The 281,627-nt window shown below is 55.1% G+C and overlaps 1 protein-coding gene across 2 annotated transcripts; it reads left to right on the forward strand.

Annotated features, from left to right (window-relative positions):
- The first annotated feature begins 26,415 nt into the window (after window positions 1-26,415).
- Window positions 26,416-153,734, forward strand: PREX1 (phosphatidylinositol-3,4,5-trisphosphate dependent Rac exchange factor 1). Of its 2 annotated transcripts, none has more exons than XM_040981353.1 (40): window positions 26,416-26,740; window positions 79,895-79,966; window positions 81,154-81,276; window positions 87,817-87,921; window positions 95,374-95,475; window positions 107,031-107,192; window positions 111,644-111,777; window positions 116,602-116,720; window positions 118,484-118,633; window positions 119,587-119,734; window positions 125,639-125,739; window positions 126,865-126,968; window positions 127,087-127,136; window positions 128,473-128,548; window positions 129,900-129,972; window positions 133,207-133,349; window positions 134,588-134,680; window positions 135,348-135,496; window positions 136,292-136,377; window positions 137,280-137,416; window positions 137,916-138,033; window positions 138,841-139,028; window positions 139,245-139,406; window positions 139,895-140,105; window positions 140,227-140,479; window positions 142,109-142,315; window positions 142,558-142,646; window positions 143,839-143,921; window positions 144,019-144,109; window positions 145,491-145,619; window positions 146,209-146,250; window positions 147,089-147,309; window positions 148,324-148,420; window positions 148,904-149,047; window positions 149,134-149,248; window positions 149,706-149,772; window positions 151,027-151,199; window positions 151,455-151,557; window positions 151,728-151,795; window positions 152,400-153,734. In XM_040981353.1, exons 1-40 carry the CDS (start codon window positions 26,501-26,503, stop codon window positions 152,440-152,442), a joined length of 4,971 nt encoding a protein of 1,656 aa, XP_040837287.1. In that variant the 5' UTR covers window positions 26,416-26,500; the 3' UTR covers window positions 152,443-153,734. The 2 variants fall into 2 exon arrangements, with proteins under 2 accessions (XP_040837287.1, XP_040837286.1); XM_040981352.1 differs by having other exon boundaries at window positions 26,417-26,740; window positions 148,321-148,420.
- Window positions 153,735-281,627: the final 127,893 nt, after the last annotated feature.

Raw genomic sequence — 281,627 nt, forward strand, 5'->3', positions numbered from 1 at the left:
CATTTGGAGATTTCCTAGAAAATTGAGTCCTGGAGAGAGGCAGGGACTCGCTCAAGGTCAAATGATAAGAGTGAAAGAACTGAAGTCTACCCTGGGCCTCCTCATTGCCACTGCACCGGTTGGCCCCAGTTTTCTCAGCTTCTAAGTGGAGTGGTCCTGATGGCTACCTCCTTGGACTGGGGTGAGAATTAAATAATATACCAAGCATTTAGCAGGACGAGTGTAGTGTAGGGAATGTAGAAAATGCTCAATAGAATTAATCCATCATTCGTATCAAATTACAGGGAGAGGAGGACCAAGGCATCTGAGGTCAGAAGGAACTCCAGTCTGTAGGCAGGATGTGTGTGTGTTTTTTTTTTTGTTTTGTTTTTTTTGCCTTTTCCTTTGCTACAGGCTTTGGGGGGAGGTTGCTGCGTGAAGGCCTCTCAAGCAAGGTGAGGGGGGCGGGTGTCCTGTGCACTTAAGCCTAGCCTGCTGAGCATAAACATGGAATCAGAGTAGGGGTCCACAGACCCTCCTCAGGGAGTCCCTCTATTTGGATGACCGGTCTCTACCATCTGAAGGTGAGGGTGGGAGCAGGAGGGGAGCAGTCTCAGGACAGTCCACCCCATGATGAAAAAGCCCCAGAGCTGGGTTTTCAGAAACCAGCACCCACAAAACCCTCACGCAGAAGTTGGGGGCCCCTTCAGGGCTAGTCTGCTTGGGTTCTGTATGCTCAGCCACCGCAGAGGCCTGGGGCGGGGGCAGGGGAGGGAAGTTCAGACGAGTGGGGAGAGTCTGTGGCGGGCTAGGGCAGTTGACAGTGACCGTGGAGGCGCACAGAGGCCAGTGGGCTACACCTTCTAACAGGAAAGCTCCCAATTTTTAAACTTCATGAGAGCAGCACAGGGCACATCTTGGGACAGAAACAATTTCTTGGCCTCCCTTGGGAAGATGGGGAAACTGAGACCCAAGGAGGCAGAGTGAGTCATACACAATTCTCCCAAGGTCAAGGTTAGCACCCCAACTCCATCTCCCTCTCCCCAGCTTCCCTGTGGCTCTGTTCTGCTACAGGAGGCTCTCAAAGTCTGAGAGCTGTCTCTCCGGTCACAGGCCGGCTCTGGAGGGCGCAAGGACACAGCAGGAGCCGGGTGTGATGCCCCTGCCCTTCCCTTCACAAGGAGGTCTCTGTGGACCCCACACAAGAGACGGGACTGATTTCTTTTTCTTCTGCCTTTAAAAAGCTTTTTTTTTTAAATCATGATAAAAGCCACAGGGCACAGACTGTATTGTCCTAAGTGTGTTTCAATGTCTGGTATGGCAGCTTTAAGTACATCCACAGACTGATCAAATACCACCTCCAGCCGTCTCCCAACATGCCCCGGTGTGTCCTTCCTGCCAAACCAGAACTCTGTGCCTGGGACGCGCCAGGCCCCCATTTTAAATTGCTGCAGCCTCTGGTGCCCAGCACTGCACTTCCTATCCCGGTAGCTCTGACCTCTCGAGGTAGCTTGTGGAGGTGGAATCCTGCAGCTTTTACTCCCACATGCCTGGCTTTGTTCCATTCAATACAACAGCCTCCTGCACAGAGTATGTTCAGACGACTGCTTGCAGTTCTGGGTATATACCCTGAAGTGTCTTTGCTGGATCCTTTGGGACTTCTAGTTCTGAATTTTTAAGGAACTGCCATAGTGGTTTGCCACCTTTTCCATATTACCATCAACACTTCTGCATTCTCTCTCTCTCTCTCTTAAATTTATTTAAAAGGTTGAGTGAAAGATATCTTCTGTCTGCTGGCTCACTCCTAAAAACCCACAAGAATTAGGGCTAGACCAGGTGGAAGTTAGGAGCCAAGAGCCAGGAACTCCTGGGCCCTCCTTGCTGCTTTCCCAAGTGGATTTGCAGGAGGCCTGGATGGTAAGTGAAGAGGCTGGGCTTGAATCAGCATGCATATGGAATGCAGGCTTTGCAGGCAATGGCTTACCCTGCTGTGACAATGCCCACACCCCCATGTTTTGCTTTTTGAATATGAAGTTGGGCAGGGAAATCTTGACTTGTGTCCAGAAGGTCACCCCCTAGGGTAGCCCCAGAGTAGTCCCAGCCTTATGTGGGCCTGGGACCAGAGGGACCAGATATATACTGAAGGCTTGTCAGAACAAGCTTGCTGGTTTTGTTTCTGTCATTGTCAGCACTTAGCTGGCCCATTACAAATTCATAAAAGTCCCCAGGTTTCCCAAGTGTCTTTTTATTCCCATGTGACATATAGGCTTGAGTTAAAATTGGCATGTACTCTAGTCAAGTGCACAGCACACAGTAAGTGCCCAAAACATGGCAGCCATTATTATTAACATTAAGCTGACACCAAAGACAGACAATACCCACAAAGGGTCTGTGGCTCTGATGACAATTTGGTAAGGAGGAGTAAGGCCCCCAAGAGTACCCCAGGGGCAGTCACTGTTGCTGGCCTCTTGGGGACAGCCTTACTCAGGGGTCCTGTCTGAGGACCTGAGGCCTTGGGGAAGTTCCGTCCCCAGATCTGGCCTGCTTCATCTTCTTCCCTATCACTCTGCCCAGTTTGCAGACAGATGCCTGCTGGGTATCTGTCTGTCCCCCTCCCCTCCAAACCCACCTTCTCCAGACCAGCTGCTGAGCGGAAGGCAAGGAGATGCAGATTCAAATTCCTCTGCAGGTGAGAGGGTTAGAGGGTGAACCTGAAGACCCACCTCCTGCAGCTATGCACAGTGAGCCAGCGCATGGGCAACCAGGGCTGCTGGAGCCACCTGAGAGCCCGAGGGAGCCAAGACATTGCCGCATGCTGGGGCTAACCAGCATGAGCCTAACCAGGAGCTTCCAGGCGGACAGAGGGAAACACGTGCCTAGAAGCTACAAGGGAGTGGGAAGGGTGAACTTTGGCTTCTGCGGAAGGCGGGCTGGTCAGTGACGCCCAGCTCTGCCACCACCCAGAGAGCCCTCGTGGCAGCCACTGCCCTTGGCATTGAAGTCCACATTCCTTTCCGTGGCCACCAAGACCCTAGCCCTGACTCTGTGATCCCAGCTCCCTCTAATCTGTCCCTCCAACACTAAGCTTGGGCCAGCCACAGGTCCTTGGCATGTGCTAGTCCTTAACCCTCTCCTTCCTGGGCTCTGGGCTATTTCTCAAGCTTTGGGCCCAGGGGTCCTTCTCTGCCCATCACCTAGCAAGTCCTGCCAACCCAGCTGTTCCATTTCATCACAGCTCTTGGTGTCCTCTGAAATGATCTTGTTTCTTAGGTTGTCTTCAGCTTGCTTATCATCTTTTCCCTTGGAGTGAAACTCAACTCTGCCAAGCAGAGTCCGGAAGCCTCAGACAAGCTGCTTTCCAACTTTGGGCCTCTATTTTTCTCATCTGTGGAAAGGGGGCAAGAAACACCTTCTCGGATTCTTACTCACTGTGGGTTATGAGGTCCCGAGGAAATTAGTGGGGTGGGGGGCTGTTCTGAAAAGTACACAGGCTGAGAAGTGGCCAGCTGAGAGCACCAGTGGCTGGAAAGACTCCCAAGTTAGCACTTCTCATTTTCTTTGCAAAGTGTCCCTCCCCTCTCCCCAAGCCTGGCCAGAAGCCTCTGGCCCTGAGGGAGGCCTCTGCTGCTTAAGCAAGGACTCAGTTGAGCTTCTTTGCTCTCCCCCTCACCTGGGAATTGGATGGCCCGTGTTTCTTGCAGTCTGGATTCAGATCCTGGAAATGGGGGCTCTGTCAGGAACTGGCCAGGGCCCTCCTCTTTTCACCCCTCAAATGAGAGGGTAGGAAGCTTGGGCTGTCTCCACACTGGCATTTAGGAGAATGTGGACTCACCAGGAGAGAGGAAAGGCCACACGGTCTGTCCCAAAGTGCCCCGGGCATGGGTTTGGTCCAGCAAGTCCATTAATAACACTCCAGCTGGCTCCCCCGCTCAGACTCTCAAAACCACTAGCCCATGCATTAGCTCCCTGCATCTCTGGGAGGGAGGCAGGGCGGCAGGGCACCAGCCTCACCGCAGCTCAACAGAGAAGCAAAGCCTCGCCCACCGTCGCCTACTGCTCCAAAGTGGTCACTATCTATTCTTTGCCTTGGTTCTGCCTTGGGGCCTTTGCACATGACTTGCCTCCTTTCACCCTGGAACTCTTGCCCAGATCCCCTTCCCCCTCATCCCATAATTTCTTTGTTTTTCAAGATTTATTTCTCTGACGGACAGAGTTATATAAAGAGAGGGAGAGACAGAAGCCAGGGGTGTGGGGAATCTTCCGTCTACTGGTTCACTCTCCAGATGGCTGCATTAGCCAGGGTCGAGTCAGGCAGAAGCCAGGAGCCTGAGATATTATCTGGATCTCCCACCAGAGTGGCAAGGGCAGGGTCCAAGTAGTTGGGCCACCTGCTGCTGCTTTCCCAAGTGTATTAGTAGGAAACTGGATCAGAAGTGGACCAGCTGGGACTCAAACCAGCATCTATATGGAATGCCGACATGCTGCTGTGCCACAACACAGGGCCCTGATTACTTCATTGTTTGTTTTTTTTTTAAGATTTATTTATTTTTATTGGAAAGTTAGATATACAGAGAGGAGGAGAGACAGAGAAATATCTTCCATCCGATGAGTCACTGCTCAAGTGACCGCAGTGGCTGGTACTTGCCAATCTGAAGCCAGGAGCTCTTCTGGGTCTCCCATGCAGGTGCAGGGTCCCAAGGCTTTGGGCTGTCCTCGACTGCTTTTCCAGGCCACAAGCAGGGAGCTGGATGGGAAGCAGGGCTGCCGGGATTAGAACCGGTGCCCATATGGGATCCCAGAGCGTGCAAGATGAGGACTTTAACCACTATGCTATCGTGCTGGGCACTGATTACTTCGTTTAAAATAGCTGCCCCTTTTGTTTTTCTTCTCTGCATTTCTTTGAACTTGCCATTTGGCAATCCCGGGATGTGTTGAGGGTCTGTTTCTCCCCGCACCCCACCAATATCACTCTGTGGGGAGGATTTTTATCTACTCAGTCCCCAGGTGATAGCTGGAGTCCCATGCAGGAGCTAAATAACTATTGACTCCAATTAGTCTCCTGTGGAGGCAGAGGAGGAAGTGACCTTGAGGGACTCAGCTGTCCCCCTGCCTCCGGGCCAGACTTGGTACCCACACACATCTCTCTTCTCTGCCAATCTCTCCACAGAAGTCAAGATTCTTACAAACCAAAACCAGCCAACAACGGTTTCAATCACCACCCAGATATGTGCCTCTGTTTCCTCATTTCGCCTCATTTTCTTAGAGGGGTTGACCAAACCAGGGAAATGGGCAAGATTTTGGAATCACTGTACAGACGAAACACTACAAGCGAGATGCCTGATGCCTTATTTCCCAGAATGATAGCTTTGGCAGCCACTTTTTCTAAATTCTCATTCAACAGTACTGGAGAATAACAGTTCTGATAACTATATTAACAAGGTCCTGTGAGAACTTTCTGTTGTTATTGTTGTTAATATAAAGACCGATTGATTTGAAGGCCAGAATTACAGTGACAAGGGAGGAACAGCTCCCTGCTAACGCATCTGAGAAAGCAGTGGATGTTGGACCCCTGCCGCTTACATGGGAAACCTAGATGGTGCTCCGGGCTCCTGCCTTCTGCCTGGAGAACCAACCAGCAGATGGAAAATCTCTCTTTGTGTAACTCTGTCTTTCACTTTCTGTCTCTCTCTCTCTCTCTCTCTCTCTCTCTCTCTCTCTTTATGGGCTTCCTGGAGGAGGAATTCTACTAGACACCTCCAGCAGTCACCATTTGTGGCTTAGGGTTAGGCTTAGGTCTCAACCCTGCCTTTCTCTCTCTCTCTCTCACACACACACACATTCCTGGTGGGCTTCCTGGAGGAGGAATTCTGTCAGATAGTTCCAGCAGCCACCATTTGTGGCTTTGTAGGTTTCCTCCAGCAGGAAGTTCCCCACACAGGGGTCAGTGACGGTCTCTGTGGCCTTCACCACCCTCCCCCTGCAGCCGCGCTCGCTCCAGCCTCACACGCAGGTCATGTGCCTGTGATTCAGCCTGTCAGCTGGACCAGATGGTGGGAGGAGAGGGGGAGATGAGCTCTGCCAGGGGCTCTTGGCGCAGCCAGCAGCCTGACCACAAAGGTCAAGGTATTGGCTTTCCACCCTGCACCTTTGTCCTGGGAGGTGGGCACAGAAGTCTACAGACACCAGGCAGGGCCTGTCCCATGCCCTGTTCATCAGTCAGGTTCACGAATGCCCTTGACAGTGTCTGAAGATTTTTTGTACCTCCTGGGGTCAGCGGGACAGTTACTGCACTCATCCACAAGACACGAGGGATACTGAGGCTGAGGGTCTCGCTCGGTGTTCCCTCTGCCGACAGAGCTGGGATCCAGCTGAGGTTTGCAGAGCGGAAGCCCCGGCGAGCTTGCCAACACACTGCTTGGAGTGTCCATGAAGCTGTGTGCATGCGTGTGCGCGTGTGACTCACACAGTTTAAAATTCAGATGGGGACAGGAAAATGTCACCCTCCCTCTCACCCTGTCATCCATCTCGGGCCCCCTCTCCAGTAGCTCTCAGTTACTGGCTTCTTCGGCCACGTGGTTCTGTGCTTCTATAAGTCAACATGAATATAAATAATACCCCCTTCCATTTCCAATCCAACACATTTATACCTGCTTGTCCACTCCACTCGCCACTCTGGTTTTTTTGTTTGTTTGTTCGTTTGATTGTTTTTACTTTGATTCCTTAGTAATACGCCCTGGGGGCCCATGTTGCACACTGAAGTATCTGGGTTCGAGTCCCAACTCTGGTTCCTGATTGTAACTTCCTATTAAGGCATACCACAGGAGGCAACAGTTATGGCTCAATGGTCGTGGGGTCCTGCCACTCATGTGGGAGACCAGGATGAATTCCCAGCTCCTGGTTTTGGTCTGGCCGGGTCCTGGTTGTTGCACTCATTTGGAGGAATAAATCGTAAATGACAACTCTGTTGGTTTTTCTCTCTACCTTTCAAATAAACAAATGACAAATTTAAAAATATGTCCTGGAGCTTATTCTACATGAAAACATTAAGAACAGCCTGATTCATTGCCAGGCTGTGTAATACTCCTTTATAGAAATACTGCATAAGTCATTAGTCCCCTACTAATGGACACTTAGGTTATTTCCAATACCTGCAATTACAGACAATGGCACAATGAGCCATCGCACACAGACAGCATCAGGTAATGTCCCCAGGACCAGCTTTGGGGCATTAGGTGGGAGAGGAGGTCACACACAGAGCACAGACTGCACTGGATCTGCCTTTGGCTAAGGGATCTGTGCACACACTGGAGTTGAAAAGCACTGACCTAGAAGTAGAATCACTGGGTCACATGACAGGCGCGCCTGTAGCCGTGACAGGTGCAGCCAAGCTGACATTTATTGAGCTTGAGTTAATGCATTCTGTCACCTGCCATGCGGAAGTATCGGGAAGAAACTTGAAAAAGCAAATCCATATTCAGATCTGTACCCTACGGGGAGTAGGAGTCAGGGTCTGGGTGGGTTTAGGAATCTTTCTTTTACACACACACACACACACACACACACAGCCTGGGTGACTCAGTGGGCTCTGGTCTTTGACCTTTAACTCCAGGGGCTGTAACAGGGCACCTGGGTGGTTTGGTGATGACCATTGATAACTCTCCATCCTACATGGCAAACTGCAAAGGCTGTAAGGGCCAGAGGGATAACTTGTGCCCCATGTGGGCTGGGTAATGTTTATAATTGATGGCTACCTTTTTTTTTTTTTTTTTTAACAAAATAGGCCCATAGTCCATGTATTGTTGAACTTACTGTGCTCTCAAAATGCCCTTCAAAAATTTTAACTTATTTATTTGAGAGAGAGAGAAGTGTTTCCATCCAGGGGTTCACTTCCTAGTACCCCCACCATTTAGAGTTGGGCTGGAGTCAAGGCTTGGATCCAGGCATGCAATCCAAGTCTCTTAGGTAAGTGGTAGGATTCCAACCCCTTGAGGCATTGGTGCTGCTTGCAAGGGCCTGTGTTAACAGCAAGCGGGAGAGAGGAGTCAGAACTGGGTATGGAGCCCGGGTTACCATGATGCGGGCATCATAACCAGCACTGTAACCACTAGGTCAGAGGACAGACTGTTAAAATGCCATTTCCTAAATTTTGGCAAATAAGCCCACATTGCTCAGCGAGGCCTTGGTTACCTCCTCCTAAGTGTGAGAGAGCTTAGGGGTCAGGGCTTCCACTGTGCTCAGAGCAGAGAATGGACAGCCTTCGTGTTCACAAAGCTAAGTCAGTGCTGATTGACTCAATGCCAGGTCCAGACCGGGGTCCTTGAGGAAGGCAGGACAAATGATAACAGACAAAGGATGGCCAGCCAGAGTGTCCCACATTATCACATAGGGGTCTTCAGAAGCCTCAGAACGATGCGCATTGGGAAAGAAATCTGCCTAGATTTCAATAATTTTGCACTAAAATAAACTTATCTTAAAAAAAATTCATGCATTTGAGCAAGTTAGAGAGAAAGGCAAAGAGAGAAGAACTGAGAGATCTTCCACCCACTGGTACATTATCCAAAGGGCTTCAATGGCAGGGGCTGGCTCAGCCTGAAATCGGGAGCCAGGGTTTCATATGGGTCTCCCATGTGGATGACAGAGGCCCATGCACGTGGGTCATCTTCTGTGTCTTTTCTAGGTGCATTTGCAGGGAGATTGAAACACATCAGGCAGCTAGGACTCGAACTGAGACTTCCACATGAGAAGCCAATGCTGCAAGTAGTGGTTTAACCTGCAATGCCAGCCCCCACACTTACTTATCTTGTAATTCCATTTTCTGGGAGTGTTAGGTGCTGTCTCCCAGTGCTGGAGCAATTCTCAGCACCAAGGCTGTCAGGAGGAGAAAGGCATCATGGGGTTTCTGGGTTTTGATTTTTGTTCATCCCTGAGCATTTAGGCCAGGGACAGCAGGCATTTTTAGTGGAGGGCCAAACAGTGTATCTTTTCAAGACTGCAGGCCCATGGTCTCTGCTGGAATTGCTTAGCTCTGCAGCTGCAAAACTACGGCCAATAGGTAGATGAAGGGTATGGCCACGTGCCACTAAAACTTTATTTACAGACTCTGAAATTTGAATTGCATGTATATAATGTCCATGTGTCCCAGAAACTGGTTTCTTTGGATCTCCCCTCAGCCATTTACAAATGTGAAACCCATTCTTAGCTCACAAGCTGTACAGAAACAGGCAGCAGGGCCAGATTTGGCTGTGGCTGGAGTCAGCTGACCCCTCATTTAGACAGAGAGGAGGCTGCCAGGCAGACAGGGAGGACTGTTCCTGGTGGGGAAGGGTGGCAGGTGCAGAGTGGCAAGGTGGCAAGGAAGAAAAGATGTCGTTAGGAGTTGTGGCACAGGCTCATGGCTCCCATCTTGGCCCAGCCCCATGCCTCCCGGGGCTCCACAGTCATAGCACTGGGAGTTGGCTGGCCTCCCTGGTCCGCCCCCACCTCCAAACCTGCTACAGTTTTTCATCCTGCGCAAATGGACCAAACTCATTTCTGTCCCTTCAATATAGCCTGTGCTAAGCAGGCTTCTCCAAAGAGCAGTTGTGGCTCTTGCTACCTCCTGAACCCAGGCCTGGGCCCTGTCTCTGTCCATCCACAGCTGGTTTCTGCCCTGAGTCGTTCCTAGAGGTCATGGTGCCTTCTGCATGGCCGAGCTGCAGCAGGCGCTCCCAGGTCCTCACTGGCTGCCAGCGACACGCATGGGGCTTTTGTAGTGGCTGCCTAGCTCTGGCTTCTGGAAAGTCCATTCTCATGGGGTTCCTGTAAAAGTGGCTTCTGCCACTCCCCGCCCCCTCAGCTTCGCCTGGGGCTTCCCTCTCTCCTTCACCAGAAGTGTCCCGGGTCAGAGGGTGAAAACGCCAAAGGCTTCCAGAGCCATGAGGTAAAGGAAACCCCAGAAGTGAGCTCAATGTGACTTTCAGCCACAACATACTGGTTGTTGAATACCAACAACTGCTCTAACACTTCCTGCTCACGAATCCTCCTGCCAACGCTTGCAGGTCACTGCTCTTAGTATTCTGCGTTTTTTTCAGGTGCAGAACTGAGGCACAGAGATGTCATATAACTCAGGTGAGGTCACACAGCTTGACTGGGGCAGTCCTAATTGGAACCCAGGGCTTCTAATTCCATGCCCGTTTCAGCAAATCACACTCCACTCATTTTAACCATGACCATTTTCCCAGTTTACTGAAGTTGCTGGTCTCTGATCCAACCATTTCCTTCTGGGTTACCCAAATGCTATGCCCCAGAAGGACAGCATGGGAAGGACAGCAGCAGTGCCCAGAAGGACAAACGAGCTTCCACGGAGAGAGGAGTGAAAAGAAACGTCACACATCCGGGTCACAGGCTGTGGCGGCTAGGCAGCAGGTCACAGAAGGAAGTGGTGCCACTGGGGCTGAGGAGGAAAACTAGGAATTCTGCATGGGAAGGATATGAAGGCAGGTGCAGGAGGACACAGGGCAGTCCTCTCTGGAGGCGCCTTCAGGGAGTGACCCCTGGGAGTGCAGCAGGGAATTAGGTGAAACAGACCGACTCCCTGCTCTACCTGTGCCCACCTCCCCCCAGGGATGAAACAGCATGTTGGGGTGGTCAGACAGGAGACACACAGCAGGAAACAGCATCGCTGTTAAAGAACCTTGTGCTGGGCCTGGTGCGGTAGCCTAGTAGCTAACATCCTTTGCATTTGCCAGGATCTCATATGGGCGCTGGTTAATGCCCTGGCTGCACTACTTCTCTTCCAGCTCCCTCTTTGTGTCCTGTAGAGGACAGCCCAAGGCCTTGGCATCCTGCATCCACGTGGGAGACCTGGAAGAAGCTCCTGGCTAGATCAGCTCAGCTCTGGCCTTTGCAGCCAGTTGAGGAATGGACCAGAGGATGGAGGATTTTGTCTCTGCTTCTCTCTGTAAATCTGACTTTCTAATAAAATAAAATAAAATTTTAAAATAAAAAAACCCTGTGCTTTCAAGGGGTATTTATTTATACATCGAAGCATACATGGTTGTACTTGGAAAAGACCTCAAAAAACTCGTAGTGGAGAGTGCCCATGATTCTTTTTTTTCTTTTTTTTATTGCAATGTCAGGTATATAGAGAGAGGAGAAGAGGTAGAGAGGAAGATCTTCCGTCCAATAATTCACTCCCCAAGTGACCACAATGGCTGGAGCTGCGCCTATCCAAAGCTAAGAGCCCCAAAATGTCTTGTGTGTCTCCCACGTGGGTCCCAAGGCTTTGGGCCGTCCTTGACTGCCTTTCCAGGCCACAAGCAGGGAGCTGGATGGGAAGCAGGGCTGCCAGGGTTAGAACTGGCACCCATAATATGGGATCCCAGCACGTTCAAGCCAATGGCTTTAGCCACTAGGCCACTGTGCCGGGCCTGGAGGGTGCCCCTGATTCTCTAGCCCTACAGTCACGGGTTATTTGGGTAATTAAAAATTAGCAATAGCTACCAGCGTTATGACACAGGAGGCTAAGCCACTATCTGTCATGCTGGCTTTCCACATTGGATCACTGGTTTGAGTCCTGGCAGCTCTGCTTAGAATCCAGTTCCCTGCTAACACACCTGTGAAACTGGTAGAAGATGGCCCAGGTGCTTCTGACACATGCCTAGCTGTTGAGACCATTTGGGGTGGTGTGAACCCTCAAATGGAAGACTGGCCCCTCTCTCTTTCCCACTCCCTACCTCTCACTCCACTTTCAAATAAATACGTCTTAAAAAAAAAAGCAGTAGCAATAGTAAATATCTGGAACTCTCCAGCAGAAATAGAAAATTGCACAACCATTTGGGATACACGTTGTCAATTTCTGGCCCAACAATCCCAAGTATTTGCTCAAGAAAAACCAACAACACACACGAGCACCCATGCTTCTAACTGGCTTTACTCCCGCCAGACCCCCTACAGGGTGCCCCCTGGGTGAAGGCCGGCCGGGGGAAGGGCGATACTGATCCATCACTGGGAACCAGAAGTTGATCGGCAGGATGTGTGCCTGCAGAGGATCTGCGCCTCGAGGGGCTCCGCCAGGATGCGAGGCAGGGAAGCCAGACCCCCAGAGCACACAGAGTTCCATGTGAATCCAATTACCTGACTGGGCAGAACTAATTTACAGTGATAGGAATCCGAGGGAGGGTCGCTGGTGGGGCCTGGGACTGCCTGGAAGGCGGGGGTGGGGGGACCTGAGGGAGATGTGTGGAGCCAGAGAACTGTTCTAGAATCTTGGGGGAGGGGGTGCGGAATGGGCATGTGGCTGTAGACAACTGTCAGCATCCGTGCATTCAGACAACTCGAATGTGTGTATTTTAGCGGAAGTCGGTTTTAGCTTAATAACCCGAATAAATAACCCCCACGCCTGGGGAGGAGTACCTGGGGAGGAGTACCTGAACGGAAGGAATTGCCTTTTCTTCTCCACTCTCACTCCTCTCGGTTTCCCAAGATTCCCGCCAGGCGCACGGATTCCTTTAGAGAGAGGGGGTGGGGCAAAGTTTTAAATGACGTGGCCTATGTATTTCCTGGAAAGGGACACGCATTTCTTTGGCTTTTTGTTGAAATCATTTGGGCAGGGATTTTTTTTTTTTTTTAGGAAGGGAGGACAGCCAAGAAAATAAATCCTCTCTCTTTCAGATCCCTGGAAAAGGTCCCCTCGGCTACGAAGCCTTCCTTGATTTCTCCTCCCTCAAAATTCCGCCTCTGCCAAACTCATCTTACTTCCACACCAGGGCAGGGCTGGTGCTGGTGCTTTCCTCGTGTCTGAGGGCCCAGCACCGGCTCTGCTGGGGAGGAATGAGGGGCTGCACTTGGCTTTTCAAGAAAGCCCCACAGCAGGTCCCAGGCGTGGGCAGTCCCTGCTTTCCACGCAACCACCCACCGCTGAGCTGAGGAGGTCCTGAGCTGAGGAGGTCCTGAGCTGAGGAGGAACCGAGAAGGAACAGCACCTCTGGGGGATCCCCTGGGGGCTTTGGAGAAACTCCGGCCTCCCTTCGAGAAAGGTCAAGCAGCCGGCTCTGCCCCGCGTGGCGCACCTGCTGCGGTCCACCCTCAGTGCGGGTGGGCCAGCGGTCAATGTCGGCTGACCGGGCCACCTCTCAGCCCCTCAGCCCCTCAGCCCCTCATCTCCTCATCCTCTCAGCCCCTCACCTCCTCTTCCCCTCAGCCCCTCAGCCGCGGCGCCTGGGTCTCAGCACAATAGAAGTTTGGCGGCGCCTCAGGGAGCGTCTCCAAAGTGCTCGCCCAGAGAGAGCGAGGCGCTACTGCGGTCCTCCCGCTGGGAATGGAGGGGCCTGGAGGGGCAGGGCGCGGACCTCTCCGTGCTCTGTCTCTTCGATGGTACAATGGGAGTGAGGACGTTGCCAGTCGTGGGGAGTTAGTGACAGAGAAAGTGGCTCTTGTTTCCTGTGCGCCATCTTTCACCCCAACACCTTGAGACACAGTTTAGACCACATCACAACCTTGTGTACCTTCCTCCCCACCTGCCCACTGCAGTTAGCACAAGCCCCACATGACCTTGCTGAGTTATCTCCCATCATCCTTCTTGTCACTCATGATGGTTCCCACCTCACTGACCTTTTGGTCTTAGAACTTTCCAGATTTGCGCCACCCTCGCAGCCCCAGCATTTACAGCACAAAACCTGCTTTAAGGGAGAAAGGGGGGGTGGGCGGCTGTGTGCTGACTGCTCCTGAATGGTCTAGGCAGAGGAAAGACGAGGAAGTGGCTGCCACGTCTAGACTTAGAGGCCTGAACTGTTGGGCCTGACCAGCGTGGTTTCCATTACATGGTGGCTTTTTTTCTGGAAGCACATCAGCATCCAGGCTCTTGCTGCCCACCTCAGGCCCACCGTGGGTGGGTAGCTTGCTCACGTGTGACTCAGATGGGGGAAGACTGGTATCAGATGCACAGGATTTCCCGTGTCAGATGGGACAAATTGTGACCACTCTGGTGGGTAGCAGGGAGCCCCTGGGAGTGGTTTTGGAAGGGAATGCCAGGATCCTACCAGCCTGTTATTGTGGTTAACCTGAGAGAGGGCGTGGGATGCCATGGAGGCTTGTGGGGCCACAAGGAGCCTCCTTAAGTTCTCTCCAGTCTCTGTATCCTTGCATCTGCCGCGGGGACCTTGGGGGAGCACTCCACTTCACCCCACTCCTACGGACCCAGGTGGGACCCAGCCTCTACTGCTCTCTGGTGGGAGACCTGTGGCCCAGGCCTGGACGTGTGACCGTCAGAGGTGGCCAGCCGAGACAGATTCCTCCATCTAGCTGAGCTTGAAGTTAGACTTCTTACTTCAACGACCCAGCGTGGTCTCCAGCTTGCGTTAGACTTGTGCTTCATGCACCTTCAGGATCTCTGAATAATGTGGCAGCTAAACGGTGTGAGGATTGAGGGGCAGGAGAAGGGGTTGATCTGGGAGGTCTCTTCCTTGGAGGATGGTTCGGCTTCCTAGGGTAGACAAGGATAGGAAGCAATATGGCGGCTCTTCAATTCTAGCCAGTGTTGGTCGCCTCCAGTCTAAATCCTTTTCTGCTACTCTAACCACACTACAGGCTGAGTCATTTGTAAACAGGAGTCCTGGGCTCACAGCTCTGTAGCTGCAAAGTCAAGGTGCCTGGAGGCTGGTGAAGGCCTTGGGGCTCTGTCATCCCACGGGGCAAAGCAGAGAGCCAGTCAAGGACTGGCCGACCTTGTTGTCCTAACGCATCGGCTCTCGCCACAGCAATTTCAGATCTGCTCACCTCCCACCATGCTCCACCTCCGGATGCTGTTGCATCAGGGATTAAGTTTCTAACACATGGACTTGGTGGCAGGGAGCGGGGGTGGGGGAGGGGGACACAATCAGACCAGAGCAAGCATCTACATGATGCCAGGCTCGCTTTTAGATTCTAAGGAGAAAGCAGTTAGCAGAAGAAATGAAACCCCTGGCCCATCTTGAGCATGCAAGACACAGGAAATACAATCTACATCTATTCTGTCATAATGATGATGGTAATTGTCACCCCCCCCACCTTTTATAGGTACTGAGAGGCCCCAAGAGGTGAAGCCTCATAACCTATGAGGGTCCAGCTGGAGGTGTGACTTCATACCTGAAGGCACGTGCATGTCAGCTGAATCTCCCTCACAGGACTGGAAAGAACACACGCACGTCAAAGTGACGTCAGCCTCCGGAAAGGAAGCTACACACTGGCTGAAAGGAGTGGAATAGAAATTTTCTATTCCAAGGCAAAATATAATGGTGATCTGAAGAGGGTGGCAGTGGACTGGCAAATCATAGCAGTTTGGGAGCTGATCTGTGAGATCAGATTCGTCAGGGAGATTTTTTTGTTTGTTTGTTTCGGAAGGCGGAGTGTCTGGAGAGAAGGCGAAGGTGTGGGTGGGAGGACCTGAACATAATGTGTGCCACGTCTCCCAGCAGCCCCTGGTTCTGGTTGATTTTCTCCTTTTATTTGTTGGCGCCTGGTGGCTGTGGGGAAGCGTGACTTGACAGCTTTTGTTGCCCTCCTGGAATTGTTAGACCCCTGCTGATAGCACCCAGACCTGGCAGGTCTGCAGGCAGGAGAGATGTCCACACACGCTGCATTTGAAATATTCTCCTGCAGGAGCTGTGAGTCATGCACATTGCTGCAGGGACAAATAAAAATACTGGCGGTGAAAGATGGATTAGTCACTGGAACAATGTTCTTTTAAGCACTAAGCCCTCCACGGTTGCCTTCCTCCTCCTCATTAGCTTCTGAAATTTGGGAACCAACAGCTCTATACCCTCAAACAGGTGTCCAGCAGAGATGGTGGGGAGTGGTATAAGGTGGTCTCCTGGGGCATCGCAGGCTGCACACTGGTACTCTGTCGAGAGCGTGTAAACCTATGGCACAACGTCCACAGATGGCACCTGCTCTGATTGTGTTCTGCTAGAGCTGTTCAGCAAAGTCATGCATTCATTCACTCAAGCACTCTGTTTTAGGCAAAGTGATAGGCTGGGCTATATGGGGGATTCCACTGTATGGATGGTAAAAAGAGCTCATTAAGGAGCTAAGAACCGGAAACACAGTGTAAGTAAATACCTGCAAAAGATATTTCGAGAAAGGCAATGTCTTTTCTCTCCCTGGGTTCAGGGATTGGCCATTGGTTTTATGAACAAAGTTTTATTGGAAAATGAACAATGTGTTATTGATACATAAATATACAAAAAGCACTGTTTGCTTTATTTCTCTTACAAAATTTTAAGAAAATATATGTATTTACTTTGAAAGGCAGACTTACAGTGAGAGAGGGAGTAAGAGACCCGAGAGTATGTTTCTATCCACTGGTTCACTCCGCAGGTGGCCGCAATGGCTGGGACTGGGCCAGGCTGAAGTTAGAAACTTCATCCTGGTCTTCCACATGGATGCAGGGGCCCAGACACCAGGGTCATCTACTGCCACTTTAGCGGGATATGGATGGAAGTGGAGCAGCTGGGACTTGTGTCAGCACTTGGATGTGGCATGCTGGCTTCACAAACAATGATTCAACTTGCCGTACCACAAGGCCAGCTCCTTTAGTAATTTTATCCATGGTTATGACAAGTTCACAGAATTTCAAGGATGCCCAGGAAATCAATCTTAAAGGCCATGCTATCGAGCCTGGTGTGGTAGCCTAGCGGCTAAAGTCCTCGCCTTGCACGCGCTAGGATCCCATACGGGCACCAGTTCTAATCCCAGCAGCCCTGCGTCCCATCCAGCTCCCTGCTTGTGGCCTGGGAAAGCAGTCAAAGATGGCCCAAAGCCTTGGGACCCTGCATCCATGTGGGAGACCTGGAGGAAGCTCCTGGCTTTGGATATGCTCAGATCTGGTCACTGTAGCCACTCCGGGAATGAACCAGCAGATGGAACATCTTTCTCTGTGTCTCCTTCTCTCTAGAAATCTGACTTTCCAATAAAAAACAGATAAATATTTTTAAAAAGAAAGAAAGAAAAAGAAATAAAGCCTGAAGGCCAGCTCTGTGATGCACCGGTTCTTGTCCTGGCTATTCTACTTTCAATGCAGCTTACTTGCTAATGCACCTAGGAATGCAGCAAAGAATACCCCAAGTCTTTGGGCCCCTACACTCACATTGGAAACCTGGAAGAAGCTCCTGGCTCCCAGATATGTATTAGCTTACCTCCGGTCATTGCAGTCACAAGGGAAGTGAACAAGTAGATGGAAGATCTGTCTGTGCCTCCTTTTCTCTTTGCAACTTTGATTTTCAAATAAATAAACCCTTTTTAAAATAAATAAATAAGCCCTGAAGTGAAGTATCTAAAGGGTACAGATTATCCATTGTTCATGTAATAAACCAAGGTGAGTGGTGTTGTCTGTTAGGCTTCCTCCATGCAGGCATTCCCAACTCACTTATGGTTGATGATTATGGCTCCCAAGATCACCATGGAAGTCATCATCCCAATCAGCTAGAAGGGAAGGAAACGAGCAGGGAGGGGGAGGCACAGGTGTGGGCCAGACTAGAGATGATGCATATTTCATCTGCTTGCAGCCACCACTACCTAAAATCCCATTATGTGGCTCTACCTACCTGTAGGGGACACTGGTAAATGTAGTCCTTTGGTGAGTCTTAGCCTCGGGAACAGCTGTCCATCTTTCTGGGTGCTGTGTGCACTTGGTGCATCATGACACACTGGGTCGTGTCTACAAACAGCAACCAGGAATGAGCCATAAAACATAATGCTGAGTGAAGGCAGCTAGGTAGCACAGGATGCCCAACTGTGCTGCGTATGTAACACTGTTAAACACGAGGAAGCAACCTGTGGCTTTGTCTCCTGCTATATTCCTTACCATGCCTACTTGGAGACATGTATCTACACAAGCCTGTGGCAGATGGAGAGAAAGAACATGCTTAAAATATACTCGAGTGGGTGTCTGGGGGAGAGGGAAATCGGAGGAGTTGGAGATGGGTGATGAAGGCAAAAATAAGAAGCAAAAATAAAACAAGATGGAGGCCATTGTGCCATGTAGCTGATGGCTGATGGGTGTCAGGTCACCAGGACTATGGTCACCACTATCCTGAGTGCCTGAAGTCTAAGTTTAAAAAAGGGGGATAAGTTACACTCTGAAAGATCAAATTCATGTGACAATTGCTTGCTGCAGAAGGTTTGTGAAGTGTCAAAAACATGAAGGAAATAAACATTTCCACATGCCATTCCCAGATGTAACCACTCATTAATTTTTCTTTCATTTATTTATTTGAGAGAGAGAAATGATCATCTGTAGGTTTATTCTCAAATACCTGCAACTAGGGCTAAGCTTGAAGCCCGGAACTCAGACTGTGTCTGTCACTGGGGCCATCAGCTCTTGCCTCTTAGCCTGTGTGTTAGCAGAAGAGTGGGCTGGGCTGAATCTAGGAGCCAGAGACCCAACCCAGACCTCCCCTGTGGGTGGCAGGGACCCAGCTACCTGAAGCATCACCCCTTCCTCCTGAGGTCTGCACTGGCAGCAAGCAGCTGTCCCTGACCTGGAGCGGTATACTGAGCCCAGGTATTTTGGTGTGGGATGCAGACTCCTTAATCGCTAGACTAAATGCTGCTCCTCTTGTTACTTTTATTTATTTCCTTGCTGGTTTAGTTTTGGTTGTATAATATGTATTGATAATATTGGGATCACCAATGTCATTCATTTATTTATTGGAGGTATATTTCGTAATGAGTATACACAACTGAAAGTTCCCTTTCCCTTTGTTGATCCACTCATCATGAGGATTTTCTCTGTTCCATTCACTGCCCCTTGAATGATCTGCCAATGGCTACATCATTTTCCATCTTGAACATCCATTCTATGGTGAATTCAGCCTGTTAGGGAGCATCTGGGTTCTTTCAAATCTGGGGTTTTCATCAGGAATAGCACCTTGAACATCTCCCCGTCTGTGGTTCTCTCCACAGTGTAGATCTACCTGTTTCACAAAGGGAAACGTGGCCACAAGGTCCATTGCCGTGTCCAGTCCTCTTGAAGGAGACTGAAACTCAAGGAAAAATTGGAAGTGTGCTCTCTTTAACACCCGAGTTCCATCCCTCCTTCCTTCTCTTCCACACGCCTGTCCCTGGGTAGTTTGGCCCAACCCTGTGGCATTAGCTGTCACTTACATCTTGGCAGTATCTACATTAATATCTGGGGGCTGATCCCTCCCTAGGGCCCCTGGACTGTGTACCCTACTATTCACTCAGCTCATGTCCACTAGGGTAGTATATCCAACGCTCAACATAGCCAAGGCTACTCCTTTTACTTACCTCCTTGGACACAGTCCCTCCCACAGTCCTCCTTGTTTTGGGCATGCCAGTGCCAGTCTTCCAGTTGTTTGGACCCCCAAACCTTGGAGTCACCGCAGATTGCCAACTATTTTACCCTAGGTCTTCAGTAAGCTCCACTGGCTCCATTTTGAGAGCACAGCCAAAAAGCGACAGTCTCTGCCCATCTCCTCTGCTCTAGCCCAGTTCAAGCCATCCTTTTCACCTGCCTGAACTCTCCCAGTATCTTTACCAGTCTTCCTGTGTCTGCCCAGGGTCTGATTCTCACAGTTGTTCAAGTCCAAGTCAGATCATCTCTCTCTGTTCACAGCTTTCCATAACTCCCACCTGTAGCAGGGAAAGAGTTCAAGTCCTTTGTAGCCACCTCTAGAGCAACACACTGGCTTCCTCTGACCTCTGTTGCAACTTCTGCTACTGTCTCCCTTGATTGCTCTGTGAACCAGCAGCAGGTGCCCTTTGGCTACCAAGCACTTGCTGCTTTTGCTGTAAAGGTCACAGGCAGGCAGACTTTGCTATGTCTTCTTTCAGTTTGTTTGTTTGTTTGTTTTTAACTAAGATGCCCCCTTTCCTGCAGGGCTTTTGTTCATTTCCTAGGGGATGTCCAGCCTCATCAGGCTCCGCTGCTGTCTTCACTGTCACAGCACATGTGGCAAGGTCAGCTGTGGAGTGCAAGGATTTCCATTTGCTTTGTCTTCTGTTCCAGTCTCAGTGCCTAGAACATGGCCAGCCACTCGCAGGGGAGCTGCTGTCAGCCTGGCAGCCACAGCAAGTGCTGGACTTGCTAATTCCTCCAGTCATACCTATGTGCTTGGCATCATGTGCTGTGAGGGAAACAAGATTCCCATGGCCTCCTGGCAAAGTTTGGGAGAGGGCTGGTGCGCGTTCAGGGTCATACATGCCTGGGGTGGGAAGAGAAATGATGGGTAAATTTCCTGCTACAGCCCCTAATGACCCAGGCTTTCTTCCCATTTCCCTCTCTTATTTCTGGAGGTTGCATTGTGGTTCCATTTTGGTGATGGAGGGGAGGATGGTGGAAAGGGCTGGGATCCCTGACCTTAAAGCTCTCAGGCCATTAAAAAAAATAATTGCATTTACATATTTAAAAGAGAAACAGAGAGAAGACGAAAAAGAGAAATCCTCCATTTTCTGGTTCAGTCCCTGAACAGCATCAAAAGGGTTGGACTAGACTGAAGCTGGGAGCCAAGAACTCCATTCCATGTGGATGGCAGGGGCCCAACCACTCGGGCGACTTTCCTAGCTCATCAGCAGCACCGGATCAGAAGCAGGCAGCTCTGACCAGCTGAACTGCATCCTAATTAACACAGTGTGCCGGCTGGGCTCCCCTTTCAACCTGTCTTCTCTGGGAAGCAGCAGGACGATGGAGATGGGCAGGAAGGACAGCTGGGAGGGGTGATGTTGGGCCTCTGCTGTGCCTGGTACATAGTGAGCACTCAGTCCACAGCAGCCACTGGGTGTGGACTTGCCCAGCGGCTCCAGGGGTGGAATCTACCTTTGGAATTGGGAAGGCAGTCTGCAGGCTAACAGGCACTTGGAGAGGGTGTGGCTGTTTGGGTTTGTGCTGGCTAAAGAGGAAACCGTCAGCTTTCAGTTAAGTTACCACTGGCATTGCCAGGTGTCTGGGCAGCCTTATTTTTGAGCTTTTAGTCCAGGAAACAAACTGGAGGGGGGAAAAAATCCAGACATCTAACTATGTGTCCAGGGTGTCTGCTAAAACAATCTGGCATTCCTAACTGCAAATTCTGATGTACTGTCCTGCCTGATCTGTGGCCTTGATTGCAGAATTGACTCTCACTGCACCAACAGCTTTCTCAGTCTTTCTGACATCCACTGCCAACCCAGGCTTCCTGTTAGAAATTTTAGGGCTTTCTCCCCGTGTGAAATGATGAGGAAGAGGTCACTTTGCCTCTGAGTTTGTACATTTATATATATATATATATATATAAAATAAATAAATACTTACTTAGAAAAGGGGCTACAAATTGGGATGGCATTCAAACCTGCACTGACAGGCAAGAATGACCTGGGAAGGTTCCAGGCAAGCTGAGGTCTCAGGTTGACCAGTTGAAGAATCTGCCCAACTTAGTGGTGAAACAGGTCCACCAGTCAGGAGTTTTGCCGCAAATCAGGAAAACGCTGCTCATTGGCTTAAATAATACAGAAGATTTCTTTAACAACAACAATAAAAAAGATTTATAAAGTGAAGGAGAGACAGAAAGATCTTCTATCCACTGGTTCATTCTCCAAGTGGCCGCAACAGCTGGAGCTGAGCTGATCTGAAGCCAGGGGCTTCTTCCAAATCTCCCACTTGAGTGCAGGGTCCCAAGGCTTTGGGCAGTCCTCTATGACTTTCCCAGGCCACAAGCAGGGAGTCAATAGGGAAATGGAGCAGCCGGGACGTGAATCAGTGCCCCGTGTGACCTCAGCACTTGCAAGGTGAGGATTTAGCCATTGAGCCACACTCTGTGCCTCTTCTGTCAAGCATTTTTATTTGCACAAAAATTCTGGGAGGGTGCTGCTCTTACTGGCCTTATTTTTACAAATGGGGGCAGTGAAGCGCCAAGGTGTTAAATCATTTGCTCAAAAGTCACAGTTGGGAAGTGGCGAGAGCTGAAGCAGGACAGCGGGTCTCTGAAGCTTGCACGGTGTCTGAAGGCTGGGAAGGCAGGCAGGGGTGTTGCTGGTAGGGTGGGGTTCACCAAGGGTCCCCTTCTACTTCTTCCAAGGCATTCCTGGCTGGAAAACGGTTGGCAGAACTGGAGAGCCCTGGATGCATCTATCTCCGTTATGCATCTGAGCAGTGGGCCTGACTTCATTTGCATTTGGGAAATGACTGGCCCTCTTGGGCAGGTGATAATTCAACTCTCACCTGGCTCATTCAACATTGAGTGGGAAAAAAGTCATTCCAGGGCAGTGCTGTAGCCTAGCAGGTAAAGCCACTACCTGAAATACTGGCAACCCACATTGGTGCTGGTTCATGTTCCACCTGCTCCACTTCTAATCCAGCTCCCTTCTAATGGGCCTGGGAAAAGTAGTGGACCAAGTGCTTGGATCCCTGCATCCACTTGGGAGACCCAGGTGAAGCTCCTGGCTTCAGACCAGGACAAAGGAAGATCTCCCTCTCTGTCTCTTCCTTTCTCTGTAACTCTTTCAAATAAAGTTTTTTTTTTTTTTAATCATCCCCTATTTTTTTCCTACTTTGCCTTAATTGATTTTTTTTTCCACTTAGAAGTCATTGATTTATTTAAGAGACAGAGAGGTAAGGGGAGGGATAGACAGGAAGAGCGGCCATCTGCTTGCTGCTTCCCAAACACCCTAAAACTGGGAGCCCAGAACTCAATCCCAGTCTCTCTCTTGGGTGATGGGAACCCAAGTTGCTTGAGCCATCGCTAGCGGGAAGCTGGGGTCAGGCGCTGGAGTCAGTAACCCAGACACTAGGACTTGGGGTGTGGGTGTCTCAAGCACCAGGCAGAGTACCCTCCTCCTTCAAACAGCACTGTGGGGGCGGGCCCCCAGGCCCCAGGCTGGCAGAGCCTGATAAGTTCTCATCAGGGTGCCTGGGACTATTCCTCTCCCCAACCAAGTGCGAAATGTTTGCAACCCCAGGGAAATGGACTTGCCAGGATCTGTGGAGACTGCTCCCCACCGAGGACAATCTCCCCCACCGGCTCTTATCAGCATTGCTTTTCTCCCCTCCCCTATCAGGAGTTGAAAGGTTGGCTGTTGTTTTTCCCTTCTGCCCTGTTCTTTCGGGGACTGTCTCCCAGCTACAGACTCTGGAGATCCTGCCCTGGTATACATGGGACCCGAGAGCTCCCCAGTCTGGAGGGAGCAGTGTGGTGCCGGGCAAAGAGGGAGGTGAGAGATAAGGGTTGAAATGGGAATAGGAGGACACCCTCAGCTTATGCCTGCTTAGTCAGCTGTGCTGTGCCAGGCTCAGCTGGGAGGCAGCTAGGCAGGCCCTCAACCCAGGGAGTCCCTGGTGACGCTGCCAAGAGCTGTGACGATTCCAGGCGGAGGTTGGTTTGGGGGTGAGGGGCGGCCTCCCACCCTTTCTGCTGTCCCAGGGTTGCAGAGTATAGGTCCTCAACTCATACTCCTTAAGCGGACCATGCGAGCAGCCCGCTGTGTGTCTGACTCCTCGGCATGTGTTTCCCCTGTGGAGATGGTGCTGGCTGCAGGAGCACTTATAACTTTGCTGCTTTGTTTTCTTTCCGTGCCTTGGCACAGCTCAAATGCCCACTGTGTGTCCCAATGCCCGCATGAGCATACTACGTGCTTGGAGACACCCGAGGGAGATACCAAGTTTTTCTCTCTCGGTATCAGAGCCCCAAGCTGTCGAGACAGCTATGTCCCGGGGGGTCTCCTCAAAGCTAATGGTGGTGGCCCATTCAGGAGTGGCCATGTGACCACTGTGGCATGAGTGGCACTGACATTCTAAATGAGGACACAAGAGGGGTCTCTTCTGTCCTTTGGTTTGCTGCTTTGGAGTTGTGTGAAATGATGTTACCTTGGCAGCCACCTTGTGACAATGAGGCCCCAAACCCTGAGAGAAAGAACCACCATGATGAGGAAGGCAGTGGTGCTTTAATGCTTGAACTGCCTGGCCCTCTTGCCACACAAACTCTGTCCTCGCGTTCTGAGGCACCTTCCTGCAACTGCACGCACACCAGTGGATTCAGTTCTCCAGGCAGGAACTGAGCCAATGAGTGCTGATGGGCTGTGTCTCAGTGCACCACGGGTCACTGGACAATCTGGCTGCGCCCGTCCATTCTTAGGGGAAGCGTGGGATCCGTGTGTGCACTGGCTGGGATTCCTGCTCCAACAGTGTTTGCTGAGCACCCACCGGCTGCCAGCTGCCAGGTACTGTGTATGCACCAGTGACTCTCATCATAGGGCAGTTCCATCTGCCTCGCTCTTGGGGACAGTCAGCTACGTCCAGGGACGTTCCCGGCAGTTGGGGAGGGGGTGCTCCTGGCTTTTACTGGGTGCAGGATGCTGCTTGCTCCATGCCCTACAGTCCACAGAACGCACCCCAAGAGTGAGCTGACCTCCACGTGCACATATGTTTTGCTTTTGCAAAGACTGCTATGTTTACAGATGAGACAATCGAGGCTCAGAGAAGTAAAAGAATTTAGCCAAAGTCGCCGAGACAGGTTTGGGGCTAGAACCCACACCTAAGCTTCTTTCCTTCCACAGTTCACGACGCTTCCACTATACTCAATCCTTGTGGTACCAGGATTATGTTTCTTTTTTTTTTAAGCAAAACATGTTCATTCATTTATTTTAACTTTATTTGAAAGGCAGAGAGACAGGTAAATCCCTCCAACAGCAGCGGCTGGAGTTCAGTGTGGGTGGGTCTCCCGCGGAGGTGACACAGACTCCAGGACAGGAACTGCCACCTGCTCTGTCCCAGGGGCATCAGCAGGAAGCTGTACTGCAAGTGGAGTGGCTGGGACTGGAACCCGGCATTCTTTCAGGGGATGTCCGGTGCTAAACGGATCAACTTAAAGATAAGCAGCTGAGGCTCAGAGAGGGACCATGAGCAGCCCAGGGTTTCCATAGCACAGAGCTGCACTGGAGACTCACCCCAAAGGCCAGTCATCTATGCCTGCAACTGCTTTCACTACCAGCCTCACAGCCTTACATCTTGCACCCTGCCCAGAAGATCCCCTTGGGGCTCAGGTCCAACCTCACCTTGAGCACGACCCTAGGTGGCGCTGGGAGGCACCTGCAGTATTTACCCCGAGCTCACTTTGAAGACAAGCCTGGGTATTTGGGACAGAGACAGCAAAGCAGGAAGACTCCTGCCCCACAGGGGATCCCCTCTGAGTCAGGGAATCCATTGCACAGACAATGTGACCCCTGGCCAGCAAGCAGGTGGGTGAGGGCAGTTCAGGCAGGGGCCAGACCACGAGGGCAATTCACGCATGCGACAACAATAACGAAGAACAAACATTTGCAGAGAGCTGGCCAGGGTCTGGGCGCTGCTCCAAGTACTTTCCACGGACCGGTTATCCCCACTGCATCCGCAAACGCACTGAGGGTTCGGAGTGCTGGCAAGCAACCCGGGTCACTAATGGGAGCAAGCAAAGGAGCTGGGCTTGAACTAGAGCAGCAGCAGCCTCGCTCTCCTTAGAATCTCACCTCGCAATCCGGTGCTTGAAGGCAGGTGAGGACATTGGTCTAGTGATTCCAGGATCCAGGGTCACCTGGAGCAGCCAGACGCGAGGCCTGGCCTGGGTGGATGGGGGAGGAGGGAAGGACAGGCACCGACCACTGGCTTAGCAGCTCCGAGGCAGCTCACATTTTGTCCTGGGAATGGTGTAGAGGTCAGGGTCAAAGGGCAAAGAAGTTCTCAAATAGAGAGCAGAAAAACGAAGACAGGGCCTGTGCCAGCCACGTGGGATCCTCTCCAAGGTCGTGGTATGGCCTGAGGGCACCCCTGAGCTCGAGCGTCCCGCGGCAGCGGCGTCACCGCACGCGCAGGCCACTGCCTCCTCTCTTCCTTCCCGGGGGGTGCTAAAGGGATGAGGTGGGGAGCACTGGGGGCGCGCCTGCGGCGAGCTTTCCCACTTCGGCGGCGGCCGACCTGCGTGCGTGTGGCTGCGCGCCGCGGGTGGTGTCGCGTGTGCCGGGTGGGAGTGGCATAGCTCGCGGCGGCTGGGGTGGCGGTGGTGGCGGTCGCAGCGGCTCGCCACGCGTCCCGGCGCCGACCGGGCACGCTGGCCTAGGCGTGCGCGCGCTGCCTCCCCCGGGCCCTTCCGGGAGGGGGGCCCGGCCCGAGCGCCCCACAGCCGGTCCCCCTGCGCCAGCGCGCAGAGCTTCCGACGTAGGCGCCGACCGCCGCCGCGCTTCCTCTCGGGGGGCCCCGGGCGCGCGCCGAGCGCCTCTGCGGCCGAGCGCGGCGTGGCACTTGGCAGACGCTCCCTTGGCGGCAGCCGGGGGTGGGGGGGTGGGTGGCCGCCGTCTGGGAGCCCCGAGGGCCGGCCCCCCTCCGCCCCTCGCCCGGCCTCCGCCCCCAGCCCTGCCGGGGGTGCCCGCCCCCCGGTCCCACCCGCCGCTCCAAGCGCCGGGCCAGCTGCTGCGCCCGGCCGCCGGCGCGCCCCGTCCGGGATGGGGCGCCTGGACGCCTGAGTCGCCGCCGTTCGGCACGACCTCCGCGCGCGGTGCAGGCGGGGAGGCGGGGAAGGAGCCGGCGCCCCGCGGCCGCGCGCTTAGCATGGAGGCGCCCAGCGATAGCGGCGGCGGCGGCAGCGAACCCAGCGGCGATGGAGCCGGAGAGGGTGCCCACTCAGACCCCTGTGCCCCCGGTCCCTCAGAGTCCAGCTCTGGTACAGGCTCTGGCCCGTGCGCGGCCGCCCGGGAGTCCGAGCGCCAGCTGCGCCTCCGCCTCTGCGTCCTCAACGAGATCTTGGGCACTGAGAGGGACTACGTGGGCACCTTGCGCTTCTTGCAGTCGGTGAGTTTGTTGCCTGCGAGAGCAGGGCAGCTCCGCTCCGGCCGCTCGCCCTGCAGCCGAGCGCGGGCCAGCTCGCCACAACCTGTGGCCACGGTCCCCCGGGGAACTCGGGGGGCTACGCTGGGAAGCCGGGGGGAGACCCGGGCTCCTCTTGAGTTGCGCTGTAGTCTCTCTGGCCGCGGGTTTCGCGCGCTCCGTTCCCCTCACTTTGCTCCCCCCCCCCCCCGCGCTGCCCTTTTGTCTTTTTCTTCTCCTCTCCCTCTTTCGAATAGTTTTAAAATTAGTTACATCCGTGAAGCAGGGGCTCTGGGACCCAGGCACCGGGAGTTTTCGCTGCAGCGTCTGATTTTATTTCCCTCTGTGAAAGCAACTTGTCTGCCGGGGTCGCGGTGGACTGCTGCTGGGGTGGGGGCAGACCCTAGACACCTCGGCTCCCTGCGCCCTCCGCAAACCCAGCAGAGTAGGGTCAGATCCGAGGTCCCGAGCCGGTGTCCGGGATGCACAGATCCCCCTAGGGTGGGGGACCCCTTCCTTCTCCGCATTCACCGTGCGAAGAAGGGCCCACCGTGCACACGTCCTCGTGCCCGAGTCCCCGTGGCAGAGTGGGTTTCTAATCCAGACGGGGACCGTCTAGACTGCCACCCCCACCCCGTTACCCCCTCCATCTCCACGCTGCAAAACCACAGCCTCAGGCTTGTGAAATCACTCTGTGTGCGGAACGCCTCGCGTCTTGAGCGGCTGATCAACCCGTGGAGGAGAGCCGAGTTTTCTGGTTGTTTTGCACAGGGACGATCTTAGTGTCAGAGAGGTGGAGGAGCTTGTGCGGGTTCACACTAGGTTTTGAACCCCAGCAGCCCAGCAGCCCCCACCAGCGCTTGTTGGAAACTGTTTTTTTTTTTTTTTCTCCCCTTTTCACTCTACGAGGCGGAGGAAGGGGGCCACTTCCCTGCTGTCCTAGGAAGTGCGAAAAGTGGCAGGGGAAGGGGGTGGGGAGAGAGGGGGTGGAGTGGGGGCTGGACCTGGGGTGGAAGTTAGAGAGTGCAGCCGCTTTCATCTCGGGGCCTCCTGCTGGGTCCTCATTTACTTCCCCTCTCGGTTCTGAGCTAGTCTTAATCCCGGTTCTGGAAGGGCTGGTGTGAGAGCCAGGGCTGTTTGGGAAGACCCTGGAGTCCACAGCTCCCAGACTCGGGACAGAGGGATTTTCTGGGATCCCCTCAGTGTTCTTGGCTTGTGGGAGATTTAGGGTGGGGGGTGCAACCTAAGGCTGTGTGTGGTCCGAGTTCCAACTCCAGACCCCAACCCAGTGAAAGGTGTGTGTGTGTGTGTGCGCGCGCGCGCGCGCGCCCTCGCCCAGGGGGAGGGTCGTGTGCCCAGGCTTTGAAAACCATTTGGCCAGTGAGAATCAGGCGGGCTTAGCTAGCTCTCCTCAGCTTTTCCTCTCTCACAGTTTCAGAAGCTGTCTGCTGGGTTTGGGCGCAGAAAAGCCCTGCGGTCTCCCCGAGAGCCCCAGCCGCTCCCTCCTGCGCCTCCTCTTTGCCGTGGGACATCAGGAAGCTGACCAATTTTTATTAATGGGAGGAAGAAGTAGCCCTGGCTCCCCCACACTCCTGGGCCCCCAGCCGGAGTGGGCAGGGATAATGGACACAGATTGGCATCAACCATTCTTACTAAAGAATGAGGGAGACAAAAGGAATGATGGCTCTAATTGCATGGTGTCCTAGAGTGCTTTCAGTCCAAGGCTGTGGGTGCAGGTGGCAGGGCAGCTTGGGGTCCAGCTCTTCTCTGATGACCCAGGGCATCTGTGCTGACCCCAGCTTCTGCACCTGTAAACCAGGGTGGCGTGTGGGGGGATGTAGAGGAGAGGGGGGCCAGGTTTCCTGTCTGCCATGTCCTTTGGTGTGTCCCCAGTCTGGTGCCTGAGAGGGACTTGAGCCAGCTGTGCCTCTTGCCCCCCACCCCCTCCCAGGGCATTTTTGGGAATGGGGACTGCTAGGGGGAACAAGCTGTGGGGGGAGCCGCTCCGCTCTGCCTGCAGGCTGATTCTCCTGAGTCCTCACCCTCTCTCCCCAGTCATTGTGCTGCCTAAAGGATATTCCCCCCAGCCTCCCAGCTGGTAGAATGCCGGCAATTCCTCCATTCCTGCAAAGGACACATGGAGACTGGGATGTTGGAGTGACAGCCTGACTGCTGGTGGAAGCTGGAAGACTCTGGCAGACTGTGAGAGGTGCCCAGTACCAGGGCTGGGGTCTAATGAAGGTGGCACAGTAGTGTAGAGAACAAAGCCCTAAGTACAGGCCTGGCCCTGGAGCCACCCTCTTGGGGCCCAGTGGCTTAACCTTTCTGAGCCTTAACTTTCCTTATCTGTAAAATGGGCAAAGATCCCAGATCTTAGAGTTCTTAAAGAGGCAGGTGAATTCTTTACATTCATAGAAAACGTTCGGGAACAGTGCCTGGCAAGCAGTGGGCTGCAGAAATGCTACTAGTACATGTTGGTTGGAGAATGGGGCTTTAGCATCCACAGGGCAGGGCAGTTAGGGAGGGCTGCCTAGGTGAAGTGAGGGCTGAGAAAAAGGACAGTGCTTCTGAGCGAGTTTCCTTTTGACTCAGTCAACTCCGGCCACAGGAACTGGTGGTTTTGTCGGGTTCCAGGCCTGGGCCTTTGTTTCTTGTCATCTTTCTCCACCTTGAAACTGGACCACACCCCTCCTTGTTCCCCAGGGGTTCTGTGAAGGGTGATTTGTGAGTGGCGATGGGTCTCTCTGCCTTGAGCAGTGGCACGGAGGGTGCGGCCCATGGTGACCAGGGCTGTCTCTTTGCCTGGGATGGCCACGTTTGGACGCTGTGGCATGGAGAGGCTGGCTGCTGTGAGCTCTGTGCACGGCCGGGTAAGGATGATGGCAGTGACTGTCACCGCCACAAAGGAGCAGGTGCTTGTGCTCCTTTTGTTTTTTGTTTTTTTTTCCTCTTTTAAGATTTATGTATTTATCTGAAAGGCAGAATTACAGAGAGGAGAGACAAAGATCCTCCATCTGTTGATTTACTCTCTACATGACTGTGCAGTGGTTAGGAGCTGAGCTCATCTGAAGCCAGGAGCCAGGAGCAATTTATCTGGGTTTCTCAACGTGGGTGCAGGGTCCCAGGGCTTTGGGCCATCCGCTGCTTTCCCAGGCCACCGGCAGGGAGCTGGATGTAGAGTAGAGCAGCCAGGACATGAACCAGTGCCTATATGGGGTGTCAGCACGTGGAGGATTAGCCAGTGGAGCCACGGTGCTGGCCCCTGTTCTCCTTTTACTACCCAAACACTTGAATGTCCACTCCCACCATCTCCCTGTTACACCCTCAGGTGGTGAGGGAACTGAGGCATAGTATGAGTCAGTGGGCTGCCCTGGGTCACATGGAGCCCAGGACTGGGCTGGATCCCAGGCTGCCTGACCCTGGAACCCACATCTCACAGGCCAGGCCCATGGTGTAGGATTTGATTAAAGCAACAGAGCCGGACCCTGAACCCCATCTCTATGACCCTTGAGCTGCACCTGCGCTTCCTCCTCTTACTTCCCCTCCGGACCTGCTGCTGTTCCCCTTGTCCAGGGTGGGCAGGGTTGTGGTCAGGCTGCCTGGTTCTTCCTTCAAACTCTGTCTGTTCATGGAGCTTGGGCCAAGTGGGGCTTAGGAGCTGTGTAGATGGATGTTCCCTTCCTGGCCTTGCTCCCTGGTGACAGTAGGTGATCCTGGACAGGTCCCCAACCTACTCTTCCGTCTGTACAATGGGTATAATCCAAGAAGGAGCCTGATGCTGCAGTTCTCAAGATGGTGCCAGGCCCATTGGGGGTGCTTGGAGTGCCGCGGTGGCTTTTCTGGATCAGAACCCCTGACTGCAGTGGGGAGACCATAGGGAAGGTGCCTGTGACCCCCGTGCTGGGTGTGCTAGCCTGGCGGGGGTGAAGAGAGGGACCCTGTCTGGATGGGCAAAGACACGCTTGTGTGGCAGTGCATCAGTCGCCCCCTGAGGCTGAGGACAGAGACGTGGGACTCCCAGGTACCTGGAGAGGTCAGCCTCCACCGAGCGGGCTGGGATCGCTGGGGAATGGGATTGTGGGTAGAAAGCCCCCATAGACTATCTCTGCTTCTGCTTTTTGGGGGCTGAAGACCCAAGTTTCTCTTCTCTCTTGGAGCTCTGCTGCTAAACCGAGAAACTGTGGTTTTGTGCCATCATTTTTTTTTTTTTAAAGAGATTTAAGACTTCTAGCCTTGTACTAAAGAGGAATGTCGGGACACTGGGGACCAGGGGCTGCATTTTAGAATCCAGAGTCAGTGAGACTGAATGGCATGGTGAAGTGGCACGTTTGGAAACTTTTGGAAAGTGAGCAGTGATGACAGGGTCGCTGTGTGAAGCAGCCTGCCGGGTGTGTAGGTGGCAGGGTAGGTCTGGTGGGAAGACAGCTGAGGAAAAAGACTTACCGAGGGAGTGCTGCTCGTAAAACCCTTTCTGCAGAAAAGTATGCATGAGTGTCAGTGTTGTGGCACTGTGGGTTAAGCTGCCCTTTGGTGATGCCAGCATCCTGAATCCAAGAACTGCTTTGAGTACTGGCTGCTCTGCTTCTGACAAAGCTCTGTGCTGGTGATCCCAGGAGGGAAGGCAGCAGGAGATGGACCCAGGTAGTTGGGTCCCTGCACTCATGGGGGAGATTAAATAGTGTTCCAGGTCTCTGGCCCAGATCCGGCTGTGGAGGGCATTTGTGGAATCACCTAGAAGATGGAAGCTCTCTTTCTCTTTCTCTGTCTGACCTTCGAATCAATCCATCAGTCAGTCTTAAAAAAATTAAATAAATAAAAAAACAAAAACAAAAAACACTAACAGGAAGAACTGAATTTTATTTTTTTAAGATTTATTTTTATGTTTTATTGGAAAGTCAGATTTACAGAAAAGGAGAGACAGAGAGAAAGATCTTCCATCCACTGATTCACTCCCCAAGTGGTGCAGCAGCTGGAGCTGAGCTGATCCGAAGCCTGGAGCCAGGAGCTTTTTCCAGATCTCCCACGCGGGTGCAGGGTTCTAAGGCTTTGGGCTGTCCTCCACTGCCTTCTGAGACCACAAGCAGGGAGTTGGATGGAAAGTGGAGCAGCCAGATACGAACTGGTGCCCATGTGGGATCCTGGTGCGTACAAGGTGAGGACTTTAGCTGCTAGGCTACTGTGAGGGTCCCTAAGAACTGATTTTTTTTTTTTCAGCACAGCTGTTGGATACATGTAATAGTTGTCACCGTTTGCTGACACACATTTGCAGGCCTGGTATGAAACCTTCTCTGGATAGTCTCAAAAGTTGCAGGTGCACTGGTCCCTCCTACTTCCCAAGTGAAAGACTCAGAAAAAGCAGAGCCGGGTCTTCAGACCACACAGCCTGACAGCCCGAGAACCCAGGGAGTGGGGCTGCATGACCCACATTCTTTACCACACCCGAGCTGCTCCCCGTACAGTGTTGTGTGCCAGAGGGGGCAGCAACCTGCCTTTGTGATGCCTGGGAAGCTGAGAATGAAGCCAGCCGGTCCAAGGGAGGGCTGCAGGACCTTGAGGCTGCAGGGCCCCGGGCTGGGGCCTGGGACAGGCCAGAGTGTCTGGTTGAGAATCCCCAGGTATCTGGCGAAAGGCTGCTGAGGATAGAAACCTGAGCGGCAGCTGGCTGATGTGGGTCCTGCTGCGTGCGTTGTGACAACTCTGGATGCAGGCAGAGCACCTGCTGTATGTTCCAGGTAGCTTTTGGGGGACCTCTGTATCTTCAGAAGAGGCATGGGCTCTGTGCATCTGAATGAGCAGTTCTTGCGGAGAACACGCTGGGAGCCCCTTTGCTGTCCTGGGTTTTGCCCTGCGAGCCGTTTATCTGCCGCTTTCAGAAGAGCTGCACGGAGGCCAAAGACCTTTCTCTCTGTCTCTCCTCTAAGAAAACAAAGAACCTGGCTTTTGCAGACATTCAGGGCATCCCTGTTATGGAGTGTCTCCAACCCCAAGGCCGGGAGCAGCAGACTGGGAGCAGAGGGCCCACTCCCTCAGATAAGGAAACCCACATCATTTTTGCTTCCTCTCACCATGGAAGGTTTTGCCAGAGACGTGTCTTTGAAACAGGGCCTGCCCAACAGCTGCTGGACCTGGCCAATTAGATCTCTGTCATTTCTGTGCTTTCTTCCAGAACAGGCTGACCCTGGAGCCAAGGTGCCAGGTCCTGGGTCACTCCCGCCTTCCCCAGGGGCAAGGTGAGGTCAGAGCCCATCTTGCATAGGGTGTAGGCGTGTCAGGAGAGTCCTTGGGTCCTGGTGGCCTTGGGTTGCTGGTGAGCCAGATTGCAGATACCCCAGAGCCAAGGAGAGAGTCTCAGGGACCTGTGTCTTAGCCAGGATCGAGATCCTGCCCCCTGTCCCCTCTGCTGCCGCCATAGATGTTTTGGGCGCTAGCAGCTGACACAATGAAGATCACCATCTCAATCTGAACCCTCAGGTCTGATGACGTGTTTGGGGGTTGGTCTCTGTCCTGGGGCTGTCCTGGGTGTTGTAAGATGTTGGGCCACACCCCTGGTACAAGAAAAAAAAAAAAAAAACCAACATTCACAGGTTGCTAGTGTCACCTGGAGTTGCAGGCAAGCTAGCCTCCAGCAGAGAACCACTGGGCTATCTACTGGCCTGTGGCCACCAGTTCTGCTGCCCAAGTCTGAAGGGCATGCACGTGCGCATGGAACAACATGTGGAATCTGGGTGAATCCTCTCTCTCTCTCTCTCTCTCTCTCACACACACACACACTTGACCCCAGTGCCTGAGTAGAGACCCACCTCTGTGCTTGTGCGTGTGACCTTCATCGTGTCCTTGGCCTCTTGGAGCAAGGGCAATGGTCTGTGGCAGGAGCAACCAGGACCCGGCAGACCTGCGTGTGTTTCCAGGTTGTTACAGTCCCGGCAGGACCAGATGGGAGCCTGCCCACTCCCTGTTTGGTGGTTAGACATTCGATCTCTGTTTACCTGCCTGTCCTCCCCCTGGGTGGGATGTACAGACTACCCTAAAGGAGGCCTGGGGACTCTGGGCTGCCAAGGACAGGGCTGCTGCTGCAGACTTGGGGAGGCCGGGACTGCCAGCCACCAGGGACTGTGGTCCTGTACTTGTCTGTTTCTGGCGAGAGTGAGTGGCTACTGTGAGGAGTGAGAATTGCTGTGGGAGCAGGCTCTGGGCGGTGGACACTCGTAGGGGAGATGAGGCGGACGTGGTTGGTAGGGGTGAGGCTGTACTGGCCTGTGCGCTGAGGGTGAGGGGTGTGGATTTCCCTTCTGATGGTGTGAGAAGCACCCGTGGGCTGTCACCGCTGGTAAGGCCCACTCCACTGCCCAGGGGTTGCTCTGAGGTCTCAGCAGCTGCCTCCTGCCTGCAGCATGGACTAGCGCCGAGGCTGATCCACCTGCCCGTCTCCAGGCTGCTGTGTGCCTCGACCATTTTGGCCCTTCTGTTTCCCCTGTGATGAGCACTGCTGTATCACTGGGTGACTAGGCCAGACTGCTGGAGGAGGCCAGCAGAACTGACCACACCCTGAGAGCTACACGAATCCTTGTGTCTGCCCAGGGTGTGGCTGCGATGGTGTGAGATGGGCCCTGGCTTCCTGTGATGCTGGGAGGTGCTGTTTGTTTTGTGTTCAGGAAGCTACTTTGCATGGTTACAAACTGGTAGGACCTGGGACTCCACCCTCGCGCCCAGCTATCCCAGCAGCCCTCGCGGTGGTGGGTAGCTGCACTTGCTGGGGACAAGTGAAGGTTCAGGCCACCCTCACGAGTGGGGAGGGCAGAGGTGCAGAGAGAGGAAGTGACCCTGGGAGCACCGCAGGTACTTCATTATCTCCTGGCCTCCCACATTCTGTCCTCGTTGTGCAGGCTGGGGACCTAGCCAGAACCAAAAGTGCTGCTTCTCCCTTGCGGTGAAGGTCAGGGCTTTGGGGAAACTCAGAGCCTCTGTGGCCGCTGCCATCCCCTTTTAAAAATCAAATGATTTGGGCCCTGTGTGATAGCCTAGTGGCTAAATCCTCACCCTTGCATCTGCTGGGATTGCATACGGGTGCCGGTTTGTATCCTGGCTGTTCCACTTACCTTCTGGCTCCCTACTTGTGTCCTGGCAAAGTAGTTGAGGACAGCCCAAAGCCTTGGAACCCTGCACATGCTTGGGAGACCCAGAAGAAGCTTCTGGCTTCTGGGTCATGGCTTTGGATTGGCTCAGCTCTGGCTGTTGTGGCCACTTGAGTGAAACAGCAGAGGGAGAATCTTTCTCTCTGTCTCTCCTCCTTCCTGTATATCTGACTTTCCAATAAAAATAAATAAGTAAACATTTAAAAAGAAAAAAAAAATCAAGTGATTTATTGATTGAAAAGTGGAGGTGGGGTGGGGAGAGAGAGGGAGACAGAGAGAGAAAGATCTTCCATCCACTTATTGACTCCTCAAATGGTCACAAAAATTGGTGTTGGGCAAGGAGGAATCCAGGAGCCAGGAGCCTTTTCTGGATCTCCTACATGGGTGCAGGGTCCCAAGGACTTTGGCTATCCTCTACTGCTTTCCTAGGCATGTTAGCAGAGAGCTGGATCAGAAGTGGGGCAGCCATGAGTTGAACTGTTGCTCCTTTGGGATACCGACATTACAGATCCCAGCTTAACTGACTGTACTGCTGCCCTGGGACTGGTTCTTTTTAGCATCCTTGAGACTTTCAGTGTCTCCTTACTGTTTGCACAAGGCCAGTGAGGACATCTCATCGTGAGCACCCTTTCTGATCCTTCCTGGGATCGTAAGGAAGCAGCTAGATTTATTCATTCATTCATTCATTCATTCATTCACTCATGCTGCTTTTGTCTTCACTATATCATATCAGAGCACTGGTTCGAGTCCCGGCTGCTCAGCTTCTGAAGCAGCTCTCTGATAAGGTGCCTGGGAAAGCAGCAGATGGCCCAGATTGTTGGGCCCCAGGGTGGAATTCCAAGACCCTTGCATCAGCCTGGTCCAGCCCTGGTTCTTGTGTGGCTGGGGAGTGAACCAGCAGATCGAAGATTTCTCTGTCTCTCATTTTCTGTTCTTTGCCCCTCTCCTTCTTTATCAGCCTGTCTTTCAAATTAACAAATACATCTAGGAGAGAGAACTCTTGCGTCTGCTGTTTTGCTCTTTACATGATTTGCCGACAGCAGCCAGGACTGGGCAGGCCAAAGCTGGGTGCTGGGAATCGAATCTGAGTTTCCCATGTAGATGGCAGGGACCCACTTCCTGCCTCCCTGGGTGCATGTCAACAGGCAGCTGGGATTGAATCCGGGTGCTGCAATATGGAAGATAGACATCTTACCTGGTGTCTTAGCCACCAGGACAGACACAGGTACCAATACCATTCCTTATCTCTGATAATGTTCCTTATGAGCCTGATTGTTATTATTGTTATTATTATTATTAGTCTGATGTGACTGCAGCCATGCCATGTGCTTTTTGCTTTCTGTCTGCTTCCTTTCTGTCTCTCTGTCTTTTATTGTGTGTCTTTTAAAATATATATATTTATTTGAATGACAGAGGCACAGAGAGAGGGTATGATCTTCCATCTGCTGATTGACTCCTCAAGTTGTTGCAATGACCAGGACTAAGCCAGGCTGAAGCCAGGAGCTTGGAACCCCATCCTGATCTCCCATGTAGGTGCAGGGGTTAAGGTACTTGCACCATCTTTCAACCGTTTCCCCGGTTGCATTAGCAGGAACCAGGGAGCACGGCGAAGTGGAGCAGCTGGGACTTGAATGGGTGTTCTCATCCCACAGTGACCACTGTGCCACGACACTGGCCCTTCTGTGATCTTCATATTTCAGCTGTATCTCTTACAGACGTCCTGTAGTTGAGTCTAGCTTTGAAAAATCTGTTCTGCTGCCGGACTCAGAACCCTAGCCATGAAAAGACAGAGGACAGAACAAATCAGTCAACCACCTTAACTGTATGTTGGCAGTGAAGAGCTGGGCAAACGGAGACTCTATGATGGACTATGTCAATCAGTGGTTTCTTCAACAACCTCATCGTGCTTGGAGTGGCGTGATTGGCAGCAATTCATAACTGTTGAACTATCAAACCTCTTGAGCAAGACCCTCGGAGCATGCCCCACATCAGGGACCTGGGGTGGGTGGGAGACTGGGTGGGATTTCTCCCTTAAAATCTCCCTTTACCTCATATATATGAAGGAAACAATATGGAAATAATAGTCTTACCCATTTTCCTGTAGCCCTTGAATCTTTTTACCCTAACTAACTATGTAAAGATTGTCAAAAATACAATTTAAAAAATGGAAAAAGAAAAAAGTACAAAAAAAGAAAAAAATCTGCTGTAACAGTCTTTGACTTTTAATTAGTCGGTTTAGCTTACATGTTTGTTGTCATTGTTGACGAGGTTGAGTTTAGGTCCCACCTCTTGCCATTTCACTCTGGTTTATTAGCTGGGGAGGGGGCGCGGGCAAGGCCATTATAAGGAGTCCCCTCCTTTACCTGTCCCTGCTCTGCTGGAGGTGGAAGGAACAGAAAAGTGAGTTGATGCCCCCAAATCTTAGCAGGTTTTAGTTGATCTGGCCCCTGTCTACCGTGCTAACTCATCTTGACCCCTTGTTCCTTTGGCCTAGATCCCACCAACTTTCTCGCTGTGTTTGAACTCTCTGATCCCTTTCATCCACTGCCCCTCTTCATGGAACACTTGGAACCCCAGTTTGTCTTTTAGCTGCCAGCTCATGTGCCACCACCTGAGAGCCTTCCAGTCCCTTCCTCTGTGTCACTGCTTGAAGTTACCCAATCTTGACTTGCTCTGTCTGTCTCTTCTGCTAGAACATGAGTTGTAGGAGGTTCTGGTTCTTCTGAGTTCAGTGCTACATGATATGGCATGTCCCTAGTGCCTGGCACACAGTGTCCCTCTGGTAGTGTTCATGACAGGATGGAAGGACCATGTGAGCCAGAGGGATTGGATGTGGCCGTGACTTTGGGGAGCCTGGCCCCAGCGTGGGGTGGGGGAGGTTGATGTGGGCTTGGCTGGTGGGCTTTCTGCCCTTACTACACCAGGAAGGCAGGGATCGAAATGTTTTGCCAGTTTAGAGAACCCTATGTGGTTCCAACCACCTACCCTTTGGGTGGTTTTGAAAATTGATCTCACCTTGGTCCCAAAGGTGCTAAATACAGCAGTGCTGAGTGTGTCAAGGGCACTTTGTCTGGTGTCCCTGGCGTGTCACGTTCCCTCGTGGGCACCAAGCATGGAGAGATTTCGCGTAGATAGCTGACTGCATGTTTCACACACGTCTGCATACCTGCCGGAATCTGCACACAAAACCGAATTGGCTGCATTTCTGGGCAAATTCATCTCAGAGTTGACTTCCTGGTGGCTTTGTCCTGCTTCCCCTTCTCCCTGCTGCACATACACGACATTATTGTTGTTGTGGTGGTTGTTGTGGATCTTCTCTTAAGTAACCTCCCGGCAGTGAGCGCAGTCAGGAACTGGGTGATGTCACTCCATCTCCGTGTAGATTCCCCCAGCACCCGCTTCACATCCTGTCCACCGGTGTCCCTTCCTATTGCCAGCCTCAGGCAGGCTCCAGTCCTGGGTCTTGTGTTTTGCCATCACCCACTCTTGCTGGTCTTTGGTGGACGCTATCTGTGAGAATGTGGCCTTATTGGTGCTGGTCTTGGTCTTGGCATTTGGGCCTCAGTTGCCTAATCTGGAAGTCAGGGAATCTCTTCCTGCCCCCTGGGTGGGCCCCTGGATTTCTGAGTGCCTACTGGGTGCCCAGTGCCCACAGCAGCATGCATGACCAGAAGACCCTGGCTCTCAGTGGTTGCAATGGAAGTCAGCGAGTGCTGGGCATGGCACTGGCTGACTGTGATGCCCTTCACTCATTAGTCAAGTTTGCTGTTGAACATTAGTAAAATAAAGATGAGTGAAAAGATCTCATCCTTAGTATTACTGTATATGCCTAATGTGTATTTTCTCAACCACCATGCCCATCCATTCTGACATGGAAGATAAGTTGGGCTGTTATTTGCATAGATTTTAACATGTTCTTCTCTTTAATAGTTGCAGCCTTCTATTGTAGCAAGTGATGTAACGTTACTCTGGTGGCTGTGATACAAGGTTTCTGATTGGCTATATTTCTGCAGAAAGAGCAAGTCAAGGGGCCTGTGTGGCAGATTAAACCGTGATGCAGACATTCCATTTGGGAGCACTGGTTCAAGTCTCTGCTGTTCCTGTCCCATTCCAGCTTCCTGCTGCTGTGCCTGGGAAAGCGGCCGGAGATGGCCCAAGTGCTTGGGGCCCTGCTTATTGTGTGGGAGACAAAATGGAATTCCTGTGCCTGGTTAGTCTTGGCTGTTGTGGCTGTTTGGGGAGTGCACCCAGTTCCTGTATGATCTCTCTCTTTCTACCACTCTGCCTTTCAGATAAATACATTTTAAAAAGCCAAAGCCCCTGTTGTGATTCACTTCCTGTCAGAACCGTGAGTTCCAAACTGGAGGGGCCTTGTACTATTTTTAAAAATTGGTAAATGACTTGTCAGCAATGGAAGGTCAGTTCTCCTGTAAGATTCTGTATTTCTGATACCCTAAGCAGTCAGCAGGTGTGTCCACACCAGGCTCACCTTCTGTGTAGGAGGTGCTGTCTGGAGCTGCACAGTGGCTGCTCCTGCACACAGCACGGGACTTGCAGGCCCCAGGCAGTCCCAGGCTGACCCTAACATGGTCCCGACACTGAGCTCAGGTGTGCTCAGCCCTGCTGGTGTTCGTTTGCACTTGCAGAGTTCAGGGGCCAGAGGGATGCTTCCCATAGCACGCTCCCTTTTCTGTCTGCTTGGAAACAGAAGTTGGAGTGAAAGGGTCATGTGTTTGAAGACAAGCAGGAGACGGCAGGTTCCTCTTTGGAAGGGTAGTGGGTTCTCTTTGTTTTCCGGGCCGGGCAGCCCCTTCTCTTCCGAGGCTGCACCTCTTGCTGCCTCAGGGTTCTCCATGCAGAATCCATGTCACCTGCCAGGCCTGTGGAGGTGTGCGTGTGGGACACCTGCTCCCGGAGTGGGGGGTAGTGGAGGATCCTGTATGAGTGTCTGCAGGCAGAGGGGGGAAGGGAAGATAGTTCCTCTTCGAGGGGTGCTGTTGCCCCAGCTTCTACTTCCTGTGGCCTGTGGGCAATCGTTCTCTCTTCTTTTTTGCAATATCAGCTGTTAAACGGGAAGTTCCCACATTGGTATGCCCCCTGCCCCTGCTTCCTGTCCTCAAGCCCTTGCCTGCCGAGCCCCCTCCAAGGGAGTTCAGGTTTCTGCTGGTGCCATCTGGGGAGGGGCTCCTCTGGCCCAGCAGGGTCCTGGGACCGTCTTGGGCAGGCTTGGTGTCTAGCAGGTGTAGGCGTTACAGCGGCAGGCGTCATTCATGCAGCTGCAGTCAGCAGCTCTCAGAACTCTTTGGTTACAAGCAATAAAAGCCCCCTCTGTCCCTGCCTTCAGAGATGGGGAGGTGCAGGGCTTGTGTCCCTGCGTGTCCAGCCACTGTCCCTGGTGGGCCTTAAGTGGCCCATATTTGAGCAAGTGGCTGAACCTCAGGCCTTCTCTGGGTGAGCGAGGGACCTGCCAGGTTGTGTGGCACTAGAGGTTGGGCAGGGCTACAGAAAGAGACTGTCCCCACAACTGGAGCCTTGGGACCAGAGAAGGAGGGGCAGCCAAGTGGTGGTGTCTCTTCAGGCTTTGGTGGGGAGTCTTTGTCTGCCCTGGTGAACCCTGTTGTCATCTGCCCACGGGGCAGTGTCTCTTGGCTTTTCTGTATCTCGTGCCACCTGGGGAGGCCTCTTGTGATTGAGTGGGCTCATTCCGTGTTCTGCTTATGGCACAGGTGCCTGTGTGGGAGGGTAAGTGTTGGGTTCCACGGGTTGTGGCCTTACAGCCCCCTGGTGGGGGAAGGCATGTTCACACTGCCCATTTGCTGGACATAAAGGCTCAGTGGGGTTCACTTGCATGCCCAGAGTCACACAGCATCCTCTTTTGTTGGAGCCTCCCAGGTTTGAGTTCAAGCTCTGTGCCTTTCAGGTGCATCTGGAATATTCCGGGTCTGGGGAACAGCAAGTGCGAAGGCCCCAAAGCAGGAGCATGTTTCAGGCAGGGCCCAGAGTGACCTCAGAGTGGCTGCAGAGGAGTGAGCTAGGGTCTGGTGGTTGGCGGGGGATGTGATGTCAGGGAAGGAGTGGCAGGCAGGGGCAAAGGACGCAAAAGGCGGAGAAAGCTGACTTAGTTTCCCCAGCTCCAGTGGAGGACTGCAGGGGTGGGGAAGTGGTGGGAGCCTGGGGTGCTCCCTGTAGCTGATGGGAAATGGGGCAGCGTTCCAGCCTGGGTGCTTCTGCTTCACTCACTGGCTGCGTGGCCTGGGGTCCTGACTTCACGTGCTCCAGGCTCAGTTTCTGTTAAATGAGACTGAAGAAGCTGTACGTAGGCTGAGGCTGCGAGATGCTAAACGTGTACATCGCTTCCCAGGGAGCCCAACACCCTCCCCATCCTCTCTCAGCTTGTATTGGTGGAGTAACTTGGAGATTGAACCTTTGGGGGAGGGCGCGTTTGGGGCTGCCCTGTGGGGTCTCTTGTTAAAGCCAGCTCTCCTTCCCCACTTTGCCTTTCCCTTTCTCACACAGGGGTTGTGAATGAACGTTCTGGCAATAGTTGCTCCTCCTGCCCTGGTGGCAGAGACACCATGTCTGCGAAATGGCCTTGAGACATGCGGGTGGTGCTGGCCCAGGAGTCACCTGATGATGAAGGTGCTGGGTCCTGCCTGGGACCCTAGGGGGCCAGCCACGCTCCTCCCAGCCCTCTGTCCTTCTTGGGGTCTGGCTATTCTTGAGAAGGTGGTGTTTTGAGTGAGCACAACATGGAGCCACTTTCTGTGGGGAACCCGTGTCTGCAGGCAGCTGTGGCTCTCCCCTTCCTTCCCACTGTCACGTGCACGAGGGTCTGTGCTGCGGTGGCAGCGCTGACGACCGCTGTCTTCTGAAAGAGTTGTTGGGTGATGTGTTTAAAAGCAGAAGCTCACGGAACCCTTGGATTCTGTTCCTCTGAGAATCTCCCCTGCAGAAGCGAGAAGAAAAGGGCAGGTGGGGACCTAAGTTGCGAGGATGTCCTTTCTAGGTTTGTTGATAAGGCAAAAAAGCATCCACTTGGGAACTGCAAGTTCACACGCATGCTCATTTATAGAGCATGTTGGGAGTGGGAGGAGGGCTGTATGTGCTGGCCTGTATGCCAGGAGGCAGGGTAGGACAGGACCCAAGTTCTGAAAAAAAGCAGTAACACAGAGGCTGTTCTGTTAGAACTTCCAGTCTGCAAGCCCAAAGTTTGTGAGATTTTGATAGGAAGGCACCTCAGAGAACTTGTGGAGGGGTGACCTATGGCACTGTAGGTTAAGCTGCCACTTGCAATGCTGGCATCCTCTAGGAGTGCCAGGTGGAGACCTGGCTGCTTTGCCTCTGATCTGGCACTCCTGCTCACGCACCTGGGAGACAGTAGGCGGAGAGTGGCCCACGTGCTTTGGCTCCTGGAAAAGAGAACTAGAAGATAAGTTTAGGGGCTGGTGTTATGGCACGGTGACCATGTGCAGTGTCAGCATCCCCTTTGGGAGTGGGACTCAAGTGAAGGCCACTCCGTGGTTATTAGCTACTGGGGTGACAGCAATACATTGCTGTGTTTCCCATTCATCTACTAGGTGAGAAAGTGAGGCTTGGAGAGGGGTTATAACCTGTGCAAAACCTGTCAGTTACGGCAGAGCTGGGACTCCAACTTACCTGTGGTCGAGATGGGAGTGGGATGTCCCACCCGAGTCTGGCATTGGAGAGCAGGCTGCTGTGGAGGGCACAGAGCAGGGAATTGGCGTCCTGGGTCTGCCTGAATGAAAGCCCAGGAGGAGGACAACCCTGAGGTGGAGCCGACTGGGAAGCCCCCGGCCTGCCTTCTGTGCTGGCTTCCGGCTTGTGCCAACGCTCGTCATCTGCCAGTCACGGCTGCACCATGGGCCAAGACGCGTTCTCAGCCCCACACTCATGTGTCAGGTCTTTGGCAGCCGTGGCAGGTGCGGTCTGGGGTGTGGGTAATGATGGGCAGGGTTGTAGGAAAGCTTTTCTTCCTGCTCACCAGAGAATGTGTCATGGCTGTAGCCTTTGCGTCACCTTGCTTTGGCCTGACCTTCGTCAGCCTCAGTTTACCTATGAGCAGAGAGTCTTGGGTCAGTTTCTTGTCCTTCCCTGGGGTTGGAGGGCGTTGAGAGCTGGGTGACCGGGAGGTGGCATGGTCCCTCCACTGCCTCCTCTGTCATTTTGTACCCTTCCTGTGGTTGAGCTCACTTGGTGTTTATTTCCCTGCTCCCTTCCGGTGTCCGTTTCCATGGCAGCTGGCTGCATCTGTCTAACTGTCCGGCAGGTGTCTGCAGCTCACCTCTTCCTCAACACCATGTCCCCTCCCACCACGACTGTCCCTTCCCGTCTCAGTTAAGGCCGCACAGCCCTGCCTGCCTGGGCACATCCTTGAGCCGCCTCCAACATTTGTACTCTTGCGTCCTGGCCACAGAACTTCATGGGTTCTTGTCTTCCACAGGTAGCCAGACTGTGGCCCTGTGTCATCCTCCTCTGCCTCCCGCACAGCAGTGGCCCTCCTGGGCGGGGAGAGCCTTGGCAGAAGTGTCTGGCTGCTCTGTTGGACTTCTGAATGTGGAAGCAGCACAACACGACTGACCCCCCAGCATCCCAGGGCTTTATGGGATCGCTCAGGAGTGATGGCTTCAGGTATAGGTGGACCTAGGCGTCCTCAGCCTGATCTTTACACTGTGTGCCCATCCTGAATGGGGAATGGCTTGCCTGGGATGCCTGGGGCCCTTGCTGGCCAGGCTGCGCATGGGGAAAGGAGGAGGCGTCAGTTCCTTTGCAACTACATGTTTCTGAGCAGGGCCCAGGGCCTGGCTTGCAGGAGATCATATCTCCAGAAGCCACAGGGGCAGGGCTGACACGTGGACACAGGGTCCTGGGAGGTGGTGGGGGGCAGTACTGCAGGAACTCCTGCCTACCCCTCCCCAACTTTTCTGCATCTTATAAATACTCCCAGCATTCCCTGTGCTCCCCTCCCTGGCTTGCAGAGGGACCCCAGATGGCGCGGTTCCCGTGGAGTCTGCCACGCAAATCTGTCAGGCTCATGTCCCCTTCTCCACCCCCCACCTGCATATGCCGATTCTGGGCTTTCTGGATCCTATTTCAGCCGCAAGGGAGGGAAGATGTAGGGGGTCCCCAACAGGGCCTCCCTGCTCCTGCTGGCTGGTGGCACTGGGAAACCGAGTGTGACACAGCCTTGGAGGTTGGCCTTCTGCCTTGCACTTTGCTCAGATGATAATAAAACTGGGGTTTGAGGCAGGCTCCCAGCCTCACAAGCTCCCTGGAGGGGAACATGGGGTGCACTCAGAGAAAGCTGTCCTCGGCCCATCCCTCCCTCAGAGCCCCCTGCCTTCGCCCAGAAGTTGTACGCGGTCACTGCTGCAAGGGTTTCTTTTGTGCTGTCTTGGTCCTGCCTGCACATGCTGCCCGAGGTGCTGCTGTGTGCCAGGCACTTGGAAAACTGGCAAGATCTCTGCTGTCACAGAGCTGACATTTTAGTTGGGATGAGGGCAGGGGAGGGGGCTGGTTGGGTAATGGGAAATTAGCCAGAAACATTTTGCCAATTCCAGGTGCGGGGAAGATAGACAGTAACACAGAGGTGAACATCTGAGCAGGTGCGTGCGGAGGCTGTTTAGGGTTTGCTGATGAGAGGCGGCTTGGCGCTGGGAGCTGAGGGCTGAGAAGTCAGCTGTGGGGAGAATGGCGGGCGGGGCGGGGAGTTATGTTCCAGACACAGACGGAAGCTCCAGCAAAGTCAGTGAGGCAGGGATGAGCTTGGCCAGGTTGAGGAGTTTCTCTCTGTTGTTCTGCTTGCCACATGCTTGACACCTGCCAGAGCTGGACTATGCCCAAGTCAGGAGCCAGGAACTCTGTCTGGGTCTCCCACGTGGGTAGCAAGGACTTGAATCATTGAGCTGCTACCTGCTGCCTCTCATGACGTGTGCCAGCAGGAAACAGAATCAAAAGCAGAGCTTGAACCCCATCCATCCCAGGCCCTCCGATGTAGGATTGCTGTATCCAGGGCAGTGGCTTTCCGTGCTATGCCACAATGCCTGCCCCTGGTGTTACTGCTTCTGTTTAACGGGTTCAGTGGGAAATAGAGTGATCCACAGTCTAGGTCTCAAAACCAAGAGCCCCACACCCCCAGAAGCCCTTTCGTCCTGGGCCAGTCGGAATGCCGGGCAGTAAGGAACTTGTGCCAAAGTTCAGGCCTTGGTGTCTGCCAAGCTTGGAATTGAATCTGGGGTTGCCCCCTCCTGCTGTGCAGCCCTGAGCAGGTCACCTAGGTGCTGTATGCACCTTTGTATCCCTACCTGTAAAATGAGGAATGGGGATGGTGCGTGCCACAAGTGCTGCTTGAGGTCAGTGTCTGAGACCGCGGGGATGATGACTTGGGTGCAGTTGATTTATTCCAGTTGTCCAGGGGCCCCAGTGGAGCAGAGAGGAAGGACTGGTGGCTTGGAGGCTGGGACTCCTCAGGTTATCCTCCTCACCCCAGCCTGGACAGCTGGCTGGCTCCATGCTCTTCCACATCAAAGCCCCCAGAGGCCCCCTTTATGGCGCATGGGCAGATGAAAGTGCGATGTTATCAGGGTGGTGGAGGTGCCCAGCAGGGGAGGAGCTGGTGTGGGCTGTGTCTGATAAGCTGGGCTGGCTCCCTGCGCAGCTGGAGTGCCTGGTGTTCTTGGTTTCTGCCTGGCTGCACCCCTCCCAGCTGGCCCCCTGCTTGCCCAGGGAACAGCCTCATTGCACCCTGTTCTCTCCTCACCAGTAGGGCACACTGTAGGCCAGGGGTCCCCAGCTCCCAGGATTTTACAAAACAGGTATCGCCCAGACCCTGCCAGCTCCCCAGATGGCAGCATTTGAGATTTTTTTTTTTCTTGGATTCAGCTGTTTTCAGTATAAGCTGGGGCATGGTTGTGCTGCTCAAGATTGGGATGCAGGCTTACAGGTGGGGCGGGGGCAGTCAGAGGGCCACATCTGGGTATCTTCTTCCCCCCAACCTGATCTGGGGGTTCTGGTGGCCCAGGGGCATTGTTCCCAGTGTCAGGGAGCCTCAAGAAGCAAGTGGAAGCGGGAACAAAGCTGGAGGCACTTGAGACAGTGGCTGCTCTCTCTTTTTTAATTAAGCTTTTACTTATTTATGTTTACAGATTTAAGTCAGAGATTTGCACAGATTGGAGGAGATTCCCATCTAATCCCTGTCGGAGGATCAGTTTCTTGTAATCTGATTTTCTCAGATGATAATAAATAGGAAATGCATTTGATGAAGCACCTGCTACATGCTGAAGTCCTTTAGGTCCTTGCTGTGCTCCACCGGGCCCCAGTGATTGGTGACACCCACCGGGATACCTGCTCCTCTCCTCACCCAGAGTCTGCTTTTGTCTCCAAGCCCAGGCGGCTCACAGGTGTGCTTCCATGCTCCCAGAAGACGGGGAGGAACCTGGCAGAGTTCGAGTGGATAGGGAGAGTGGGCAGCAAGGAGGCCTGTGGGGTGATTTGGCAAGGTGAGGGACAGGGACTTCCTGTTGGTGTGTGAGGTGCAGCAAGGGCGTGAAGCAGGGCGGAGGGGTGGCCTTGTGTTCGGGAGCCCTGCAATGCGGAGTGGAGCTGGCATGTAAGGGCAGGACAGCAATAGGCTGCCTGAGCCACGGCTGGATCAGACTGGAACAGGCTGTGGAGGAATGGGGGTGGTGAGGCTCTTGGGGTACAGAAGTCAGTCCTTGACTCCTCTAACCTTGAAGTCTTCCTGGAGGAGGCGGGGACTTTTCAGGCTTGGGGACATTCCGGAGGCAGCAACCTGGTGCAGGAGATCAAAAGATAGTTCCTATGAAGCCTGGGGTGGGGGGATTACTTGACCTTTGTTCCAGCTCTTAAAGGTTACCAAGGAGCTCAGAGCTGTCCCTGGGCTTATGAAGCCAGAGAAGAGATTTAAGGGTCAAAAACAAAGCCTTGGGTTTCCCCTTGGGCCAGCAGCAAGCAAGCGGCTGTGTGTGGCCAGGGCCCGGAATGTAGGCCCAGTCTCCTGGCTCCGGCCCTGGCTGTCTGTGGCAATGGGTGCTCCACTGCCTCTCAGTCTGCAGGTGTCAGGTTGGGTGTCAGGAGGGGCACGGAGGGCGGGTGGCCGCCTGGCCGGAGGAGACAGAGGCTGCCCTTGCAGGCGTGGTGCCCCTGTGCCAGGGCCAAGAGCAACTTGGTGTAGGAGGCCGCGCGTTCTGGGTGAGAAGAGAGTTGTTGGAGGAAGACACCGAGGGGGCTGGCGGAGGGGGCCCTTCTCCTTCCTCTCCGGGGGTAGAGCTCATTGAGAAAGAGCGGCAGTGGGCAGGGAACAGAGACCCTGCTGTGGGCCTCTCTTTTGGGGCGGGGGATGGGATGGAGGAGAGGGAGCTAGGTCAGCTGTACGGGCCACTTAATACCCATGAACTTGCAATTAAAGGCGGAAGTGGGAGACAAGGGGGGCTGGTAAAAGGGGATATTGTTTCCAGTTCCAGAGAGGAGGGCGGCTGGAGCCCCAGGGAAATGGCCAGGCTCCAGTGTGAATGAGCCGCAGTGTCCAGGGGACTAGGGAGGGCGCAGGGGGCCGTCTTTCTCCCCTTTGTCCTGTTCTGCTAGCCCCAGCCACAAAGGCCAGCTTCATTCCTGGTCAGCTTCTTTCTGGGGGAGAAACTGGGAGGGGACGGTTAGGGGTACTGGAACCCGGCTTGGCCCCCTCTGGGAATGAGAGGATAATATTTAGGGTGGGGCTCTCTGGAAATGCACCCCATCCCTATTCTTTTTTTTTTTTTTTCTCCTAAAGAATTTTAGTTTCAGCTCTTTGAGGTGTAGCTGGCATGCGAAAGGCGTGGAGTTCAGTGTGAGGCATGGTGAATTCATCACCTCACCGCACACACATGGGTCCCTTACCCTGAAGAGCATTCTCTCCCAGCGGGCATCCCCAAGAGGGTCACTGCTCTGATTTCCACCATCCAGGATTCATGTCACCTCTTTCTGAACTTTGGGTGAAGTGAAACCACAGAACACGAGATATTTGGTATCATTTAAATGAACTGAAAAATGCTGTCGTTATCCACATAGAGGTATGTGTGGTGTGTTAGCATGTGAAGATCCTGTGCAGTAGGCATCGGTGTGTGACACCGCATCCGTGAGCTATGTGATGGTTGTCTAGTGTGCTGTACATGTAAGGTGTGTAAGGAGGACAGCACAGACACGTGATGTGCTGCCACTCTTAGGGCTCAGGCAAAAGAATGTACCCCCGCATCCCGTGTGTCCACAGCACTGACATATGCCAGAGTGAACCCGGAGTAGTGATATGGGTTGCTTTTGAACAGGTGTGTTTGCTGTAGTGAGAGATGCTGAGCTAGGCTGCGTAGTGCTTGGTGTAGACGCTGGAGCCAGGTTTGCATGCAGGCCAGTAGCTGCTGGCAGCTGGCTTTGTTCACGTGTGTGTGTGTGTGTGTGTGTGTGTGTGTGTGTGTCTGGGGCCTCCCACACTGTCATGTGCAGTCCCAGTGCATTCTCTCTGGCTTCTGTGTGTCCTCACGCTGGTACTCACAGGTTTGTCCCATTGGCTCCTGGCTTTCCCCATCCACTGTTAGGATTTCTCAACCATGGCACTACTGACATTTGGGGAACAGTCCAGGGTGTTGTGTTGACAGTCAGCAGCATCCCATCACTGGCTCCTGTCCACGTGCCAGTAGCACTGCCTCCCCAATTGATAATAGCCAAAAGCATCTTCAGATGGAGCCAAAGGTTCCCTGTGCGGGGCTGGGACCAATCAGTCCTGGCGGAAGACAGCTGGTGCATTCCAGCAGTGCTGCGGGGAGCATGCCTCTCTCGGCTTCTCTGTGTACCTGGGCCAGTTGTTGTCATCATAGTTCTGGAACGTGGGACCCTTGCTTGAGGACACACAGCAACTACGAGGCAGAACCAGGGTCCCAGCGCATACTTCCTCCCGCTAAGTGCCAGGCAGGGAGTGAGGCTGAGCTGGGCATCTAGTGGGTGATGGAACTCCAGCTCTTGCCTTCATGGGTGTAAGTGTTCTGGTGACAGAGAGCCAGTTAGCAAATGCACCCCGGACTCATGGGTGATGGTCAGTGTGGGGGAGGGTCGGGGAGAGGAGAAGCACCCTGACACTCTGTGACCTCACAGAGCAGTCTCTGACATGTGAGGGTCTCACATCAGTGAGTCCTAGAGCCCCTGCCCCACCGCCCTGCGAGGTACCCGGCTCCTCATTGGATCGTGGCATTGCCAGGTACGGAAGTGGTGATGTGGAGCTGTGAAGTTCATTGCCACCAGCAGCGGCAGAGCTGGTCAGGAAGCTGGGCGGCACTGGACAGTATGGTAGCACAGCCTGGGGCATGCAGTTCCAACCTGTACAGGTGGACGGTGGGGCTTTTCAACTTTGATAGCAATTACAGAGCGGTTTTTGTAAAATCAATAAATAACATATTTATTTATCTGAAAGGTAGAATTAGAGAGAGATCCAAACCAAGAGATGAGCTGTTTCACTTCCCAAGTGACTGCAACAGCCAGGGCTGGGCCAGGCTGAAGCTGGGAGCCAGGATTTCTCTTCCAGGACCCCCACCTAGGTGTCAGGGGCCCAAGCACTTGGTCTTTCCCTGTTTTCTCAGGCACACTGAGCTGGATTGAAAGTGGAGCAGCCAGGACATAAACTGATGCCTGTATGGGATGCCTGTGTCACAGGTGATATCTTTCCATGTCTGCCTTCTGACTTTGTTTTCCTGGCCATTGATTTAAAAAAAAAAAAAAAGATTTATTTTTATTTTTATTGGAAAGTCAGATATGTACAGAGAGGAAGATCTTCTGTCTGTTGATTCACTTTCCAAGTGGCCACAACGGCCAGAGCTCAGCGTATCTGAAGCCAGGAGCCAGGAGCTTCTTCTGGGTTTCCCACGCAGGTGCAGGATTCCAAGGCTTTGGGCCAAACTTGACTGCTTTCCCAGGCCACAAGCAGGGAGCTGGATGTGAAGTGGAGCCACCGGGATTAGAACCAGCACTCGTATGGGATCCTGGCATGTGTAAGGTGAGGACTTTAGCTGCAAGGCTAAAATGCTGGGCCCAGGCATTGATTTTTTTTTTTCTTTTTTGTATCACACTTGACAAAAGCAGGGAAATTATGGAAGCTACAGGTCCTTACCAGCACTTAGGTGGAGGGAACTGTGGGAAGGGAGGCAGGTGCTGGGAGCAGATCCAGGCCAGCGGTGCCTCCTCCGGCCTGAGCTCTTCCTACTCAGCCTTGCTTGAGGTTTCCTCCTCCATGGAAGTGCCTTGACTTTTGGAGCAAGCACAAGTGGAGGGGCATTCTCCCTGCCTAATGGATGCAGAAATGGAGACCCAGGCTGGCCAGCAACTTCAGCTTGGCCAAGAAGATTGCAAATCCCTTGGTGCGTTCTCCTCATTGACTTGTTCCCGGGGTCAGTTTTCACTGCCCTCTCATGCCCAGGAGGCTGAGTGGGCCCTGACCCGCAGCCCTGCCAGAGCACGTAACAGCCTGGAGTCCAGCTTAAGTAGGTCCTTAGGAAGATATGGGTTTCCCAGGGGACCATCGGCAGCTGGGGCCTCTCTGGGGGAACCCTGTTCCTGGGGCCTCTACTGCGCCCTATTCTTTGTGCTTGTGGCCATGGCAACCTGGCTGGATGCTTGGCACTGCGGGCCCAGCCCCCATCCTCACTCCCTCACTGCTGCTTCCTCCGCCTGTCTCAGCGGCTCCGGCCAGGCTGGGGAAGCTGCCTCCCTTTCATGTCCCCATGATGGGGGCTCGGGCAGGGCCTTGGCCTCCCTGCTGCGTGGGAAGGAGCTGGAGGGAAGGCTCCTGCCCGGTCTCCTCTCTGCTTCCTGGTCTCTTCCCTGCTGGCCAGCTTGCCTCATCTCCTGGTCCTGCCTCTAGTTCTCAGTTCACCTGGTGCTTGTCCCTTCCCTTCCCCATCTGCTGTCCTGTGTCTGTCCTCTTTGGCTCTCCTTCTGTTCCCCAACCTCCGCCTCACTATCTGGCTTCTGCACGCTGGGTCCTGTGCCTGAGTATGGCCAGGTTGGAGTCTGACTGTGAGCTGCCCTTGGGGGTCCCATTTGTGCTTGGAATCAGGGACTTGCCTCAGGGGGTCTGTTGGCTGCCTCCAATCAGCTCAGGGACATCCAGCCTCCTCCCAAGGGGATTATTTGTGCAGGGGTCTCCACTTCTAAATGGCCAGGGCCCTCTTGTCCCGTGGGACCCTTTTAGTGAGAAAGGGGTTCTTGTGCCTGACAGGTCACCTGCCCAGATCCTCTTGGGAGGAAGTGGCTGCTGAGCCTCTCGGTCTTATGAGCCAGCCATGTGAGTGGCTCAGGCTTGGGAACCCACAGTGATTTCCCAACTACCCTGGTTGGGGGAGGCCTGGGTCATAACAGCCATCATTTATTAATGGCCCCAGCTGTGCTTAGAGATATGCCTAAGGAATGTGTCCTTGGGGACAGCAGAGGGGTCAAGAGGAGGGGTTCTGGCAGGCTGGCCTTTGGCCTCGGCTCAGAGAGAGGAAATGAATCATCCGACATCACGTAAATCACACAGTTGGCACCACCTGTCCTTGCCGCTCTCCTTTGCACTTCAGCCTGGGCATTGAGAAGCAGTTGTATATACCCTCAACTCTCCCTGGGCCTTAGTTTTCTCATCTGTGAAATGGGCAGAAGAGGCAACACTTGTTGCCTAAGTGTTTGCTTTTCTTCCTCCCCTCCCCCACCATCAGGTATAATTTTTACCCCTATAAAATTCACCCTATTAGAGTCTGTTCACTGACACGGCCCTTCGGCATATTCACAAGGCTTCTGCTGGCTGGCTGGCCCAAGCAACCGAGGCGACACTTTCTTCCCACATGTGTTTTCTGTCTCTCTGGGTCCCTCAGGGAGTGACATCTCTGAGTGTGTGTGGTGGCATCTCCCATTTTCTCCATGCGCTGCTCTCTGCCCTAACTGGGTGGCTGCATTGTTCATGCACATGCATGGTTACATGTCAGAGTTCACCAGGACGAAATGCGAGTGAGTGGAGAGGCCAGGGGCTGCTGGGGCTGGGGCGGTGAGGGTGGAGGCATCAGGAAGTTGCTGAAGGGTCGTAGGGGATAAGGCAGGGAGAGGGTTGCCTGCACAGTGGGGCTGGGAATTGGTGTGTGCAGGGCTGGTTGCATAAGCCCCAGCTCACTGTGGGGTCCTCCTGGCAAGCCCTGTGCCTTCTGGCTCCTTTCACCTGCTCTCTCTTGTCCTCACATATTCCTTGTGTAGACAAAAAGCTCCTTGATGATGTAGAGCTGGCACAATTAGCACCACTGGCTCCGCAGGTTGGAGTACCCGCGTCCTTGCCCCCATCTTACCCTGTGTTGGGCTTGCTGAGCTGCCTGCCTTGTAGTCCACCCTGCCTCCCTATCCACCTGCCAGGGTGGCAGAGCCCCTTGTTAGCCTCTGCTGTTCCAAATGGTAGAGCCTTCTGGAGAGGCCGGTGGTCCGGGGGAGTCCAGGCTGTTTCTGAAAGGCAGGAGTGATGACTGTGGTCACTTCTCTCGTCCTGGACCTGGGTGCACTCCACAGCTCACCGGGTCATCAGCGGAGGTTGAGCACTTCCCATGCACCGAGCTGGGTCCTGAACACTCCACCTCTGCTAATTCACTTGTCACCCTGCCCCCAGACTGGGCGGGTCTGCTCTTTCTGCCCCGTTATACAGACTTAGAGATGTAGAGGCACAGAGAGATCCCATGGTCTTGCAATGAGAAAAGGTGGAGCCACAGTTTGAACCAGTGGTCTGGTTCTAGGGCCTGTGCTTTTTAATTTATTTACTGAGACTGTTGAGTGAGAGAGAGAGAGTGCACACACTCGTCTCTCTGCTGGTTCATTCCTCCAGTGACCAGTGGTTAGGGCTGGATCAAGCTGAAGCCAGGAGCCAGGAACTCCGTCTGGGTCTCTCACATCCTTGGCAGGATTCCAAGCATTTGGGCTTCTCCCCTACCCCCATCCCCTGCCTGCCCTCACCCCTGCTTTCCCAGGGTCATTAGCAGGAAGCTAGATGAGAAGAGGAACAGCTACTGCTTGAAGTGATGCAAACATTGCAGGTGATGGCCTAACCTGCTGACCTGCTGTGTGACTGCCCATGGGACTGGTCCTCTTTTCTTTTTTTTTTTTTAAGATTTATTTATTTTTTACAAAGTCAGATATACAGAGAGGAGGAGAGACAGAGAGGAAGATCTTCCATCGATGATTCACTCCCCAAGTGACCACAACAGCCAGTGCTGTGCCGACCCAAAGGCAGGAGCCAGGAACTTCCCCCAGGTCTGCCACACAGGTGCAGGGTCCCAAAGCTTTGGACCACGAGCAGGGAGTTGAATGGGAAGTGGAACAGCCAGGATTAGAACCGGTGCCCATATGGGATCCCGGCATGTTCAAGGTGAGGACTTAGGCCGCTAGGCCACCGCGCTGGGCCCTGGACTGGTACTCTGGACCTCAGTAGTATCCTGCACCTTGCTGGTGGAGTCACTCCTCATATTTTTTGAGCACCTACTATGTGCAAGGCTCACTTTCCTCCTGATTCCTCCTTTTCTGTCTCTTCTTTAAAGATTTATTTATTTGAAAGGCAAAATGACAGGGCGCTAGAGAAACACTTAGAGATCTTCTGTCTGCTGGTTCACTCCCCAAATGGTTGCATTGCTAGAGCTGTACAGGAACTGGGCCTCCATCCAGGTCCCCCACATAAGTGCAGGGACCCAGACAATTGGGCCGTATTCAGCTGCTTTCCCAGTTTCATCAGCAAGGAGCTGGATCAGAAGTGGAGTCATGGAGACTTGAACTGGTGCCTAGATATGTGATGCTGGCATGGCAGGCACATCACTAACCTTCTTTCCTTCACCCTTCCTCCCCACTTCCCTTTCCTCTCTTCCATTCTCCCAGCCAGGAAATGATTGTTTCCTGCAATGAGCTCATTTTTGTCAAAGTTGAATGCCACCTGCAACGTTGTTTATGTGAGATTTTTACTGACACTGAACCTCTTCCCGTATTTAAACTTCAGTCTCCATGTGCGACACAGTGCTGGTGACATCATGGGGTTGGTACAGTAGCCATGGCTGTGAATGTCAAAGCAGGAACTACTCATCAAGCACTGTTAGCGCCTCGTCCCTGCTCCCCTTCATCAAGGGGCGACTTGGGGACACCTGATGCTGGGCAGGCACAAGGTCTTCTCTGAACTCCCTGCCTGTCACGGTCCATCCAGCCCCATGTAGCCATCAACCACACTCCACTGCTCTCCTGAGACCACAGCCCTGGGTGCTGTTAGAAGTGACCCCATCTCCTTCCCACCCATGTCAAACACTTCCAGGTGGGACCTGCAAGGAAATGTGTCGAATACCAGCTGGTGGTAAAGGAGGGGAAGAAAAATTTTAAAAAAAGGGCGGGGGAGGAAAGTGAGGCAGGATGTGGTGAGTGGCTCTTCGAAGGCTGAACAGTATTTCAGCGGAGGTCTCTGCAGCGTTCATGGCAGCCGAGGAGAAAAGCATGCCATGCAGCAGGCACAGCATAAGCTCAGGTCCTAGGGTGGGGACTGGGCATCAGGCTGAAGCCCAGAGCTGACTGCATCAAGCGGTGCAAGGGCCCGGACACTTGGGCCATTTTCTGACTGCCTTCCCAGGCCACAAGCAGGGAACAGGATTGAAAGTGGAGCAACTGGGATGTGAACCGGCACACATATGGGATGCCAGTATGCTAGGCAGTAGCTTTACGGGCTATGCTACAATGCTGCCCCCACTTCTGAGTTCTTCAAGTCAGGGTTGTGTCAGTTCCTTGGATGGCAGGCTCCCTGTGCATATAACTACGATGCCAGCTCAACAGACTTCAGTGAAGAACATGGCGCTTAAACTCCAGGTGCAGTAAGAGCTAAGGTGTGGTTCCATGGAACAGACAGTATCCCTCCAGCTGAACCTTGGGTGCCTTACCACGTGTGCAGGCCCGTCTGGGGTGGGCAGGCAGCTGGAGTTTCTGTAGGATGCTTTCTGACCAGCACTAGGGTGAAGTCACGTGGCCCAGGTGGCATCGAGTCTCCCAGTGACTGCCCTCTGGCTGGGCCCTCGGACACCAGCTACCTGTTCTGGGTGACTGGCTCCCGGGGTATGTTTGCAAGGCTTCCCGCGGACCTTCTCAGCTCTGCCAGCGAGTCACACGTTTGTTCTCCCACAGTGCCCAGACCCGTGTCACATGTTTGGCTCCTGGCGTGTTCATTTCCCTTGCAGCCTCTCTCTGCCGTCTCTTCCGCCCACTGTGTCTTTTCCTGGGCATCTGGGACTTTGCTCACTTCTGGGTTTCTTCAAAACAAGGAAGGGAAAATGAACTGCAGCCGTATTTCCTGACCCCAGCATCTGGTAGCCACTTGAAAACTGTCATGCTTGGGTGGAGAGGAAGAGCGTGGTGATCATTTCTCAGTTCAGACTTTGAAAATGTACTGTTATGGATTCCTATACCTAAAAAGCTTTTTTTTTTTTTTTTGAGTAAAAAGAAAACCAGATGTCTTAAGGAGTTTCCCTAAAACTTCTGCTATCTCCCAGGTCTGCTTATGAAATTTTGTTGCTTTCTTGCAAGAGGATGCTTTTTCCCACTGGAAACTCCTGATGTACTGGGGGCAAAGCCAGGCCCCGAGCCAGGAGCTCCTGCGCTCCGGTGGGCATTGGCTGGCTGGAGGGGGGCATCGCTGAGCCCTCCTCAGTTGCATGTGCTGTTTTAGAATCAGCCCCCCTTTTCTGAGATCTCTGAAGACAAGGTAATGGATATTAAGACCCACACTTAGACGTTATCTCTGGAGTGACACAGTCACCAAATGATATGTGGTCCCTCGGGGTTTGGGAAGCTGGCGGCAGCAGCAGTGTCAGGCACTGTTGCCAAGGTGAAAAGAAAGAATTCCCCCAGCCATGTTCTGGGGTTGGGGACAGGGCGGTGGGGTGGGAGGAATGGGGACTGTGGAGTGGGAAGCTGGGATGCGGGGCGGGAGCCCTATCACTGTCACCATGGTGCTGGGAGGAGGGGCAGTGGCCACCCCCTGGCTTCCTGGAAGCCAGGAGAGGGGCCTGAAGAGCTTGTGCTCAGAGAGGCCTTTGGAATGTGTTGTGGGGAGGGGCTGAAGGGTCAGGGGTCATCAGTTAGAGATGCTGTGTCCTAGTGGTCTCTTGTCCTTCTACTCCTCTTCCTCTCACTGGTCTTCCCGCCTTCCTTTTCTTCTTTTCCCAGCTGCCTTCCTATGTCCCCTCTGGGAATGGATTCTCTATGGAATGGATCCAGGAGTTTGCTCTGCTTCCCGCAGAGCAGGTGTGTTTGGAGCTGGACAGTCCTCACTGGTCTGTCCCCAGCCACTCATTCTGCTTGCTCCAGAGCAGCGCCTAGATTCTGCCCTGAATTCAGGGGCCTACGGAGACCCCTTCCTCCTTCTGGCCCCACCCTGCTCTCTCCCCTGCAGATCCAATAGCCCGTGTCCTCCCCCTCAGCGCTTCTCTGAGCCCTGGATGGGACACCGCACCTCTTCCCCAGTGCCTCCTGCTCTGTGTCTTTGTCCTAGGAGGAAACCCTGTTCTTCCTCTTGCCCCTGGAGGGTGACGGCAGCTCACGGTACTTGGGGCATGAATTTGGGGAGCAGAGTGCACGCGGCTTCTTTTCCTGCTGATGCTCTGGGTGAGGGGCACTGGCTCCATGTGAGGAAGGAGGGGGACCACTGCTGGGTGCAGCACAATTTGGAAGTGAGACCCAGAGGGCTGACAGATGGGATGACTAGTTATGGTTGCGTGGGGATGATGTCACTTCTACTAGGTGACAGGAGGTGTCCCAGAGTGTGAGCAGCAGCAAGGACACCTGAGTGTAAGACTAGCTGGCTGTTGGGTCCCAGGGGAGGATTTGAGGGGATGCTGGGTGGGTACAGTGGCTGCACCCAAACCTGGCCACCCTCAAGGGGAGCCTCCAAGCCACTCTCCTGGGCACAGTGGACAACGATGGGGGTACCAGGGTTCCCTCGTATCCTGTGCTATTTTTTTTTTTTTGTATGAATGAGTCTCTGTTGGACTGTCTCTGGCCTGGTCTCCTGTCTTAGGTGTGGGGTGGGAGTTAGCCTGCTGACACCTCTGCTACAAACCCTCACCCCCCACCCCACTCTAGCTCCCTGATGGGCTGTCATAGGAGAAAGGAGACTCCAGGCAGAGAATAGGCCGACAAGCAGATGACACTTTTCAGAAGAAAAAAAAAGTCTCGATTTTTATGGAGATGTAGTTGATGTGTAATGGCATGCCCTTGTTCTGAGCACACGTTCAGCATCAAGACTGGGGCCTTAGGTGGGGAGCTGATGGCTGCCTGCACCTGCCCAGCGGACTGGAAAAGGGGCAGCTGTGGGGCCAGGTAAGATCAGAAGAGGACGCTGGCCACCTCCTCCCCTGGGATCTCTTGCCCACCTGTCCCAGGAGCTCTTTCCTTTGGTGGACTCCCAGTCCCTGTAGCACAGGTCAGTGTCTGTCCACTGAGGTCCCAGGAAGCCCTGCAGCGTCCCTGCTGGGAGAATGGGCTCTTCCAGGGCGACACTGGGCTGTAGGGTGGGACTGGCTGAGGCTGCTTCCTGAAGCCCCGAATGTGGCTTGTTTCACCCTGTTTAGAGGGCAGTAGGGCCCTGCAAGTCTACAAAGGGGGATCCAAGGCCGATGGTCTCACACAGGAGGAGTGTGGACGCTTCCTGGCAAACCTGAAAGATCTGCTATGCACACCAGGTGGCCGCCGCCCACCCTGCGGAATCTCTGGCCAAAGTACGGAGCCTGATGGAGGAAATTGACTTGATTGGTGATGCCTTAACATGCACTTCCGGAAGCCTCCATCACACCTGGCTCCATATCTGTTGCTGAGGTCTGAGGACTCGACTGAAAACCCCTCTGTGTCCTGCCACTTCCGCCACATCCTCACATGAGCGTTTGCAAGGTGCTTTGCTGTTGTGCTTTGGTCGTTAGCATATAGCTCTGCGGATGCATCCTGGACTGCTTGGGTCCAGCCAGGACCTGCTGTGTAAAAAGTTGCCACAGTGATGTCGAAGGTGCCAGCTCCACCCAGAGCAAAGTGGGTGCTGGTGTCTCCATGAGGGACTTGGTGATGCAATGCAAGAAAGCTGCTTCTGTGAAACCAGCTTCCTCCAGCAGCTGGTCACCCTCATGTGTCCTGTGACATTGATTCAGAAGAACACTGGGCTTGTCCAGGTCCTATGATTGTGTCCGAGAGGGCTACTTCGAAGGCAAGCCTCACCCTACATGGGCAGGGGCAGGAACCATTTGTGATGGAATATTTGGGCAGTTAGCCTATGTCCCAGCTAACTAATCCCATGCCCACAGTGTGGCTCCTCCTTGCTCTGTTACCATGAGGGGCCTCTAGAGCTTTCATGGAAGGGTCCCTGCTGTGGCATAGTGGGTTGAGGCATAGCCTGTGATGTGAGCATTCCGTAGGAGTTCTAGTTTATATCCTGGTGGCTCCACTTCCAATCCAGCTCCCTGCTAATGCATCTGGGAATGCAGCAGAAGATAGCTCAAGTGCTTGGGCCCCTTCACCCACAAGGGAGACATGGATGGAGGTCCTGGCCTGGCCATTGCAGCCATTTGGGGAGTGAGCCAGCTGGTGGAAGATTCTCTCTCTTTGTGTAACTCTGCCTTTCAAAATTTTTTTTTTTTAAGGATTGTGTCTTTATGAGTGAGATGGGTGGTATGGGAGGGTCTTAAATGGGGGACTGTGTAAGTGGTGGTGGTGGGACTCCAGAAGTGTGCAGCATGTGCGTGTTGAGGTTCTGATGACAGTAGCATTTTGGACAATGGTTGTGGAGGTGTGGTCACTGCAGGGATGTGAGGGGAAGTGTCTGTGTAAGAGGAAGTTTCAGAGAAGCAGGGACACCAGTGTCACCCCTGATAGGAGCAGGTGCCAGCTGTGGTACCAGCACATAGGGCCCTGATTTTCTCTTGCCATGTCTTGGCCTCTGGCTTTGGGGGTGCCTGGCCCAGCACCCTCTTATCTTCCCTGTATCCCTCCATCATGCCTAGCTATTACTGCTCAGCTACCTGACCACATCTCAGAGAAGTCAGGGGCCCAGCCCAGTTTCTCTTCTGCCCCCCGAAAGCCACTGCTCCTCCCTGGCTTTCCCTGGTCGGCTTGGGGCAGCTTGGGTCCCACACTTGCTCAGGCTCCATGCCTGCAGGTCCTGCTTGCTCTTCTCTCTCTGTCCCCCTGGTAACCACTCCATTGTGCCCTTCTGAATGCCCAGTTCCCACCACTGGCCCTCGTTCTTAGTTAGCCAGCTACAGGGCTTTCTGTGTGCCCACACAGCGTGCCTCTGTCCACGCCCTAGGCACGGGCTGCTTCCTTTCCTCTCCTTATTATAGGCTTGTCAGGGGATTGGCATGATCAATTCTCTCCCACCCCCAGCCCCGTTGACTCAGCGTTGGTCACCACCAGTCCTTCCTGGTCAATCCTTGTGCCCTCAACTCTTTCAATTTCCTTCTTTCCTCCTACCCTCCCTCTGTCTCTCCTTCAACTAACTTTTTTTTTTTTTTCCCAAAGATTTATTTTAAGAGTATCTTCCATCTATTGGTTCACTCCCTAGATGGCTGCACTCGGCAGGGCTGGGCCAGACCGCAAGAGGAGCCAGGAGCTTCGTCCAGGTCTCCCATGTGGGTGCAGGGGGCCCAAGGACTCAGACCATCCTCTACTGCTTTCGTAGGCCATTAGCAGGGAGCTGGATAAGTGGAACAGTTGGACCTTGAACTGGTACCCACTTGGGATGTTGGTGTCACAGGGAGCAGCTTTACCTGTTATACCACAATGCCAGCCAATCCTCCCTCCCCTCTCCCCCAGCGTTTCTTTACTTGCTGGTACCACAGAATGGTCTGAGTTTGTCTCCTATTTCCCCTTCCCTAACCCTGCAAACAACCAGCTTTGCCTCCCGCCCCAGTTCTTGTTCCCTGAGGATGGTATTTAGAAACCAAGATCTGGATGCCAGACGTGCTCATGGCTACCTAACGTCCCGGGAGTAGATGTCACCCAGACACGCCCACACGGCTGGGTTTCTTGATCTTTCTATCCATATCTGTTGATCAACCCAGGGTCCTTATTGTTAGCCAGAGTGAGAGCTTCAAAAGATCCAGGTTAAGTTTTACAGTTTGCAAAGAGTGAGAATGACTTTGCTATGTGAGTGGTTTGCAGGGTTAGAGTGTTAGGAGCTGTGGTGTGCAGGTCAGCTTCGAAGGCTTGCATTGCAGTCTGGATGTGGAGCCGTTTCATTCTCTCCCCCTCCCCACCCCCAGGCTCTCTCATGCTGCCTCCTGTGGTCACACCTTCCCTTAATCTATCTGCCATCCTTACAGTCCCACCTCGCTAGAGCGCATACACCATACATAAATGCAGGGTTTGCAGGCGTCTGAGCCCAGTGTCTTCCTTGCAGCCCAATGCCTTTGAGAGTTTGTGTTGTAGTGTGTGTCAGCAGCTTCCCCCTTTCCGTGGCTGGGAAGTACTCCTTCGGTCCAAGGATGCAGCGATGGTCTCCAGTTCTGGGTGGTTCTAACAGAGCTACTGTACAGGATCACCAGCCGAGTACATGTGGCTTCTCATTTCTCTAAGGCAAAGGGCCCACGGGTGTGGTGAGTGTGTTTGTGGCAAGTCGGGCCGTGGTTCTCGTAGGAGCTGGCTACTCCACTGTCCCACCCACAGTGCAGGAGGGCGCCTGGCGTTCCACCTCATCAGCCCTCGGGCTTGTCGCTTTTGTCCTCAGCCATTCTAATGGAATTGGTATCTCTCTGATTTTCATCTCCACGTTCCTAAGGGCTAATGGTGTTGAACATGTTGCATGTGCACACTTACCATTTCTATGTCCTCTTTCATAAGGTGTATGCTTATTTATTTATTTAATTTGGTAATGGCAGAACTAGAGAGAGAATGTTCCCTCTACAGAGATCTTCCATCTGTTGGTTCACTTTTCAAATGTCCCACCCTCCCAGCTGGGGCCCGGCCAGGTTGAAGCCGGGAGCTCTTGGGGTCCACTGTGTGAGTGGCGGGAACTGCAGCATTTGGACCGTCGTCTGCTGCCTCCCGGGACGTTCATTAGCAGCAGGATGGGGCAGAAGCGGAGCACCCAGGAGCTGAGCTGGCACTCCAGTTTGGGATGTTGGCATCACAAGTGGTGCCATCTCACGGTGCTCACCCCATGTGCTTGGTTTTTGTTTAAAAGATTTTATTTTATTCCGTCCATTGATTCACTCCCCAAGCATCCACAGTGGCTGGAGCTGAGCCAGTCTGAAGCCAGGAGCCAGGAACTTGTTCTGGGTCTCCCACATGAGTGCAGGGTCCCAAGAGTTTAGGTTGTGCTCAACTGCTTTCTCAGACCACAAGCAGGGTGCTGTATGGGAAGTAGAGCAGCTGGGACACAAACCTGGGGAGCCCATATGGGTTCCTGGCACATGTAAGATGAGACGTTAGCTGCTAGACTATTGTGCCAGGCTGTTTTTTTTTTTTTAACCCACTTTTAAAAAAATAGGTTTATTTATTTATTTTTATTGGAAAGTCAGATACACAGAGAGGCGGAAAGACAGAGAAGAAGATCTTCCGTCTGTTGATTCACTTTCCAAGTGACCACAACGGCCAGAGCTGAGCCAATCCAATGCCAGGATACCAGAGCCTCTTCCAGGTCTCCCACACAAGTGCAGGGTCCCAAAGCTTTGGGCTGTCCTAGACTGCTTCCCAGGTCACAAGCAGGGAGCTGTAAGTCAAGCGGGTTCACCGGGATTAGAACTGGTGCCCATATGGGATCCCAGCACATGTAAGGCGAGGACTTTAGCTGCTAGGCTACCGTGCCAGGCCCTTAACCCACATTTAACATGTTTGTTCTCATTATTAAATTTTGTGTTACATTGCGGCTATAAGTTCTTTGAATATAGTATCTAGCCTGTGTCTTTTTATTCTCTTAGCAACATCTTCTGTATAGCAAAAGTTTTAATATTTTTCCAATTTATCCCGTATGGATCTTGCCTTTTAAAGTCACAGCTAAGAATTCTTTGCTTAACCTCAGTGTTTTAAGTTTGCCTCTAAAAGCCTTTAGTCTCGTGTGCTGCTGTTAGATGTGTGATCCACTTGGGGATACGTTCTGTAGAAAGTGTGTGGTTCGGGTTTCAGGTTATTCATTTGCACTGGTTCTTGGAAGTCTCTCCTCGCTGAGGACTTTTTTCCTGCCTTTGTTAGCAGCTGTGGAGTCCTGTTGGTGTGGGTGTCTTTCCAGCCTGTCTGTGTGTCTGTCTGCTCGTTTATCAGGATCAGGTAACTGTAATTTCTGTGACTTTACGTTGATTGTTTAAAAATGAGCAGTGGCATAGTGGATTGAGCTGTTACCGGCAGCACTGGCTTCTGTATGAGTTCTGGCTTCTCCATTTCCTTTCCAGTGAATGCATCTGAGAAAGTACTTGGGCCCCTGTATCCATGTGGGAGACCCGGAGGAAGCTGCTGCCTGCTGGCTTTGGGTTGACCTGGTCCCACCTGTTTGGGTCATTTAGGCCATTTGGAAAGTGAAGCAGAGCATGGAGGACCTCTCTTTGGCCGCCTCCTCTCTCCCTCTGTAACTCTCCCCTTGACATAAAGTGAGAGTGGGTAGTGCGGATCCTCCGGCATTGCTTTTGCTTCCATGTATTTTTTGCTCTCACAGAACCTTTGGCTTTGCACGAATACAATAGAATTAACTAGCACAAGATTTTAAAAGGCTGGAAAATTGGTGTAAAAAGATTGTGGCTTTCCAGCCCCTATAGGCAGAGAGCTGGCAACCCTGAACTGCAGCATAATGGCAGCTACTGATTGAGGTGAACGTCTGCTCTCCGCTTCGCCAGTCCCCACTCTGCACTCTCATACTGTACCTGGCCAGCTTCACTCATTGCTCTCCCCTGCGTCGCTTCTGGTGTGTTGGTCTTTGCCAGTCTTGGTGCAGATTTCTCAGGCACCTCTGGCTGTGGGATGCGACATACTGAGAACAGCCACAGCTCCAGCCAGAGTTAAATTTTGGGCATCACTCTCAGCCTCGGAGGTGTGATTTCTCTGTGGTTCTTCATCACTGCAGGGTACTACTGCCATCGAACCCATTTCACAGATGTGAAAGCTGACTGTCAGAGAGATTAGACTTTACAGTGTGTAGACTTTAGTCTACTTGAGTAGACTTTAGGCTGTGCAGTGTGGCTGTGCTGAGACCATGGTCCAGTGTGTGTGTTTCTGGTGCCGGGGATTGTTCCTCTTCCTAAGGGCAGGTGGTTCCTCAGACGCTCCCCTCCCTGGCTCAAAATTTATCCTCAGATATTTGTGATGCAACCCTAAGGAGCCATTGCTTCCCCCTGTAGGACCTGTCTAGGAGGCAGGAGTGGGTTGCAGTGTCCCTCCTGGTGGTCAGCTCCTGGTGGAGGCGCCAGCAATGCCAGCACACCCACAAGGCAGGATGTGCACCAGGGGCCTTCCCACTCTAGACAGAATTGGGGGGTCAGAGGCCTTTCCCTGGTTGGCCCGTGTGCTGATTGGGGTGTCAAGGAGGCAGCATTTAAGCTGCAGTCTTACCAGATGGTTACAGGAACCTCTGGGTCTCCCTCGTGGATGACAGGGACCCAAGCACTTGGGTCATTGTCAGCTGCTTTTCTCTGGCGTCTTAGCAGGGAGCAGGATGGGAAGTGGTGCAGCCAGGGACATACACTAACCTTCATCTGGGATGCCGGCGCCAGAGCAGTGGCTTCACCCAACACGCAGTGGCGCCGATCCCTCTAGTGTGCCTTTTTAAAGGGCAGCTCCATCACTTCCTTGTGCCTCAGTTTGCTTCTTGGTGAAATGGGCTGTTCCCAGTGGCTAGCTTCTGGGGTTGGAGGATTGAGACACTGCTTCTGACAGTGCCTGGCCCTTGGCTGGATCATGTGGCGGGAGAAGCCCCTGGGGCAGGGTGTTGGCCTGTACAGCCCTGGCTCCCAGGCTCTACCCCTCACTCTTAGTATGTGCCTCAGTTTTCCCACCTGTAACGTAGGGTCAGCAGTAGTTGCACTGACATCAGGAGTTGTTGGTGTATCAGGTGAACTCCCTGCATGGCCTAACGTCTATTGCCCTGTCCCTGGTTTAGAGGTTCCCGCCAACCTGTCATATAGCTCCCCTTCTTCCTCCCAATCTGTATGTATGGTGGGCTGCATCCCTTCCAGAGATGATGAGCAGGAGAGTCAAGTGGCCCCCTTGGGGTGTGGTACTGAGCAGCTGCAGGGAGGAAGTGAAGTCCCCTAGGGCTCCTGGGAACTGAGTCCTGCTGTTCTCTGGGCCAGCCCAGTAGCTGTGATTCCCAGGGAGTCCTGCTGCTGCTCCTCACACCAAGGTTGCCAGGCAGGCATCTGATTGCCAGACATCGCCTCCCCAGACCCCTGGGCTTGCAGCCTGAGGGGCTTGGGTTCCTCGGGTCAGGTTGTTGTGTGACAGTGGAATGGCTTGGTCTGAGCAACCCGAGGTGGTAGTCTGGCTTGGCCTGGCCTCCTGCTTCCATGGCTGCCTCTCCACTCTTTGGAGCTCTAGAAGGAGGCTGGGTTGGACAAGAATCTCTGCTTTGTAGTTGGGACCGAGAAAGGCTGCAGAGAAGGCGAGGAGTAAGGGGGTCCTGGCTGCACTGCCCAGGGGGAAGGGGCCATCAGTGATCCAAGACACGGTGTCCCTGACACCCCTGTTCTACTCCCTGGGTGACCCTCTCCAGACCTTCCACTTGCCTGTCTGTCCTGCTCTGGCCATGGTGCCCCTGGACATGCCTACAGGTCCTGCCCCGGTGCCTTGCATGATCTCAATCCCCGCTGGCCCACTTCTTCCTGATCTCAGCTGCACAGCCCCCTGACCACAGAGATCTCTCCTGGGCACCTCCAGCCAGCTCCTGCCAGGTGCTGCCTCATAGGGCATGTTTACTCTGGGTGAGCAATGTGGCACTAAGTGGGTGCCAAGTGAGTGAGCAAAGGAGCTTGTCGCTCCAGCAGAGCCCCCTGGAGCAGAGAGCTCCAGGTTCTGGGGAGTATGGCCATGGCGTGGGGCTTGAGGGGCTGCTGCCGCCTGGGACCGCCTGTGACCAAGGTCCCAGTTCTCTGTCGCAGGGTCATGGCCTCCTGCTGCCTCTGCCCAACTGCAGGAAAACACTCGGCCAGGGGCCATTGCCCATCCAGGACTTCCCACTTTGAACCCAGGGAAAATCCCTGCTGGGCTGCGGGGCTGCTGTATGTCTGGCCAGGGCTGGGAGATACACGCTCTGTCTGGGAGTCCCAGCCTGCGGTTTGAGCCCCACAGGGCCCCGCTGCTCCCTGCTCCCTCTCCTCTCAGCTTCCTGGACAAAGCAGCTTCTCAGGGTGCCCCAGGGGAGGGGGTAGGGCAGGCATCGCCAGGTGTTTTCAGAGCTACCTACCTGCCCCCCAACAAGTTGGCATAGTTACCCCCTGTTAGCATGGGGAAATGGAGTCCCGGCCCAAGACCACACAGCAGGAATGGCCTCAGTCTGCAGTTTACATCCAGCTCCGTTGTCTCCCCCTCCACCCTGCTCCAGCTGTGAGTCCCAGAGGCCTTTGTTGTGGGTCTCTGTCCCCCTAGGTGGGAGGTTGGGGGTGTAGGGATGAGGTGAGTACAGGACCTGCAGAGGGAAGCAGGTTTTACCTTCTTCCCTGCTCTGTCTGTTGGCCTCTGTGCTCATGTGCTTCCTCCAGGCAGTCTCTTCAGATGCCCCTGCTGAGTCACCTGGCCCAGTTGAATTTCCCAGTGTTGAGCCCAGCTTGGATGAGGTCTGCTGTGAGATGACCTGTGTCCCCCACCACAATGCCTTGCCCTTTGGTCCCTGCCCCTGAAACCCTGTCCTAGTAAAAGCGACCTCTATCCTGCCCAGGTGCAGGCCAGAAGGAGTGTGTGTGGGGGGATGCTTTGACATCTCTCTCCTCCTTATACCCCATCTGTCAGTGAACCCAGGGACTCTGCCTTCAGTACACCCCGAGAATCCAAGTGCTTCTCAGTACTTTGTGTTGCTGGGACTCCCAGCCTAGCTCCTGTCTGCCTGGCCCATTGCAGGGGCCTGCTTGTTAAACAAGTGCACAGCATGGCCATGTGGCCCTACCTGAGTCAGACCCCGTGCCTGCCCAGCACAGACTCCTCATGCCTGCCCCTCATCCTTAGAGGGAAGCCTCAGACCCCACAGCAGCCCCGGCCTGGTTTCCTGATGAGCACCCCCTCTTCTGATTCTGCTTCTGGTTTCGGCACTGTTCTCGAGGCGCCATCCGGCTCGCCCCTGCCCTGGTCCCTTTGCTCATGCTGATCCCTCTGTCTGGAAGCCTCCCCTGGGGGCCACGTGGCTTGCATTCCCCTGCCCCTAAATCCTGCATTTAGGAACCAGTCAAGTGTCACCTCAGTAAACACTTGTTGAATGAATGAAGAAGTGAATGCACAGAGTTGGTTTCCCAAGAAAGTCGCTCACGTGTCTGTGGTGAGTGCTTTGCTGGCACAGGGGGAGTGGAGAGGGAGTGACGGTCAGCAGAAGGGTCCATGCAGGACAGCAGGAGGCCAGTAGGCAGGGCCAGCATCTGGCCAGAGGTAGCAAAAACTTGAACTTGTTGGTTGGGGGCATTTATTGAGCTGCTGGACCCTGTGCTGGAAAGTGCTTCACTCAGTAGCCCTTGAGGTGGGTCTTTTCTTGCCCGTCTCCCAGGGAGTCCCCCTGAGGCCATGGTTGTGCCAAACACTGCCTTGTGGCCCTCCCTGACAAGCCCAGCCCCAGCCAAGCCCGTGCTGCCTCTTCCTCTTCCCTTGTAAAAGCGCCGTGATTTCTTGTGGCTGTCACCCTCACTCACTGGGGCTTCTGACTTCCTTCTCAGCTTGTTGTGGCAGGAAGTTCCAGAGTGGAAGAGGGAAGCGAGCTTTGTTCCTGGCTCGGAGCAGGACTCTGGGTGCCCCCAACCAAGCCTTACTGGGAGGGGGAGGGGCTGCCTTGTCTTTCCACCCTGCCCGCTGATGTGCCCCTAGGCTCACACCTGCCTTGGGTTATCCCATTTCTGCTGAGCCTTGGCCCTCGGCCCTGGGGGACAGACGACTGGGCTTGATTTTGGCGGGCAGGGACCAGCCATGGGCACAGAACTATGTCACCCAGTGTCACATGCGGGAGAGGCTGGCCTACTGCCAGGAGCAGCTTTATTGTGGAGTGTGGGTGACGAGCCTGCTAGGTCCTCTTTGGGCTTGTGAACCTCCCACGGGGCCCTGTGTTGCTCAGCGATATGGCCGGGTGGGTCATTTTGCAGGAAGATTGAGTGCAAGTGATAAAGATAATGGTGATGACGGTGTTGGTGGGAGGAGTTCATGAGCTCATGTGGGTGAAGTGTTGGAAGCAGGGTCCCACTGTGAGGAATTCCCAGGCAGTATTAGGCACGTGTGGCGCTGCTTCCTGGGCCTCTGGGGCTCTGATGGTGGTGGTGATTGCCATGGGCTGGAGCTTTTTGGTTTGATGATATCTCAGGATGGTGAGCTTCTACAAGGTCCTTAGCAAAGCAGCTGGCAGACAGCATTCCTCTGGCCCCCCCCATGAGGCCCTGTTTCTGCACAGGACACGTGAGGATGGTTAATCACGTAGGCCCATGCCCATTTCTTCAGCCACTGTGGCCAGTGGCCGGGTGACTTGCCATACTGTGGAGAGCCTGTGTGACAAGGGCCATGCCTACAACCTGCACGGGACCAGCCAGGTGTCATACTGGGTGTTGGTGGATGCAGCCTCCAGGGTTCTTTGTGTGATTTTATGAGCGTGCTCCAGTTCGTTCAGACACAACAAGAAGAAAGTTTGGTACCCATCTCGGAAAGCCTGTTCTAAAGTGTAGGTGTCCAGGCACCCCCGTCCCCCTAGAGGGGCCCCCCCCAGGAATGAGCCTTTTCCTGAGGGCCCCAGGTGATGTTGACACCTGCTGTAGCCCCATAGGTCATGGATTAGGCAATCTGAGGGCTGCCTTCAACTCTGAAGTTTGCAAATCAGCTTCTCATTGTTTCTGCTAGGTCCGTGCCCAGGATTCTTCCTGGCTGCCTCCTCTGTGCAGTCTTCCCTGACCAGCTGCCCATCCCAGGATCTTTTGGTCCCTTGAGCTCTTTGGGGTTCGCTGGGAACTTATGAAGCAGCAGATCCCCGAGCTTCCCCTCGACCCTTCGAGTCAGTGGGTTGGTTTGCAGAGTTGCATGGATAATTTTTAGGTTAGCCCCGTAGGGTGCATCAGACTTGCTGACCCTGGTGGTAGCTTCCACCTGGCTTGGAAACCAGATTTGTTGACTGTGCTCCTAGAATGTAATGAGCAGACACTTCTAAGGAGGCAAGTTCCATGAGACACTTTGAGCTTGACTCCTGGACTTGCAGGTCATTGGCTGAGTACCTGATGAGTCTAAGAGACATAAGCTTCTCCCTCACCAGGACACTCAGCAAGGGCAGCTGTGGTGGCATCAGGTGCTGGGTGTAAGGGGGAAAGAGGAAGTTCCAGACCCAGGAGGAGCCAGTGCAAAGGCCCTGGTGACAGAAGCCTGGTCCATCCCAGAGCCTGAGGGGGTAGGAGGCCAGGCTGTGGTAAGACATGGGATTTCATCACACCAGCCAGCAACCATGGTCCGGGATTGAAGCAGGGCTGCAGCACACAGTGGTTTTTGTCTCTGATGTACCGGTCAGGCCCCAGCCTAACCCAGCAAGGCCCCTGGGCATGCCCACCCATACCCTGAGCTTTTCATCTGGTGGGTGGAGACCATGAGCATACGCCCTGAAAAGGTCCCCAACCATTTTTGCTTCAGAGTCCAGAAGCAGACATCGAGCTCCTGCCCCTGCGTGCCCGCTGAAAGGGATGTATGCAGGGCAAGGGGTGGAGGGGTTGGCATTGATGACACCCTGCAGAGGCCAGGGACCCTGGATCTGCGTGAGACTGGAGGGATATACTGGCTGGGAGGACCCAACTTGGGAGTAACCCGCATGTGCACAGGTGGCAAACCTAGGTGGATGGGAGCCATCCGTTCTTAATCACCTTGCTGAATGGCCTGCAGATACAAGTCTGGTACACAGTGGGCATCAGCACCAGGTAAAGCCCAGAACATTTTCTGTCCCTAGGGCTCCTTGTACCACTTGAGACGCTATCTGGGGAAGTGAGAGCTCAGTGGAGTGTGACTGCCAGGGCCATTGCATGTGCAGAAGTCCTGAGGTGGATCCAGCCAACACAGCTGGAATGGAGTGAGACAGCACAGTTGTGGGCAGAGTTGCCTGGGAAGAACTGTCTGCCCTGTACCGTACCTCAGCTGAGTGTTTCTCTGTGCTTCTCCTTGGCTCAAGGTCAGGTCCCCCCAGGAAAGGAGCCATTGCAAGGTTTTCCTTGGTGTGATCCCTGGCAACCTGTCCTGGGCTGGTTGCTGCTGCTCTAGCTGGAGGGTGGGTGGTATAGGTGGGTCTAACCCCTGCCCAGTGCTGGAGGCCCTTGGGGATGTTCCCATCCAACCTATGCTTGACTGGCCTTGCAGCAGAGGGAACGGAGAACAGAGCTCTGGGGTCCTGCCTCCTCTTCCGTGAAATGTGCGCGATGATCACTGCCCGGGATTCTAGGCTCCAGGCAGCAGCCACTGTCTGCGTTCCTGCCTGGCCCGGCAGTCTGATCGGAACCGCAGGCCCTGCCCCCCCCCCCCCCCAGCCCTCCGCATTGTTCCCCACCCCCCAGCGGTTCTGGGAAGAAGGAACCTAAGGAAACCTCCTAGCTGTCCCCTCTCCCCAGGCTGTCCCCTGAGTGCGTCTATTTTTGCCTTCTCTCACTTTTGTGTATTGTTTCCTGAGTTTGGGAACAACAATTCTTTGCCAGCCCAGGGGGGCACCATTTACCCACCAGCCCCAGGAACAATTGTTTGGGAAGATGAAAAAAAAAAAAAGAAAGAAAAAAAAGTTGGAGGAAAAAAACCAAACCTCTTGAAAGTCATTGTCTTTGGATGTCAAGTGTCAGTCCTAGGGAGGGGGCCCACATTCCACTCATTCATTGTCCAGCTGCCCCACCCTGCTGCCCCAGGCCCCAGGGATCTGGTTGGCTTTGTCCAGAACATTCTGGTGGGAAATGCCTCCCCCTCCCCGCCACCGGCTGGCCCTTCCCAGCCTGTTCTGTCAGTCTGTCACTTGTGGCTTTTCCTCCCAGCGGCAGGCCAGTGCAAGTGAGGGGCTCGGGTAGGTGTGGCGTTGCCTCCCTCCCACACTTCCTGGTCCACCGCTCAGCAGTTCCCCTTTGTTTTTCTGCCTGTCATTGGTGTAATAGCTTATCTGTACAGCATTCACATGCCACCTTGCTGTGTACCATCCACAGCATACATTTTTTAAAAAATTAATTTTGGAAAATGTTTCCTTATTTGCAAGGCAGAAAGAGAAAAAAGAATGTTTCCATCTACTGGTTCACTCCCCTCATGGCAGAAAGGGTGGAGCTGGGTCAGACTGAAATCAGGAGTCCCAGATGCCGTACAAGGGGGTGCAGGGACCCAAGCACTTGAATCAAATTCCACTGCTTTCCTACTGTGTCAGCAGGGAGCCTGATTGGAAGATGGAGCAGCTGAGACTCAAAAGGAGGGCCTTTGTAAGGGGTGCTGGTGTCGCAAGTGGTGGCTTAACCGGATGTGCACTGTGCCAACCCCAATTCAGTGGTTTTAAAATGTGTTCTTAACATGCATCCCAGCTGCCAGACGAAAGATGGACTCCCAATTAAACTGTTGGTGATGTAGACAATGGGATGCTGGCCTGTCTGACATGGTACCAGCAATGTCGGGGTACACTTAAGTAAGAGCCTGATAGAATTATGATTCCTTATTGCACCGTTGTAGTAAAATGGAGAAAATCGGGAGTTTTTGGGGGAAATCCCAGCGTATATGAAATTGTACCACGTAATTCAAAATACAAATAAAAATATATTAAAAAAATAAAATAAACCCAGAGTAATGTTGATCAGTTAAAAAAAAAAGGAGTGAACTTCCTGAGTAAACCATAGTTTGGTTATTGGACTTGCAATATTTCAAAGTCTCTGCCATTCACCAGCAATTTCCCTGTTTCAATACAGCAGATGCAAAAGCTTAATTTTTAAAAGAGCTTAATTTTGTTAACTGCAGTAAACCAAACTGAAGAATGTAGATTTCAAGGTTAAACACTTTTAAAATTGAATTAAAATGCTTTAATGACTGCTAAGTGGTTATAGTTAGGTGCCCTATAAAACTGTACTTTTTGTGAAATGAAGTTAATAGCCCTACTTGTGATGTAACATACAGCAAATAAAATGCAACTTTCACCATTAAAACAAACAAAAAAAAGTGTTCCTAGAGCCGTGCCACTGTCATGGCAACCGGAGCCATGTCTGTCCCTCTCATGTCCAGCAGTGACTGCCTGGAACCCGTGGATGCCTGGGCCAGGGCCAGCTCTGCCATAACCCCTGGGGCTTCTAATCCAGTGCTGTCTTGGTCTCTCTCAGGCACTGGGCAGTGTCTAGAGATGTGTTTGTCACAGCAAGGGGATGGGAGTGCGGGGGTGGTGTGCTGCCCCTGGTACATCTAGTAGATGGGAGCCAGGGCTGCAGGACATGGTGCCAGGGGCCCTCACGGCACGGTTACCTGCTCAAAGTGCTAAGGTGGAGGTCCCTGCTCTAGTCCCACCCTGATGAGTGCAATCTTTAGGGTAAAACATTTCCTGAGAGAGGGTAGCAGAGATAGGGAAAGAGTCTTCCATCTGCTGGTTCACTCTCCAAATGGCTACAGTGACTGGGGTTGGTTCAGGTCAAAGCCAAGAGGTGGAAATTCCATCCAGGTCTCCTGGGGGATGACAGGGGCTCAGTACATCTTCTGCTACTTTCCTGGGTGTGTTATCAGAGAGCTGGATAGGAAGTGGGGCAGCTGGTACTTGAACCTATATTCTATGACCCAATACCATCTTTGTAGGTGGCAGCTTAATCTGTTGGGTAAAATGCCAGGCCCTTGGGGAAAATTTTGTAATAATAATAATTCTTGAGATGTTTAAAGCAGTGAGGAGAAGCTGAGATTCCAACAGAAAAGAATTCAGACTATGTTATGGGTGTAGGTGACTATGCTGAAGGAAGGAAAATTGTGAACAGCATGGAAAAGATGCAGCAGGAAGGAGATCTGTGCTCCATTAGTGATGTCTGTCCTGGCTGAGGGTTTGGGGAGAGTGGCAGCCTTCATGTTTGGCAAGCTGGAGTCTAGGACAGAATTGGGAATCTCTGGCAAACGCCCACAGGGGTGAGACAAGGGGATGGGAGAAGGATTGGATGGAAAAACAGAGGGACCCTCCCCCTCCGCAAGCCCCCAACAGCAGGCAGTTGGCAGCTGCCTCACTGCTCCCAGCAGCATACAGCTCCTTGGTCCTTTGGGAACCCAGTGTCTGGTCTTGCTGCAGCAGCTTGGAACGGTCCTTGGAAGGAGACATCTGAATTTTCTCCACATCCTCCCTGCAGGCCACACTAAACACGCCCAGCTTGCCACCCCGGATGCAGCTCCATGCTTGGAGGGGTGCTGTTGTGTGAGGGGATGGGGGGGCAGGTTGGTGGGCCTGGGCATGGTCGTGGGCCACCCCCAGCCGCTGGCTGGGTGCTCGATGTGGACTTCCTCTCCGTACACCTCTCCACCTCCCCATCACGGTTGCCTCAGCCTGTTCAGAACAGGTTGTAGCAACTTTGTTTTATCTTCAGCTTCCTCTGGGGGTGGGGCTGGGGGACCTGAGCACCCTGGATGTGGATGTAGCCGTTGAGTGGCGGTGGAGTGGGCTCTTCCAGATGATTGATTGATTGGTCAGTTAAAACCCATTTCTGTTGGGGGTCTTCCCTGTGTTTGACTCAGTTGTAGGTTTTGGGACGTAGCAGTGAGATAGACAAACATCGTTGCCCTCTTGGGGTGACATCTAATGGACTGGTACATGAGCTCATGTACTGTCCACGGGAGCAGGTCCTGTGAGCAAGCAGCACAGGGTAGGAACAGGGACATTTGTAACAGATATTTCAGAGAGGACTGTCTCAGAAGGGCCAAGCGTGCCCCAGGGCCTCTGCCTGGAAGGCTGATTTTAGGGACACTTGGAAAGCCAGTGTATTAACTTTGGTGTCCATGTCTGCTCTGTGTGGCCTCAGGGAGGTATTTCCTCTATGTCTCCTAGGGATAGCTCCCTCCTCCACCCCTCATCGTGCCTGCTCTAGCTCATTCCTTCTGAAAACTTATTTAAAAAAAAAAAAAAATATATATATATATATTGCCCTTTTTCTTAATGGTTCTCTATTTTCATCTTTTGCAATTTTAATTTCTCAATGACACATAAGAATTGTGCATGTTTGTGGGGGTGTCTGTCTCAGGGCACACCCGCCTACCTCCTGACTGTTTCTTCGGTGGAAGCCTCACAGTCCTTTCTTCCGGCTTCTCTGAAACACAGACAGACACGTGGTTGTTATTTGCAGTCACCTCTCTGTGCAGTCCTTGCCAGGACTTCCGCAAGTTCCCATGGCCAGCTTGCCAAATTAAAACAAACAAACAAACAATATATATATATGTACATATATACACACACACACACACACACACATATATATATATAATGTGTTTTTATTTAAGGCGGAGAAAGAGAGACAGAGAAAGATTGTAGAGATCTTCCATCAGACAGATAGGCCGAGAATGATCATCCATCTACTGGTATGTCCACATGATGACTTTACCACTGGACCACACACCCACTGTGTTTTTAACAGCCATTGCTGCCCCTAATGCTGTGGGCCCTGCTGTGTGTCAGGCACTGTTCCAAGTGCCTCAATCCTAAAATGACTCTAGGACCAAAGTCTCTTACTGTGCCCGTTTTACAGAGGAGGGCACTGCGACCCAGTGCAGCACACTAGAAAGTGACAGAACTGGTCCTTGAACTCAGGTAGCCTGGGCTGCCCGAGGTACTGGCCCACCTCCGCTGCCCCTCATGAGGGAGTAACCAGCAGGTGGCAGCTGCCCCATGGGGTGCCCTAGGGAACCACCATCTGTTGAGAACCTGCAGCCATAGCCTTAGGAGGAGGAATCTCTCCCTGGAGATCAAAAGGAAAGAAAGGGGCCCTGAGTCACTCCATGCGATGACACCTGATCTGTAGGGGCAGGGCTGCTGTCCCTAAGGACATGCTGCCTTGGCTGGTGTGACCTCACCAGACATATGGTGAAACCTGAGAGGGCCAGGATGGGCAGGGGAGTAGAGGGAGGAGAAGGGAGGGGAGGAGAGGGCGGGGCACCCCCAGACCACAGCCAGAATAAAAGAAAAGGGACATCTTGAGCACCCCATGCCCAGTGTGCCCTGGGGGACCCGGGTCCAAGGAAGTGGGCAGAGGCGATGGCAGGGCCCTGGCCCCCAACAAACATTACCAGGTAGCTCTGAAACCATGGAGGTTTTGCATGGCCTGTCCTAAGGGGACCCCCTGGGGCCTGAAATTTGGGAAGACCCCTGAAGAAGGCCTAGTGACCCTAATGTGTGGCCCAACTGTTTGTCCCCAGGAAGGACCTGTGCCCAGGGGTCCACTAAGGGGGATTCCTGCTGCTCTACCACAGAAGCCTTGGTATACACCAGAAGGAGAGAGAGGAGAGAGAGCGAGAAAGAGAGAGAGATCCTTCATCCCCGGTTTACCCCCTAAAGGGCCACCACAGCCAGGGTTGGTCCAGGCCAAAGCCAGGACCTGGAGCTCCTTCTAGGTCTGTCACGTGGGTCTTCCCACAAGCAGTGGCTCAACACCCTGTGCCCCTGCATTGCGATTTTATTTCTCCAAGCACCCATAAAGAGCACCCAGTGTGTATCTTTCTGAGTGTGAACACCAGGAAGCACCTGCTGACCCTGATTCCAGAGTGGGAGAGTCCATTACCTGGGTGCTTGTCCCTGAGAAAGTGGGGCAGGGAGACTGGATGGGAAGGCAGGTTAGCTAAGGAATGTTGCCACGGGGACCGCCGGAGCAGAATCTTCCTAGGGCAGCCATCAGGTGCCCCAGTCTTCTATTCTGTCTTGCCGGCTCCTTGCTGGGGTCTGCATCCCAGCAGCCTGCCTTCTTCAGTACTTCTGGCCCACCCGGCACTGGAGAGGGGTCTTCAGGCCTGGTGATGGGGACTGGCCATGGTGCTGCTTTGGTACAGATGTGTGCATCTGCATGGGCATGTGTGGGCAATGTGGAGTGGCACAGGCATGTTGCTGGAGGCATGGCATTTGCAGATAGTTGGTAGACAGCAGGCATAACAGACAGATACACATGAGCACAGGGTGCATGGGAATGCAGACGCCCTGGCCTGGGGGCTGCGTGCCTTACTGGGAAGAGAGGTGTCTGTCTGGCTCGCCCCTCTCGGGAGCGATTCTTCCTTTTGTTGCTTTGGGGTTTGTAATGTGAGTGGAAAAGTGACCTGAGTTGGGGTGTACACAGCGGAGTGGAGTGTGGTGCACACGGTCACCTGTGTGGTCACACGAGGGCTGGGTGCAGACCGCTCTCAGGGTCCCTGGTCCTGCTGTGTAACCCTTCCCTGTCTACACTGCTCCCAGGCTGGACATGTCTCTCTGCCCACGGTTTCAAGCAGGCTGGGCCTCATGCTCAAGGTTTGCCAGTATGAGGAAGGTCTGAGTTTGTGCTGCTGGTGGCGTTTTTTTTTTTTTAATCTCCCCTTTTCTGCATCCTGGAAACATTTCTTCGTCATCATCATCATCAGAAAAGGAGGGTTTGGGCAAGTGTGGGACAGTGGTTGGGGCAGAACATGGTAGGTATGTGAGGGAGGTAGGTTCCAGCAGCAGAGCTGCTTAGGGTACAGTGCTGTGGGTCCCCACGCTTCCTGCCCCCACCGCCCTCTCACCGCCCAGCTCTCGTTACCCACCCTGTTTTCACAGTGGCCTTCCAGCCCCACCCAGCCTGCCAGGTTCTTCCCCTTCTTCTCCGGTCACACTGGCTTGCCTGCCGTTCCTTGTGGGTGGCCTGAGCCTCCCATTGTCCCAGCACAATAGCGGTGGCCAAGAGCCTTTGAGCAAACCAGGACAGGAAGCCCCATCTAGGCCAGCCAAGCAGCTCTCCCCGCTTCCTGCCTGCCCCACCGCGCAGGGCCAGGCTGTGTGTGTGTGTGTCCCCTCCTGTCTGGGAGGCTGTCAGTGTCCCCTTCCTGTCTGTGTCCTCTCCAGGGGCCCTGTCAAAATGAGTTCTAGGGACGCCTGTCCCCATAGCCAGTGGAAGCAAGACCAGCAGGTTCTCAGGGGGCCCAGACCCCTTTCTCCCTGTCCTTGGATTTGCAAGCACCTGCTGTGGACCAGACCCAGGACTACAGCTATGAAGGAGAGAAGTCCTCTGCCTTCTGGGAGCTTCCATTTGCTCAATCTGATTGTATCCTGAAGGGTGTATGCAGTCCTGCTGTAATCCTCATGTATGGAAAGAGAAAGCTGGAACCCAGAGTCTAGTGCAGTGTCTCAAGGTCACACAGCAGTTGGGAAGGCCCACCAGAGTTTCACTGTCCATTCTGGGTTGGGCGGGAAGCAAACTCCGCCCTCCTCTGGCAGCCCTCGGGAGGGTGGTCTAAGATTCAAACCCAAACCTGTCCATTTCCAAGCCTGACCTGTATTGTTGGATTCAGGGTTAAGGTTTTATCCCAACCATGTTCCCTTCCTATCTTAGCCTCTTCCTTAGGAGTTAGTAGAGATGGGTGAACCTCAGTTTTCTCATCTGTGAATGGGCTCATTGAAAAAAGTGGCGAGAGGGGAAGGTATTAAGTGTGTGAAGGCCTGATGGATGAGGAGGGGCCCCTCCCAGGGCAGAACTGCTGGGAGAAACAGCATGTGCAGAGGCCGGTGGGAGGAATGTGGCTCAAGTGGCAGGGGGTGAGGTCAGGAGGTTTTGCAAAGAGGAGATCATGGGGATCTGTGGGTTGTAGGAGGATTTGGGATTTTTGTTAAAATTTTGGGGGGTTTTGGCCACAGGTGGCTTGCCTCTGGTTCAAGTTTTTACGGACCCTCCAGCTATGAGGGAGGGCAGGGGGACCAGGGACCGGGGGACCTCCTTAATTTGGGCTGCTTGGACTGGATAGAGGCGGCTCTGGAGATGGAGAAAGTGCATGGCACTTGCTGATGGATCGGAAAGGGAGAGTCAAGAAGAGGGGGCTGGGGTGATTGACCAGAGCCCCTGGCAGGCCAAGATGTTATTGATCAGGCAGGCGAAAGTGGGGAGGGTAACGGAGTGGCAGGGCTGCAGGGAGGCTCAGGAATTGGGGTAGGCCAAGTTCAGGCAGAGGCACTCTCAGGCTTCAGGTGGCAGCTGCGGCTGCGGCTGGCTTTCACGGGAGAAGACTCAGGGTAGGATATGGCATAAACCTGGGGCCCTGACCCTGGCTGTGGTTACCCTGTTGAGGTGGGCCCGTCTTCCTCTGGGCACCCCGCCCCTGAGGTGTGCCATGTGGTGTTTGTTTATCAGCACACCCCTCCTGAGGGACTCCATTCTGGGGGTGCCTTGGCTCCCGCTGCAGCGGTGGAGTGCTGTCAGGTGATGGGTGAGGCCTGGGAGCACCAGCCTCCCCTCTGCCCCCTGCTTCTCCCCACCACTGCCTCAGGCTGCCTTTCCACCTCCCGGCTGCTCAGAGATCCTGCTAGGTAGGCGTGGTTGAGGTTAATGGTCAGGAGGCTGCATGCTCTCCCTGGCACATGCCCCATCTATGCACTGTCACCCCTCCCCCGTCTGTGGACCCCTCCCCCATACTGCATGCCCCCGTGTTGTAATATGGGAGTGTTGCATCTAATACCTAACTCTGTACAGTTAGCTGGCTGGTGGCTGCCAGCATCTGTGTGGCCCTGTGGCTGTGGCAAGATGAGGGGTTCTGTTTCCTAAGGGCTGCCACTTGGTCACTGTGAGGCCCACTTGGGATCAGGCCCCACGTGTGGGTGTACCAGGCAGTGGCTGCTGTAGGTAGCCAACCTCAGGCTCCCTTAGGTTTTGGCTCTGGTCTCTTCCTGCGTCCCTATTTGTTCTTCCCCCAGCACCTTCTTTAGCAGTGGCTCTGCTGCCTGATCTGTCCCACCCACGCCACTTGGAGGCCAGGCCATTGTCGTCCCTGTGCTTGCAACTAGACCCCTGCCCTGACTTCCAGCTTCTGTGCTCAACCTGGAAAATCCAGTTCTTTCCAGTAACAGAGAGCTCTTTCAACCAGCATTTATAAACTGAGAGGCTTTGCTTTCAAAACAAACAACCCCTTAATTTCTGATTTCATTAAAAAAAAGACCCACAAATACCCTCCAACACCAGAACATCTGATGTTATTGGGCCCCTTGTCTCTCTACTTGGAGTGAACTCGCTGGCTCCCGGGTCTCTGCTGCTGCTGCCTGCCCCTGTTACTATCATCGTTACGGGTCACATCTCACCGAGGGTGGAGATGATTTCTCTGTGCTGATTCCCGGAGGAGTAGCAGGCAGAAGGACCATGGTGCATCCCAGTGTGCCATCCTGGGCAGGTGGCTAATTGTGGAGGTGTGCTCATGCGAGGTAAAGACAGGCTGGAGCAAGGTGTGAGGCATTCTGGGAGCACAACTGGGTTTTGGCATGTATGGGGGGAAGAGTAAGAACACACATACACATGTACACACACATATGCACATCAGCACGCAACATACTCAGATGTATGCACATAAACATATTTTTACCCGTACACATACACTCCCACATACATGCATGCATTTATGTGCACTCACACTCAGATACACAATGCATTGACATGCACACATACACACATGCACAGCCCATAATACTTTCACATATACACACACATACTCTTGCTGACACGCCCACTGACTCATGCATATGCATGTATGTTCACACATCCTTATGTGTGCTTTTACAAACGCTTCCTTGGAAAGATTCCCAAGAAATTAATGGCCATTTTGTCCATCTGGAGGGTGGGGAGGAGTTAGATGGGCGGGTACTGGGGTGTATAAGGGACATATTTTGTGTTTGGGGCATTTTATGTGTTTGAATTTTGAGCCAGAGTTTTAGAATTCTAAAGGGTGGCAAATGGGTTGTGGTCAGAAGGGGACCCATGGGAGGTGGCACAGAAGAGGCCACAGCTGCCCCTCATCCAGAAAACAACAGCACAGGCTGGAAATAATGTAAGCCAAAGGTGCAAATTTTTTTTTTTTAAAAAGGTATGATTTTCAACATTTGTTTAAGAGGCAGAAAGAGAGAATGAGCTCCAGCCTGTTGGTTCATTCCCCAGATGGGTACAACCTCACGGACTGGATTGAAGCCGGGAGCTAGGAGCTCTGTCTAGCTCGCTCTCATGTGGACGGCAGGAGCTGGCACCTGCTGCCTCCTGAGTCTGCATCAGCAGGCAGCGGGGGTTAGGAGGGAGGCAGGGACTAGAACCTGTGTACTCGGATTCAGCATGTAGGAGACTTAACACGGGGCCTCAACCACGGGGCTGAATGCCTGCCCTTTGAGTGTGTATTTACTCCACCAACCTACTGCCCCTCAGTGCTTGGTCCAGCCCTCTCCCCAACCCCCAGGAATTGCCTTATGTGCACATGTGTATGGGTTGGAGGCGAAGCCATCTGGCTCAGCTAACTGCAGTGTGTGGTGGAACTGGCAGCTCAGACATGGCATGGTTGTGCCTTGGTGCCATAGTGAAGCCCCAAAATGTGCTCAGCGAAATGTAGTACTTTGGAAACTGCCTGTGACTATCTTTGGGGAATCCATGCGGATTCTGTGTTGTTGGTGCCAGCACAGGGTCAGTGAACACTGGGGTGTGGGGAGGGGAGGGCGTATTCTTTGTTAAGCTTTACATCCAGGTAGGTTTTTCCTGTTCACTGCCCATGACCTGGGTCCCTGCCAGCCCCCAGGTTCCTGTTGACATTTGCACTCGGGCCGGCTGCATTGTGGGGCCGTCCTTGGGAGAATGGCAAGTGCGAACGCTCACCTTTGCTCATCTCTCTTCTCCTCCAGGCATTCCTGCAGCGCATCCGGCAGAATGTGGCGGACTCCGTGGAGAAGGGCCTCACTGAGGAGAATGTCAAGGTGTGACTTTATGCATGGCGCAGGACCTGCCGCTGGGTGCCTAGCTGCTGGGGGAGGGACACTTACAGGCCATGGAGGCAGGTGGCCCAGGACCTTGGGGGCTGCTGGCTCTGCACTCTCCCAGCCGCCAGCTGCCTCCGCACTCTGGGGTGAGCCTCAGGCCCCACTCCCGAGCTCAACACCCTCTCAGAGGGTGCTCTGGTGCCAGGCCAGTGGAAAATCCCTTCTCAAGCATGCTGGGAGCTCTGTGCCTCCCACCCCGACCCCTGTCCTGGGCTCATGAATCATTGGGTCCAGCTTGGGCTTGGCTGTGGCTCTGGGGAGTTGAAGTAGAGGTCAGTGGCCCCTGTGTGCCTGGCTGAGGTCCTTGTGCTCCTGGTTAGCCTGGCTAGCTCCTGGGACTTTGCCTTCTGGGAAGCTGCCTTCCAAGTCCTTGGGGTTCTGGTCCCAGGGGAGACAAGGGGATGGAGGTGGGGAGCAAATGTGCAAGGTGCCCTACATTTATAGCATACAGAGGACTTGGTCAAGGAAGGCTTCCTGCAGTGTTCTGTGTGTCTGAGTGGTAACCTTGTGCACTGACAAGTCTAAGGCCAAGTTCAAAGGCAGAGCCAGAGAGAGAGAGAGAAAAGAGAAGGAGGGAGGGAAAGAGGGAGAGCGTGAGAGAGCCATCCACTGGTTGACTGCCTGTGGTGCCGGTTGAAACCAGGAGCTTCATCCTGGTCTCTCATGTGAGTTCAGGGGTTCAGGCAGGCACCATGTGCTACCTCCCAGGAGTGTCAGCAGGAAGCTGGAGCAGATAGGATATGGGGTGTGGCTATCCCAGGCAATGGCTAAACCCACTGTGCCTTAGGGCACTAAACCCAATTTGTCATGCAAGAAAACTGAGTTGGGAAATGGAAAGGGACTGAGGGGGACTAACTCTAGGATGGGGTGGTGGGGGTGATGGGAGTTGAGGTTCTTTTTCTTTTCTTTCTTTTTTTTTTTTTTAAGATTTATTTGTTTGAAAGGCAGAGTTACAGAGACGGATGGTAAGATGAGGAGATAAGAAGAGAGCTATGGGAGCACCCAGCTTGCTCTGATCCTACCTCTGCCTGCGTTGGGGAGTGGCTGGTGCTCAGCCTTGCTCTGCCCCCTGCACCTTGGTTAATGCCGCCATCTTCTTCCTTGGGCTCCCCTTTTGCTCCCAGATCCTGTTCTCCAACATTGAGGACATCTTGGAGGTGCACAAGGATTTCCTGGCTGCGCTGGAATTCTGTCTGCATCCGGAGCCACAGTCTCAGCACGAACTTGGCAACGTTTTCTTAAAATTCGTGAGTACCACACCCCCGCACCCATAACATGTGGGCCCCTTTGGCCGACTGGCTTTCTCTGCCAGGTCCCTGCTTGGCCTGCCTGTTTGGGAGAAGGGATGGTCATGGTGGGCAGGCAGGACCAGCAGGAAGCAGACAGTGGTGGTTTTAGTGGTCCCTTTGGGATTGCTTTTCTCTCCCTAATGGCGAAGGTTCCTCTGTGTTTGAAATGGAGCTGGTGGGATGGGTGGGCACTGGGGTCTGCACTGGAAATATACAGAGGCGAGATGGGGTCCGTTCTGGGTAGAAAAGTGTCCTTAGGCTACATGAGGGAGCAGAGACTGTTGAGGGGGCAGCAGGGAGCCCAGCAGAAGGTCACCCACCAAGTCCCAGTGGATGGTGCCCTGAGTGGCATGGGGGCCGTGGGGGTGGTGAGGAGGGTGGGCAGCTGTGGTTTGCGAAAGGGAAAGCTGTGAGAATTGGGTGGGATGGGGGGATGTACGGCCTCCACTTTGGGCTCAGAATGACGAGTGAACGCTTGCTTCCCTGGAGTCAGCAGCCACAATTCAGAACCCTCTGATGAGCTGCATGACCTCGGGCAAGCCACTGCATCTCAGGGCTTTGGTCTCCATCTCTGTGAAGTGGGAGTGGTGGGAGAACCTTCATAAGGATGCAGGGAGTTCATCTGAGCGAAGCCCTTGAAGCCAGTCCAGCCCTGAGCTGCTGTTGCCCGAGTGTCCTCTGTGGGTGCTGGTCCAGCCAGGATACCAGGGGCTTCCTGAAGGAGGGGAAGAGGAAGCAGAGAAGGGGTAACTCCAAGTGCCAAAGACCCTGACTTGGGCTCTTCTGCCTCTCTAGGAGGGATTCCTGACCCCCTGGAGATGCAGAAGAGGGTGGGCTGGGTGCTTTCCTTGTCCTTTCTGTCCTCACCTCCTAGATTTCTTGGTGTGGCCTCATCCAGTTAGCCTGGGTGAGGGCAGTGCTTAGCCCCGACCCATGACCCACTGAGTGGAAGGTCAGGCCTTTCTGCCACGGCATCCCGACCCAGGGACCTCCCATCATCCCGAGATCTCAGTGCATGTGCGAGCCTGGCTTGTCTGACTTTGTATCCTGATACTGCTGCCTCCCAACTCTGAGCTCCTGGGAGGAGGACCTTGCCTCCCTGTTCTCAGTCTCTGCATCTGTGACCTGGGGCTGTTGAGGCCCATCTGCTCAACTGGTTTAGACAGTGAGAACCCATGAGGTCCCTTGCACCTGCTCAGGAATTTGTGGATTCTCAGGGCCACAGCCTTGTGCCTGCTGAGCCTCATCCCAGGCTCTCGGGAGTGTCCACTCAGTGCAGTGGGGCCTCACGTCAGGGCCCAGGATGGCTGTCCCTGGCCCAGACAGCAGTGAGATGCTCCTGAGATCAGACACCTGTTGCATAGTAGTACACACAGCCTCCCCGCTCCTCTTCCCTGAGCTGCCCCAGACCCTGTCTATTCCCCCATCGTCCTCCCAACCACCACACCACCACCTGAGCTCCTCACTGTTCTGGAACAGGCCACGCCCACTACCTCCTCTGACACCTGTGTGTTCTCTCCCTCCCTGGCTTGGTTGTCAGAGCCCTTTGCACTTTGATCCTTAGGGGGTGTTCTCCCTGTTGGGGAGTTGTCTGTTAGCACCGGGGCAAGGGTCACTGTCATGTGTCCCTGCCTCTTAAACTCCAGTTCAGCTGCCCACTGCATAGACTGGCAAACTTGAGAGGAGGGTCAGATGCAGGGTCACAGCCCTCCATAGGAGAGCTGGGATCAGAGCATTCTTGCCAACGGCACTGGGCACCTTCAGCTCAGCAGCTCACACACTGAGTTTGTACATTTTGCTGTGTCTGGGTGCTTCATCATTTCAACAATTTACTGGAAAAAAAAATCACCGAAAGGGTGAAGTCTTTGTCATCCCTGAAAGTAGACAGTGAGCGTCTCTTCCTCTAAAGAATTCGTGAAAACAAGTGCAGTGGAAACTACTTGCTCAGCCTCTTCCTGTCCTGAAGGCCTGGGACCACGGCCGTCCTGGGCGTGATCTCAGCAACGCTCGGGGAGTGATGGGTGTGGGTGGGGCGCGGAGTGCACCTTGCAGATAGGAATCATCGCACAGGGTATGAGTCAATGTTGTGCGATTTCCAAATGGCATTTTTCATGTATGATTTATAATTCCTGCCTCCCACCTGCCTGAGCTCTTGGAGGTGGCGCTGACTCAGCCTGTGCCACCAAGTGCAGGTGCAGGTGCAGGTGCAGAGGCCCTCTGGGAAATGGGTGCCCGAGGGAGGAGACAGCATGTGTGCCCCAGGCTGGGAGCCAACTTGGCACTTAGGAGCAGGGTGGCAGCCACAGCAGGCGGGGGTCAGGACTGCCATGAGGCGTCAGTTCCTGTAAGGGCTTTGTGGGACCTCCAAGGTTGATGCTGGGCCCTAAGAAACCACTGCAGGCTTTTAGCAAAGCGCTAGTGTGGTCAGAGGTAGGAGTTTGTAAAAACTGATACATTTTATATATTTGAAATGCAGAGAGAGAGAGAGAAAAAAAGAAATCTACCTGCAGGTTCAATCCCTAAGTGGCCATAGCCCAGCTGGATCAGGAGCCGGGAGTTTCATCTGGGTCTTGCATGTGGGTGGCTGGGGCCTCCCAGGGTGTGTCAGTAGGGAGCTGAGTCAGAAGCAGAGCAGCTAGAAGCCTCACTCCAGTGTGAGATGTGAGTGTTCATCTCCCGGCTGCTGCACGTCTGATCTGGCTCCCTGCTCATGGCCTGGGAAAAGCAGTGGAGAATGGCCTAAGTGTTTGGGTCCTTGCCATCCGTGTGAGAGCTCAGAGGAAACTCCTGGCTTCTGGCTTCAACCTGACTCAGACTGACCTGGACACTGCGGCCACTTGGGGAGTGAACCAGAGGATGGGACATCCCTTTCTCTTTGTCCTCCCCCCCCGCCCCAATTCTCTGTAATTCTGACTTTTAAGTAAAAGGCTGTCTTCATGGCAGGTGAAAAAACCCTCAAGTCAAGTAGAGCTGGTCGGCTCAGGTAAATGAAGTGGTGGAGTGGGGTGGCTTCAGGCATAGCTGGAGCCAGGATGCTGCATGCTGTTTTCAGGACCTCTCTCCGCACGCCTGGGCTCTGCTGTTTTTTGTATCAATGGCCAGAGCTGAGCTGTTCCAAAGCCAGAAGCCTCTTCTGGGTCTCCCAAATGGGCTCTGGGTCTCAATGCTTTGGGCCCATCCTCTGCTGCTTTCCCAGGCCACAAGCAGAGAGCTGGATTGGAAATGAAGCTGCTGGGACTGGTTCTATTCTTTCTCTCTTCCTTTCTCCTTCCCTTCCTCCTTCTTGGATCTATTTATTTGAAAGGCAGAGCTTCAGACATAAAGAAAGAGACACACACATGCAAGGGGCGGGGGGAAGAGGTCTGTTCACTGGCTCACTGCCCAAATGACCACCACAACTACCCCAAAGCCAGGAGCTAGGAACTCTGTCCTGGTCTCTTCCATGGGTGTCAGGGGCCCACATATCTGAGTCATTCTATGCTACCTTATCAGAGAGCTGGGTTGGAAGTACAGGAGCTAGGACTCAAACAGGTGCTCTAACCTGGGATACTGATGTTGCAGATGATAGCTTAAATTGCTGAGCCACGACGCTGGCTTCCCTGCTCCCCGCCCCATCCCACTGGCTTTGTGCTTGGAGGAGGGGGATGGTGTGTGCCTCTCAGGCTGCCACTTTATCCCTCAGCAGTCCCATGGAGGCCTATAATTCCAGCATGAGTCCTTGCGGGTTGTCACTGGCTCGGCTTGACTTGTATGGCCACTGTTGCCAGAGCAGGAAGCCCTTTGATTGGTATGTCCTGGGTCACATGTGCATCTGTGGGTAGGTCAGGTCAGTCTAGACAGAAGCTAGAAGCTGGTTTGCGGACCACGGGGACCCTCTAAGTTCCTCTTAGTGTTTGCTTCTCTTTTTCTGCCTGATTCCAGGCAGGGACTGCTGGCCCTGCACTCACCTCAACAGGTGCAGACTCTGGCCCTTTGGAGTTCACAGTTGATGGGTGGGTAGTAGGACACGCTAGAGGGGTCACAACCCTCCTCTGTATGTCTTAAAGTCTGCCTGGTACTGTCCTCTGATGGCCTTCCCTGGTCTGGGACACTCACCCAACCACATTACAGATGACAATACGCAGGATCAGAGTCTTGTCTTTGCCAAGGTCACAGAGCTGACAGCCAGGGGGAGTTGGGCTGTGGACCTGGGAAGGCTGGCTGCAGTACCTGCACATGGCAGTGGTTGGTGTCAGTGGTCATGGGGACCTTAGTGTCTTAACGCAGTGCTTGTAGCATGTGTGTGTGTGTGTGTGTGTGTGTGTGTGTATGTGTGTTCACAAATGTACTTGAAAGCCAGAGAGAGACTGTGTGCTGAGTCACTCTCCATATGGCCATACAACAGTCAGGGCTCATTCAAGCCAAAGCCAGGAGCCCCAGGACTCCCATTGAAGGCTCCCACTTGGGTGGTAGGACCCCAAGCACTTGGGGGTGTTTTCTGCTGCCTTCCCAGGCGCAGTAGCAGGGGGGGGGGCTGGATCGGAAGTGGGTTATCTTCCTGCTCTGTAACACTGACCCCTGACAGTAGGGATGTTTGGGCCAGGGAAAGCCCCGGGAGAAGAAACTTTTCTAGTTCCTTCCATGTGGCTGGGACTTCCTCCTGCCATGCCCTCCCTTTGGAGCCCCTGGGGAGCGTCCAGACACTCAGGCCTGTGCCCATCACTAACATCGAGAAAGAATCCCTGTGACCTTGCTGCAGCCAAGGTCATGGTTCCAGATAAGTCCAGCTGACCCCTCCCCCAACCCTGCCCATGAGTTCCAACTATGTCCAGATGAGCCCCCTTGTCATCCAGACTTCCTCTCACCCATCTCTGTCAATATTGACAGGTACTTAGGCTCATTTGAAACAGGGAACTAGAACAGGTCTGTTCGGGCAGTGAGGGAATGCTGGGTCCCCCCTCTTTTTCTTCTGTGTCCTTGGCGTCTCTGCAGACAGCACGCCATCAGTGAGGAGCCTGTGGCTGGGGGGCTCATTGTGTCTCCCCGTGTGATACTGATGTTGGCGATGGTGTTTGACACATGCAGCTTGTGTGTTGTAGTAGGCTGTGAAGGTTCCCTGGAGTGTACAGCGGGGCAGTTTGTCCCGAGATGTGTATATGTGTGTGTCTACTCTATGGGAACTGGGGCATTGTTTAGATTTTTTTCTCCCTTGTAGATGTATGTTTATTGTGTTTGTAAGCTAAAACCTGGGCAGTGTTTTGCAGTCTTGTATCTCACAGTTTGCATGCCAGGCACTTTCTGCTCATTGGACAACTCAGTAGGTCACTGTGCCCTACTATGCCTTGTGCTGGGGCTGGCTTGCTGTACCCCTTGCACACTACGGTATGTCCTCGCCTCGGGTTCCGCTCTACTTGGGGAGCACAGTGCTGAATTTCTAGTGCTCTGCTTCCCTTGCCCTGGTGCCACGGGACCCTTTGGGGTTCGGTTTATGGGGTGTGTGTATCCACCTCTCATTCCCACCCCTTTCCTGTGCTGTGACCCTGACCTGGAAATCGGCACGGGGTTATGAGAGTTTGAATCCTGGTTCTGTTACCACACTCACTGCAAGCCCTAGGGCAGGTCACTCTGCTTTGGTTTTCCCATGTGCAAATGGGTCTATTCCTAGTAACTAAATAGAAGCTTAACTGGGAAGACTGAGCTTACCCTCTGGTCCAGAAAACAGAGTACAGCCCATGCTTGGTACCCTGGTCCCGCATAGCAGGGTGTCTCTTAGCTGGTGCACACGGAACCCCCAGCACCAATGGGGCTGGCTGGGGTCACTCACTCATGTCAAAGGCCTTCCCCCTTCTAACTCCCCAGCCTCCTTGCAGGTTCCCACGGAAGGGTGGCAGGGGCTTGTTTAGAAACAAGGCAGGCTGCCTTCCTTGCATCCCCACCTCTTCCTTCCTTAGTTTCATGGGGTCTCCCTTGTCCCTTCCCATCCCCCTCCAGGTTCAAGCCTGTCAGCCTTTCCTCCCTGGTAGCCTACCCAGGACATCCTTGTTTGGGGCTTGGCAAATTCTGAGCCTTTTGGAACCAAGGCTGCTCTGTTGAGAGCTTCCTGCTAAGATGGCTTGTGACCTTCCAGTTCCGGAAACTCTGACCGCTGATTGAGGACCTTGTGACCTTTCCGGTGACCTCTAGGCTGCATGAAGAAGACCAGCCTTGGCCTCTGTGAGGGAGGGACTTTTATCAAGCTCCTCTTTCCATATGAGGAAACCGAGACACAGGGAGCTCAGGTAGCTCACCTAGGGAATGCAGCCAAGTTCAAGTCCAGGATGCGTGGCTCTGGTTGCTGCTCTCCACCCTGGGCCGAGCTACTTCCTGCAAGTTTTCCAAGTAGCTGGGGCAGGGGGGAATGTGGAGACCACTTCCCCTACTGTCCCGGCTGCCACGGTCTGGACTGATTCCATCCTCCCAGGTCAGCTGACCCAGCCGTACTGTGGCCTGTCTGCCACTGGCTCCCTCCCTGTCTTGCAGAAGGACAAGTTTTGCGTGTACGAGGAATACTGCAGCAACCATGAGAAGGCCCTGCGGCTGCTGGTGGAACTGAACAAGATACCCACTGTGCGTGCCTTCCTGCTGGTGAGTTCACTTCTCCTACCCCATGCCAGCCCGCCTGGACACCCAGGGGAGCCCTGCGCTCACCTGCGCTGTCTGATCCCTTCTGATCTAAGACAGCAGGGATCTGCAGACACCTTCTGGGTACGTTAGTGGGGGTGGGGCTTTTACTTTGCTTGTTCTTGTGATGACGCCGGCTGGGCTCACACCGTTGTGGTCCTTGGTAAAGGAATGAACATATCTCCAGTAAAACCTCATTTTCAAAAACAGGCAAAAGGCCTGACAGAGGTCGATATCAATTCCTGGTTTAAAGCAATGGTCCTACTACAAGTGGTAGTAATTATAGTTACTGCTGCTACTGTTTGGATTCCTAGCATTATTAGGATTATTTCATTATGGCAGAAGGAAAATCCAAATCAAACAACATCCTTGGCTGCTGGTGTGGCTCACCACCTGTGACACTGGCGTCTCGGGTCGAAGCACTGGTTCCAGTCCTGGATGGCCTGCTTTTCTGAGCTGGCTTAATGTTTATGTCCCCAAGAAGGCAGCAGGGGATGGGCTGTGTACAGAACCCAAATGCTCTTGCTGACCCCTGGCGTGGTCTTCCGAGTCTGGACCATTATGCCCAAGTTGAAAGTCAGTCATTAGGTGACAGAGTAATTTCTCTCTCTCACTTTCCCTCCCCTTTTCCTTCCCTTTGCTCTTCTTCTGCTTCCCTGTCTCCAATACTCAGCCTTTCAAATAAACAAACAAATCTTTAAAAAGAAAAAGAAAAACAACACCCCAAAAGCCGGTTTCCTGGCTTACTTTTCTGGGAAGCTTAAGACCTGGTCAACCGCAGGGGTCAAATGAGGCCACCCCGAACACGTCTCTGGACTCTGCTTGTTGTCTGCCCCAGCTCTCCTTGCAGGTCTGCCTTCCCCAGGAGCTGGCAGTCCAGCCTCCAGCAGTCCCACGTGTCCACTTCTCAGAGCTGAGCAACTCCAGGCCTAAGAGCCAGGAGTGAAAGTTGCGGGTCTGGTGCTCATTGGCTCACCTTGGCCCAGAGCCTTAGGCTGGGGTCATTGACTGGTCTTCTGAAGGCCCAGTGAGTGTACACAAGGACAGGATAAACAAGCATGCCCCAGGAGTAGATGCCCATGCGGGCTTCTCTGCACTTAGAAAGACCATCCCTTTCACATGAAACAGTTTGTCCCTTTCTTGGAGCTTTCCAAGCTGCTGTCACCTGTGTGGGAGTTCCCTGGTACCTGTGTGTGCTTTTGGGCATCCCATGGGTCTCAGTGGCTTATGCTGGCTTGTCAGCCCTGTGGGTGTCGATGTGGTGTGGTATGGGGTTGCAGGCCCTTGGGTAATGTCCTAACCTCTCACTGGATCCTGATCACCACCACCGCCACCCCTCCGGAGGGGGCAGGAGGGCTGGGAAGGCGGACACACCCTTATCCCCTGAAGGGCATTCTGGGACTGCACCTGGCTCTTGGGTTCTGGTCCTGTTGTCTAGAACCTAGTCCTGTGGCCTTCCCTAGCTGCAAGGGAGGCTGGAGAATGGAGACTTTGTCCTAGGGACTCCAGGGCATCACTGAGAATACTTACTGGGCAGGGGGGATGCCAGGGAACCTTGGCCACAGGTGAGTTTGTGGATTCCAGAATACTCAGGACATTTCTAAGGGATGTGCTTGAAAAGCTGCGGAGCTCCTTGGGTTCACACACAGAGACCCTCACCCCCAATCTGTTTATTTCCCCACCAAGAATTCGGCGTTGAGGATCCGAGGGTGGAGGCGTCAGCTGACCTGGCATGCCAAGTGCTGACGGCATTCTCAGCTCTCTGTTGCAGAATGTACTGCTCACAGCACAGCCAGCAGCGAAATCTGTCCCAGACTCTGATAGAAGAACCTGCCCGTTTTCCTCCCAAGCCTGTGTGTGCTGCCCAGTTCTGGTGGACACCTGAGGCAGAGCCCACTGTTGACCAGCTTCTCTGCATTTTTGGCTCATTGTTTTGCTGGTTTGCCTCTTCCTGCTTCCATCTTTGGGTTCGCAAAAATAGTATGGACACAACGCAAGGATAAGTCTGATCCGTGTGAGACATCATGCATGCCAGAGAGATAGATGACAGCATTTGTGTCTCTCCTGCTGTTGGCTCGTAGGCAGCCTGGCCGAAGGTCCTGCCCTCTGAGGGTTCCCCTGGGGCCCAGGAAGATGGCAGGAGGGTGATGACGTGGGCATGGCGTGGTGACAGCCTGGGCTCCTCTCCTGCCTTTCTCATGTGCAGTCTTCCTGGTGAGCCAGGCTGCCGCTTTCCCCACAGCAGCTGGGCTGAGCCAGGCAGGGCAGGGGGTGGGTGAGTGGAGTACCAGCTTATGCACCATCTGGTTCCCTCCTTGTTGGCATCTCCCAGCTTTTGGCCACCTGTGCAAGGGCTGTGGGGAGTTTCTGACAGGATGTTGAGGGGCGGGGAAGAGGCAGAAACCACCTTTCCATTCACAGTGTGCTGTGTACCAGTCTTGTAATGGGGTTAGTGATGTTGCCTTTCTGTGTCTTAGTTTTCTTGTCTGTAAAATGGGGGTGATTTATTCATTAGGCACCTTCTTTTTTTGTTTTGTTTGCTTTTTGGGTTTATTTCTTTTTAAAAATATTATTTTTGTTTTTGATGGTTTTTACATAGTTGATTAGGGTGATTAGGGTCAAGGGCTACAGGAAGGTGGGTGAGATAACAATTTCCACCATCTTTTTTTTTTCCTTCCTGTATCTGGGGGAAGGAGGGAGATAAGGAGAGAAGCCACACCCAGCCTCCCAAACACTTTTGCACCCTGGGATGGTAGGGCAGCCACCCGACACCACTCCAGGGTCCCCGATGTGGGGCATGCTCTGAGGGTCCTGCTCAAGAGGTTTTGATAATCCGACAGTTCTGAATTACTGCCAATCTCACCACTCCAAGCACGATGAAATCTCTCCAAAACCCTCTGGTTGACATAGTCCACCTTAGAGTCTTTGCCCAGGAGACTTAATGCCAACACTTGGTTGGAGGTAGTCGATCGATTTGTTCTGTCCTCCCGTTCTCTGTTGTGGTACCAGGTGTTCTTTGCAGACTCCACTGTACTGCATTAGGCACCTTCTTAATGAGCACCACCTCCTGCGTGACAGGGAGTGTTCCGAGATCTGGGATATGGTGGTGGATACGGCTCCCCTGGAGTCGCTTTTCCGGTGAGGGAGGTGCAGGTGAGACATGATGCTGTGGCATGGCGTCCCCTGGAGGAGATGAAGTCAGCTCTGGACGATGTTTGGAGGGAGTCAGAGTGGTGGCTGCTGTTTGGACAAACTGCATCCTAGGTGACATTTAAGCAGGAGTAGGGATGACATGGGGGAGGAAAAGAGGGGGTAAGGGCTGCCTGGATGTACGGAATTCCGTGTGGAGGGTAGTGGTTAAGCTGCTGTTTGGGATGCTCTGATCCCAGACTCTAGTGCCCGGCTTTGAGTCCCAGCTTTGCTGTTTGTTCCAGCGTCCAGCTCATGTGCACCTTGGGAGGCAGCAGGGGACAGCTCAAGTCCTTGGGTCCCTACTACCCGCATGGGGGTCCTGGATGGAGTCCCTGGTTCCTGGCTTTGACCTGACCAGCCTTGGCGGCTGTTGGGGAGTGAACCAGTAGGTGGGAGACCTCATCTATTTGTTTTTACTTTTCAGATAAATTTAGGAAATCCACACACAACATGCACATGCACACACAGAGAATTCCAGATGGACAAAGTGCCAGTGCGCTGGCCCTGGGCTTGTGGAGGGGCTTAGGAGGGAGAGGGGGTCGGAGAGGTCGTGAGAAGCCAGGTAATACAGGAGGATTCAGTCCTGGAAAGGGACTGGGTTTTCCTAAGCTTTTTTTTTTGAACTGGGGTGCGGCACACCTGCAGTGAAGGTGGTCCTAGGAGATGAACCTCATTGATTGCCACGTCTGTGATGCCAGCCCTGAGACCAGGAGCTGCGACATGTCCATCTACTCCTTTTCGGTCATGCCCTCCTCTGCCTCCAGGCATGAGCACACACTGCTCTCTCACCAAAGCTGTTTTGCCCCTTCTTGAGTTTTACATGAGTGCTTCAGCACGGAGTCTGGGTGCCCAGCAGCCTGTGCAAGTCCCCATGTGGGCACCCATGGCAGGATGTTGGAGACTGCAACTAGGAGGGGCTGAGCATAGGAGCAGCTTGGCATCCTGGGGGCCCTTTGGCTGTGTGAGGGTGGGACCGAGGGGCCAGCAGAGGCCTCATTCCTTCTCTCCAGGGTGCAGGAACAGTTACATAAACTGGGGGCTGAACACAGCTGGACTTCCCTTGCAGTGTTGGAGGCCAGCGGCTCACAATCCTGGCAGTTTTAAGCCGTACCCCCACTCCATAGCTCTGGGGATGGATGCTGCCCTGGTTTGTGCAGCATCACTTGGTTGTGTCTTGTGCCATCCGTGGCCGCTTTCTCTGTATCCTCCCCTCTCCATCCAGTGTGACTGCATTTAATCAGTAACACTTGCAAGAGCCTCAATCACACCTGATGCCCTGGGTGGAGGAGGCCCAGGTTGGGCAGATATCATTTGCTACCACCCCTCCCTCAGGGCTCTTGCACTTGTCCAGGCAGAAGGTGCTGGCAGCTAAGAAAAGGATGTTGCTGGGAGTGATGGTCAGAGGCACTTGGAAGGCACAAACCTGGGGGGCACCCCCGTGCCTCATAGCTGGCTGTGGGGTGGGAGCCAATGACAAAGGTCTGGGTGTGTGAAAGTGGTTGAGACCCATGACCGTTTTCATTCTGGGGGTGTGAAGTTCAGGCTGCCCAGGAGACAGCCCAGAGCAGGTGTGGGGCAAGTGGCCTGAGAGCCTAATGTTTAGGGAAGGGGCTGGCAGGAGATGGCCCGTGTGAGCATGTTCAGCATTAAGATGGTGTTCAAAACGTGGGTCTGAACAGGATGGGCAGGGAGTGGGTGTGGACAGACATCAAGTGGGAGCCGGTGGCCCCGGGTGGGCGGCATGAGGCTGCCACCGCTCCCATTCTGTGACGAGCAGGAGGAGGGTGCAGGAGGTAATCCCTCGGACTCCTCCCTCTGGCCGGTGCCCGGGTGTGATGAGAGAATAGTGAATGGCAGCTCTGTGTGGCTTGGCTTCTTTCTCTCTCTCTCTCTTTTTTAATGAAAATAAAGTAGAACAACAGTCTGAGTGTGGTTGGTGGCTGGGCCAGCCCTGTGAAAATGCCTTGATCCTGGACAAAGAGACCGGCCCTACTTCTGCCAAGTGCCTGGGGCTTCTGGAAAGCTCCCCCTCCTTCCCTGCTACTCCATCCCCCCTCTGCTCCCTGCTCTCTGCCCGGAGCTGACATCATCAAGGGCAGTTTGTGACCAGTGCTGGCTTGGAGAACAAAGGCCTGAGTGTGAGCAGTGACAGGCCTGGCATCTCCCAGCTGCAGCAGCCTGCATCCCCTGGTCTGTGCCAGGGGTGGACACTGGGGTGAGAACTGTGGTGCTGGGCCACAGCAGGGTCTGGGCTGCCCAGGACTCTGCCTCTGCAAGGAGAGAGCTCTTTGTGGTCCCTGAGAGGCAGTGGAGGCAGGTGGCTCTGGGTCTGGGACCAGCTGAACTTACTACAGTTTCCTTGTGGGTCACAGGGAGACCGCAGTTCATGCTCTGTCCTGCCACTGCGGCAGGGACCCACACGTATGTGAGGTGTGAGGCATTTAGTTGCCAGCACATGGCGGGCACCTGGTAATGGCCCTCCAATCTTGTTTTCACTGGAAAATTAACAGGGGGCCGTTGGGCGGTTTTCCAAACAAATGTCCTGGCACTGTGCCCAGTACTTAGTAAGCCCACAGTACACACTCATGGAAGAAATGAATGAATGAATGAATGAATGCCTTTCCCGCAGCATCCTGACTCATTTGCAGTCTGCTAGGGTGGTGTTGACTGAAACCCCCTTATTTGCTGCATGTGCTGGCGGCTTGTTCATTCATGAGCTTGTTTGTGAATTCATTCACTTGGGCATGCGTGGAGCACATCATAAGCACGGGGGACCAGGGGCTAAGAGGGGCATGGCGGGGGCCCGCAGGCCTGTCGCCTATAGTTCCCGCCACCCAGAAGACGGCTGCTTCAGCTGGAGTGCCTCCAGGGGGAGAGCACAGTGCTGTAATGTGCTCTGTAGCCCCGTGGAACAAGCAGCCTACTGTGCAGGCTGCAGGAGGAAGGGAGCCTGCACTGGAGTGAGTGCAGGTGGAGTGGCTGCGTAGGCAGACTAGCATGATGGCCGCCCCCCGCCCCCGCCGACTCAGATGCTGCATCTGCCAGGCTGGCTTTAGACCCCACCTGTTCTGGAGGGTGACCTTGAGGTGAAAGACTCAACCTCTTGGGCCTCAGCGTTTCAAGCTGTGAAACGGGAATATTGGGTCTCAGTGCCCGTGAAGATTGGTGGTCAGGCTCAGAAGCCTCGTGACATTGTGAATGTATGCAAAGCCTCGGTCAGCATTAGCAGTTGATGGGGTTGGTTCCATGACTGTGAGTACGTGGGCACTGGGGAAGAGAAGGTGTCCTTGCTGAGAGGCTGGCCTGACGGGCAGGTCGCTGTGTTGACTGGCATGGACAGGTGCTGGCGGGTGAGCCTGGGAGTTGTTGGAACTGTCTCCATTCCTGGTGGAACTGCAGGCTTTAACCCTGCACGCAGGCTGTGCTCAAGCTCCTACCTCCCATGTATCATGGGATCCCTGGTTGGCATTTGGCGCATGTCTTGGAATTGGCTGTTTACAGGCCTCACACAGGCCACGTCTCTCACTGTTTCCCACGTCTTTACAAGATCGGAGTGAAAGGGCTCACAGTGACCATAGCCTTCAGGTTCTCTTTTCTGGCTTGAGACTGTGTCGGAGCCTGTCATTGTCAGCAGGTGTGGTTTGAGCTCTGCTGCTGCTATCCCATCCCGTGATTCTGTTGCGGCCACACTTAGAATGACAGCCAGGTTTTGCCTTTCTCCAACTGCTTGCTGTTTAGGTTGCTCCTTGTCTTTCGCTGGCCTGAACAAGGCAGGTCCTGGTGCCTGCCTCCTGGTGTATGAGTTAGAGTCGCTAGACCAGGGACTGGCCAGCTTTTCTGCGACAGACCATGCAGTAAACGTGTTTCACACCTCCATGGGCCTCTGTCGCTATCGCTCAGCTCCGCCACAATAGCCTGAGAACGGTGACAGACGACACATGATGGAAGTGGCTGTATTCCAGTAAAACCCCACCAGAGGAGGTGGTGGACAGGAGTTGGCCGAGGGGCCATTGTGTGCTAACTCCTAATGAGGGCTTTGTGTTGGGCTGTGGCCTGTGCACCTTGTCACCTGTCCTGGTGTTGCTAAACTGCTTGCTGAGTGATTGTGGACCGCTGCATTCTTAGAACATTCCCTGTGGTTGGAGGTGCGATGGGGGTGCTGCTGGTGGTCCTATCCCTGTGCTGTCTGGGTGAGTTTTAACAAAGGTCCCTGTTGCTTTGCAGAGCTGTATGCTGCTGGGAGGCCGGAAGACCACGGACATTCCACTGGAAGGCTACCTGCTGTCCCCAATCCAGAGGATCTGCAAGTACCCACTGCTCCTCAAGGTGAGGCACTTGGCTGGCTCCCCCAACCCTATCCCAAGTGCCAGCAGCCCTGGCATGGCCAGGCTTCAGCACCAGAGTGGAATACACTGGGTCTCGTAGCTGGGACATTTCACATTGGCTCAGGGCCAGGCTCTGTCTCTGTGTCTCCTGTCCACTCGGCACCATTGAGCTCTCTCTGCGGTGGGCAGCAGATGGCTGTCATCACTCTCTGAAGTGTAAGGTCAGTGAGAAAGCGGATGTCGCTTCTAAGCGTTCTGATGGACATCCCCAGATTGACTCCAGCCTCGACCATCTGTGGCCAGAGCATGTGGTATCCCAGGTGTTTGGAGTCTTAGTCATGTGATTGGCTCCAACTAATCACATAAAGCCTTTGCTTGTATTATTAATTATCCTCTGACCCAATCACGGTGAGCAGGACAGGGCTGTGTTCTGACTGGCTGAGGCGTGATTGTGGACTCCACTCTGCTGTGTTCTTATTGGCTGAGTTTTGGGTCAGGTGCTTCATCCCCAAACCCATTACCCTGAGTAACTCAAGACTTAAGTCTTATGTCCTAATTATGAATCCATCATGGAGTCCCGTGGGCTACTGTTCCATAGTTAAAGCCTGTTCCCAGGATCAGGGCTCAAGGGGGAGAGGAGGGAGGCACAGCTTCTGCATGTATAAACTACAGCCTTCACATACCTGATGTCTCCCTCCCTGCTTCTGCTTAGAGCAAGGAGGACTTGCTGCTTGTGTGGGGACTCGAGAAGTCTTGAATGTTGGTGTCAGTGGTGGGTGCTGGGCAAGGTCTGGGTTGCCACCATCGGCCCAGGGTTTCCACCCTACACGAATGGCGGCTGCTGGCCAGTGCCTGTCCTGGCTGTGTTCCGAAGGCCTCCCATCTGACAGCTGCTGCCCGGGTTCCCTGCTGCTGCCTTCATTTGGCTGGTGGCGCCTTGTTCACGCACCTGCTCCCAGACGCTGCCTGCATCTCTGGCTTCATGAACTGGAAGAGCAATGGGAAGGGTACAAGGGAACTGTTGAACCTGACTTTCTGGTGGAGAAAGTGGGTGGCGCTCCAGCCTCAGAGCTGGACCAGGCCCTGGGATGTGAACTCTGCCTGTCAACATGGGCCTTCTGGGTGTCCTGCTCTATTTGTGTGTCTGTGTGTCTCTGTATATGTGTGTGTGTATCTGTGTTATCATTGTATGTTTGGGTATCTGTATGTGTGTGTGTATGTTATCTCTGTGTATGTTAGTGTGTGTATCTCTGTGTGTGTCTCTCTGCGTATGTACATGTGTGTGCGCCCGCCTCTGTGTGTGTGTGTTGAGGACACAATTGTCCCTGCTCCCACCTCCTGCTGCTTGTCCCTCCAGGGGCTCCAGAGGAGCTTCTGCAGTAGTTCCTGCTGCTGTTCTGACTCCTGACAGGGGTTAGAAGCACTGCAGCGCTGCCCTTCACCTTGGCGTGGAAACAGTGCCTGGTGCAACTTGCCAGTCGGTAGCCCGTGGTGCAGGCAGGCCCACATGGTCCTTTGCAGGCTTTCTTCACCACACCTTCTAAACTGGGAGCTGTGGCCAGCATTCAGGCTGCGGGACAGTAGAGTGGCTTAGAGGAAGGACTGGCAAAGCTGAGATCCACGGGCCACCCACTCAAGCCTACAGCCTGCTTCTGTCCAACCCAGGAGCTAGGAATGGTGTTTACATTCCTTGAAGGGGGGTGTAAGGAAAACGGAGAGGCAGCAGTGAGCCAGATGGAGTGTGGAGGCCAGCTGTGGCCGACAGAGTCAAAGGACTTCCTGGCTGGCCTTTGCGGACTCCTGCTGGGAGCCAGGGGCTTGACAACCAGAACCCACCTGGATTTGCATTTGGCTCTGTTCTGAACAAGCTGTGTGGCCTCGGGCAAGTCACGTTTCTGCCCCGTGCCTCAGCTACTTGTCTGCCATGCGGGGCTTGCTTTTGTTGGACTCGTAGGGTTGTTGTGACAAGCACCTGTGTGTTTACCTTCTCCTTAAGGCTCAGAGAGGCAGGTGCTGTCCCTGGCCTCTTCTGGGAGGTGCAACAGCCAAGGGAAGTGACCTCTCCCACTGGCCACACAGCAGGAAGCAGCAGGAGGACCTGCAGCAGTTTGATGGCAGAGTCCTGCTGCTGGCCAGACAGCCAGCACATCTGGTTAGAAGCGTTTGGGACAGGGAGACGGTCCAAAAGCTTGAGTGTCAGCAATGCTGGCCTCTGGGGGTTCCTGAAGAAGGGGTCTTGAAAGGTGGAAACCCCGTGATTTGTGTCTCATTTTGAACCCTTGACCTTGCAGAAGGACCCCTAGCCCCAGGACTGAGCCCGGATGTTAACCTTTTGGCTTCTGGATCCTGAGGAAGCCTGGGGTCTTGGTGGTACATGGGGCCGGATCTGTGCGAATGCACAGACTCTAGGCTTGGTGGGAGATACGGGGGGTTTTTGTTTCTGTTCTCTTTTCCCCTCCAGCAGCGAGCATTTGGTCACCAGGGATGGTTGGACTCTGGATTCCCCCCTCCCTCCCTCAGGTGGGGGCAGACAGGGACAGAGCAGCCAGCCTAGCAGCTCATAGGAAGTGGCGCGGGGACCCGTGGGTGGCTGTGCTGACCAGCTGGCTGTTTACACTGCCCAGCCTCCAGCTGTGTTTATGGGACAGGGCCATCAGGGCCTGGATTCCTTTGGGGCCACAGCCTGCTCCCTCCTGGCGGAACTCTCCACGTCCTGGCCTCTGGCACCCGTGGCCGGACGTCTGTGTCAGCCAGCAGCTGGGCTGCAGCTCCCCATCCCAGTCACATTTTCCAGTGGATGTGAGAAGATGATACCACAGGCTTAAGACCGTGCTGTGCCCCTGCCCAGGGTCACAATGTCCCTGGGGGCCCCTGAGCACCCTCGTGGAGACTGGACTCCCAGGCCTGTGATATACAGGGGGTGAGGATCCTCAGTGGGATAAAACGAGGACGAAAGTCTATTTGGGAGCAGCCGCCCAAAGCAGCACTGCAACAAAGCCGGAATGTTCTATTTTGGCTCCTCAGCCTGGCTCTTCAGCCCAGCCCAGGACAGACAGTTGGCGTTTTCAGACTTGGTTGAGTTCTCACTGGTGTTTCCAGGGAAGCGCCTTCAGCTTGGGATGATGCCAGGACAGACGTCACTGTCATGGCTGCCCACTGGCGCTTCCTGGGGACACATGCGTCTTGTTGGGCCTCCTGCTGTGCACTGCCTGCTGGGGTGGTTCAGGAGCCACACTTGTGGTCTAGACAGTCCTGTCCTGGACCCTCGGAGCGGGCAGGGGTGGGGTGGGAAGAGTGTGCACGGGGTGGCAGGGGGCATAGCCTGTCTAGGGCTGAGGACGGCCCCTTGGTCCCCTGCCTCTCTGGTCTCCTGTGCTTGTGTTTCCTCTTTGTCTCCCAGGCTTCTGAACTCAGGTGGCTTCATCTCAGCCCCTTGGCTTGATTGTCTAGACATTCTCCCTGCTGGTCTCACCCACTCTGCGGTCATTAGGAAATGTTGAGGCCAGAGTTGTACATTCGTCCCTAGAATGAGCCAAGAACAGCCTCTTCACCCCAGGAAGACTCACCTCTTTGCCTCCATCTGCTTCTCTGTCAAGGCTGGCCAGGCCGCTCCATGCTTGCCTAGCTGCACCTATCTCATGGACCCTGTTGGCAGCTCCTAGCAGGTCACCCCGCCTCTGCCCGGTCTTCCACAGTCTGAGTCAGTCAGTACCCCTCCTCCATTCAAAACCCTCCAGCAGCTTACCACCCTCAGGAAAAACTGCAGACCCCCCTGTGGCCACAGGGAAGGCCCCACACGGTTTGTGCATGCTTCCTTCCTGCACCTCCTATCATCCTTCCTGCCGCTGCTCAGCCACACTGGCCTCCTGAAGGCGCCTTGGGCTCATCTTGTAGGCTCCTGCCTCAGGGCCTTTACGCTCCCCCGGATGGGCAACTCAGCTCTTGGCCTTGGTCAGCCTCCTGTTGCTCAGCTGTGCTCAACTGTGCTCACAGAAGCTCTTCCCAATCCCATCAAGCTACAGGTCTTCCCCTCACTTGACTTTCGTTTCCTCTACAGCCCCTCTCGCTCCTGTTCTGGCCCAACTCTCAGGGGACACCGCTTCATGTATTGTCTCCCTCATTCTAGGTTGCTGTCTGTTTCCACCATCTAGAAATTGGGGTTATTGTGGGAACGCTTCTGAGGTCCAGACATCAGCCCGGTTTAAAGCTTGTTTAATGTGGGGTCCCCAGCAGGATGTGTACTGGGCCAGTTGGCATCTGGAAAACGTTTTTGTGGAGTGGCTGTGTGTGGTGCAGCTCTAGGTCTGTGCACAGACTCCGAGTGTCCAGTGCCTCTCCCATCCCTCTGTGGGTGCTGCTGAAGTCAGCTCCCAGGGATGGATGGGAAATGAATCCATTGCCAAGAGCTGGTGTTTTTAGTTCTTGCTGGAGCAGGCAGCCGGTGAGTGGGGCAGAGGTGTTCCTTTGCCCAGCTCTCCAGAGCATGTTGGGGGATGCATGAGGAACCTTTATGCGGGAGGGGACACCTTTGGAAACAGCGAGTTCCCTGATGGTGAGGCTACACCCTACAGATTCCGTTCTGCCTCTCTGTCGCATCCAGGACCCAGCCGTGGTGGGTGCTGCCATGTCCAGAGGTTTGGAAAGCACTTGTTTATCTACTAGCTGTTACCCGGCAACCATTCTGGGAACTAAAGGTGCAAAGTGAACAGAAACAGCCCACTCTCCTGCCCCATGGAGCTAACGTTCCTGGGAGAGACAGACAGGAAATGAAGGAACATGGAGTGCACCTGCTAGTTCAATGGGGAAGGGTGCTATGAGAAGAATATGTATGTGTGCATTCGGCTAAAGTATCAGGGGCAGGCCAGGAATGACTCTGGGGAAGCTGTACCAAGAAGCTGACCTTTGAGCGAAAGCCTGAAGGTGGTGAGGGCAGGGGCCACGTGAGTACCTAGAAGGGAAAGGGCTCTAGCTAAGGCCCTGGGGCAGGAAAGGGCGTGTTGTGTCTGAGCGACAGCAAAGGGGCTGGTGTGGCTGCAGGGGAGAGGAGGGGGAAGGGGTGAGGTCAGAGGGGTTGGAGACCAGATCTGCTTATGTTCCCTCTGAGTGGGCAATTACCCCACTTCAGGTGGAGGAACTGTGGAGTCCCTTGGGCTGTGGTGGGAACAGGGAGCCTGGGGAGCCAGTGGGGATGGCTGGTGGGAGAGGGTGGGGTCTCATGAAATCTGGAACTTGCTCCCATCTGATGCCCCTGTTATGACCTGACCGCCTTCCTCCTGCCCCTGGGGATCTGGTGTTGTCATGGTCTTGCTGAGAAGACACAGGAAGTCTGAGGTGTCTTGGGTGCAGCCCCTCCTGTGCTGCCTCCCGCCCCTGCCCCCACCCCTGTCCCAACCACAGCGCCCACCTCATCCTGCCTGCTGGGCTATGCGCACATACCTTGCCCACAGCTGCCCCAGCTCTGTCAGCTGCCCTAGTCTCCCTTGGGCTCCTTCCTGTGCAGTGTGGTTGGATGACACCCACCCAGGAAGACATCTCCGAGCAGGCACCCTGCTCTCACCTCTTCCTGCTGAAGCTAGGCTCAGAGCTGTCAAATTCCAGGGAGCCACCTCCCCTCCTCCACACTCCCAAAATCCAGTGCCGCCTCTTCCATGCCATGTGGCTGGGTCTGGTGAGTGAAACCTGTGTATGACTTCATTTCCCCATGTGTGAAATGGGGTGAGGGTTGCCTGGAAGATTTGGCTAAGAAGATGGTAAGATGTCAGATGAGGGAACTCGCATCACGGTACATGGTCATGCTTGGAAGATGTTAGCGACTCTGACATGGTGATGGCTTTTATTATTATTACTAAGGATTTATTTAAAATGCAGAGAGAGAGATTTTATCTTCTGTCCACTGATTTCACTTGCTGCATTCTCCAAAAGGTCAGGGCTGGGCCAGTCAGAAGCCAGGAGCTTCATCTAGGCTTTCCGTTTGAGTGCAGCGCTCCAGGTACTTGGGCCGTTCTCCACTGCTACCCCAGGCACATTGGCAGGAAGTGGAATGGAAAGTGGAGCCGTTAGAATCGAATCCACTTTCACATGGTTTGCCGGCACTGCACTGGGTGGCTTAACTAGCCCTGCCACAGTGTGGGTGTGTTGTGGTCTTAAATGTTACGTTCCAGCTCTCTGAGCCAGGTCTTAGTGGCCTGAGACAGTGTTTCCTTTTGTGTCAGCTGTTGCCTGAGTCAGGTGTCACTGTGAAAAGGAGAAAGGAAACAACCTCTGTGGGCTGCTCAGAGTGCTCAATTTTTTTTTTTTAATCATCTCAAAGTGCCTTTTGCCCAGGGTTAATGGGAACTGTGTGAGGCTTTTGACTGGCGTTTTCCTGCGGCACACTCGTCACCCTTTCCCCGCTGGCCTTTCTGTCTGCGTTGCTTCTGGATGCTTCTTTGATAAACACAATTACTGGGCAGCATCCTCCATGGGCAGCATGGGCTGCCTGTGTCCACCGTGCTGGCTGACGTATTTGAACTTGTTTTCCTACCATCTTCCTTTCTCATTTCTTCTTATTTCTTTGGAGATTCTTCGTTCTCCCTATTTCTTGAGTGGTTGTAGTTGAACTGCTTTTTTGTTCCCCCTTTATTATTCTTCCTTGTATCTAAATCAGAATGTAAGCTGTTAGCACCACCACTCCCCGTGTCATCACCTCTCACGACTTTTAAAGCATTTATAGTTGCTTTTAAAGATTGATTTGCTTATTTTAAAGGCAGAGTCACACAAAGAGGAGGGACAGAGAGAGAGAGAGAGAGAGTGAGTGTTTACAATGGCTGGGGCTGGACCAGGCCACAGTCAGGAGCCCCATGTGGGCAGCAGGGGCCCAAGCTCTTGGGCTATCTTTGTGTTCCCACATGTGTTAGCAGGAGGCTGGATCAGAAGTGGAGCAGATGGGACTGAAGCAGTGCCCCAGTATCAGATGCCAAACTCACAAGCAACAGCTCAGTACCGTGCACTACAACCCTGGTCCCTACAAGATTTATTTGGAAGGACAAGAGACAGAGAGTGACATCCCATGACTCAGTCTCCCAAGGGACGCTGCCAGCCGGGGATGGAGATGTAGCCACCTGCAGGGCAGGGGCAGGCAGAGAGGGGTTGGGCTGGTCTGGTGATCACTAGATGGAGTGAGCAGGGACAGTGGCCGACTGGAGGACACGTATCCTGTCTAAGGAACACTGCTCAGCCCTGCCGGTTGTCACTGCCGGGTGGACCTGCTGCAGGCTGGCTGTCACATCTAGCCTGGAAGCAGATGTCACGTTGCTCGCATTGCTCAGCCTCGCGCCTGAGGCTGGGAAGAGGGGAGGTGACTTGGCCAGTGCCATGTGACAGAATCCCCCACCCCTGGCGCTGGCCCACACCCTGCAGCATGCCCCCGCTTTGCCACCCTGCCCCATTAAGTCTTTATCCTCAGACTGCTGTTTTCCTAGACAGCCCGCTGTGGCTAAAGCAGAACCCTATTGGCATGAAATCTGCCTGTAATTTGCATGTCGGGAGGTTTTCTTGGCTGTGTGGCATGGCTTCTCAGTTCTAGGCTTCTTTGAACTTTCAGATTTTTTTTTTTCTTTTTTTAACTTTAGATGTCGGTAGGTGTCCTCAGCACCTCTTTGTATTCTGTGGACACCCTACATATGGCAGGAGGGAACCCCAGGGCTGCCAGGGTGTCCTGGAGAGTACTGGACTTCCTGGGCTGGGTTGGGCTAGCTGAGCCCTTGGGGAGAGGCACATGTGGACGGAGCCAAGTAAGCCAGACAGGAGTAGCCCCTGGCAGTGGGGGGGGGGGGGGGGGGGAGGTCGTGACTCGGGTTTCCCCAAGAAGTGGTGTTGCCAGGACCCCTGTTGTGACAGTCCTGGCCACATAGGCTTTCTTCTCTTTATGGAAAGGACAGCATGGTCTCCACCAACCCCAAGTCGCAGGGAGAAGTGGGTCTTGTCATATATTCCCATAACAAAGCCAACGTTGTTTTCCCGCTGGTGTTTTATGGCCACAGCCTCTTGTGCTTCTGCTTAAAATCCGAATTTACTGCGGTTGTGACCTTTTCTCAGTCAACTCTGAAGACTTAATTGAAATGTGTGCGTTCAAGAAAGTACAGGAAAGCCATGATGTCAGACACAGCTGCGTCTAGGGGCTCCGGTGGCACCACCAGAATGTCCTTTTGAGTCTTCTGCTCTGTGTTGTTCCAGGTCAACTTTGTGCTCAGCCTGCTGCTTTCCCAAGGTTTGAGGGTTGCTCACCAGCAGCCTCAGGCAGGTGTCTGCCCAGCACAGCCCCCAGGGCAGGGAGTCACAGCCCCCAGGTTACTGCTCAGATTGGGCCCCACAGGCTCTTGTGGTCTCCACTAGCTGTGCCATCTTGCTCTGGCCCTTTTGGGTGAGGTTGAGCAGTAGGGGGAGATACCTTTGGTCCCAGGATGCCTTGGCCTTACAGGGAGGTGAGGAAGCACAGCGGGATGCTTACAGCTGGCTGCTGGGGGCACTGGCAGGATGTAGGACCCAACCGTGTGAGGCACCACGTGTGTTCTGACATTCTCACTGTTACAAGTTCTCGCCTGGGGGCTGACTCATGTGGGCTGGAGGGGCTGACTCACGTGGGCTGGAGAGGGCGGTGCCGAGGGAAGGCCCCAGCTTGGCTCTTGCCAGGGTTTCTGCTGCTGCCTGGCAAGGTGGCCCTGGCGCCTGCTCCCTTTCTGGACTAGTGCCTACCGAGACATCTCTGTGTCCTAAGAGCCTAGTCCTTGGGGGCATTTACTCCCAGCAGCAACTGGCTCCAGAGGGCTTGCACACTAGGCTGGCACCTCTAACTCCCCACTTCTTGTCTCCGTGGCCCTGAGCGGGAGGTACTGCCTCCTCTGTGACTCAGTTCTCTCCTGCCCAGCGATGCTACAGAGATCATTCCTGTTACCAACTGCGTTGCTATGCGTTGGGCCAAGGTGCCACTTGCAGCATCAGCCTTCCTATTAGAGAGCTGATTCTAGTCCCAGCAGCTCTGTTTCCCAGCCAGGTGTGTCTCTGCTGATGTGCCTGGGAAAACAGTGGATGAAGAACTAAGTGCCTGGACCTCTGCATCCACGTGGGACACTGGGATGGAGTTCCTGGCTCCTGGCTGTGGTCTGGCCCAGCCCTGGCTGTTGTGGTTATTGGTAGGGGGGTGAGGATACTGAACCACTAGTCCCTCTTTCTTTCTGTTGCTCTGCCTTTCAAATAAATAGATATTTAAAGAGAAAATAGAGAGCTACATCTATTTTGGTTAAAAAAAAAACCCACATTTTAAAAAATTAATGGAAATGCATATTATGAAAAAACTATGAATGGATTTCTAAAACATTTTTTTAGGGGGGACATGAAAGTAAAGTTACCTTTTAGGTCCCAGGACTGTGTGAGTCCCTCCTTCTGCCCAGTCCAGCTGCTTCTGGGCTGCCCATGCAGCATTCCATCGGGGGAGCCACAGAGCTCATTGTGACTGCTTTCTGTCCTGCTGCTGACAGCCCCTGTTAGATTCTTGGGCCATTTGTCTTTTTGGAAAACTCTGTTCAGATCCTTTGGCTGTTTTAAAATTGGATTATCCATCTTTCTAAAGACAAGCCTATTTATTTTCATCTACTCGAAGGGCAGAGTGATAGAGAGATGGACAGCTAGAAACGGGGAGAAACATCTTCCATCTGCTTCCAATTGTCCATGACAGCTGCTGCCGGGCCAAGCCGAAGCCAGAAACCAGAAACTCCATCCGGGTCCTGTGCACGGATAGCAGGGGCGCAAGTTCTTGGCCGTTGTCTGCTACCTTCCAGGATGCATTAGCAGGAAGCTAGGTAGGAAGTGATAGAGTTGAAGCTGAGACCATTGCGGACATCAAAGGTAGCAGCTTAAACTGCTGGACCCTGGTGCCTGTCCTGGGCAGAGCCACGCGCATGAGGCAGGAGCAGCCCCTGGCTGGAGTTGGCCCGAGTGACCCCAGGAAGCAGTGTTGCAGTGGGATGTCCATTGTAATATCCCTACTCCCATGGCTTGGGGTGTTATTTATTTATTTATTGGCTACAATTCTGAGCTCGTCAAATATTCTGGATATAAACCTGTTTTCAGGTAATAATTTCCACTATTCCTTTATATTTTATGGACCATGATTTCAAACTTTAAGGGACAAAAGTTTGAAATCTCTGTGAAGCCTGGTGTGTCCCGCTGCATGGTAGTTTAGTGGCTTGTGCCTCTGGGGTTGGACCCCAGATGGCTTCGCCTAGCCTACCGTCACCAAGGTGTGCTCTGGTATTCTTTCCTGCTGACTGTGCTGTTCCAAGTTTGCCTTTTTGGTCTGAGGACCATTCAGGGCTGGTTTGGGTGTGTGGAGAGCAGACGGGGCCCACGTGCCCTGGACAGGTGTCTTGGTGCGTGTAGGAAGCCTGAGCCTCCTCCTCCAGCTGCCTTGGTGCCTTGGTGTGTACTAGATACCTGGGCCAGGATGTGAAGGGGCACTACTGGCCTCTTAATCCTGTTCCTTTGCCCTCTGGGCCTGGCCTCCACACAGGATTGGGGTGTATCTAGGGAGCTCAAGCTGCAAATGTGGAGGTCTGGGGCTGGGGACAGGGTCGAGTGTTACAGCTCAGGGCAGTGGAGCCAGATCCCGCCCTGTACCATTAGCAGCCAGCTCTTGCCCTCGAGTGGACCCCCGGCTTACCTGGCCAGATCTTGCCCACCCCTGGCACTGACCTCTTCCAGAAGGTGGCGCTAAGGGATGTGGGTTGGGGGTCCTGCCAGCTGACCCTACCCTTTCTGCTCCCCCGCTCCATCCCTTGTTGATTTGGCTGTGGCCTCACACTTCTGACTATTTCTTGCTGCCTCAGGGCCTCTACAGGTGTTCTGGTTCCTGGAGTGCCTTTCAGGTCGTTCAGGTCTGTTCAGCCTGCACCCTCACTTCCTCCTGGCTCCACCCACAAGTTTCTCTCCTGGGGTGGGGGAGACTGCACCCCCTCACGCTCTGCTCCCTTTCCCCTCCTTGCGCTGTTATTTTCAGTGCAGTGCTTATCAATCATTAATGCAGGTGATGGGTTTATTGGAGGGAACATGCTCCAGTGCTCCCGCTGATCCATCTGGAAGGCTGTGGGCCGCACGGCTCTCCCGTGCACACACTCTGCAGCCTGGTCACTCGCGTTCAGATCTGCTATGTGACCTTGGGCAGCTTTTACCATTACCGTCATACCCTTGTTTTCAGGTCACTGCTGACCGTGAGCTCCCGGAGGGCTATCCTGTTGCTGGCCCAACCCTGGGGCCCAGGCATTGCCCGGCTGTGTGGCATCTGAATGATGGGTTATAAGTGGAGGTCCACTCACCGTTGCCAGAACCTGCCCTGCTGTCCCACCTGCCTCCTTGAAGCCTTTCTGGCTTGCTTTGATTCTGCTGCCCTTCCCCTCCTCTAATTGCTCACGAGGGCTTTCCCTATCGTGGGCTGCCGTCTGCCACCCCTTCCCCATGTGCACATGGAGCCTCGGATCCCTCTGGATTGATGTCTCTCCTTCGGATACTTTCCCCCGCCCCCAGGAGCTGGCCAAGAGGACGCCAGGAAAGCACCCAGACCACCCCGCAGTGCAGAGTGCCTTGCAGGCCATGAAGACTGTGTGCTCCAACATCAACGAGACCAAGCGGCAGATGGAGAAGCTGGAGGCTCTGGAGCAGCTGCAGTCCCACATCGAGGGCTGGGAGGTGTGTGTGGGGTGGAACAGGGAGGGGCTGTGTGTGGGGTGCTGGCCGCCGCATGCTGGATTCCGTGTGCCGTGGAGCTGGTTGGGCCTGTGTCATGTTGGTAAATCTGCTGCATCATTGTTTTCCACCAAAATCCACCTGCGGATCCAGACCGCACGTTCTCCTTGCAAACTCGGTGACCCTGGGTCCCAGGTGCCGCAGCCGCAAGGCCCTGCTTCTCCTTATTCCCCACTGCTCCCTGCATGTCCTCCACCTGTTGCCTCATGTGGGCAGACCCTTGCGCAAGGTCATGGGTGGTCCTGAAGTGTGCTCTCACATATTATTCTGGCTGTGCCACGGCCTTGCTGGGTGACCTTAAGCAACTGTCCTCACTTCTCTGAACTCGATTATCCTCCTGTCCACCTGGTAATCAGCAGCTACCCAGTAAAAGGCAGATCCCAACGACACAGGGGTGGGACATCTTCGGACTCCATGTAACGGGTGTGTTTTGCTCTCCCACATTCTCTAGATTATTAGTGACTTCCTGTGGGTCTGTAGAAGGAAATGGGAAAATCTGAATCAATAAAAACATCGGGGGCTGAGTAAACACAGCTGGGCCAGGAGATTAGTGTGAAGATGACAGACTCTAAGGGCACAGATTGGCCTGGGCGTCACCTGCCCATAAGTCACGGCTTCTGGCTATGGAGGACACATGCCATGTTGGGGGATTTTGGGTTCTTGTCTCTGAGCTTGGGAATCCCAGCTGTGACGCCTGCCGTTCTGAACAGGGATTTTATAGCAGAAGAGAAGGGAGAGCCAGGGTGGGGTCTGGGCCCTGGCAGTGTTTCCCACCCTCTTTCCCAGACTCCCTTGTGGCTTGGCTCTGGGGTTGGGTTATGGTCAGGTGCAGTTGCTGGCCCTGTGGAAGGTAGGGTGGGCTGGGGCACTGCCCCCATGCTGCTGAGTCAAACACGGCCTTGGTCATCTGTGACTTGCTGTGGTGGCATTCGTGAGGGCCTGGGCTTATCTCCTTGAGTGTTATAGCCTCATGCATTGGGGTACCCTATGCTCACGGCACCCCTCCCCCATGGTCCATGCCCATGTCCAGTAGGCATGGCTAGGTGGGTGACTGACAGGTGAGACTACAGTTGCAGAATGCCCAGATGTCCTGGGATGGGAACCAGGCTGTGGTGGGGTCGGTGGTGTCCAGCCTCCTCTTTTCATGGCTGGGGCAGGGGCAGTGACTCCCTGGTGGCCAGTTCTGTAGGATCCTTGGTCTTCTGGGAGACATAGCCTGGATTCTGGTCCATCTAGCCCCTTTGGCTATGGAGCCAGTCTCTGTCCCTTTCTGCTTAATGCAAATCTTGTTTCCTGCCACAGATGCTCCTAAGACCCAGGGTGGTTGTCCAGGCTGTGTCCTTCAAGAGTTCCGGATCTCTGCCTGGCTTTTCTCTCCCACAAATTAATAGGCTGCAGCTAGAGAAAAGCAGTGTTTATTGGGGACGGAGACAATGGGACTTAGGTGAGCGGCTGCCTCGCATGTCCTAGGTGAGCGGCTGCCTCCCACGTCCGGCTTCAGAAGCTGCTCTGGGTGGCGCCTTCCTGGACCTCCTGCCACCTGCAGGATGGCGGTTGTCCCCCTGGGCAGGGAGCAGCTGCATGGAGCCTGGAGTGTGGTGTCCCTCCTGGCAGCTGCTTTGCTCTTGGCTCCGGCCTTCAAGGCTCAAGGCTGATCCCATCCGGGGTGGGTTTTTTTTTTCCCTGTTTTGCCTTATCCTTCATAAGCCACTTGCCTTTTCTTTTCTCTTTGCCATGAAACTGGTTTAGTTAAAAGCAGATAAGTTAATCCGTAAATCTTATTTAACTGAGCACAAAGAAATAGCACTGTGATGCAACGCTTAGTTTGTGAGTGAACAAACCAGGCCCCATGGGCATGGAGAGCCCCTTGCCTCAGCTTTCTTGTCAGAAAAGTGTAGATTGCAGCAGAAGGCCCCAGCATGTGCACTGAGGACTGGGGAGCCAAAGCTTGCCTTGTGGTGGCCTGCAGCAGCTATGGCCAGGACCCTCGAGATGGGGCAGGTGCACCAGGCCCAGATCCCAGCTTGCTCCCTTCACCCTGTGAGCTTCAGGTTTGTCATCTGTAAAGAGATGTGAGGATGCTCTGCACACGTATCCGCCTCTGAGGTGTGGGCTGTGGTCATCTCTGCGATGACTTGGGGTTGGTCTAGGCTGCGTTTCCAGAAGGAGGCCTCTGGCGGGCTCAATGTCCTCCCTGTGTACCTGATCCTTGGCGCTACTCTTGCCTTGGGCTCAGGGACTCCGGGGAGACCAAGGGTCCAGGTGGGGCAGAAGAGGCATCTGACTGTGGTTTACTGAGTGAGTAGTCCTTGGCCAAGACCAGGCAGGCAGCCTCCCTGGAATAGGTTCCTCTCCCCTCCTCAGAGGAGCCTTGGCAGCAGGGGCAGGGCCAGGACTGTGTGACCTCAGGGCTCCGCAGCTGGGCCAGAACTAGCAGCTTTGTGTCCCTGTCTGGAGTCTACAGAGCTGGTGTGTAGGTGTGAGTGAACCGAGACAAGGAAAAGGAGGGTCTCCCCAGAGGCAGAATGTGGGCTGCAGATAGAGTTTTACCACCCAAGGCTCCACTTTGTTCTGGTTTGGGAGGCATGCCGGGACCCTAGGGGGCTCTTTACCATGGTAACGCTGAGTGTCTGTGCAGCAGGCTCACCGCCTTGCTGGTTGCTGTGCCATGAGCATCAGAGATCTTGTCCATGGTGTATCTGGGTCCTCAGTCACATCGAACACTGGGTTTGCTGTAACAGGGTCTGGGCTCCTGCTCTCAGCTGCTCAGCTCCAGATACAAGAAAGGGGCTGTCCCAGGACTGCTCCAGCTGGACCACGGGCACAGCGGGCGAGATCACAGATTGGTGGGTGGTGAGCAGAACCTGATTCCTTCATGGTCCGAGCCAGTGTCACCTCCTGGGTGTAAATCCTGTGTGGGTTCTGTGGTGGGGGTCTAGGGAAGGCAATGCTGTTGAGAGGTTGTCCCCCTCTCCTCCAGAAGACCGTTTCCAGGCAGGGTGACGTCACTTCTTGATACTCCTTGCCACCAGGCCATCTGCAGATGTCTCCTTTGGGTGAAGTCTCCCTTGAGACACTGTTTTTGCATCGTACACCACTCTCAACCTACTGATGGCTTAGATCCTCGTCTTTTTCTTTTACGTTTTTATTTACTCATTTGGGAACCAGAAAAGAGAGAAATAAAGGGAGGGAGAGAGAGAGAATGCCCCATCTACTGATTTGCTCCTCAAATGCCTAAAGTGGCCAGGAGGCTGAATCTGGTAACCAGGAAATTGATCCAGATCTTCCCTGGGGGTGGCAGGAGGCTGGCCACTTGAGGCATGGCCACTGCCTCCCTGGGTATGCGGTGGCTGGAAGCTGAAAGCTGCAGCAGGCACTGCAGTGTTGGGTGGGTGCCATGTGCATGCCCCTATGCCCTCATCTCCATGGGTGAAGGCCCTGATGAGCTGCTCTGCATAAGGGATGCAGCAGTTCCAGGGCCCAAGGGAGTTGGAGTGACTGATTAGGGTGACCTGGGCAGGTCTCCTCCGGTCCCTGGCCCTACTTTCTTATTCCACCGGTAGGTTCTGCCATGGGGAAGAAGTCAGCCTCTTTTTGGGCAGTGACATGGCAGTGGATACACGGATATTAATCCAATCATGTTACCCTGCCTGGTACAAGGGAGGCTGGGAAATGATGTGTGTGCTTGGGTCTGCCAAAGTCAGCGAAGACTCAGGCCCCCTTAGATAGCCAAAGAAGAGCATGGTGCTTGGTAACTGCCAGGGCTTCTGCCAAGCTTCCCTGCTGCTCTGGGATTGGGGTCTCGCTGTCCTGGCCTTGGGTGCTCCCAGAGCTCCAGACAGACCCGTGTGATCCCTGACCCTGAGGACTCCTCCTGGCTGGACCTTCCTCTGCCCCTGTCCTCAGCCTCCGTCTTGCTCATCGCCTAAGGCCCTGCTCAGCCCTCCCTGTTGTGTTTCCCAGCTGTGCTGCCCTGCACCTCCTGGGAGTTCAATGAACTTGGTACAGTCCTGGGGCCTTTGCTACCTAGGCTTCAGCGTGGAGGCCGGCAGAGCTCGGGAACACTGACCGGCTGGCTGCACCCTGGCCAGCTGCGGCCCCTCATGGTGTGACCTTGTGGTCCAGATGGTGAGTGGGCTCTGCTCACAGTCACAGGGGCTGGCAAGTCACTTCCCCTTGAGAAGGACACGTGGTCAACATGCTCCTGATGACTGTCCTGCACACCTAGCTGATGGAGGCCACAGCTGGCAGCCCAGCCTCCCAGTGGGGGTGCACTGGGGCTGTTTGGAGGCAGAGGAAGGTGATGGTGGGCACTGCCTGGCACAGCTGGGGTACTCCCAGCACTGGGTGTGTTGTTGCTGGCTCATTCTCTGCGCCCTTGGCTACCCCTCCAGGGCTCCAACCTCACGGACATCTGCACCCAGCTCCTCCTACAAGGCACACTATTAAAAATCTCCGCGGGCAACATCCAGGAGCGTGCCTTCTTCCTCTTCGACAACCTCCTTGTCTACTGCAAGCGGAAGTCCAGGTGAGGCCCGGGGTGGGCGTGGCTCCAACCTGCTGCTCCCCCCAGGTGATGCCGTGGGCGCGTCACTTCCAGCTGTGTCTACCTTTCCCTGTCTGAATCGAGGGCTTGGCTCTAGACCAGTGACATCTGGTAGAAATATAGTGCAAGTTGTATGCTAACTGGTGTCTGCATTAAAAAAATAGTGAAATATAGTGTATTTCATCAGTCAAATATTATGATTATATATGTTATACATGTGTGTGTATATAAATATATATATATAGTAATAACCTGTTGTAGAAACATTGAGATACTTTATTCTTTTTGTTTTTCAGTACTTAAAGTCTTCAAAACCTGGTGTTTATGTTACCCTTACAACACATCCTAATCTTTTTTAAAAAAATATTTATTTCAAAGTGTTACAGGGAAAAAGAGACGTAGAGAGAAAGAGATGTTCCATCTGTTGATTCACTTCCCAAATGGCCACAATCTTCAGTGTTGGGCCAAGGTGAAGCCAGGAGCTTCATTCCAGTCTCCCAGATGGGTGGCTAGGGCTCAGCCAGACACTAGGGCCATCTTCTGCTTTTCCTAGCTCAACAGCAGGGAGCTGGATAGGAAGTGAGGCACCTAGGATATAAACTGGTGCCCACGTGATGCTGGCATTATAGGCAGCAATGTTACCCTATGCCATAACACTAAGCTCCCTCCTGCCCCAGCTACATTTTTTTAAACAAAAGATTTATTTATTTGAAAGACAGAAGGAAAGGGAGAAGCAAAAATAAGGAAATTGGATATCCTGCATCCTCTGGCTCACTCCCCACATGGCTGGAACAGCTAGGGCTGGGCTGGGCTGAAGCCAAGAGCATAGAATTTCATTCGGATCTCCCTGTGTGAATGGCAGGAACCCAAGAACTCCTTCCACTGCTTTCCCAGGCACATTAGCAGGGAGCTGGGTTGGAAGCAGAGCAGTTAGGATTCACACCAACACTCAACAGGGGCTGCTGGCATTACTGCCCATCCCAAGTCCTCTTTTATGTGCTCAGTAGCTACCTGTGCCCCACGGCTGCCCCTTTGGACAGTGTGGGCATAGGTGATGAGAACTTTGGTGGTCTTTGGCAGGTGCATTCTGTAACCCCCAGGTGTGAGGTAGGGGCTCAGAATGGCGCTCTCTCACCCTTAAGGTTTGGAGGGAGAGGATGGGCTGTTCGTTACCTTTGCATTTTTCTCCTGGGCCTCGTGCCTTCTGTAGAATCCAGGATTGGTGTGTGGGTGGGTAAGCAGGTGGGTGGGTAGACACAGCGTATTTATGACAGCAAGTGAGAATGCAGCGTGAGGGCATAGGCAGCAGGAAGAGGGAGGGCTGGAGGCTGTCTGGAGGTGGGTAGAGGAGGCAAGGTAGGGGAGGGTGTGAAGGGCTGGTGACTGATGTGAGTGGACGAGTGAGGGAGTGAATGGTGTAGTGTTTGGATATGGGAGCGGTGGCTGGAAGGCCAGGGGAACATGCACTGTTTAGGCTGTGGAGGAGTAGGTGTGGAGATCGGCAGAGGTGCTCGTAGGTGAGTGGAGGCTGGGGCTGTGACATAGTTTGTTGAGTGAATGTGTGGATGGTGGATCGTATTTGGAGAGCTGTGGGTGGTGGCCAGTTGGATGGGTGGGCATGTGGTTGGTTGATGCTTGCCCAGGTAGTTGGAGTCTGGTGTGGAAAGTGGTAAACTGTGTGTGATGTGGTAAGGGCAGTTCCTGGCACGTGGTGTGGGAAGCACATAGGTGTGGCTCTGTCTGTGGAGTGAGATGTGTCCCCTTGACTCTGGCCCTGAGTCTAGGTCTTGGTGAACCTTTCTCATTTCCAGGAAATGTTAGTCTCTAGATAAACAAGCCCAGCATGGAGTGTATGTGGGGTGTATGTGATGCATGGTGTATGGTATGTGGAGGGTACAATAGGTCAGGTATGTGCAAGTGTGTGATGCCTATGTGTGGTTTGTGGCATATGTGTGGAGTAGGTATGAGATATAGCACACGTGTGGCATGTGTCATGCGTGATGTGATGTGTGCTGTATGTGGGATATATGTGTGGTATATAGTGTATGTGGAATGTGATATGTGGAGTAGAGTGGAGTGTGTGTGGTGTGTGGCATATGTGTGGGGTGTGTATGGGTGTGGGATGTGTGTGATACATAATGTATGTGCAATGTGGCATATGTGTGCTGTGAAGGGGATTTGTGTGTGTGGAGTGTGTATGTTGTATGTGGTGCATATGTTGTGTATTCTGTGGGGTATATGTGACACGTGCTGTGTGTCATGCGTGGCGAGGAGTGTGTGTCTGTGTGATAGGTGCTGTATGTGGGATGGGGTATGGTATATGGTATCTGCATTGTGTGGTATGGAGTGTGTGAGGGCTGTGTGTGATACATAGAATGTAAACCAGTGGATGGAAGATCTCTCTACTTCTCTATTGCTACATCTTTCAAATAAGTAAATCTAAAAAAAAACCCACATCAACTTCTATGAAGTTGAGATACCACCACCCATGAGACAGAGCCGCATTTGGGGGTTTGTAGCATCTGGAATGTTCCTCCTCCACTGGGTATTGCAGACTGGGTGCTACCATGCAGGAGAACAGCAGCGTGGCAGCGGCCACCACTGAAGCTGTTCATATGCTTTTCCTGGAACCCAGAAGGCAGACGCCGAGGCGTCCACCCCAAAGAAAGGTCATGTGTGTGTTTCCCTTGTGTTTATTTGAGAGGCAGAGTGACAGAGAGGGAGGGAAGGAGAAAGAGCTCCTTCTACTGACTGGTTCATTCCCCGGATGGCTGCATTGGCTGTGTCTGGGCCAGGCTGAAACCAGGCTCCTGGGCCTCCTGGGCCTCCTGGGCCTCCCACCTGGGTATTTGCACCCAAGTCTTTGGCCCTTTTCTGCTGCTTTCCCAGGAGGGTACATCAGAAGGGGTGCTGGGCGAGAAGTGTTGCAGCAAAGTTGGGACTTGAGCCTTCCTCGCTACACAGGATGCTGGCGTGGCCTGTTGTCACCAGAGCAGCCGGCACCTCTGACCTAAATTCCCTTCACCGGTGTCTGCTGCTGTGCCCTGCCATACATCAGACGTGTCCTCACTCCGTTTTGTTCACTGCTGTGGCCCCAGGGCCTGGAGCAGTGCCTGGTAGAGAGCAGGTGCTCTCCACGCTCACAGATGAGTGACTCCCCTGTCCCTTACTTGGCATCTTCTCCAGAGGATGTGCCAGCCAGATGTTTGTTGAGTAACCATTTTAGTCTTCTCAGGCTGCTGTCATAAACTCCCAAATACTAGGTGGCTTATAACCAGCAGAACTGCCTTTCTTGGGGCTGGTACTGGGGCTCAGCAAGGGAAGCCGCTGCCTGTGAGGCTGGCATCCCTGATGAGTGCTGGTTTGTGTCCTGGTTCCTTCTGATCCAGCTTCCTAATAATGGCCTGGAAAAAAACAGTGGGTAATAATCCAAGTGCTGGGACCTTGCCTCCCACATGGGAGACCCAGATGAAATTCCTGGTTCCTGGCTTTGACCTGGCCTAGTCCTGATCATTGCAGCCGCCTGGAGAATAAAACCTCAGATGGAAGATGTTGTTCTCTCTCCCTCTGTAATTCTTCCAAATAAGCATTTTTGTTAAAATACTATCCAGGGATCCGGCATGTAGCCTAGTGGCTAAATCCTCGCCTTGCATGCGTGTCAGGATCCCATATGGAAGTCAGTTCATGTCCTGGCTGCTCCACTTCCCATCTTGCTCCCTGCTTGTGGCCTAGGAAAGCAGTCGAGGATGGCCCAAAGTCTAGGCACCATGCGCACCCATGTGGGAGACCTGGAAGAAACTCCTGGCTCCTGGTTTTGGGTCAGCTCAGCTCTAGCCATTGCTGCCACTTGGGGAGTGAACTAGCAGATAGAGGTTCTTTCTCTCTGTATCTCCTCCTCTCTGTACAATCTTCCTTTCTGATAAAGATAAATAAATCTTTAAAAGTATGTATTTTAAAAATTGATTTGAAGTAGAGATACAGAGAAAGGGGAGAGAGGGGAGGGGGATCTTTCATCCATAATTCACTCCCCAAAGGGCTACAGTAGATAGCACTGCAGATAGCATCTTAAATGGGTAAACCACATCCCCTACCCCAATAAATAAACATTAAAAGAAAAAGAAAGAAATATACTTCCTACGTTCTGGAGGCTTTAAGTCAAGGTTGGGACTTCTGTTTCATGTGCTCCCCAGGCGGGAGGGGATGGGCAGCTCCCAGAGGTGACTCTAATCAGGGCACTGTTTCAAGAGGGGACTGTACCTAATCATCTTGGAAGGCCCATCTTGCCTGAGACTGTGGCATTGAGGGCTAAGGGTCAGCAGACATCAGGGGAGGCACCAACATCTAGGTTGGAGCAGGGGCCGAGTGGGTGAACTACAGCGGTCACCCAAGTGGGTAATGGAGGGGCAGATGGACAGATGGATGGATGGATGGAGTAACAGGCCACCTGCTTGAGCTGTCCTCCCCTTCAGGTCCCATCCCAGAAATGCCTGTCTGTTAGCAAGACAGTGGCCCTCCTCCTGCCTGCTAGCCCAGCACGGGGGGCGGGGGGGTTTCTGTTGATCTCAGGTCTGTGTCTCCTATTAGCTGGAGTAGGCATATAGAGGCGGCAAGGCTGCTGTTGTGTTTTCCAGGTGAGGGCATTGTGGCAGGGAGAGGACCAGCAGTTGCTCACATCAGCCAGCTGCCCGCACTCCTGACCCCTGGGCCGTGCTCCTGTGTCCCCGGGCTCCCTGCTTTATGCCCTTGAGAGCAGCCACACCTGGCAAGCTGAGGTGCAGGGCACACTGACCTCCTGCTGTCTTTCAGGGTCACCGGGAGCAAGAAGTCCACCAAGAGGACCAAGTCCATCAATGGCTCCCTCTACATCTTCAGGGGTCGGATCAACACGGAAGTCATGGAGGTGGAGAACGTGGAGGATGGAACAGGTGGGTCAACCCTGGGCGGGCTCTAGCCTGGCTGCAGCACCTGCTGCACTCTCCCTGCTTGGTGTAAAGGGGCATTCCCCCTCCCATGAGAAGTACAAGGCACCCAGCGTAAAGCAGCTGGGAGGTACAGCAGCTGGCAGGTACAGCAGCTGGGTCTTGAGTGTTGAAGTGAAGACAGCAGGTGTCATATTCCAGATTCCTCTCCATCCTAACACCTTCCTCCCCCAGGAAGGGGACCCACCGGAGAATCTGTAATAATTGTTTCTTTGATTTTTATAAGTGTTTTTACCTCTTTTGTATTCATTGCTGAACATTTTAATTAGAACTTCGGTCTTTGGACCTTGTGGTAAGCGGTTGTACGATTTGTACAGATCTGAGTGGTATTTTAGGTCTGTACTTGGTGGTGACACAGGTTTTATAACTGCATGTTCAAGTGAGAATGGGATACCATCTACACTGTCACAGCTCCGGGCCTTGGTGCTGATCTTCTGTGTTACTGTGTGTGGTTCTTGGTGGTTTGCTGGTTTCCATCTTGTGAATATTCTACAATTTATGCATTGCTTTCATGACCAGCATTTGAGTCTCGTCCCCCATTCGCTCTTTTTTTTTTTTAAGATTTATTTATTTTTATTGGAAAGTCAGATATACAGAGACTAGGAGAGACAGAGAGGAAGATCTTCCATCCGATGGTTCACTCCCCAAGTGACCACAACAGCTGAGCCAATCCGAAGCCAGGAGCCAGGAACTCTTCTGGGTCTCCCAGGCAGGTGCAGGGTCCCAAGGCTTTGAGCCGTCCTCAGCTGCTTTCCCAGGCCACAAGCAGGGAGCTGGATGGGAAGCAGGGCCGCTGGGATTAGAACCGTTGACCATATGGGATCCCGGTGTGTGCAAGGCGAGGACTTTAAGTACTAAGCTATTCGCTCTTAACAACAGTTGGTGCCGTGAGCACTCCTGTGTGCCTCTCCCAGGGTAGTGTGCGCCTCAGTTTGGGAAAGCCTTCTTTTTAAAAATACTAGACATTTAATTTCAAAGGCAGAGAGAGAATTTCTCCCATCTGCTGGTGTACTTCCCAAAAGTCCATACCAGCAAGGGCTGGGCCAGGCTGAAGCCAGGAGCTGGGACCTCCATTTGGGTCTCCCACGTGGTTGGCAGGGACCCAACCACTTCAGTTCTCAACTCCTGCCTCCCAAGATGGGCAGTGGCAGGACGTTAGGATTGGGAGTGGAGCCAGGAATCAAACCCAGGCTCTCTGACACAGGCTGCAGGTGTCCCAAGTGAGGTCTTCACTGCTTTGGGACAGGGGTTCTTGGTTGCTTGTGAGTCACAGATCCCTCCCTGGAGTGGTCCTTTCTCAGTCTCTGGCCAGCATCAGCTCCCTGGATGATACTGTCATGTTTGCAGAGATCTGCTAGCTCCCATCCCAGTGCGAAAGGCCCCTGGACTTGACCTGATGTGGTCAGGCTGCACTAAGACTTTAGGTCACCCCAGGGCCCTGAGGGGACAAGGGACAGTCCAAGAGGCATTCCTGGGCCCTGGCAGGTGTCTGCCTGTGAATTGTCTCCTGCACTTGAGGAGGAGTCCTGAGAGTCTCTACAGAAGATCTCCCTTGCCCACGGGGGATTAGCAGCAGGGGACAAGAACATCCAAAGGGGCTGAGCCTCCCTGCCCGGTCATGCTGCAGTGGGAAGGCTCTGCTCCCTGGCTGGCCCTGGGCTCACGCAGCTGAGTCCTTCTGACATGCCTTCGCCTCCCGCCCCCACCAGCTGATTACCACAGCAACGGCTACACCGTCACCAACGGCTGGAAGATCCATAACACCGCCAAGAACAAGTGGTTTGTCTGTATGGCCAAGACAGCAGAGGAGAAGCAGAAGTGGCTAGACGCCATCATCCATGAGCGGGAGCAGCGTGAGAGTGAGTGGCAGCTTGGCTCGGGGGAGGGACTTGCTTGGGTCCCTGGGTTGGGCACCGCTCTGCAGCGTGAGGGCTGTTCCTGGGGCAGGGGCAGAGGGCTCTTTCTAGAAGGATCAGAGCTGCAAGCATCAGGGCTTTGGATGGCTGGGGTGCACAGGGACTGCAGCGTACTCATGGGGTGATGCTGCAGACTACTCTCTTACAGCTGGTGAAATGGGCTCTGGTCTTTTTGCCCTTTGAGGACTGGAGCACAAGATGCTCCCTTTCTGCCCTGCACGCCCTGTGCCCTCAGCCCGAGCCTTCCTTTAACACTCACAGGGTCTGAGCTGGGGAGGAGGCTGCTTTGCACTCCCCATTGCACATGGGCAGAAGTCTCCATGAGGCTATGCATGCCAGGAGGCAGATGCTGGGTGGGTTAGGGTGGGCACTGAACCAGGCTGTCACTTCGAGCAGTGGTGCAGAGATCACAGAATGGGGAAAGGGAGGCAGGTGTGTTTGGGGCGAGAAGCTGTGGTCAGAATAGAGGGTCGTGTGGTAGGGCTGGGCGCATGTTGCAGGACATAGGGGAGCAGCCCAAGTGGGTCTGGTGGTCAGGACTGGGTTCGTAAGGTGTGCCTCTTGTGGTCAGAAGCCATCAAAAGTACAGATCCAGAGCCAGACTTCCTATGACACCCTTTTGTTTGGTGGCATCCCCACTATAGGCTGTGAACGCCATGGCTGCTTGAGGTACACGTAGAGTAGGTGCCGGTTGGGGAGGCAGCATAGGAAGGTGATGAAGGTACTCTAGGCCTTGGCCTCTTTTTTTCTTCTTGCCCCTCTATGAGATGGTTCTCCCGGGGAGCACATGACAGGTGTCTGGGCCATGACTGACAGCCAGGCTGGCAGCTGGGGTTGTGGTGGTGGTGGTGGTGGGGCTGACCTACCTTGCCAGGGCTGACCTACCTGCCGTGCAGGCCTGAAGCTGGGCATGGAGCGTGACGCCTATGTGATGATCGCAGAGAAGGGCAAGAAGCTCTACCACCTGATGATGAGCAGAAAGGCGAACCTCATCAAGGACCGTCGCCGAAAGCTGAGCACCGTGCCCAAGTGCTTCCTCGGCAAGTGAGTGCCCCCTCCACCCTTCCCTGTCCAGCCCCTGCCTCCCTCGGGCCCAGGCTCTCCAGTGGAGGATGCGGCGGGGCTGCCCTTGCATCTGCCCGCTTTCACTTGCAGCTGGCCCTTTCCGGCCCTGCCTTTCCGGCTGAGAGCCCTCCATGGGGGCACAGCCCTTGAGTACCCCAAGGGCTTAGGGGATGGGCCTCAGCAGTCAAGAAGGCATGTGGAGTCCCCGTATCACGTCCTGGAAGCGTGTTGGACCGCAGCCTGCAGGCTTACAGTGTGATATGCTCACATTCGTGTCCTGGATGGCTGCAGCCGAGGTCTCTTTCAACTTACCATGCATGGTTCCCTCTGAAGATCCCTGTTTTCTCTTCTGCTGTATTCCATCCCATCCCATCCCATCCCATCCCATCCCATCCCATCCCATCCCATCCCATCCCATCCCTGTTCTGTCCTGTTCTATACCAGTTGCTTCTTCATTTTCAAAATGCAAGCTAGCAAAACCATAGGCATTGGGCTTGCAGACTTCCAAGCCTTGCCCATTGTCATTGAAAGTGTCGCTATAGCCCTCAGGGAAAGGCAAGCTCCTATGGCCGATTCATGGCGACAGGTGCTGAGCACCATACATTCATTATCGCAAGCCTGGGTCCCTCTCAGCTCTGGGAGTCCAAGGTCAAGGTGTCAGCAGGGTCATCATGCTGAGTGTAGTAGGGGAGTGGAGCACTGTGGTGCTGGGTTCTTGCTTCCTCTCATCAAAAAGTGAGGTCCCCGATGATAACCAAGGGCTGCAGTGGCCTGAGCACAGGTGGGACAGGCTGCATCTTGAGCTTGGATCTCTCTCCTGGTGTTAGAGATCTCTCTCCTGGGACAGGCCTTGAGGAAAGGGGCAGGCAGAGGAAATTCAATCCTTACAGCTTTTCAGGCTGCTTCGAGGCCCTGCCATGCACTGGCCACTCTGAGAGGGCTGGGGGAGCAGGCAGGAGGTGCATGGAGGGGTCCCTGGCCTCATGTGGCTGCAAGCAGGCAGCGGCTTTATCTGGAATTTGTTCCCTTTTACCCACACCTTTCCCCTAAGCTCTTGGTTTAAAATTTTTATTTGCAGGGTAGAAGTCAGAGCAGAGCACCCCGTTTGCTAGTTTATTTTGCTTCAGTCGGGGCCCAAGGGAAGAGCTAGGAACTCAGGGCTGAACTCCCACGTGGAAAGCAGGATCCCAGTAACTGGAGGTAGAACTGGATCCAGGAACCAAACCCAGGTACTCTGGGGTGAGATGCAGGTGTAAAACCTATGACACCTGGTGCCCGCTTCCCTTAAGCTTTAGAAGGGGCTGAAGGTGCAAAGCTACTGGATGGTCATGGTGCCTGGGACTGGGTGCACCAGGACTTGCTCCAGGCCCGGACGCGTCCTGGACATTCAGGAGGGTGACAGCATTAGCCGCTGGGATGGCAAGGAGGGAGCTGAGGACAAAGTCCCTGGGAGGCTGGAGGTGCTGCCTTGAGAAGGGGAAGACGGCAACGGTGGAGGTGCGGTGTCACACACCTATGTGGGTCGCCTGGGGTCAGATCAGGCAGCAGAGTCCAAATTGGAGATGTAAGCGTGGGAGCCAATGGTGAGCTGACTTTAGGGCCATCAGCGAGGTGAGAAAGCACACCTGGAGAAGATGCCAGGGCCCTGCTTTCCACCCCATTCCAGGCAGGAACAGGCACAGGAAGCTAAAAGGTGGGTGGACAGCTGGGGGCCGTCCCAAGAGCCAGGTAAGGCAAAGGATGACAGGAGCCAGGGGTGGCACAGGAGAGTGGCTTGAGGCACCTGTTGAAATGTCTGATGTGGGCCAGGGCATTAGAGCTACAGAATGAACTTGGGGGAGCAGCCACAGGAGCTGTGAGAGTCCAGCACTGAGTTCCCAGCTTTCCCCTTGCGCCCCTGGCTGCAGCCACTGGGAGGTTTTTAAGTGTGGTGGGATACCTTGGACAGTTAGCCCATCGCCCTCAAGGGATGGAAGGATCTGAAGAGAGGGTGTGTGGGCTGGGAGGTTGGGAGGGCCCTCCTGGCCAGGCTGCCTTCCTGATCTTAATCCCAGGCAGGAGTGTGGTGGCATGCTCTGGAGAGGGCTGGCTTCCTGCCTCTGCGGTGTGAGAAACTGGTGGTTTTCTGCCAAGCTACTCAGTGCAGCGGGATGGGCAGTAACCTGCCTGCGGTTAGGGCTTCCAAGGAGTCTTCTGGTTCCATGGAAGCGTGAGGGGAGATCCTGAAGTGGCCAGGCTCGCAACTGGCTTTGCAACCCCGGCCTGGCTTTAGGCAGCACCTGGTCCCCACAGAAGAATGAGCTGGTGGCTGCAGGCACATTTCACGAAGCCCTTTTTCTGCTCAGTGGCTTTGGATTTGGATTTCTGCATACACTGAAGGCCAGGCACTGCCATTGTCCTCTTTTTAAGGGTGACAAGACCGAGGTCCAAAAAGAACTGGATTCCATGCAAGGTCACACAGCCATGAGGAGGGGTCAGGATTTGAACCCAGCCCATGCCGGTTTTCATTGCTCTCCACTCAACATTGCATTGGTCCCTCCCTCCTGTCCATCACCCTCTGGGGCCCCGGTGACTACAAGAGGGTTTCATTCATCTTTGCCACCTCCAAGGGTTGAGCTCAAGCCTCGGTCTCCCCACTTTCTAGTTGTATGACTTGGGGCAAGTTCTTTAAACCTCTCTGAGCTTTGGTGAGCTGATCAGTTAATGAGAGCTGATTAAAGGAACCTCACGGGCTTGCTGAATATGTAGTGAGATGCATAGTACCTGCCAGCCAGAGGAGTGGGAGCGCGTGGGGCTGAGTGTCTGGTCTCAAGGAGCAGGTCTGACTGAGGAGCCCATTCCAGGGTGTCCCATTATTTAAAAAAAAAAAAAAAGCAAGCCGTGACAGTTGCATGTTGTGGTGGACACCGTGGAGGGACATGGCGTTTGCCCTCTGGCATCCTCAGGCCAATGGGATAGAGTAGATTCATTCATTCATTCATTCTGGGGGCAGTGTTGTCCTCAGGGAGTCCTGCCCGTGTGATTGGAAGGGAGGGAACAGGTGTGTCATGATGGCTCCAGAGCTGATGGGTGCTACAAGGAAAAAGGGGTTGATGTAAGGAGAGGAGCAGGCTGAGTCTGCCAGGGGCTGCCCAGGAAGGGGGCTTGCTGTCCCACCTCGCTGTGTGCACAGATGTGGGGGCTGACCGGATGCCTCTGAGGGCATTCCCATGAAGAATGTTGGAGCCATGGAATCACAGGGTGAATGTCACGCCCCTGGACCCTTCACAGCTCCTGGCAGTGTTAGGCAAGAAGAGAATTCTTGGGCTGGGTGGTCCTAATGAGATGCCCCCGTGCGGTCCCATGCTTAGCCGTGGCTTTGACATGAAGCTGTCTAAATCACAGTTTCCCAGGGCAGTCAGGAAGGAGGTGGGCTTGACGGCCAACCCAGCTTCCCTCCCAGCCAGCCCCTACCTGAATCTCCAACTTCCCGTCCATCCAAGGGGACTTTCTCCCTACACCCACCTGCTCACTCCATGCTGTTCCAGGCCTTTCTGGAAGCCTGGTGACCCTGGCTCCCTAGCCCCAACCAATGGGCAGGTTGCTGGCATCTAACCCTCCCTTCACCCGGGCATCTATGCATGCCGAGCGCCCCCCCATCCCCTGTGCCCTTTTCCCAGTCCCCTGGGGGTGGTGAGTGGCACTGCGCTGCCTGGCACAGCTAGAGGTGTTTTCCTTGGCTCTTGCAATGTCGTCTCATGTTGGATTAGCTGCTGACCTTTAACAGCTAGGGAGGGTTCACAGGAAAGCACGGTGCTCCTGTTTTCCCATGACTTGGCCGTTTCCTCTGGTGGCTGCCGTCCTGAGAGGCCACCAGCACTGGCTTGTTCGGCCCAGGCTTCGCTCAGCCACTCTGCCCTGTCCGGGGATTTGGAGGGCCATGCCCCGAAGGTGACTCTTGTCTGGTCCTGGATGAAGGCTTCCCATGACGACACAAGTGTCCCTGCTGAGTCCAAGAAGAGCCCCGAGTGAACCTGTAGCCAGATAGACCCCGTGGAGGTCCAGAGGGGAACCCCTCTAGATTTCCAAGAAGGTGGCAGGACCAGGATCATGAGTTAGGGGCACCGTCCTTGGCCCCACAGCTTTGAGACCCACTTCCTGTCCTCCGCCCTGGCCTCAGGGCTGTGGGCCAGTGTTGGGGTGGACCTCCCTCCACCCGACAGCTGGTGGGCAGCTGGCCACGGCGTGCCTGCTTTGCGCAAGTTGACACACAAGGCCCTGTGGATGTCCTTCTGTGGCAGGCAGGCGGCTTTCTCCCTGCTCCTGTGTTTGGTGGCCTCAGAGGGGGCTGGCGGGGAGAGGGGCTCCTCTCCCTCAAACCCCTTCAGCCTCTGAGGAAGGCTTGGTGACCGCCCCAGCACTCTACCTCACCCCACCTCCACCACTACCGCACAGAAAGCTAAAAAGCTAAAAATAGCTGAGTCCTGCTGGCCCTGTCATTGGAGCTGGGACAGCTGGTTTAGAAAAGTGGAGAGCGCCCTACACAGGAAGAGACAGCCCCAGCTGGGCACTTCTTTCCCTACCCGCATGCAGTGGGTTGAGCTCTGTGCCGAGCCCAGGACCCCGGGGGACCTGGCTGAACCTCTGCCCCTCAAGCAGACTGGAAAGGCTTCTGGAACATTCCTCCTCGTGGATGGTTTGTTCATGAGTTCATTTGCTTGGTGAATGAGCCCTATTGTGACTTAGGCCATCAGTTGCTAGCAGGTAGAGAGCCCTGGGTAAGATTAACAAAAAGCCCCTGTTCAGGCAGAGATGACCTTCAGGTTGGGGAAGATAGCTGATAGACATGCAAGGTAACCGGAGACAGCTATGAGCACAGAAAAGCCAGGAACATCTGAGATGGGGTGATTGGGGAAGGCTTCTGTGAGGAGGTGGCTTTTGTGCTGAGGCCTAAGAGGTGAAAAGGAAGAGCTAAGGAAGACCCCTCTTCCCAGGAAGTTCAAGGGCCTTACAGCAGCAGCCACTTTGAAGGATGAACAGGATGGTGGGCGTGGCTAAATCCTCAGGTGTAGGAGAGACAGTGGCCAGGTGGTGCAGGTCATACAGTGCCCTGTCCTCACGCTGGCCACATCCGGGTGCTTTCCTGAGCCACGGGGAAGCCTGCTGGGGCTCTAAGTGTGTAGGTGACATGATGGACCACCGTCAGCTCTCTCCTCTACATGTTCATCCTTCTGGGCCTTCCGTTCACTCACCCACCTGTCCACAAGCCACCCCCTTCCTTAGCCGCCCAATCCTCTGTCCACTCCCACCGCCCTCTGTGCGTGCCCCATCTTCCTACCCAAGCGGTTGGCTAGCCATTCTGCTACCCACTCGCCATGCACCCCACCACTCCCGCCGTCATCCGTGTAGTTCCTCATCCCCTGTCTATGCTCTCATCCCCCTACCTGCCCCTGTCCTTCCCTCTGTCCACCTGCTCAGTTACCCAGCTGTTGGTCTATCCATCTATCTGTTTATGCATCCATCTGTGATCCATGCAGTCACCCACCCACCTCTGGGCTCATCCCCCTGCCTGTCTAGTCACAGATCTGACTGCTCTTCCACCAGCTGTCTGCTTCCATCATCCCTCCATCATCAGCTCCTACCCACCCATCTGTGCATCACTGCGTCGTCCGTCCACCAACCTGCCTGCCCATCTCCTCCTCCTCTTCTTCTTCCTGTCACCCATCCCTCATCTACAGACATGCCCACTCTTCTGCCATCAGCTGTGAGGCCTGAAGGTTGCGGGGTCCTGGGTTCTACCTTCCTGTGAGGCATCGGAGGTGTCCTCCCTGGGGTGCCTGCACTGGCCTGGGGACTGGGGTGGGTGGAAGAGGCCCTGTCAACTGGCCCTTGTGTTCCTGGCAGTGAGTTTGTGGCCTGGCTTCTGGAGATCGGCGAAATCAGCAAGACAGAGGAAGGGGTGAACCTAGGCCAGGCCCTGCTGGAGAACGGCATCATCCACCATGGTGAGTGGTGGGGCGGGGGCTGGGAGTGGCTGGGCCGAGGAGGGGGGAGCTGATGCAAGCTGCACCTCCCTCCTACTCAGCCTGGCCTCCCAGAATGCAGATACTCCCATCAGATTGCCTCTGGGGCAGAAAACCCAGCACTCACCCAGGGCACCAGCAAGGACAGTAGTGCCCCAGAAAGTTGGGGGGCAGGGGAGGGGAACTTTTTGTATATGCCTCTTCAGACAGGAAAGGATCGTCTGTTTACCCTTGAGGCCTTTGGCAGGGGTCTGCTGGCAACAGCACCTGCACAGAGAAGGCAGGGAGCGTAATGGGAGACACATCTGCAAGGGGTGTGGGTGCCAGGGAGCATGCCAAGCAGGGGAACCCGGGGTCAGAGTTGAGTAGGGCGGTGGGATGAGGCCTTGCCAAGAGTTGAAATCAGGACCTGGGTAGGGAGAGAGGAGCCCGTTGGGCACCGTGGTTCTGGGCCAGGAACAGCCACTGTGTAGTCCCAGGCAGGAATCTTAAAAGAGGCTTGTTCAGGAGTAACCCTGCGGCCAGCGTGGCTCCCTCCCTGGAGGCTGCAGGCTGACCTCGTGGGGGTGGCTTCTGTGCAGAGGGAAGAACTAACTAACTAATTAGCTCTCTCTTGAGCCAGCTCCTTCAGGGCCACGGGTGGCACCAGCAAGTCCCCTGGGCAGGGGGAAGTGGGAGGTGGCAGCTGCTGTGATCAGGGTGGGAGGGGTGGTCAGAGGCTTGATGTTTTTGAGGGTGCAGCTTAAGCATTTGCTGATGGATTGGAAGCATCAAGGCTGGCTACAGGGGTGCCGTGTAAAGCTGGTGGGTTCTGTCCATGTGAGTGCGTGGTCTCAGATCACAGCATGCCCACTCCTCACATGTCCTCTGCCAGTGAAGACCCAAGGATGGGCTGAGCCAGGCCAGAGGCATTGCCGGGCCTATTGCTCCAACAAGTGTCATCGGGGTCCCACATGCAGCTGGAGGGCCTGGCTTGCTCAGGGCAAGGGCCTTCAGCAACTCCCTGCCTGCATGGAGGCTGAGGCCGGTGGCAGGTGTATGTGCAGGTCAGGAGAGGCCTGGGAGGGGCCGTGGCCAGCCTGACCCCGATGCCCTGGGTCCCTCCAGTGTCCGACAAGCACCAGTTCAAGAACGAGCAGGTGATGTACCGCTTCCGCTATGATGACGGCACCTACAAGGCACGGAGCGAGCTGGAGGATATCATGTCCAAGGTGGGCAGCCCTAGGCTGAGGAGCGCCAGGGCCTCCGCTGCTGCCACCCTGCCACCCGCTTCACCCCTGCCGTCATCTGTCCCCACCGACACCTACTTTCCCATTCTGTTCCTTGCAGGGCGTGAGGCTCTACTGTCGCCTGCACAGCCTCTACACGCCCGTGATCAAGTAAGTCCCCATCTATGACCACCATGACTTGGCCTGCTTCTTTGGCCTCGGGGTTTGCAAGCTGAGTTCTGGGAGCCCTGGTGTGCTTGTGGGGGCGCTGTGGGTCTGCAGCCAGCCACTGCAGGTCGGAGCCCACCTGCTGGTTGCCAGCTCATTGACCCTGGGAGGGACTGTTTAACCTCCCTGTGTCTTGGCCCTTTTTCCTGGGGAAGGGGAAGTGTGGTTGGGTTCACCCCGGGGTGGCCTTTGCACCTGGTGCCCATGCTGTCCCCAGCCTCCCACAGACACTCACACTTGCACTGTCACTTCCTTCCAATGTCTCTGTGCCAGAGAGAGGAGACCTCTCCTAGCTGCCCTTGTAATGTGTCACTGTGCTGGGACACTTTTGTAACTTTACATTGACAAGTTCACCAAGTTTGTCATGACTTTGCCTCTGTGATTGGGTGTGGGTCTGTGCTGGAGGGTCGTGAATGAATTGTGTTTTGCCTCTCTTTCTGCATCTGTGAAATGGGTCTACAAAAGGCCCTTGTCCCTTGGGCCGTGACAAGGGTCTTATTCACTGAAGATGATCAGGGGTTCTCTTTCCTGTGAGTCCCAGAACTGTGGGTGAAGGGACGAGGGGTCACCCCATTTCTCTGCCCCTGCCCCCATGTTCTTGTCATCTCTCGGGAACACCTGTTGGCCCTGTGCTACGTGAGCCTGGGTATTTCATCTGCAGGTCTCCCCATCCCTCTTGGGCTTCCTTCCACTATACCCGCTAACCCAGCAAGCAGCACAGCACAGGGCAGGAGTCCCTCCCAGCCTTCCCCACCCAAGGCATCTGAGGTCACTATGCCATCAGCCGCTACAGGGCCTGGCCACGCACACTCACCTTCCTCAGCTCCCAAGAGGGCACCAGCCACAGTGCTGTGGCTCTTGGGCAGGAGTGCTGTGTCCTGATGGATCCAAGCCCTGTCCCAGGTCAGCTCAGTGAGCCCTGGGCTGGTACGGCCTTTGGCCCTGCCTCTGCAGCCTGCCTGGGCCCCACCCACTCAGTGCCCCAAGGTCATGACAACCCCAATTGTCTCCATCATGGCCAAGAGTTCCTAGGAAGGCAGGACCTGCTTTCCCTGCCTATCCGGGGCTAGAGACTTTCCAGAACCTTCCTTCTTTCCTTCATCCTGGGGGAGAGGGGAATGTTTCTCTAGATCCCATGCAAGTGGGGGGTGAGGGTGGGTGGTTCCTGGCTGAGACTCGGACCCCAGGCCTGCGCTTAAAGAGCCTGGTACGTCCTGCAGACTGTTAGGCCATGGTTGTCTCTGTGTCCGGCCTCACACACTACACTTTTTTTCCGCAGAGACCGTGACTACCACCTGAAGACCTATAAGTCTGTGCTGCCTGGGAGCAAGCTGGTGGACTGGCTGCTGGCACAGGTGGGCTGCCAGGGGCCACAGTTGGGGGCAGGACCAGAGAGAGTGGGGGCATCGCTGGAACACAACGGCATCTGTTTCCTCCTCCTATTCTGTTTCATTCCCTGCTATTTAAAAAAATTTTTTTAATTGTATTTATTTTAAAGATAGAGAAAGAGAGGTAGGGAGATCAAGATCTTCCATCTGCTGGTTCACTTCCCAAGTGACCTCCACAGTTAAGGCTGGGCTAGGCTGATGCCAGGACCTTCATCTGGGTGTCCCATGTGGCTACAGGGGCCCAAGAACTTGAGCCATCTTTCATTGCTTCCCAGGTGCATTAGCAGGGAGACAGATTGGAAGCTGAGCAACTGGGACTAAAACCAGCACCCACGAGGGGTGCTACTGCTGCGGGTGGCAGCTTAAACTAATGCCACTTCTAATGATGGCAGAATATACTTTATGTCTGGTTTCCTATGGTCCCTGGGTTTAAGGGTGTTCCTGGCCATGTTAAATATGTTCAAAACAGTGGGTGGCAGCTGCCCTCTACTGCAGGTGTCTGAATCTTGCTGAGTTCTGCCTGTACCCCTTAAGTGACTGCGCCCCTTGCTTCCCCCACACACACACCTATACCCCTGGGGAGCTGCTGGACACGTGGGGTTCACAGACCTATCTCAGTCACAAGGTGGGATGTCACAGCTCCCACAATCCCTTGCTTGCATGCGTGTCCCAGGCTGGCCAGTGCAGATTTCCCATTGGTGGCTGAGAACCATGGCCTGAGACCCTGCTGCTGCCTCCCCCTGGTTCTGCAGCAGCAGGCAGGGCAGGCCCTGGACCCAGGCATCTCAGTGTGGGATTCCTGGGTCTCAATTGCTAGGCTACAAGTCCACTCCTCTGGGTCTTCATTTTTTTAATTGACACTAAACAGCTGTCCAGCTGCAGAAAATGTGGCGTCTTTGCACAGGGAGCAGATTCAAGAATGGGCCATGTATTAGTCTAGTCTCCCTAGCTGGCTTCCATCCTTGAGGGTCACTTTGTGGCCCAGGATGAGGTGGGAGTTCCAGCCATCACATCTTGGTCCCCTGAGGCAGAAGAGGGAAAAACGGGTGAGAGACAAAGGAAGCTTAGCTGGTGGGTCTCTCTGCTTTTTCTCCCTGGGAGCTGGAAAGTGGGTGAGGGTGTTATCACTAGGGAAGGATCTAGAAAGGGCTGATGCTGGACAGCAGGGTGTGTTGCACATCACAGCCTTCCCTCCTTGGTGATTGTCAGGAGTACACCCTGCCATGCAGTTGTTGTGGGGGCTGGCTCATCATGGCACACAAATCAGGGTGCTCAGACACGATCCGCTTAGCCCCACGCCCCTGTTGTCCCAATGCAGGGAGATTGTCAGACACGGGAGGAGGCAGTGGCGCTCGGCGTGGGCCTGTGCAACAATGGCTTCATGCACCACGGTAAGCCCCCCTCCCCTGCCCAGCTACACTCCCTGTGCCACCTGTTACATGCACCAGAGACAAGGGTGGGGGTGGGGAGGGAGGATAGCTGGAGTCCAGAGAGAGCATGCAAGGTGCTGGATGCTGCACAGCACAGCACAGCATGACCCTGAAGGTGCTGGCTCAGGACAGCTCACAAGGGGTGCTGGAGGTGGAATCCTGCAGGGAGACCCTGGGGACCATAGTGGCCCCTGAGGGATGGGGACAGGGCTTGGGTTTGAAGTCAGGCCCCTTGGTGGCCCAGGCATTCTTTTTTGCACTGGATATGGCCTCCTGCTGGCTTGACAGCCAGGCCCAAGGACCCAGGCTTGACCCTAGGGCTTCTCATGGCTCCTGTAGGGGACAGCAGACAGGTGAGTTGTAAAGGTGGGCAGGGGAGCTGGCAGGTCAGGGGCGCCAAGCTCTTGTCCCGACACCCCAGGGGTGTTTAACTCTCCCCTTCTGCAGGACAGAAGGTTGCCTTCCTACTCCTGCCAGGCCATCTTTCCTGGCTTCTAGAACATTCCTGAGAGCCTTATGGTTGTAGCTTGTCTTGCTTAGATTGCTCTGCCTGCCCTACCCTCACCCCATTTAGGCTTTCAGCGCAGCGGTGATGTCAGGGGATGGGTGTGTAGGTCCCAGCCCAGCAGGGCAGTGTGCGTGTGGCTTGGCTGCCGGGAAGGCTGTGTTGCATCTCCTGTATGCTCTGCTTTTCTGTCCTAGCTCAAAGGCCAGAAACCTCTCTGATGAGGGGTCTGAGAGTTGGGGTCCCGGGCTCCAGGGCTTCTGTTCCTTGGTAGCAGCCTGGTACCTGCAGCAGGGAGCAAGTGACCAGACAGGGTTGCTTGCCAAAAACTTTATTTAGAACACTGAGTGGTGGCCTTGGGTTTTGGAACCCTGGTGCTGGATATGCTGTCCCCTCAGGGGGCTGGAGGAGGGGTTGGTGGTGGTGGTGAGAGGCTGTCAGGCCCACCCATGCCAGCACACTTCCCCTGGAGGACCGACTCTTTGCTGGACTGCAGTTTCTGCTGTCACCCACTACAGGCCTTGCTGGGCCCTCTGGTCTGAGCTGGTATGCCTATGGTCACTGGTGGACAGGCTGGGCCCACCCATGCACCGTGTCCTGCTGCCGTGTCCCCACGGGGTGGAACCCCTCATTTGTGGGAGGGAATAATTAGGGGTCCGCCCCAGCCGCTATTCTGGGAAGGCTGCTGGTCGAGGGGTGACTCCTGTGCCACCCCAAGGCCTCAGGGCCCCTGGGAGAGAAATTGCAGGGTGTGGCCCCATCCCCCTGCTGTCTGCCACGAGCTCAGAAGCTAAAACGGGAAAGAGCCACGTCCAAGGCTGTGGTTGCAGCCAGGGTAGGGCACGGCCCTCGCCTTGGGGGCTGGACTGAGCGGTTCCCCCCAGCCCTCTCCCCAAGGCAGACACAGGGAAGCAGAGTGCCATGCCCCACTCCCTGCCACTCCCAGCACCCAGAGTCTGGGTGCTGCTGTTACTCCGGCTGATGAGGGGCACTGAGGCTCGGGTGACGGCTGCAGCTGGTGGAGGGCAAAGCTGGGGCCTGGCACATGCGTGTGAGGGTTCCTGTGTGATGTTTCCCCGACCTCTCCATTAGTCCTGTGTCATCCTCGCTCCCGCAGGCCCTGCACCCAACCCCCTGCCCTGTGATTGAATGTTTGCAGTGGAGGATGGAAATGCCACCCCCGGGGCCTGGTGTGTGTGTCTGTTGTCTCGAAAGGCAAATTTAGGGGCAACTCAAGAATGATGCGTCACCTGAGTGGGCTGGTGGCGTGTGCAGGGAGGTGAGGACCACCTGCAGCCACTCCCCATGTGGACACCTCTTGGGACACAGCCTCTATCCACAGGCTAGGGGACGTTTCGTGGCTGAGGCAGCTGACTCCCGTCTGGCCCCTCCCACGGCTGCTTTCCCTTCTTGATCTCAAGTTTCCCTTCTGTGTCCAGCAGGCCTGGTTGCAGGGAAGGGTCTTTCTGCTGCTACTGGCTCTGTGACTTTGGCCCATTGGCCCATTTGTTCAGCCTCTCTGGGCCTCAGTTCCCCCATCTGTCAAAGGGGCACAGCGAGCCCCACACTCATCCAAGGAATGAACACCCACGGCGTGGATCCATGACACTCGGTGCAAGTCGGTGCTCCACTGAGCCATGAGCCACCAGGACATTAGCTCACATGTCAGTTGCTCCTGGTTGTCATTTTGTCCTTTGTTTTTCCTTGCTTGTCAAGGGGAAAGAGGTCCGCTTGCTGTATGGGCCCAGATGGTCAGGGTCGAGGCTTTGTGGCCTGCCCAAGCCTGGCCATGATCATGCAGCCTTGCCACAGATCGCACGCAAGTGAGTGAGTGTGGCTGCGTTCCAATAAAGCTTTATTTATAAGGACAGTGGGGCACGGGCCACCCCGGGCTTGTGCATGGCCGTGGGTTGCTGGCTCCTGCTGCCATGGCTTCCGTCGTGGCGTTTCTGCTGCCTGTGCGGGTCCCCTCTGCTCATCAGTTGTCCATATCCCTTGTCCTTCCGGTGGCAAGTCTCTTATCTGCTGTTCTCTCATTGCATCTTCTGGTTTTTCTAAATACTTGCTCCTGCTGGTGTTAGACGCTATCGTAGTCTTCGAATCTGCCTGTGGAGCCATCACGTTGAAGTGACTGTGGTTTCTCTTGGAGGGCTGTGTGTCCACAGCTGTGTGACACACTTGGGTGGTGATACTCTGCATTTAGCTCACTTTAGTTTAGTTCGACCTGTCCTACTAAAGCCTTTGGGGTTTCTTGCTGTCTGTATGGTGAGGAAGGGATGGGCTTTGTCTTCCCCTCCCTCACTGGGGGAGCAACTTTCCATCTGCGGAGAAACCCCCGCCATGGTTGTGTGCGACCCAGTGTGTGCTAACTGCCCATGAGTCCACCGTCCTGCTGTGTGGCTTCCGGCTTCTCGCCCTGGTCGCTTCTCTATGATCGTGGCTTTGTGAGGCAGTTCATCTGCGGGCAGGGCAAGCCTGGCGTTTTCAGCACAGGTCAGGAGGCCGGGACGTCGTGGTGCGAGGTCCCCAGCTGAGTTAGCACAGGCACGGCTGCCTGCTCCACAAGACTGTCCACGTGCTGGCTCTCCAGGGGCTGCCTCCTGCACAGGCTGCCGGAGCCCCCGCCCACCCTCCCCGACAGGTGACGTGTGACCGTGTGCCTTCCTGCGTGTGTGTGTGTGGCCCCGCAGTGCTGGAGAAGAGCGAGTTCAAGGACGAGTCCCAGTACTTCCGGTTTCATGCCGACGAGGAGATGGAGGGCACCAGCAGCAAGAACAAGCAGCTGCGCAACGACTTCAAGCTGGTGGAGAACATTCTGGCCAAGCGCCTGCTGGTAGGAGCGGAGCCCGACGGGGAGCCTCCTTCCTGGAGCCACCGGGATACCCTTGGACTGGGGCAGGGAGCCACTCCCACAGGGGGGATTGTCCTCCCCACCTGGCTGCCTGCAGGGCGGTGAAGGTGGAGGGTGGGGCAGGGCAGGTGTTTGTCACGTTAGGCCCCCTGCACCCGCTGCGGATGCTGACCTGTGAGCCTGGGGCCCTGTCCATGGTCAGTGCTGTAGCTAGCCTTAGGGTTATGGGACAGCATTTGCCCTGCTCAGAGGGTCTGCCGCCCTAGCCCACCACATCCTGTTCTGCTCACGGCTGATTGAGCCGTTGTGCCAAGGTGTGGCCCACAGTGGATGATCCAGGGAGGCCCCAAGGTGCCAGGCTTCTCCCTTCACACACTGTACTCTAGGCCCCCCAGGTCTCCTTGGCATACACTGCTGCCCGGAATCCCTTCCTCACTTCTGCTTCTCACTTCGCAGGTGTCCTTAGTAGCACCTCCCCTGGTCCCATCCCCTTAAGTGCCTTCTGTGGATTTAAGCTTCGCAGCCCCGTACCACATTCCACATCTCCCCCGTGGGCTCCGGGTGGGCAGGGCTGCCTGGCTTGTTGAGCCCCCAGTGCCCACCATTGCACCTGGCACAAGTAATGAATGGGCAGCCATGTAGTAGACATTGGTTGGGTGCGTGCATTTCTAAGCCAATAAATATTGATTGACTGAGCACCCATGGGATGCCAGTTTAGGGGTAAGCAGATTTGGTAAGCGAGGAGGCTGCCCCCAGGTGGGGAGTGAGGAGACAGGCAGTGAGCTTGGACTTGGCACACTGGCCCTGGTGTCTGAGCCAGCTGGTCCTCATTTGGCAGACCAGCTCAGGGGGACTTCTGAAGCCAAATGGAATGAAATGGTGATTTTGTTTCGGTGTGAAAACGTTGGAAGCCATGCAGACATGGGGTCTTCAGAAAGCTCATGGAAGAATGCGTATCTTGAGAAAAAAATCTATGCTTGGAATCCAACACTTATTCTGTGTGTCCAGATACACTTGTTTTTTTCATTCCATTTTCCCAAGAACTTTCTGGAGTGGCCGCATATTGACTAGCCCATGTGCCAGGCGCTGTTCTGCCATGGGCTGGCTTGGGTCTTGCTGCTCCCCAGTGCCCTCCCCTGGGTATTGGTCACTGGTGGGAGCAGGGTCCTGTGGACACTGGAGTGGCTAGCTCACCAGGCTCCTCTGCCCCGGGCCCCTAGATCCTGCCCCAGGAAGAGGATTACGGCTTCGATATTGAGGAGAAGAACAAAGCTGTGGTGGTGAAGTCTGTCCAGAGGGGCTCGCTGGCTGAGGTGAGGCTCCAGGCTGTGTGTGGCGGCCAGGAGGGCGGGTGGCCACGTACTGTGAGGCCACGACACACCGGGCTCCAGGCTGTCAGCTAGTTCCTTCTCTGCTCACTATGCCCACGCCGGGAGTGGACTCCAGGACCCTGGGTGGCCCGCCTGCGCCCTCTCCTGGGCATGGTGGGAAGCCCAGGCAAAAAGCAGAGATTTCCGTCTCAGGCTGTGTGTGGTTGGTTCCAGTGGCTGGGTGGGATGCATGCACTGCTGTCTGGGTCAGGATGGCACTATCTGTGGCTGTCCTAGGACTCAGCCCGGGCCATCTCTACATTCCCCGGGTGTGGAGGCGATAGGAACCAGGCCATCCAGTGCTCAGCTTGCCCACTCTGACCACCCAGGGATGATGGGAGATATGCCCCCTCACCACATCTTGGTCAGGCCCTCGTAGGCCCAAGTCCCCAGGCTGAGAGGCAGGCCATGGCCGAGCTCCTCACTGAGGGGTGATGCCCATCCACTCATCCCTCCATGGCTGCCCTCCATGGCTCATTGATTAGCACCTGCCCGGTTGGTCGTGTTCCTTAAGCTCCACCCCGGAGGGCCCTGGGGTTTGAGGCCTCTGTGAGGGATTCTCAGTGAGCAGGGGAGGGGGCCAGTAACCTGCATTTCTGTCCTCCCCAAGATGGCTGGCCTGCAGGCAGGGCGCAAGATCTACTGCATCAATGAGGACCTGGTGTGCCTGCGGCCCTTCTCCGAGGTGGAGGCCGTCCTCAACCAGTCCTTCTGCTGCCGCCGCCCACTGCGTCTGCTGGTGGCCACCAAGGCCAAAGAGTGAGTGTCCCTAGGGCCGGGAGCTGACGGGGCCAGGGCAGTGAGCAAGAGGGCAGGGTAGGCCATCGGATTGGCAAAGCAGCATGGCAGGAGGCAGGTGGGGCCGGGGCTGCAGGCCCTGTGAGACCTTAGGTCTGTGGCCAGCACCATGCAGAGGCACTGGAAGGTCCAACAGAACCCCTGGGGCCACACGTCGAGCCAGATCATGGAGGGGTAAGGCCGGGTGCAGGGGGACGGGAGGCGCCAGCAGCTCAGCCTGTGACCGTCAGCTGGGGGGTCAGTGCTGGCTGTTTGCAAAGCCCTGCCTCTGGCTCCCTCTCCTCCCTGCTACTTAAGGCCGTGCATGGCTGTGGGAATTTGGGTAAGTTTGAAAGACAGCCGTGTCAGTAGAAGAGCATGCGAACTCCAGAAAAACCAGCTGAAGTCCCAGGGACCACGGGGGGGGGGGGTGTGGGACGGCTCCTGAGTGTGTCTGCTGTCATCAAGTGTGCCCCAAGCAGGGCTCCCTGGTTCTGTGGTGTTTCTCTGGAGTGAACACAGGCTGTCTTTGTCACCCTGCTAAGGGGTGATGCCTGGTCCCGCCACTGGGAGCGCTCAGGAGCAGGTATAGAGCAGTGATCTCACATCCATGCAAATCCTGGGGGTGCCGGGGCTGTGCACCTGTTGCTTTGCAGGTTCTCGCATCTCTGGGCACTTGCACACCTATGGCTGCTGAGACAGGGATGCTGGCAGGCCCACGGGGGTACCAGGGACCAGGATGTTTTTCCCAGATGACCGTTCCTTACTGCTCTGTAGGGTCATCAAAGTCCCCGACCAGCCCGAGGCCCTGTGCTTCCAGATCCGGGGGGCGGCCCCGCCTTACATCTACGCAGTGGGGAGAGGTGAGCCCGGTGGGGGCGGGGAAGATCTTTACAGAGAGAGGGAGCTGCCGGAGGGGGATCTGCCCCCATGGCCAGAGTATGCCCAAGCATCCCAGACCCTTGCCAGGGAATGCACCATTACCCTAGGGCTTACCTTCTCTGCTCAAAGCCAAGACTTGCAAATGTAGATGCCTGTGGCATGGAGTGACCTGAGTAGAGAATACAGGAGGGAATGGTGAGGTCTGTGGCAGAGAGAAAAAAAAATAAAAGGTTGCCTGCCTAAACGGGCAGGTTGCACTTTCATTCCAGTGCTTAAGTAAGCACAGCAAGTTGCACTTTTCTCAAGCTCTTCTTGCCCTCTCCCCCTTCAGCCCCATGTTCCCCCCTGCACAGGCCAAGCCTGCATGTCATTGTGTGACTGTGTTCTTTTGTGCCAGTCACATAAAACCCTGGGATCCAAGGCTGGTAGCCTGGGAATCATGGCATAGCTGAAAGCAAAGTGCGCCTGGCAGCTGGTCGACCTGGCTTGATTCCTGGCAGCTCCTAGCTGGGCAGCGTTGAGGGAGGTCTCTGAGCTTCTCCAGGACTGTCTGGCCTCTGTGCCAGACACAGACGTTCCTGGCTCACTGTCGCCTAGGAGGCTACAGAGCTGGAAACAAAGCTCTAGAACTTTCCTTGCTGCACAGCCTTGGCAAGCTGCTTGTCTCCCTCTCTCCCAGTGGTGGTGCCCATCCCTGCTGTGTCCAGCACAGTGGGCTGGAGGGGGACATCAGGTTGGGAGGGAAGGAGGTGGTATCTTTGGCCTGGCTCAAGGGTGGGCATGGTGTGCAGCCTGTTGCCTGTTGCTGCCCTGGGTCTCTTTGCCTGGCACCCAGCCTCTAGGACTCAGCCCTGTCCTGCACCGCCCCACTGCCCTCCTTCAGGTTCAGAGGCGGCGGCGGCAGGGCTGTGTGCTGGCCAGTGTGTCCTCAAGGTCAACGGCAGCAGCGTGGCAAGCGAGGGTGCCCCCGCTGTCCTGGAACACTTCCAGGCGTTCCGTAGTCGGCGCCAAGAGGCCCTGGTGAGCCATCCCTGGCCTAGCCCTGAAGAACCCCAGTGGGGTGTGGGATAGGGTGAACCCCCTCTTCTTAGGCACAGAGGGTTAGGCATGCCGGCCCATGATAATCTGTGGCCTGTTTTCATAGCTTTGAAATGGGGCCTAGACCACAAAGGCATGTTGTGGCATTGATGAGAGAAGCTGGTGCTGCTGGCCGGGTCAGGTCTCATCAGAGGCCAGTGCCGGACGTTCTGGGCACTACCCCGTGAGCGCAGTTTCTTATGCTGTTCAGCAGGAATGGCCGGCCCCATTCTGCCCATGGCTGCAGGCTCCAGGGTGGGAGGTTGCTGGGGACATAGCCACAACCTTATATTCACCCCGGGGGTTCTTCCCTGGGCTTCCCGGGAACACTGGAGGCCCCTCAGGATGACTGCAGAGTGCAATCTTGGAGGCCTCTCCAGAGGTGGCAGCCCCCTGGGTTCCTGGCACCACAGCTGCCCCAGTCACTGTGGCTCCCTCCCAGGGCCTGTACCAGTGGATCTACCACACCCATGAGGATGCCCAGGAGGCCCGAGCCAACTCCGAGGGCCCTGGTGAGGACCCTGGCGGCTTGGGAGCCCTAGAAGACCAGCCTGAACCAGGTAACGAGAATGGGGAGGGAGGAGGTGACGGGAGCTTCTGGAAGGGTGGGGTCTCTCGGGGGTGCCGGGTGCCCCTCCCCCAATCTAGCGTCCCATTTTGCTGCTATGACAGCTGTGTCACAGTCGTAAGGTCCAGGGTTCCCGAGTCCCAGCTGCCTCTCCCTGGGCTGGGGTCAAGGTGCTTCCCCAGGCTCCTCGTGGATGGCCCAAGTCACACATACACCACCTGGCTGCAACTCTTCTGCCAGCCTGGGGTGGCAAGGGGCGAGGGCAGGCTGAGCAGCACGTGTGGATGACCTGCGTGACCATCCAGCACTGCCAAGGACATGGGTGGCTTCCTGGACCTGTCCCCCTGCCCATGATGGACCTGTCCTGGTGAATGCAGCCATGGGCATTGCACACCCAGCATGGCACAGATGGAATCCAAGCCCGCCCTTCCCCAAGGCGCCTCATCTGGGTCCTTCCCTATGTTATGTTGTCTCTCTGTGGTGGCGCTGGCAGCTTGGCACCCTAAGAAGAAGTGGGTATCTCTGCCTTTCAAACAAGCAAACATAGTTCGTCTCCTTGTTGACGCAGCGTGAATCCCAGACCTGACTCTCGATGGGCCAGCGTGGGTCACGTGCTCATTCCGGAGCCGGTTCCAGGGACTTAGAGGATGCTGAGTGGCTAATCCATCCTCCTGCCCACTGTGTGGTTCCTGACACCTGGGGAAGGCAGTGGGGGAGGGCGGGAGGGGTAGGAGAGGATGCCAGGCAACCTCGGGACCTGTCACTAGTCCTCAGCGCGGCCGCCCCTCTGCCCCTGCAGTGTTCCCGCTGCTGTCCCTGGGCCCCCAGCTGAGCCTGCGCGAGGACAGCCCCGTGGTTAGCCTGACGGTGGACAACGTGCACCTGGAGCACGGCGTGGTGTACGAGTACGTGAGCACGGCCGGCATCAAGTGCCACGTGCTGGAACGCATCGTGGAGCCACGCGGCTGCTTCAGCCTCACGGCCAAGGTCACTGGCTGCTGCCCTGCCCTGGGGAGGGAGTGGGGGATCAGAGGGGGGAGGGTGCACCTGCTTCTTCTTGCCTGTGAGGTCGCCTCCCCCTCCCCCAGGAGAGTGACTCGTCCTCTCAGTGCCTGCCAGGTGTACCCAGGAAGCACTGCCCTCCCAGGGATGGTCCCTGACATCAGCTGGGCACACTCAGGAGCCATCACCTGTGTTCTGCAGGTGCTGGAGGCCTTTGCTGCCGATGACAGCGTCTTCGTGCAGAACTGTGGGCGGCTCATGGCCCTCAGCAGCGCCATGGTGACCATGTCCCACTATGAGTTTCGCAGTGCGTGTGACACCAAGCTCGAGAGCCTCGGCCGGAGGATCACCCGCTACCAGGAGGTAGTGGTTCCCTGCCTGCCCATCTCTCCCCTGTGTGGCCTCTCAGCCTGGGGTGCAGGGGCGCTCTGCACTCCTGACTTCAGAGCCCCTGCCCAGTTGAGCCCGGGGCAGCTGGGGAGGCTCTGTGGACTGTGCCCTTGGGAAGGACAAGTGGCCCGTAGGTGTCTGCATGCCTGTCCCGGGGGCCTCTCTGCAGCTCTGACTCTGCTCCCTCCATGTCGGCATCAGCACTGCTGGGCTCCCGCGTGACACATGGGCCTCTGGCTCTGGCTGCAGCCTCTCCCTTCACCCCCAACCCACCAGCACACCACACACAGACAAACACACCATGAGAAGTGAACTTGAGCTGTAGTCTGCCTGGCTCAGAGGCACCCTCCCACACCTGCCCAGAGCTTCATGGCCTGCACCACCAGTATAGTGCAGGGAGTCCCTGGTCCCCTTGGGAGCGGCAGCATTTTCTCCGGCCCCACGGCTCCTGCCTTTCGCAGTTTGCAGCTCAGCTGAGGAGCAGGGTCAGCCCAGCCTTCAAGCAAGCACCCCTGGAACCCCACCCACTCTGTGGCCTGGACTTCTGTCCCACCAACTGTCACATTAACCTCATGCAAGTGTCCTACCCCAAGACCACGCCCTCAGTGGGCAGGTCCTTCAGCATCCGCTTTGGGCGCAAGCCTTCCCTCATTGGACTTGATCCAGAGCAAGGTGCGTGTGTATGTGTGTGTGTGTCTGTGTGATCATTCACTGACACCCTTGCTGTGGCCACACGGGTGGGGGCAGGAGGAGCAGGGCAGTTTCTGAGCCAGTGTCCTTCCCCCACCTGTAGGCCACCTGAACCCCATGTCCTACACCCAGCACTGCATCACCACCATGGCCGCCCCGTCCTGGAAGTGCCTGCCTGATGCAGACACGGACACCCTGGGCCAGGATCTCAGTGACCCTAGTGGCCAGGAGGACCGGGGCCTGAGCTTCCTGCTCAAGCAGGAGGACCGGGAGCTACAGGACGCCTACCTGCAGCTCTTCACCAAGCTGGACGTGGCCCTGAAGGAGATGAAACAATACGTTACACAGATCAACAGGTGAGCCTGACCGCAGATTGCCCAGGGGCTGGGCGGGCATCTGCAGTGGCATCCTCCTAGGTAGCTCCCTGTCCCACTTAGGCCCTTGACTCCTGGCACCAGAGCTTCCGAGCCCCAAGTTCTTGAAGACCAGAGATGCCCCCAGGTTGGGGACAGGGTGTGGGATTCCCAGAGAGACCCTCCCTCTCTGGGAGGTACAGGTAGCGTGGCCATGGTGCCCGAGTCGGGGGCAGAGCCAGGCAACTTGGTACTTTGAACCTGGCACCAGGAGAGGGAGCCTGGACCTCGTGTTTCTCGGTTGAACATGACATGTATAGACTTGCCCACTGATGCCCTGGTTGACAGATAAGCAGGGCTCCTCCTGCTATGAGCCCAGGCCTCTTTGCTGTAGGGTGTGGGGAATATGGGGCAGAAGGGGGGACGACGATGGGCCACCTCTGGAGGAAGGGTGACAGATTGTCTGCCCAGCGAGTGACAGGAGTAAGAGGAGAACTGTGAGCCCAGGCGGCCAGAGCTGGGGTGGGGATGGATCTGACCTGGGTGCCTGGGCATGGATGGGGTATGGCTGGCGTCAGGCACGGCGGAAGTGGGCGGCTGTGCTTATGTGCTCAAGCCCCATGTCATAGCTCTGTGTCACACCCATTGCTGAGACTGTCACAGATACCTTCAGACACAAATACCTGTGTCACCTGCCTCCTGTCCTCTGGGGGCAGGGCACAGCCAGTCTGGATGAGAGCCACGTGTGCACACGAGTCTCTGGGGCAGATGGGTTTGGAATCCTGTGATAGACAAAGCCAAGGACAAACTTAGGGGCCCAAGGCGCGGCCTGGAAGCTCCCCGCCCTTTGGCCTCTCTACGATGTGTGCAGTGAACATCGGCTACAACTCGAGTCCTCCCTAGCTCTGCCTCCTGGTCTGTCTCTTGCCGACTGCTTGGTCCTGGGAAGGTTGCTTAACCTTTTTGGGCCTTTGCTGCCTTATTGGTGCAGTGGGGCTGACGGTGACTGTGAGCTGCTGGATGTGCGGTCAGGGTCTGCCTGGCCAGGATCGGTGGCGGCTCACACGTGCCCTTCTAAGCACATCCCCTGCTTGAGTCCCTGGATCTCCCGCTGACTGAGGGTGTAGGTGCCGCCTGACCCCATTTTACAGATGAGGAAGCTAAGGCTGAGAGCAGTCGAGTCATCTGCTCTAGGTTCTAAGCCAGGAGAAGGCAGTGTGAGGGTTAGAGTTGGGGGTCTGCCTGCTCCATGCTGGGGCTGGGGCCCGGGTCCAGCCCCACCCACTGCCTGCTGTTTTGCTAAGTGAGGGTTTATGTGGACACGGCCGTGCCTCTGCCTGCTGGCCAACACGTGTGCATGAGCTCCCACCCTACTGCAGCAGAGACCATGTGGCCTGCAGAGCTGGGGATATTTGCGCTCTGGCTCTGTCCAGTGTCCCCAACCTGGGGTCAGCCAGGAGGTCAGATCCCAGGGGCCACTCTAGCTACACCGATGGCCACAGGGGTGCTGGAAGGATTGTCCATGAAGGGGCATGAGGCATTTGGTGGCTCCTTCCGTGCAGGGTCAGAGGTCAGGACCTCGTCCAGGCCTATGTCCTGGGTCTTGAACGTGGGTGTCCTTGCTCCCCACAGGCTGTTGTCCACCATCACGGAGCCCACGTCGGGTGGGGCTTGCGACCCACCCTCGGCCGAGGAGGCTTCCTCGTCCCCCCTGGTTGGGGAGGAGAGCGAGATGGACAGGAGTGAGCATGGAGGCATCAAGAAAGTGTGCTTCAAGGTGGCTGGGGACGACCAGGAGGACTCTGGCCATGACACCATGAGCTATCGCGACTCCTACAGGTGACCACGGCCACGGGAGCGGGTTGACGGGGGAGGGCAGAAGCCGAGGGAACGTTCCTGGGATGCAGTGGGCCTGGGGGGCTGTGTCCAACGTTGTGGTTTGGTCCCCTGTGTGGGAGACCCAGCTGCAATTCTTGCGACTGCTGGCAACCTGAGGGCCCAGTGTTTCTGTCTACACTGCAGATAAGTGGGTTCTGGGACTGGAGGGAGCGACTCAGTCCCTTCTCTCGGCCCCTTTGCAGCGAGTGTAACAGCAACCGGGACTCGGTCCTGTCCTACACCAGCGTGCGGAGTAACAGCTCGTACCTGGGCAGTGACGAGATGGGCTCCGGTGAGTGCGATGGGGGTGCCGGGGGGGGTACCGCATCTGCCGCTGGCACCCTGTTCATTGTAGTGTGCAGCTGTGTGCCAGCACTACTCCTCACTCAGTGAGCATCATCAACATGATTGTAGAAAGCAGTTGTCTGAATTGTGGGCATTTCAGGAAGGGTGTGCTGTGATCGCTGAGTGTGCATCCGTGTTGCTCTGCTCACTAACACGCAGCAGCCACACGTGCTGCAGGGCACGGGGTTGGCAGCGTGCACAGATCCGTCGGGGTCATGACTATGCTCTCTGTCATCCCCACCTTCGGTTTCAGTCCCCCGCGCCCAGGCCTTGTGGTGCTGTGGCCCTCTGAGATGGGCAGGGGACACGGGACAGTGGAAGCATGTGTGATGCTGTTGGGTCTGATCTTGTCCAGTCCTGTGTGATCATGTATGATGGGTGGTCATGATAGCCATGTGACCCGGGGGCTCCCGGAGGAACAAGACAGACCTCAGAGCAGAGGCTCCCCTCCCCCTGCCATGAGTGTGTGGACCTGAACTGTGACGGCTGTCATGCAGGAGGACATGGGTGACCACATCTTTAGGCCCAGAGGGACAGACAGATGGACAGGCCTGAGGAACGCTGTTACAAGTCAGAGCGTGCCAACCTCAGTGTTCAGCCTGGGAACATGGTCCATGATTCAGGATGCTGGGGTGGCAGATGCAGAGGGCCCAGGACGTACCTTCCTCCCAGCCTTCCAGTTTGTAGGCTGTCCCCACTGTCCCTGCTGTGCCCTCGGAGGTGGTCAGTGCATGGAGTAGCAGAAGTGGAAGTAGTCCAGTCATGTGAGATCAAGCTGGGATCACGTGAGGTTCTTGGCTGCCGAGCCAGGCCAGGCAGCAGTGGGTCATGCCGCACCGAGGCAGCCAGTGCCGGGCAGCAGCGGGTCGCCACTGCACTGAGGTAGCCAGGGCTGGAAGCTTCTGGTCTGCAGCCATGATGTTCCCCAGGCCTCCTCTTTTGCACAGGTTCAGTGTTCACCCATTTTACAGTTGAAAAAACTCAGGTTGAATGATTGACTCAGCGTGGCCCAAGGCCTGTCAGTCTCCATGCCCTGCCCTGTCACGGATCAGGGATGCCATGGCCTCCTGGGCTCTTGTGGAAAGGGCTTGCATGTGCAAGAGGAGGGCCTGACAGCTGCCCCTCCTTCCGTCCACTAGGAGACGAGCTGCCCTGTGACATGCGGATCCCATCAGACAAGCAGGACAAGCTGCACGGCTGCCTGGAGCATCTCTTTAATCAGGTGTCACCTTCCTCTCCCTGGCGTGGGGCCTCGGGGTTCTCGGGGACCGATTAAGAGGGGACTGAGGGTGACCCATGCCTGCACCTGCTGCCCTTAGGTGGACGCCATCAACACGTTGCTCAAGGGCCCAGTCATGAGCAGGGCCTTCGAGGAGACCAGGCACTTCCCCATGGACCACAGCTTGCAAGGTGAGGCAGCCCCACCGTGGCATGTGTTCCTGCTCATGGCCTGCTCCATGCTTTGCCCACCTTGGGCTCTGGGAGGTGCTGGAATGAGGCCACAGCCTGACTCGACACAGCTGCGGGGCTGAGCGTGGGTCTGCTGTTGTTTATTAAGGGTTGTGAAAACAGCGGGAAATGAGGACTGTGGGGCGAAGGTGTGCGCCCAGGTCTGTGGCCCTGGCTGGTCCTGGACCTGAGGAGCCACCCTGTGGAGCTTGGTGGGGGCAGGGTGTCCTCCTCTGGTGGTCCCTCTTGTCACCTTAGCTGTGTTCCTAGGATCTGTGATGTCTGCTTGTTCTTCACCTGCGTCCTTTGCTACCTGTTTAAGATTCACTTATTTTTATTTGAGTAACTGAGTTAGAGAGCAGACATACACAGAAAGAACTTCCGTCTGCTGGGTCACTCCCCACATTGCCACAGTAGCTGGAACTGGGCCCATCCAAAGCCACGAGCTGGAAGCTTCCTCTGGGTCTCCCGTGCGGGATCAGGGACCCAAGCACTTGGGCCATCCTTCGCTGCTTTCCCACACTAGCAGGATGTGGATGGGAAGTGGAGCAGTCGGGACTCAAACTGGCACCAACAGATGTCAGTGCCATAGGCAGAAGCTTAGCATGCCTCACCGGCAAGCCTGAGGTTGGGTCTGGCACACCTGGACCCCGGGAAGCACCCAGTTGGATGTTGGGGCCTGGAGAGCAGCTGGCAGCTGCCCCTGTATAAGGGGAGAAAGGAACAAGGAGTTGGGGTCCCTGACCCCATGACCCCTGCTTCTCCTGCTGTCTCAGGATCGTCTCTCTCCAGGGACAGATGCCAGAAAGTAGACGCAGCAAACCTAGAGGCAGCAAAGCCACGCAGATCTCAGAAGCGTGGGGTCCCAAGCAGGGAGGAAGCCAAAGGGGACAGGGCCCTGTGTGCTTCTGTTGGGGGTCTGTCCGACTCCAGCTGGCTGTATAATCGGGACAAGTGCCTTTCTGTGTCTGAGCTTCCTCTGTGTAAGGGCTTTAGTCTAGGTTGGGACTAGATGGCGACCTTGAGGAACACTAACGTGGCTGCACCATGCAGGCTTAGGAGGAAAGGACGCCAGGGTTGATGTGTGGTGTCTGCCCGGCACTGAGCGCTTGTAGCCGTGTGGAGTCGCAGGCTCAGGCTGCTGGGAAGGAGTGCTGGGAGCGACCCCTTGGCAAGGCACTTGGAAGCAGTAGCATGCCTGCTGGGTCACGTGCCCTCCACGTGCCAAGTCACAGCTGAGTCCTGCCTGCTGATGTAGGTAGGATTCAGAGTTGGGTGACAGGGCACAGTCCTGGGTGGTGCCATCCTCCAAAGCCACCTTCATGCCTTTCCTGGGCCCCAGAGTTCAAACAGAAAGAAGAGTGTACGATCCGTGGCCGGAGCCTGATCCAGATCAGCATCCAAGAGGACCCCTGGAACCTCCCCAGCTCCATCAAGACCCTGGTGGACAACATCCAGAGATATGTGGAAGGTCAGGGCAGGGGTGGCGGGCACAGTGGGGTGTGTGTGTGTGTGCACTTGTGTGTACACGTGTGTGTAATGGCCTTGAGCCTGAAGATGGTAGGGTCAGGAAAGGCTTCGTCTCTGTACCCCCCACATCTGCCTAGGGGGAGAAGTAGGGGTGCCCAGTCTCTGTTGAGTGTCTGTCTTGGGGAGCAGGCCCTGTGGGGGGCTGGCCCCTCCTCCTGGAAACCCCTTTGGTCCCAAGAGTGTTCTTTTGAAGGGAAGGGCCTGATTGCTAGGCCTGTGTCTCCACACAGCAGGGCTGTGGTCATGCCGGGTACACATTTCTGAATGTGCGCAAGACCACGTGCACACAGGGGCTGTGGCTGGGCCCAGGAGGGTGGGCCTCCAGCTCTGGGGGAGCTGGGGCCGAGAACAGCGAGGCTGATGGCTGGGGGTCTGGAGGCTCCTGGGGTTTACCTGACATTCAGAGCTCCTTAGACACAGCTGCCCGGGCCCAGAAGCACACGGTGAAGGGGCCAAGCAGGTGCTGGGTCAGGGCCCCCATCCTGGTCCCACCCTCAGCCTGCCTTCTGCTCTGTTCCTTCTCCTTCCAGATGGTAAGAACCAGCTGCTCCTGGCCTTGCTGAAGTGCACAGGTGAGACTTCCGCAGAGGTGACGGTGTGGGCAGGTACACCTCAGGAGCCAGCCTGGCAGCGGCTGCTCTCTGCCAGCTATGGCACATCAAGGCCCAGCCCCGGGCAACACAGCATCTGGCCTCCAGCCCCTCCAAGACTCCTCCAACTTTACAGCCTCCTCTTGAGTCCTAGGGACACTGTGAGGACCCCAGACCCATGAGACACGTTTTGTGCACCTGCCAGGGCAGGGACTTGGGACAGGGGATAAGGGGACTAGGAGGAGGGGCAGAAGGTGAGCCTGGGGGTCTTGGAGATGTTCCCCATCCAAGCTCTCTTCTGAAACTTTCAGCCAAGGGGAAGCTGCCGCCAGACCTGAGGGTCACGGCTAATCCCTCGATTCCCCCCCTGGAAGTTAGTCAGTGAGAAATCATCCTTGCTGGACGATTCAGATTCTGAAAGACCAAATGTCTGAAACTGGCTAGTTCCTCAAGCCACGTCAAGGTCAAGGCCAGGTAGGGGCCAGCAAAAGAATACAGTTGTCAAAAGCGGAGACCCTGGACACTGTGGAGCCTGGCTATGTCCTTGGCGCCTGCCTGCTAAGGCCAAAGCCGCCCTGAGGAGCTGGGAGGTGGCTGCGCACCAGTTGTGGGGAGCCTTGGTGAGGTCATGGGGTGTCTTTGCTCTGTGGGGCTCCTGGGTCACAGAGAGAAGTGAGGTACTCTGTGGCGGGCTGGCCTTGGTCCTGTGGCCCTGACTAACACCCGGGGTTGCCCATCCATGCTACGGGGCCCAGCATAGCCGTTGGGTGGCAGCAGTCTGCCGGTGGCTCAGGAACACCCTCTCTGCCCCGTGTCCCAGACACCGAGCTGCAGCTACGCCGGGACGCTGTCTTCTGCCAGGCCCTGGTGGCCGCCGTGTGCACCTTCTCCGAGCAGCTGCTGGCTGCCCTGAGCTATCGCTACAACAACAACGGCGAGTACGACGAGAGCAGCCGCGATGCCAGCTGCAAGTGGCTGGAGCAGGTGGCCGCCACGGGCGTCCTGCTGCACTGCCAGTCCCTGCTGGCACCTGCTGCCGTGGTGAGTGAGCTCGGGTAGGATGCCCTGTTGAGTTCACCTGGTTGGCCCCACAGCAGCTGTTGGCTGTGTGCCTTTGTTAGGGGCACTGGGGACCGTTTGTTAGGGGCACTGGGGACCGTGCAGTAACCAAAGCTGAGGGTCCCTGAGCTCAGGGCCTGGTGAGAGGGAACACACACACACACACACACACACACACACACACACACACACACACTCACACTCACACTCACACTCACACTCACACACACACACACACACACACACACACTGAGGAACCATTGACGTGGATCATTGGTTCTTCAGCAGGGAACTCCAGGCAGCATCCGGTGACATTGTTGCTTGTGACACTGAGGGAGCCAGGAGAGGTGAGGGGACACTGCTGGCCCCAGGCTGGGTGGCACCAAGGCTTGCTCCCCAAAGCTCCTGCTACTGGCAAGTAGGATGTGTGGCCCAGGAGCGCCCTCTGCTGGTTGCTGCTGTATGCAGGCGAGCTCTGTTCTGAGTTCCTGGAAAGCATAATTCTGTGTCTAGCTGGGGAGGCATGGGCACCCAGCTGTCCCCATGTCTCTGCAGGGGGGACCCCGAATCCAGGGCAGTTGTTCTAAAGGCACCCAGAGGCTCCAGGGTCTGAAGCTGAGATTCACAAGGGGCAAGGAAGAGACTGGGGAGACTACACCGGGTGCTTAGGAGGCAATGAAATACCCCTCTTGCCCGCCACTTGCCACCTCTCCTGGGGAGGAGATAGACAACCGGGACCCTGTTAGGACTGGAATGGTCATGTGACAGGTGTGGTGCTGCAGGCAGGAGGACTGGTTTCACCAGGGCCATTCAACTAATCAGAACAGAGGTGGGACTCTTGGGTGACCCGGGCCAAGCCACAGGGCAAACTGTGATGTCACGTCCTGCTGTACAACCCGCGTGTGTCACCCAGAGGCGAGCGACAGGTGTCACGGGGGAGCCCAAGGCAGGGACAGCACCTGAGACCACTCCCCGCGCCCCGTCTTCCTACAGAAGGAGGAACGTACCATGCTGGAGGACATCTGGGTGGCCCTGTCGGAGCTGGAAAGCGTCACCTTCTCCTTTAAGCAGCTGGATGAGAACTATGTGGCCAGTGAGTGCCCCTCCTCACCCCACTGCTGCCACAAGTCGGGGTTCTGCAACCACCCAGGGCTGGCCTGTGATTCCCCAAGCAGTCAAGCCTCCTGCCCCCACCCCCATGCAAGCCTCAGAGCTGGACTGGGGGCGGGAGCACGTGGCCCATACCCCGCCACCGTCTCCAGCCGCTCTGAGGAGCCATGCCCATCCTTACTAAGTCCCCGACCTGCAGGGTCGTCCTTCTAGGGGACGTTTGGTGGGAGTTTTTGGAACTTAACCTTGAGGGTGGGAAGGTAGGAGGTCCGAAGCTACACCTCTGGGGGAGTGGACGCGCCAGGTACCACCCTGGGCTACCTCTTTGATGAGAGGGCAGAGGTTCTGAGGTGACCCCCTGGAGTGGGAGAAGAAGGGGCTTGGGGGAGGGGAGGCAAGGGGTCGCCTGCGAGGCCGGGGCATGGCCCCGGAGCTGAGAGCGCCCACGCCACCTTGCCCTCCGCAGACACCAACATCTTCTACCATGTCGAGGGCAGCCGGCAGGCCCTGAGGGTGGTCTTCCACCTGGACAGCTACCACTTCTCCAAGCTGCCCACCCGCCTGGAGAGTGGGGCCAGCCTGCGCCTGCACACCGTGCTCTTCACCCGAGGTGACCGGAGGAGGGGGACTAGGGGCTGGGGAGGGGCAAGAACCGCTGGGCCCACCGGGAACCCAACCGTCCATCCACCCTCACAGCTCTGGAGGGCGCAGAGGGGCCGTCGTCTCCAGGGGGCCAGGCCGTGGAAGACTTGCAGCAGGAGATCAACACACAGTCCCTGGAGAAGGCCCAGCAATACTACCGCAAGCTCAGGTATGCCTGCACCCGTGTCGCTGCCCTGGGAAGCGGCACCTGCCCCAGACTCACCCTGCCTTGGGGAGGGAATCAGATACTCTTCCAGGAGCACCTACTGTGTGCCAGGCCTTTATGCCTGTGAGAGAATCTCACAGCAGCCCGCATGGAAGGTCATTCTGACCCATTTCTCAGATGAGGAAAGCTGAGGCCCCAAGACCATGCGCAGCCAGCCCAAGGCCACGTGGCAAGACACTGGTCGAGCTTTTGAACTTGGGTCTGTCAGGATTCACAACAAGTCATTCTGGATCAGGCAGAGGCAGCATCTGGGGGAGGGGGCTTCCTGGAGACCCCTTCCATAGGTGATGGTGGGTGTGGACAGTGATAGCCCTCTGCGCGTCTGAGGGCCACAGCAGAAGCTGCCAGGGTCGGGTGGAGGATCGGGGTCCAGGCCGCCCTCAGCACCGCTTCCTCTCAGGGCTTTTTACCTGGAGCGTTCCAACCTGCCCACGGACGCCAGCAGCACGGCCGTGAAGATCGACCAGGTGTGTGGCCTGCACTCGTGAGACAGAGAAATGAGGGCTCAGGCCCTGGGGTCCCGCTGCAGCCACGCTGCCTCCTCCAGGAAGTCTGCCCAGCATAGCTCCCTCCTCCTCCTGGAGATTCCTCCAAGGAGCACCTGCTACCCCGCGCTCCCCTAGTTCTCTGGAGCCCCACACGGGTGGAATTTGGGGACCCCAGTGTGGGACCCCTTCTGTAGGTGATGGTGGGCGTGGACAGTACGTCCCCTTTGTGCGTCCGAGGGCCACAGCAGAGGCTGCGGAGTGCTCTGTGTGGCTTGTGTGTGCCGTGTTTTTGTGTAGCATGTTCTGTGTGTGTCATGTTCTGCATGTGCCATGCTGTGGGTCTGTGCCCTGTTCCGTGTGCCCTGTTGTGTGTGTGCCCTGTTCCGTGTGTGCCCTGTTGTGTGTGTGCCCTGTTGTGTGTGTGCCATGTTCCATCTGCACAGTGTCCCGTGCGTGCATGATTTGTACTGTGTTTTTGTGGACTCTTTTCCCTGGTGCCATGTTGCATGTATGCTGTGTCCTTCGTGTGCATGTTGTGTGCATGCTGTTGTGTGTCTGCTGTGCTGTGTTGCCGTGTTGTGTGTCTGCTGTGCTGTGTGTGTGCCGTGTCGTGAGTGTGCTTGGTCCCGCGTTTGTTGCTGACGTCAAGAAATGGAAGGATTCCTCAAACGCACGGAGGCGGCTCGCCCGCAGTCCCATCTGGCACAGAGGCCACAGTCCCAGACCGTTCGATCCCTGCCCTTCTGGGACCTTCGTTTGGCGTCCCGGGCTGCTGGCCTCTCCTTGGCTTGCCCTGCAGCTGGCAGGCGCTCTGGGTGGCTCCGGAGGTGCTGAGTGAGGTGGTGGGTGGTGCCATGTGGTTGGTAGGAGATCGAGATCGCAGGAACAGCAGTGAGCCGCCCTGGGTGGGGGTGCTGTCTCGGGAGGGACTGCCCTGGCAGCTGCTGATGGCTTTGGAGGGACAGCGCGGGACACTTGCTTCAGGCCCAGCAGGGGTCGCAGCCCGGGCAGCTGGGGATAATGGGGTGAAGGTTAGCACTGGGAACTGTGCAGGGGGTGTTAGCTGGGCACTGGGGAGCCAGAGGGCTGTCGGTGGGGGGAGGGGTGCAGGAGGTTAACTGGGTTCTAAGTCTGGCAGGGATGAACTGGGAAGGTCCCAGAGTTAATGGAGCAGGGGGGACAGCTGGGGCCGGGCATCCCCAAACGCTGGGCCATCCATCTATAACCTTGTAGCTGATCCGCCCCATCAACGCCCTGGACGAGCTCTGTCGCCTCCTGAAGTCCCTGGTGCACTCCAAGGCTGGCGCCGGTGGCAGTGTGGGTGCCAGCCTCATCCCCGTCTCCTCAGAGCTCTGCTACCGCCTGGGCGCCTGCCAGATCACTCTGTGTGCCACGGGCATGCACAGGTGAGCCAGCGTGGGGTGGGCAGGCAGGGGCCCAGGCCTGCCCCCTACGGACCTCTGCCTGTGTGTAGAACGGGTCGGCTGGGGCATTGAGGAAGGGAGAGCCGGTGCAGCGTGGTTCTGCCTGCCGAGGTCACATGCAGCAGGAGCAGTCACCACTCCTGGATATCCTCTCGCCTTCTCTGCGTCCCAGGGGGACAGATGGGGGTGGGGCAGAGAGGCCACGCGTCTCACCTGCGTCCATCCGTCCCCCTGCAGGAGCACCCTGAACGTGTCCCTGGAGCAGGCAGCTGTGCTGGCGCGCAGCCATGGCCTGCTGCCCAAGTGTATCATGCAGGCCACTGACATCATGCGGAAGCAGGTGAACACCGCCACCTCCCCCAGCCCCCAGTGCCAAGGCCTGAGGCTCCACATCCCCTCTAGGGTGCCAGGATGCCAGCCTCTGCCCCAACCTCTACCCCACCCCACTCACACTTCCCCCAAGTGCCCCGAGCTCAGGCAGGGGCCCGGCCTCACATCTCCCTCTTCCAGGGCCCCCGAGTGGAGATTCTGGCCAAAAACCTGCGAGTCAAGGACCAGATGCCCCAGGGCGCCCCGCGGTGAGTAGTGGGGCCCATGTGAAGCTTTTGGCTGCCCAGGTGTGGGGCCTTCTCACCAGTGGGTCCAAGACAGAGGTCCCAGGGGAAGCCGAGTGGCCGCGGGCTGTCTTCCCGCCCCTGGCCACCCCTCTGCCGCCACACCTGGGCAGCCCGTCCTCCCGTTCTCGCCTCTGCTCCTCCTCTGTGTCCACGGCAGGCCCCTGTGGACTGTGAGCGCCCTTCCCCGTCTCTCCCAGTTCGCTGGCGACATGTGTGACATCCCTGTGCCTTGGAGGTAGTCTGACTCAGAGCAGGTAGAAATAGCACAGAGGCTCCGCACCCTTGGGTGACTGCTTGGCGCCCACTGTGACGGTGGTGCAGGTGCATCCAAGGCCAGGCACGGCTCCGGAGGGCAGTTTCAGGTTGCCCTGTGGGCCTCATTCCCAGCTTACAGCTTCTGTAAACTATATTTTCATTTTGTGAGAGAGAGGCTTCCCACTGATTCATTCCCCAGATGCCCGAGGCTGGGCTGGTGGAAATGGGCACCTGGGCCATTCTGCACGTGTGCTAGGCCCCACCCACCGCACCCACCCCTCACTGTCTCTGTCTCCATTTCTATCTCCAGCCTGTACCGCCTCTGCCAGCCTCCTGTGGACGGAGACCTCTGAGCACCCAGCTGCCCAGGCCTGGCTGTGCCAAGGACAGAGCAGAGCCCGCCAGCGTGTCAGAGCGGCCTGAGACCTTGGCTCCTACCGGCCCTGGGGTCTGTGCTGCAGCTGCCTCCACTCCTCCCAGGACAAGCCGGTGTCCAGCTGTCTTGGGCCCGGGGCCAGCGTCTCCTGCACCCCGTGCCAGAAGCCCAAGCGGTGCCAAGGACCTGTAGTGGTGCAGCCAGAGCCTGGGGTCCTGGACCGGGCCCCGTCCTGGCCCCCTGGCAGCTCCTGCTCCCACTGGACGCCTCTACCTGCACTTTGGACATCCTTGGTTTGCTCCAAGCCCACATTCCAGGCGCCCGCGTGGGGCTCTTCCTCCTCGGAGCTGCTCTCGCCCTGCACTAACCCGCCCAGGGATCCAGGTCGGGGAGGAGCAGGGCGCCCTCCCGGCCAGGGCGTCTCCGACACTGCCACGGGACCCCGAGCTGCCAGCCCCGGTGGGAGAGCAGCTTCATTTCTGCGACGTGCGTTCTCGGTGACTTGCTTGGGACTTGGTTCTGTTGTGGTTGCTGGTGGCGGCGTGGAGCGTTCCTTCCCCTAAGGCTGTAAGAGTACATATTTGATATTTTGAACTTCAGAGAAAGGTCTGTTGTCTAACAGGGGACCAACGCAGGGCAGTGTCTATAGCTCTTGCCAGTTCCGCTAAAGCACACACAGTGAAACCATTGCCAGATTGGAAAATGTATTTCCTTTTATAGTATTGATGTTCAGGTATCACCCCCACGGCCCTCCACCCTGAGTCCGTGTTGGGACTTTGCTGGGCCAGGGCTGGGGGCTGGGGCGGTGCTGAGCCACCTGCCCGGGAGAGGGACCTGGGAAGCGGCAGGTGGTAGCTCCTGTAATTTATTGTCTTGAAGTTGCATCTCAGAGCTCAGCCCGCCCCTTGGGGGCGTGGCCTGGCTTCCCTTCGCCTTCAGGGAGGGATTGCAGCCGAGGGGTCAGGTTGGGACGGCGGGGAGGGGACTCCTCACCATCCTGGCCACGGCCCGTGGGCATCCTGCCCCCTCGGCTGGCAGTGCCACTGGCCATGCCTGGCCTCTGTGCGCATGACTGCAAGGGCGGCCCTTGGGTTGGGTGGGGTCATGGACACAGACCCAGGGAGGCGCCTTAGCCCTGTGGGGTGCGCCGGGCAGGGCCCCTGAAGGTCAGGGTGCCGTGCACTGGCTGACTTGGAAGTCTACAGATTCTTGCTAAATTCTTGATAGATGTTTTTTTTTTTTACTATTATTAAAAGTTGGTTTATAATAATACAAAGGAAGAGGCAGTGTCTGCTTGGTCTGTGGGGGGAGGCAGATGTGACACAGTGTGACACGGACTTGTGCATTTTTTAAAAAAGATTGGATTATTGATTTGAAAGGCAGAATTACAGAGCAGGAGACATAGCTTCCATCTGCTGGTTCACTCCCCAGGTGGCTGCAGCACCCAAGAGCTGTGAAGCCAGGGGCTCCGTCTGTCCCCCACGGGGGTGCAGGGACCCAAACTTTCCCAGATACATTAATAGGGAGCTAGATCGGAAGTGGAGCAGCTGGAACTCGAACTGGCACTCCTATGGGATGCTGGCACTGCAGCTAGGGGCTTAAATGGCTATACCACAGTGCCAACCCGAGGGGGTGTTGTCACAGGACACGTGTGGCCTTGCTTGGTGACTCCCACGCAGAAACTTGGAAGTAGCCATGATATGCCGCTTCCTTCCCGCAGTCATGACACCTTTCCATTGTTCTGAATTCCATCCCTACAGGGGTTGAATGCCCCCATGTGGCCACAGATCAGCTAAGTGGAGAGTGGCAGCCCTCTGGGGGCAGGCGCCTGCTCCCCCGAGGTTCCCCTGGGTTGCCATAGTACATCAGCTGCTGGAGGGACTGGGAGAATCCAGGCAACTTGCTCAGGACTTCTGGGGACCCCACTGCTGCAGCCTCACAGTGGCCCTGGATGCAGATAGCGTGGGGTCAGCCAGGAGGCCAAGCAGGGTGTGGAGACTGCTGTGGATTTTTGCCTCAGTCTCTTTCTCTCTGGGCAGTGCCCTGGGGGCAGCGGCCAGGCCTATCCTGTCCTCAGCCCTGGGCCGGGTGTCCGTGGCTGGTGGCTGAACCTCAGGAGGCAGGTGTCCATTGAGCACCGAGTGCTCATCGCACCAGAGACCTGTGACCACTGCCCTATGCTGTCCCCGGGCGGGCCCGGGATGTGACCTATGGGGACCTGGCAGCCTCCATGCCCACCAAGTGGCCAAGGCTGTGGCCATCTGGTCTCTCCTAGCCTGTGTGTGCCCTGTGTGTCCAGCAGGTGGCAGCAGGGACTGTGTGATTCTGGGCCAGGTCCTGCCAGTCCAGCCTTGCAGGCTTGGGACCCCAAGGGGCTCCTGGGGGGTGGGTTGTTTGTGTGTTGTTGGGCATGCAGGGCCAGGGGATGGGGGGCCTGGGCATGCAGTGGCAGATGGAGCAGGCGCTCGGCCTGCAGTGTCCTTAACCATGTCGGGTTCAAGTGTGTGTAGGGTCGCTTACTTGTTGGGTGTGTTTTTTCTTGAGCAACGTTTTGTGTTTTCCTTTGTCCTGTGCGTGTGACTCTGTTTATCCTTTCCTTTTCCCTTTGGTGATTTTCCTTCATTCTTTTCCATCCTGTCTGGAAGGATCTATCTGCAGAGTGTGAGGCACCCTTATGTAGGCTGCAAAGTGCCACGACCAGCCCAGCAAACTCCCCTAACTCCACACCTGGGAACCACCAGCCACGAGGACGCGGCAGCCACCAGGTGGCGCTGTGGATGGAACTGTCCTGGGCCTGTGTCCGAAGACCCAGGAAGCTCTCCCCACTTCCTACCCCCAGAAGGCTTCCTGTGTTACTCCGCTCACCTCAGGCGTGGCTGGGTCACCCATTTGTCCATCCACACAATCTCCCTCTCTCTCCCCCTGCCTGGCAGGTGCCAGCCTCGCCCAGTCCCTCACAGTCCCTGCACTGCAGGCTGAGTTGCACAGGGTAGGGTTGAGTGGTCTCAGATATTGGGGCTGCTGTGGGAAGGGCGTTCTTGTGACACAGTGGCCACCTAGGTGTCCTGCCTCCCCGCTGTCCCCGGAGACAAGGCCGGCTGGCCAGGGGCCTCTCTGGTTCTGGGCTGCCCCCATCTTGTGTCTGGAACAATCCCTCCCTGTGGCCAGTGTGCTTGCTGTTAGGGTTCCCGCGTTCCCTACCCGCTGATGGCTCCCCTGTCTCCCCCCAGGAAGACCCAGGGTCCCTTGCAGGAAGCCAGGTGGGCTGATGTGCAAGGTGGTATGGCGGGCAGCTCATGAAGGCAAGGTGCCCAGGCCAGGGAGACGCAGTTGTCCTGAGCATGTCCACACTGGCAAGAGCTGGGTGGGACTCCGTGACTCTGGGTGCTTCTAGCTCCAGCCCGCACTGGAGCCTGTTCCAAGTCCTTGCTGGCATGTGCATGGAAGGTGCTGATAAGGCAGGGCTGTGGCCGGGAGGGCGGGCTGGCGGGCAGGGCGTTTTGATCAGGAATAGCAGGAAGCCTGTCCCCTGTGTGGGGCCCTTGGAGACTGTGGGAGCGGCAGGCCTGGCAGGCCTGGCAGTGGGGACTTGCCCAGGGATTGGGCACCTGAGAACACAGCAGCAGGTACCCTGTGGGTTTTCTGTCCCAGAGCCCTGGTGGGCGGGTTGGGAGCAAAGGACAGACCGTTTTCTCATTACTAAAGCAGAGCGATTGCGGCTCCCGCCCACCAGGCCTGCGTGTGAGGGCTGGAAGCACTCTGAATGGAAGTGGTACTCTACCACTTTATTTCTATAATATGTTGTGCTTTTCCTATTGTGCTTGATGACATGTGTGGCATTATGATGACACGTAATTATATTCCTGCCCGCCCCGCAGCCGCCACCGCTCCGATGAATTCCACGAGCAGGTGGCTCGGGTGCTGCTGGAGATCAGGCCTGTGGCAAATGGGAGAGTTGCAGACCCCCGGTGGGCTCCTGGTTCCCAGGATGACATCCGTGCTGCCTAGGAGCCTGGCCCAAGCTGGCCCTTGTCACCGGCACTGGTGGGGCCAGGGCATCTTTTGAACAGCAGCTGCCTGCCTGGGTGCTCCCTCTGCCCAGCTGAACCAAGACCCCGGGCAGGGGTCACTTCCTCTTGACCCTGTCCCGTGATGCCCAACACCTTAGCCTGGCCTGGTGCCCTGTTGTCACAAGAGGCCTTCTACTCATCTCTCCAATCCATAGCATCACCTCCTTTGATCTAGAATGTTCCAGGCCCCTCTTTGCTGGTCTCTTTCCTCCCTCCACATTCCAGAAATGCAGAGAGGATCCCTTGAGAATCCAAGTCAGACTCTGTCCCTCCTGCTCAGGGACCCCCAGGGATCTCTCACTCCAAGGAATCCCCTAACCCCCTCCCACATTCCCCTCCTCTTATCGCACTCTGGCCTTCTCAGTGGGCCTGGGACGGGGAAGGCTGGGGGCTGGACTGGGCTCTCCTACCTCCCCAGAGCTGAGTCCTCCTCTGTCCGCCCTGGCCCACTCCTGCTCAGAGGTCACTTGCCCTGGGCCCACAGGTCAGTGAGAGATGCCAGCAGGGCCTTCAGGACACACCCATGCCATGGGAGCTATAGGCAAAGCACAGGGCTTTCTAGACCCTGTGAGGGGCTGGGCGTGAGCTGCCACAGGCCAGCACGTTGGAGGGGCGCTGGTCCAGCGTCTGGGCAGACTCACCCTTTCCTGTGCTGTGGGCCCTGCAGCACACAGAAAGAGACATGGCATGTGCTGGCCCATGGTCACTCACAGACAGGAGGCACTCTGGGGTGCAGCAGATAGCCTGGCAGGAGAGGAAGGAGGCTGGGTGCGGGGGTCAGGGACATGAGGGCCTTGCCTCTGTGTCCTGGCAATGTGGGGCCAGCCCAGTATCTGCTTGCAGAGTCCCCAGCTATGAGAGGGGCCTGGCACCTGCCACCAGCACTCATGCACCCTTCACTTTCCATCTGGGTCTGTCTGCTGGCAGAGGCTCAGAGCGGCTCATCTGCCTGATGTTGGAGTGGCTGAGCCAGGAGGGACCAGAGAGAGAATGGCCGCTGCCCTCCCAGCAAGCAGGTGAAATGGGGCCCCAGCCCCGAGACAGGCAAACAGCTGCTGTGTGTCACATGTGACAGCCACCCGTCCTCACAGATACCCTGTGTGGGTTCACAGCCCAGGGGGCTGCTGTGGGAGTCAGGGAGGGTGGATGGGTGGGGGTTCAAGCCTCCGGGTGGCACAACAGGTTTCTGGTGACTCCCAGGGGACACTGGCCACTGTCACTGGCTCAGCAGGGCAGGCCATTTGCTTGGACTCAGCCTCATGGCAAGGCCCCTGGCCCCGGCTGGAGTCCGGGACTTTTGTGGGAGCCAGGCAGTGGGAGGTAGAGCCCTGGGGAGAGGTGTTTTGTTTATCTGCGTTTTCCACCTGGGTGCCCCAGGGACCGCTGAGGATGCCACCCCGAATACCCCTGATGGCATCGAGGAACTAATTAGGCAGAATCAATGGGTTTGCTCCACACGGAGTCAGTGCAGACAAAGATGGGGAGGCGGCTGGCGGAGCAGCGCACATGGTCCCTGCCTGGTTCCCTGTACACCCCCACCTCTCACCCCTGGGAGCTACAGCTCCAAGATCTGCACAGCTTCTCTCACTGGCAGCCCTGGGCGGGCAGCTTGCCTACCCTCAGATCGGCTGCCAGTGTCCCAGGTGACGCAGCAGGAACCCCAAACGGAGAGGCAGGCGGGCCTGGGCTCCCCTCCCAGCTGTGCCCCTGGCCGGCTGGGTGATCTCAGGGACATACAGGACTATGCTGAGCCTCAGCTTTCTCACCTGTGGAATGGGAACAAAAGTTGTGCCTCCCTCCCAGGTTCCTGTGGGGCTGACGAGCTCAGCAGATGCCAGCTTGGGCGCCAGGCTCAGCCACTGCTGCTGCTGGGAGCACACGTGTTAGTCATGTCTGTAACAGACATTGTATGAGAGAGCACAGGCCTGGAGCACATGGGGCGCTCGGCCTGCGGACCTGGCATGTTCTGGAAGCTGCATAGACAGAGCCAGGCTGGGCTGGGTGGCATCACAGGGGCTCATTTCTTGCCCTGTCTAGGTGGGCAGTGGCTGGGCTGGGAGCTCTGCTTGCTTAAGACTCAGGTGGTCTTTTTTAAAAAAAATTTTGAAAAGATTTTGTTTTTTAATTTGAAAATCAGATGTACAGAGAAGAGGAAAGACAGAGAGGAAGATCTTCTGTCCAATAATTCACTCCCCAAGTGACCACAACGGTCAGTAGCGATCCGAAGCCAGGAGCCAGGAGCTTCCTCCAGGTCTCTCACATGGGAGCAGGGTCCCAAGGCTTTGGGCCATCCTCGACTGCTTTCCAGCCACAAGCAGGAAGCTGGATGGGAAGTGGGGCTGCTGGGATTAGAACCGGTGCTTAAACTGGATACTGGTGCATTCAAGGCGAGGATTTTTAGCTGCTAGGGCAACTGCGCTGGGCCCCCAGGTGGTCTTATGACCCAGGAATGTGTCTGCTCTGTGTTACCGCTGGGGGAGGGATGTTGCAATCCCAGACTCCCTACACACGGCCCCCCAGCCTCAAGAGCTCAGGGGCGGCTCCCCCACATGCACCTGCCCAGGGTGTCCAGGGGCTTGAACTTGGTGGCTGCCTCAGGGAACCCCATCGGTGGTGGGCAAAGCAGAGGCCCCTTCAGTGGGCACGCAGGGGGACAGCAGCACGGGTCCCCCATGGACCCCACAAGGCTGTCGGCTGAGGCTCAGGGAAGGCTGTGTTGCGGGAGCAGCCTGTGTGTGGAGTCTGGGGCGCAGAGGGAGGCTCAATGGGCTGAGTCTGCAGGCACCCGCTGCTGCCTGCCTGTCCCCACCCCACATGGACTGGTTGCTGCTCCCATCTTGGTGACAGAGCCAGCAGTGGTCTGGCTCGTGTGTGTATGCGTGCACGTATGTGCCTGCGTGAGAGAATTTCCAAAGGCTGGTGGAAAACGGAACTGAATGATAAGCTAATTTGAGGCTGAAAAGTTTGAAATCCTTGCCTAGCTCTGTCATGATTTGCATTTTCTGTGAAGTCCTCACAGACGTGTCTGAGCAAAGCCCTTGTGTATGTGTGCATATGCATATGCTTGCAAGTGTGTGTGGGTAGGTGGGCACACGTGGGTGCATGGGGGTGCTTGGTGTGCGTGCTTACACAGGCCTATGCTCCGTGTGCAGTTTCACCTGTGCAGCTCCAGGGCAGCAGCGTCCAGCATAGGGCGGGGGCCCCTGACACTTACTGGCTGGGTGCGTGAATGAGGCTCGCTCCAGCGACCCCGCTCAGAACCCGCCGCTCCTGTTTCCTTCAAGCCCGCCTCATCTGCGAAGCAACGAACGGAACTAATGTATATGCATATGCTCTCTCAAGCAGAGACGCCCGTTTTAACAAGAGATGTCTGGAGACGCCATGCTTGAATCCAGGGACATCACTCTTGCAGTGAGAATGCGACACGATGTGATGTGGGTGCTGTGGACACTGAGCATGGGACCCCACCGAGCGTCCAGGCACAGGCTGCAGCCAGGGTGGAGTCCAGCCATCACGGCCGGTGCGGGACCAGGGACAAGTCCCTGCTCGGCTCTCTCTCCTGGCTCCGACACTGGGCAAGTCACTTCCCTGCCCTGTGGCCTCAGTGGTGCCACTTATGACTGGGGCCTGTCACCCACACCTCACGGGCATGCGAGGGTCCAGTGTGCCAAGGCCAAGGACGTGGTGATGAGTACAGTGGCCCTGCCTGTGATGGAAAGGACACGTTTGCCTTCAGGAAACGGGGAAACCTAAGGCAGTGTGTGAGTCAAAGGGACAGTTGTGGCTCCCTAACCCAGGGGCCCCTCGGGCTCCTGTGGTCCCCTTTGGCTGGCCCAAAGGCCCTGCTCATTTAAGGTCCTCACTCGGACTCACTGTCAACACGGTCTGGCTGTGTTGTCTGGCTCATGCTACCAACCCTTTCCTTGTCACTCTCCCAGATCTTGTATCATCTAGACTTATGCAGTCAACAGCAGTTCCCTGGCCCTTCTCTCCAGGAGTCTGTAGGTCAGGGGTATGGGGCTTCTAATCTCAGGCGTTTCTCTAAGTGCCCAGGCCAGGGCCTAGCTCTCTTCAGGACTGTACTTCGCCCTTGGCCACCTGCTGGTCCCCAGTGCCCAGTGGAGAACCCTGCAGGAGCATGAGCCTTTTGCCCGATGTCACAAAGCCAGGTACCTGCTGAGCCAGGCCTGCTGTGTGGTGCTACTCCTGGTATACACTGTCCAGTCTTCCTGCCTGCTGGTCTAGGCCAGTCCTGCCCCCGGTCAGCATAGGAGACCCCAGAAACGGAAATCTCTATGCTAACTGCAGGAAGGACGCAAACCCAGCAGCAGTGTGCCATCAGCAGCGTCTGAGAGCGACCTGATGGGACGTCGCTGTGATGGGGCCGTCGCTGCTCAGTGGTTTATAACACCAGGATTCCTTTGCTCCCCCCCGCACCCCCCGCCTCCCACGCACATCAGACATACATTGGTGATCTCGGAAGTCTGTGAGTCACCCACCCCCCGACCTTTAGGGGAGACTGACGAGACGATGATTTTGCATAATGCAAATCAGAAGGAGATGTTTGCCTCGCCGTGGATGCAATTAGAGCAATGAACACCAGGAGAAATTCATTTTCCTGGGACGGAGCAAGGTCTGCTTGGTATGCAGGAGAGCGGGGTTATTTGCAGCATAAGAGCTGAGAACCCGGTTAGCAAAGCACCCAGTGACTGTTTGATTTACAGCTTTAAAGAATTTAAGGATGAATAAAACATTGAATTAATTGTCAAAGAGCCATTGTCAAATGGCGTCAGATCTAAGCATTTGGGAAGAAACAAAAGTCAAGGCGGAGCCTGTGATGTGCGCGCCCCGGGGTTGGCTCCTTCATGACACCTGCTGTGCTCTTCCCTACCCAGCGCTCTACTCCAGTCAGTCCCAACTCAAGTCCCCTCTTCCAGGAAGTCCTCCCTGCCTCTCTGCCTCACTCCCAGCTCACTCAGTGTCACACGCTGGACAGAATTTGCGATGACAAAGTTATACACCCCAAATCTGCCACTAGCCGTCAAGTCCAGACCCGAGGGGACACCCAGGTGGCCATGCCTCTGAGCCAGGGCGCTGTCCTCTGATGGTGGCATTCATGTCGTGTCCGTTTCTAGCTGGGGGAACCCTACTTGTGCCTGGGTGACTGCAGGACAGGGTGAGCAGTTGAGGGTGGAAGAGCCTGGGGTCGGAGTGGGGCACAGGGATGGTAGAGCAGGCTCCAGGGAGTGTTGGGGGCACCCAGGCACTGCTGCTTCTTGGTCCAGCTCTGCTCCTGCCTGTGGGTGCAGGGGTGTCACTTTACAGGGGAGCCCCCCGCCCCGCCCCTCCTGTGGCTCCAGAAGGTGGGGAGGGGAGAGGCAGATGTGACTCTGCATGGAGGGCGGCAGGGCAGAGGCCACCTGTCTGGGCCGCTCCAGCCACCTGGTGTGTGTGTGTCCAGTGTCCATGCCGCCCGACAGCCAGCTTGATGGACGCCTGCCTGACCATCTCCCCCATTTTCATGTGAAAGACAGTGGGGGTGGCAGGACGTGGGGGCTGGGGCTGCCATCTGCTCCTGGGAGCCGCACTGTGCCAGGAGCTGCGTGTCCCAGCATCAGGGGCGGCTCCACACAGAGGGAGAGGGAGGAGAGCGAGCGGGAGGAGGCTTTCAGGGCTGGTCCCCCGGGGGTGAGGTCTGAGGGGCAGGGTTGAACTGGGCACTGTTGCCATCTGTGCCCACCCCTTCCCAGTGGCAGTGGGCTCGGCCCCACTCAGGGATGCCCCCTGTTCCCCCAGAACCAGCCTTCTCAAGTATATGCAACAGATGCTCACCCTGAGCCAGGCCCTGAACCAAAGCCTGTGCCCCGGCGGAGTGGAGCCCAGGTCTCAGGGACTTGGTGACCAGAGCGTGGTGTGGTGACCAGCATGGCGACAGCGGCCGGGAGTCTCCCTCTGGTGCTCACCTGGACAGCGCGTGCTGGGAGCTGAGCGGGCCCTGCCAGCCCCATCCTTGGCTGCCAGCTGATTCCCTTCTCCTCCCCCTGCCCTGCCCATGCTTGTGCAGAGGAGACGCGTGGAAATTCTGTGTGTAATTAAAACAGAATTTAATTACTCGCTGCAAACGAGGCTCCAGAATTAATATTGAAAAGGGCTCTGGCTGTGCTGTCCTATGTCTTTACTCTGAGCTCGTTAGAGACCAGGAGGTTGCAGGGGAGGGGGCCCCGAATGAGGCATCCCCACTCCTGTGCTGGCTGCAGTCACAGGTGCAGCAAGGAGGCAGACCAGCATGCCCCAGTCCCTAGGAGCGCCCTAGGGGATGGGAACAGAGGGGACAGGAGTGGTTGTCTGCCAGGAGCCAGCTGCAGGCTAGAGCCCAGCTCAGCACAAGGTGACTGGGCCTCTTAGCCTCCTGATGCTGTGGGACAACACTGGCCTCTGGTGGAGGGAGGGGAGTCACATTTGAATCCCCCGGGGAAAAGATGTGAGGGGAGCAGGTAGGAATCAGTTCCGGGGGTTGGAGGAGGAGGGTACCAGTGTATGTTCAGCTGAGGGAGCAGGGGTTGGAGTGAGGACAAAAGGCCAGCAGTGTCTGGGCTGTGCGGGCTCTGAAGGCAGGGGTGTGCAGTCAGGCCTTGTTCTGGGAGCCATGGGAAACATTGTGGAAGGGGTCATGGTTTGCTGGATCGTTTTAAAGCACAGACTGGCTATAGGATGTGTTGAAAGAAGATATGTATACATTGGTGGGGGTGGAGTGGGTTCCAGAGGAAGATGCTGTCACAGTGACAGGGGGCAGCCACAAGGTGTGATGGGCTCTGCTGGGGAGGTGGACGTGTGCAGAGCATGCTTTGAAAATGGACTTTGTGTTGGAGCGTGTCTTGCAGAGTCTATGAACAGATGTGGGCGCAGTGAGATGGGGCCTCGCTGGCAGGTTTTCTGATTGCCAGGCGTTTTCCCCCTGGGACTGAAAGGGAAGTGGCCTCCTGGGACCCTCACAGGCTCATTCCCTTGGGAGGCTCCTGGGAAGGCCCATCTGGATCCCCGGATTCCCGCGCAGTGCTCCCCCTCGAGTTTGCACAAAGCCCCTTCTCGCTGATTACTATAAACCTCCTGCCTTCCACCCTGCGAGTCCGCTCTGCGTGCTGTCATACGGATCGAGTTGGAGGGGGAATCAGTCTGTCACCCTTCAGGATGACACTGCTGAAGGAGGGGCTCCCCCGCTGGGGCCCCTGGCGGGCGGGGGCTGCACAGTTCTCGGAGCTGTACAGTTTGCCTTGGGGCAGAGCCGGCCGGCAGCGCCAATGCTCCCGCAGTGGATCGCAGACTTCCAGTGCCGAAGCGTGATGTGAGGGTGGAGTGAGCCACCGCTGGGGGGTGGGGGGTCAGAGGGGCCCCCGGTGTCCGGATCTCACTTCCTGCCTCGGGCAGAACCCTTGCTTGTCAGTGACAGAAACCCAATCCCAAACAACAACAAAAAAGGACAGCATGGGCTGGCATTGGGCAGGGCTGGGTCCAGGGATGGGGAACCTGGGTCAGTATCTCACAGCTTGGCAGGTGCCAAGGCAGCCACCACAGAGGGCAGCCCTTCCTTTCCTGGTGGCACCTGGGCCCTTTTCAGGGCTTTCCCGACTGAACCAACCTTGTCACATGCCCATTGCTGACCCAGACACTGGGCTTCAGGTGGTGGGGTTGGTGTGGATGGGTGGGAGTGCCTGTGGTCTATTAGGGCCAGCCACGGGTATGCCCACCAGAGGCCACTTGTACCCTGGGGAGCAGCTGGGAGCTGTGGCCCAGCATTTTCCCTGATGTCGCTGACTCACCGATCCGTGCTCCGGCCCCCTTGGGTGGAAAACACCACCCAGACTCCCCTGCTGGAGAGCCGTGTAGGGGCCTGCAGGGATGTGGCGGCAGGGAGGCCCCTGGGTGCCCCTCCACTGTGCTGGCGCGCTGATTCCCATCCCTTCCCCGACCGTGTGTGTGCTGGCCAAGGACACTTCCACAGCGACACTGAAAGCTGCACACGTGTGAGCACATACATGCATGTGCATGCCACATGTGTGCATATCCACATTGCATCACGCACAGAGCATGTTCCTGTCATGTCACATGAGCAGGTGCATACGTGTCCCGGGGCCAGCAAGACACAAATGTCCCATTGTACATATGCCCCTCCCCTAGAAGCCATCCACTCACTCCTCCAGCTCCGTGGGTGTCCTGTTGCTTAACCCCTTGGACCTGTTTGCTCTGACTGAATATAAATATGATAAAGAAAAAAGATAATAAAAATATGATAAGAATAAAATATATATATATAAATATGATACAGTTATCCTGGGGTGCCTGAGCTGGTACATGGGGATTGCAAAGAGTAACAGTCTAAGGAAAGTCATGCCCTCACAGTCCCTGTGCGTGTCCCTCCATTGCACATGCGTACACAGAGGCACACCCATGTACGGGCTTCTGCAGGGACCGGTGGTCATGGGCCACTCACACAGATTTGTACTCATGAGTCCCAAGAGGCCAAGCAGCACAGTGGGTGGCAGGGACTTGGTCAGCAGGTGCTAAGTGTGGGCTCCTTCTCGGTTTCACTGCTTGTCTAACGGGGTACCCATCCCAGTCCTGTAGCATCAGCTGTGACACTTTCAGTTTCAATTGGTGGGAAGCCCAAGTTGTGGAAATTTGGAGCTTTCCAGGCAGAATCAGCCCTTGGTCTTGCTTTTCCCGGTGCTTGATGGGAATTTACCCCAGGAGCCTGCCCCACCTGCCACTCATCTCCCTGAACCATGGTGAGGAATTCTGCTGCCTTCACTGTCCCAAACCCTGTGACCCGCCAGCACACGCTCTCCAGCTACGTCTTCTTCTTCCAGCCTTGTGCCCATTCCAGAGGCATGCAGTGCTGGCCGCTGTCATGTGTGCCCCACCCTTACCCAAATAAACCGGCGTGAGGTCCACGCCCACTCACGCTCATAAGGACTCTTAGAATAACAGCATCGTCCTCCCAGCCTGACCCTGGGGACAGCAGTGCAGGAGCCGCTCAAGGTGAGCCCCTCACACACAAACACCAGGCAGACCACCTCTGCAGCTTCAGGCTGAATGGCTCAGGAGAGCAGGAGGAGCCCAGCAGCCGCGTTTGTGGAAGAGAAAGGCCACCAGGAGGCGTTTGTGGTGAAGCTGAGCTGGCCAGCCAACCCACTTTCGTTTCTCCAACATTGGCCTGGGGACGTGGAGGGAAAAGCCAGCACAAGTTTCTTCCGTGACTCAGTCTCCCCGGTGCCAGCCTGACACCTCTGTTGTCTGGTGTGGCCTGGCTGCTGGCGCCCACATGCTCCAGCCCTCTGGGAACTCCACGCCCTTCCCCAGCATGGCTGTAGCCATCCCGGACCACATGAGCTGCAGACAGTTCCTGCGGAAGGGATGAAAAGGTCCATCTGTGTGGGTGCAAACACTTCTGACAGCTCCGTGTAGTTTTTTCCTACGGGTGTTTCCCAAGAACTTTGTGACGATCCCTTGTGTGCACTGAAAACTTTTTTGGGCCAAGATACGTTAATTCTTTTTTCCACAGACTCCGTGACGTGGTCTGGGGTCATCTCACACTGCTCTGTAAGTGGGAGTTCTCGCTTTGGGGGTGCACCCGAGCCTGTGGGATTATGGCTATGGGGACCACGGCTGCTGCTTCTGTTGTTTCATATGTGCGGACGGACACGTGTACGTGACACTGCAGAATGACGCTTGCCAGCACAAAGTGTGAGATGCTCTCCTGACTCTGCTGTCGCTACAGCTCGCCAACTTTGGAAAGCACTGGGTTAGCTCAGCATTCCAAGGGCTGGGCCCAGACTGCTGACTGGAACATGCAACTATGTTTCCAGTGAGAAAACTCAAGGAGAAACCCGCAGCGGGGAGAGTGGCTGGATGAGTGCAGCCCCCCATGAGTGAATGCCTGGTAGGGCAGGGACCTGGTCAGGTCTTTGAGCTATACAAGGCCTGTGAAATCCTTTAGCTTGACCCTGCCAAGGTAAACACAGGCAGGCTTCAAAATTCAATCAATCTATAGCAGGTTAATTTTTTTAAAAAGTATTTATCTTTATTGGAAAGGCAGATCAGATTTATAGACAGAAGGAAAGACAAAGATCTTCCATCCACTGGTCCTCTCCTCAAATGGCTATAAATGCCAGAGCTGAGCCAATCTGAAGCCAGGAACCAAGTGCTTCTTCTGGGTCTCCCGTGTGGGCCGTCCTCTACTGCTTTCCCAGGCCAGCAGCAGGGAGCTGGATGGGAAGTAGAGCAACAAGCTCCCATATGGGATGCCAGCACATGCACGGTGAGGATTTAGCCACGGAGCCATTGTGCCTCAGCAGGCTAATTTGTAAGGTGATTGTTTTGTAGCACCCACTGGTGATGTTATAATTACCCAACTCGGTTGCTAGAAATAAACATTCCCACCCTATCAGTAGACGTTGTTACCTTCCCCCTCCTCCCACCTCTGGTGGAAGGAGTTGGCTGCTTTCCAAGGCCAAGGTTAAACTGTTGGGGAGGGAGTCTCCCAGCTCAGCTTTCAGGCAGTGGTCCAAGAGTGACGGGCAGCTGGTGGGAGCTGACAGGTGTCACAGGCCATGGGCAACCCTAAGAACACCGCATCCAATTTCTGAAATTCCTTTTCTGTCATGCTTGGTTAAGAGTGCAAAGACACATATACAGCCGTGTGTTTCCAGCAACATTACTGATCAATAGAAAAACAGAATTCGAAACATCCGTATCCTCCATTCAGCGACCCTTGGGCTCGTGCAGTGGTTGAAATAAAGCAACTGTGGGTTCAAGCCTTGGCTTTACTACTCACTGGCTGTGTTTCCTGGGGAGAGTTTCTTAACCTCTCTGTGCCTTCATTTCTCTAGTGTTAAGTGGAGAGAAACAATGTATACATACTCACGAGAGGCTGGTGCTGTGGTCCAGGGGGTGAAGCAACTGCCTGCGATGCTGTATCCCAGATGAGATGCCAGATCAAATCCCCACTGTTAGAATTCCAAAGCTGTGCTCTGCCCAGCACTGGGTCCATCTGCCAGTTCTGGCTTTTGGCTTTGGCCCAACCCAGCTCCCACCTCTGCAGGCATTTGAGGAATAAACCAGTAGATGTAAGATTTTCTCTCTGTCCCTCTGCCTTTCAAATTGACGAATATTAAAAAAAAAAAAATCTGTAGGCTTCCATGGTCTTCCCTGCTCTTCTTGGCCAGTGTTCCCCTCATGAGTTCTTAGGCCAGAATGTTCTGTGATGCTCGTTGGGAGACACAGGACCAGGCTGCCATCTCAGCCCAGTGTCACAGTGTCTGGCTCACAGGAAAGGAGGGCTGGCACTTAGTCACCTGCCTGCTGGTGCTGGCTGCATCCTTCTCTCGGCCTCTGGCCTCCAGGATGTATGCATGGCCTGCCCACCCTGGCCCAGGCTTCAGCAGCTAATGGCAGCAGCTCCTGTGGCCCTGGGGCTTCCCTGGGCCCCTCCTGACCTGCCAGCGGAGCCCACATGAGGCCGTGTCCAGCTCCGTGTGCGTGTCCTCCATCTGACTTCATTGGAATCTAAGGTGCTTACAGTAGCCCCACAGCACACAGCGACGTGGCTCTGCTCTGCACTGTCTACCCTGTGTGTGCGTTTGCAGGCTTTGTGTCTGTCCCCCTCACAAGGGTCAAGGGTCCTGCTCGGGTTCACAGGCTGGCAGGGGCAGCTCTTGTCTTGGGCCCCATCCCATCCACTATACCAGTGAGCTTTCTTGCTGGGTCCCCAGGGTCTGGGCAGGTGCTTCTGGGGCCAGGTGGTGAGGTGTGGGGACTCAAGGCAGGGTGTGCATCTTATGTTGGGTTCTGCGTAAGATTTAATCAGGAGGAAGGTGTGTGAGGGTGGTTGTGTATGTGTGTGGATGTGTATCTGTGGGTGTGCCTGTGTGGGGGTGCTCATGTGTGTGGGGGTGCACTGTGAAGGTATGTGTGTGAGGGAGGAATCTGGGAGTTGCCAGATAAAATATAAGATTCCAAATTAAAGTTGAATTTCAAATACTTAACAGTTTTAGTAAAACTTTGCCATATTTGGCACAAAATTATTCTGTTTTTCTGAAATACAGCATTTTTTCTTCCTCTTTTTAATGCTGCCCCCACACCCCTTCTCTCTCTGACTCTCTTTCATATAGCAGGACTGTGTGTGTGCACACTTGGGGTAACCCCCGCACCCCGCGTTTGCTGAGGTTTGGGTGTTAGTTTGGTACCCATCCCCTGAGCCTGTGTGTCACAAGGTTGGGTCACCTGCTACTGGAAGTGATGGAACCTGTGCGTGGGGCCTAGTGGGAGGTCCTGGGTCACAGGGTGGGGAGGAGGGTGTAGCCAGAGGGCACTGCAGAAGCCTGTGTTGCGAGACGCATACCTCTTGCTGCTTCTGGACCTTCTTGGCACACACCTGCCACCTCCCAGCCTCTTCCAGGAGCGCACGCCTGGGCCGTGCCCTGTGGAATGACCGTCTAGCGCTGTGCACCAGTGACCTCCTCGTCTCGATCGTTTCATTTCAGTGACCACGGTCACCAAGCCATTGAGGCCTCCCTCGCTCGGGGGCTGCCAGCGACTGTCCTTCCCCACCTCTGATTGAGGAAGGGCAGTAACAGAGGCCCAGGGATGTAGGCCACAGAGGGGGCTGTAGGCTGGGCTGATGGCGCTCCTTGGTCCCTGGGGGGGTCTCTCTCTGTTGTTGCTGTTAGGAGACCAGGCCTGGAGTGGAGAGAACAGTTCACGTGTGTGCACGTGTGTAAGACTTGTGCATGTGTGTGCCTTGCAGGCAGCAGCGCTACGGGAAACAGCCACCCTGCCACTCGGGGGCGCCATAGCCCCGCTGCCGCTCCACAGGCCTTCCCAGCAGTTTTGTCCCAGTGTTTCCTGGCGGAGTTTGGGTGGGAACTCGGAGCAGATGGGATTTTATGAGGGTCGTAAAAGTCAAGCTTTTAGTGGGCCCTGCAGCAAATCAGCAAGGAACAGCCAAAGTAGGGAAAATGCCGGGGTGTGGGCAGCGCCGGGCGCCGAGGAGGGGTGCAGGTGGCTTTGATCGCTCACGACACTGAGCCAAAACGTGTGTTCTTGAGGGCGGAAGGAGCCATCCTTGCTCTCACCGGTTGGCAAGCCGGTTCCGGCGTCGTCCGTGCCACGCGCTTTCGTGGTTAATTCTGCCCAAGTCTGCGTTTCAGCCCGAGCTGTCTTGTCGAGGGGATGCAATTACAGTCGAGAAAAACTGCTTCTCTGTCTTGAGATATGATGATTATGAAAAACAGCAACATAAACCACCATTAAGTCAGAGGAAAGTTAATTGTGTTTCATGCCGCCTCCCGGGGCCAGTGCACCGGCGTTGAAGTGATTTACTTTGGCAAAGCACGGCTAATCTTCGCAGCCCAGTACACGTTTCTCCCTTAATTACAAATAATTGTAGACTGTAATTTATACAAATGCCCCATGCCTGGAAGTGCATGCTCAGGAATAAAGGGTTAATTAGGGAGGTGGGACAAGGATAAACAGGTGTAGCCCTCATCTCTCCTGGGCTGGCTTGCTCTTGTTAATAATTGTGGAGAATAATGAGGTTTGTTCCATCGGGGTCCTTACTGGTACCTTCATGGGGCTGCCTGCTCAGTATCTCCCCCACCCTAACCCCTGTTCTCTGTGGATGCACAGGAAGGGAAATTAAGCCTGTGGGTATCCCAGGACACAGGACCCAGGCACGGGGACAGCAGGAAGAGACGCTCGGCTGAGGGCAAAGGCCTGGGTGGCCAGCCAGGTCCTTTGTGTAACTGTGAGGGCCTGGTGGGGTTCAGGGGTCTTTGATGGAGAAGGGATCTCTCTGGGGCAAGCGGCACCCATCTGAGCCCAGCAAATCAAGTCAGGGCTCTGTGATAATCCCCGTCCAGACCATTCAAGTAGGACTCAATTCACAGTGGTGATGATTTCGTAAACATGGACAGGAGCCCTCCAGGGTGAGGTTTTGACATTGGGCTCTGCCTGCCTGGGCTGTAGCTGACCTCTCTGTGCCTTGGTTTGCTCATCTGAAGAATGGGTTGAAGTCCTGGCTCCATTACTGGTTCCAGCTTCTTACCAGGATGCCCAGTAGGAGGCAGCGGTGATGACATAGGTACCTAGGTCCCTGCCACCATGTGGAAGACTTGGCTGGGGTCTGGGGCGCCTGGCTTCAGGCTGGCCCAGCTCCAGTTATTGTGTCTGGGGAGTGAACCCATAGATGGAAGATTTTTCATTCCCTATCTCTTTTTCTTCCCTTCCTCTCTCTTTCTTCCAAATAAATGAACATCTGAGACAGGGTAGGGCTGCTGTGAGCAGCACAGTGGGCTGTGGGGTAGGAGAGATGAGGTGAGAGGAGGTAAGATACACCTAGAAAAGGGGGTACAATACTGCTTGCTGGATCAGCATGGGGAACACACTGTGTGTGTGTGTGTGTGTGTGTGTGTGTGTGTGTGCAGGTATAACCAAGGATGCCCTCCAGTCCAGGAAAATGCAGCGTAGTGGGTCCCCAGCACCTTGATCCCCACCCTGAACCCCACAAAGGAGCCCCGTGGACAGAGCAGCATGGACTTCTGGTCATAATTGCATTGACTTGGAGTCCGGCACGCCAGGCTGCGTGTGTCCTCAGCTTAGACAACGCTCAAGGAATTGACACACAGCTGCTTGGCCTAGAACAGTGTGGGACTGCCGGCCACGGACAGCAGCCAAGATCCCCCAAGTAGACCTTGTCCCTGGGTGACCTGCAGCCCATGCACTGGTCCTGGAAGATCGCTGCAGACAGGAAGCTGGGGCTCCCCAGGAGGACACGTGGGGAGAGAAGGGCTGGTTGGAAGGGCAGCTGTCGTCTCTGTCGCTGGCTGTGGAGGGGACAGGCTGTCTCGTTTGGGCCTTTTGGAGATGCAGGTTTTTGATGAAATGCTCATTTATTCAATCATTTAAAAAAGATGAGCTATTTGAAAGGCAGAGTGACAGGTAGAGAGGGTGGAGAGACTATCGGCTAGTTTGTAGATGCTGGACTGGTCCAGGCCGAAGCCAGGAACCAGGAATCCCATCTAGGTCTCCCCACATGGATGGTAGGGCCCTAAAGATTTGGGACATCTTCTGCTGTTTTTCCAGGCATGTTAGCAGGGAGCTGATTGCAAGTGGAGTAGCCAGAACTCAAACTGGCACGCAACAGGATACTGACCTTGTAGGCTGTGTCTTCATGTGCTGTGCCACAACCTTGGTCCCTATTCATTCACTGGATAAGCAATGGAGAAATTGTCATTACCCGGGCAAAGCCAACGCTGCTGGGGCACTGAGAATGATCCAGGTTTAGGGCTGCCCGACAAAGCACAGGACACTGAGTTCAGTGTGAACCCCAGGCCAATGTTGCTTTCTTAGCAGCCATGCAAGTGGTGTGTCCCCGTCCTTCGCCCAGGAGGTTAGGTCCCTTCTCAGCCTTGACACTGCTGACCCTGGGACCAGGCGCCTCTCCATGCTGGCTGCTGTCACAATATCCACTTCCCAATCCCAGGTGATAACCAAATGAGTCCCCAGGCAACCCTTACTGTTCCTAGCAAACATGTGCTCCCCTGGCTGAGAGCCGCTGTGCTCCAGTCTGGGACCCAAAGTCGCTGTAACACCATGCAAACAGCTGGTACAGTGGCTGCTTGCCCCAGACCCTGCCCCTCTTCCTTGTTCATAGAAATCTGCTTCTTAGTCTATGCATTTTAATTTGAGAGGTGGAGAGACAGAAAGAGAGCTTCCATCTGCTGGTTCACTCCCCACAGGCCAGCCAGCCAGCCAGGAGCTGGGAATTTAATCTGTGCCTTTCCTTTGAGTGACTGGGACCCTGCCATCTGTGCCATCCCCGTTGCCTTCTGGGGTCAGCACTAATGGAAAGTGTTGGGGGCTCAGGAGCCGGAGCCAAGCTTTAGATTCACAGGTGTGCAGGGGGACATGGTGAACCTGGAGTGAAATGCTGGGGGTTTGTGTGTCGGGGCACAGTGGAAGCAGGTGGGTGGGACTCATGAGTTCTGGCCCCCTTTGCCAAGGTCCCTGAGCGCTCACTAGCAAAGGCCTGGTCCCAGCACCCTCCAGGCATTGTCTATATTTTAATTTAACAACTACTAGCCTTGCATTTGTTGGGTGGAGGTCCCATCGTCTTACTGAAACAAACCAGCAACTTCTAAAGCAGCTAACAGCTTCCCTAATTAACACTCGCAACGGTCTGTGCCGGGGGCACCGCCATGTCTACTGTTTGCAAGGGGCGGCCGAGGACTCGCCCAGGGTCCCAGAGCCAGCACTGGGAGGGTGGGCGGGTGGGCCGCACCCGGCCGTCTGGCTCCAGAGTTTGGCTCCTCCCGTTGGCGATGCCTGGTTTCATCATGCTTGTAAAAAGTCCTGTCAATTATGCTAATGACCCGTTTTACAGAGGGTAAGACTGAGGCACAGTTCAGGGTTAGCGATTTACTCATCTTGAAAAGTGGCCGGGCCAGGACCCAGCCCTGGCCGCCGGCTCAGGCCCAGGTAATGAGCTCTTTGAAGCAAGGTGAGTCACGTCCTTGGCCCTGCCTCAGTTTCCTCATTTGCTCAGTGGGGCTCCAGCATTCCTGCCCTACTATCTCAAGAACAGAATTGGGGCTCAGAGTCCAGAAACTTCCATCGGGAATGCAGCAGGCCCAGCAGGGAGCTGGTCACGGTGGCCCTGAGCCCCTGTGCCCTGTCCTGTCCCTTCTAACAGTGGTCCCCACCTGCACTGGAGGTGGCCTGTGGTGATATTCTTGATCCTTCAGGTAGGTGCCTGGTAGGGCAAGTCCCTGTCCCTGGGCAGCTGTGCTCCTGGCTCTGCAGTACTGCCTTTTGGAACAAGTGGTCCCCAGGCCGCCGTTGCCAACTCCAGCGTCAGGATGTGTTGCTTAGCAACCCTTCCCCTTCCACCTGTCCTCTGCCACCCTCACTTCCACCTCAGCTGACACGTGCGTGGCCACCGCCCTGTGTTCTTGTTTCCGTTTTGGGTTCCTATGTTCCGAGTGCCTTCCCAGGATCACTTACATGATCTCCTGCCTCTCCCTCCCCCACTGCCCTCTGAGCGAACTGTCCTGGCTAGTGGGACTGTGTCCACCCTGGACAGAACCCTGGTGGCCATTTCCTGGCTGGGGGACTGTTCCTCCCTCATCACCCTGCATGGGAGCCCTATGTGAGACCTGCCTTTCAATGAAAAAAAAAAAAACAAACAAACCTTATTGAGAGACAGACACATATCCGTCACTCCCCCAGTGCCCACAATGGCCAGCCTGGGGGAGGCCAAGGATGGCAGCAGGGAGAGCCATCCAGGTGGCAGGCCTCAGTCCTCAACCACTGGAGTTATCCCCGTGTCTGCCAGGGTCTTCACTAACAGGAAGCTGGAGTTGGGAGCTGGAGCTTGGCCCTGAACTCAGCCGTCTGACATGAACAGGAGCATTTCTCAGCTGCTAGGCCTACTCCCGGCCCCTGGTCCCATTCCTGGAGCAGAGGAAGGGAAGCCCTGGTCAGTGGGGGAGTTGGGCCTGCTATCCCATTATCCCATTTAAATCATTCCCAGGTACCATGCTCCTCTCTCCCCATGGCCCACACCCCAGCCTGCCTCTTGACTTCTGGGGTGCACACGCATGGCCTGGTGGGAGTCAGCGTGACCATTTCAGGGCTCCACCAGAGGAAAAGGCAAGAGCCAGCTGCCTCGGCGACCAGATCCACAGACCCCAATCTATTCTAGAGTTTTCCTTTGTTTCTACTGAGCAGCTTTTATTTGCATGGGCTGAACCCTGGGAATCGAGGGGCCCTGGCTGGCCAGGATGGAGGCATGGGAATCAGGTGTACCCACAGCCTGCACTGTGTGGGTCCTGGGGGCCCTCCTTGGGAAGGACAAGGCTTGGAGGGGTACTCAGGCGGGCATCTCAACCTCACCTGGTGGGGTATCTCCAGGAGACCCCAGGAGAATGAAGAAGGACCTAGGAGGAGAAAATGCCGCTCAGGGCCAACTGTCTGTCCCCTAGGCAGGGATATGTTAGGAGAAGAAGGGGTGGGAGAGGTGCTGGCAGACACGGTTGTCACCAGGGAGCAGGGAGCTGTGGCCCCTAGGCAGTACCTGTGGCCTTGGCACTGGCACTTTGAGGGCTGTCTGTGCCCTGCCAGTCAGTGCTAAAGGCAGGTCCCGGGTGGCTTGTCAGGGGTCACTGGGTTGGAGGGGTCATGGTATTAGGGTGGGAGTTATTTCACATCCTGCTTACCACATTCGATTCCTCCCACTCGCTCCTCTGATTGGTTACCTGCTTGGTTCTCTCTCCATGTTTGCTATTCACACACAAGCACACGTGCACACACACTTTGCTTCTGTTAAAAATACATTTTGATTCTCTTTTATTTCTGGCAATTGCTTCCTCATCGTCTCCTGTGAGCAAAGAATTAATTTAGAGTTTTGCAAATCCAGGGGCTTGCTCATTAACTCAATTCCATCGTGTCCACGGAAGCCCTGGTGACTTAGTTTAATGATCTCCCACTCGGCAGATTCCTCACAGAGCCTAGTGCATCTTCTAGACTGGGTGACCTGCACTTGGCGGGCGGCTTTGGGTCTCATCAGTGCCCTGAACCCAAGCCAGCTGCATCCCTCCATCCGTGTGTGCCCCCGGAGCTTCCAGTCTTCCTCCCGCACCCACAGCCATTGCCCACTGCCGGCGCTCTCCACACTTCCTGGCCCATCGAGGTGCACACGTCTCTGCTTGCGTGGAAAACCTTCCTGCGCTCGGCCTTTTTGATCTGACGGCAAACAATGCTCATCATTCCCTTATCAAAGGTCATTACTGCACGGCAGTGTGTGGAAGGATGGGACTGGGGGCTCCTTGTGCAGTTAGGGCGTAGAGAAGGGATGCTATCTCCTTGTGCAAGTGCGTGATGGGGCGTGATCGAGCGGGCCACACGGGCCCTCTGCAGGCTGCTGCTGCATAAAGCAGAAGAGAGCCGAGGGACTCTTCCCACTCCTCTCCGCTCAAGTCGTGGAAACCCTCCCTGTACCTTCCAGCTTCCTGCGTGGTTCTGCCCAGGCGATCGGCAGATCTATAGCTTTCCATCTTGTTTCTGAGTCTTTGGCTGCTATGCATCTGGCCTGGGCAAGTTAACCCACAACAGTGTGGGAACAGGGAAAGGCAAAGCCTGCAGGGAATATGGGGCCAGGTTTTTTTTTTTTAATTAATTTATTTGAAAGGCAGCATTACAGAGAGTCTGTGTGTGTGAGAAAGAGAGAGAGCTTTACTTGTTCATTCATTCCCCCCATTGCCACAACGGCTGAAGCCAGGAGCCAGGAGCTCTGTTCTGATCTCCTGCACGGGTGGCAAGAGCCCAAGCACATGAGCCATCCTTTGCTCATCCCAGGCACATGAGCAGGGAGCTAGATCACCAACGGAGCAGCCAGGACTCAAACTGCTGCCCTGATATGGAGTGCTGGTATTGAAAAGGACAGCTTAACCCACCTGTGCTCTGGGGAGGGAGTTGGGGTGCCAGGGAGCCCCCACTTTCATCTGGGGAGAGAGTGCAGAGCCTGTCCTGTCTCTCGGAGCTGCGTAAGACCATGGAGCCCCTTGCAGCCTACTGTGTCCCGGGCCTGGTACAATTTTCTAGCATCTCAGGTCGTAATATCTGCTGAAAAGTGGGGCAACAACAGCCAGGTCTGTCAGCAGAAGGACAAAGGGCAAGAAACATGGGGTCTGTCCCGGAGGACTCGCTGAGGGTCGCTGAGTACAAAGGTGGTGGTGACAGAGGCGGGCCAGGGGCAGGGAACAAGCCCCCCGCAAGTGACGGCCTGAGGGCTGGGAGAAGGAGGCAGCATGTCCAGGCCAGAGCCGTGGGCAGCGACCCATGGGGCAGGAACATGAACACCCGACGTGAACTTTTCAAGGGACCCTTTTCTAAAACGTTTGGTTTAATCGATTACTAAAACCAGAGAAAGCTTTTAATTCATCTTGGGCCTTTGCTCAGTAAGACCATGTGTTTGTGATTTACCACTTTGTTTTTCCAAAACACATCAGAGAGCCACAAGCATTTAAATCTGATGGGGTCACAGAGGAGACTCGCCACCTCTCTGCAGCCATGTCCCACAGCCAGCCACTTCCCTGACAGAGGAGGCCACTTGCACACCGGCCACTGGCCAGGAGCTTCATCTGGGTCTCCCACATGCATGCAGAAGCACATGTAGGGTGTGTTTTCTGCTGCTTTTCCAGGTGTGCTAGCTGGTTCCTGGGCTGGAAGTGGAGCAGCCAGGACACCCTGGTGCCCTTACGGGATGCTAGCATCGTATCCAATACTTCACAAAGCAGCCCACCCACACGTTCCCTACCCCCACTGAGTCTGCTGATTTTGACACTGAGTGCTGTGCAGACCCAAGTGGCCGTGCGTCTGGGAGGGTATGTGTGTGAGTTGGGTCCAGGTTGGGAAACAGGTGCCTGGGTTGGGCTGCAGGGAGGGAACACAAAAGCCTGCTTTTCCCCGAGGCTTTGGGATGGTGACGGCAAGATAGGGCTGGCTTCCGCTGCTGTAGCTGGACTGTGGCCCATCATCTGCTAATGGTCCAGACACAAGCATGATGGAAAGTTCTGGAAGCCTGTCCCAGATTCTGGCAGCCTGGAAATGCATTTCCATCCCACATCCCAGGATTCCATGGCAAGACAGGGGTAGAGGCTGGCCAGCCCTCTGTCGTCCAGCCGGGCCCTGCTGAAGTAAGTCCTAAGGGAGCAAGTGGAGGGCAGGTGACTGGCTGGGGACATGTGTTCTGTGAGGTACCATGGGGCAGTGAGACCACCAGGCTCCTGGGGCCATGATCCCTGCAGTGGAGGGGGCAGGGCGATCCCTCCTCCCCCTCGCAGACTTCCTGCACCCATCCTTTGCCTCTGTCCTAAGAAGATGGATGATTTCATTACTTGTGGCTCTCCACAATAAATCTCGGAGTCGCGAGGAGAACGCGCTCTCTCCCCACGTGCGTCCTCCTAGCGCAGCAATCCATCATGGCGAATCATGGTTCACCTCGGAGCCGGCGCCGGGAGGAGCCACAGGACGGACTCGGGGACCCTGTCACCTCTAGAGGCCGAGCAGAGGGGGCCGTGTGGGCAGGGACGGGGCTGGGGGAGAGCCGCGCTGCTGCACATGGGCTGGGAGCAACTGTGGCTTCCCCAGAGGCCAGCGAGGGGGCAAGAAAGGGATGCCCGACCTGGTGGGACCCCAACGAGGGACCCGTGTGCCAAGCAAATCTCCTTGGGAGGGTGGGGACTCGAGGCCAGGCATGTCAGAAACAACCGGAGCCCCTGCCAAGGGCGCCTCGCGGGATATCACTGGAGGGAAATGCGCTCATTCTGTGCGGTCCAGCTTCCCTGCTGGGGGGGACTTTGGTCTCAGGAGCAGCTGCACCGTGGGGTAACAGGGCCTGGTGGGGCTGCAGAAGGGCTGCTCCAGGTTAATGGGTCCAGGAGGCCAGCAGGCCTTGGGCAGGTTCCTGGGTCTGAGAAGTAAAGAAACAAACAGGCCAAGAAAACCCATCGTCACCGACCGGAGCCTGGCTCCCACAGGTGAGGGCGTCGGGCACTGGGAGCAGGCTGGATGCGGAGTCCCGCTCTGGTTCCTAGGGTACGGGGGTCCCACCTCCCCAGGTGGGTGGAGTGTGTACATGAAGCCCGTCAAGTGCACCTTCGTTCACACGTGCTTTGGGATGCGTAATACTTGTTCTTGTTTGCCTCTCGTCTCGTGGTTCTTTCCATTGGATTGCGTTGTTTTTACCAATGAAGAAAAAGTGGCGGGAGTGGAGGGAATAGACACTCCTGGGGAGCAGAAAGTAGAGACCCTCTGAGAAGGATTCCTGATTCCTCCCATGTTCACATGCAGCTGAGCGGAGCCCAGCACTGGCAGGGCATGGCCTGGGCTGTGGTCGGCTGAGTGTGGCTTTCCTCAGACCTGTTTGCAAGGCTGAGATGGGCTGGGAGCCGGGTCAATGGCTTCCACGGCTGTGGGGCTGGGCTTGCTTCGTGACAACGGTGGAGGGACCGACCTGGGCCTCTTCCTGTTGCTGCTGCGACAGAGCTCCGGCTGGAAGTCCCACTCTTAGCTCTCCCTTGTGCAGGATGGAGACCTGGGAGTGGTGGGGTGGGGTTTGGTGCTGTTGTTGTAACTGGAGGAGCCAGGGGACCCCTGGGGAGGGAGAGGGTGGAGCAAGGCAGCACGTGGAGAGTGCAGCTCTGTGAGCGACCTTGATGGTGCCCAGAGCCCACACACCACCCACAAGGTCACACACATGGCCACACACGCTTCACACGAATATACTCACAGTCATAAACATGCTCACACATATGCATGCTCCTACACCTGTTGACACATCCACACATGTCTTCATACACATTCACACAGATTCACACACATGCACATGTGTAGAAAAGAGCTTTCAAAAGCTTGTGGAAAGATGAGACTGAAAAGTAACGCAGATTTTTCTGGAACTTTTTTTTAAATAGAATTTATTTATGTATTTATCTGAAAGTCGGGGTTGCACAAAGAGGAAGAGACAAAGAACTTCCATGCACTGGTTCACCCTCCAGGTGGTTGCAAAAGCCAGGGCTGCACCAGGCCGAAGCCAGGATCCGGGAGCTTCATCCGGATCTCCCGGGGAGCAGTAGGTAGGTGGGACATATTCTGTGGCTCTTCCCAGGTCACTTCAGGAAGCTGGATGGGAAGTGGAGCAACGGGACTCAAATCAGTGACGTATGGGAGGGATGCTAGCATTGCAGATGGTGGCTTTATGCGCTAAGCCAGAACGCTGGTCATGTTCAGCAAGTCAGGCCTTATTAGAATGCCAGTCCACACCTGTGCTTCCACGCAGAGCACCCGGGGACCTGCGTGTCAGTGGGGCTCAAGCCCTGGTGTGGGTGCCAGCGGCCGCCACACACTCGCCATGGCAACAGCACCTGACACCTGCGTGTCAGACCAGACGCCTCTGGCAGACTCTGTCTCCACGTGAATTCATCGATCAGCAGCTCCCCATTAGCGCTCCCACTATCGGGGAGGCAGCGAAGCAGAAACTGACCCTGCTGCGTGTGAGTGTGAGTATGTGAGCATGTTTGTACATGTAAGTGTGCATGTATGTGATTGTGAATTGGCATTTGTAGTTATGTGCATGTAATGTGTGTATGGGGTGTGTGTCGTGTGCACTAGGACTGAGGTAGTATGAGTGAGTGTGTCTTGTATGAGTCTGTGTGTGTGTGTGTGTGTGTGTGTGTGTGTGTGTGTGTGTGTGGTGAGCTCGGTGCACAGTAGGGCTGGGGTAGTCTGTGTGTGTGTGTGTGTGTGTGGTGAGCTCGGTGCACAGTAGGGCTGCGGTGGCTGTGACATCTCGTATAGGGCCCTGACAGCTGGGGATTAAAGCCCAGGTAGGAGACAGTTAGAACCGCCGGCCACAGAGCCCAGCGGGGCTGCAGAAAGCCCGGGCCCCTGCAGTGGGAGGGCTGTGGATGGAGGGGCTGTGGGGCTGGGGAGGGGACAGAGGTTCAGTTTGTTCCCACCCACAGTGGTGCCCCAAATCCAGAATCCCACAGGGCCTGCAGGGGACACGTGAGGGAGCAGGTGAGACCCAGGCAGGCAGCGGCCAGGCTTCCTGAGCAGCCAGCAGCCTCCAGACCTGGTTCTCCCTGGTCACCTCAGAGCCTGGCTGCTCCCCCTGGTCCTGCCTCTTCCCCTGGTCCTGGCTCCAGACCCTGGTCCTGGCTCCCCCCCCCCCCAGCCTGGCCCCTCCCCCAGGTCCTGGCTCCTCCCCCTGGTCCTGGCTCCTCCTCCAGGTCCTGGCTCCTCCTCCCCAGGACCAGCCTGGGACAGGTTTCCTTGCTGTTTCTGTACACACAGGGGGAGTCAGATTCAGGATAGCAAAGACACTTGCCCAGGTCACACAGCCCAGCCCAGCAGTGTGGGGGACACTAGGGAGGGGTGAGACTGGGGCAAGGTGGGGAGACAAGCCCACCCCCAGGGGCAGGTGGGACTTTTGTGGCTGCTGCTTTGGGGCCCGTGGCCCAGGGTCCCCCATGGGAAGCTCAAGTCTTGGGGTCCAGCTCTCAGGGCCTTTCTGCGTTGCCGTGGGAGACACATTCCCACCAACACTGAGAAGGATGAGCAGGGCAGGTCTGCAGGCTGCCCTGGGCCTCCAGTGCACTGTGTGACCTCTGAGCTGGGTTAGCAGCCGTTCCTTCTAGAAGGGCTGGGGAGCACGAGGGGGAACAGGTCAATGAACCAGGGACACAGACCCCACACGTGCAGGGTGACCACCCCTGAGCTCACATTGTGCAGGGTCAGTGGAGACGCCATCATCTCCTTCCGGCTGGGTGGTCAAGGAGGGCTCTGGGAGAGGACCCGGCCTGGGGACATGAGAGGAGCCATGGCTGCTGGTTGGGCCAGGAGTGACTGGTGGCACCATGTCTCCTGGGCTGTCCTGGCTGCTGGCAGGTCAGGGAGATGCTGGGCTGGTGTTTCCACCCTGTCCCCATCAAAGCCCTCAGCCCCACTGGGCAAGGCTGGGGCAGTTTCAAGACCTTGCCCTCCTGCCCCAGAGGGCAGAACTGACCTGCAGAGGTGGCCAAGAACCCCCAGGCCGGCCCCTCAGCAGGGCCCACTCTCCTTGGAGGATGCCAGGTGGCAGGCGCAGGCTTTTGGCTTCTAACGCCGGCCCACTGGCTCCCTGGGGACCGAAGCAATCATCTTTTGTCAGCTCTGATGGTGAACAAGTGGCCGCTGTCCTTTCATTAGGAGGGGACACGCTAAGCCACGGCCTCCTGCGGGCTCCCTAAGTGCCCGTGAAATCGGCCTGTGGACTCTGCAGCCTGGTGCAGACTGTGGGGTTCACTGAGGCCAAGGGGAGCCCCGTTCCTAGCCTGGCCCCCAACACTGAGGAAATACCAGCCAGCCTGGACCCCCAGCGGCCACTCCATCTGGCCACGTGTTTCTTGCAAATCCCCTTTCTGGCTCAACTCCGGGCTCTGCTGGGCATGTTCATGGCAGCGTGATCCTGCAGAGCAGAGCTGCCTGGTCACATGGAAGGCGCTGTTAGGGACAAGGAGAGGACACCACCCAGCCTTCTGCTCCCTATCATATTGCCTTCTAAACGGGTTCCTCTCGGAGGATGCTGACCAGCCCCTCCAAGAGGCCACCAGGAAACTCCAGGAAGCAAACACGACAGAAGAAATTTCTTCTACGGACATCGGGATGGGGCCACGTGTCCTACGTCTCAGGCCTCTGGGGTCTCTGTCCCCTCTGAATCCCATTCTGGAAGAGAGCCCGGCTGGGCTGGGCGGGGGTTGTTGTGGGGACCACAGATATGCATGCACAGCCCATTGGGCTGGTGTGTGTGTGTGTGTGTGTGTGTGTGTACATGTGTGCAGGGCGGTGCGGGGGTGGGACAGGCTCCACGTTAAGCACGCAAAGGGCTGGGTAGCAGGGGTAATTAATTTTCCTCCTAGGCTTCTCAGACTGCCACTAATTTCCTTGTCGTGTGTAAAAACGTAGGCGCGGGCTCAATTAAGAGTGATGTTCGCTGCCAGCCGTGCTTGTCTTTTGCTCACGCCCTCTGCATATTGATCTTGAGGTCCCACTGTAGTCTCAGGCGCTCGCGCTGCTGCGGTGGAATCCTTGTTGGGCTGACCAAGCTTTGGTCTCCTGGAATGTGGGGTTGTGGCCTAGGGTGCCCCCTTCCCCTGGTGGTGGCTGAGGTCAGGGGGCAGGAGGGGGGGCGTCTCTGTGCTGCTGGTGAGAGACTGTGAAGGACCCAGAGGAGAGAGGGTCTAGCTTGGACTGAGGCATGGGGGAAGGGCAGAGTCTGGCTCCGCAGTCCCAGAGTCAGTGTGGCCACCACCTGCGTCCTTTGCACGGTTGCACGACTGCGGGGACACGCTCTGACAAGGTGCTGAGGGACAAACGTGCAGGCTCACAGCCTGCTCCTCTGCCTTCGATGCGCATAGATCTGCCTCCCCTTGCTTCGGAGCCCCTGCCTGCAAACCCGTTGGCTCCGAGGGTCCCAGGCTGTTCTGGTCCCGGGTAACAGTAGCAGGATGGCTGAGTGTGACTCCTATGTGAGTGACTAAGTTCTGGGAATGTTCTAGATCATTGTGTCCAAACCACGGATAAGTTAAGTGGGGCTTGGACAATGGAAGGAACACAGAGATGAGTGGTAGAGCTGGGATTTGAACCCAGCCTGAGCTGAGGGGTAACTGATGGACTAGGCTGTGACACCCCTGCCCCAGTCCGCGGTCTTCAGGGTTGAGCTTCACAGTGAAGACTTGTACCCAGAGTTCGAGATTCTGAGAAATCATCGCAAGTCTGAAGTCAATACAAACGCAATAATCCATGCGCATAGGATAATTTCTGCTCTTGAACTTCATATATATTTAAACCCAAATGGGCACTCTCTTGCTTAACATATTGTGAGTTTTGCTCTTATTAAGGGATTTATCTTTTTTTTCTTTTTAATATTCATTTATGAAGAAGATAGAGACAGAGAGAAAGGCCTGCTGTCGCAGCTGCCGGCCTGCTCCCCAGACACCTGCAGCACTCCTGGTCGGGCCGAAGCCAGGAACACACCGAGCAGGTGCCATCCCCCAGAGAGACTGGAGACCCCGACTAACAGAGTGCCAGTGTCACACCCACTGTTGGCCTGGCTGCTGGTCTGAGTATTCACGCCCTGTCTCCCAGGTTGGTCTATTGAAATCAGAGGGGGGGGGGTAGCCAGTATCTCAGGGTAAAGTGGCCTACGCTTCTACCATGTGAGCATACGACAAGAGGGCCCTGACTGTGCTGCAGGGAGCAGGCCCTGCCTAGACCCTAAAGGATATGGTGCGTGACCCCTCTCCTCAGCTCCCCTGGCTGTGGGACTCAAGTTCCAAGAGCAAGGTAGACCAGGTCCCCTAAGAAGATGGGCAGGACACAAATGACCTCGCTTTGGACTGTGGGTTCCGCAGTGCAGGGGGCAGACTGCACCATCGTCCCCTTCTGGGTGTTCCAGAAGATGATGGAGGGAGGGCTTCCCTCTGGAAGGACTGCCTCGGAGACATTCCAGGGAATGCTGTGTTAGGCACTGGAACAGCAGGGGCGAAGGCCCTGAGGACGGACCGGGCCTGGGATCAGAAGCACCAGAAATGAGGTGCGGGTATTGAGGTGTGGGTGTTGAGGGATGAGGTGGGGGACAGGAGTGCGACGGCAAGAAAAGGGAATGGGGACGTGGGCCTTCTGCATCCCTGGTGGGTTCTCCAAATTGGCTACCTTTTCTCTTTCTGGCCTACTGTTGCTATGGGGGCGGGGACAGTGGTCTCCCCCAAACATCCTGGCTTTCCCTCTGGGTCTCCACCCTATTCCTTCCTGTGACACTGCTGTTTGTTCCTCAGACTAAGAGGAGACATGGCCAAGGTTACCCAGTTACCCAGCAAGGCCTGAATCTGATGAGGCTTAGACCTGAGGGCGTTAGCCTGAAGGTAGCTGGCTCCCACGTGACCCAGTGCTGTATGCCCCTCTCCGAAGGCTTACTTTTTAAGAACAGGTAAATCAGACTTGATGTCTCTGTAGAGACCTGAGCTGCGGGGAGTGAGGTTTGACTGGCTTCAGGCTTGGGTCCCGAGTTCGTGTGCTGAGAAGTTCCACTTCACAAGCCACTTGGCTCCCATCCAGGTGTTTACGCATGGCACATCATTATGATTGCTGTTTTGTTTGTTTGTTTGTTTGTTTGTTTTAAGATTTATTTCATTTTTATTGGAAAGTCAGATGTACAGAGAGGAGGAGAGACAGAGAGGAAGATCTTTCAGCCATTGATTCACTCCCCAAGTGGCTGCAACGGCTGTGGTGTTGAGCCAGTCTAAAGCCAGGGGCTGGAGCCTCTTCTGGGTCTCCCACACAGGTACAGGGTCCCAAGGCTTTGGGCTGTCCTCAACTCCTTTCCCAGGCCACAAGCAGGGAGCTGGGTGGGAAGTGGAGCAGCCAGGACATGAACTGGTGGTGTCCATACTAAATCCTGGTGTGTGCAAGACAAGGACTTTAGCTGCTAGGTTACCACGCTAGGCCCTACAATTTCTGTTCTTAACCGGACACGGAATTCCCACAAGCACCCGTCCTGTTGGCTTGGGAATTTCTCCCCTTCGCTCATGTCCTTCTCACGTCCTCTGTAGGAGGTGCGTGAGGTTCTCTCTGGCCTCTGCAGTCGCAGGCGGGTGTGGGGACATCTGCTGCTGTGGCCAAGCTGTCATCTGTGACTTCTTTCCCAGATGCCCACACCTTGATAGCTTGTTGGCGACTGCCCCACACCCACCCCTACCCCGTTCTATGTGCAGCGAAATGGCCCTGCCAGCTGCAAGGGAGTGTGAGCCAGCCAGATATTCTACTTCCCTTTCCGCTTGGCCAAAATGTTTACGTGTGGGCATATGATCCGAGTGAAATCCTAGCAGCAGGTAAAGCTGGCCCAGCAGCTGAGAGGGGCTTGCTCCTGCAGGCAAAGCTCATGCAAGGAAAGACTGTTGAGAACTGGAGCCTAAAGATATGATTTGAACTGCTGGATGCAGCCACGTCTGAGGCTTAGATACTGCAAACTGGTAGCATTCGATATGGGAGTCTGTGTGTGTGTGTGTTTGCCTGTGTCTGTTGGATTTCAGGGCAGGAGGAGATGTCCGGAGATTGCTGTGCTTCAGGAAGGCTTCTGGGAGGAGGCAGGGTGTGAGCGGGGTCTCAGAGGACGGAGAGGGAGGCGAGTCGGGGGAACAGCTGATCTGTGCGGTGGCGGGGGGCGGGGATGCTTTTAAATCCACATCCCGAGAACTCTGCGACATCCTGCACCTGCTCTCAGCAGCCAGGCCACTGATGTTCTTGGTGCCAGACTGACGTGAAGTGCGTCCCTCTGGCCGGGGCTTCCGCTTTCAGGAGTCTGCGAGCTACCCCCGCCGCTCCCCTGCCCGTGTCCCATTTGTGCAGCAATTTGCTCAGCGTGCTGCTTGGAATGGACTCCACTGTCTTAACTGACAGCTGTATCCCGTGTCAATATCTGTACACACAGGAGTCTTGTTTTCTGATTACATTGTCCCTGAAAACCCATTAGAACAAGTACAGGCCTTCAGACAAGGTTATATTGGAAAACATCTGCTCCGGGGGACAGAGGGGGGGTCGGTGGGGGCACTTGGAGATGCTCAGGGACAGCGGAATTCCTAGAAGACGGGTTCACCGAGAAGCCCGCGTGTATTGCTGGAACTCTGCTGCAGCACCTGTTGCTGGGGTCAGAAGAATCATTGAGATTTTGGGAGGAAGGCAAGGAGCAGGCTGAGAATGCCCTCGTTGAGAAAGAGAGAGAGAGGGAGGGAGGGAGAGAGAGAGAGAGAACCCACCTACGGGCTCACGCCACATGCCCTCCATGGCCAGGGCTGGGTGAGGAGCAAAGCTGGGAGCCCTGTCGGCAGGAATGGCAGAGATCCAAACATTCACACCACCGCCGCTGCTTCTGGAAAGTTGGAGGGTTCAAAGTCGGGGGGGTGGGGTCTCTGCTACAAGGAAGGGGGTGCCTGAACTGCTGGGCTAACCTCCTGTTCATGTGGACTGTCGTAGGAGTCAGATGTCAAATCTCATCATGAAATAAACCTTAAGTGCACTGCCCTTATCACGGGGCCGCTGCCAAGTTGATTTACATGAAACACGAGCTGGTGTGACTTTCCTGTACCCGGAGTCATTGTGTGTTCTGATGGGAGGAGCTGTGTCCTCGTGCCAGGTCATGGATGGGAAAGCCTGAGGGCACACGATGGCAGAAGCCGTTGGACCCTGACCCCAGCATGAGCCACCAGGGTTTACAAACCCAGCTGCCAAACTCTGCAGCCATGCCTGCCCACCTGTCCATTTCATGGAGTCAGCCATGCCCGCTCATCTACCCATTTCATGGATTCAGTTACCCAAAACTCGAGCCCACTTCTGACCTGGGAGACCATCCCCGAGTCCCGGGACTCATTCCAGGAGGGAAGAGTGCTTCCCCCACTGCAGGAGCCCAGAGAAGAACACTCACCCTGTGGATGTGGGATGAAAGCTGACATGAGCAGGGCGCGTCCAGTGCGCCTGCGGCCCATCATGGAAGCTTCCAGAAGACCTGTGTTACTTAGACGGCGGCAGCCGAGGGAGTCAGGCATGCAGACACAGGAGCAACTCCGTGAGATTCAAAACGAATGCACTGGAACCAGGAAAAGCTTCCCAAATGATCTAAAGACAAAATCAAACCTCTGCTGTTTACCAAGTCACAAAAAGAGGTCAACAAAAGCAAAGTCCTTAAAGGTACAAAACATTGTCATTTCTTACAAGACAGAAAAAAAAAAAAAGCCCCGAAAGGCCATCTGAAGGGTAAGGAGGCTGCTAAGCAAGTGAGGAAGTGAGGTCGACAGAGGCTGGCGTGGTGGCGTGGCAAGCTAATCCTCTGCCTGTAGTGTTGGCATCTCATGTAAGCGCTGGTTTGTGTCCCAGCTGCTCCACTTCTGATCCAGTTCCCTGCTAATGAGCCTGGAAAAGCAGCGGAGGATGGTCCAAGTGTTTGGGCCCCTGCATCCATGTGGGAGACCTGGAAGAAGCTCCAGGCTCTTGGCTTCTGATGGACTTGGCTCTGGTTGTTGCAATCACTTGGGGAATGAGCCAATGGATGGGCCATCTCTGTTTCTCTGCCTTTCAAATTAAAAGAGAGAGAGAAAGAAAAAAAGAACCTAAGGCGGAAATGAGGCTGATGGGCTCTGGGCTGCTGCCCGCCTGCCCCTGGAGTGCGAAGTGACTCTAGGTGACTTTCCTAGGCAGTTGGCCAGGTGCGAGTCTGCTGCCACTGTGGGCGGGTGCCTGGAGGAAGCTGACAGATGAGACCTGCGTTCTAGCCCACCTCGTGGTCGTGTTGTCTCCTGCGGAGCGTCTCATCCATATGGGCTGCGCTGGGAATTATATTGGGAAATCTATAACAGGAATCTGTAACTATATTCCTCCAGGAAGTGGGACTACAGCTAAAATGGTGAGTATTCAAATCTTCCATGAGTGGTCTCTTTGATTTTCTTCCCTTTTCTTTTTGAGGCTTTTGGCTGATTTGCGGAAGATTGGAATTACATGAGATGCAGTCCCTTCCCACACCAGGGTCCAAGTGCCCTGTCGGGGTTTGCCTTGTTTGGCGCAAGAGCCAAAAGCTGAAGGTTTTCTTCTTCTTTTAAAGATTTATTTTATTTTTATTGAAAAGTCAGATATACAAAGAGGAGGAGAGACAAAGAAGATCTTTAGTCTGCTGATTCGCTCCCCAAGCAGCCGCAACAGCTGGAGCTGTGCCAATCCGAAGCCAGGAGCCGGGAAATCCTTCTAGGTCTCCCACACGGGTACAGGGTCCCAAGAGTTTAGGCTGTGCTCAACTGCTTTCCCAGGCCACAAGCAGGGAGCTGGATAGGAAACGTGGCTGCCAGGATTAGAACCGGTGCTCATATGGGTTCCTAGTGCACGCACGGTGAGGAATTTAGCTGCTAGGCTACTGCACCAGGCCCTAAAAACTTTTTTTTTTTGAGAGAGAGTGCTGGTAGCTAAGGCTGTGCAGGTTGAAATCTGTGCTGATTTTGCATTGCAGACTACTTTATATAAATGCCCTTTTACAAAATGTGTGTTCTTGAAAGGCAGTCACACACACACACACACACACACACACACACACACACACACAGAGTTAAGGGGAGATACTTTTCATCCATCGTTTTACTTTTCAGGCTGCCACACAGGTAGGGCTGGGCCAGCCAGCAGCAAGAGCTGCGTCTGGGTCTCGCACGTGGGTGGGGACACCGCACCGAAGTGCAGCCACCAGGACTCAAACCGTCTCTCTGAGGAGGATGCCGGCGTGCAAGCGGCAGCTGAATCCCATCAGTGTCTTTTTCTTCTCGGTGCCTTTTTATGGTCGATGGGACATTCGATTGAATTTTTTTAAAAAAAGACACACAGGTGGGTCATATTATCGGCAAGTTTCATTTCATTTCAAATTTCGACTGCAGTGGAAATAAGATGTATGGAAGGGGAGAGGGCTGGTGAGAAGGGCTGCATTGTTAAACCCCAGGGGAAGCGCAGTCTGGAGTGCCTTGTGAAATGGAGACAGAGTTTTACCACGAAAGCTCCTTTCTTCCCTTGCTGCCTGTCCTGTCCTCTGCCAGGGGTCCCCTTCATAAATCCGTGGGAGGCAGGCATGGATGTGACACCTCTGGGCAGTGTCAGCTCCCCAGCAAATTGTCCACCGAGGCCAGTGTGGACAGCTGCCAAGTCGAGGCCCCTGTCTGGTGGGTAAATAATTTGTCCCTCCGCAGGGATAATAATCAACAAACAAACAAACACATTTGAAGAAAAGCAGAAGTGTTAGTCATGCAAATCAAGGCCAAGCAGAGCCAGGGAAGAAAGGAGCTCATTTAGAATCCTCAGCTTGGTTGGCGCCGGCCCCAGCCCGGGCTCTCCGCAAACACTGGGCTGGAGCAGCAGGCGCCGGGAGCACAGTCACCCAGGTCGCTCCCAGCCGGAGTGGGCTGCGGCCGTTCCCAGGACCCCCGGGGGCCGGAAGTCAGCCAGGGGTCATCGGGGTCTCGGAGGGTGCCTCCATGGGGGTCACTGAAGGTGTGACTCGGTTTCTTTGCTCTGGAGGCACCGAAGCAGCCACCTGTTCTCACAAGGCTGGAGATGACCTCGCAGCAGGTTGAGGTCCCTTGGGCACCAGGCTGTAGGGAGTGAACTGTTGTGATGCAAAGTTGCGTGTTATATGATTTTTTTTTTGCATGTCCTGATGGAATGCAACTTACCTGCACACAAGATCCGACGAGGGGCTGTTGTGAATAGGATGACATGGTTGCCAGCCATTCCTGAGGCTGTGCCCCCCTCGCCCTCCTGGGAAAGCGTCTTCTTACTCAATGGGATTGATGTTCATTAACTGCCTGGCTATTTGAGGCACAAAGTTAAACAGATGCAAAGGCAGCATGCATATGTTTTGATGTTTTCCTTTTATTTGGAGAGTAAAGAAGCAGAGACAAGGAGGCACCGTCAAACAGCCTGGTTTGCATGGGGGCAGAACCAGCAGGGCACTCAGAGGGCAAGGAAGGGCCCCTCGGACCAACGGCACCTGCTCCTGAGCAGGGAGTGTAAGGACTTATTCTAATATCGCACCCTGGACCCTGCGCCATTTCCTCTTCCTCACAGCTCACGAAATCTGCGTCAGTCCAGCCATCCATCAATCAGATGTAATCCTTTCACCTGAGCATCCCACCCCGTCTCCCAGCCCCCTCCCCAGCTCTGCCCGCTTACCAATCATCCTTAGGCGATCACCTGTGACAGTCTCAGGCACCAATCCCCTGGGGCCTGCCCTCAATCCCTCCCAACCCCGCCCCCACAGGGTGCAGGTTCACCTGAGTAACAAAAGGCCCCCAGGTGTGGCTCTCTCTCTCTTCTCCTTCCGGCTTCCCCTCCACCTTTTCCTCCCCTGCCTCCCCTGCCTCCCTTGCCTCTCCTGCCTCCCCTGCCTCCCCTGCCTCCCCACCATCCCATCCTGTTCCTGCCCCCCTGGAATAAGCCTCCTAAGACACCTCGTTGCGTCTGGTGTTTTTGGCTCACGGTAAAGAACCAGGTTGTGGGAATTAACTGCGCATAATATCGTAATAAGTAGAACTGTTTTAAATAACTAAGAGGGTGACCTGTCGGGGGAATGCATGCTCTTCTGCCACAGGCAGCACACTTCCTGTTCCTCCTGAGATGCCCCAACCAGATGGTTGGAGGCCTGATGACCAAGGAGACGCCTTGGGCTTCTGAATGGAACCCCAAGGGCTCCCCTCACCCCAATTCCCACTCACTCACCACATCCTGCTTCCAAAACAGTCACTTCCTGTCCTGAGAATACGCAGAAAGATGCTTCCAGGTGTGGAGGCACCAAGTGTCAAGGCCGGCCTGGCCACTCCGCCTCCTCCCTCCTACTGGACTCCCTGTGTTCTTTTTGTGCCAGGTCATTGCCAAGCCAGAGGCTGCCTCCAGGCTGTCCTCTTCCTGGAAGATGCCCTTAGCCCTTTACATGGCTGCCTCGTCTCTGCCAGCATCAGCTCTTGGCCCTCTCTGTGTCTGTGGGAGCCCCCCGCTGGGCACTCCTGAGCATGGCCCTTGGGGTCCCCATGGAGACAGCTCAGCACCACTTGTAGTGACCCCAAGTGTTTGTGGGCTTGAATAGTCTCCTCCCCACCTGAGGGTCAGTGCTGGAACGTGGCTGCAGCCCCTCACCGCTCCCACCACACCTCCCCTGACCCCTCTCGTTTCACACCCTCTCCAGGCAAGAACCTGATGCAGTAATGTGAGGATTGCACCCTGGGAAAGGCAGAGCAGGATGCATGAGGTAAAGTCCTATCTCAATGCCTCTAGCCCCGACGTGCAGGTCCCAAGGGTGGAGTTTTCCCCACGTGCATGAGCCCTGGCTAGAGCCAGCCATCCAGCAGCAATGTGGTCTTGGCATCTGCCTGGGCCCCAGCTGGGAGCCGGATGTAGAACTGCTTGACCCCCCACAGGGCTGTGTTGGTTTTCATTCCCCCTTGGGTTTGGCCAGGCCTTAGGGCCCTGCCGTGAGATAACTGATCCAGTCAAACGATTCTGGCAGGAGTGGCTGTGTCCTTAAGAGACTATACTCCCCGGCTCCTGTGGGGACTAGGAGTGGCTAGGAGGGATGGAGGGGTGAGGCTCCTCCCCCACCCCTGCCCCCTGCTAGATGTGGTCTGGGGGTGAGCATCTTGTGCCCCTAGGATGAGCTTGGCGCTCCGGGAAGAGCCCGATCCACCTCTGGAGCTGCTAGCTTGCAGGTGGGCTGAGGAAGGCAGAGCCTGGGGTTCATAGTGGGTCTCCCCTGTTCATCAGGACTTGGGGGTCTTCTCTCTCTCCTCCCCAGGGCTAGAGTCCTCATCCCGCCTGTCTTCACTGTCCGCTCTTGGGACTCTAGCGCAGGAATCCCTCTCTGCTCCTGCCCTGGCTTTCTCGTGGTCTCCAATCTGGAACAGATCCTCCCCGTGGCCTGCAGGAACCCCTGCCCCACCCTCCAGGAGACCCTCCAGGGTACAACCATGACCGGGATGGCTTTCACAAGCACCTGCTGTCCGAGGGAGGTGACAGGTGATGTCACGAGAACCCACCTAGCAATCCCAGTGGAAACTGGGCTGCCCAGGGTTGGGGGAGGAGAGTGACCCAAGGAAGGATATGACTTTTATCCAGAACAGGGGCTGGGCACTTGCTGCTCTCTGCACCAACCTGACCATTAGTGAGCCATGGTCCAGGGGCACTTTGGGCCCGGCAGGTGGCAGAGCTGCTCCTGTTTTCTAAATAAAGGATGGGTGGGGAACCCGTGATGCTAAGACCAGAGATCGTAGTTCAGGGGTCTGGAGGTGGGGGTCTATTCCAGCCACGTGACTGCAGTTTCCCAATGGCTAGATTCCCCACAATGTAAGTGTTGGGGGTTCTCTATGGCTGGGTTTGGGGATGTGGTCCTGTGGGAGGGGTGTGGAGGTCCTGGTCTGGACAAGACCACCTCCAGGACCTCTCAGGTCCTGTCTGATTACCAGGAACTGACTTTTGTTTCAAGGAAGAGCTTTCTAACGGAGCCCTGATGTGGATGGAGCCACTGGGAGGAAGTGAGCTCTCATTCATGGGGAATAATCAAGAGGTGGATGATGCCTGGCTGGAAGATTGGGAGCGACCTACTTCCTGTGTGGTTGAGTGGCAGGAGGAGGGAGGGCTCTTGACCTTCGCCCAGGGCCATGGCGTCACTCAGGTCTTAGTCCATTCGTGCTGCTTTAACTGGGTCCTTTCTATAGAGCAGACTTGTTCCTTACCCTGCAGCAGGCGGGCAAGCCCAAGGCCCAGTCCCTACAGGATCTGTCCTCTTCCCATACGGGCTCTTACTGCTGAGTTCTCTGGATGGAGGAATGCTGTGTCCTTACCTGGCAGAAGGCAGAAGGACAAGTGACAAGAAGGGCAGGTGAGTGCCTTGCTCCTTGCCCCTTGGAGGAGTCCTCTGGCCTGAGCACCTCTTAAGGGTCCTGCTCTTACTATATCATGCTGGAGTATGCCCAGCAGTTTGGGCAGTTTGCCCAAGACTCATTCAGCCACAGCAGAAGGAAAAGACCTACAAGACCCACTTCCCATGCAGGGCACCACACAGGGCAAGGAGAAGCAGCCATGCAGTCAATGTGTGTGGAGGGACAGGGCAGTGTCCCTGTCATCAAGCATGCATGGCCATCTCGGGCCTGGGGGATGGGCACTTCCAGAGAACAGCACTGCCCACTTCTGTACCCTTAGTTCCTGTGGACAAAGTGTGTGTGTTTAACTTTTTTTTTTTTTTTTTTAAGATTTAATGATTTATTTGGAAGTCAGAGTTGTAGAGTGAGTTTGAGGGAGAGAGAGAAATCTTCTGTTGGCTCATTCTGCAGCTGGCTGCAGTCACGCAAGCTGGGCCAGGCTGAAGCCAGCAGGGACTGCAAGGTTTGGCCTGGGACTGTTGTTAGCCCCTCTCCCTGCATCTCACCCTCCTGGGAAGCTGCAGAATGGATCCTTCTCTAGCCTGGCCACAGATCCTTGCCATGCACTTTGGCCACCTGCTCCATCTTGCAACTTCTTGGGCTGTGTGTAGAAAGCAGATGTCCTTGCCAGTGGGTCGGGTCCTAGGTGCAGCTGGGCACAACGGCTCTCTCCCCTGAGGCTGAACTGTGGTCCCTACCACTCGTACTGTCAGGACTCTCCACCCTAGCTCCCTGCACAGCTCACCCATCTCAGCACACCCCATCCATTCCCAGCCCTGTCTACTCCACGGCCCTGTGGCCCCTGCTGTGTCTCTGGCTTCTGCAGCAATGGCTCAGCAGGAACATGGGGAGAAGACAGGGACAGAATCATGGAAGCGAGGTCTCCTTTCTGCTCCCTGTGCCTCCAGATCTGTCTGTCTTTCCGTACTGCCTGGGTGGCCACTGCACCCTTGTCTCCTCCTCCCTGGGAAGGAGACATATTCCTGCTGCCCTGCTTCAGGTCCCTGGATGCCCCGCTCTGAATGCCCTCCACCAAGGGTCCTGTTGTTGACTTCTGATTTGAACCCCGGGGTGAATTCTGCTTCCTATGGGGACCCACCTGGGAACTGCGTGGCCCCTGACGCCACACGGCTCTGTGCCTTGGGCTGATCAAACTTCTGGGAGAATCTGCAGGTTATCATTATGACATTAACATTGAGTATTAGAGAAATAATCATTAGCATTACTATTGACAAAACCCATTGATATAGAAACATATGCTTTCTTTTATTCTTGTGACATCAGCTGAGAAAGCTGGGTTCAGCAGGAAGGTTGGTGCTGTGGTCAACGGAGGGCATTTCTGTGCCAGGCTCTGCAGACAGCCAGGAGAGGCGTGTGTGCTCATGGCGACGGGGGAGAGTTGAGGAGTTGGCTCATGTAGTTGTGGAGGAGTGGGGGAATGCACTGGCTATCTGCAGGTGGGATTCCTGCTTGCTTGGGGGGCGTCTCTGAGCAGCTGTGACACTGAGTTTGACTCTGGGCTAGGATGTCCACTGGTTTGTTTGTGTTCAGCCAAGCCTCAGATGCGAAGATGCCCAAAGTTCTGCAAGGAAGAACTTTCTGTCTCTGTACACACAGGTGGGACTGTACTATCGGGGACTTCACCCGGTCTGGCTTGTGCACTTCCAGTTGGAGGTGGGCCAAGCCCACCCTGAGGACATGCCCCTGATGCTGCACAAATCCATTAAAAAAATAATGATAAAGAACCGCTGTGCTGCTGGGTGAGGCCCGCTGCAAGCGACTGCAGTGGGAGCCTGCACCAGTGAGGGGATGCATGTGGTTTTAGGCGTTTCCTCAAAGAGCCAGTGACGTGTCAGTCCTCAGTTGCTGGTACAGTCTCTTCGATGACAAGTGACTAGACAGATTCAAGCACCGAGCATTGGGCTCCAGGCAGAGCCTCTCCTGGGCGCCCCCACGGCCTGTCGAGGATACCCCAGTTACAGCAGCAGGTGTCCTGGGCACTGTCCCTGCTGCAGCTCCAGCCTGGAAGGCTCAAGTTTAAATCCAGGACTAGGAGCAGACCCAATTGACAGCCTGAGTTCCCCTGAGGGACCAGCATGGGTCCCTCCTGGCACTGGGCCCGTTACTATCCAGGAACAGGGGGAGTTGGCAACACCAGGCCTGGCTCGCACGTGTGCCCACTCCATGACAGACCCCCCATGGGGGCTCTTGGTTGGCTGGAGTTTTGTCATGTGGGCTCAGCAGCTGAGCACTGGACACTGCTTAGGGAGTGATGACAGTCCAGTCCCAGTCATAAGAAGGCAGACACGCGGGGCAGACAATGGGCAGTGACTTTCCCGGTCCAGGCGACAGAGGCGGGGATGTGCACAGCTGTTTCCAATCACAGTCGTGTAGGTTCCCATTTCCAGAGGTGCTTGTCTCCCAGGAGCAAAGGAGCTGAAGCCTGAGATGTCCCCCTGCACCTTTCCACCTGGATCCAGACTCTGCATTGCCCCAGGTCTCACCCCAGGGAGCCCTCACAGTCCCCACACTCAGTTCTCCAGCTGCCTCTCATCCCCGCCTCCCTCTGAAGCCAGCTCACCTGCTGCTTGCCCGAGTCACCTGCCTCTGCTTGCCTGACAGTTTTTATCTCAGGTCATCTGCAGCTGCCCTGTCAGAGAGCCCTGGAGATCAAAGCCCCCTTCTCTAGTGGCTTGGAGCCCCCTGAGCCCTGCATGAGGTAGTGACAGAGGGGCCTGGTCGGAGGGGGCATGAAAGCAGGGGCCTCAGCCCCGCCAGCCCCACTGCTGGCTCTGAGCTGCCACCTGCCCGGGTCAGTGCTCTCCGCCCCAGCGTTTAATCAGTGGCCTTTCCGGAAGCTCTGAGTGATATGAGAGCCCACTTGCAGCTGCCTCTGGAGGGAATGTTCCAGAAGGAGGCAGCCCCAGAAGTATCTGCCAGAGGAGGGGGAGAAGTCACAAGACTCACTTTGGCTCCCTGGGCCACCCCGGGGGCTTCCTGTGAAAGCCCTGGACATCAGTTTTCTGGAACCATCTGCAGAGCGGCTGCTGTGAGCTCAGCCCCCTAATGTGCAGAATGGGGACACCCAGACTGTGGGTGGGAATCAGGGCGAGACCTGGAGGTCACATGTTCATATCAAACCCCAGGTTACCCCCCGACAGACAGCCCTATGCCCTGGAAAGCTGCTGGAATTGGTTTGATTTTTTTCTCTATCTTAGAGCACTGTTTGAACTCAGAAAGTAAGTGTGCCTTGTGAAAAGTGGCGACAGTGGTGTAATGAGAAACAGAGTGGTCTTAAGAGAGGACGCAGAGACTGGCAGGGGGGCTTCTGGCTCCATAGGCCTCACCTTCTTTCCTGGGACACCCCCAGGGCATGCCCCTCCCCCTACCCCCTATCCCACCCCTGCCCCGCAGTGTCCTTCCTGTCCTGGTGGCGCCAGGGACTCAATCAGGGCCCAGTGAATAATTGATGACAGCAGAGACACCAAGAGGAGCCCACTGGCCTGGCCCTGGCTGCTGACCCCTTGAGGCATCCTCTTAAGTGCATTTCAATACTTTTTCATTTTTTCCAACTTCAGTGGAGGACAGGAAAAGGCAGGAGAGCGTGGTGGCAGCTGAAAGCTGAAACAGGGCAGGGTAACTACAAGAGCTGCAGAGTGCGTGGTGGGGCAGGACCCGGGCCCCTGAACCTGGGTGGCGGCAGGTGCTATAAACAGGTGAAGGCCAGGGTCACGTGGAAGAGACCTTGAGCTAGTTCCAGGTGTCCCACCGTTGCCACATGTACTGGAGGTTAAACAGGTGTGTGTGGAAGGGTGACCCTTTGGGCAGCCACAGGACAGATGTCCAAAACCTCAGCTCCCAGGGGCAGGGTGTAGGGGAGAAGGCTAGAAGGCAACTGAGAAAGGGAAGGATACAACATTCACCAGGCCCTGGGGGGAGGTGCTGATGCTGGAGCACCATAGCAAGGAACCCTGCACCAGTATGGACAGCAATAATCTTTATGGGTCCTGCAGGTGCCGCCAGGAGTTCCTTCTGTGAAAGCTGGTGTAGTCTCAGGACTTTCCCACCCCCATCCCCACTCCCACCATGTGTGACAAACAAGGGAAGCTTTAACACATTCCTGGTGCCCAAGCCAGGCTGCAGCTCTGCCCAATAGCCCTTCTGGGGAGTGGCACCTGGGCATGGGCATTCTGAGTGCCCTCTGGTGACGGCCATGTGCCACCATGAGAGGTCAGGTCATTGGACTGAGGACACACAGTGCAAGAGTGGCTGAGCCATTCCCAAGATCTCTGACACCTCTGGAGCTCTCTGGAGGGCCAGCCTGAGGCTGCTTCTCCAAGGGTTGGCTGTGAGCTGACCGTGAGGCGTGCCACCTGCAGACCGAGGCGTTCTGAGCTCAGTGCATCACCATGTCAGAGGCCTCGCGTGCAGTTCCTCCTTGCACCAGGGCTCCCCAGGTGTAGAGGGACCTGCAGATGGGCTTGACAGGACATCTGCAGGACGACACTCAGCAAGGGTGCTGTGGCTTCTGTGCCAGACAAGAGGCTCAACCTGGGAGACTTGATTTCTCACCACAGGGACCTTGAGCCACTGGCCATGGGCGGCAACAGAAGACCCACGACAGCCTCCATCCTGTGTCCTTCCCTGTCCTCCATCCCACCCCTCTCTCGGTCATCCTCACTATAGGGCAGGCTCCCTCGGTCATGCCGATGCCAGGTCCTGCCGGGTGCTCACACCCCAAGTGGGGCAGAACCTAGCAGCATCCTTGGTGCGTGCTCGGCCTCATTCGGCTCCCTCGTTCACGTTTCCCCGTGCCCTTCGTCATTTCCGGTCGTGCATCTGGGCTGGTGATCACTCTGGGCATGCTCGCTGAGCCTCCTCTAGGACCGATCCATGTGTCACCTTGCAGTGGAGCCGTCCCCACCATCCTTACGGGTGAACATGACGAAATGGCGCTTCTGTGGCTGCATGTTGGCAGCGAGTCTGAGCTGCTGAGAGCACAGTCCCTTGGTTCTTCTGACTTTAAACTTGGGTGTTTTAAATTTTGATAAATGCAGGTTTGGACATCTATAAAATGGGTGAGCTGCATGCTGGGGACCCAGGATGCTGGTAGCAGCTTGGGAAACCCTGAAGGAAACCTACATCCTTTAGAAATGAGGTTGCTGGATTTTTTTTTTTCTGGGCGACACTGAAGAAGTGGAGAGCCCAGGAGCCCATGTGTGTGGACTCTCCCCTCATCTCAACCCCCTACCCCCCAGGGACCAGACTCAGCTTTTGATGAATGGAACCAGGCGCCAGGAAGTGTTGAGTGCCTGTCCCAGCCCTCCGCCTGGGCCTGACCACGGGGAGCTCTGTCTGTGACTACAAATGCGCCATTGTAATCAGACCAAATACATCTTTCTTCTCCTTTTCCATTCTGAGGCACAAAAGCCAGCGACTGAGCCTGGGACTGACTGGAGTGTCTGTTCAAACAGATAAATGGCACTTGCTTCTGACTTCCAGAGGCTGGCTTGGAGACAGCCAGCTGCAGCTGCAAAATAGTCTGGCCCTCCCTGCTCGCCATGGCTGCAGGTTCCAATGTGCTGTAGCAAGATGCAATGGGGTCCGAGTTGCCACAGCCATGACCAACCAGGACGCTGAGCTGAGAGGGCTCCATCCAGGGGAACAGAGTCCTGGCAGCTCCTGGCACAGTGCTTGGCTCCTGACACGACACTTGCACAGGTGCCCAGCTGTGGGTTTCTCAAGCCACCAAGTGAGGGTCCCAAGACACCGCACCACTGAATAAGCCCCACCCTTGCTCCCCAGCACGTCCGGACTTCTCAGAGCACCAGGCCAGCTTCGCCAAGCAGGGCGGTCATTCTTGGGGTGCTGCCCTGCCATCCCCCCTTATCTCCTGGCAAATTAAACTTTCCTCTTTACCCTCTGATTTTATCTTCAGCACTGACTGGGGCTGGATGCTGAGCTTTGGGTAACACCAAGGGACGTGGAGGCAGGTGGTACGAGGCCCACGGCAGCACCATTGTCTTCCTGCCCTGCTGTGAGCGGCACTTTGGGAGTCAGAGAGCTGGGGCACCGGCCTGGCCGTGAGTGCTAAGGCCCAGTCACAACGAGGAGAGCTGGGGGCAGGACAGGGAAGCATGAGCAGCGTCACTCATCTGAACCCCAAATCCTCTTTTTCCAAGCAGTGTTTGTAGCGATCTGTGCGTGTGCAGTGAGCGACGCAGGGAGATGGTTGTGTGTCCTTGATGTATGTGGCACGGTTGTGTGCATGTGTGCGCCATGCTAGAAGATGAGTGTACGGAGTGTGTGCATGGGTGTTTGTGTACACGTGCGCTGTGGTATGTGGGTACCTATGTGCTGGGTTATTTGCATGTTTTCCGGGGTGTGTGTATATGTGTTATGCTAGGGGTGAGATAGGATATGTGTGCATTGTACTATGAGCTGGTGTTTGTGTGTTCTGAAGTGTGTGTACATAGGTACATGCATGTATCATGCTCAGGGCTGAATAGACGGGGGTGTGTTGTACACACATGCTATAGTGTGTGTATGTTGTATATGCATGGGTTATACACGTGTGTGCTGGTATATGTACCTGTGTGTATCATGTTAGGGGTGAGTATATGAAGCATATGTGTGATGGTGTGTGTACAAACGTGGCACTGTGTGTATACATGTATGCATCATGTCAGCGGGTCTATATGGCATATGTACATACGTGTGCTTGTGTGCTGGCATGTGTATGTGTAATAGCATGTATGTGTGTGCTGGTGTGTTTATGCACACGTGTGCTGGGGTGTGTGTGTGCTGGGTGTTGTATCATAGGTACCAGCGTGTGTTATGTGCACACACTTGCATTTGCCTCATCTATTACCAGGAAAGCCCTGGGGCCAGCCTTTGCACCGTTTCCTCTACGAGCTCCCACCCCAGGAGCTGGCTGTCGTTGGTTGCTAGGGGACAGATGACAGCTCAGAAGCCATGAGTGCAGACGGTGATCCGGGAGGGGCCATAGCAGGATTGTGTCCCCTCCCCACTGTGATGGGGGAGGATCAGAGGACCCAGGGCGAGGCCAGAGCCTTCAGGCGCTTCTGCCAGCCTAAGGAATGCAGACAGGACCTTTGCTGGACCATGCGTGGTGCGGAAGTGAGTAGATGACTGGGGCAGCATTATGGGATGCTGGCAGCCATTTTATGACTGTGAGGAAAAGCAGGAGGAATACAGGCTCCAGAGCATGGCACCAAGCAAGATGAGCACCCACAGGGCTGCTACAGTGGCTCAACTGGCTAATGCTCTGCCTGAAAGCACCAGCATCACATATGGGTGTTGGTTCATGTCCCAGCTGCTCCACTTCCCATCCAGTTCCCTGCTTGTGGCCTGGGAAAGCAGTGCAGGACAGCCCAAAACCTTGGGACCCTGTACCACGGGAGATCCAGAAGAAGCTCCTGGTTCCTGTCTTCGGATCAGCTCAGCTCTGGCCACTGAGGTCACCTGGGGAGTGAACCAGTAGATGCCTGCCTGAGGCCCCTCCCAGAGGCCAAAGCCAGGATCGTCCCTTGGATGTTTAGCTCGGTTAGATTTTGTTCTGGCTGTTTGTAGTGACATGCACGCCTGCCTCCTGGGTGGCCAAGGAACAGAGGCTGAGCAGGTGCCAGGCATGTTGGAAAGCGATGTCAGCAGGGGTGGAAACTGGGCAAAGAGGGCTGCAAGTCTCCTCAAATTCAGCAAGCTGACAAATGCCAGGAAAACGCATGGCGGGTGGTGGGGTGTCTGCGTGTATTTTCCAACTGGAGCTGACCGTTTTGGCATGCACAGGAAAGATATTTTCATGGTGTTTACGTGATATTTACAAGGAATATTAAAGCTTGGAAAACGCAGGAAATCTCTTAAAGAAGTCCTCTGATCGTTTCCAGGGTTTGCCAAAGCTGGGGAATCCGAGAGCCAATGGAGCCACGGACCTGGGGGCTGGAGCGAGCCTCAGGGCGGGGCTAGGCTCCTCCCTGTGAAGCAGGGTGCCCAGCGTCTTCCAGGAAGCTCCCTGCCTCCCAGGAGCTGGAGAAAAGACTGGTGCAGGTGCCAGCGGGGCCAGGGCACCGGTGTTGGTGCCGGCTGGGTGTGGTTCATTACCACAAGCTCACTCCCGAGACCTGAGGCACTGCCAGGCTCTCCTTGTTGACTCCATCTTGTTTGGTGGTCACCATGGTAACCCCAGAGGCCACTGACTTGTCTAGTATTTGCAGCAGCACCTTCCTGGGGTTCTGGGACATTCCAGCTTTGTGCAGTCTTGCCCCTCCTCCCCTCCCACTCCCTGCCCCATGAAGAGCCCTGCGGGCTACCACACAGAGCCACAAGCCCAGAGCACACTGCACAGGAGGTCCCGATGTTGGCAGACCCTGGCAACCTGTGATTTGCTAGAAAGTGTTCTTGTGTTACCAGTCACTGCTGTCCAGGCTGGTTTCTTGTCCAGTGCTCACCCGAGCAGAGCCCAGGTCCTACACCCAGGCCGTTCACCCTTGCCCAGTACCCTCCCCCAGCCCATATCTGAGAACACTCCTGGTTAGAACTCACCCAGGCCGTTCACCCTTGCCCAGTACCCTCCCCCAGCCCATATCTGAGAACACTCCTGGTTAGAACTCACCTTGGAAAGGAGTGAAGCACAATGGCTTCATAGACTCAGCATGAGGATGCTACCAACTGCCCCTCTGTCCCCATGTCTGAAGACAGCACAGCATGGCTCCGTGTTGGTGATCATGCCAGCAGGGACCTGGGGCTGGCTGCATGAAGCGTGGGTGTGATGCCAAGGCTGGGCAGCACCACTGGGCTGACTGCAGTGTCTCACTTGGGTGCAGCGTCTCAAGGCTTTGGGCTGTCCTTGACTGCCTTCCCAAGTCACAAGCAGGGAGCTGGACAGAAAGTGGAGCAGCTGGGACACAAATTGGTACCCGTATGATATGTCACACTTGGAGGTGGAAGATCAGCCAGTTGGGCCATTGCACCGGCCCTCCCCACTCCCATAGCTTTGCTTTTAACTGAAATGTCGGAGGCAGCAAGGATTGTTGAGCGAGGACGTCCAGAAACCTTCTGCTCTGTAAAATCAATGGGAACACTGGCAAAATTGTCGGAAGCGATTTTCTTTTAGAATTCTGGAAAAGAGATCAATGTTTTGCAGTATGCCGGCGCTCTTTATTTGAGAAAAATGGCAGAATCTCAGTAAGATCAGCAAGTGGAGTTTTAACATCTCTTATTCCCATTCTGCTCATCCCGCCTCCTTAAAAACCGACAGCGTGTAACTGCGAATGCGGCAGCCAGCCACGATGGGGGCGGCAGCAGCCGGAGGCCCACCAGAGCTTGTGCCTCAGGAACCATCAGCACTTGACGGCTCTGAAGGTTCCCTGGAAGATCCCCCAGTGTCAAGGCTGTCTTCTCTGATCCTCACTCAGAACTTGCCCCGTAAGAACAGCCCCTTTCCCAGCCATGTTTGCCAGAAACAGCCAGAGACTGTCATTTGCCATCACAGCTGTCCCAAGTGGGACAGTCACGGATGAAGCGAACAAGAGAGGCTTAAACAGGAGACCTGGACAAGGAGAGACCCATGGGGCGTTTTACAGAGGCCCAGATATTTCTGAAAGTTGAGAAAGGCATGGACACATGCAGGAATGTGGCAGGCTCAGGAGGGGACTGGAAGGCCTTGGGCTGAGATCTGCCAGCATTTCTGAGGGCTGCAGGTGCACTCAGAGATGCAAAGACTGCCCCAAGAAAACCTGCTGCCCACTCATTCACTGGCCATAAGGCTAAGGAGGCAGAACCTTCTTCTTTTTTTTTTTTTTTAATATATAAGTTCTTCCCTGAACTAAGAAGAAACAAATGGAGCAGAAGTTTTGCTGGCAATTGCTTCTGAATGCCTGAAGAGTGTGAGCATGCTGGGAAAGGTTACAGATGGCTTCTTTTAGGGAAGAGGCAAAAACCGGGCTGGGGACTGACCCAGTCCACACAGCGCCGGCTGCTTTGAGAGAAACCAGCATGGCTTTGACCTCTAACTCTGAACTTCACATTCGAGTGTAGATGGGGGTCAAGTGACTCAGTGCTGCCAGAGAAAGCCAATCCCACCCCCGGGGATTGCTGCCGAATGGGGCGGCTCAGACAGGGCCTGGTCTGAGGCAAACCAGACGCTCCCACTCGCATCGGAGGGATTAGGAAAGAAAAAAGAAGTGGCGAGTTTTCCTCTGCTTCATGTGTGTGCAGATGCTTCGGCAAGCTAACGTCAAAATGCCTGCACGGAAAGCCAGGTTTGGGACATGCAAGCGGCTGGCAACACGTTGGCTAGGCTGGCAAGAAATGGTAGAGAAGACACTTGGTTCTCGCTTACCCCCAGGCTAGCTTCGATGGGGATTCCACACAGGGCCTATTAAAATCTAAACCAAACCATGCCTGGTGAGCCTGGCGGGGTGGGTGGGGAGCACAGCCCAGCCTCCTCAGCACCCTCCCTTGGGGGCCCCTGCCAGCAGGTCATGTGGGAGAGTGAGCCCTGGGCCTGGAGGGAGGGGGAGAGGGGCGAAGGTGAAGTGGGGAAAGAGAAGTGGGCCAGGGTGTTTCCAAGCCTTCACTGTGTGGGGATCTTTGCACACGGGGTTGCTCTCCCACGGAAGGTGGGTCTGGGCTGTCCTCTCTGCTTGGATCTCCCCTCTCCACGCCAGGACCCCTGAAGACCTTGCCTCCTTCCTGAAGCCCAACTCTGCCAGCAAGCCGGCCAAGCCTGGCCTCCCCAGCTCCAGTCTGGGGTCGTCCGCAGCAACAGCAAGGAGTGCCAGCCAGCGGAAAACTGCACACCTGTGGCCTCAGAGCTGGGGTGAAGAGTGACCACGCGAGACTCAGCTCTGGGGCACCTGTGGCCAAGGTGGGATAGAAAGATCATCTTCCGTCACTCAGGGCTCTTGAGGGTGTGAGGGGCACCAGGACGTGGGAGCTGGCCAGAGAAGGGGACCCGCCACTAAAGGCAAGGCAGAGCCACTTCCTGACGTCATCATTGCCGTGCCCTGGACTTCAGAGTGACATGTGTCAACAATTGTTCCTTTGCCTTTTTTGAGATTAGTTTTTATGTTAGTTGTAATCAGGAGCATCTCAGTGAAACCACCAGATGCCCTTCGGCCAAACCGGAGGTGGGCTGAGAGGTGCTCATCTGCTGCTTAGAGATTACAAGTGGAAGACCACCCAGAGAACATTCTCCCAGTCCAGAGCAAATCACTGCCCACCTTCCCCGCCCTGGGGCCCGTGAAATCCTTAGTGCTAGCGTTGTTCATGCTTCTGCTGGTGGGACCACCCATGTGGCTAGCAGGGACCCAGACACTTGGTTGGCCTTCTGCTGCCTTCCCCGGCGCATTAACAGGAAGCTGGATCAGAGGCAGAGCAGCTGGGACCCAATCTGGAAACTCCGCTGTGGGGCGCTGGTGTCTCCACTGGCAACTTATCCCACTGTACCACACACACCATGGATCCTTGGACTTGATGTCGGAAGCACGAGAGCCTTCGTCGCATCCATTAAGCAGACTCCTGCAGTCTCACTGCATCCCCTGACGGCCTTGGGTCCGCTCCAGACAACCCAGCATCAAGCAGCTCAGGTTTATAATGGTTGCCGAAAATTTTTCTTAAAAATCATTTTGGTTTTGGCAACACTTAATATCCGTAAACACATGCTGGTATTGCATTCTCTTGTTGTTCACGTCGTCCCGGGAAACGCGACGGCTCTCCTTCTGTCTGATGGCTATGTTTACGCCCTCTCTTGTTACCTCCTACTTCGCTGCAATAAAACAGAATCTGTTTAAAAAACAAAGAATAATTCAGCTTCCCTTTCCCATGAACTCTCCATAGATGAATGACACGGCTGCTGCTTTTATGAAAACTTTTGTTTTAAATTGTAATTTTCACATATTTGAAAGGGAAGGAGAGAAGGAGACACAGAGATCTTCTATTTGCTGGTTTGCTACCAATTGCACACAATAGCCGGTCTGAAGGCAGGAGGCTGGAATTCAATCAGGCCTCCCACGTGGGTGACAGGGACCTCACCGGCTGCGTTAGCAGGAAACTGGATCAGAAGTGGAGCTGGGACTTAGACCCAGCTCAGACAGGGACTGGCTGTCTTAACAGCTGCAGCCAACTCTGCCGCCAGCCCTCCTTGTTCTTGAAGGAACAAAAAGCACCTTGCAAGCTTGTATCAATCACAGTGTGACTTCTGCCAGGAGAGAGAGACCTGGAAGCGTTGGCATCTTCCCATCAGGGTTGTGGGGACCATACTGTGAGAACCATGGGAGAGGAGTTCAGCACACAGAGTCTGGACAAAGGCCAGGTGACTGCTCAATGTCAACGTTGAGGACACGGTACTGTGGGTTGCGCAGGTGCAGTGAGAAAGCACCACACTTTCTCTGCCGTGCCCACATTTTGTTTCGGTTATTTTCAGCCAGGAGAGATGCATCAGTACTCCACAGCTGGGGGCCTCAAGCTTCCCCACACCGACTTTATTTCTGCATTTGGCCTGGGGCATCCTAAGGGCATCTTGCCTCATGGCTGGCCCCATGAAGGATGCTAATGAGCATTTGTTGGTGGTGCTGGGTTGGGGGCCTGCACCTGCTCCATAGCTTGGAGCCTAAGCCAGCAGAGTTGGCATGCCCCTCAGTTTGGGGTGCTTTGTCATACTGTGTCATTGTGACAATGGCAGAGGAAGCAGAAATGGGACCCTGGGCACTTACTAAGCTTTCAGGGCTCCTGGCTTTGGAAGGGGAGCTAACTTCAGCCCCTATCTTGTAAGGCTGTGTGAGGTGTGAATGAGGTCACATGACATAAAAAGGTCCAGGGAGCTGTGCTTGTAACAAGGCCCTGAATGACCACACCAGCCCATGCTACAAGTCTTGGCCACTCCTGCTGAAGGCAGGCCTCCTCTTGCTGCTGGAAAACCGGAGCCTGCGTAGGCTGTGCCCACAGGGAGTCTGGGCTGCTGCTCCAGGCCCAACTCCTGCAGCTCCCCAGCAAGAGAGCTGCCCTGAGAGCTCGGCTGCCCTGGTCCCCAGCCCACGAGTGGGACACTGGGTCCATCTATGAACATAGGTTGCTTCTGTGCTGACCCAAGGGATGCGGATTTGAGAAGCCTGCCCCCCATACCCCTGCTGTTCCCTCTGCGTTCACAAATACCTGCTATGGCCCCTGCCCCAACTCAGTTCTCTTCCTGAGTCCAGTGAAGTCCCCAGGGAGCACACAGTAGCAAGAGCTCAGAAACCAGGGGCAATGACCAGGCAGGTGGCAGGGGTGGCACTCTCTAAGGAAGTGACATGGGACAAGGGTCTGGGGGAGAAATGGGTTCTTGTGGATTCCTGGTGGACGGTTCGGGGCAGGGGCAGAGGTCAGGGTGAGGCAGTGTGTGTGCTTGTCTGGGGTCCAGGGGCCTCTGTAACTGGAGAGAGATGGACGTAGGGTTCGGGGACTTTGAGGTCAGAGGTTACAGGCCACACTACAGGCCATGGGGAAGAAGAAGCTGCCTTTCCTGGCACAGCCTCTGTCCTTGGCATCTGAGCAGAGGCACAGCTGTCCAGACTGCATCTGGCCCTGTCCAGGCTGCGGTTGGGGACAGCCTGGTCCAAGAGTAGAGGTAGCTGTACTGGGGGTCACTGTGGGCTCAGGTGAGACAGGGAGGCCGGGCTGGGAAGGCGGCAGGGGAGGGTCCTAACTGCCACCTCCAGGGTCTGTGCGTGAAGGTTGTGCAGGGTGCACTGACAGGTGGATTGAGTGGAGACAGGAAGATGGAGACATAAACTGCCGAGGGCTCCCAGGCCTCGGCTGAGCAGCCGCAGGACCAAGTCTAAGATGGGGCAGCGCTCCGGGAGGAGCAGCACAGAGGAAGCTTCCAGGGGAAGGGGCCTGAACCCGGATCCCAGCTTCAGACCCCTTGTCCCCGAGGGGTAAAGGTATCTGTGGCAGCAGATCCCACTCTGACGCCACCTCCCAACCCGGACTTAATACTCCAGGAGCAATCGCTGTGATGAAATTTTCATGAAGGCCTCGTTAGGCTGTGAGCATCAAGCTCATTGGGTTTGATCACCACCCTGCTGAGCCGGGGGCGCTGGCAGACCCTGAGAGAGCCGTGGGTGGTGGGGGCCACCCTCTCCTCTTGCAGCCGGGCATGGGGCTGTGCCGGTGGCTGCGCTGCCCTGGAGCCTGTGTGCCAATCAGAGAGTTATCGATGGAAGGAGGGAGGCGGCCTCTCCTGCAAGGGAAAGGAGCTGCTTGGGTTACAGGGCACAGGACAAGCAGCGGATTAAAGGCATCAGGAGACAGTCCCAGGCTTCTGCCCAGTACTACAACCGGAGGTGAGCTTGAGCAGGTGCAGGAGGCTGCTCCTTCTGTCCCCCAGACACAGCTTCCTCTGGGTGCTTGAAGAATTTGTAGGAACATCTGAGGAGTGCCTGGCTCAGTGGCCACCGCTCTTGGTCCTGTCCAGTGAGATGTTGGCAGCAATAACATTGGTTGTGCTGCCTAACTCCACTGAAAGGAGAAAGTAGAACGACGGGGTGGTTGACTTTCCTTTTGCCATTGTGGGAATTTTGCAATTAATTTTTAGTGACACAATGAATAGAGAGATCGACTTTCTGGGGCTCTATAAGAGATGTTCTATGTGGCTTAGTGGGTGAAGGCGCTGCCTGGCAACCTCTATATCTCTTACTAAGGGTCCTGGTTTGAGTCTTGGCTGCAACATTTTCAATCCAGCTGCTTGCTAATATATCTGGGAAAGGAGCAGAAGACAGCCCAAGTGGCCACTGAGGCCGTTTGGTGATTGAACCAGAGGATGAATGATCTCTCTCTGTCTTTCTATCTGTGACTTTCCAATAAATATTTCTGAAAATGGTTAGTCAGGTGGGCATGTTCAGGCTGTTTTCTCAGAAAGAACACTGGGCACCCATAGCTGACTTTTCAGAAAGGAAAATGTGTCCACTGCCAAAAATGCACATGGAAGCTGCAGTAAGCACCTGGCTCAGGGCCAGACACCCCCATCCCCACCCCCAGAAAAACAGTTGGCTGGCAGCGGTCAACTAACCTGGTGATTGACATCTCAGCCAACCAATTGAAACAAGTTCCCCCTCAACTGGAGCAAAGCTCTTCCCCAAGGCAAGATGGGTCACTTCCTGCCCCAAGTGTTCCGCTCTATGTCAAGCATTCCTTCTGCCTTTTGCTTGTTCAACAAGCCTGCTATTCCTCCCTCCTTCTTGTCCACACCCTTTGTCCCTCATCAGCATGTGGGGTAAGAACCCGGTTGGGGACTGACACCAGGATTCATGTGTCGCCTACCAGGGCTCAGCGTAACTCACGTCCAAGACCCAACCCTGGATCGATTTGACTTCTTAAAATGCCAGTGGAAGCAGAGGACATCTGAAAAGCCTTACCTGCGAGGATGACCTCTATTGAAGGGCCTCAAAAGGTTGGTGGGTCACTTGTATTATATATATTAAAAAAAGCTGCAACTGGATTTAAAAAAAAAAAGGTTTGAATTTTCTTCTGATGTAGGATGGAAACTGTTGCTTCCCAGGGCAAGGGCAGAACAGAGAGATGGCAGGGGAGGGCTCCACGGTGCCTGCTCCCAGGAGCATGGAGCAGGAGGACCGGTTCCCCCTACGCAGAATGGAGTCAGAAGGGGGTGCTGTGAGGTCCGGAACATGTGAGGGTCCCCAGCAGAGGCCCCAGTCAGGTGCTTTGCAACAGAGCTATAGTGTAGCCCTTCCCTGCAGGGCTGTTGCCATGGGAACAGTAAACCATCCCCTTTAGCTGACCTGTGCTGATATGCACAGGTGGTTACAGACAGGGCAGGGAATTGGAGGGTGGATTTGTGATAGAAAACTATGACAGTAGGAGATCTGTTATTTCTAGAAAAACAATAAAACTGCAGAAGACAAGCAGTCCAGGTCTGTGTCACTGAAGTGAACTGCCAATTTAAAAAAAAAAAAAATCTAATTATGGCCTTGTGACCACAGTGCAGGATCCTGGTGAGACTGCGGGGTGACAGGGCAGGGAGAGTGTGCGGGAGGTCCTGGCTTTTCATGGCAAGTCTTGGCGTGCTGTTCGTGCAGTACTTGCCATTTTCCTGTTGTTCAGAGCAGCTCATTTTGACTGCTTTGTCTTTCAGTTCACTTTCTTTGTTCCTTCCATGGTTTCTTTTGAGCCCAGCATTTAGTAATTTTCTGTCTTGCTTATGTTGTTTGCTCAGTTCTAAAACTTCCATTTTGTCTCCCACTATACCTTCTGCCTCCTTGCTGAGATGTTCTCTTCCGTTGCTCATTGCCAGTGCATGCGTGATGGCTTCCGGAGGTGTTGTGCCACGGTTGCTTCAAAGTAGCTGTGAGAAGATGCCAGCTCAGGTGGGCATCTGCTGATGGTCTTTGTCCATGCAAGTTAAGATTGTCTGGCTCATGGTCTCAAAGGACTGTATGATGTGTTGGGTACTTTTTTCTGGAAGTTTCCAGCTCTTGTCTCCATTGGTAGGAGGCCTCCTCTCCTGCTATGCTGCTGTGGCAGGGAGCACAGGGCACCCCGATAACCAGGCCGGGCTCAAAGTCCTGGCTCCTCATAGGAGGCTGTGGCTGAACAGGCCTGGCTTCCATGCCCCACTGACCCATGTGGAAGGCACGATGGCCTGGGGTGAGGGATGTCTTATGAGGGCTTCTCATCTGTCCCTGTCCATGACTGTGGGGGACTCATTACTATGAGTAGAAACCCAGCCCCCCAGCCCCAGCCTTCTATGCCACTGCTCGGGTGGGCAGTGGGCCACTCGCTGGTAGAGTGGAGGTAGCAGTTGCTCCTCCCCTCTTCCTGCTGGTGTGGGCAGCAGTGAAGGGTGGAAGCTTTGCTGTGTGTCTGTCTGGTGGGAGTGACTGCTGTTTCGAAAGTCACCTACCTTGCAGGGCGGCAGGCCCGTTCCCGGCTCCTCAGCCAGCCAGAGCAGACTCCTCCTGGATTTTCTTCCTGCTTGCTCGCCTCGTTAGCATCTCAAATCCAGACTACATGAAGCAGAAGCAAGCTTTCCCAGAGGGCTCTGGCCTGGAGATTGGTCTTTCCCCACTGTCTGTGTCAGGTTCACTTGTATGCAGTTTGCAGGTGGAGGCTGCCCAGACACTGGGCTCTTCCTCCTCTTAGCTTGCTCCAAGCAGCCATCCCTCACCTGCTGCTGGCTTCCGGAGGCGCTCCTGTGTTCTCCCAGGGGACTCCAGCTCCTGGCCTGGCAATTACACTCCTGCACCTTTGCCCCATCCCCAGAGCTCGAACAGCCTCCTGCCCCTCCAGCTCCCCATTCTCCTCACCACTGGCCTGCGATCTTCCCGTCACCGACGAAGCTGACTGCTGCTGTCGATTTTTCAGAGCAGCATGCTTTCCATGTTCTTGGACCTGGATGCATGTGGAAGGCATGCACATCTCATTGGCATTTGATAGCGATTGCCCAGGAGTCTGTTAAGATACCTGTACCTGCATAGCGAGACAATAGGACTTGCCTTACCAATCTGGTAATTGAATTCTATACTCATTTTTCCTTTGTCTAATTAGAGACCAAATTCTCAATGTTTCATCTATTTAGTGGTTATTGGCTTGGCTCTTTTGATCCGTCCCTATCCTGTATCTAGTTTCCTATCAGATTATTTGTATGTTTCTTATTGCTTCACAGACTATGAAATGAATCCCTGGTCCTGTGTGAGGCAGGCAGGCATCCCTGGTCTGTCTTTGTGCTGTCCTTTGTTATGCAGAAGTTATAAGCCTTTTGATGTATTTAATTCTGAGCAAAATGGAGCCTTCACAGAGTCTGGAAAGTGAGAAAGCACAGTTGGGCGGGGGGCTGTCCCTCAGAGGGAAGCCTTCAGGGACAGGTGCACTGAACGAGGCCAGGGCGGCAACAAAGCTCCCCAGCACTCCACTTACGAGATGAAATGGTAGCGACCTAAGCTTCTCTGAAAGTCACTTGACTCTAAGGCCACATCTGAGAGAGACTCAGTAACTGGACGCAGGGAGCTCTGGGTGTTTTCTGAAACAATGGCTGCCAACTCCCCGAGCCTGGTGTGTTCACACGAAGGCGGCAGGGGAACCTCTGGGCAAACCCTCCCCAGCACCCTCTCTCCCAGCAACAGATACCCAACCCCGGATTCCATCAGCTAGGCCCATGTCATGGGACTATGTTCCTACTGTAAAGGAGGATGGAAAAGCAGGTAGTGGATGCTCTCAGCTTGGCCCTGGATTGGGAGAATGGAGGCTGTTGGGTAGGTGTGTCCAGCAGTGTCCACACAAGGGACACCCCAGAGCCCAACCTTCCCAGCCGTTCCTACCCCAGGGGCAGGGCTTCATCTGTTTGGACCAAGCTGACATTGAGCCACTTTGGAATCTGGGGGACGGAGCAGCTGATTGGCCTGAGGGTCATGTGCTGTACCCTCAGGCCCAAGAATGGACGAGGAGGGGAGTGTGTGTTTATGTCACTAGACCAGGATGGGCGCCGGAAAGTCAGAGTCAGGCACTCACCTTTGAGAACAGTCACTGCTGTGTCCATTTCTGAGAGAGACTTTGTGGCTAATGCCAGGCCAACGCTGGCTTTCCTGTACTTCCCTCATCTCTTATCATGACCGGTGAGGGGCACTTGGAGAGGAGCTGGTTTTCCCCCTGTGGCTCTGCTCCCCTCGCAACCACCCATTGGAAGTGCTGAGTGTGTGACAGGTGTTCAGGGAACGCTTGCTTCACCAGGGTCAGCAGGGCCAAGCTGCCGTTTTGGTGAACAGCACAGTCACCTGCCAGCGCTTGCTTCCCAACTTGGCAGTGCAGGGGTCATCGTGAAGGGCATCGGTGATCTACCGCCTCTGCTCAGGTTTTCATGGCACCTTCCCAGATGGAAGCCACCCAGTCTCGCTCTACGCTTCCATCCCACGGGCCCTTCGCCCACTTATGAATAATCAGAACTGTACACAGACTCGGAATTGCCGTGTTCCAGAATAGACTCGGCTCCGAAGCCATGCGGACCATTCACAGCTCTAAAACGTCTTGGCAGTTTGCCTATAACATGTCCTGTGGCCTGAAAGGGAATGAAAACTCACCCACCTTCCTTCGTGACTCACTGACATCCCAGTTGAGCTCCGACAACTTTCATAAGCAGTTGAAAGGGCCCACCTTGCTCTGCCTGGGTGGAAGAAGTTTCTGAAAGCAGTGAAGTCAGGCTCTCCAAGGCCAAGGAGGGCCTCGGGCAGCAGGACCGGTCCCTGGGGACAGACGAGAGCAGGGCCCTGAGGGAGATGCTCGGAGCTGAGTCCCTGGGTGCGTCTGGTCTGTTTGCATTCAGATTGGGTCTGGACCAAGGGCCGCTGATCCAGGTGTGCATGGGGAGGAGAACCGCTGACCCGGCAACTTGTTGTCTTCTGTTTTAGCCCAGAGCCTTTTTAAAAACTAAGCTAAGGTTAAAAAAAAAAAAAAACTTGTAAAAAGTCGGGGACTGAAAATAGAAACTGCCTGGTAACCAAGTCTCCTTCTGCCTCTGCTCCTTGAGTAGAAGGTTTGGGGCGCGCCCTCTCTCTACCCTGCCTACCCCTTCCTCTCCTGGCAGGAGGGTAGAAGCCTTCAGCCACGGGCTGCAGGGGGTCCCTCCTCCAGCAGCCCTCTCTGATTTCTCAAACAAAGCAGTGACCCTGCTGCGGCTCTGTCACTGAAGAAGGCTTCGTTCTGCACTTGGTACATCCACCCTGGGCCTGGGGCTGCAGAGCTGCCCTAAGCCACCAAGTCAGCAGCCCCACTCAGACTTAGGACTCACGGGATGGTGCAGATCTCAGGATCCTCTGAGAAAGCCAGCAGGAGGAACATTCTTACACATGGGGAGGGAGCTGGTTGCTGAGGGCACAGATGCTAGTGACAGAGGCTGGGTTGGCAGAGGGGCTTCTTGGACCACACCTGTTGCGTCTGCTGCGCGGGGTCTCGCTGGTCCCAAACAGGAAGGTATGTGGGTCTCTAGGGCTTGGTTTGTCCTGTGTTTGGCTTGTCACATCTCCTTGGCACATGGGACCCCAAGGAGTGTTTTGCTTGGTTTCCCAACTAAACCCTTGTTCTTGCATTACAGAAATGAGTGTCAGACATACTATGGGCACTGCCTCAAACTCAAAGTACAGCACAAGGGATGCAGGTCCTAGTACCACGGAGCTCACCAGGGAGCACACAGCACGGACAAGCAGTACCCAGTGTGTGCCAGGAAGGCATTGGGGCTAAAAACGGTGGCATGGGGGTGCCAGGTGCTCCTCAGAGGACTTTGGGAGAACAGGAAGAGAGAGGAGCAGTGCAAAGACCCTGAGGCAGGGCCCCAGCAGAAGGAATGGAGGGGGTGGGGCAGACAGGTGCACGGAGATGACTGGACAGGTGGGGAGGCCGGATTGTGCAGCAGCTGGCTGGCCGCTGAGGACTTATTTTCGAGACAGGGAGGACTTTGGGAGGATGTGAGCAGAGCAGTCAGAGGGAGCCGAGGTACATCCCAAAGGATTATGTTGTCATTTTGTTCAGAATAGACCCGGTCAAGGGTTGGGGTAGGGATTAGTCTAGTCCCAAGAGACCAGTGAGGGCAGTTTTCTTGCAGCTGGGATCACTGTAGGAGCTGCGAGCGTAGAGGGGTGGCGTTCCTAAGGGAGCACCCACAGCCTGTGTCCAAAGGCTTGGCCCGGTGCTCAGGGGCAGCAAGATACCATGGACGTGGGGAGGGTCCAGGGTGCAGGCAGAGGCGCTGACTGCTGAGCTGTGAGTGTCCAGCATGAGGCCAACATGCAGCGTGTGGGTTTCTGGAGAATGGGCTTAGTGCTTGAAAACGGGGAGCTGGTGCTGTCTCCTGCTCTGTGCCTTTTTGGAAAAAAAATGTCACGTGGCTGCTTCTTGTTCCACAAAGACCCCGGCTCGTCTGTGTCCACTTAAAGCAACATGGAAAGGAATATGGGGTCTCATTTAATACCACCAAGTTATTTACAGCCCTTGGTTCCTGGAGGAAAAAACAATGCAGATTCTAGTGCCAGAAATTCAGCACCAATGCTTGTGATGAGGGCTACAGACAGGCTAGAAGCCGGCTCTGTCTGAGATGTCAGCTTGGATCAGCCGGATGATGGCCGGGTCCACTAGGTGGCTATGCAGCAGACGGCACCACAGGGTCAGGGCTGCAGTGCAGGTGCAGAGCCAGTGCAGGCTCTGTGATGGCAGCTGCCAGGGGTGATGCTGAAATCCAGTGTTGCCTGAGAAGGGGAATGGGCCACTCCCCAGCGTTGTCGAGTGCTAGTGCACTTCATCAAGTGCCCTTACTGAGTCGACACTTGCTTCTGCCACTCACGAGGGTGGGACCTTGCCCCACTTTCCACACACGAGGCGGAAATGGTGGAGATGCAGGTGCTGGTGTGTTGGCCCACGTGTGTGGCTGTTCAGGGTGGGAAAATGACATCGTCACGGGGTCCAGCAGCCTCCCACGCGATGACACAACTAGTTCAACCTGTAAAACCTCACCTAACTCCAGGGCCCTGTCCTATGAGAGCTATGGCCCCAGCACAGGCAGGGCTGGGCCATGCCCATAGCACTGTATCCTTGCTGCTCTGTTCATGTGCCAGAGCCCCCAGGAGCCACAACCATTCTCTTCTCTTCCTGCAGTGTGGTCAGGAATGTAATACAGCTACTTGACTTAGATTCCAAGATCCTTTTTATTACGGTTTCTAAAAGAAAATTTGAAAATGTATTTTATTTTAACCGAGAGAGAGAGAGGTTTTCATCCACTGCTTCACTACCTAAATGTCCATAACAGCCAAGGCTGGACCAGGCTGAGGCCGGGTGTCAGGAACTCCATCTGGCTCACCCACGTGGGTGGCAAGAATCCAATGACTTGAGCTGCTATTTATGAGTAACCTGAAATTACGAGCAGAGCTGGGGTTTGAACCCAGGCACTCAAAAATGGGAAGTGGGTAACTCCAGTAGTGCCTTAACCATGTTGCAAACCTGCCCCTGTAGATGGGTTTGGTTGCAACACATCGGAGTGGTAGTCCTTTTCTCACTTCCCTTCTGGGCAAACATCCCACAGTCTGGCAATGTTGTGTATCAACGAGGCGGCAGGGCAAGAGGCACTGCGGGAGGTAAAGCTGGTCTCCCCTTGCAAGAGATTTGGGTGACCCCTCTAAAAGCCACCAAGCAGTTAGCCTGGGTGCCTGCAATCCCATTCCTGCAGATGTATGCTGCCGGGGTTGGGGCATTAATACCTCCGGCCAAGGTTATGTAGCACAGCATTGTCTGAGAGAATCAAAGAAGGAAGCAAGTCAAATGTCTCTGTAGGAAACTTGATGAAAATAAACGTGGAAGCAAGCCAGCGCTGTGGGATGGAGCACACTGGGATAGGTCAGGAAGGACAGAACACGGATCCAGGACCAGGGACTCACCGCCATGGACGGTCTGCCAGGAGGGACGGTCCCCTGGGAGGAGAGCGCAAGGGGCACAGAGGCCTGCAGGGGAGAGGTTGGCATTGTCTTGTGTGTTTAGGAAGCTTCCATTTGCAACAAGAAGTGTGGGAGGATGTGTGAGGGACGAATGAAGACGCTGCCCCTGCTGGGGGCTGGGGAGTGGAGCGCCCGGAGCTGGTTAACTGCATCTCTGTCTATTACTTTCATTTGGAGCTGCCACATGTGTGGCCTCGCAGAAACGTGAGCAGCCCGTTTGTGCATGGACAGATGCAGCCATCAGCAGCAGCACTGGGACCACACACACAGAGCCAGGGTCAGGGGAGCTTGGGGTGAACCAGGAAGCCAAGGACAGAGCAACCAGCCCTCCTGAGGTGCCTGGCGTTGATTCTTTGTTTACAGTTTATTTTTTCATCTGAAAGGCAGAGAGCAGTGGAGGGAGGGGGAGAGACCTTCCCATCCTTCCGTTTGCTGGCTCACTCCCCAAATTCCTTCAAGATTGGGATGGGGCCAGGCTGAAACTAGGAGCCTGGAACTCCAGGTGGGTCTCCCTCAGGGAAGGTAGGGACTTCGGTCCTTGAACCCTCGCCTGCTGTCTCCCAGGGTGCGCGTTAGCAGGGAGCTGGATTGGAAGGGGTGTTTGCTGGGCTAGGCCGTCCCCAGTGTGGTTTAACCACTGCACCTCCACAGGTTCCCCCATGGCTGACTTCTGGCCCCACCCTCCTGCTGCCCTTCTGCCCCCACCATATGGTCCAGACAGCCCTGGGATCACAGACGTGGCTGGCAACGTGCGAAGGGGGTGAGTCCCAAAGTCTCCATCACACTCACTAAGGATCCGTGAGGGAGCTACAGTGGGTGGAGAAGATGCCTGGGAAGACATGAGGGCAGGAGGTGGGGGGCAGACGGTCTTCCCCCTGCTCCATCCCTGCTCCTGGACTAGTGTCACAGGGACAGCTGGGGTGCTGGCCAGAGCTGGCTGCCCTTCACACCTGCAGGACTGTGGTTGTCCAGAAAATGCTAGGCAAGTGCGGAGGTCAAGTCTGTGACCCTATTCAGAGTCAGGTCTTTGCTAGATCTCTGTGCCAAAGGCAGGCTCTTGCTCAAGGCTGGGCAGGTGGCCTCTGCCTGCTGTTCTCCCCTCTGCCGCTATGTGGCGCTTGTGGCTCTAGGTGCTAGTTCCCTTCCTAAAATGGTGAGCAACTGGAGGCAGGGGCCTGGGCCCATCCATCCAGGAAGCCTCCATGACCTGCCCAGTGCCCAGTCCTGGGAGAGTGCGGTGCCTGGGCTGTCCAGGTGAGGTCACTGTCACGCCCCCAGGCAACTCGGTCTGAATATAGTGTTGGCATCTTCTCAGTGAGTCACGGGGCTACCCTTTAGTTAACAGGAGTAGGAGAGTCATATTGCATAGACACTGAGAGTTTTATTAAGGGAGGGGTTTCCTGTGACCCAGGACAGGGAGGTCAGCCTAGGACAGTCCCGGTTTGTGCCCGTTCACGACAGTCACAGTGCACCAGCTCCCACTGTCCACACGCGTCCTGGATTAGGCAGTAGAATAGAAGTTTTTGGTGTCAGGTTTTGCAGCTATAGTAGTTAGGTGGCGCTGTGAGGACTCCTTGGTGTGGGTGTCACCAAGAGGGATCTTCTGTAGAAGTAGCCGCAGTGCCTGCACCTTTGCGTGCTTGGAGACTCTCAAAGGGAGAAGGGCTTAGGGTCTGGAGGCTTCTATGAGAGATCCAGGATGGGTTCTGATTGTATCCCCTTCGACGAGACCCAGGGCTGGCCTCAATGGAATCACTGGGTGGAACAGATCGGAGAGAAGCCTGCGTTAGCCAGCTGGGCATGCTCCGGGATAGCTGGGTGTTTGCTGGGAGGAGACAGGAGTGCTGTGTCCTGCCAACTCCCTTCTCTGGAAGCAAACCTTGGCCTTCAGGGCTCTGCAGTTTCCTCCCAGGTTTTTGACATTCTGGAGCCTCTGAATGAACGCACGGTTTGAAAGTCAGTCGAGGGCTGACTTGCATCAAAGTTAGAGAAAGCGCCGAGACGCCCTCAGCTGTTAACACACACTCCCTCAGGCGTCCCAGGAAAGATAGAAACTAAGGCTACGTTTATTCAAAACCTGATGATCAGGAAATTCCCTCTGAGATGAGCGCTTCCACGCCTGGCTCCGAGGGAGGATATCTTTATGGGGCGAAATGAAAATGATGCATCATCACCTGACATTTTCCATGCAAATGAAAAAGTCGCAGAAGTATCTGGCATCTCGGCTCCGGCAGGAGCTCACTGGGAGGAGCAGAGATGCGCTCACTGTGCCCTCCGGAGGTCGATTGGTCCGATGTCTCTGAGATAATCAAGCACCCAGGCTCCTCCTGGCTTTCTAGTCCTCTGTCCTCGTGAGCTCAAGATGGCTGCCAGAGCTCCGGCCAACAGGGTCCAGTTCCAGAAGACAGACAGTGGCAGAGAGCACGTTGTCAAGAGTCTACCTGGAAGTCACATTTCATCATCACTGCTCTGTGTACCGCCCTAGGATGAAAGAGAACCTGGTAAATGCTTTTTTCTCAAAATGAAAAATCAGGGTTCAACTGAAAAGAAAGAAGGAGGGGAGGGATACTGGACAGGTAATTACAAGCCTTTGACATGACTTAATTGTGTCTCTACACAGAGTCTTCTCTAAAATTGGATGGCAACTAAAAAACTGGTTTTTATTTATCTGGGAGGGAGAGGCAGAGGAAGAAGGAGAGGGAGAGAAACAGAGAAAGACAAAGAACTTTTTTTCATCTTGATTTACTCTTCAAACGCCCACAGCAGCTGGGCTAGGCCAGGCTAAACTAGGAGCTGGACATTCAATCCAGGCCTCTCTCACACGGAGCTTGCACATTCTCAGAACTGGGATCCAAACCTAGACACTCCAGAGAGGGACATGGCCGTTCCAGCCGTTGCCATCCTCACCGCGATGCCGAGGGCCAGGCACGGACAGCGACCCTGCGCCCTCCCTTCTCTTCCCTCTCTCCTCTCCCCTCCTCTTCTCCAGCTGCAGGCTTCTCTTTGGCCATCTCCCCCCGCCCAAATCCAAGCTGCATCCATCCCTGTCTCACTGCTCTGTGCTTCTTCCCCTGGTTGAGCTGCTAGGATCTGGACCCTGACAGGCACACACGGTAGAATGTGCACTAATGCAGCAGGAGAACTCGGTGAACACGTTTCTGCTTCGTAAGTCAGATGCCCCATTTCCTCCAACATCCCATCTTCCAAATTTTGAGACATGTGACTGTATCTTCTATATCCATAGGATTATGTAACTTAGCATTTTTAGCCACCTGAGTTGAATCCAGCACCCCGATAAACCATGTGAATTGACTAGCCTGCCAGTCACAGAATCAAAATCAAAGTATTAAACTTTATTTCCTAAAAAAGGAAAAAACACTTCAGGCTCACGAAAGAATTGAATATCCATATTTAAAGATTCAGCTTTCACAAAATAAGATCATCTAAATATTCTTGAAAGAACTCTTGCTCCAAATATATATCTGAGTCCAGAAGCTCAATTTAAACCTGAATACATCTGAAAATTTAAATCACTCTGAACTCATTTAAAAATTCATTTAAAAAAAATGAAGATCCACTTGATGAATTGCCCAAGGCTAGGAAGTGATAACCACGGCTCCCAGCTGCCCAGCTCGCACCCATCACACCAAGAGGTGCCAGCAGCTCGACCAGCGTGGACACAGAGTGAGATGGACGTGAAAATGAGCTAGCTGGGCCAACAGGCTGATTCAACAGCCCAGGCCATAGCCAACTGGTAATCTCGAGGTGCCATTTGCATTTTGCAGAATGGAGTATGAATATGAGGGTCAAAGGCAATAGGATTCGACCTACAGGCCTGAGGAATGGACACTGGTCATTCCCAGTTATCATTGTATCATTGTTATCATTCCAAGTGAAGGACTCCCACAGTGTGTCCTGCAAGTGGGGACACCCCTAGTGCTGGAGACGCTGCATCCCTGGACCGCTGGGTGTTATGTCCATTGGATGGGGCATGGATATGGGGGCTGGGTGTTATGTCCATTGGATGGGGCATGGATATGGGGGCTGGATGGAAAAATGGATAGTTGGAGGAAGGCAGCAAAGACAGGATGAGCGGGTAGTGGATAGGCAGATAGTGGGTCAGTGCTGGGTAAGTGGATGGAGGGGCAGAAGGGTGGCTGGGTGGCTGGGTGGCTGGGTTAGTAAATGGATGGGTGAGTGGATGGGTGGGTAGGTGGATGGGGTGGATGTATATATATATATATACGAATGGGTAGATGGATTATAGGTGACTGTGCTTGCTAAGCCTGGCCCATTGCAATAGTTCAGCAAATACTCCTGAGTGAATGAGCAAATGGATCATGGAGTGTGCTTTAGCTTTACTCTTCTATGTCAGCGGGAAAGAGAAGTGAGCGAGAGTCCTGCTCTGACCTCAGACAACCTGGTGTGAAATGTTACTCCCTGCTTCACTGCCGCTGGCTGCCTCCTCCCCTCATGCTCCTCCCTGGAGGGAAGCAGAGGGCATTAGCTCCACCAGCGTCGTCACCAGGATATGAGGGCGAGCACGGTATCACGTGCAAGTTGCTTAGCAGAGCCAGGCGCATAGACCACGCCGGCTTAGCCAAAGGTCAATATACCGAGGATCACGTTATTTATGAGGTCTTCAAAGGGAAGGAAGATATTGCCACCGATGAATTATAACAGAACCAGCACTGAGTGATAAATGTGTCAGAGCCTCTACCAAGCATTTTCGCTCTTAACTAATTTAATTACTGCAGTAACCCCAAGAGGCAGCGGTTCTCATGCCCACCTTCCAGATAGGAAAACCGAGGCATGGAGAAGTAGAGTGACTTTCCAGGCTGCAGGGCTCCCAGTAAAGTAGGGAGTAACATTTCACACCAGGTTGTCTGAGGTCAGGAGCTGGATTTCAGGTCTTGGCACTCTGTTTTCAGACTCTGTGCTCTTAGCCCCAGCTCATGGCAGGGGAGCCACAGGCCCATCTTGGGAGGAGAAAGCTGAGCCCTAGAACCTTCCAGCCCAGGAAAGGAGGACCTGGGATGAGACACTGTGGGCTGGTTCTAGCAGTTGCTCCCCTGAGCCTCATGCGGCAGAGACCTGGCCCCGGGGGATCCTGCCTTGGGTTGCCAAGTGGGTCAAGGCCATTTCCATTGATGGTGCTTTGAGGAATGGGAGGAGAGAAGCAGGAGCAATTGTGGTCTTTTCTGGGTAGAGTCAGCCTGGGATGGCGTATTAACGGGTCCACAAGGGGAAAGGCATCTTGTGTTCCGCCCACACAGATGCTGGAAATAGAAGTGCATTTCCCCCTGAAAAATTGTCGGTTCTGTCCCTCTAATGCAGGGTGGCCCTGGCCCCCAGACTGAGTTTTCCTGATGCCGTGACTTGCAGCTGACCACCAGGGTCCAACAACATGGCAGAAGGAGGATGGGCCGAGCCTGGAGTCTATCTTTACTTCTGGTGCTGCCCACTCTGTTCTGTCACCCACTTCTTGCACCCTGTAGGGAGTTTCTGAGGCTTCAAGATAAATAATCAAGGGTGGTGTGGCCGTCGGAAGGTCTCAGTCACCACCCTTTGAAACCCAAACAGAGCAGAATCCAAAGGACAGCCATCACAGCACAGTGAGAGGCCATTGAGACACATACCAGTTCTTGAAGATCACAGACCTGCGTGCTGTATTAGCCCTTCCTCAAGTGCGGGCCAGGCCCTGGGGACATCTTTTCCAAGGCCCTTCTGGAACCATAAGAGGAATCAGACTCCCCGGCTTGCTCATACTCGCTTTTGCTGATGCACCTGCTGCCTGAGGAAGCCAGCAGCCATGGTGTGGGCACCAAACAGGGCAGGTCCCAGTCAATGCAGGAACAAAACACTGCTGGCAGGCGTGTGGCTATGCTCCAAAGCAGAGCTACCAGACACGGGCAAGGCTGGAGATCCCGGCCTCAGCTGCCAGCCGAAGGCACCATCTGCAGGCTCAGAGTAGTGGTCCCGACTCAACAGTACCCACACTCCTGACCCCAGAAACTGAGAGCTCAGAAGCGGGGGCTGCTGGGACCCACGGACACCGAGGCAGCTTGCTGGACAGGGATTGCTGACCAGCATCTGTGATTAAGTTAGGGGACTAGGATCCTGACCTGGATTAGCTTTTCCTGCTGAATATGATGCTTTTTGTTTGGTTTCTGAACGTGTTTTTCTAAGTCAAATGGTCCCAGCTTAGCCTAAAGCAGCTGTCCTCAAGCTACATAGGCGTGGAGATGTTTTTCGAGTAAAACTACAACAAAATCCAATGTGTCAGTAGAGCTCCCTAACTGACCTTGGGGTGGGAGCCCCACATGACCCCACGGTCTCACCTTGTACCCCTGTGTAATCACCCACCAACCTGAAAAACTTTATAAGAACAGATGGGCAGCCCCTCCTGCAGGGCCTTCCTCTCCCTCCCGACTGCCACGAGCTGGCCCTACTCTGAGATGCTCACCCCCAACCACCCTGCCCTGGGGACTGGACGAGGTTCTTTAAAGGGGACTATGGGACACCCGGGAGCGAAGAGGCTCTGGGACTGAATCCCAGGCCTAGGGCAGGTGAGGGACAGAGGAGGCAAGGAGGGACCTGACCATCCTGAGGTCTCAGTCCTAGCTTCGCCCCTCGCCCATTGCCTCACCCGCCAGCAAAGCCCAGGAGCTGGTGAGTGCTCTCCATCCAGGCTCAGACAGTGGAGGATGTCCAGGTTCCTGGGGCAGGTGGCCACGCAGGCAGCTTCTCCCTGGACACTGGCTGGTGATCACAAAGGACAGGAGCTGGGCATGGACAAGGGCACAGGCCCACCCCTTCCCCACTTAGGGCCATGCAGCCAAGGGAGAGAAGTCCTCTGCTTCTGCAGCTCCAGATGGCTTTTCCTTCTTCCACCCCGGCAGCCAGCTCGCTATTAATTCTCTCCCTTTAAGACAAGGCATCAAGCAGCTTTGGATGTTTCCCATAAGGCGTGCTGTGGGGAAGTTGCCGGCATGACTCGGGGCCAGATCGGCTGGAATGCAATGATGCACACTTGTAAGAACTCTGCAGTGGGAGCTGACCTCATCCAAGAGTGATGCTGGACAGACGCTCTGGCTCCACGCAAAGGTTCACCACGCTGACCCCTGTGCGATGAAGGCCTTGCCCAAGTGGCCCAAGAGCCATGGACGTGTGGGGGAAAAAATACCATGCAGGTCACTGAGAAATGATTTTTAAAACTTTTCTGCAGCTTCTGCTTGTCTGAACTGGCCGTTGCTGCTGTTGACTTCCAGGTTGGAAGGTCCTCCTCCTACCCTGCGTGAGAGGGGGGCTTGCTTCCTCTGCAGGAAGTGGCACAGCTTGCTTCTCAGGACACCTCCTCTGCTCTCACGCATTAGCTTTCCCGTTCACCCTGAGCTAATGAGCCCCTTTCTCTGGGGCTGCCCCAGCCTTCCTCTAGCCGGGGTCTTCCAATTATCATGCGGCCTTAAAGCAGTGTTGGTAGGTCCTAGCCCTGCCTGTCGACCAGTGTGCCTGACCGGAGTTGAAGCTGAATGAGGGGTTTCTGAGAATGGTCTCAGGGGTCTTGCTTTCGCAAAGCAACAGTGGGCACAGACCCCGAGTTTGCAAAGCTGCGTTGGGCAGCAGGTGAACTCTATCCGAAGTCCAGTCCCAGGAGGGACGCAAGCCTGGCAGACCTCAGAACTTGTTCTAAAAGGCAGGTGTAGCTCCCAAAGAAACTGGCAAAGGAGCAAGGGTCTCCAAGTGGGGAAAGTACACTTTCCAAAGGGCTATGTGGGTGTTGGGGCTTTTCTGTCCACAATTCAGCATGCTCGCTGGTTGTCAGCATCTCCGTCACTCAGCAAGGCCAGGCTAGTCATGTCGCAGGAACAGCACGGCACAGATCTCAGCTGCTTAAAACAAGGCATTCTCACCAACACTGCACTTGCATGTCCATTCTGCCTTGGAGCGGGATGGTTCCAGGCACCATCTTTCCTCAGGGATGCCCCAGCCTAAGCTGGATTCTTCTTTCCCAAAAATCACCAAGGCAGAGTGGCTTAACACGCTGGGATTCCAGAGCGACATGCCATTTCGGCTCACGTGTAGCAGGTGGGACCAATTATGTGGCTGCAGCAGACTTCCAAGGAGACACGTGTCTTCCCCCAGAGGAAGAATGAGGTTCTGGCCTGTTTAACACGCAGCACTGAGCTCCCTGCCACACGGGGTGAGGGTGTCGCTCGGCTGAGGCGTACACCTGATTGCTGTGGCCACCACACCAGGAAGGCTGGCCCAGGACTCAGCACTTGGAACTCAACAAAACCTGGACATTCATTTGGGAGAGAGTGGTAATTACTCTGAACTGGTCATTGCATGTGTCTCAGCCTGTCACACTGAACTCTGTGAACATGCGCATGTCAGTATGATCTGATCATGACACATGCCACATGCGCATGCAACCCTCACACCGAACTCCATAAACATGTCCACCTATTACAGGCTGATTGAAAATGAAAAAAAAAATACATAAAAGCATTATTGGTTAAAAATTCGGAATCCAGATGAGCAATGAGCTCAGACCAGAAATCCAACTAATAATATATTGGACATTTGAAAGCTCTGTGTTCTGAGCCAGAAAGTGACTCTTTGGGAAGTCAGTAGATCAGTGAACAAATGGGACTTTAGATGCTTAATGGAAACTTCAAAGACAATACATGCAACTGGTTCAGTGGGAAAAGCAGCCGGTGATAGCTGCGTTTAGGGGAGAGGGGCTGTAGTCCCAAGAATTATTTGTGCAGGAGTCCCCGTGGTCTGCAAGGGTGGGCAGGGTGGTGAGTCTAGGTTCCATGGGAAAGTGGGTATGCACAGGTGAAATGGAAACCCCCGTTAGAACCCTGTTCCTGTGGTTCCACATACACGGGTCTGTGTAATGTCTACATTTACTCCACATGCGGATAACTAAGGGTTTGGACCTGTGTTTCAGACTGAGTTCTCACTGGGATTGTCAGTGGTATCCCAGAGATGCGGTTGGCATACAAGCAGAGCAGTGTGCAAGGACAGTTCAATGTGAGAAGAATATTTATGTTGGAAGTGCCCCTCTGCACGAGCTGGCTGGAGACTCTGCCCCATGCCGTCTCTGCCACAGGGACCCTGGCCTCAGGTTCCGACTGTCCACACTGCCCCTTCCTGGGATGTCCTCCACGCAATGCGCCATGGTGAGGTTGTGGCAGGGTGGTCATCATGTCTTTCTTTAACAAAACAGGAGATGGAGAATGGGGGGGAGGAGTGGGAAAGGACAAGAAGCTGCTGGCTACAGGGCGGGCAGCACGGGCGAGGGCCTGGGAGAAGGTGGGGGTATGGAAGCATCGTGCTCCTGGCTCCCTTAGCAACTTCCAGGGGCTCCTGGGAACCTCCCTCTGTCAGCTCACCTTTGATCCACTCATGAAGTTATCGATTTGACTTCTCGCTTTCTGTTCAGAGTCAGAATGGAGTGTTATTGAACTGTTTCATTGCCCTGTCTCCTTGTAGCACTGGCAGGTGCATGAGGCGGACCTTGGTCTGCATGACCCCTCTGTGCATCTGTCCCCCTTTGCTGCTGTGGAGACGGTCTAGTTCAGTGAGCTCACAACCAATGTCCTTAGCTTCCCTCCCCATCTCCCTTCTGTTGGTGACTGCATCTGTTCTCCCCCCACCCTCTTCCTCCCCCCCTCCATCTTCCTGCTCCTCTCCCAGCCTTTTCCTATTCCCTCTCTGCCTCCTTTCTCCTTCAACATTTCCACAGAATTAAACCTTGGAGGCGATTTGCATAAAACCATTACAAAGGGGCCACAGTGACATTTGCTTGCGGCCCTGGGTCAATAGCTTTGACAAATGAGGCTGATATCACGGAAAACAAATTGTTAGTGTTCTAGGGGAATCTCACCGTGGGTATTAAAGATTTGCATGGGGTAACCAAACACCCTAGGGTTTAGACAGATGAATTCCATTCTAAAACCACTAAAATGAAAAGCCAACTGCAAATTAGGTTTGAAATGGACCTGCCCGTCCTCAGAGATTCGCAGTGACTAATGGATTAGTCCCTGAGGGGAACACAAACCCGCTTGGCTTGCGGAGCAGCCGGGCAGGCTAATAAAGGCAGCAGGGACGGCCAACCCAGGGCCCCTAGGCAGTCACCCTCCGCTGCACAGCCTGGCGCTGCTCTGCTGAGCTCCTTAATTGAGTCGCGAGAAGAGCCGGCCCTCGAGGAGCCACCCCTCCCACGAACCCGAGTTTCTGGTGTAATCGGCTTTTCTAGGAGTGGGGCAGAGAAGTGTTTTGGCTTCCTCTTTCCCGCTCCCTGCATGCTCTACTCCGGCAACTTCATGGCATGCATCCTGTGCCCGCCTCCCAGTTCCTGGCTCAACACCAGAGGCTGCAAGAAGTTCATGGGGAAAAAACACAGCTTTTCTTAACCAACTTCCCCATGACTTATCCAAGCCTGCTGGTAGAGAGCTAGGCTTGGCCCATCTGCCGCCCCGGGGGACTCCGTGGTAACCACACCACGCGTCTGTATCCGCACTTGTGTGTGTCGTCACGTGCAGCCCACTGAGGGGGCTGGTGCGCTTGACAGGCACCCACCATTCAGGTGGCCCTCATCAGGGGCCGGCCTCACAGCACTCGCTTTTGCCATCACGGTGCAGAGCCAGGGCCCTGGGGCTGGTGCACAAGATCCTATAGCAAAGCCTAGCTCGCTTCCCATGGTGCCAGCCCCCTGCATTCCTGCTGTTGTCCCAGGCCTCAGGGGCAGAGAACATCAGGCCATACATAGCGTGCAAGTTACTAAGCAGGGCAAAGTGGCGCTGTGTGGTTCTGATCCTCACTGTGGGACAGACACGTTGAATTCACCCCGTCAAGGTGCTTTCTCCTCTAACAACTATTTTTTCTTCAAGATTTATTTATTTATTTGTATTGGCCTGGGATGCAGGCAGAAGCACATGGCCACGCGGAGCAGTCGGCCTTGGAGCAAATTGGGGCCTCCCTCACGTAAGAACACTCCTTTGAGATGATCCCTCCCTTACAGGGTAGCTGTCACGCCCTTACCATGTGCTTGGCCCGAAGAACTGCTGTCATATGGAAAGAACCTGTCATATGGAAAGATCATTTTCTTTGACTCCAACAAGCAGGACGGTAAGTTACACTTTAAGAAGACAGGGCTGAATAGCTTACCTTCATGGTGGCAGAAGTGGGGCCAGCATCATGGCACTCTGGGCGAAATCACGTGCGATCAGACCAGAGTCCTGGCTGCTGTACTTCTGATCCAGTTCCCTGCCAATCAGCCTGCGAAGCCAGAGAAAGATGGCCCAAAGACTGCTGCTACCCGCGCGGGTGACCCGGTTGAAGCTCCAGGCTCCCGGGCTTCGGCCTGGACCAGCTCCAACCTCAGCCATTGTAGCCATTTGGGGAGTGAAGCAGCAAACGGAAAATCTCTCTCACTCTCTGTAACTTTGCCTTCCAAGTAAAATAAATCTTTTTTTTTTTTTTAAAGATGACAAAAGAGTTAAAAGAGACATCAGGATAACCTTTCAGCAAGATTTATAGCCACAATGCTTTCAATATAAAACGAAGTTTTAATTATTAATCGCTCGCCATTGGGAATATACAGATATCTGGAATGCCATAATTTATTAGGGTTGCAGGGCAAGGATTAATTCTGCTGCCGTGACAGCACCTTAGGTTTCCTTTTATGAAGTGTCATTTTAATTACACACGAGATCCATGAATACATTTCCCTTATTAAAAATAATGAAAACATTTACATGAGGCTAAAGTTCCTTTTGACACCTGGAGTTACATGGCAATCATCTAAAAGGAAAAAGTCGGGACCCAATAGTTTAAAGCAGCAGGTTTGTTAATTGTTCGCCTCGATGCCCACCTGTGGAAACCTCTGCCCTGCGGTGCTATCTCACATTCCTGCAATGACCACGTGTCGCTAAGGCAGCATCCTCCCCAGGGATGTCCACATACTCCCTGCCATGGTCCACTGGCCACAACCTGTCACGTAACCTTCACACATCCCCTCAGGTTCACAGGCTGGCCCCACTTCCTACCAAAGCCACTGTGTTCTTCCAAGCCTCAGTTTCCACACTTAAAAGTTGAGAACAGGCAGATGGCACCCCTCTTTGAACACTGATGTTCAGAGTGGACAAGCAAACCAGCCACCCTGCCAACATACCTGATGGCCTTTCTCAGAAACCACGGTGCACTTTAAGAGTCCCAGCACTGATTCAGCCGTGAAGGACACGTGTCTGGGAGCGCCTTGCTGGCCCTGCCCACCCCGCCAGCTCCTCATCTCAGTTTTCTCCTCACTAATTTGTCTCTGCATTATTAATGTCTCTAGCAGCCCCATGCTCGTTCCGAACCCCCAGAAATCTCCCTGGTGGCCAGTCATTGTTTGGTCGATTGGATTTTTTAATAAATCAGAAGTCCTAATTGAACCCCTCGAGTATGTTTACTCTGAATGCATTATAGTCGTACGTATCAAATCGGAACTGTATTACCCCCTTAAATTACCTTGAAAACAAAATCAATAGTTTATTTAACCAGAGTCAAGCAAAGAGAAAGAAGAGAAAAAAGCAATGCCCCAGGGAACGTGTGTAATAAGTTTTACTTGGAGAGAAACAATATGGAGGAACAGAGGGGGTAATCCAGCGGAGAGCGGGAACACGGGGAGTGGAGGGTCAGCAGGCAGGGAGTCTGGCATCCTTCGCTGCTGCGCTCCGCTTGGCAAGCACAGGCTGCCTTCTCAGACAGCAACGGGAGCAGCCGGTGTTAGGAGAGTTTCCATGATGACAGTATTAGCAGGCAGGTGTGCATACGAGGCCTTTAATCCAATATATGAGACCATCAACAATTGGAAAGTTCCTCAAGACCTCCAACTCGACCTCGAGGGATGCAGTCTGTGCCGACACACTTAGTGCCACTTAAACCTCCTGTGTGAGCTTTAAAGAAAACATGTATATAATGTATATTTTAACATATACATATGTGTGCATATGCATGTGTTATATACACAGATGTATATGTGTGTTTTACAGCTGGAGCTGGGCTGGGCCAAAGCCAAGAGTCAAGAACTTCTTCCAGGTCTCCCCCATGAGTGTTGGGGCCTCTCTCCCGCTGCTTTCCCGTGTGCAAGAACAGGAAGATGGATCAGAAGTGGAGCAACCAGGACTAGAACTGGTATCTATGTGGGATACCAGCCCTGCACGCAGTGGCTTTTACCTGCTATGCCATGGCACTGGCCCTGGGTACGTGCTTTTAATTTGCACGTTCTCAGGGATGTCTGTCTTAGATTTTAACTCCCTGGGACTGGGTCAAGATGGTCTTCCCCCAGGGAGACACAGGGTGTCCTGTAACCCCAAAACCTGAGGCTCAAGTTGCAACAGATGAAGCTTCCTCTTGTAAGGCTGGCATCCTGTGTCAGAGCACCAGTTGCTCCACTTTGCACCCAGTTCCCTGCTAATGGCCTGGAAAAGCAGTAGAAGATGGCTCAGGGACTTTCACCCCTGCCACACAAGTGGGAGACACTGATGGAGCTCTTGGTTCCTAGAGCCTGACAAATAGCTGTGGGGCCATTCGAGGAATGAGCCAGCAGACCAAAGATTTTTTCTCCCTCTATCTCGCCCTCTCTTTCAATCACCGTGCCTTTCAAATAAATATGTGAATCTTTAAGAACAATCCAAACCTGGGTCCTGGTGCAGTGGCCTAGCAGCTAAAGTCCTCACCTTAAATGCACCAGGATCCCCTATGGAATCCAGTTCTAATCTCAGCAGTGCCGCTTCCCATCCAGCTCCCTGCTTGTGGCCTGGGAAAGCAGTCGAGGACAGCCCAAAGCCTTGAGATACTGCACCCGCGTGGGAGACCCAGAAGAGTTCCAGGCTCCTGGCTTCAGATTGGCTCGGCACTGGCTGTTGTGGTCACTTGGAAAGTGAATCATCGGACAGATCTTCCTCTCTGTCTCTCCTCCTCTCTTTCTATTTATATCTGACTTTGCAATAAAAATAAATAAATCTTAAAAAACGCAAAACCCAAGCCCAAGACTCCTGGTCTCTGGCTGTTTTGAAAATGGCAAGCTGGGAGCAGGGGATGGAATCTTCAGGAAGGATAACCCAGCCATTCCCTGGGTGGAGGTTGGGCTGAGCTCGACCACAGGAGGAGATCCAGAAGTAGATTAATGGGACAGCTTCCAAATCCCTCCCTCCAAGCCTCCACAGAGGCTGTCAAGTCCTAATGTTAAAAGAACACTTGAGAGTCTGGAGCCTGACTTGTGAACCACCCTTCATTTGGGAGACACCCTCAGTTCATAACCTCCTGGGTGCTCCCCCGTCCTGCCTTGGCCCCAAGCTCTGTACAGGCAGTATGGACCAGAGCAGGCAGGTGTCTGCCCGCTGAAGGGACAGTGAGTACACAGGACCGAACAGCGGGCACCAGAGTGGGTAGACACAATGTGTCCGTGGGTCCCAGGGTCCAGGATCGGGAGGTTTCCATGGCTCCCAGCAGTCCTGAACCCCAACTGAGCAGCTTTGCTTCACTTCCATCTTACCCTTGGCCTTGGGATCGAGCTTGTCCTCTGATTTCCATTAGCTACAGTGAGAGTGTCCCTTCTTGGCAAGCAAACAGCTCATGGCCTCACTGATGCACAGTTTGGAAGATGCCCAGAGTCCTTCCTAATATGAATGTCCCCGGGGGGGGGGGCTGGAAATCCCATCAGGATGGTGGTTGAGATGGGGAGAGACCCTTCCTGCTTACGCGAGACCCTGGGCACATCCATTTCCCACCTCAGGGACCAAAGCAGCTGCACTAGGAAACCCAAACCGGGCTTTCTTGACCTTCCGTGTGGACAGAGCAGTCCCGTGATCTGGATGACATGTGGGGACTGGGCCTGGAGGACTCAGAGCTCCTGTCAAGGAGCCTGTCTCCCGGTCAGGGCTGTCCTGACTGCCCGTGGCTAGGGCTGAAGCGCTGGAATCCAGGGCTTAGGGGCCCGCACGCAGGCTGGGCACTATGCCTTGTAGAGTACAGTTCACACGTTGTCGTTGCCACTTGCCGCCTGACTTCCTTTCCACTCAGCAAATCCCTTTCCTAGGTACAAGCAAGGGTAAATCTCATACGGGGACTCTGACCCACCACCCAACGTGGAGACCGCCCACCTTCTCCGGTTTGTCTTTCTTCCTCTGTACAGCGGGGGGCGCTGCAGGGCTACTGCCCAGTGTCTGCACAGAAGCCTGCTCACACCCTCCCACCCCCCACGGCAGCCAACACACCCACTGGGCAAACACACTTAGTTCTAGCTCCAAAAGATGAGAATTGGATGGTCAATCATCGGCAAGCCCATCTGTGAAGGCGTTCCTGCAGACTAAGTGTTCCGAGCTGGAGGACAAGCAGTCCCTGGAAAATGTGCGATACCCATGTCAATAGCTACGGAGAGAGGCACTGGGCAGGGGGCTGAACACAGACGGGGGAGGGGGTGACTCTGGCCCTGCTCCCAAAACTCAGGAGAGTAGGGCCCCAGGGGGTAGGGGCTGGAGGAGAGAAGTCAGAGTGAAGGGAACAGAATACTTGGCCGCTGATGGACGTGGCCGCTGATGGACGTGGCCGCTGATGGTTGTGGCCACTGATGGTGGACTGGTCCCTTGATAGTCACGCTCTCCTCCTAGCCACTAGGAACACATCTCAACCACCCTTGCAGGTGTATGAGGCCAAGTCACAAAGAGCTAGCTGGAGGAGAACCAGTCCTGCTTCTGTTGCCTCCATTGCTTTCCTGCTGGCTGGAAGACAGACTCAGTACCTTACCTGGGGCCAAGTGTGAGATCTGGTCTTGCATGGTGCAGGGAAGGGCAGCAGCGTGAGGAACCTGGGTCCTCGGTGTCACAGAGTGGACAGCCCAGCTATGGACTGCCTGCGCTCACCACACCAGGGAACCCCCGAGATCATTTTGCTCAGCGCTGAGCTAGAAACCTGGAGCTCAACAGGTGGCTGCGGAGTAGCTGGGGGTGTGGATGCTGTGAAACGCCTGATTGGAAACAGCTCAGCCCTTCCCAGGTGGGACTGGTTGGTGTGGGCTAGGGGTGAGAGCTGTGGGCTCCCAGGCTCCAGCTGGCTGTGGCTGGCTCAGTGTGGGAGCTGGGATCCGAGCTAGGAGCAAGAGGACAAGACGCACAGAGGAGGCCAGGCTCGCCTGTGGGCATGGCGGAAGGGGATGAACAGTTCCAAGTCGTAAAGAACACCCCTGCCCACCCCTGCCAGGAGCAAGTGTCCATGTGCAATCAGTCCAGAATGGGCCTCTACAGGGATGAAAACAGGCTGACCAAGGAATCTTACCCGGCTCCCAGCACACGGTCAGCTCAGGAGAGACAGGTGGAATGACTACACCAGCAATCAACAAGGAAGCCAGAGAGAGAGGCAGCTGGACCCCTCAGGATCGGAGGTTTGCAAGCAGCCACCTGCTCTGTGGACCGGCGGTGGTGATGTTGGAGTTTTGCCTTTGAAGGGTTTGGTTGGGATCACAGGGCGAAGCAGACACAGGCATGGGTGTGGAGGATGGGGACACACACAAGTTTAAATCGTGATATTGGTAATATCTAAAGTTTATTTTTTAAAAAAAAAAACTAATATGGCTTTTTTTTTTAATTTAAAAAGAGAGAAAAAGATTTCTTTGAAAGCTAGAGACAGAGCAAGAGGAAGAGAAAGAGAAAGATCATGCATTCCCCGGTTCCCTCCACAAATGACTGCAACAGGTAAAGCCAGGGGTCGGGAACGCTAGCCTGGTCTCCCACGTGAGGGACAGGGCCCATGTCTGATGCCTTCCCAGGCACATTGGCAGGAAGCTGTATCAGAAGCTGAGTAGCCACACTCTGACTTGGATAGGGAACATTAACCACAGTACTGCGTTTATTATATCAATTACAAGTTGTGCTCAGTAGAACCACCATAGGTGCATAAACACTGACTTACACACACTCTGCAATGGAAATTCTGTGTTCTTTTTTTCTCCTTGGATTTGTACCCCTCTGTGCTGGTGGGAATGTATTGTATTTTCAGGGCAAAAGTCTTTCTCTGATCATTGCAGTAACAAAACACTGATTAATTAAAAATCTGTGGATTTTTGTAACCACTGAAGCTTTGAATGCTAATTGCGCGGTCCTGAATGTAGTTACGATTACATCGGTGAGTGGGACACATGGCCCAAATTCATGTTTTACCGCCGTGTGGCTGTTTTCCGGCTACTTGACGCCTTCGCGAATGAATGCCCTGATTGTTCCAGGGAGAGCTCTCGGCCCCAGCGCTGCCCCCCGCCCCTTCTTTTTCAGATTTGATCTGGTGGCTGCAAGCACGGTGCGTACTGCTCGTGTAAGCAGGCAGATGGGTGTTGAGGCGCTTCCATCATGTGTCATTCAAGCCTTTGGATGCCTGCTGTGGAGAAGGGCTTCCTGGCTCCCCAACTGTAGGGTGAGTGTTGCCCACAGAAGGGGAGCTAGTAGGAGCACAGGTGCCCAGGGTGGGAGGGGTCCTCAGCCAGCCGGATCCCACCGCGGTGTGGCCCAGCCTGCCTGTATCCATCGCAGAATGTTGCAGCTCCTGCAATGTTGCGGCTGGCCTTCTCCAGTCCGCTTCCAGATCCTTCCGTTCCCTCCCCCTGCCCACGGCCCCACCCTCAGCGGCCCAGGCCCTGCACCATCCTTGGTGATTTCACTTCATCCTGCCCACAAGCCTTAAATAGTGCCTTTATGAAGCCATCCTCCAATTAGCCCATATGCCTGCGCCATCTGTCTCCTGCCACACAGTGACCAAGCTTTGTTTTGGAAAAAGGGATGGGGGTTGGGGGAGCCTGAAAAGGGATGTGGAGAAGACCCACAGAGGGGCACATCTGTGGAGGGGCCGGAAAGGGTTCCCTTAAAGCCTGGGACACAGTGCTCAGCACCACCTTCTCTTCTGCACACCATCATGGCAGGAAGCATGACAAGAGCTGGCAAACTTTCTCCAGTGACAGCCACGTGTCTTCTCCTTGACCCCCAGCCTGTCCCCCAGCCTTTCTGCAACTGCTTTTGGGGAAGGGGCTGATTTCAGGGGCCCAGCGCCCACTGCCCTTCCAGGGCAGCCAGACTCGCTTCTCTGTCTCCCACGCTCTCTGCAGTGGGGTGGGCAACGACAGGTCCCCTGTGAAGCGTTCTCTATTGCAGTAATGGTGCCTTGTCTACAGTGACACAGAAGTAATGGGGATTCCTAGGCCATGGTGGCAGGTGGCAGCTGAAGTGTGTGCTGGATCCACCTGCTGGCAGAAGTGGCGTGGTGAGGGAGGATGCAGTGATCTCTGGCTCCCTAGCCATGAACTACACAGGAAATGTCCGGGTAAATCATACATGATTCCAGACGCCACCAATCCCGCGGAGTACACAGCTACCTGGCAGGGGCTGTGGCTGTGACGGCAAAGCTGTCGGAGGGACATTCCTGCAAGGTCTCTCTGACACACACACACATCTCCCACCATACAACACTCCCTGCCCTTCACGTTCAAAGAGCCTGTTGAACAGGACTCCTTAAACTTTGGTCTCCAGCAGTGACGTTGGTGGCTATTTGGGGACCATTCCTATTGATTGTGGTTCAGCAAACCCTCGGGATGTCCCTTCCCCCACCCCACTGGCGTGGAACTTTCTGGATGGGCAGTGTCAAGGCATCATGTGCACTCATGCACACAGCTCATGTCCCAGGGACCTGTGCCAGAAGAGCCTGCCCACAGTGGCCCTGCGCCTGAGACTGGGTCCAGCAAGTACACTTTCCAGCAGCCAGAGCCTGCCCCACAACCTGCAGGCATGCTCAGTGAATGGGCCTGGTGCGGGTGACCTGGCAGCCCAGGAGCGTGAGAACCAGGACACCTACCAGCCACTGGGTGGGGGGTGACACTAGTGACAGGCCACCGAGGGCAGTCAGTGTTTAATGTCCTCCTCTTCTGACCAGACTGTCTTCTTTTGCACGTGCCTCTCCTCCTCACTGGGCTCCTTGAATCCTGCCGTAGGCCACCGTGGCCACTGCGCTAACGGAAGAGGCCATTAACACACAGGTAACAGCAAGCAGAAATGAACCATCCCTGGGCCGCGGGGCAGGCGCCGAGGGCTGCCCAGCAAGCTCCTGCCCTCTCTGCCTTCTGGTGGAAGCAAGAGGGTCAGGTCTGGTAAATGGGTACAAACAAAACAACAGGAAATCAGATGAAGTCCCAGCAGCCAGCGTCTGAATGTGTGCCTGGCCTTGCGAGCTCCAAGTCGGGCTCAGAGAGATGGGGTCCGACCCAGATACCCACAGCACACGGGTCTCCACTCGGCGGCTCGCAGACCGGGGCTGGGTGGCATGTGGGGGTATGGAAGGTGCACAGAGCACCGTGGTGAATCCAATAAGGAAGTTAAAGGCACCTCTGTCCCCACCCCGTGTGGTCAGCTCACCATGTCCATGACCTTGATGGTGGGCATAGGATTTGAGTTCTTGAAAGTGACTGATAAATGACCAGGAAAGCACCTGCATTTGATTTTAGTTGCCAGTGATCTTTCTCTCACCTCTGCACCTCCCCTTCTTTCTCTTCCTTTCATTCTCCTCTCCTGTCCAGCTTCCTTTATTCCCCAAGGGCCATGGGGGAGGTGAGGATCTCCCCACCCTTCGGATCTGGTTTCAAGAGTGAGAGGAGGGGTCTTGGGGTGGGGTTAAGCTCCTGTGCTCTGGATGGTGCCTGCCCTTGACCTGGGCACCTGCTCCCCTGCCAGGGCTTTGGACTGGATTTCTCCCCAGGTGGACAGGCTCATCTGTTTCTGTCCATCCGTACTGTCATCCAGCCCGCACCAAAGCCACGGGGTTACAGATGTGTGCATTCCTGGAGTGTTTGGCTGGGAAGGGAGCACATAAATCCAGGCTGTTCACCCGCTGGCCTCTCCCGCTCTGCCGGCTGCGCAGCTCTCGGCGCTGAGGCCTGGAGCTCACTGCGTGGCCAGGAGTGTGCCTGGACAAGCTCAAACCCTCCCCGCCCCCGGCCCCGCATTCCATCAGAGGTGGGCGGGACACGATGCAGGTGTCCTCTGTCTTGCCCAGGTCACCAGCTCGGCCTCCTGGATCGCTGGGCTGGTTCAGATTTCGGTAGAAGAAGCTGAGGCTGGGAGGGAGTGATAGATAATGCAGCCAGGGTCGCACAGCTGGCACTGGGCAGCAGTCATAGCAAGAACCTGCCTCCCGTTCACACATCCGCTCAGAAACTGGAGATGCAGCAGTGCACAAAACCGGTGAAGTCCCTGTCCCAGGAAGGCGGAGAAGTGGGGGGTACATGCATTGTGGTGGGTGATAAGCCAGAGTGGAGGGCATCCTTGGGAGAAGTATCCTTTCTTTAAGGAGTTGTCAGGGAAGTGACGATCAACTATGGGCCCAGAAGGAGTGAAGCAGCAAGCCAGGTTGTTCAATGGGTAGAGAGTGCCAGGTTGAGGCCACAGCACGTGCTAAGGCCCTGTGGCCAGGCTATGTCTTATGTTAGCGAGATGGGCCCTGCAGGATCCCTGGTGCAGGTATGCGGTGAGGAAGCGAGGAGAGAGTGGCAGAGGGCTGCTGGGGGCTGGGGCAGGTGTTGGCAGTGTAGGAAGTTTGAAAGCACGAATAAACGGACTGAAATCCAATGTCAAAATTCTCTTTCCATCTTGCAACAGTGCAGCTCTCAGCAGACCAGGAAGCTCTGGGGGGCTGAGCCAGCGTCTGTCCTGCTCATGGCATTCCAAGAGCAGGGCATGGGGGACAAACCCTAGCAAGGAGCTGGGAGCGACTGGATGAAGGGCCCAGCAGCAATTGTGGTATTTCTGACCGGTGTGGCCAGGGCCATGTGCTGGGCTCCGTGGGACAGGTGTGCAGGGTACAGGACTTCCAGGGCCCCTAGTGGACGTCACAGGGCACAGGGCTGCGAGCTGTTCTCCAGCACTTTGTGCCCAGGCCCCAGCCAGCCTCTAGGGGCAAGGGGAACCCCAACCCCCACTCAATCCTGGAATCCTGACTCCTGCCCCACTCTGCCCATGGGTGGTGCTCAGGGACGGCGGCCACTCACCTGGGCAGTGCCAATCGGGGGAGAGAGAGAAGCTTCCTCCACAGGAGTGGACATGGGAGGGGACAGCCAGCACAACGGCGGTCACTGTCCCTCATCTGCATCGTTTCTGGGCACGTGACATGGGTAGGGAAACTGAGGCATGCTCCCCCAAACGTCCCTGCTGCTTCCACCCTTCCCGGCTTTCTGGGTCTTTCTCCCAGACCTCACAAAAGGTCTGTCATATGCTGCCAGCCCCTGGGGCCCCACGACCTTCAGGATGGCTCTTGTCTCGCACAAACCAGAGCGTATTGTGCACAAACCCCTCACTAATCAGCAGAACGGACTCCGGTGCGGACAGTCCAACCACGGGGTCACTGTCAAGGTTACCAGGGCCTCTCCTGGGATGCTCAGAGCCCTGTTCCTTTATATACCCCAACCCCACCTGCCATGACCCCCTGACAACAACCATCCTCAGAGCTCTGAGCCAATGCTGAGTTGTCCCCTGGCATTCTCTGGGGCCAGGCTTGCCTCTGGCTGAATACGCTGGAGTTGAACGTCTGAAGACAGAACACTGCATTGGGTTCTGAGTGAAAGAGAGTGTCCACCTGCTGATTCACTCCCCAAGTGGCCGCAATGGCCAGAGCTGGACCAGGCAGAGACCAGGAGCCTGGGGCTCCATCTGGGTCTCCTGCTGAGAAGCATAAAGTCAGAATCCACACAGGAGTCCGGGTGATGGCTTCCCTGCTGGAGGGTGCCCCTCAGACGGGACCGTGTTCCTGGGGATCCCAATACAAAGCCAAGTTTTCAGCTTAGCTTGTCTGAGCCGTGCTAAGGCTCCCGGGAGTTGGCCGACGCAGGACCCCACTGGAGTGGGGGGTCGGGGGTCCTGGGGCATTTTCTCCTGGAGCATTTCTTGGTCCTGCCCCTCCTGCTTAAGGAACTGCGGGGTCAGGGTGCTCCCCATGCCTGGCTCTGCTGCTGTTACGTCTGTTCTGTGCCCCAGGTTGGCCCTCTGGGAAACGTGACCCCTCCCCGTGGCAGGCCAGGCCTCGAGGCCGGCTTGTTCTGAAGTATTACACAGCGGAGGTGCTGCTGTTCCTTCTCCGCCACCTGTCACTCAGGAGCTACTGTAGGAATCCAGGCCCCTCCACACCCAGCCCCAGGAATGGCCCCAAGGTTTGAGAAACAGATGTGAGAAGTACGACTCCCAGGCGGGGCCCAGCGCTTCGGGAGAGTGGAGCCCTCTCCCTCGGGACAGCCGGATCCAGCCACAGTCCCTTGCACCCATGCCTGCTTCCAGCGTGCTGGAGCTCCCCAGGGGCTGAGGTCAGCTTGGGCATCTTTTGAAAATAATTACAGGCCTCATTCCCCATTCATCTCTGCTGCATGTGCTTCATGCATTGCTAATCAAAGCCGGAGCCGGGGGCCGCGCACTTTCATGTCAGAGCGAGCAGACGGAGCCTGCAGGCGCCTGTGCGTGACCTTCAGAGACCCGTGCGTGCCGCCCCCAGACCCTGCTGTCCCCGTGCACCCTGGGTGCTCACAGCATCCAAGATGAGGGGCTTCTGTGACAAGAATCTGTCCCAAGTGCTCTCGGTTTTTCTCCCTTTTGGTTTCTTGCCAAGTCAGGGTGTTGTCTGTCTGGCGACACCAGCGTGTGTGTCTCCATATGGCCAGGGCCCAGTGCGGAAGTTGAGCCGAGTGTGCACAGGACCTTGGCCACGCTTGGACTTGGAGTCCAGGCCGAATCTGCGGCCGTGGGCTGTGCGGGCAGGCGAGGCCCCCAGAGGAGGGTCTCTGGAGGGCTTCAGAAAGAGGAGAGGTGCAACCTGCTCGCCCGGCTTCGTGTGAAGCAATGGTGAAGAATTGGCAGCACTGAGGCAGGAGAGCCACCTGCAAGTGTCAGGCCAGAGCCCAGGTGGGTTAGCCCGCTGTTTCCATCTGGGCTGAGCAGCCTGTGTGTGGGGCCGTCCTGTGCTTTGTACATGCGGAGCAGCACCTGCCATCCAGGGGCGACCACTGGATCACCTAGAGGGGGACAAGGTCAGCCTTGACTGGGAGTCCCCGCCCCGACAGGACTCCCTAATCTGCTCCTCCCTGCCTTTCACCCTCCCTGCAGGCACCTCTCTCCTTTGAGTTCGTAGCTGCGGGCTAACTCGTGCTCTCAGCATCAGCTGGGTTTGTGACAAATCCCAAACTTACTCCCGCTGTAAGGTGGGGAGCCCTGTTCTTTCTGGACTTCGTTTGTTCGGTTGGAGCAGAAACTCGAAGGGGAGTGGCCAGGCTGTGGTTGTAGCAAATCAAGTAGCCACCTGGTATGCTGTCATCCCACATGGACCTTGAAAGCTTGTTCGGAGGGTCAAGCAGGGAGCGCAGCTACTGGTATACCCTTGGCCGAAGACCGGTCCTCCTCTAGCAGGGAAGATTATCATCCACAACCGAGTGTGCAGCTTTGGGAGGGACGCACAGGGAGTGGTGAGGGAGGAAGGGGACAGCCACCTCGCCAGCTGGATCAGCCGAATCAATCCTGTCAATGGGGTGACAGATGTCACAGCCAGAGTGCCCTCACATCCTGGCATCCCTGGGTGTCACTTCCCATCCAGCTCCCTGCTTATGGCTAGAAAAGTGGTAGAGGATGGCCCAAGTCCTCGGGCTCCTGCACCCATCTGGGAGACCTGGAAGAAGCTCCTGGCTTCAGATCGGCTCAGCTCTGGCCATTGTGACCTTTTGGGGAGTGAACCAGTGCTTGGAAGACCTCTCTCTGTCTCTCCCTTTTTCTCTATTACTCTGCCTTTCAAAAAATTTTTTTTTTAAAAAAAAAAGGAAGAAAAAGAAACTCAAAGGGGGAGATACCCCCTGCTAATGGGCCCTGCAGCCCCCTAGCCAGAAGCTGTCAGACCCCCTGTGAGGTCCAGGGCTGGGCAGGTTGGATCTGCTGGAGGGGACCCGACTTCTGTAGAAAATAGAGCTAAGCAGTCCACAGCTTCTGCCACAGATTCCTGTCACTCCCTGGGACTCGGAGCCCCCTAGCTCGGGTCGTGTGTCTTACTTGTAAGTCATGGCTTGTAATGATCTGATACTCGGTAATGTCTGCCAGGCAAGGGAGCCTGGGAGCAGCCGTGGTCTTGGTCAAGATCTGCTGCTCTGCGTGCTAATGCCACACACGCACAAGGCCCTGGCTTCCTTCTCCGGGAGTCCTGCAGCTGGGGCTGGCCCTGCACGGCCACTGCAAGGTGGCCATCACAGTATCCTCATTTGCAGGATGAAGCGAACAAGGCCTGGGTCAACTCAGCTAAGAGGGCAGAGCTCGAGTGAGAACCTGCGTGTATGAAATCACCACTGGCATAAACCAGACCAGCAGGAATGTTCTGGAAGGGGGAATTATCCAGCCAGCTGTGCTGTTCTAGAGAGACTTGACTTGTATTTCAGGTCGGACGGATGGTGCTTTTACCCTGAGAAGATCCTCCTACCCAAACCATGGAACTTAGCAGCATGCACACAGCTCGGCAGCTGCACCCAGGGCTCCATCCTCATCTTAAACCTCCACCATATGCCTCTTGGTGCTGCCCATGTGTCTGGCACTTGTCCCGCCCATGCAGTTTAACTTCCTTGCCTGGTGAGGACACACAGTGATGGTCCCCATTGTCCCGGTGTCACTTCAGACAGCTCAGCAAGGACCACAGCTCCACGGAGTCACACTCCTCCTTCCTCTGCAGCTAGCCTTCCTGTAGGCAAGGGGGTCCTGGGATAAGCTAGACCGTATAATTGCTGCAGTTAGGGGGAGAGGGGACCACCTTGCTGGGATTGCCGTGTTCTGCAACAGAGCATGCGTCTTGGTGTCAGGTGCTGGCCTGATAGCAGCAAAGGTCATCCCTCCCGTGTTGGTGACAGTCAGCATCACTCCTGTCCTCAGCGTGACTTCTCACGGCCTGGACACAGGCTTGCTTCCTGATGCACCTGCTGCTCCAGATTCCAGGTGGCTACCCAAATATCCTCCAGGCGGATGCCAGGAGCTTCCTCCAGGTCTCCCTTATGGGTCCAGGGACCCAAGCACTTGGGCCAGTCCCTACTGCTTTCCTGGATATGATAGTGGGGAACTGGGTCAGAAATGGTGCAGCCAGGCAGGAATCAGCACACATACAGAATGCCAATTTTTAAAAACAATTTAAAAATTCTTATTGGAGGGCCTGGTGGTGTGGCCTAGTGACTGAGGGCCTCGCCTTGAATGCACCGGGATCCCATATGGTTGCCGGTTCTAATCCCAGCAGCTCCACTTCCTCTCTGTCTCTCCTCCTCTCTGTATATCTGACTTTGTAATAAAAATTTTTTAAATCTTAAAAAAAAAATTTATTGGAAAGTCAGATATATAGAGAAAAGAGACCAAGAGGAAGATCTTCCATCTGCTGATTCACTCCCCAAGTAGCCCCAATGGCCGGAGCTGAGCTCCGATCCGAATCCAGGAGCTTCTTTCTGAGTCTCCCATGCAGGTGCAGGTCCCAAGGCTTTGGGCCGTCCTCGACTGCTTTCCCAGGCCACAAGCAGGGAGCTGGATGGGAAACAGGGCTGCCGGGATTAGAATCAGCACCATAGGGAATCCCAGTTTATGTAAGGTGAGGACTTTAGCCACTAGGCTACCGCACCAAGGCCAGGATGGTAATTTGGTAGGCAGCAGCCACAATGCGAACCCCTACAGAATTTGCTTTAAACATAGGCATGACTGTCCTGTGCAGGAGTGAAGACCTTGGCTTGCAGGGCTTCACGGGTGCCTGCAGCGCGCTTTGCTCCTGAAAGGCAAGCCTGGGCCACACAGTGGGCCCATCTGTGCTCCAACTCCACACGCTGCTCTCCCAGAGCATCCGCGTGTCCCAGAAGCCGCCATTTTTCCTTTCCCTGACACTTCTCCTTCTAAAATGCCATTTGCTTGCTGCCCTGGACGCCTACATTTTACAACTCCCCCCATAAAAGCCCATCTGCTCAAGCCCAGAGCCAGCCAGAACGTGCTCAGACACAAAATAACTCAGGTTGTGTTTCAGGCTCTTGGCAGAAATAAACATGAAGCCAGCGGTGAACAGAGCTGATGTTGTAAGTCAAGCAAAGCCAGCCATACCTCTAGCTGTGCGCAAGGGGGGAGAGAGGCAGGGCCTGCCCAGGAACCCAAAGGGGTAGGCAGCAGGAGGCATAGGTGCCAGGAGGAAGGGTCAGGCAGCAGCAGGAGGTGGAGGAGCCTCATGTCCAGCCTGCATGGCCGCAGAAGGAGATGTGGTCGGGACGAGGATCTGGGTGGAGGAGGAGGAGTCCCAGACAGCGTGGTGTGGGGGAGCAGGTGGCAGCGGCTGGGGAGTCAGGAGGCACGGAGTGTCCCCAGGGCACCGTGGAGGCCTGAGCAGCACTGTGGCTGTTCTGTGGCTTCTTTTGGGGAGAACACAGGTGCCTTCGAAGCCCCTCACCCCTCCCAGGCAGTGGCCGAGTTGCCTGGCCCACTCACTTGCATAGGGCCTGGACAACAGGACCCGGAGGATCACGGTTTGTTGGGAATCTCAGGGGGAAAACGTGTGTACATTTAATACCTGAGATGTCCAAGCCGAGGCCTGGCGTCCGGACTAGAGCCCGTGACCTCCAGCAGCTGCCCTCAGTGCGCACTCTGGGCGTGTATGTGCACACAGCACACACTGTTAGCACAGTTGCAATAGGAGTCCCTTCATCTCACAAGCATTCGACAAGTCTCCCTCTGATGGGATGCCAGCCTCCGCATCAGGTCCCAGGGCGCCCGAGTGAGCCGCCTGTGCTGCCTCTGGCCCCGCGTTTCTGCTCTCCTTAGAGGACAAAGTCAGGAGACACCTCAAATCCTGCTGTGCTCCGCGACCCGTGTCCACAGTTCCCTGTCTGGCCTGTCAGAGACTGAGGTCCCCAACCCTGCACACAGTAGGTGCTGCACACAGTAGGAGGAGCAAGCCAGCCTCCTCTGTCCCCCTTGTGAAAGTTCTCTTACCTTCCCTGCGTCCCCCAACCCCATCCTGTCTGGACTGTCTTTCCTGCAGCTTGTTTTAATTACTTTGTGAGTTAAAAGTCAATATTTAATTAACCAAGTAATTACGTTCAGCTTACGTTTGAGTCTGGGCATGCGCCCCTCCCCCCTCCATCTGTCCCAGGCCTCTTTCCCTGCAGTGACCCCCTCCCCCTTGGGGACAGAACAGGGGCTGTTGGGGGCTGCAGGAGCAGGGTACCCCTGGGGGGCCCAGCTGTGACCGCCCGCTGCTCACCCTGTAGTCAGCAGTGGACCCCCAGTGCAGCTGTTCCTGCCCTGATAGACCCACCCGAGGCTCTAACCAGGAGAGAGTGTCCTTGAAAGGCAGAAAGGGGTTGGGAGACAGCTGAACTGGCCCTGTGGGAGACCCCTTCCCGGCTTGGCATCCCCAGCTCTGAGTGTGCCATCATCTCAGTGGTGTGGGTGAGGGTGCCAACACATGGTTGCTTGGTCATGAAGGTTGTTCCTTCCTTGGCCAAGTTGATGGATGTGAAGTTGTGGTGTTGGCATCATGCCATGGTGGGGGGTGAGCCCGTGAGGGAAGGTGTATTTGCAGACCCATATATCCACTCTCATTTTATACGAATTTTGAATGTTTTCTGAAACCCTGGTAACACACAGTGTTTGTAAACGTATTGGCCGGCCTGTGAGCGGACTGTAGATTCACTGGCCGGCTTGGAGGAGGGCAGTGTGTCTCTCCTGTGTGTGCACACAAGTGTACAAATCTGCCATCTTCCTCGGGTGTGATTCACATCAACCATCATCCTGCGGACCTGGATAATGTGCAGCTGCAAAACCAGTGCCCGAGGCCACCCTGAACTCCCAGCCCCTTCCCCAGTAGGAGCGGGAGGGAATGTCCCAGCCTGGGGGTACCCACAGGGGGCACAGCGAGGGGCCCATTGGCTGCTGTGGTCTACAATCAGCCTCTGGTGATTTAATACACAACGCAATGAGTGTTGACCAGTTGGGAAAGAACTGACATGTTCCACTACTACGTCATGTATTCCAAGGGGTAAACACAGCGTTGCCAGTGATTTAGTTTTTAAATTTCTTTCATCAAGGTTTTATAGTTTTAGCATACAGATCTCATACATAGATTGTTAATCTTATACCAAATGATGCAAAAGCAGTATGGCAATTTTAAATTTGAGTTTCCATATGTTCTTTATTAGCATATGGAAATACAATTGATCTCTGCGTATTAGCCTACCGTTTTGTGAAGCTACTGAGCTCACTAATTCATGGTAGATTATTTGCCCTTCCTTTGTGCATGGTAGATAATTTGCGATCTTTCTCTGTGCCATCTGCGAACAGACAGTTTGAGTCCTGCAATCCCTGTGCCTTCTAATTCTTTTTCTTGTCTGATTGCATCGTCAGGGGCTTCCAGCACTACGACGAGCAACAGGGATGAAGGGACTTTAGTACAGAACATTTAGGACAATGCCAGCTGCAGCCTGTGGCTGAGGCCTCGCCGGGTTGGGGGACTTACTCTCTTACTCCAGTTTGCATCTTTTTCACAGACAGATGCTTTCTGTACATGCTTTCAGCCTGTTAAGCTAGTGGCTACAATGCTTAATTCTTTTGAATAGGAAGATAGTCGTATATATCTGTGATCAACCCTACTTAATCAAGTTCACAGCCTTCTCTTGCTGGTGCTTCTCTGTTGTTATTTCTGTAGGCATTGCTAAAAATGTGTCCATTGCATTACTCTTTTCGATGAAGGGTTTCTCTCATCGATTGCTTCAATGTTTTTCCCATTTGCATTGTTCTTAATGTCTGCTCGTGTCTTTATTATGCCCTCCCTTCTGCTCACCGTGGGTTCACTTGGCTTTTCCTTCCCTAGTTTTTTGAGGGGGAACCTAGACCGTGGAGCTAACTCCCATTGCAGGTGTAGTCATGAGATGCTCTATTCTGGTTTCCACTCAACTCTGCATTTGCCCATTCCTTTCCGCTCACAGGCTATGGGGAATCGTGCTACTCAGTGTTCACGCTGGAAGCTTTTCCTGTTGTCTTTCTATGACTGATTCTTTATTTCCCCTCATTCTTTTTTTTTTTTTTTAAATATTTACTTATTTGTATTGGAAAGTCAGGTATGCATAGAGGAGAAGAGACAGAGAGGAAGAACTTCTGTCTGCTGATTCACCCCCCAAGTGGCTGCAATGGCCAGTGCTGAGCTGATCTAAACCCAGGAGCCAGGAACTTCTTCAGGTCTCCCACGCAGATTCAGGGTCCCAAGGCTTTGGGCTGTCCTCCTCCACTGCTTTCCCAGGCCACAAGCAGGGAGCTGGATGGGAAGTGGGGTTGCTGGGATGCGAACCGGCATCCATATGGGATTCTGACCCGTGCAAGGCGAGGACTTAAGCCACTAGACTATCGTGCCGGGCCCTATTTCCCTCATTCTTCAGAGAGAACATTGTGTTCATCAGCTCAATTTCTTTGCACCTGTCGAGGTTTTCTTTTTGAACCAGGAGCCGGTCTAATCCATGCAAGCTTGTTCTGCTGTTGGGTTAAGGAGTCTGCAAGTGTCCATCAGACCCCGTGAATCAATGCCCGGTTTGACAGATGTGTTTGCCCATTACACTTGTTTACTAGATAGGTCAATAACTGATAGGAGGTGTCGATTCCTGATATCATATGTGTTGAGATCTTCGATCTTAGTTATGGATCTATCCATTGCTTCTCTCATGCCTGTCTGCTTCTGCTTTGTGCACTGTGAAGTTCTCTCCTTTGGTGAAGGCACGCTGGGGGTCGCTGCATCATCCTGGTGGATTGATGCTCTTATCGTTGTACAATGTTTCTCATTGACCCTACTAGTGTTCTCTGAAGTCTGCCTAATCTGATATTAACACGGTCGCTCCTACGGTTACAAAATTAATGTGTAGCTGATGGGCCTTTTCTCCAGCCTTTCACTTTCAGCCAATTTGTGACATGGTGTTTGAATTGAACTTCTCGAACACAGAACATGATTGGTAGTTTTTAACCTGCTCTGCTGCTCTCTCTTTCAATGGCCTATTTAGGCCAGTGGCATTGAAGGTGTTATCTGTATGTTAGGACTAAGCACTACTGTTTTATTATTTATTTTCTGCTTTTTCCTCTCTCGCCCATTCCTCTCATTCTGTTCTCTTACTTTCCCATGGACTTTATTTGTTTACCACTGTTTGGAGAATATCACTCTGTATTTTTTTTCTCAGTGGCTGCTTCTGTGTTACGTGACACTTGTTAGCACAGCATGTGGCAGCACATGATTGAATACTTTGAGAGGAGTGCTGAGGACACATTCCTGCGTAGGTCCCTACATCCTCCCTACTTTTTTTTTATTGGAAAGTCAGATATACACACAGGAGGAGAGACAGAGAGAAAGATCTTGCATCTGCTGGTTCACTCCCCAAATGGCTACAGTGGCCAGGGTTGAGCTGATCTGAAGACAGGAGCCTCCTCCAGGACTCCCAAGTAGGTGCAGGGTCCCAAGACTTTGGGCCGTCCTCTGCTGCTTTCCCAGGCTATATGCAGGAAGCTGGGAGGGAAGTGAAGCAGCCTGGAAATGAACTGGCGTCCATATGGGGATCCCAGTTCATGCAAGGTGAGGACTTCAGTCACAAGGCTACCACGCAGGGTTCCCATCCTCCCTACTTTTAAAACAAAGTTATCCCAGGCCTGGTGACATGCCTCAATGGCTAAATTCTTACCTTGCATGTGCCAGGATTTTGTATAGGTACCTGTTCATGCCCTGGCTGTTCCACTTCCCTCCCAGCTCCCTGCTTGTGGCCTGGAGAAGCAGCAGAGGATGCCCCAAAACCTTGGGACCCTGCACCTGCATGGGAGGCCTGGAGGAGGTCCTGGCTCCTGGCTGCTGGCTTCAGATCAGCTCAGTTGTGGTTATTGTGGTTATTTGGGAAGTGAACTAGTACATGGAAAATTTTCTTCCTGTATCTCCTTCTCTCTGTAAATCTGCCTCTGTAATAAAAACATGTAAACATTTTTAAAAAAGAAGATCACAAGATACAGAACAGTTTGTTGTAGTGTTTTACCCATCCCAGCTATTCTTCACCAGCCCAGTGAGCTTTCCTCTCTGAAGGAGCAGGAATCCTGCGTGTGCTTCCTGCCTCGGTGGTGACAGCTGAGGTGGGTCCCTTGTAGACAGCAAGGGTCGTGTTCCTGAATGATTTCTGCCAGTCTCCACGTTTAAGGGTGCATCTGGGTCATCAACCCTCAGTGCAATTGCTGGGCTCCATCATCACGTCCTCGGGAAGCCTTGCGCTGGACTTACCTTCCATCTTTGTCATTCAGTTTTGCTCATTCCTCCTGGTTCTAGTGTTTCTAATTTCCTTTAAAAGTGTTTTTAGTCTTTCTGTGTAGTAGTCAAACTTCTTTTTAGAGTCTGTTTATATACTGACGGTGCTTTCAAGTGCACTTCAACGTGCAAGCATTTTTAGTGGTTGTTCCAGAATATTTAACTTTATCATTATGGCTTTTCTTGTAACTGCATAATCCCTGCACCGGGATCTCCCAACCTTTTCATTGTCAATCACCCCCTCATCCCTCTCTCCGCGCCCCCCCCCCATCATTATTTGCTTGGGGAATGTTGGCATCCAGCAGGTAGAAGCCACAGTTACTGTCAATGCTCATTTGACATTCAGGCCAGGCCCCCTCAGCTCTGGATTTGGGGAGAGCCCCTGGTTTGGTGAGCAAGAGGTGGGCTGAGCGATCCTGACTGCTGTCTTCCGGCTGTGACAGGTGGGAGAGCAGCTGGGCCTGCTGAAGCAGCAGTTTCGTCACGCATGACATGGGAATGACAGTAGTGACAGATGCCCAGGGGACCCAGCAAGACACTGCAAGGCGAATGCTTTCCACGTGGCAATCATAAAATGATAATGACAACAAAAATAATAGTGCTTGTTCTGCACCGAGTGTTGCTGCAGGCCCTTCCTGCGAATTGACCATTTAATCACTGCAGTGACACAAGAGAGCTGGTGCCAGAGTGGTCCGTTGCTCAGAGGAGGCTGTGAGGGTAGGCAGCATTAATAACCTGCCTAGGAATCTAGAGCTGGAGACTTGGCAACCAGAAGTGGGGAGACCTTGTGTTATTCTAACAGCAATAACTTTTGTTGTAGGATCCATTGACACCGTATTGGAGGGTGTTCTTGTGAGAGCAGGTGACCACCTTGTCCGTGCAAAATGGGTGGTAGGGGCTGGGGCTGGGGAGACCAGGCAGGGATACAGGTTGGGAGGGATGGGAACAGTGGCCAGTTGCTGCCAGAGCCAGCAGCTTTTCACGCAGACTTTTGGGACTTGGACACCAGACTCAAGATACAGACAGCCTGCCATCCAGGACCCAGTGTGACTACACCACAGTCAACAGTCAGCAAAGGGCCATTTTGGGGAATGACCAGGGTTGCTGAGCCCCAGCATGGAATCTAGGACCGACCCTTCTGGTCCGTTGAGAATGACCCTGCGCAGTGGCCTCAGGGGAACACAGAAGTAAATGTGCAGTGTGGTTTGCAGTCCAGTGTTCACCAATGAATACAAGGCTGCTTGGTCGATATCTGCTTAATGGATTCAGGGTTTACACACCCGTTTTGAGCCTTGGGTTCACAGAGCTCAGAGTGCTGGTAACATTGGAGTTGAGCTTGTGATTCGCAAGGACCAGGAAAGGTCTGTGTATGAGAGGAAGGTCCAGAGAACTCAGTGGACGAAGCAACCAAAGCCGCAAGAACTCTGCCCACGTGCAACTGTCTTATCCTCTCGTCCGTGTATGAGGGTGGCTGCGTCCAGCTCGCAGGCTCGACATCACAGGAACTCAAGGATGAGTCATAGGTAGCGGTCAGTGGAGAAGCAGATTTCTTTGCACACACAGTGGAAGCCCATGCCCCAGGAGTGCAGGAGTTGGGAGAGCTGAGCTCCAGCCAGTCAGGGCATCCCTTTGTAGGAACTGGAGGCACAGCAGGTAGTGCTGGGGAAGGGTTCATTGAATATTCATAAAGGGCAGGGCTTGGAGAGGGGTTTGAATTCTGTCCATATCCTTGGCTGCCTTGAGAAAACTGGAATGTCAGGTGCATGCTGGGAGTGGAGTGCCAGCTGCAGTAAGTTTATCACAATGAAGTTTTTTGGAATGCCAGCTGTAGTGTTTGTTACAATGAAGTTGTGTGTGTGTTTTTTTTTTAAGATTTATTTATTTGTACTGGAAAGGTGGATTTACAGAGACAGGGAGAGACAGAGAAATAAAGATATTCCATCCGCTGGTTCACTCCCCAAATGGCCGCAACTGCCGGATCTGACCCAATCTGAAGCCCAGCCCAGGAGCCAAGAACTACTTCCTGGTCTCCCACTTGGGTGCAGGGTCCCATGGACGTTGGCTATCCTCCACTGCTTTCCCAGGTCATATGCAGGGAGCTAGAAGGGAAGTGGATCAGCCAGGACACAAACTGGAGTCCCTGAGAAATCCTGGCACTTGCAAGGGGAAGAATTGGTCAGCTGAGCCCTCACGCCGGGCACTACAATGAAGCTTTAATGAGCTTTATAAAGGTCATGGTGAGACACAGCTAGCAGTTGGTTTGTTCTGGCTGGCTCCTGTTCTAAGCTGCGGAAGCCACAGGTTTCCTCTGCGTGGAGAGGGGGTGGCAGCGAGGGTGGAGCTGCAAACAGCAGCTGCCCTAGGCTGGTTACTTTCTTATTTACATCACTTCCTGTTGGGGGCCACCTGATGGGGCCTAGCCTGTTTGACCATGAAGCAGGTGTTGCTGTGGGCATGGGTGGGCACTGACATGACTGTGGGAACACACTGGACTGAGTCAGGGAAGCCAGGTGAATGCCAGCCGGGCAGGTGGATATCGGAGGTCAGGGGATGTACACAACGCAGGTGGCATCTCACCTGCGCCTGAGTTCATGGTCCTTTGACGTGTGCCTGACCAGTCCTTACCACACCCCCGGCCTGTTCCTGAGGCGCGCCTCGCACCCCCAGGCCTGCAGCCCCACTTCCTCCTGGGACTGTGGGGCCGCCTGCTCTAAGTGCTACCAACTCACTAGCCTTCCACAGGAGCAACTCAGAGGAAAACTTTTCTTTTTTACGATAGGGAGACCGCGGCAGTTCTCACTCCCTAAAGAAACTGTCTCTTTGAGAGGCAACACGCCAGGGCTGTGACGGCGGAGACTTTGGGAGTGTCCAGGGCGTGGGAAAGGGGGAGCAGGGGGGCACGCTGCCTTATGTGAACGTTCAAGAATGCGACTTGGCTGGTTTGTGTTTCCTGCGGCTTTCCCTGGGGCCTAGGGGTCTGGTCCCTCTCAGGACAGGAGCGCAAGATCAGCCTTGCTGGCTCAGCCGCTGTGTACCGCCCCCTCCCCAGGTTCTCAGGCCCCCTCTTGCCCACTCCTACCCTCTGGATTACAGGCTCCACTGGAATTCACCTCTGTGCCAGGTGGGAGTGTTCCACGTGTAGGTTCCCAGGCGGTGAGAACTGTGGGTGAGAGGTGCAAGTTAAAGGCTTGGCCTGGCCAAGGCTGGGGTGCATGGGTAGCTGTCCTCAGACAGGATTGGGAGCCAGACTGTGCTTGTGAAATTCTGTAAGGCCAACACGCCCGGTGGGGCTTCCTCAATGCCCCGTACCAGTGGGGCTTCAGAGTCCATACTGAAAGAATTGGTCATGTCTTTGAAGGGGCCAACATGTGGCATGGTGGATTAAGCTGCATGCAGTCATCCCAGCTGTTCCACTTTCAATCCAGCTCCTCTGGGAAAGCAGAGGAAGATGGTTGAAGCGCTTACACTGTCACCCACATGGGAGAGCCAGATGAAGCCCCTGGGCCGGCCATTTAGAAGAGAGCAGGGGAGTGAGCCACAGGATGGAAGATCTACCTCTCTGTCTTTCTTTCTATCCCACCCTCTCCCTATCTTTCAAATAAAATAAATAAATAAATCTTTTTTAAAAGACTGCAAAGACAGCTACTTGCAATAGGCTGCCCAACAATTTGTCCAGCTTGAATTAAGCATAGGTGCCAGGCACTTACTCTGACCTTCCTGCTCTGTCTTAAAAGTGGGAGTTGGTGGGGTCTTGTGCAGTGACTCAGTGGCTAAATCCTCCCCTTGTAAGCACCCAGATCTCTTATGGGCACTGGTTTGTGTCCCAGCTGCTCCACTTCCCACCCAGCTCCCTGCTGTGGCCTGGGAAAGCAGTGGAGGACGGCCCAAAGCCTTGAGACCCTGCACCTGCATGGGAGATCTGAAAAAAGCTCCTGGCTCCTGGCTTTGGGTTGGTTTAGCTCTGATTGTTACAGCCATTTGGTGTGTGAACCAGTGGATGGAAGACCTTTCTCTCTGTCTCTCTTCTGTAAATCTACCTTTCCACAAAAAAATAAATCAATCTTTCAAAAAAAGAAGAAGAGAAAGAAAGAGATGCCTCCCCCAGTGAATTAACGGAACTGGATTGGAAGTGGAACAGCCAGGATTCAGAATTCAGCGTCAAAAGTAATGGTTTGATCATGTCAAGAAATCAGGCTTTTCGTGTGTTTTTCTCCACATATCCCAGGCTTGTGTTGAAGAATATGAGTTTTGATTGCCTGGCCCGGCTTCACCAACGATGCTGAAAGCTGACTTGTTTGTCCTTCCCAGATCTGGTGCTCAGGTTCTTCCAGCTCCACTGAGCTGCCCACCTGCAGGAAGAGGTAGGGTCGTGCGTGTGTCTGTGCGTTTTTTCTGTGAAAGATGTTTATGTGCAAAGCTCGGGAATCGGGGTGTTGTTAATAAATCAGGTTAATGTTGCAGGGGGAGGCAGTCTCTGCACAAACGTCTCCATCATTCCAGAAGCTTGTTAAAAACCGTCCTTTAAGGGCAGAGAGGTGCAGCTCTGCACGGCTGGAGTCTCGGGCAGAGGTGAGCACGCGGACAAGCAGACACAGGGGCAGGGACTCAGAGCAGCTAATTGCTTCCCAAATTAGCAGGAAGGGGAAGCCAGCTATTTAAGGCCTTGGCTTGGAGCAGATTAAACTGAAGCAATGGTTCTTCAGGCTGCCTGTTTTCTGCCAATGCAGCGTTTGCGGCTGCAGCCTGCAGGTGGATCGCTCACCGGGTGGCAGCTGGGGACAGGGCAGGGGAGAGTCAGCTTTGGTCTGCTGGCTCTGAAAGGATGCTAGAAGCAAGTCCCTCCGCCGAGTTCTCATTTTCTTCTCTCTGTCCCTCTGCAAATGGTGGCCAAAGACCCACTTGCCTGCCGCGTCCTTGTGCCGTCTTTCAGCTGGCGTTCATTGAGCCTTTACCGTGCCGGGGGTCTCAAGTCACAGGACCAACACACACTCATGTCTGGTTGTGAAGCTGGTAGGGTCAACGTCAAAGTCCTTTTTGGGTCTGGGGTATGCAGAGGGCTACTGTCGGCATCCGGGAGGGCGCCCTTTTCCGGTTCCTCCCAAGTATGGTGGGGTACATCTCCCTTCCTTGAGGTGCCCTCTGGCAAAGATGCTGATGCTGGTCCTCCTTTCCTGATGGCCTCCCAAAGCCCACCCCTCTGGATCCCATCACGTCCCCCTGGGCACATCTCAGCATGAGCCTTGGAGGGGGCGCAGCACCGAGCAGGCACCAAGCAAGGGGAGGCGGATGAGACAAATGAGCAAGTGGAGACTTGGTTAGCTCATGAATGCTGTCCTCCAGCTCAGCCAAGAGGAGCACTCACTCTGGACATGCTCCTGCCTGGCTTCTCCTAACCAGACTCGAGAGAATGTTCCAGAAGGTCCACCGAATGACACGTGGTGAAAGCCATCGGTACACTGGGTGGGCAGAAAGGGCATGAGGGAGGTTTGGGGTGACAGCAGAGTCCCACATGCTGATATGGGTCTGTGGGATGGGGGCAGGGTGAGGGGGTTCCTGTCACCTCCAGAGGACCAAGTGGGGACCCCAGCTGGACAGTGGCTAATGCAATGATGGATGGATGTGGCTAGTGTCACAACCAGAGGAGTGGACCCGGGGCTGGAGGGAGGGGGAGGAGGACACTTCTGCTGGGCTCCAGGGAAGCTTCTGGAAGCAGCCAGTGTGACACAGTCCCAAGCCCTGCCCTGCCGTCCTGTTCCCAGACCAGGGCTCCCTCTGGCACTTGGGCCTTGCGTTCTGCCAGCTCCTGGGCTTCCCTTGCAGGAGGCTCTGTGGGTCCCAAACGGGGTCCCACCACGAGCTCCTCCCCGCAGGCAGCCCTGTCCCTTCAGGTGAAGAGGCGTAAGAGCCTCGGCCAAGGCCAAGGCGCTGAGACTCAGCGGAGTACTCAGGGGGCTTCGATGGGGACCCCTGACTGCGGTGTGCAACAAAAGCCACGGGCAAGGCAGGGGCCCCAGGGGTGCCTTAGGGAGGTTTGGAGTCCAGCCCGGCCAGGGCTGGGTAGCTGGGATACCAGGCAGCATCTTGGAAACCCACTCTAGCCTCAAGCTGCAGACATGGTGGCCGGTGGGAGACACAAGGCACTTCCTGCAGACCCACTGCTTGCTGCCTGAGATGACCGCAGCTCTGTGCAGGTGGCAGGCTCCCAGAAACCCTTGCAGCAGGCCCCGAGGGATGCCGCCCTGGCCCAACCAGTGAGGGTGGTGGCTTCCGCGGCTCCAGAAAGTGTCCCCTGTCCCGAGTGTTCCTTCTTCTCAAGACAAATGGGTCTCCTGAGGGCCGCAGTTGTATTCCCCCATCCCCCCCGCTGCCTGGAGCTGGAGGGCCTGCCAGCCAGGCAGCAGCAAGCAGTAACAGTGCCCTCCTGTCCTTCCGAGCTGCTGTGTGTTGGGGGTCATGTCTCTGCCTCAGTGGGTCGACCTGAGATGCCCAGTCCTCAGCCTGCCCCCTTCCATTCTCCTGGCTGAGAAATTGGGTCAAGTCTGCACTGCAGGCTGGGAAACGCCCATGACCCCTTGGGACATGCCAACACCCACGCACCGTCAAGAGTGCAGGCCTGACCCTAGGGGCTCAAGGTGGGTGTGCCAATGTCCCGGGGGGAGGGCAGGCACATCCTGGTCTTTTATTTATAGCTGCTGTAGCAGCGACAGCAGTCACAACAGAGAGGAACAGCTCTTGATGGTCCAGGCACATTCGATGTATCATCTCACTTTAACTTCATTGTTGCCATAGGTGGAAAATGTTCTCCACACTTCCATCTTAGGGAGAAAACAGGAAGTACTGGGCCAGCCACTCAACTTGCCATCCAGCTCCCTGATGATGTGCCTGGACAATTCAAGTTGCTTGGACTCCTGCACCTACACGGGAGACCCAGAGGAAGCTCCTGGCTTCTGACCAGCTCAACTCTGGCCATTGCGACCGTTTGGGGAGTAAACCAGCTCTCGTCTCAACTCTGCACTTCAAATAAATAAATCTTTTTTTTCTTTTTTTTAAGTAACTTTATCCAGGTCCTGTAGTTCAGAACTGATTTAATTGACACGCACACCCATACTAGGCTGGCTGACGAGGATGTGTCCCTGGGACCAAGAGGGGCAGGCCTTGGTTTGAGGGCATCTCCCCATGAGGAAGAGAGACCAGAGCTGCCAGACTGGGAGACTCCAACTCTGACACCTAGATCCAGCCTTTCCTGAAGCAGAACCCACCCTTGGGGCTTTGCAGTTCTAAGCCTAATTATTGCAATTTTGCTCAAGTCCATTTGGCTTTCTGTCCTTCAGCTTTCACTCCGTGAGGGTCGTGGGAACCCCGCGGAATGAGCTCCGTCTCCTTGTTGGCTCTGTTTAACCCTGTGTGGTGAGGAAGCACTATTGGAAGTGCCTGTGGGCTCCGACCTCATCGCCTTCCCGGGCCCAGGCTGCTCCCACAGCTGTCCCCACCCCTCCGCTGGGCGACCTCAGCCCCCTCCGCCAGGGGACTCGGCTCCTCCCTCGCATTTCTCTTTTCAGCAGAGTGATTTTCTTCTTTCCCATTTTTCATTTTGAACAATGGAAAATTAAAGCACTTAATATTCCTCCTCCAGCCCAATTAATGTGGATGTCCTCAGCGCTGGTGCGTGGCTGTGAAGGGAAAGTCGTTTGTATCAATTAGCAAAGTCAACGGTGGCAGCATGATGGCTGTTTCACAGAAGCTGCCCTCGAGGGGACGGCCTGGGGGACGCCCTGGCTACGCCTTCTGTACAGCATCTCCAGGCTCGAGGTTTAGGGGGCCACTGGGGTGTGCTGCGAGGCAATTTGGTCAGGACATGGGTCCAGCCACCTCTCCTTCTCCAGAAGTCCCCAGGGAATGCGTCCAGAGGATCGGTGAGTTGCCAGGAACAACCCTGCCTCCTCGGCAGCAGAGAGCGCAGGTAAGTCCTTCTTTCTTTCATACAAACCTGCCAGTCCCTCCTTCTGGCTGCCCCATTGGCTGACACATGGGTGGAACCAGGCCAGAGAGGGCAGCAGCACGTACAAAGGTCCTGGGGCAGAAAGGATGGTCCAGAAAGGAGGTCAGGGCAGAGCCAGGCCTCCCCCAGCCTCCTGCTGGGGACCTCCTTGGGTGGTGAGCCCAAAGCCCAAAGCAAAGGAGCTCCCAGGGGTGGGTCCCAGGTCAGCCTTGCAGGTCCTTGGGCAGGGATGGGTAGGGAGAGGGACCCTGGAGGGCCACACAAGACCTGAGGCTCAGGCTGTGACCCTGATTAGGGGGACAGTGTGGGCTCAATGAGCAGATGTGCCTAGACCCAACCCCCCAGTCTAGAGCATCTCATTGCTGGGTGACAGTGGACTGTAGCAGCCCCAAGGTGGAGGCCTTGGCTGTGATCTGGGGGGGTGGGGGGGAAGGCGGTGGCCCTGGCCAAGGTGGGGAGGCAGGAAGGGGTGCAGAAGTGGCCGCTTTGGGGCTCAAAGGCCCAAAGCCTCATTTGGGACTTCCAGGTGTCAGAACCTGGCTCAGGTTCGCCTTGAAGAAATCAGCTCAGTCCCTGTCTGGTTGTGGCTGAGGCCCGGGAGCCAATGGCCGGCTTCAGATGTTGCCACATGGGAGAGTCAGGGGTAACCGGAGGTGGGTCCCAGCCAGCCAACACTGTCCTCTCAGTTCCGTCTCTGGCCATTAGGAGGGGACTGCAGGGTGAGAGCACTCTCCAATGAAAATCAATGTCTCATTAGGGCTCACTCTATTCCCCACCCCACCCCCCCCTGCCTTGAAGCATCTACTGAAGCTGGCAGTGGCTGCCCCTGCCCCCACAGGGCCTTTCAGCCACTGGACACCAGCTCAGTCTGGGCACCCAACAGCCTTAGCACCCATCCAGCCCTGCATGGCAGAGGCCTGGCCCAGCAGACTGAATCCCCCATGCAAACGTGGCAGCCACCTGGGGCCCAGGCAGTCCTGTAGTCACACCCCATCCTCTCCCCTCTAGGCCTCAGCCTTCAATCTGTGCCCTCAGGACCTCTGAGCTCTTTCTGCATCCCTGTAGGCTGGAGCAGAGAAAGGAGAAGTTTGAAAGGAGGGAAAGGGCAGAAGTGGAGAAGCCCCGGGAGGCAGAGGCCACTGAGCCACAGTCCCCCAGCAGATACTGGCTCTGGGGACCTAGCCCTGCCACCTCAGCAGGTACCTTGCACCTTGCACCTGTTGCACCCCCTCGGAGCACAGGGGCCACTTGTCCCACTCTACGCAGCATGGCTTGACCCCTGCCCTGAACAACCTGTCCTGCGACCCAGGTCACCTGGACCATGAGCATCCTCCATGGGGAAGGAATTCCTGCAGTCCATCCACATGGATGAGAACTCACCATGACCTGCCAGGACATGGGTGGAGGTGTCGGGGTAGGACGCGTTAGCACAGCAAGTGCTGAAACCTCGAGCATGTTCTGAGAATGAGAAGACTTTTGGTCTTCATTGTTACGAACATAGATCACCAGAGAAAGGAGGGGCCTTTGTTGACATTAGCAGGCAACAGCATGGATCCCTCCAAGACGTCTGGGCCACAAACGTCCCCGGCCTCCTTACTGTATAGTTTGTGTGAGCTATTTTTAGCACTGGTGGGGAGTGGGGAAAGCAAGTAGGGATAGAGGCAGACACGCAGCGGTTAGCTTTTGGGGTGTTAACTCTCCTGGGAATGTCCAGAGCTGCTCAGCCAGCGTTTCCTTATCTCCTTCCTGACGCTCGGCGTTCTTGTCTTCACCTGACATTGCCACTCCGGGGAGCCCTCGTTTCTTGCCACGTGACCGCTGTGCCTCGCACAGGAGCTTGTTTTTTGCCCACGTGCAGGCTGGGTCCTACTTCAGTTGCAGTCGAGGTCCCCTGCTGCGGACAGAGGTCTGATGGCCAGCTGTCCCTGCCCCGCATGGCCCTTCATGCACCTGTGTGCACAGGCACAGCCACGTGCAGGCATGCTGTGCTCAGAAGCTCACAGACAGAAGCCGCTCTGCCGGTAACACAGCATGTTAGCAGCCCTGTCTACCATGGGTGGTGGCCTTTGCTGGCCCTGCTGAGTGTCAGGCTGGGTGGCGTCCCTTGCGGAAGGTCACTTCCCAGCAGCCCAGGGAAGTCAACAGGCGGTTCTCCTCTGAGGTCCTGCAGATGTGGGAGCCTCAAGCTGGGCCTGACTCCATGGGCTGCAGATGGAGTCTCCAGAGCTGGTGTCTGCAGCCCCATTAACCGCTGAGATCCTGGAAGGAACGGCGGGGGTGGGGTGGTGGCCGGGCCAGGGTAATCCCTGCCTACTGAATTGATCATTTCTGGGTACCAGGGGCTCCCTGGAGTGACTCGCAGGCCTGACCGACCAATTAACCACTTGCTCGAGAATGGCAGAGGCCAGAGCAGGCTCTGGGCTGCAGCCCAGCTGTGCTCAGAGCTCAGCCACCGACCACTCGCAGTGGCACCTGAGCACAGGGGCTGTGGCTGCCGCTGTGTGCCCAGGTTCCCTCTCCCAGGGAGCTGATGCTTTAGCAGGGGTCAGGCAGTGAGCGAAGGAGATAAACAGGGAAAAGGAACCCCGTGTGGGTGGTGAGACTACGAAGGGGACAGTGTGTATGTGTGTGCATGCATGTGCATGTGTGTGTGTATGTGTGTGAGTGTATGTGTGTGTACTAGGGTATAGATGTTTATGTGTGTTGGGTGTATACCCAGTGCCTGGGGGGTGGCGTGCTCTGTAGACAACTATAAGGACTTCAGCTTGGGGAAGCAGGGGTGCAGTGCAGAGGCGGGATGGGGACATTTGGGTTCTCAATGGGCTCTTCCAACCCCACCTGTGCTACAGGGACTGCTGTAGACCCCAATGCTGTCCCCAGCAGGCCGTGGGAGGCCCACTGCTGGTGAGTGGGAGGGGTGTGTGGTGCCAAGGAAGGGGTGAAGAGGGTAGTGAATTTTTGGAAGGGGGTGTCTACAGCCCGGAGATCGAATTCCTCCAGGGTCACAGTCTGACACTGTGACCTTCCCAAAGCAATGAGACTTCTGGGAACTGAGGCCCCACAAGAGCCAGCTCTCCCCTCCCCGGGGGCTGTCCCATGAGGCCTTAGCAGCGTGCAGGTGCCTGGTTTCCTGAACTGTGACAAGGCTCTGAGGCCGCCTGGCTCCAGGTGCCCTAGCAGGAGACTGGGAGGAGAGAGTCCACTGGTGTGGGGAGGGGCACAGCATCTGCCCCGCCCAGCCCATGGCTGTCTTAGGCTGACAGCCACAGTGCCAGGATGTCCTTGAGGGTGGAGACCAGCTCAGTTTCCTCCCCATGTCCTTAGCAACCATCCCTGCCTGGCCCAGGGTGGATGCATACCACCTCTGGGCAACAGGTGCCAGTGGAGGGGACTGGAGGCCATCATCCCACCTTCTCCACACACTAACACACACACTGGGATCTTCCATTTGCTGGTCCCCTCCCCCCCACCCCAATGCCTACAGCAGGCCAAGCTAGGCTAGGCTGTAGCCAGGAGCCACGACCTCCATCTCCATCTCTCAGGTGGATGGCAGGGGCCCTTGGACTCGACCATCACCCGCTGCCTTCCAGGAACATTAGCAGGATACTGGATAGGAAGTGGAGCAGCTGAAACTCAAAGCAGGTACTCCCATAGAGATGTAGATGGCTAGGTGACTTAACCCACTGTACCACTGTGACCATAGCTTCAAATCTTCAATGTTCACGTGATGCTCAGAGAGGTCCAGTAACTTGCTGGAGGACCCACAGCAGTTGTGCGGCTTAGCTGGGCTCAAAACCTACCCATTCCTCTCCTGTCTTCCCTGAGGCTCTAGCTCAGGGGCATCCTGGGTGGCTTGCAGCACCACAGCTCTCTGCACCTGTGGCAGCTCCTTAGGAAGGGACCCCAACCTTCTCCCAGGACCCCCAACCCACAGCCCTCTCAAGCAGCTTCAAGAAAAGGCATCTGACAGCACAGCCAGAATCCCTTCCAATAGTAAACTTGGAGCCCAATTTCCACTTGGTAATTCAATCCCTTTGAAAACTTCAAACAGAATCTGCATGAGCCCGGGTGGATGTGGGAGGGAGGAAGGGAATGAGCTGAGAGGCAAGGACTGGCAGGCCTCGTCCAGCTCCTGGCAGGCCGACCATCGTCCCTTGCTTTTATAGAGGCTCGTGCCTAGGGAGTCCGTTCCCTCTGGCTGCCCCAGGAGAGCTGCCCCCATGCCATATCCCGGGTCACCTTGGGCCACAGTGTCCAGGTGAGCACCAGAGGGAGCCTCCTAGGAAAACAGCCTCCAGGCCGCTGTCACTATTTGGTCACCACACCACGCTCTGGCACCAAGTCCCTGAGACTTGTGTCCCTGTGCCCAGGGGGCACAGACTTTGGTGATCTGGTTCAGATCCTGGCCCTGGGGCTGCCCAGCTATGCAGGGGTGAGCATCTGCTGCATATACTTGAGAAGGCTGGTTCTGGGGGGTCAAGGAGCACCCCTGAGTGGGGCCAAGCCCACCGCCACTGGGAAGGGGTGGGCACAGATGGCGACAGTGCCCAGTTCAACCATGCCCCTCAGACCTCACCTCCGTGGGACCAGCCCTGAAAGCCTCCTCCCGCTCGCTCTCCTCCTCCCTCTCCCTCTGTGTGGAGCCGCCCCTGATGCTGAGACACGCAGCTCCTGGCACGGTGCGGCTCCCAGGAGCAGATGGCAGCCCCAGCCCCCACGTCCTGCCACCCCCACTGTCTTTCATATGAAAATGGGGGAGATGGTCAGGCAGGCGTCCATCAAGCTGGCTGTCGGGCGGTGTGGACACTGGACACACACACACCAGGTGGCTGGAGCGGCCCAGACAGGTGGCCTCTGCCCTGCCGCCCTCCATGCAGAGTCTCATCTGCCTCTCCCCTCCCCGCCTTCTGGAGCCACAGGAGGGGCGGGGTGGGGGGCTCCCCTGTAAAGTGACACCCCTGCACCCACAGGCAGGAAAAGGAGGGGCGGGGTCGGTGGGTGGGGTGCCTAGGACCGGGGAGGAGGCACAGGGAGAGGCCAGAAAACAGAAGCTGGTATCCCTCGCCCTAAGGAACCTCAGTTTCCCTACCTGCTAAATGGGTTTGGAGAAGACAAGAGTCACTTGAGGGGTACCCCTGGGGCCAATGATGATTGGATTTCCCAACCCACTTTCTCTGCTTGTCAATCATGAACACTCTGCACTGCGGCCCAGTCTCTTAGAAACTGCCATCCTGCTTTGCGATTTACTGAATCTCTGTTTTTCTGTGAATCCGTGGGAGCAGGGACCCGCTGTCCAATCTGCTACTGGCTTCCCAGTGTCTCTAGAACAGCAAGCCCTGGCTTCCAGTGGGAATCCAAAATGATCTGTGCCATACATGAATGACTGGAGAGGTGAATGAATCAATGGATGGGCTTCACGTGGCCTTGGCCCTGCCCGCCTGGACTCACCTCGCACCGCTGCCCCCTCACGTGCTCTGGTCACTGCCTTGGGAGCACACCGCCACCACACCTGCTCCTCCGAGTCTGACATGCTGCCCCTGGATGCCCCTTGCATGATCCCCTTGCAGCTCTCAGCTCACATCGCCTTCACGCCCGCTCCCTGGCTGCCCAGCCCGAGTCAGCCATTGCTTCTGCTCCTGAGTGTCTTAATCTCCCCTACCCCACAGCCCTTTGCTTTCCCTGCAGCATTCAGCATCTTCTTGTGTATCCGTTTCCCTCCTTTGCTTGTTTCACTCCCCACGGGCTGGCAGCCAGGAGGGCAGGGCCTGTTGTCTGATTTGCTCACCGCTGCGTCCCTAGCATCTCAAACAGCGAGGGCCTGGCACGTAGCAGATGCCAGCAAATATTTACTCCGTGAGTGTGGCGAGCAGAGAGCAGACAGACAAGCACTCCCTGCAGCTGGGGGAGGAGGGAGACACAATCTGGAGGGGAGAAAACTGCAGGCAGGACCAAGTCCTTGAAGCCATGGCCAGGGCCAGGAGCAGGCATTCCACAGCATGCTCTCCTGTGCATGTGTGTAAATGCGTGTACGTGTGTGCAAGAGTGGGTGCCTTGTTCGTGTGTGTATGTGTAGGCATCGTGTGCATGTTTGCAGGCATTGTCTCTGTGCATGCCTGCCTCTGTGACACAGCCCTCTGTTTTGTGTATGTGTGTGCACTGTCTGTGTGTCCATGTGTCTACGTTGTGTCCATGTGTCTGTACGTGTGTGCATGCGTGTCTGCACATTCGTGTGTCTCTCTTTGTGTCGTGTGTCTGTGTGCTTGTGGGCACATGCACTTTGCAAGGTGCCTAGAACATGCGGCCTGGCAACAGCTCTCCGGCAATTAATTGCATGTGTTATTCATCCTTGAATTCTTTACAGCTGCACATCAAACCGGGTGCTTGGCTCACCATGTTCTGGGCTCCTGTGCTGCCAATAGCCGTGCTCCTTTGCATACCAAGCAGACCTTGCTCGTGACAGGAGCAGGGCTTTCTCCTAGTAGTGTTCATTGTTCTAATTGCATCCGCTGCCAGTCAGACCAAACACGTTTTCATCTCGATTTGCTTTATGTAAAAACCTTCATCTTCCCACGTTTCCTAAATCACCGTGAATGATTCACAGGTTCCCAATGCCTCCAAATGCATGGGTTGATCTGCTGATCCATATAAATTAGATTTATTGGGGGGAAATAAAGGAGCCTCAATACCATAAACTATCAGAAAATAATCACCCATGTGCATGTGTGCCCCATAAATTTGCTACTTAGGAGAACAAAACAGGGCAGCTGACCAAGCACATGTTGCTGGATTGATGACTGCAGTGGCATTAACAAAAATAAAAGAGGTGCACGCCTGTCAGGAGCAGATGTCTGGGCGGTCTGGTGTGGGGCTGGCTGACCCTCATACCCCTGAACTGGAACACACTGGGCCGAGCAGGGCCCAGGCTGTGTGGCTGTCAGCGTGAGATGAGCTTCTCGCCGGATTCCTTAGGGGGTACCTGCTCGAGGCCTTGGCCTAGGCTCAGGGGACAGTGGAGAACCGAAGGCAGCCCAGGCCCCTGCACCCGCAGAGAGGGAGGAGTTGGAGAGAGCAGAGCAGGGCTCCGCCGTCAGCAGATGTTCCAGCTGTGCTTTCTGTTACCGAAGCCCAGCTCACAGCCCCTGCCATGGCAGCCCTCCTACTCTGTGTGTCAGCCAGCTCTTCATGGCTTACATGGCATGGGAACTGGGTTCCATCTGAACCCCACTGACAGACGGGAATCTACAGAGGAGGGACGGGGATTGGCTTTGTGTCAGATCCTCAGCTCCTTGGTCCTGTGTGGATCTCATGACAGCATTCCCTGCCTCATCTCTGCACCCACAGGGCCTACACAGTTCTGGGATCTGATGCTTGGTCAGGACCTCCAAGCCCCGTGAACTGCCCCATGCTCCCACCGCCACCTCTTACTCTCTATTTTGGGGTGGCTTCCTGGATTGAGGATGATGCTCCGAGACACCTCCTGTTGGCACTGTATGACTCACCAGGAGAGAAGTGGCCAACGTGCATTGACACCAGTCATGTCTTCAGCTTGGGTCTCAGAGGTGGTGGCAAGGTTGGGAAGAAATGGAATGGCCACACTTCTAAGGTGCTGCTTCGGAGGCCCCCATCCTTTGTCTGGGTGTCTGGGTTGTTGTGTTCAAGTTCAGGTCATGCTCTTGACTCCAGCTTCCTGCTAATCCAGGAAGTAATACCCCAGGAAGCAACAGGTGCCAACTTGAAGACTTGTCCTTACCTACTTCCATGGGAGGTTGGCATCAGATTTCTTTGCTTCTGAATTCAGCTCAGCCCAGGCTGGGCATTTGGGGAGTAAAGCAGCAGATGGAAACTCATTTGGTCTCTCTCTTTCTCTCTTTACTTTTCAAATAAATAAGTAAAAAGAAAAAGAACAGGCAAGATTAGTGCTGGATCCAATCACGGTGCTAGAGTGAGCTTGCATTTATTCATTTGTTCAATGTTCAAATATTCAATGAATATTTATTAGAAATGCTGCATGTGGGTGCTGTGCTAGGTCCTGAAGCCACTGCAGTTACCCAACCCGGCTCCTGCCCCCTGTGGAGGTGGCCTCATTGTAGGCAGAATGATGCTGAGGGATCCAGGCAGAGAGAAGGGAGATGCAGGAGAGGGTTTACAGGTGCCACGGATGGTTCAGAAGAGGATCCAGACAACACCAGCTGGAGTGGGGAAATGAGCTGGGAGGTAGGGGATACAGTCAATTCTGGGAGGATTTCATGGCTGGTAGCCACGGCGGGCACCCAGGGGGGCGTGGGACAGAGCTCACAGTTCAGGTCTCCCTGCAGGGAGTAGGGATGGGGAATACAGGTCACTGGCAGGGAGTGACTCCTGCGGGGCCATTCCCCTGGCACAGGCTCGGGATTGAGGCTGGAACCCTGCAGAATACAGGGCATGCTCTGGGTCTATGGGGAGGGTCCTGGGGCTTCTGCCACAGCAACACACATGAGATAATGTGGAGGGTGCCTGCAAGAACCAGCTGGTGCCAGTGCCCAGCTGCATGGTAAGACCCCCACGGAGAGGCCGCTGCTGTTTTGATGCAGTTGGTGTGGAGCTCGGTGGATTTGGAAGAGAGCAGGGCCTGGCGGGCTCCCCGAGGACCCTCCACAGAAGGAATTCTGCCAGCAGGTGACCGCACAGGAAACCCCCTGCATAAACACTTGCCACCATCGCTGTAGCTCCTGGCTTGCCAGTCTGATTGCAGACGGGAAGTGCAAACCCTGGCAACCACGGGAGCCGGTGCCAGAGCTCAGCATACACACAGACACCTGCAGACGTCTACACACAGCCAGGCTTAGTCTAAGCGCCAACACCTACATGGTGGATGTTCAGCAGTTCATGGAAATTACCTCTTTTGGAGAAGCTAGGAATAGATTTCATACATGTAACATGTTTATTTGAAAGGCAGAGTTACAAAGAGGGGAAGGAAGAGAGAGAATCTTCCATCTGCTGGTTCACTCCCCAGCTGGGCCAGGCCACAAAAAAGAACCAAGAACTTCTTTTGGATCTCCCCATGGGTGGCAGGGGCCCAAACCCCATGGCCATCTGATGCTTCGTCCAGGGAGCTGAATCGAAAATGGGGCAGCTAGGACCCAAATTGGCACCCATATGAGATGCCTGCCTCATTGGCAGGGACTTTGCCTGCATCACAACACAAAGCCCACATTCTTTTGTGTGCCCAGAGAAATCTGCGCCTCAGTTCTATTCTTCTGTGTCCATACGAATGTGTGCACTGCCTTCGTTCCCTGCACTAGCTCTTACCCTGCAGTGGCGAAGGTGAATTGGTGGTGGTGACACCAGCGATGGCTGAGCCCTGGTGCTCAGGCTGGCATCTGCTGAGCTCGTCAGCCCCACAGGAACCTGGGAGGGAGGCACAACTGTTGTTCCCATTCCACAGGTGAGAAAGCTGAGACTCAGCATAGTCCTGTGTGTCCCTGAGATCACCCAGCCGGCCAGGGGCACAGCTGGGAGGGGAGCCCAGGCCCGCCTACCTCTCTGTTTGGGGTTCCTGCTGCGTCACCTGGGACACTGGCAGCTGATCTGAGGGTGGGCAAGCTGCCCGCCCAGGGCTGCCAGTGAGAGAAGCTGTGCAGATCTTGGAGCTGTAGCTCCCAGCGGTGAGAGGTGGGGGTGTACAGGGAACCAGGCAGGGACCATGTGCGCTGCTCCGCCAGCCGCCTGCCCATCTTTGTCTGCACTGACTCCGTGTGGAGCAAACCCATTGATTCTGCCTAATTAGCTCCTCGATGCCATCAGGGGTATTCGGGGTGGCATCCTCAGCGGTCCCTGGGGCACCCAGGTGGAAAACGCAGATAAACAAAACACCTCTCCCCCAGGGCTCTACCTCCCACTGCCTGGCTCCCACAAAAGTCCTGGACTCCAGCCGGGGCCAGGGGCCTTGCCATGAGGCTGAGTCCAAGCAAATGGCCTGCCCTGCTGAGCCAGCAATGGTGACCAGTGTCCCCTGGGAGTCACCAGAAGGAAGCCTGAGATGTCCAGAGCTTGATCTGTACCCACCCTCCCTGACCCCTGACTCCCACAGCAGCCCAGGCTACAGATAGGAAAACCGAGGCATGGAGAAGCACAGTGACTCATCTTGGAATCTGAACCCAGGAGAGCCGGGCACAAAGCCCCAGGACACACCACAGCCTCATGCCTGGCTGCCCAGGAGACACGAAGCAGCCAGAACCAGCTTAACAAGCAGCACCACGGCCAGCACTTCCTCCCTTTTAATAAACTAAGAACCGCCCCCTTCCAAGTGAGGGAACAGCACCCTGGGCTGTCCTCTGTGACTGCCCCTGCCTAGGGTGGCACCTCCCATTTTTTGCATGGCCAGTGGCCCCGGCAGTCAGGCCAAAGACCTGATGCCCCGTGCTCAAGTATCAGTGCTCTGTGACTTCTGACCCTGGTGAGCTTCCGCTCTCACGTTCATCCTCCCTGCAGTGGGAAGGGCGACCGCAGCAGTGCCCCGTAGGACCACTGTGAGTGTCCATGTGGTGAGGTAAACGCTGGGCAGACATTGCCTGTGGCACACAGCAGGGCACCCAGGCAGGGCTCTAAGTCCCAACTCACCTGCTCACCCTCTGGTCCTTCCTGACTCAGCCATCCTGTGGCTCCGCCATCAGGCAGGTCAGCCGCAGTGAGCATCTGTCCTCAGACAAACCTTTCTGGAAAGTGCAGGTCACGTCCACCAACCACAGGCCAAGGGGCAGCATCCTGTGACTGGTTTAGAACCAGGGACATCCGCTCCTGGGCTGGGCTCACTGCAGTCCAGATGGAACTGGTGTGTTGTCCACAGTAGAAGGGCTGGGCCGAGGTGACCACTGTGTGGGCTGTCAGTGCCAGCAGCGAAGGGCCCTGGGTATGAAGGAGACTGTGCCTGGCTGTGTTCCGGCATGCAGGATCCTGCCCCAGGCACTGTAGGAGATCTGTGCCACATACCTCCTACAGCTCTTCCAGGTTCCCAGACATCGGGCTGCCCATTCCCCAGCCTGACGATGCCACATAACTCTGTAGCCCCAGGATTCTGCAAAACTTCTCCCCTCCCCCTAGCGTGGGGCCTGAAGTGCCCCCGTTAGTTACACGTCTCTCAGAAGGACTGTGAATGCCCTGCTTTGTAGCTCATTAGAGAGACAGCTGTGGAGCCTTGAGAAAAACACATCATCAGAGCTCTATAAATGTCACCCAACACAAACACGAAGCATCTGCCCCACCTACGCACGGCCTCATTAGCGTGAACAACACAAGGTACTGGTCACGCACCTGCAGGAAACACCTGGCACTTTCCCTCCAGGCTTCTCCCCCATTGTGGTGAGAGCATTGCCCCACCGACCCCCTGCACTACAGGCCTCAGTGGGAGCTGACCCCACACATAATGTTTAGATCTAACCAATCAGAGAATGGTGTCATTCTCCTAGACACTGTGATTGGCTCACAACTGGGCACCTGGCTCAAGGTTAGCCAATCCCATCCAAAGATAGGTAATGGTAAGATTTTCTTTGGATGGGTTAGAGAGACAATTCCTGGCTCCCCTGGTGGGTTTAAACAAAGGGTCTGGGGCTTCCGGCCCCCTCTTGCCAACCCAGGGAGCAAGTTCTGGATGAAGCCAGCTGTAATGGCTTCCTGCCACTTTTAAACCAAAGGGTATTAACTGACACTCTGAGGCTACGGCAGGTAAACTGTCTCCCCTTCACCTCCAGCCCTGTAATTTTCTCTGCCTTCCTTCTCCTCTGAGAGGTCAGTCTCAACGAAGGGCAGTGTGGGGCAGTGGTCAGGCAGATGTCCGGCTCCTCCACATTGCTATGTGACCCCAGTCACACTACCCTGCTGCTCCATGCCTCCGTTTCTGAAGACACAGGAATAATGACAGCGCCTAGCCCACCGCAAGGGGCAGCCCACTGCAAGGGGCAGCCCACCGCAAGGGGCAGCCCACCGTAAGGGGCAGCCCACCGTAAGGGGCAGCCCACCGCGAGGGGCAGCCCACCGCAAGGGGCAGCCCACCGCAAGGGGCAGCCCATCGCAAGGGGCAGGTGGCAAGAGCTGAAGCAAACGGAAGCTCTTAGCACAAGGCTAGGCTCAGCGTGTATGCGTGGGGTGTGCTTTCAGAGACATCAACGTGGGGCAGCAGAAAGCTTCCCAAAGCCACCGTAGGCTTCATGCCAATGGGTAGCAACCAGGGAGTTGGTGGTAAAACTGGGAGACCCTCTTGGTAGCCCTGCTTCTCCAGGCAGGGCTGAGGGAAGAGAACTTCTGGGCCGCTCTCACGACCACTGTGGATTCATGGACCATCTCCATTTGCAGGAATTCAAGGTGCAGGAAGTGGATGTAAATGATGTGTGTGGGGGGAGATTGAAATGAAATACAATGTATTAAGCACTTGGAGCAGGGGCGTGGCCCAGGCCCTGACAGATTCTGGCATCAGCGGCTTCTGTTATTGTTCCTGTATTGGAATGTAACTGTCTCAGGTGGATCCATACTTCATACCCAAGTCTTAGCAGGTGGGATGAGTCACTGATCCCTCAAATGGCCACCGAGTGCGTGCTCAGAGCCAGCCGTGGCTCAAGGAGTCACAAAACAACGGTGAGAAAAGCAGGAGACCCAACACTGAGATGTAGGGGGTGATAGCGACAGGAAGGCAGTGTGCTTAGAAGACACTGGGGTGGGAAATGGGGACCATGGGGCCATGCCCTCTGGGGTGCTTGGAAAGTCTGCTGGTGGAGGTGGCATATGAGGCCTCTCCAACAGATTGGGAATGGGGGTGAGGGGTGGACTGGAGACTTGGTGGTGGGGAGATGGGGAAGCAAGGGTCTTTCCTCCCACAGGCTCTCCCATCCATCCTTTCCCCCCGGTACCAGCTGTCTCTGGGGCTAATGCCAAGGCAGTTTTACGGTTAATCAGAGAATTGGCCATGGAAGCTGAGACGCTGTAGCATGGACGTCGGCTAAATGGCCTTCTGGGAGCCATAAGGCAGATGGAAGGAGGGAGAAGAAGCAGCCAAACTGCGGCCATGAGGCCAGACGGCAGAGGCCTGGGAGCCAGAAACTCTCCCAGGCCAGACGGAAGGGGCGCGGCTGGGGAGGGCACCGGCTCCTGCCTGGGAGCAGATGGTGAGGGGCTGAGGGGCCAAGATGACTGGCTACTCGGAGATACCTTCCAGCCCAGAGCCATCTGCAAGCAGGCAGCCCTCCTTTCCAGAAAGGCCTTGGGGCTTTGAGAGGCTGGGCATTTGTATTTATTTATTACTTTTTTGTTTTTTAGAAGAATGTGAGCAGAGTAAATAGTCCTGCCCAAGGTTTGGGGTTTGGAAATCCTGGTTTCTGACCCAACCTGAATTCGCTGACACTATCACCTTGGGGTTGCTGGCAGAGCCCTATGGGTGCTGGTTCCTGGGTTCTGCTGGACCCACAAGGGCTGGTTCTGTTTCCCATCTGGAAAGTGGGAATTGTGTTTGTCCTTAACTCGTAAAGTCTGTGATGACTCAGTTGGCTCTGAAAGCATGTGGCAAGTGCCCACTGCATGCCAGTCCCAGTTCCAAGCTCTGATAACGAGCGCTGGCCACCCGCCAGACTCCAGAGCTACAGCTTCCTGTTGTGCATGCAAAGATCTCTCCACAGCCCAGGCAGGGAGCCCCAGTGCACAGGGCAGCATCTACAGGCTGCCACCCAGCTGCGCAGGGCAACCCTGAGCCCGAGGCCACAGCACTCACTGCCACCTCAGGGTGCTGCCTCACACCTCCTCTGGGCAGATGCTATGGGTCCTACGGACAGGTGAGAAAAAATTCCAGAAGGTCGACTGCTTGTTTACACAGCATGGTGCTTGATCCCTTGGTCCTGTTCTACAGAAATTTGGAAATGTGCAAATCACAACGTGGGAATGTGTTTTTTGGGGCGGGGCTTTCCCACGGGCTCACCTGTCATCCTGGAGATGAGTCCCTGATCCTCCTCCACCACGTCTGCCGCTTCTCAAAGATGTTGGGAACCTCACTCATGCGACCTACGACAGCGGCTCCGGTGTCGTCTGTACCCTGTCAGTCTGTCCATCCACTCTGCTGCCCATCTGTCCATGCTAGAAACAGCCCAGGTAGCCGCCAGGAACAGTGAGAGTGGACGAGGCAGTTGTGCCACACAGAGAGCAGTGGTCCCAACTAAACTGTTTACAAGTTCAAGTATGATCAAACTACTCTGTCTGATCCCATGGGGCTCTGACTGTTCTGCCAGGACCTGCCACCCTCGGCTGCCACAGCCACTCTGGAGGTCACAGCAGGTATAGCTGCTCTGCTGACAGCTAATGCAAGGTTGGGGCAGGGTGGGAAAGAAGACCACGTCCCCTGTGTCGTAGGGACCTGACTGCCCACGATCCCTCAGTCAGTCCTTGTGCCTCCAGCTTGCCCTGCCCCATGCCCCGCAAGATCAGGGCAGCCTTTGCTGCATCTATGTAGAGGAGAGATTGACAAAGGACTCCCCTGGTGCCAAACCCAGGAGCTCCACCCAGAACAGCCTGCCTGGCTTCCCTCGTTGGGCCCCTCCTGACTCCGTGGGCAGCCAGGGGAGAGGAGCCCCATCCTCTCGCTGCCCCTCTCAACATAGGTGATACTTAACAAATCACTTTACCTTTCCCTCCCTACTCAGTGTCTCCACTTCCCCATCTCTGAAATGGGTGTAACCATACCTCCGTCCTCGTGCTGATGGGGTGCGAAATGTGCAAATCACTTAGTTGGCTGAGTCAGAGGAAGCCTTGTGACACATTAAGTCAGATCCTTCAATTAGAGGTGTAAAGACCTCCCCGTGCAATCCTGTGTAAAAGGAAGCCAGGACCACGCACAGCTAAAAACCCAAAAAGCCACCAGAATCAATTTTTTCCCCAAACTCTGGATATTAAGACCTGCAACTAGGAGAGAGCTTAGGTAAGAAAGTGGCTGAATCTTGGGGGGACCGCGGCCCTCCCGTCTTGTGGCTTGTTATTTATTTTTATCTCATTTGATGGGTAAGGGTGCTATTGTCCATCTACTAGCTTGTTCCCCAAATGTGCACAACACCCAGGGCTGGGCCAGGTCAAAGCCAGGAGCCTGGAGCTCCATCTGGGTCTCCCAGGTGGCTAACAGGGAACTAAGCACTTGGGCTAGCACCTGCTGCCTTTCTGGGAGCTGGTTCAGAAAGAAGGCCAAGACTCAAACCCAGGTGCTTCTGTGTCGGGTACAGGTGTCCCAGGCCATGTCTGGGCCACTGCCCTGAATGCCACCCTTGCCCTCATCTCTCAAAGCAGGACCTGGCGTGTGCTGCGCCCTTAGCCTGGTGAGCCTCCCCTACTCACTCCTTGGCTCCTCCCCATCTCCTTCCTGGCTCCTCCCCATCCTCCCTTCAGGACTCAGCCCGTAGTACCTCCACGGAGAGGCCTTCCGGAAACTCTTTACCACCAGTCTGTCTGTGGCTCACTGGGACTTCTTTGTGACACCTCCGCAGGTACCCTGGGCAAGGACCACCCCTCACCCAGGCAGGGGTGGGGGTGAAGGAGATAAGCTGGCAAGCTTGCTGAGCCCCAATGTGAAAGCTTTGCCTAATTGGCTTGGATCAGCCCTGCTTGCAGGTCAGCAGGTTTCCCATGGAGCTCCACTTTACAGCAACCTTGGTGCAAAGTCTCTGAATCCCTAATGGTGAGCAGAGCTTTGCCAGGGAAGACAACGAGTGGCCACATGGTACTGTGCCCACCAGTCACACCCCACTGGAAAGAGGCATGGCCCTGCCCTTGGCATCTGCCCACCCATTTGCTCACCCCATCAGTGCGTCTTTAGGATATTTTGGGCAAGTGAGAAGACGGGGCACAGAAAGTCAAGACGAGCCTGGTTCGTATTCAGGGGGTGAGCATGGGGCGCCCTGAGAAACAGAGGGCTTGGCTGGAGAGGAGGGGCAGCTAGAGGGGGATGCACTGGGCAGGTGTCCCCAGGGAGGGGAAGGGACAAGGGAGCATCTAGGGTTTGGGGAATCTGGTCCCTTCCAGGCAGAAGCAAGCACACCACGGAGTCTGCCCCCCGAGAGGAGAGAGAAAGCCAAGCTTGGACACATCAGCGGACAGGCACTGTGGGAAGAGAGGCAGGCAGGGCTGTTGGGGCAGCAAAGAGGTGGAAACACGGGCTGCACCACAGAATAGAAGGTGCACGCTCTCCAAGGGAGTCCTCGGCCGGCACTCAGCTAGGTGAACTTGACTCAGAGCTTGGTGAAGAGACAGACGGGACCACCTGAAGCAGAGCCCCCATTTTTTCCCCTACCAAGGCCTGTGCACTGAGTTGGAAGGACCTTTCTGTGTCCAATAGACTTGCCATGGTCTTCTACCAGGCAGTTTCCTGGCACTCGTTTGTGGCTTGAATAAAACGCCTGACTATTGAGACGATGAGGGACTCAGCAAGTTAGCCTCCCCTTGACCAGGTGGTGCAGCTTCTCCCACGAGGCACACAACACCTGGACATCCCCACTCAGGCCTCGGTCCCTGCTCAGTGCTCACAGCAGCTCCCCCTTCCCTCCCACGGGGCACAGGTGCTGGGAAGGACACAGCGAGGGCCCTTTCCGTAGCTGACTCTGACACTGGGGAGATCGGTGGGAGAACAGGAGGTGGGTGGGACGCAGCTGAGTGGTCTCCCAGGACCCTAGGTATTGAAAGGCACCTGCCTTCTGGTGGGACAGGAGCCTTCACACCCTTCACACGCCATGGTCACACCTCGAGCGGAGCTGTGGTTTTAGGAAATGACTCATTGAAGCCGAATCAGGCTCAGATCGGGAGGTGTAATTACAGCTGCTGCGTCCCTGCATGTGCGGGCAACGAGCCGATGGTATCTCAGGACTGGACCTGGCTGCCTGCTGGGAACTGGGGCTTCCCCTCAGGCGCCTCCTTGGTCCCTTGAGCTGACGTCTCCGGTTTCTGGAAGCTAAGGTTTTAAGTGTTCTCTTCCATTTTCTACAGAGGGAGATGGGACTATGTCCTGGGTACCTGACAGCAGCCCTGTGTGGGGAGGGCTGAGGTGCCCGTGAGATGGGCCCTGCAGCCTTCAGAGGCTCGAGATCAAAGGTATTTGCTTTGCAGTCCTTGTCAAGTGTGAGCTAACTTGGAAAGGGAGAAAAACTCCGTGGGGACAAGCCACAGTTTCTGGTGGCACCGGGAACGGCTCTCAAAGCCCTCTGCTCGGAGCACAGCTACCCGGCAGGTGTCCCAGCAGCTGCCAGAACAGGAGGTGCGACCACGTTCCTGCAGGTGAATCACACCTAGCCTGGAATGTAGACAACCCAAGTGATTTGGCATTGAAAGACAAAAAAGGGACCACGTGATGACAGCCTTGAGTCCCTGAATCCAGCCGTGCCTGCTGCAAAAATTCAACCCTGCTTCTCATTCGCGACTCAGAATGAGCCAGGCTGGCCTTGGCCTTCCGTGTACATGAGATGGTTTGCTTCATCCTGTGTCAGCTGGGGTTTCCAAACCAAGACTCGTGGCTAACCCCAGACCCTCTTGAAGTTGTGCTCTGATAGGCACAGCTCTGGCAAACAATCAAGATGAAACATTAAACTTGGAGCAGGCTCAGCTGTCAGGTCTTCCATGGGTAGGCTTTTCTCGTTAGGGTCTAAGGTAGATCAGGAGCCTTGTCTTTCTTTTGGTCCCTTGATGTTGCCAAGGGCAAACGCCCCCTCTGGGCTGCTCCGCAGACAGAGGGAATCCGAGACGTGGGGCCTGCCCGGGGTCTGAGGCCATCAGCAGCTCGGCCCTGCCCTTGCGCCAGACACTGGCCTTTTTGTGCCTGAATCTGTGAGTCTGTTGCTCACCTATCTGGCTGCGGTGTCCAAGAACAATATTTTACTCTTGGCTCCCGAGCCCATCTCAACATAAACATCTGAGCTCCCAAGTGCGGCTCTCACAGCTTGACAACGGCTCCGTACGTGTAGCGCTGGCTGCAGGCCAATCCAAATTTTTCTGCTTGTTTCTTTTAATATAAACAGGGCCTTTGAAGAACTGTGGATTCATTGAATGAACAAATGAACTTGTTTACATAAAACATGCAGGAGGAAATTTCCACTGTGCTTCAACATATAATTTCAGTCTGTTTTCTGATGGGCCAGCACATTATGGAGATTGTTCTCCTAGACGGGGGTGCTGTCCTCCATATGGTGGCCTAATTATTCACCCCAGTCAGCAGGTTCAAGGTCTGCAAGTGGGGGCGGGGTGCACAACGCTGAATTCTGCTGTGTTGGTTCACGGAGAACCGGCTTTTGAGTTTGAAAGACCCCCGCCCTGTCGCAGGAAAGGAAGAAGTGGCAAGGGGGTGAAACCACAATGTGTCAGGGTGGGTGTGGGTTTGATCGAAAGGGAAGCAAAGGCCTTCTGGGCTAGGCCTGTGACCCTTGACCCTAAGCACGCACCCCAAATTCAACGATTCGCATCCATTTATATAAACAAGCAGAGAGGTCACTCAGGCCAGGGTCGAGGAGATGACTAATGATGGATTTATGTTGTTTGGGGAAAATAAAAGCTGCTTTGCCCAGGCCCCTGCAAGGCGCCTGTGAATCATCTTGCAGTTTATAAAGGGCCCTCCCATGACCCTCTGGGTGGTGGGGGGGATGGGAGAAGGACAAGCGTTTTCTGAAAGTGGCTTGTGCTATGATGTATGATCCAGAGCTGGAAGCAGCTGGTGGGTTAAGGGGTGGGGTGGGTGTGACAGAGGGGGCTGGAGCAGCCTGGGGAGGTGTGCAGGAGGAGGCGGTGGCCATGGAAACTGGCCCTTGGGCCATCCATGGCCGTGTAAAGGTCTTGCGTGTTGGTGGCCACCCAGCTCGAGACCCAGGACGCGCCCGCTCACTCCCCTGTTGTTAGGAATGACAGATGACTGTGTCTCATGGGCTGGTGGTGAACAGATCTGGTTCCTACCAGATCTGAGAGGGGGCGGCAGGGGAGTCTTATCAAATCAGCCAGCCCTCCAGCATGGGGTGACCTTTCAATATGATTTCTGAATGGCTCAGACGTTTGTGCCTCCAGGGTATTCCCTTTTGGGACACCAAAATGAAATCAGCCTTTTTACAAAAATACCTACTCTTCTCCTAAAAGCCTGATAGAAACTGGGAGGTGACGTGGGTCCAGTCCCCCACCCCGCTCTGAGCATCTTCATCCAAGCCAGCTGGTTTTATCATTCTGGGAGGACTATCATGTGAGCAGACTGAGCTAGGATTTGGACCCTGGTGAAGGCTAAGGCCCTGGAGAGTGAAAAGGCAGAGTGAGCTAGGAGCTGATGTGGGGAGCAAGGGGCATGTGTGGGATGAAGGTGGAGCTCGTGACCATGTGGACACATGGCATGCAGTTGGAGCAAGAACAGCTTTGGAAGAAGGAAGGGGAACTGGCTGCCCATGGGAATTTAGGGCGCATGGGCCCGGTCTGTGGGCCTGGAGCCCCCATTGGGGAGCAAGGATACCTCCTATGAGGTTTGCAGGAGGAAACAGTGGCCATGGAAACTGGCCCTTGGGCCATCCATGGCCTTGTAAAGGTCTTGCTTGTTGGCCGAGCCCATCTCTCATCCTATGAGAGATGCATCCTATGAAAGAAGCCTCATTCACTGATGTCCAGCCAATGGGCGGGCTTCTGTCATAGTCTCCTGATGTCATGGGATTGAGCCAGCTGTTGTTTCAAACGTTTTTGGAGGCAAAGAAGAGAATGCATGAGGGAAACAGGCTTCAAACCCTGGAACAGAAGGTGAAAACCATTGCTAGGGGAATAAAGAACCAACTTACCCATCAATAAAATCCCTAAGCAGGGGAGAAGTCACACAGCAAAACAAGACACGAAAAATCGTAATGGAAGAAGATTCCCCCTGAAATTGCAAAGCACTTGCCATGATCTGTTGAACAAGCATGCTGCATCCCCAAAGTATTGTGGTCTTAGGCAGCTAGTTCAGGGTCAAGAGCTTGGAAGCCACACCTCCCCCACCTACAGGGTCCTTTCTGTCCACCTGTGATGCTCACCTATCATCACCTGGAACCTGAGAGGTGGCGGTATTGGGTTGTTGTGTAACCACTCCTCTCACAAGCCCCCATAAAGGCCCATGGTAGGAAGAGGCGCTCTCTCTTTGTCATGTGCCTCCATAGCTCTGGCACGTCAACTCTTGGCCTCCCAGCACCTGCTTGCTCTCTGGCTTTCTGTGGACAAACTGCGAGGACAGGCAGCCCCTGAACACGGCTCCTGTATGTCTGTATTCCTCACGCTGTTCACTGCTTGGGCAGCACAGTAAAGATGTTAATGCTAAGATGCTTTGTATTTCTAATTTGTGTACTTTCAAGAGTTCCAGGAGAGGTGAGGCCTAGCGATAATAGAATATGGACACAGCAGCCAGAAAAAAGTGAACGTTTGTAGCTTTGTAAGCATGTCTAGGTTGTTCGCTGCACATCTCTTAGGATAATGTATATTGCTGGGGAAGCTGGGACATAGGTCTTCAGTTTAACGGACAGATTTTAGGATAATGACCATTTATTTCACTCAGGGTTTCATTTCAGACTGAATGGCCAATGGATTTGTCATTTGCTAATTTCTGGTGGAAATTTCTAGTTGCTAGTGGGTCCTGCCATTACCAAGCTTGGTTAATAAAGACTCCTTAATACATTCTAGAGTTGTCATGATTTCTCTCGCACCCTGCAACAAAAGTGACTGCCAATACCAAGTCCCAGTCAGATGCCTGCACCCCAGGAAGGGAGGGAGGAGACATCTGGGCTGCACACACTGGGCATGAGCTGCCCAGCTCCATCCCTCAGCTTCTGGCACTTCATCTCCATCCCCATCGTGTGCCCTCACACCCAATGATGCTCTCTCCAAGTGGCTTCTCCAGGAAGCTCTCAAGTCCATTGCAGGCACACAAAACCCAGCCAGAAAAGAATCTTCATTCAGCCACTGCCATGACAGCTGAGGGACTGCATTGCTGTGGCTCATCGTGGAATTAATAATCCAGGTAGCCCAGCTCACCTGCTCACACTGGCCATTAGCTCAGGACACGCCAAGGGGCCACCTGTGAGAGGCAGATGGATCCCCAAGAAAATCCTAAATCTTCCCTTGGAACCCATATCCTTCCTCCAGCGTCGTGCACCTGGGCTCATCTACTGTGGATGAGTGGGAGGGTTGGGCTAGAATTCCATTTGCCAGCCTGCTTTCTGTCGCACGGTGTGGCTTTCCTTTGTCCTGGGCTCCTGGGCAGGGAGGGAGCTTGCTGGTTGGGACCCACACAGATATAGGAGCAGGGGATGTCCTCTACCCACAGGGCCAGCTCTGGCACAGAGTCTGCCAGCCCTTGCCCCATGCACTTGTCTACCTGGCTCCTCTGTACCTGTGACAGCTCTGTGCCCTATTGTGGGGAATGGTAGAACCCGAGTGGATGGCAGGAATCTTTGCATTTGCAGCCAGTGGGCTGGAAGTGCAGGTGGCCCTGGAACCCCTGAGCACACAGCTGAGATGTGAAATGACAGCATTCTACCGGGGACCTGGCCCTGAACCCCAAGGGGTCTGCACTACCAGGGGGTCAGGGTCGTGGCATGATGCTGCACCCACTCTTGCTGCTTTCTGAGAGAACCTCAACTTAGCACTTGGGAACGAGTCGCTGGGTGACCTCACAAGTAGGTGTGTAATCCCGTGGCTATGGCTGTGACAGGCACGTGCTGGCAGCAGGCACCACGTTCATCCACTGCCAGGCACAGCAGAACCTCCTTGGCGGCGGGGAGGGGCGGGGGGAGGGTCCAGCCATCCTAGCACCATTTGCCTAACAAGACAGGGATGGATGGGGGAAGCCACACACCTCACTTACTTCTGCTAGGGAAGGAAGAGGGAACCCATCTTTGCTTTGTGCTCTGTTGGCCCTGGAAAAATGAAAGCACTGGATGTGAATGCCAGCTTCCCCCAGACCAAGCACTGTTAGCACTGGTACCACGTGGTGGATTTGGCTAAGCCAAGTGTAATCCAACCCTTGCCTCTTCTCCTCCCCCTCCCTGTTTTCTTCCTAGTCCTCAGTCCTAATCAGCAGGAGGAGGCAGCAGAGGCCCAGCCAGGGCATCAGGGCATACATGAAAGTGTCAGTCTACATGACCAGAAGGTTCTGGAATAACGAGTGATCACCTGACGGCTCCCTCCCTTGCATTCCATCTTTTGGGGGTCTCAGGAAGGCCCGCAAAGGTAAGTGAGGACACAGAAGCCCTCCAGGGATGCTGGCTCGTGCTTTTTTTCCTGCTAGGGCATAAGAAATTATGTTAATTTACATATATACACATGTCCCAGCTTGTGCACAGGTCATCGTAAGTGATCTATAGTTTGCATGTTTACCCAAATACTGGAAAGTTTGTCTTGGAAATTCCTCTGAAAAGGGCTTTTCCAATAACCAAGCAGAAGGCCAGTGTCATTAGCAGGCCCTTTTCCATTTAGCAGCTCAATGGCCCGTCTGTGGGGAAGCAACACAACCCTGTTTGCTTTTATGGCATGGAAACCTGCTTGGCTCCAGCTCCATGGCATTCAGCTTCAATGTATCTGTTTCTAAATGGGTTAGCTGTTTGCTCCTGACCACAGTGAAGCTGGCTGCGAGGCACGGACTGTCCACCTCAACGCTCATTTTCCCAGAGAAGAAAGGACTGCACCGTGGTGCAGAGCCGGTGAGTGGGCCAGGCTGGGGTTGGCGGAGGAGACCCCGGAGGTAGCCAGAACCACAGCAAAGGCCTAGCCTTGGCCGCTGCTGGACGAGAAGGTGAGAGAAACCCTGCTTTCTCCCCCTCCGCCCTCCTGTCCCATGCCAGTGCCTTCCGCTGGCCAAACTCAGGTCAATGACCACAAAGGGGACTGGGGAGGCAGGGGTCAGGACTTGTGTGACCCAAAAAGGAGCAGGCCAGTGGCTCTGAGATCCACAGGGACCAGTGTGCGGCCCAGGGGCGGGGGCACAGGCCTTTCTAGAAGCTGAGCTTATGCTTCTAGAATGGATTTCTAAAGGCTGTGACACAGTTCTCCCAGACACCTTCAGGGCCTCTCCGTGGAAGAGATGAAGAGATGATTTTTTTTAATCCCCAAGTTGATCAACACGGAGGAAGCATCTAGTCAGGTCTGCTAGGGGAGAAGAGACAGAATCCCAGCTGACACTGACTTAGGCAGCAAATGATGATTTCCTGGCTCAGCTATGGGCTTCAGGCACAGCTAGGTCCTGGAGCCTGACCAGTGTGTTCAGGAAACACTGCACCTCTGTGTTGGTTTCATTGTCTGGCCGGTTGTGGCCTTGAACTGACTAAAATGGTTCCAGCACCTGCAGGCTGAGATCCTCTGAGATTAGCACCTGCTACAAGTCCCCACAAACGCCCTGGAATTTGCACAGATTGCGTGGACCTGAGCCAAGGGCTCGGCCACAAACCAACCAATGGTCAGAGAAAACTGGAAGACATTGATGGGCCAGGCCCAGGTGGCACCGTGGGGCCTCTCACATTCTATCAAGCCCCAGAGAGCAAAGGTACTGGGTGTTGGACCATGTAGCAAGCTCTCCGCCTCTTCCCTGGACCTGGGCAGCTCAGGTCCCCGGGCTCTTCCTGGCTGGGCACCTGCGCAGAGGAATCAAGGGGCACTACCCAGACTAGCAGGCCAGAGCTGCCCAGAGCCAGATTCCACACCTGACTCCCAGGCACAGGTGGGAGCTCACCAGGGACTTTCATGGACTTCTCTCGGTAAAGAGGAAACACCCAGGTCTGGGCTGGGAGGGCCACCCTGGCTGTGTCACATAGCCAGGTGCCTCCCAAACAAGCCACCACGGAGTTCTCGTGGGCTCATCAGGGGCGTCTCCATCACCCTGACTTCCCCAATTGCTCCAGGAGTCCCAGGCAGCCTGGCTTCCGGTAGAGTCGGCTGGCACCACAGCCTCCCTCTCTCCCTTCATTTGAAAGCCAGAGAAACGCAGGGGAAGACAGCTGATGGGGAGGCGAAGGGAAATCTTCCATCTGCTGGCTCATTCTCCAAATATCCATGATAACCACCGCGGGTCAGGCCAGAGTCAGGAGTGCGGAGCTCAGTCCAGCTCCCTCATGATGCGATAGAATGGTTAAAACCGCCAGCATCACTGTTCGTGGGATTTGAAGCCACTGCCACGTCAGATAGGGGTTCCTTAGCTACTGCTCTCCCCAGTACAACAGCCAGCTGGATGAGTGAAACACCGTGACATCCCAAGACAGAGGGGGAGAGTGTAACCAGCCTGGATACCCCGGCCGCGGGGCACGCTGCCCGTCCCAGGGGCGAGAGATGTCCCCTCGCTGCTCGAAAGTTGCTCACCATTGGGAACTTCGCAGCTTCTCACTTCTGGAGCCCACCATACCGTTGGCTGTGGTTTACCGAAGCCACAGACAGCCAAACTACAGATCGAGTGGGGGGGGCGGGGCTGTTGTCTTCACACCCTTTTTGCAAAGAGCAAGATTTGTTTTGGTGTAAGTGTAATGAGCACACATCTTGTAAACACCTTATGTCACAAATCGCACCAGGCGCTCCCTATTAGGATCTGCAGGCGGTTTCTAGATAAAAAGTATTTGTGAGTTTCATTTCACAGACAGATGGCTGTGAAGCGGGAGCAAGGCTCACAGGGGGTGCCAGGTGGCAGGTGCCCCTCCACGTTTCCTTGGCCTTCTGGGTTTGCTCCCCGCTCTCTGTTGGTGTGAGGGCTACCCTCCCCAGATTGCCCACTTGGGACTCTGCTGGAATTCATGAACAGGATGTAGAAGATTCTAGGAGACAGGACGAGAAGCTGAGCCCAGGGAACGGGCTGTGCAGGCAGTGGAGCTCCTGGCTCTCACCTTTCTCAACCTCTCAGTCTCTTTCTCTGTTTCTCTTTGTTCTCTCTCTTCTCCAGTGATACCATCCCGCAGTGATGGGAACAAGCTAGGATCTCTCCATACAATGCAGTCTTATTTGGTCATAAAGCAGAATGGAGCAGTGACGCCTGCTACGGCACGGATGAACCTTCCCACTGCACTAAGTGAGAGACCAGGGACCGCAGGCCCCGTCCCGTATGATTGCATCAGTGTGAAATGTCCCAAACAGGCACATTTGTAAGGACAAAAGTGATGAGAGGGTTACCAAGAGCAAGATGGAGGGCCAAATTGGGGTGACTGCTACCAGATATGGGCTTTCTTTGGGGACTCATGGCATGTTCTGGAACTGGAGGGCAGTGACGTTTGTCAGGCCCTGAGCATCCTGCGTCCTGAGATGAGGCAGAGAGGATTCTTTGGGAAGACTGGATTTGATGATGTGAAGGTAACATCGCAATAAAGTGATCCTTGAAGAGGTATTGTGTGTGTGTGACACCGGTGGAACATTGCCACTTTGATGTGCAGGTGCACACCCAGCAATGGCATGGAGCTCCATACACCAAACCATGGGCACTGCTCTCCAGGCTGGCATAGAATCCCTTCAACCTTAGCTGTGAATCAGCAGCAAAGCCCCATGTCCAGGAACATTACCCAGCCCCTGGCGAGGAACGAGAGGGGAATTCTAAGTAAGACAAACCAAGGATGCAGTGGGGCTTCTGCAGGGACAATCACAGAGCTCTGGGGATTTTTTCTTCAAGGAAGGTTAGCTCTTGTTCCTGGATAAGGTTCCCTGGGGCCATTCTGGAACTTTCCCCTAGACTCCGCAGAAGGGGAAAGTGGATGTGGTAACAGAACCCCCGGAGTTAGACACATGCATTGTCCCGTGACCTTGTCTTGGGGACAAGCACACACTGAGCTTCCCTGAACCACATGCAGATCCTGTGTGTGTGTGCATGCTCTGGCCCTGGCAGCCTGGGTCCCTGCCCACGTGAGTGCCCAGGGCGAGTGTGGGGCTGAGCTGAGCCCCTCCGTCCCTGCCCTGCTCCTGTCTGCACCCTGCAGTCAACAGGATGCCATCTCACCAGTCAGGTGGCTAGTCCGCTAAGGGCTAAACTCGCTGAAACTGTGGGCTCCCCATCCAGTGTCCGCAAAAGTGCTGAGACAGACCCCGAGAAAGCCAGCCTTTCTGGGCCAGCCAGACCCTGTGTCAGTCACTCTTGTCCCTCACACTGTCCTCAGACATAGGCCTCCTGTGCCCAGGACATCCTGGGATGGAGAGATCCTGAGGCGGCTCCTCCTGCGGCCAACAGCTACTGAACCCCTCATTCTAATGGACATTATTTCTCAACCATGACTTCAAGCCCAATGAGGTCAATGTTATTCCCAGCACTCAACACCCAGGGATGCAAAAGTTTAAGGAACCTGATTAAATTGCTCCTGATAATCCGGTCACAGCGGGTTAGTGGGAAACGCCTTCCAGGGCTGTTTGCCCTCCCGGTTCTGATCCACGGCCTACAGGGCAGACAGGAGTCGGCCATGCCAGGTGTCCAAGTCCCAGCTCCTGCCTTAGGAGGTCACCCTACATGGCAGGGGCCCTCCTGGTCCCTATCACTGCTGTACTGACCCTTTGGAGGTTTAGGCCTGAGCAAGGGGCAGGAGTCAAGAAGCGACTTACCAAGGCAGTGCTCTTGCCTGGCAGCCAGGTTCTGCTGCCCAGTCCCAGCTCCAGGCTCCTCTTCCAGGATGCTTTCCGCAATTTCAGCAGCAGTGCACACCATTGTCAGAGTCACCTGAAGCCTTTCAGCTCCCACAGGCTGCACTCGGGTGTCCTCATCAGACAAGGTGGGTATCTGCCCCCAGAGCACAAAGCCCTTGTCCACGACTGCGCTGTCACATGACCTGCAAGGTCCGGGAGATGGCAGAAGCAGATCTGCATGTCACAGGATGGGGTGGGAGCAAGCAGGTGTAGAGCACCCAGTCCTGTGTGCTGTCTCTGAGCTGTCACCCCTGGAGGATGGAGACCTGCAGGGCCCCGCATGGTGCAGAGAGCAAGTGTCAGCGTGCCCAACAGCGGCAGGTGGAGCTGAGCCAGAATGAAGCTAGTCCCTCTCTTTCGGCTCTCAGAGAGCTCCCTCAGCAGGGTCCCCATTCCTGTCCCTGCTTTGGGATGGCCCAAGCCCCACCCCAGTCTCTCCGGGTGCCTGACAGGTTTGCCTTCAGTGTTTGCTTTCGGTGAAAAGCTTTTCAAAGACAAAAGCTCCAAGCCTGGGCTGCCCCCGGAGGCTGCCCGGCTGGCAGATCTCCATGGAG

This window comes from Ochotona curzoniae, unplaced genomic scaffold (assembly GCF_017591425.1).
Source record: "Ochotona curzoniae isolate NIBS_2020 unplaced genomic scaffold, NIBS_Ocur_1.0 contig_3520, whole genome shotgun sequence".
NCBI lineage: Eukaryota > Metazoa > Chordata > Mammalia > Lagomorpha > Ochotonidae > Ochotona > Ochotona curzoniae.

Excerpts from the sequence above, each read along its gene's own strand:
- PREX1 (XM_040981352.1), top strand. The coding sequence starts at position 26,501 with ATGGAGGCGCCCAGCGATAGCGGCGGCGGCGGCAGCGAACCCAGCGGC. Across the intron at positions 126,969-127,086 it reads TGGAGGATATCATGTCCAAG|GGCGTGAGGCTCTACTGTCG; the intron begins GTGGGCAGCCCT and ends TGTTCCTTGCAG. Across the intron at positions 143,922-144,018 it reads TGGAGCATCTCTTTAATCAG|GTGGACGCCATCAACACGTT; the intron begins GTGTCACCTTCC and ends TGCTGCCCTTAG.